General features: G+C 42.0%; 2 protein-coding genes across 10 annotated transcripts in view; both read left to right on the top strand.

Annotated features, from left to right (window-relative positions):
• The window catches only part of SEC63 (SEC63 homolog, protein translocation regulator), an 86,763-nt gene extending 36,316 nt beyond the window's left edge, over window positions 1-50,447 (top strand). Inside the window, exons 4-21 of the mRNA XM_050786712.1 lie at window positions 550-662; window positions 8,248-8,309; window positions 8,902-8,960; window positions 10,250-10,300; window positions 12,812-12,920; window positions 15,052-15,146; window positions 15,251-15,383; window positions 17,100-17,192; window positions 18,535-18,689; window positions 19,997-20,144; window positions 24,159-24,241; window positions 28,354-28,413; window positions 28,598-28,771; window positions 37,996-38,154; window positions 39,866-39,967; window positions 44,891-44,989; window positions 48,336-48,440; window positions 49,393-50,447. Of these exons, the coding sequence (XP_050642669.1) occupies window positions 550-662; window positions 8,248-8,309; window positions 8,902-8,960; window positions 10,250-10,300; window positions 12,812-12,920; window positions 15,052-15,146; window positions 15,251-15,383; window positions 17,100-17,192; window positions 18,535-18,689; window positions 19,997-20,144; window positions 24,159-24,241; window positions 28,354-28,413; window positions 28,598-28,771; window positions 37,996-38,154; window positions 39,866-39,967; window positions 44,891-44,989; window positions 48,336-48,440; window positions 49,393-49,536 (1,944 nt within the window). The 3' untranslated portion in view covers window positions 49,537-50,447. The remainder of the gene's footprint in view (window positions 1-549; window positions 663-8,247; window positions 8,310-8,901; window positions 8,961-10,249; window positions 10,301-12,811; window positions 12,921-15,051; window positions 15,147-15,250; window positions 15,384-17,099; window positions 17,193-18,534; window positions 18,690-19,996; window positions 20,145-24,158; window positions 24,242-28,353; window positions 28,414-28,597; window positions 28,772-37,995; window positions 38,155-39,865; window positions 39,968-44,890; window positions 44,990-48,335; window positions 48,441-49,392) is intronic.
• A 40,643-nt stretch (window positions 50,448-91,090) lies between these two features.
• Window positions 91,091-213,787, top strand: SCML4 (Scm polycomb group protein like 4). Of its 9 annotated transcripts, none has more exons than XM_050786742.1 (9): window positions 91,091-91,251; window positions 143,229-143,443; window positions 165,769-165,898; window positions 168,705-168,905; window positions 170,449-170,643; window positions 192,405-192,695; window positions 204,018-204,163; window positions 206,698-209,293; window positions 209,604-213,787. In XM_050786742.1, the coding sequence occupies exons 2-8, from the start codon at window positions 143,288-143,290 to the stop codon at window positions 206,821-206,823; spliced, it is 1,245 nt and encodes a 414-aa protein (XP_050642699.1). In that variant the 5' UTR covers window positions 91,091-91,251; window positions 143,229-143,287; the 3' UTR covers window positions 206,824-209,293; window positions 209,604-213,787. The 9 variants fall into 9 exon arrangements, with proteins under 9 accessions (XP_050642699.1, XP_050642698.1, XP_050642702.1 ...); XM_050786741.1 differs by having other exon boundaries at window positions 91,091-91,290; XM_050786738.1 differs by lacking the exon at window positions 91,091-91,251 and adding an exon at window positions 132,021-133,353.
• Window positions 213,788-217,156: the final 3,369 nt, after the last annotated feature.

Genomic DNA, 217,156 nt, shown 5'->3' with positions numbered 1-217,156 from the left:
AATGACACCCAAGCTCTATATAAAAAAAAAAAAATTATCTAGGTGTGGTGGCAACACGCCTATAGTCCTAGCTACTTGGGAGGCCACAGTGAGAGGATAGTTTGAGCCAAGAAGGTTGAGATGAGAGCCACACCCAGCTAGAGATGGGGTTTCACCATATGTTGGCCACACTGGTCATGAACTCCTGACCTCAGGTGATCCACCCGCCTCAGCCTCCAAAAGTGCTGGGATTACAGGCTGTGCCCGGCCTATTTTTTGATATTTAAATGTCAGTATTATTTTATGTAAATGTGTCATCTGTTTTCACTTTCAAATGATCACATGGCACATAGGTGCTCAATAAAATACATATATTGGACAATATAAGTGTTTTTATTTAAAAATGTATGGGATGAAATTTATGGGAAAATAATATAGGATGAAAAATGGATTTTGTCTTAAAATACTGAGTAGTTCATATTTTAAGTTCAAAATAGGATTATTTCTTTACAGAATTGTGCTTATTTTTGCTAACAGAAAGCTTTTTTTTTTTTTTTGTTTTTTTTTTAGGGAGCTACAGTGGCAGAAATTAAAAAACAATATCGTTTGCTGTCACTTAAATATCATCCAGATAAAGGAGGTGATGAGGTTATGTTCATGAGGATAGCAAAAGCTTATGCTGCGTAAGTATCAGGATCCATTACAGATTTTTAAGAATGGTACAGATAAACCAGGTGCAGTGGCTCATGCCTGTAATCCCAGTACTTTGGGAGGCTGAGGCAGGAGGATTGCTTGAGCCCAGGAGTTTGAGACCATCCCTGGCAACATACCAAGACCCCATCTCTACAGAAAAAAAAAAAAATAAAATAAAAGAATTAACCCTGTGTGGTGGTGGGTGCCTGTAGTCCTAGCTACTTGGGAGGCTGAAATGGGAGCATTGGTTGAGCCTGGGAGGTCAAGGCTGCAGTGAGCCGTGACCGTGCCACTGCAGCCCAGCTTCAATGACAGAGTAATACCCTATCTCTAAAAAAAAAAAAAAAAAAAAGAGAAAAAAAAAAAAGAAAAAGGATAGTTTTCTGTTTTAATAAAATAGTAAAATAGTTGTCATACACTTTGTCCAAGTGCTTACTTCATGTTGATTCTACCAGGTATTTAGGGGACTACACAGCAGCACTAACGTGGTAATTTAATTTAATTAAACTTTAATTTTTGCCATGTAAACTTGATTAAATTAAATGGTGAATGATAAGTTAATTGAGCTGTTTTATTAGCATCTTGATTAGAGGAGGGTATACTTAGATCTTGTTATCATTTCTATGTTTTTTTTTTTTTTAGGCTTGTTCTGTTTCTCTTGTTTTGACAGTGTATAGCTTATCTCATTTAAACTATTTAAAGACAAGTTTAATTTGGAATTTTAAGTACTTCATTTTTGGTATCTTTTTCTTCTTAGAATTTCTTCACACAAGATTATTCTTAGATAATAACTACTGTACTTGTTGAGATATGGATTTTTAAGGTCTCCTTTTTTACTGCTCAGAAACTTTCTTCACAAATCTTTTTAGAACTTCCAAATAATTTTTCTTGTTGGTCTTACACCTTAGGTAAGGTGCATTGTTATTGTGAGATACATATATTCACATATACATTATATGCACACACACATGTCTGTGTATTTGTAAAGTTTGAGGAACATTTGTGCACACTTTTGGGAAACAGAATGGAGTATGTTAAAATTAGATGCAGTTATCTCTTGGGTATTAATCTTCCAGGAGATGAAACTTAACTAGGTTCTTCAGGACTCTTGATAAGTACATCCCCACACAGCTCTTATATTGAATGAAAGAGTAAAATATGAGATTGTCTGTCTTTTGAGGACTCAGTGATGTATAATTTTGTAAACTCGTTTTAAACATGTAAGTAAATACAAGCATCCTTTGGAGATATTATAGGTTCAGTTCCAGTCTCCTACAATAAAGCAAATATTGCAATAAAGTGAGTCACATAAATTTTTTTGTTTCCTACTGCATATAAGTTGTTTCTACTATACCATAGTCTATTAAGTGTGCAGTAGCCTTATGTCTTAAAAAACAAGGTACATACCTTCATTTAAAAATACCGTATTGCTAAAAAATGCTAGTAATCTGAGCCTTTGACAAATTGCATTCTTTTTGCTGTTGGAGAGTCTTGCCTTGATGTTGATGGCTGTTGACTGATAAGGATAGTGGTTACTGAAGGTTGGGCTGGCTGTGACAGTTTCTTAAAATAAGACAACAGTGAAGTTGACTACATTAGTTAAATTCTTTTCATGAAAGATTTCTCTAGCATGTGATGCTATTTGATAGTATTTTATTCACAGAACTTCTTTCTTTTTTTGTGTAATGGAGTCTTGCTCTGTTGCCCAGGCTTGAGTGCAGTGGCATGATCTTGGCTCACTACAACTTCTACCTCCTGGGTTCACACCATTCTTCTGCCTCAGCCTCCCGAGTAGCTGGGACTACAGGCGCCCGGCACCGTGCCCGGCTAATTTTTTATATTTTTAGTAGAGATGGGGTTTCACTGTATTAGCTGGGATGATCTCAATCTCCTGACCTCGTGATCCACCCACCTCGGCCTCCCAAAGTGCTGGGATTACAGGTGTGTACCACTGCGCCCGGCCAGAACTTCTTTCAAAATTGGAGTCAATCCTCTCACATTCTGCCACTGCTTTATCAACTTAAGTTTATGTAATATTCTAAATCCTTTATTGTCATTTCAACAGTGTTCATAGCATCTTTGTCAGGAATAGATACCATCTTAAGAAGCTACTTTCTTTGCTCAACTATAAGAAGCAACTCATCTGTTCAAGTTTGATTGTGAGATTCCAGCAATTCAGTCACATCTTCAGGCTCCACTTCTTTAGTTCTCCTGCTATTTCTAGCACATATGTAGTGACTTTCTGTACTGAAGTCTTGAACTGTTCCAAGTCATCCATGAAGGTTGAAATCAACTTCTGGCTGGGTGTGGTGGCTCATGCCTGTAATCCCAGCACTTTGGGAGGCTGAGGCAGGTGGATCACCTGAGATCAGGAGTTTGAGACCAGCCTGACCAACATGGAGAAACCCCATCTCTACTAAAAATTCAAAATTAGCCGGGTGTGGTGGCGCATACCTGTAATCCCAGCTACTTGAGGCTAAGGCAGGAGACTCTGCTTGAACCCGGGAGGTGGAGGTTGTGGTGAGCTGAGATTGTGCCATTGCACTCCAGCCTGGGCAACAGAGTGAGACTCCATATCAAAAAAAAAAAAAAAAGAAAAGAAACTTCTACCAAACTCCTCTTGATGCTGACATTTTAAACTCTTCCTGTGAATCACAAATGTCCTTAATGGCATTTAGAATAGTGAATCCTTTCCAGAAGGTTTTCAATTTACTTTACCCAGATCCATCAGAGGTATCACTCTGTTTGTAGCAGCTATAGCTTTACAAAGTGTTTGTGTTTTTTTTGTTGTTGTTGTTTTTTGAGATGGAGTCTCACTCTGTTGCCCAGGCTGGAGTGCATTGGCACAATCTTGACTCACTGCTACTTCTGCCTCCTGGATTCAAGCAATTCTCCTTCCTTAGCCTCCTGAGTAGTAGGGACTACAGGAATGCACCACTGTGCCTGGCAAATTATTGTATTTTTAGTAGAGACAGGGTTTCATGTTGGCCAGGCTGGTCTTGAACTGCTGACCTCAGGCGATCTGCCCACCTCAGCCTCTGAAATTGCTTAGTGCAAGTGTTATTATTTCTTAAATAAGACTTAAAATTCAAAATTACTTTTTGATCTGTGTGCTGCAGAATGAATGTTGTGTTAGCAGGTGTGAAAACAACATTAAAATCCTTGTACAGCTCCATCAGAGTTCTTGAGTGACCAGGTGCATTGTCAATGAGCAGTAATCTTTTGAAAGGAATCGTTTTGTTTTTTTGAGCAGGTCTCAACAGTGGGCTTAAAATATTCAGTAATCCGTGCTGCCAACACATGTACTGTCATCAGGGATTTGTTGTTCTATTTATAGAGCATGGTAGAATAGATATAGCATAGATCTTAAGAGCTCTAGGACTTTTGGAATGGCACATCAGCATTGGCTTCAAGTTAAAGTCACCAGTAGCATTAGCCTCTACCAAGAGAGTCAACCTGTCTTTTGAAGCTTTGAAGTCAGGCATTTATTTCTCTCCAGCTATGAAAGTCCTAAATGGTGTTATTTTTCCAATATAAGGCTATTTTGTCTACATTGAAAATTTGTTGTTTAGCCACCTTCATTGTGATCTTAGCTAGATCTTCTGGATAACTTGCGGCAGCTTCCAAATCAGCACTTGCTACTTCACCTTGCACTTCTGTTGTAGAGATGGTTTCTTTTGGAAAATCTCGTGAACCAACATCTGCTAGCTTCTGCAGCTCCCTCACCTCTCTCAGCCTTCGTTAAGGCCTTGCTTTGGATTAGGCTTTGGCTTAAGGGAATGTTGTGCCTAGTTTAATCTTCTATCCAGACCACTGAAACATTGTTCAAATCAGCAACAAGGCTGTTTCACTTTCCTCTTATTTGTGTGTTCACTTTTAAGTTCCTTTAAGCACTGTTGCTCTGAATTCACAACTTGACTGTTTGGCTCAAGAGGCCTAGCTTTTGGCTTGTTTTGACTTTTAACATGCCTTCCTCACTAAGCTTAGTTATTTCTAGCTTTTGATTCAGAGTGAGAGACATGTGAGTCTTTTTTTCATTTCAACATTTAGAGACCATTTTAGGGTTAGTGATTTGCCCAATTTGAATCTTGTTGTGTCTCAGGGAATAAGGAGGCATGAGGAGAGGGAGAGAGATGGGGGAATGGCCAGTGAGTGGAGCATTCGGAAAACATGTGTATTAAGTTCTTTTTCTTCTGCAGGTGCAGTTTTTGTGCCAGCTCCGCAATGACAATAGAAATGTCAAAGATCACATGTCACTATAACAGATAAAATAATAGTGAAAACATTAGATATATTGTTAGACTTACCAAAATGTGACAGAGGGACATGAAGTGAGCACATGCTGTTGGAAAAATGGCACTGATAGAATTGCTTGATGCAGGGTTGCCACAAATGGCAAAAAAAAACACACGATTATCTGCAAAATGCAATAAGAAGTTTACTTGTAATTGGATACTAAGTTATAATAGCAAATTGTGAAAGTGGCATGTGAATGACAGAAGTTTGGGAGATATCACCTTACTTATTTTTGTACTTAGAGGATATTGACTATGTCCCTTCTCTCCCCTTGTTTTGTGGCTTGCTGTTTATCTGTGTGGATTACTATATGATTCTGTCATAAAGCAGTGCCATTAGGATTTCTGAAGTGTGTATTACATTTTCTGCATAACAGTTGTCCTTGAGATTGCTGTCTTTCAGTTAGTGTCTCCTTCAAGCATTTACTCTCTTTTCACAAGTATTGGTATGCCTTGATTGCTGTCTTCAGGTAATTTAAAAAGACATTTCCAGAGGAAGTCAGATAGCCAAGATTATTTAATTAGTAGCTTTAATTTTAGTGCTTTGGTGAAATTTCCCCACCCTATCCCCCCAGTCTTAAGGTATTTTAACATTTTCAAGTTTATGATTTTGTTCTCAGATTTGTGGAAATCTGTGATGTGTGGTCACTATTCTGAAAAATGCACAAGAATAATATAAGGCCTTTAGTTTTAACTCAGTTTTGTGGTTAAGCTATAGAATATTTTATGTATAAAATATCTTAAAATAGTTGACTTTCTATCAGACCAATGAAAAAGTGAAATGATCATGGGACCTAGAACCTTGAGATTATGTAACTTGCATAAATAGAACTAAATTAGATAAAGGCATATATTTTACTAACTATAAGTTCTAAGTGCTTGAGTTGAAGTTCCTATCTCGTGAATAACTCTAGCAGCCTTGGAATGCAGTTATATAGGCTTTGATGTGCAAAGTTTTTTAGAACTTGCATAGGTTATTTGAGATCATTTCTCTCTCCTTAGTTGCTTATTATAATAAACCAACTGGGTCATTTCATTTTTTTTTTTTTAATCAGATTCTAACTTGAAAGAAAGTCTGGTTATTTTTTAGGAGTTATGCCATTTAATTCTCTGGTTCATTATCTAGATAGAATTGAGATTTTGCTCTCAGATGTAAAACCTGTCTTTAAAGCTATTTTATAGCAAGTGGGCAGCATTGTCACCTTAAAGATATGTTAATTTTTATAAAAGCATATGGTTTTTACAGATGAGCATGTAACTTATAATAACTATGCATAGCCAACTCATGGTCACTTGTTTACAGTTTAGTGAAAGCATTCTCTAGATCAGGATTTGTAATCTGGAGTCCCTGAAATTATATACACAATTTATGTGTCTTTGTAATGTGCATTTTCCCCAGGGCAAAGGGGTCATAGATTTCCTTAGATTCATAAGAGAATCTATAATCATCCTCCCTCTAACCCCAAAAAAGTTAAGGGTTATAATCATGTTTAGGAAACTACACTCATTAAATTTTCAAAAATTCTCTTAGCATCATTAATCTTGTTTAAGCTTGTTAAATGTGAATTATACTAAAATTACACAAGTTTTAAGTATTTTAACTCTTAGAAGTGGTATTATACTGAAATACTCAGTAACAAAAAATCATTTGCTTCTTAAACTGACTTTAAGTTGCTGACTTATTTTATTAGATTGAATGTTCAACGTGGTTCCATCACACAGCAGTTGTAGAAGTCAGTTTAATGAGTGAGTTAATGTAAAGAAGTCAGTTTAATGAGTGAGTTAATGTAATCATAACTCCTATGTCCGTGTAGGTTGCAAAATCAGAATGTCTCTGATATGAGCTGTGCTTTATTTGACAAAATCTGGGAGTATTGTATAGAGGACAGAGCAGTTTGTTTTGCTGCCATAATGACAAAGGCAGAAGAGGACAGAGATGATTATTTTGGGCAGAAGGATCCAATTAGACAATAGTGAAAGAAACAATAGCTAAAACTCTGAGTTGGACGGACAGTTGTACAGGGAATCTAGGACAAATTTTTTTCAGAAACATCCGTCAATTTTGAAAAGAAAATCTTAACACTATTCCTTATTAACTTGCAACCTGTCTAGTAATGCTCTTCATTGGCCCCTGTATTTTTCTGTGGCCTTTAATCAAATAGTGTAAGTGGAGTTACAATTAAATAAGGATTAAAGATATCAAGGCACCTGTTTGCGTACATGACTAAATTGATAAATTTAAAAATATTTTCAAGTCATTGAAAACTGATGAATGTCCTTTTTGCTATTTTATGAAGGTATTTCTGCATCGCCTATCTCAGATTGGAGTTTTGTTAAATAGAAACTACATTGACTCTTAAGTTTTGAGAAGCAGAAGTATGCTTAAAATTAGATTTGACCATATGCAAGATCTTTTACCAATTGGTCTCCAAGAATGCCTTCCTTATTATGTTATTGGTCATTTTTGAGCATGTGTGTTGGGACGGGGAGGGGTTCTGCCTTATATTCCTTAACTACATTGTAAAATTTTCTAAGGAATTGGGAATTTATTTTAATGCCTTTCAACGTCTTCACTGGGAACTGGAATAAAACTACTCTTGACTCAGTACCTTGAGCCATTGTCAAAGTCAGGGGTTAAATTTTAGGTATCTAAAAATTACTCTTTAACTTTCACATTCCCTGGGTTAGGAAGCTGCTGTTTAGGGGAAATTTTCCTAGTTTTTCTGGCAATTGGCTTAGGAGAAAATTATGATGTTAGCACAGTGCAAATTACCTTACCCACAGCAATGGAGTTTTACATGTGGTGGTCATTTGTTTCTTTCGGAATGTGGTGCTGTTGTTTTGTAGGGAAGCTACCATTATGATTTAAATTTATGTTTTAAAAAATATGTATTTATCATTATTAATGTGTAAACATGCTCATTGAAGAAATTTTGGAAAATATGTGAGAGTATAAAGGGGAAAAAATTCCCTACAGTTCTCCCTGCCTTCTTGGAAAATGTGGTGGCCTTGAAAGTTTGGTCTGGTTGAACTGACTAAGCTTGAGAACCATGGGCCAACCAGGAATTAGTATTAAGATGCAGTAGTTAGCATTTTCTGTTAATGCAGCATTTGTTGCTCCTCCCTTTCCCTTTCTCCTGATTTCAGAGAGACTGTTTTTGATTCATGGAATCAGTATCTTCTAAGAAATGAGTTGGTTGGCTAATGGAGTTTGTCTACATGAGTGCTTATTTTTCAGATGTGGCTTTCTAATTTTGCAACTTTGTTCTTTTGATGCTAGTTTAACTGATGAAGAGTCCCGGAAAAATTGGGAAGAATTTGGAAATCCAGATGGGCCTCAAGGTATGGTAAATGATTTTAAAATATTGGCGATATGATATATATTATAAAAATGTAAACCAGATTAAAGGAATAATATTATTTTCTTACTAAACTTATACTCACGTGGAGTTTAACATAGATAAATTGAGCTCTCATTAATTTTTGCTTTATTTTTCTTTCTAAAGACTAGTTTGAACGATATAATTTAAGTTGATCCAGAGAGAAGAGTAATCACTATAATTTCCAATTACTAGTTGATAAAAATTTGGAGGAAAAAATCTATTTTTCTTTACTGACTTCATATTTTCTTATGTGTTCATAGTGTTTATGTAAACTCAGGACATATAAAATAATTTACATTTTCTTGAGAGAAGGAATTTGTACTTACACAGGGTTTTGTCTTCCTTCTTGAAAAATTTGAAGTTTCAGATATAAACTATATCCCTGAACTTTTGTGTAATGGGGACCTACTAATAAGATCGTCTTTCTCAAAGTTTGTTTTTGTGTTGTGGGGGAGAGTTTTGGGATATATTATAGATCCCAAATATATTTAATATATTTATTAAGACTGAAAGTAGAGATTCTTCAGAAACTCGTATTTTTTCTATTTCAGCCACAAGCTTTGGAATTGCCCTGCCAGCTTGGATAGTTGACCAGAAAAATTCAATTCTGGTGAGTGCATTTAAATAAGATACATTATAATGTATTAGACAAAATTTTTGTTGTGTACAATCTGTCTTGGTAATATAAGAAGAACTATTACAGAGAAAATACTGGTGTGCTATTCATTCATTTGAGACAGAGTCTTACTCTGTTGCCCAGGCAGGAGAGCAGTGGTGGGATCTCAGTTCACTGCAACCTCTGCCTCCCGGAGTCCCCTGAGTGGCTGGGATTACAGGTGCCCACCACCATGCCTGGCTAATTTTTGCGTTTTTTGTATAGATGGGGTTTTGCCATGCTGGCCAGGCTGGTCTCAAACTCTTAACTCCTGACCTCAAGTGATTTGCCTGTCTTGGCCTCCCACCGTGTTGGGATTACAAGCGTGAGCACTATGCCTAATTTTAATGTATGATAAATTAAATTGTATATATTCCATATGGTATTTCAGGAGGAGGTAGGATATCAGTCTCAATCAGTGATAGTACTGCAACCCTAAAATGGCAGGAATTATCTTACTCAGGGATACATTCCTACTTCAACTTTCTTGAAAATAATTGTTTAAAGGCTATCTTTGAGGCAATAAAAACAAAATCCACACAGTCTGTAATTTGTTTTGAAAATGACTATTAAGTTATTTTGTGGCAGATTAAAATTGGTTCTTGAGGGGTATATAGTTGCTGCTTAAGCTTGTTTATCATGCTTCTGCTTAGTAGGAATAGTTGAAAAGCAATAAGTTACTACCAGATTTAGGATCAAGTGATAGGAGAAAAATCAGTAGATAAAAATTGCTGGTCAACATTATGAAGTGGCTTCTTGATATTTCGCTAAAGGAACGTTTGGCCAGGGACTTCTTATCTCATTTGTTCCCAGGGCACACTACTGAGAGGTTATGGCTATGTAAGTACCTGCCTGACTGGAAGAGAAATGTAATTTACAAAACTGTTTTACTGGTGTTATCTGTATTGTGTCAGTAAATGACAAATTAAAAGGTAATTTATTATAGTGGATATGAACATAGGCTATAGAGCTGAACTACTTGAGTTCAAATCCTGGCTGTACAATTTACTAACTGTGTCCTAGGACTAGTTTTGTAAATGATGTGTACTGCAGGTTTTCTGCCTACAAAAGGAAGGTTAATAATGGTACCTTACTCTTGGAGTTTGAGAATAAGGATTAAACAAGATAATACATGAGGGATCCTTTTAATAGTGGCTACCCCACTGTAAGCCTCAAAATAAATTCATGGATGTTGTTTTAATTTACCTGATGAAGGCCATAATTCTTTTTGTCTTCAATTCTAGGTTTTACTTGTGTATGGATTGGCATTTATGGTTATCCTTCCAGTTGTGGTGGTAAGTTGTAGCTTTTTAAGTTAACGTTTATTTGGAAAGGAGATTGACGTGTTTTGGAGTCTCCCTATAACATTTTTAATGTATGTTAGAATATTGATCCTTGAATTTAAGAATCTTGCTGGGTGAGACAGCTCACACCTGTAATCCCAACACTGAAGCTGAGGTGGGAGGATCACTTGAGCCTAGGTGTTTGAGGTTGCAGTGAGCCATGACCCCACCACTGTACTCCAGCCTGGGCCACAGAGTGAGACCCCAACTTAAAAAAAAATTATATAACTATACTATTAAAGGTCTTCTAAAGGTGACATTACTCGAGCATGATAATATGTATATCCTCCCAATTCAAAAGTTACCCACAACTGACCAGACATGGTGGCTCACTCCTGTAATCCCAGCGTATTGGGAAGCCAAGGCGAGCAGATCAGTTTAGGGCAGGAGTTTGAGACCAACATGGTGAAATCCTGTCTCTACTAAAAATACAAAATTAATCGGACATGCTGGTTGGAACCCAGGAGGCAGAGGTTGCAGTGAGCGAAGATTGTGCCGCTACACTCCAGCCTGGGTGACAGAGCGAGACTCTGTCTCAAAGAAAAAAACAAAAATCACAAAAGTTACAATTGAGTTAACACAGATACATATATACATACGTATACATATACATATGTGTATATGTATATATGTGTAACATACATATGTGTATCTATGTATATATATTTTAAATACAGGGAAAACTGTCCATTATAATTTTATTTTTGTTACTTATTTATTTATTTTTAAGACAAGGTCTTGCTGTAGTAAGGTGCTGCAAACATGGCTCTCTGCAGCCTGTACCTCCTGGATTCAAGCAAATCCTCCCATCTCAGCCTCCCAAGTAGCTCAGACCACAAGTGTGTACCACCATGCCCCACTAATTTTTTGATTTTTTTTGTAGAGATGGGGTCTTGCCATGTTGTCCAGGCTGGTCTTAAACTCTTGGACTCAAATGATTATCCTGCCTTGGCCTCCCAAAGTACTAGGCTTACAGGTGTGAACCACCATGCCTGGCTGACACAGATATATTTAAAGTTTAAAATGAAAGTCTTCCTGCACTACCACCCTCAACTTCGTTTATTTAGGAATCATTGCCAAGTTTGGTGTTTTCTCTTTGAAATCTTTTTCTATGCATTCATGTACACACATTCATTTAAAAATTAACCTTTAATGAGATTTTACTGTATGTATGCATTATTCTGTTTTTTTTGCTTAATATATTGAGGATGCAACATATAGAACAGCCTCATTTTTCTTTTTTTTTTTTTTTTTTTTTTGAGGCAGAGTCTTCACTCTGTCGCCCAGGCTGGAGTGCAGTGGCACCAGCTCGGCTCACTGCAAGCTCCGCCTCCCGGGTTCGCGCCATTCTCCTGCCTCAGCCTCCCGAGTAGCTGGGACTACAGGTGCCCGCCACCGTGCCCGGCTAATTTTTTGTATTTTAGTAGAGACGGGGTTTCACCGTGTTAGCCAGGATGGTCTCGATCTCCTGACCTCGTGATCCGCCTGCCTCGGCCTCCCAAAGTGCAGGGATTACAGGCGTGAGCCACCGCGCCCGGCCTAACAGCCTCATTTTTTAAAGCAGCTGTATAATACTATAATATGGAGATACCATTTGATTTTTACCATTTATTACTTTTGTTACTTGTCTCCTTTCTGATCCTGGAGTTCCTTTTAGTCACATAGTGAAACTAATAATTAAGTTGTTTGTTTTGCCTTCTTCAAAGGATTGTTGCAAGAATCCAATCATATTGAGTAATATGAATGAAAGTTTCATGTCACTTGTAAAATTACGCCTACATTTGTTTATCGAGTATTTATTGAAGACATGTTTTGTGTCAAGAACCAGCTTGGTGCTTATAGCAGTGGGTAGTTTTATCCCTTTTTGGTCTTTAAGGAATTTCTATCCAAAATGGTAAATGTTTTAATTATATATATGCAGTGACTTAGGTTAGTGTTTAGGCTTCAGACAATATAAATATTTGCTAAATAAATAACTTGAAATAGCAACAAAGAGGTGCTTATTTTAAGACTCAGGTATTTTTGTTGTTTTATGAATGTTTAGAAGATTTGACCATAAACATATTCTGCATCAAACTTAACATTTATCAGGATTTTGTTTTGCCTTTTTTTTTTTTTTTTTTTGAGACAAGAGTCTCCCTCTGTCACCTAGGATGGAGTGCAATAGTGTGATCATGGCTACTGCAGCCCTGACCTACCTGGGCTCTAGCAATCTTCCCACCTCAGGTTCCGGAGCAGCTGGGGCTAGAGGCATGTGCCACCATGCCCAGCTAATGTTTGCATTTTTCTTTTTCTTTCGTAGAGACAGGGTCTCACTATGTTGCCCAGGCTAGTCTCAAATTCCTGGGCTCAAGCAGTCCTCTCACCTCAGCCTCCCAAAGTGCTGGGATTACAGGCATGAGCCACCTCTCCCAGCCTATCATAGTTTTTATACTTTCTTTCTTAATTTTATTTGTGTTTTAGGGCTCTTGGTGGTATCGCTCAATACGCTATAGTGGAGACCAGATTCTAATACGCACAACACAGATTTATACATACTTTGTTTATAAAACCCGAAATATGGATATGAAACGTAAGTAAACTTAAGTAACTTTGCTATTAATCACATTATTTTGTGACTCACTTATGTGGGGTTGACATATATATATTCCTTAACTCTGTACTAGTGAGATTCCATTGCACAGTTTTATAAATAGTTAATTTATATAATTAAAGCTAGAGAAAAATGCCAGCACCCTTTATCACATTTATTAATTTATATTTCCATTGTTCACGTTTACTCATGTATTTCATCAGAAATTTTACCAGAAGCCTTATGCGTGCAAGTTTTGTAATACTAGCTAACATTTATTATTTGTTGTATGCCAGACATTGCTAGTTGCTGTACATGTCTTGACTCATTTAATTTTTGCTGTGCTCCTGTAAGTTAGTTCTGTTTTTAAGTACATCTTATAGATGAGGAAACTGAGGCACAGAAAAGTAACACACTCAGGGATACACAGTAAGTGATATCCAGGATTGAACCCAGGCAGTCTGGTTCTTGAGCCTTAAACCATTATGTCATATTGTATTAATTGTAGTAAAAATAAAAAGTCTTAGGTGTGTGAAAGAAAACTGTTAGAATATTTCATTCCCATTTCTTATTTAAAAATTTAAGAAAAAAATTTTCACTTTCTTTGATTATATAAAGCAAACATTGTAGTTTATCCCTGGGAGATAGAGTGTTGCCTTTCAGAATGATGGCTCTGCAAAAATCATAGATGCTCCTCCATCCCTCCTTAAAAAAAAGTGATAAAAGAATGTAAGTTTCAAATTGTGTTTCTGGGACCAAAATGGACTTTTCTGTATTTTGGATTTGGCAATTTTACTAATTAGTAATGAGAAAGACTTACGATCGTATATGACTGTGTGTGAACAGATTTTACATTTCTGAATGAGTTAATACTACTTTGCCTTACCGAAAATATTACCCTTCCTAAAGCTGGATTGAAATGTTAATACAGAATCTTACTCCCTTATGAAAATGTTTCATGTTTATAATTTTAAGTGTGCTTTTTGCCTCAATCGTTTTGATTTCTGTTTCTTTTCTGAGGATGGTATCCTTACACAGCTTTGTCAGGAAGCATTGTTTAGCTGGTGGATTTCTTTAGACATTCTAGGTTATTTTAGCTGTTTTAGGAACAATTTTTATTAAGTAAACATTTGAGGGTAGTAATAGTAATAGCTCACACAAGTACTGTGCTTGCTGTGTGTCAGGCACATATGAAGAAGCTGAGATACACAGATATGAAGAATATTATCCTAGGTCATTTAGCTAGGAAGTAACAAAATACCAAGGTCTGTGAACTTAACTTCTATACTATCCTGCATTTTGTGAGTACATTACATGAATTTTTTTTTTCTCCGAGACGAAGTTTCTCTCGTCTTCCAGGCTGGAGTACGGTGGCGCAATCTGAGCTCACCACAACATCCGCCTGCTAGGTGCAAGTGATTCTCCTGCCTCAGCCTCCCAAGTAGCTGGGATTACAGGCGTGCACCACTATTGCCTGGCTAAGTTTTGTATTTTTAGTAGAGGTGGGGTTTTACCATGTTGGCCAGCTTGGTCTCGAACTGGCTGGTCTCGAATTCCTGACCTCATGATTCTCCTGCCTCGGCCTCCCAAAGTGCTGGGAGGCGTGTAGGCGTGAGCCACCACTGGCCTGTGGGTTTTAATCATGTGTATTTCCACAAAGTCCTCTCGGGTTCCATAATACAATTTTTTGGAAAATGACAGTGCATGTTAGTTTACACAAGGCCTTGAGAAGTCATGTAGTAAAGAAACCTTTAACTTGTTTACATTATTTTCAGCTTTATTTAACCATAGGGCCCCCTTTTTTCTTGTAAGTTATTAATACCACACAGAATACTAATGTTCTATAGAAAGTTTCTGGGGAACTTTCAGTGATTTTAATGCCTCTGGTTGCTTTGGTGTGCTTTATTTGATCTATACTTCTGTTCACTTGTGGTGGTTGATACTGTGTACATTTTAAAAAGGGAGATGTTACTTTTTTTATGGAAGGAATGAATACTTGTCAGTGGAGTTCAGATAATTTTTAGCATTGTGCATGTTTAGAAAAGTGCTTCACTTTCAAGTGAATTAAGTATCTCAGGGGGGGAATTAATAAATGAGCATATTTATTTGCCTTCATATTTTGTTTTCTTAGGTCTTATCATGGTTTTGGCTGGAGCTTCTGAATTTGATCCTCAGTATAATAAAGATGCCACAAGCAGACCAACGGATAATATTCTGATACCACAGGTTAGGCTAATCTCCCAAATCCCCCGATGAGCAGTTAAATATTAAAGTGAATACTTTAAAAAAAAAAACACTGTGTTTTTGAATAATTATTTTATTTATTCTAGCTAATCAGAGAAATTGGCAGCATTAATTTAAAGAAGAATGAGCCTCCACTTACCTGCCCATATAGCCTGAAGGCCAGAGTTCTTTTACTGTCTCATCTTGCTAGAATGAAAATTCCTGAGACCCTTGAAGAAGGTATTTGTGATTCTGGTATCTACAGTTTTAGTGGGGTGAAAGCAGCAGATTTAATTAGACTTAATGGTGTGTATTAGTTTGTACTCCATTGCTCTAAAGAAATACCTGAGACTGGGTAATATATAAACAAGAGGTTTAATTGACTCATTGTTCTGCAGGCTGTACAGGAAGCGTGGCTGGGGAGGCCTCAGGGAACTTTTATTCATGGCAGAAGGCAAAGCCAGAGCAGGCACAGGCAGAGCAGAGGTCTTCACACGGCCAGAGCAGGAGGAAGAGAGAGTTGGGGGAGGTGGCACACATTTTTAAACAACCAGGTCTTGTGAGAACTGATGTTGAGAGCAGCACCAAAGGGAGAACTCTGCCCCCCAATCCAGTCACCTCCCACCAGGCCCCACCTCCAGCATTGGGGATTACCATTCAACATGAGATTTGGGTGGGGATACAGACCCAAACCATAGCATGGTGGTGCAATGTTTTTTGTTGCTGTTCTTTTTTGGGCAAAAAATTGCTCAAGGACTTTTTAAAAAAGAAGTGTATATGCTACATAATTACTTCACAAATGGTTTGAAGATCTAAGTAAGTCAGATATTTTGGCAGGTGTTAAAATTTAGTGTTTCAAGGTGAGAGAATGCTCTGTATGAGAAATGTTTAGTTAGTTGCAGATGATACAAAAGTTCCTAATGATTTTTTTTTTAAACGACTCTGTAAGTTTTTGGAGGGAGCAAAATGGATTTCACAACAACCAACACGTCTCACCTCAGCATCTGCAAGCTTCCTCCAACAGTGGTTACCAATAATGTCTGTTTTATGGTTATTTAAAGCTTCATAAGTACTTGAAGCCATGTATTTTGCTTAAAAGAAAAGTAGTTGATTGAGGCAACAGTGTTTCCAGGGATGTCATTAATTATCTCTTTTTCACCAACATTATTTGAATTACAGTTTTAAAAGACAGTTATTATCTCTAGGAAATAAATGTTCTTTTTGAATGATATCCTACCATCCCCCACCTCCTTTAAGGCAGTAATGCAATTAAATGCTTCTGAAAACAAGGCCATGGTGATACTTAGTAATTGGTGATAGGACAGGATGCTTATGGTGGAATGAAGGAGCACTATTTAGGCATTATCATTGGAGTTGCTTTGAAATACTGAATTAACTAGTAATTCTGTTGCTAATGTTCTGTAGAGATGCATAAGCATCTCTATTTTTACTTACCTGTAAGAAGCAGGAAACAAATCATTGTTAGGTTGAGTATCAAATCCATAGGTTAATGTGGTCTTAATAGTTAACTGTTATTAAATGCAGTATAAATGAAAGAGTCTCTCTCTTTCTCTAAGTTGCCCTCTTCTTCTCTTCTGTGTCTCTCATCTCTCCCCCTGTATTTAGTTGACATATTTATTTTGACATATTTAGTTGATCCGCCCACCTCGGCCTCCCAAAGTGCTGGGATTATAGGCGTCAGCCACCATGGTTTATTACGCCTAACGTTATGTTATTAAAAATTTGTCTTTGAAATGTCTAATCTGAGCTAGGGTTTTATGGCTGATTTTTGACATAGTGATACTGAGGAGAAACTCTTCCATTCAATCTGCAAAATTCTGAGATCATGTGAAATATTTGTGGCATAACATTAATATTAGTTTTGGGTCACAGTGGTAAAGATGCTTTAACTGTAAAATTAAAATGATCTGTTTCAGGTTTTTTATTCTTTTGCAGATCAGCAATTCATGCTAAAAAAGTGTCCTGCCCTACTTCAAGAAATGGTTAATGTAATCTGCCAACTGATAGTAATGGCCCGGAACCGTGAAGGTGAGGAGGAAATATAGTTAATTATGTTATACTTTTTATTGCAAGCATATGCAGATTATACTTCATATTTTAGGATTTATGGGTACTCAGTATAATTCTGTCTGCCAGTTCAGTGAACTTTTTCAGTTTTACTCATGGCTTTTCATATTTTTTTTCTATATTTTCTGTTATTTAAAGTCTATATCACAGCCCACTGTGGGGTTTTTGTTGTTGTTGTTTGAGATGGAGTCTTGCTTTGTCACCCAGGCTGGAGTGCAGTGACAAAATCTTGGCTCAGTGCAACCTCTGCCTCCTGGTCTCAAGCGATTCTCCTGCTTCAGCTTCCTGAGTAGCTGGGATTATAGGCGCGTGCCACCACGCCTGGCTGATTTTTGTATTTTTAGTAGAGATGGGGTTTCATCATGTTGGTCAGGCTGGTATTGAGCTCCTGACCTTGACCCGCCTCAGCCTCCCAAAGTGCTGGAATTACAGGCATGATAATTTAATTGTTTTATTGTTCAATTGTTTGCAAAGATTTAAAATTTCCTTTTTCTTTGAATAATTTTTGAGTTAAGTCATTTTTTTCTAACAGTGAATTTGAAATAATTATTTAACTGATACAATAGTGATTCATATGTTATGTAATTTTTATTAATTAATTATAGACAGCATCTACCAGGGCTGGAGTCCAGTAGAGTAATCATAGCTCACTGCAGCCTCAAACTCCTGGGCTCAAGCAGTCCTTCTACCTTAGCTATCTGAGTTGCTAGAACTACAGGCGCACACCACAGCACAGAGCTAACTTTACATTTTGTGTAGAGGTGGGATCTCACTTTGTTGCCCAACTGGTCTGGTTTCCAACTCCTGGCGTTAAGCAATCTTCCCACTTCAGCTTCCCAAAGCCCTGGCATTATAGTCATGAGCCACATGCCTACAGGCATCTAGCCATTTTTTTTTTTTTTTTGTATAGAAGGAAAAGAATGAGGAAATTTGTGGTCGGTAATGGAAAGGAATACCCTTAAAAAAGGATAGTGGTATGGTTTGTTGTTACGGGCGATGTTGGTTCTTGTCATGGTGTCATATGTTGGTGATACTGATAATGTCTGATAATTTACTATTATTTGAGGTGAAGCAAATAATTTTTCTTTTAAAAATCAATGGTTGTTGCTGGAAAATGTTCATTTGATCAAGTTTGTGTAATTTTAGCATCTTCTCTGGTAACTTTTAAAGGAAAATCTTCATTATGATCCTCAAATTTGAGATGTTAAGGATTTAGTGTGAATTGTGTTTTTTGTGATGAATTGTATACTCCTGAACATGTAAAAAGTCCAGCCCTGTTTCTTTTTTTCCTATTCTTTCTAAGAAAGGGAGTTTCGTGCTCCAACTTTGGCATCCCTAGAAAACTGCATGAAGCTTTCTCAGATGGCTGTTCAGGGACTTCAGCAATTTAAGTCTCCCCTTCTGCAGCTCCCTCATATTGAAGAGGACAATCTTAGACGGGTTTCTAATCATAAGAAGGTAATTCTTGGCTACTTTAAAGTCAGTTTTGAGCAGTTTGTCCTGTCACTTAAAGGTAACATGAATAAAAGTTTTCTGGAAATAATTACTATGCATTTTTTAGATTTAGAATGTCTTAAATCTTCTAAAACTTTCAGGTGGTTCTGTTAACATTTTCATGACTAGGTAGCTGTTTTATAGTACTTTACTATTGTAAGTGGCTTTACTATTTTGGGGGTTGGTGCATTTAAACAGTCAACAGTTAGGTCCTTATATTATGTTACCAAAAATAAATGTACTGTCTACTTTCCAATCATTTTATTCTTGGCTTAAACGTTGGGCAATTGTTTACTGGTTAAGTATGAACAACAAAAACATTTAATTAAATAAAGACTGTTCTTATTTAGAATGTGTAATCTATAGTACAAACATGATAATGAATCTTAAGGTATAACAAAAATTTGTATAAATGAGGAAATACAAGAAACTGAAGTTCAATTCTAGTAGGAGATTTTAAACATTATTTTGTATATAATAGATAAAACGAGCAGAGAATAGACATTGGATTTGATAGTATATTAATGTAGAATTAATAAATACATGTTGGAAATTTATATCAGAGTTCTCTGTCCTTTCAAGTACTCATGTTCCCCTTATAAATTTGATTATATGCTAAGTAATAATTAAACACTTTAGAATCTAAAAGCAGAGATTTTACATGCCTCATGATCTAATCTGTGTCTTTGAAAGTGAAAAATAACTAGCACCAAAGACCTGGAAAATTAAAGAACATGCTCCTAAGTAACCATTTTGCCAAGATGGGTATTACTACAGTAACAGCTATATTTTAAGAATAACAAAAATGAGAATGTTGTGTAGTAAAACCTTGAAGGTGTGCCTTTATTGAGGTTTATTTTTACTTTTGTTAGGTAAAAGTAAAGGTTTATTAGTACAGGTTTGGTAATAGTAAACCTATTAATTGCAATTAAAGGTTTTTGTTATTAAAATTGAAAATTAACTGAGGACATCAGTTGACAAAGTTTTTGGTTGAGTCAAGATTCTTATTTTTTTCCCCTCCAACTTTATTTTTTCTAATTTTAAAAAATAAGCCTGTATTAACTTTATAATTTAAAAATTTTTAATTCATATTTTCTTGGAGAAGAAGGTCATGAAATGCCATGTGGTTATTTTGTGCTTTGAAATGCACATTAATCAACATTTTTCTAAAAGTTGCTGGATTTTGTTGTAGTTAAGGTGTGAGTAATTTTCTTTTTATGAAAAGCTTTGTGAGTTAGGGAATTATATATTTTCTTTTTTTTTAAATTCAGTATAAAATTAAAACTATCCAGGATTTGGTGAGTTTAAAAGAATCAGATCGTCACACTCTACTGCACTTCCTTGAAGATGAAAAATATGAAGAGGTTATGGCTGTCCTTGGGAGTTTTCCATATGTGACCATGGATATAAAATCACAGGGTAAGTGGGAGGTTTCTCTGTTGAACATTGCTTCCCTTTTGATAGACTGGTTCTCATTTATTTGACTCAGGATTCTCAAAACACTGTACTTAATAAGAGAACTTGTTATTAGACTTTGCAGAACTGTAGTTTACCTGTCAGATTTTGTGTGTTGGAAAATGATTTATACCTAATAGTTTGAGAACACTGATGGAGTCCTACTTTTATTATCCTCATAATGGGATGAAGCCTGAGAACTCTGTTCTGTAGTTCAACTTTTAGCAATTTCTTAACTTTCCAAAGAATGGTGAAGACTTCCAGGCATGATAAAAGAATGAGATATTTGAAATATATTATTAGTATGAAAGAAATAGCTGCTTAGTTGTAAAATTAAATTTTTAAAACCCAACTTGTTTATGTTAATTAAATGTTGAAAATTACTGTGTTTTACGCCACATTTCGTGTGTTTTTCTTACCCTACCTCTATATTTTCTTTGAGGGAAAAAAAATAAAGGTTGTTTTTCTACCTATATAATTGCCCTGTGTTTCTGTTTCAATATCTGAATGGTCTTAGAATACTGAGAGAATTAGAGACTATCTGCTCCATTCTTCCATTGTGGTGGTGGTCTGAGCTTTAACATTCGCTAAGTTACCATTATGAGAACATTCTTTTAGTTACCAAGAATACAGGGATGTATTAATAATGGTTTCTGTCTTTATTTTATTTAGTTATTTATAAATAATTTTTGAGATAGGGTCTCACTCTGTCGTCCAGGCTGGAGTGCAGTGGTGCGATTTTGGCTCACTGCATCCTCTGCCTCCCAGGCTCAAGCAGTCCTCCTACCTCAGCCTCCTGAGTAGCTGGGACTACAGGTGCACACTACCATACCTGGCTAATTTTATTTTTTGTGTTTTTAGTAGAGACAGGGTTTCACCATGTTGCGCAGGCTGGTCTCGAGCTTCTGGGCTCAACTGATCCACCTGCCTTGGCCTCCCACAGTGCTGTGATTATAGGTGGGAGCCACCGTGCCTGGTTTGTGTCTTTAAAGAGAGCTTATTGTCCAGTTGAAGCAATAGGATTAAAAACAAGGGCTGGGCCCAGTGGTGTCATGCCTTTAATCCCAACACTTTGGGAGGCCAAGGCAGGGGGATCACTTGAGCCCAAGAGTTTGAGACATGCCTGGGCAACATAGGGAGACCCTGTTTTTATAAAATTTAAAACACACACACACAAACCAAGATAACATATGCTAAGTGTTAAAATGAATGACACAGACATTGTACCATTTATTTATACAGCAAATACTGAATGCTGTGCATTCTTCTAGGTCCTGGGGAAGCTGTGATAAGACAAAGCCTCTCCTTATTGAGCTTGTATTCTAATAGGAATTGAGGAAAGGTAAATGGCTCCCAAAGATTGGCATGTTTGGTAAAGGAAGGCAGTCAGTGCAGTTTGGTTTCAGTTTGACTGGAGTGTAGCATACGTGTTATGAAAACTTGGTTTGTTGGCTGGGCGCGGTGGCTCAAACCTGTAATCCCAGCACTTTGGGAGGCCGACACTTTGGGCGGATCACGAGGTCAGGAGATCGAGACCATCCTGGCTAACACGGTGAAACCCCGTCTCTACTAAAAAATACAAAAAACCAGCCGGGCGAGCTGGCGGGCGCCTGTAGTCCCAGCTATAGGGAGGCTGAGGCAGGAGAATGGCGCAAACCCAGGAGGCGGAGCTTGCAGTGAGCTGAGATCCGGCCGCTGCACTCCAGCCTGGGCGACAGAGTGAGACTTTGTCTCAAAAAAAAAAAAAAGAAAACTTGGTTTGCTTTGGTGAGGAGTTGGGGTTGCCTTGTGGGGCCATGAGTTTTCAGACTTTAAAAATACTAATGTAAAAGCTGTATTTAGGACTGTGCTGATTTAATGAAACCGTCCAAATAAAAATTTTGGTACTTACAGAGATACTTTTTGATATTAAGAACTGTTAAAATACACCCTTTTCTTTCTTTCTTTCTTTTTTTTTTTTTTTTTTTTTTTTGAGACAGTCTCGCTCTGTTGCCCAGGCCGAAGTGCAGTGGCACTATCTTGGCTTACTGCAACCTCCACCTCTAGGTTCAAGTGATTCTCCTGCCTCAGCCTCCCGAGTAGCTGGGATTACAGGCATGTGCCACCATGCCCAGCTAATTTTTGTATTTTTAGTAGAGATGGAGTTTCACCATGTTGGCCAGGCTGGTCTCGAACTCCCAACCTCAGGTGATTCACCCACCTTAGCCTCCCAGAATGCTGGGATTGTGGGTGTGAGCCACCATGCCTGGCCAAAAGTACATACTTCTTAGAAAAATGAATATTAGAAGAGATTTTCTTATAGGAAGTAGAAATTTAAGAGTGTTTAGCCTCACCGACAAATATTACCATATGTTCCACTCCATAGCATCTTGTATAGACAGTTTATTTATATTTTTACAATGCTGCCTAATTAATAATAGTGCTATAGTTGATGAAGGAGGAGTAGAAGTAGTATAGAAGCAGGAAAGGGGCATCTGCCTGATAGTAATACTGGAGATGGTGGATCTCCTTCCCTACCTTGCAAGAATCTGTAATAGAATCTATTGTTGTCCTTTTCTTCACTTTAAAGCACCAAACAGCAGGTCAGCATTCATGTGGTTATTTCACATGACATGCTTGTGCACATACAACTGTGCAAAATGAAAAATATAGATGAATATGTGGCCCAGATTTGATTTTTGATAATGGAGACTTCCAGGGTGAAGAAGGGATATTATACCCTTTGTTGATACCCAGCTGCTGCACCTTATAGCCAGTAATGGAGATAGCAATTGTAGATTATTGGAGGTCATTCTTTTCAATTGATGGTATGTTAGTAAATGCCAGACCAGTATGAAAAGCAAACGTAACAAACTTAAAATTGTAGGTAAAAATATATAAGAAGAACTATCTTACAGATAAAATCTGTAGAAAAAATAAATTAAGGATCACATTTGAATGGAAGGTATATTTGAGTTATTTTTATTTATTTTGTTTTATTAACTTCATAGTAGAGTTTTTGGGGATATGTGTGGGAAATGTGGTTTTAAAAATTAAATAATTGCAAAAACATGTATTTAGTACCATTTATTGAAAAAATACTTTTTCACAAGTGCTTTTTAGTGTAAAGAGGATATATTTGTTCCTGCCTTTAAAAAAATAAGTCTCTTTTGTGTGGTTAGGAATACTAGTTTTCATTATTTTATTCAGACAGACATTGATCATACAGGTAAAATCTTGTGAATGTAAGGTTTGCACAGTTTAATAGGGTGACAAAAGCCTATTTTTATGTCACTATGAGAGAACTGTGTTATGGTAAGTCTCACATTATACTGTGTTTTCAAAAACCTGGGTTTGAAGCTTAGCGTGCGAATGCAGGTGTTGTGTGGGTTTGGGTTTGGGTATTTTACTTAAATATTTCCGAACCTTGGTTTCTTTTTTTTTTTTTTTTTTTTTTGAGCCGGGGTCTCAGTCTGTTGCTCTGAAGTGCAGTGGCGCTATCTTGGCTCACTGCAACCTCTGCCTCCCAGGCTCAAGCTGTCCTCCACCTCAGCCTCCCGAGTAGCTGAGACTACAGGCTTGCACCATCACGCCTGGCTAACTTTTGTATTTTTTGTAGAGACAGGATTTTGTCATGTTGTCCCACTGATCTCGAATTCCTGAGCCCACGCCATCCGCCTACCTTGGCCTCCCAAAGTGATGGGATTACAGGCATGAGACACCACGCCTAGCTAAACTTTAGTTTCTAAAAGTTTCTAAGTAGTTTCTATACTTTGTAGGGCTATTTTAGAGATGAAATGAATTATTAAAAGCATCTACTGGAGAGCCTTATACAGAGTAGTCAATCAGTTTTTTTTTTTTTTAACAAATTTAAAATACAATATGCTTGAAATACTGAAGTGCCAAACTAATTTAGGTAAGCCAAGTTTTGCTGTTTGCATTGACATAGAACTTGATTTTTATTTTTTGCTGTTTTTTTTTTTTCTTCCATCTTAACAGTGTTAGATGATGAAGATAGCAACAACATCACAGTAGGATCCTTAGTTACAGTATTGGTTAAGTTGACAAGGCAAACAATGGCTGTAAGTAGTCTATCTGTATTTTTATGCTTTAAGAGTTGTGTGTCAAGGCTTTTATATTTATTTCCGTCATTCTCAAAGTCAAAACTGTTGTAATACCAAGATCTAATTTTGCAAATTCTATTAACTCTTTTGAAATTTTCAATTAATTTTCATGAAACAGTTTTCACATACACTAATAAAACCTGGAAAATAGTCCTTTGTGTGATAGTTTAATTCTCTATAAAACAATCATAGCAAAGTAATGTGGATATAGTTCTTAAGCTGTGAAGTGCTATACAGAAGTTGTTACTGATGAGAATTTCATCACATTTCTTTTTAGTGAGTTCTATAGAGAATTGACTCTTTTATTTATTTTTTTGTTTTTTATTTTTTTTTGAGATGGAGTCTCGCTCTGTCGCCCAGGCTGGAGTGCAGTGGCCGGATCTCAGCTCACTGCAAGTTCTGCATCCCGGGTTTATGCCATTCTCCTGCTTCAGCCTCCCCAGTAGCTGGGACTACAGGTGCCCGCCACCTCGCCTGGCTAGTTTTTTTTGTATTTTTTTTTTTTAGTACAGACGGGGTTTCACCGTGTTAGCCATGATGGTCTCCATCTCCTGACCTCGTGATCCGCCCATTTCAGCTTCCCAAAGTGCTGGGATTACAGGCTTGAGCCAACGCGCCCGGCCGACTCTTATTTTTCATTTCAAAATTTAAGAATTACAATAAAAATAACATTTTTTTTTTCCTGATAATGTGAAACATTTATGTTGTCTGGAAAAAATTTAGGCAATGCAGAAAAGTATAGGAAGAAATTAAAATTACCCGAAATCCCACCACTTCGAGATGATTCATTTTGAGGCTTATCACTGTAATGTAGCCTAATGCATGTATACCTGTAGAGCTAAATGATGTTTTTGTCATGGATCTCTTCTCTCTCCCATTTATTTCCTTCCTTCCTTCCTTCCTTCCTTCCTTCCTTCTTTCCGTCCTTCCGTCCTTCCGTCCTTCCGTCCGTCCGTCCGTCCCTCCCTCCCTCCCTCCCTCCCTCCCTCCCTCACCTTTTTTTTTTTTTTTTTTTTTAAATGGAGTTTCATTCTTGTTGCCCAGGCTGGAGTGCAGTGGCATGATCTTGGCTCACTGCAACCTACATCTCTTGAGTTCAAGTGATTCTCCTGCCTCAGCCTCCTGAGTAGCTGGGATTACAGGCACGCACCACCACACCTGGTTAATTTTTGTGTTTTTAGTAGAGATGGGGTTTCACCATGTTGACCAGGCTGGTCTTGAACTCCTGAACTCAGGTGATACACCTGCCTCAGCCCCCCAAAGTTCTGGGATTACAGGAGCTACCGTGCCCAGCCCATCTCTCATTTTCTTTAGGAAAACCCCTTGTCAGCCTCAAGTGACCAGAATGCATAATCTTGTTGTTTTGTATCTTCTCCTATCTTTCTCCATGCTCATATTTACCATCTGGATCTTTATAGTGCATACGTACATATAGGCACTTAAATGTGGATTGATACTTGTCTCATGCTTTTTTGTTAAATCTGGTGCAATCATTTTGCATATATTTCCTTCATCTTCTTTTTTGAGATGGAGTCTAGCTCTCACCCAGGCTGGAATGCAGTGGTGCAATCTCAGCTCATTGCAACCTCTGCCTCCCAGGTTCAAGTGATTCTTCTGCCTCAGCCTCTCCCTAGTAGCTGGAATTACAGGCACATGCCACCACACCTGGCTAATTTTTGTATTTTTAGTAGAGATGGCGTTTCACCATGTTGGTCAGGCTGGTCCTGAAATCCTGACCTCAAGTGATCCACCCACCTTGGCCTCCCAACATGCTGGGGTTGCAGGCGTGAGCAACTGCACCTGGCCTATTTTATTTTTTGTTGAGACACGGTCTCACTGTGTTACCCAGTCTTGAGTGCAGTGGTGCAATCTTGGCTCACTGCAACGTCCGCCTCCTAGGCTCAAATGATTCTCCCACCTCAACCTCCTGAGTAGCTGGGACCACAGGTGTGCACCACCATGCCCAGCTAATTTTTTGTATTTTTAGTAGAAATGGGGTTTCTCCATGTTGCCCAGGCTGGTCTCGAACTCCTGTCCTCAAGTGATATGTTTGCCTCAGCCTCCGAAAGTGCTGGGATTTAGGCATGAGCCACCATGCCTGGCCTAATATATATATGTATTTTCAAATAGAGATGCGGATCTCTGTAGGTTGCCTAGCTGGTCTCAAACTCCTGGGCTCAAAGGATCCTCCTGCCTTGGCCTCCCAACGTGCTGGGATTACAGGCATGAGCCAGCATGCTTGGCTCTCAGTTTCTTTTATTTATATTTTCTCCTGAGTCAACTGGTAGAGACTGAAGTATTTTTACTCAATTTATTCAACTAGTGGTAGATTTTAGCCTTTTGCCCTGAGGTTTTTGAGCATCTGCAAGAAATATATGCCACATTTATATCCCATGCCTAAAATTGCTGGTAGGAAAAACATATATATTTTTTTCTTATAGAGATGGGGGTCTCACTGTGTTGGCCAGGTTGGTCTTGAACTCCTGACCTCAAGTGATCCTACCATTTCAGCCTCCCAAAGTGCTGGGATTACAGGTGTAAGCCACTAAGCCTGGCTTGAAAATCATATTTTGTAGTAGGATATATTGAATCCAAGATGTTGGTTTTATTATAGCAAGTGATAAGGAAGCATTTGTCGTGGACTCTGGGTGAGAGAGGTGCCTCCTGGGAGAAGAGGAACCGAAACCAATGCTAAAATTGGGTTTAGAATCCGAATCTAGACTACCCATATCCTTTGGACTTCCCAGCCTGAAAAATGAGCAAAAATTTGTTCTTGAACTATTAATGTTTCTGGAGTGATTGGTAGAAAAAAGAATGGAACTGCCCTGGAGTAAAGAAAGAATTGTTTTTATCTTCCCATTCTTGTATGAACTGTCCCTTGGAGTAATCAAGTAGCAGAACCCAGCTAATAAGTGAAAGGAGGAAGTTATGATAGAATTAGACTAGGGAGTGGCAACCTTTTTCTTTAAAGGTCCAGATAGTAAGTATCTTAGGTTTTATAAGTGATACAGTGTTTGTAGCAACTACTGAACTTACAAATGGGTGTGGTCATGTTCCAGTAAAGCTTTGTTTTAAAAAGCAGGTGGCAGGGCAGGCACAGTGGCACAGCTACTTGGGAGGCTGAGGTGGGAGGATCCTTTAGCTCAGGAGTTCGAGACCAGCAGCATAACAAGACCGCTGTCTTTTAAAAAAAAAAAAAAGGGCAAGTGGTATGGACTGTTCAGAGTTGACTTCTGAATTAGGCTCTCTTTATTGTATAGAGCCTAACAATTATAACTGCTTTTACTTGTTAGCTTTAATAATTCTAGGGAGTTTATTAAACACAGTCTGTATGTCATCTAGTATAGATGCTTACTGGGATTTAAATCCTAAATTTATCGGTTCTGTACTGATTCTAAATGGATTGTATGGTTGGTGGATATAGCTTTAGGATATGTAGATTTTCTTGGTGATTTTTTAAAATAGATGTGGGGTCTCACTATGTTGCCCATGTTAGTCTCAAACTTCTGGGCTCAAGCAATCCTCTTGCCTCAGCCTCCCAAAGTGCTGAGATTATAGTCATGAGCCACCGTGCCCCACCTGTGATGATTCAGTTCTTAGTCTCAGGTCTCAGGTCCATTAAGTAGTATCACTGACTATAGTGAATAAACTAATACTAGTCTCAAGGGTTTTTTTTTTTGTTGTTGTTGTTGTTGTTATTTTGCACATCACACTGACTTATTGTCAAGGTTTTAATGCAGAAAATAGTATACTCATAACATTAAAATACTCATGTTTGCTTGCTATTAGAATAAAATGAAATTTTAAATATTTTTACTGTATGTATCCTTACTCCATTTGTAAACTTGAGTAGACTGTACTTTCAAAACTTGTTCAAGACAGATGTGCGATACAAGGTATCTACTTGCATATGCACACAGTCATCAGCTAGTAATTGCTAAATGTCTCCTCCTTCTTCCTCAATTGTAGCCAGTTAAAAATACTTTAAAAATACAGTTTGAAAGATTGCTTTGTCTGAAAGATAAATATAGGTTGACAGATTTTGTATTTCTCTTTTTGCTACCCCTTAGGAAGTATTTGAAAAGGAGCAGTCCATCTGTGCTGCAGAGGAACAGCCAGCAGAAGATGGGGTAAAAACTTGGGTTTCCGAACCTATCTTTCCTAGTGAAAGAAATATTTTATTTACTTCTCCAGTTGACTTATATTGCTCTGGGAGAGTAACTCGGTTTAACCATTTCCACCTAAAAATTACTGTAACCTTCAATTGAATATCTATTGCTATAACTTACAAGTATGACATGTTATGATTTACAGCAGGGGGAAACTAACAAGAACAGGACAAAAGGAGGATGGCAACAGAAGAGTAAAGGACCCAAGAAAACTGCTAAATCAAAAAAAAAGAAACCTTTAAAAAAAAAACCTACACCTGTGCTGTTACCACAGTCAAAGCAACAGAAACAAAAGCAGGCAAATGGAGTTGTTGGGAATGTAAGTTTATTGTTATCGTTATTATCATTGAGCTAAAATATACAAACACTAAAATGATCAAATCTATGTGTACAGCTTCAAAAGTTTTACATATTTATGCACCCGTGATACCCTAGAAAGCTCCTTTGTGCCCTTCTCAATGAGCCCTCCACCCATCTCCCCATCCCTCTACCTCCCACTATTCTGTCTGTAATTGCCATAGATTAGTTTTGCCTATTCTTAAAGGTCATATAAGTGTCATATTTTATGTATGACTCCTTTCATTCAGCGTTATGTTCATGATAATCCCTCTGTATTCGTAGCAGTAGTTAATTCTGTGTTTGTGTGTGTGTATATGTGTATAGTATTTCATTGTATGAATATACCACATTTATCTGTTTTGTGGTTGTTGGACATTTGGGTTGTCTGTAGTTCTTAATCTAATATGAATAAAGGGTGCTATGCTTATTCTTATACATGGCATTTTGTGGACAGTCATTTTCCACCTAGCAGTGGAATTGCTGGATTATAAAGTAGGTGCATGCTTAACTCATTAAAAGAGCCTATTTGCCAAAGTTGTACCATTTTATGCTCCTTCCTATAACATTCGTGAGTCTTTTGTTCTACATACTCACCAATACTTGGTTTTACCAGTCTTTTAGCCATTTGGTAGATCTGTAGCGATATCTCTTCATGTGATTTTTGTTTGCATTTACCTGATGGCTAATGATGTTGAACACCTTTTCATGTGCTTGCTGGCCATTTGGATAACTTCTTTTTCTATTAGGTTGTTTGTCTTGTTACTGAATTTGTAGGAATTCTGTATATATTCTGGGTAAGAGTCTTTACATTTTTACTCTCTTATTGGTAGCTTCTAATGGTTCTTATTTTAATGAGGTCAATTTCATTAGTCTCTTTTTTTCATCAATGAGGTCATTTTTCATCAATGGCTAATGCTTCTGTGTCTTAAAAATTAAGACATCCTGACTGCTCCAAAGTCAGGGAGGTATTTTTCTGTTTTCTTCTGGAAACATTACCTTAGTTGATAAAACTATCTTGAATTAACTTTTCTTGAATGGTGCAAGGTAGGGGGTATGAACCACTTACACCATCACCATTCATTGAAAAGGTCATTCTTTCCTCAGTAAATTGTAATGGCACTTCGTTGTAAAACAGATGACACTGAGCCCAACAAGGCTGCTGCGGCCTGTCTCCTCTCTGGGCAGGGCATCTCTGAAAAAAAGGCAGCAACCCCAGTCAGGGAATTATAGATAAAACCCCACCTCCCTGGGACAGAGCACCTCGGGGAAGGGGCAGTTGTGGGTGCAGCTTCAGCAGACTTAAACATCCCTACCTGGCAGCTCTGAAGAGAGCAGCAGATCTACCAGCACAGCATTCAAGCTCTGATAAGGGACAGACTGCCTCCTCAAGTGGGTCCCTGACCCCCATGTACCCTGACTGGGAGACATCTCCTACAACAGACACCTCATACAGGAGAGCTCTGGCTGGCATCTGGCGGGTGCCCCTCTGGGACAAAGCTTCCAGAGGAAGGAAGAGGCAGCAATCTTTGCTGGTCTGCAGCCTCCACTGGTGATATCTAGGCAGACAGGGTCAGGAGCAGACCTCCAGCAAACTCCAGCAGACCTGCAGCAAAGGGGCCTGACTGTTAGAAGGAAAACTAACAAATAGAAAGGAATAGCATCAACATCAACAAAAAGGATGTCTACTCAAGAGACTCCATCCGAAGGTCACTGACTTCAAAGACCAAAGGTAGATAAATCCATGCAGATGGGGAGAAATCAGCCCCAAAAGGCTGAAAATTCCAAAAACCAGAATGCCTCTTCTCTAAAGGATCACAACTCCTTGCCAGCAAGGGAACAGAACTGGATGGAGAATGAGTATGATGAACTGACAGAAGTAGGTTTCAGAAGGTGGGTAATAACAAACTCCTTCTAGCTAAAGGAGCATGTTCTAACCCAATGCAAGGAAGCTAAGAACCTTGACAAAAGGTTAGACAAATTGCTAACTAGAATAACCAGTTTAGAGAAGAACATAAATTACATGATGGAGCTGAAAAACACAGCACGAGAGCTTCGTGAAACATTCACAAGTCCCGGTAGCCAGATTGATCAAGCAGAAGAAAGGATATCAGATTGAAGATCAACTCGATGAAATAAAGCGAGAAAACAAGATTAGAGAAGAAAGAGTGAAACGAACAAAGCCTGCAAGAAGTATGGGACTCTGTGAAAAGACCAAATCTGTGTTTGATTGGTGTACCTGAAAGTGACAGGGAGAATGAAACCAAGTTGGAAGATACTCTTCAGGACATTATCCAGGAGAACTTCCCCAACCTAGCGAGGCAGGCCAACATTCAAATTCAGGAAATACAGAGAACACCACGAAGATACTCCTTGAGAAGAGCAACCCTAAGACACATAATCATCAGATTCACCAAGGTTAAAATGAAGGAAAAAATATTAAGAGGAGCCAGAGAGAAAGATCGAGTTACCCACAAAGGGAAGCCCATTAGACTAACAGCAGATCTCTCGGCAGAAACCCTACAAGCCAGAAGAGAGAGTTGGGCCCGATATTCAACATTCTTAAAGAAAAGAATTTTCAACCCAGAATTTCATATCTAGCCAAACTAAGCTTCATAAGCGACGGAGAAATAAAATCCTTTACAGACAAGGAAATGCGGAGAGATTTTGTCACCACCGGACCTGCCCTACAAGAGCGCCTGAAGGAAGCACTAAACGTGGAAAGTAACTACTGGTACCAGCCACTGCAAAAACATACCAAATTGTAAAGCCCAAATCGACAGAATACACATTCTCCTCAGCACCACATCGCACTTATTCCAAAATTGACTGCATAATCGGAAGTAAAACACTCCTCAGCAAATGCAGAAGAATGGAAATCATGACAGTCTCTTAGACCACAGCGCAATCAAATTAGAACTCAGGATTAAGAAACTCACTCAGAACTGCACAACTACATGGAAACTGAACAACCTGCTCCTGAATGACTACTGGGTAAATAATGAAATGAAGGCAGAAATAAAGATGTTCTTTGAAACCAATGAGAACAAAGACACAACGTATTAGAATCTCTGAGACACATTTGAAGCAGTGTGTAGAGGGAAATTTATAGCACTAAATGCCCACAAGAGAAAGCAGGAAATATCTAAAATTGACACCCTAACATCACAAGAACTAGAGAAGCAAGAGCAAACAAATTCAAAAGCTAGCAGAAGACAAGAAATAACTAAGAGCAGAACTGTAGGAGATAGAAACACAAAAAACTCATCAAAAAAATCAGTGAATCTGGGAGCTAGTTTTTTGAAAAGATCAACAAAATAGATAGACCATTAGCCAGACTAATGAAGAAAAGAGAGAATAATAAAAAAGATGCAATAAAAAAATGATAAAGGGGATATCACCACTGATCCCACAGAAATACAAACTACCATCAGAGAATACTATAAATGCCTCTACACAAATAAACAAGAAAATCTAGAAGAAATGGATAAATTCCTGAACACATACACCCTCCCAAGACTAAACCAGGAGGAAGTCAAATTCCTGACTAGATCAATAATAATCTCTGAAATTGAGGCAGCAATTAATAGCCTACCAACCGAAAAAAGTCCAGGACCAGATAGTTTCACGGCCGAATTCTACCAGAGGTACAAAGAGGAGCTGATACCATTCCTTCTGAAACTATTCCAAACAATAGAAAAAGAGGGAATCCTCCCTAACTCATTTTATGAGGCCAGCATCATCCTGATACCAAAACCTGGCAGAGACACAACAAAAAAAGAAAATTTCAGGCCAATATCCCTGATGAACATTGATGTGAAAATCCTCAATAAAATACTGGCAAACCGAATCCAGCAGCACATCAGAAAGCTTATCCACCACCATCTAGTCGGCTTCATCCCTGGGATGCAAGGCTGGTTCAACATACGCAAATCAATAAATGTAATCCATCAAATAAACAGAACCAATGACAAAAACCACATGATTATCTCAATAGATGCAGAAAAGGTCTTCGACAAAATTCAACAGCCCTTCATGCTAAAAACTCTCAATAAACTAGGCCTTGATGGAACGTATCTCAAAATAAGAGCTATTTGTGACAAACCCACAGCCAGTATCATACTGAATGGGCAAAAACTGGAAGCCTTGTCTTTGAAAACCAGCACAAGACAAGGATGCCTTCTCTCACCACTCCTATTCAACATAGTATTGGAAGTTCTGGCCAGGGCAGTCAGGCAAGAGAAAGAAAGAGTATTCAGTCAGGAAAAGAGGAAGTCAAATGGTCTTAATTTGCAGATGAGATGATTGTATATTTAGAAAACCCCATCGTCTCAGCCCAAAATCTCCTTAAGCTGATAAGCAACTTCAGCTGAGTCTCAGGATACAAAATCAATGTGCAAAAATCACAAGCATTCCTATACACCAATAACATACAAACGGAGAGCCAAGCCATCAGTGAATTCCCATTCACAATTGCCATAAAGAGAATAAAATACCTAGGAATACAACTTACAAGGACCTCTTCAAGGAGAACTACAAACCACTGCTCAAGGAAATAAGAGAGGACACAAACAAATGGAAAACATTCCATGCTCATGGATAGGAAAAATCATGGATAGGAAAAATCAATATTGTCAAAATGGCCACACTCCCCAAAGTAATTTATAGATTCAATGCTATCCTGATCAAGCTACCATTGACTTTCTTCACAGAATTGGAAAAAACTAAATTTCATGTGGAACCAAAGAAGAGCCCGCATAGCCAAGACAATCTTAAGCAAAAAGAACAAAGCTGGAGGCATCACGCTACCTGACTTCAAACTGTACCACAAGGCTACAGTAACCAAAACAGCATGGTACTTATACCAAAACAGATATATAGACTAATAGAACAGAACAGAGGCCTCAGAAATAATGCCACACATCTACAACCATCTGATCTTTGACAAACCTGTTAAAAACAAGCAATGGGGAAAGCATTCCCTATTTAGTAAATGGTATTGGGAAAACTGGCTAGCCATATGCAGAAAGCAGGAACTGGATCGTTCCATACACCTTATACAAAAATTAACTCAACATGGATTAAAGACTTAAGACTTAAAACCATAAAAACCCTAGAAGAAAACCTAGGCAATACCACTCAGGAAATGGGCATGGGCAAAGACTTCTTGACTAAAACACCAAAAGCAATGGCAACAAAAGCCAAAATAGGCAAACGGAATCTGATTGAACTAAAGAGCTTCTGCACAGCAAAAAACAAAAAACAAAAAAACCCAAAAAACAACCTATCATCAGGGTGAACAGGCAACCCACAGAGTGGGAGAAAGTTTTTACAATCTATCCATCTGACACAGGGCCAATAGCCATAATCTACAAAGAACGTAAACAGATTTACAAGAAAAAAACAACTCCATCAGAAAGTGGGCAAAGGATATGAACAGACACTTCTCAAAAGAAGACATTTATGCAGCCAACAAAAATATGAAGAGAAGCTCATCATCACTGGTCATTAGAGAAATGCAAATCGAAACCACAGTGAGATACCATTTCACGCCAGTGAGAATGACAATCAGTAAAAAGGAAACAACAGATGCTGGAGAGGATGTGGAGAAATAGAAACGTTTTTACACTGTTGGTGGAAGTGTAAATTAGTTCAACCATTGTGGAAGACAGTGTGGCGATTCCTCAAGGATCTAGAACTAGCAATATTTACCCAGCAATCCCATTACTGGGTATATACCCAAAGGATTATAAGTCATTCTACTATAAAGACACATACACACGTATGTTTATTGTGGCACTGTTTACAACAGCAAAGACTTGGAACCAACCCAAATGCCTATCAATGATAGACTAGAAAATGTGGCACATATACACCATGGAATAGTATGCAGCCATAAAAAAGGATGAGTTCATGTCCTTTGCAGGGACATGGATGGTGTTGGAAACCATCATTCTCAGCAAACTAACACAAGAACAGAAATCCACACACTGGCATGTTCTCACTCGTAAGTGTGAGTTGAACAATGAGAACACATGGACACGGAGGGGAACATCACACACTGGGGCCTGTCAGGTGGTGGTGGGCTAGGGGAGGGATTGCATTAGTAGAAATACCTAATGTAGATGATAGGTTGATGGGTACAGCAAACCACCATGGCATGTGTGTCCCTATGTAACAAACCTGCACATTCTGCATATGTACCCTGGAACTTTAAGTATAATTAAAAAAAACAACAGGTGATACTGTATATGATGTGTAGGTCTGTTTATGGACTGTCCATTCATTCTATTGATTATTTGACTATTCTTATGCCAGTGCCATACAGTTTTAATTGTTGTAGCTTTATGTTAAGTCTCAAAATATGTAGTGTAAGTGCTCCAACTCTGTTTTACTGATCAAAATTTTCCTGATCAAAATTTTCCTGTTTTAATTCCTTTACATTTCCTGCCAGTTTTTAGAATAAGCTTAACAATTTCCCCCCAAAAAAGCTGCTGAAATTTACATTGATATTGCACTGAATCCATGGTTCAATATGGGGAGAATTGACATGTTAACAATACTGAGTCTTGTTATTCATGATTGTGGTTTATCTTCATTAATTTGGATCTTCCCTAATTTTTCTCAGCAGTGTTTTGTAATTTCCAGTGGCAGAGGTATGGCACATCTTTCGTTAGATTTACCCCTATGTATTTGATCCTTTCTGATATCACCGTAAATGTCATTAAAATTTTTATTTGGTGTTTGTTGCTGGTGTATAGAAATAGTTGCTTCTAAATATTGACCTTGTATCAAAGAGTCTTAATGAATTGGCAATAATTCTAACCATTTGTAGATATTTTAATAAAGATTTTCTACATATACAGTGTTGCCATCTGTGAATAAAGACAGTTTTACTTTTTTCTTTTTAATCTTTATACCCTTTCTTCCTTTCTGTCTCACTGTGCTGACTAGAACTTTCAGTGTAATATTTATTCAGAGTTATGATAGTAGAAACCTTATCTTATTGTTGGTCTTAGGAAGAAAGCAAACATTATTTTACCACTAAATGTGATATTAGGTGTAAGTTTTTTGTAACTATTCTTTGTCAGGTTAAGGAAGTGTTTCCTTTTATTTCCAGTTTGCTGAGAATTTTTATCACTAGCAAATAGTGAATGTTATTAAAGGTTTTTGTTTTTTTTTTTTTTTTTTTTTTTTTTTTTACTTTTTTTCCTTTCTGTTGAATTTGATGGATTTAAAAAGTTTGAAACCATCCCTGCATTCCTGGAACAAATATCATTTGGCCATAACTTAGTATCCTTTTTTATATTTATCTGGATTTGACGGTATTTTCTTTGTATTCTCACATCTAATTTTAAGAGCAAATATTGATTTGTCATTCTCTTTTTTTGTAATATCCTTGTCAGGTTTTGTATCAAATTTATGCTGGCGTTATTAATCAAGCTAGGAAGTATTCCCTTTTTTGCTCAGAAGAGTATGTGTAAGCTTCAATTTGTTTTTTTAGTCTGTGGAAGAATTCTCCAGGGAAAACATCTGGGCCTGGAGTTTTCAAAGGGAGTTTATTTGTGGAGTTTCTTTCTTTAATATATATTCTGCGTTTTTCTTATTGATTTTAGCAAATTGTGTTTTTCAAGGAATTTGTCTATTTCCTCTTATTAAATTTGTTGGCATAACATTATTCATAATTTTCTTTTAATGTCTGTTGGATATAGTTACGCCTCTTTTGTTCATCATATTGGTAATTTTTATTGTTTCTTTTTTTTTTCTTGATCATTCTTGCCTAGGGGTTTAATCAATTTTATTAACCTTTTCAAAGAACCAACTTTTAGTTTTAAGTTTCTTTTTCTATACCTCTCTCTACTTTTTTTTGTTTGTTTGTTTTTTGAGACAGAGTCATACTCTGTTACTCAGGCAGTGGCTCACTGCAACCTCCGCCTACCAAGTTCAAGTGATTCTCCTGCCTCAGCCTCCCAAGTAGCTGAGATTACAGGCATGTGCTACCACGCCCAGCTAGTTTTTTTTTTTTGTTTTTTGTTTGTTTTTTTGTTTGTATTTTTAGTAGAGATGGGGTTTCACCATGTTGGTCAGGCTGGTCTCAAACTCCTGGCCTTAAATTATCCACCTGCCTCAGCCTCCCAAAGTGCTGGGATTACAGGCATGAGCCACCGTGTCCTGCCTATTTCTGCTTTCTTTGCATTTAATTTGCTGTTCTCTTTGATTCTTGAAGTGAGCTAGTATTTTGCTAGAGATACTGCCTTGCCTTACTGCATCATGCCCTGTTAAAGAAAGTGATTCTATACTTCCAAAGAAGCACTTTTCCTTCCTTCCTTCCTTCCTTCCTTCCTTCCTTCCTTCCTTCCTTCCTTCCCCTCCCTCCCTCCCTCCCTCCCTCCCTCCCTCCCTCCCTCCCTTCCTCCCTCCTTCCCTCCCTCCCTCCTTCCCTCCCTCCCTTTCTCCCTCCCTCCTTCCCTCCCTCCCTTTCTCCCTCCCTCCTTCCCTCCCTCCCTTTCTCCCTCCCTTTCTCCCTTTCTCCCTCCCTTCCTTTTTTGAGATAGGGTCTTGCTCTGCCACCCACACTGAAGTGCTGTGGCATGGTCACGGCTTACTGCAGCCTTAAACTCCTGGGCTCAAGTGATTCTCCCACCTCAACCTCCCAACTAGCTGGGACTACAGATGTGTACCATCATGCCTAGTGATATATATATATATATATATATTTTTTAAAAGGGATCAGGTCTTGCTATGTTGCCCAGGCTGGTTTGAACTCCTGGCCTCAAGCCGTCCTCCTGCTTCTGCCTTCCAAAGTGCTAGGATTACATGCATGAGTCACTGTGGCTAGCCCCAACATTATACTTTTCTATAAACTACCTGTTTCCTTAAATAAAATATAATTGATGTTTTTGAAAGCAGAACCATCTTAGCCTTTGTGTTACTGGGCTTTACAAATAGAAATACTTTCATTTGACAAATTATGAAGAATGAATAAAATAACTAACAATAGACAGACTAGCCAGGTACTAAATTCTTCAGTCTGACTCCCACATCTTTATAAGTAGGAATGTTTATAATTTTAAAAAATTATATATGAATAGTGAAATTGTCATCGAGTCAGTTTAGTTATGTTGACAATAAGTTAACTTCAGGGATTCAGATTAATATGTGCTCATTGAGATACGCAAAATCTTTGTGTTTGCTTTTTCCTTTTAGGAAGCTGCAGTAAAGGAAGATGAAGAAGAAGTTTCAGATAAGGGCAGTGATTCTGAAGAAGAAGAAACCAATAGAGATTCCCAAAGTGAAAAAGATGATGGTAGTGACAGAGATTCTGATAGAGAGCAAGATGAAAAACAAAACAAAGATGATGAAGCAGTAAGCCTTATAGGTTTAAATAATTGGAATTATACCTCTGATGATAGCTTTGGGTTTTGTTGTTGTTGTTCATTTGTTTGCTTGCTCGCTTGCTTTAAATATTACCTGTATATTTTATAATTTTATTACTTTGAAAAACGTTTTTAAGGAATGGTAGTCAAGGTTATAAAGAAAAATGATTTCTAACAAGGATTGGAAATCCTCATTTTCTTAAATATTAAATTGTTAGGTGGAGTAGGACCTGGTTTTGAGGTTAGGTCAGTTGATCTCATAAGGGGATTTTCAGTGTTGGGGTTATCTCTGGAAATACGAGTAAGGAAAGGTGTTTGTGAAATGCATAGTGCTTACTTGGAAGGCTGTGTCATGAGCTCCAGGTCATGTTTACTGTAGAGAAACAGTACTGTGGACCCTGATGTCAAGAGGTTGGTTAAGGGAAAAGCTAACTTTTATAGAATACCACCTTGTTTCGTGGGTGTATATAAGATATATTAAGGACAGGGGAAGTCTTTAGAGAATTTATTAATATGGTATGAAAGTACAGAGTATAGAAGAAAAATCTCATGGCATTAAGTTGCACATGATTTATGGGAGAATTATAGAGAAGAATGTGGTCCTTAGAGTCTCACTGCAAATAAACTGGCCATTTCCTTTAGGTTTTGTTAGCGTTGTTCTTTTTGAGTGGCCATTGATCTAAAAGTAACACTGTAGTTTAGGAGATAAAAAGGGATTGCCTGAATAGCCTCAGAGGCAAACGAGAGGCCAAAAAAGGAGGAAGGAGGTAAAGGGCAAAGGATAAAAGTATAAGGGAGTAATAACACACTTGGCCTTGGGAATGGTAGAAAACAAAGGCGACTACTGTTAGCATTTGCAGGGCCTTGGCTTTTTTTGTACTTGGAGAATTAAATTGATTGCCAGGAAACTAAAATCTGTCAAATACCTTATATCCCTGGCCTGACTTTGAGAATTAACATATTCCTCAGTATATTAGGGTTAGTAGCAGTGACTCTTAGGGTGTTGACAGACTGATTTCTTCATATGACCAAAAATACATTCATTAAATCAACAAATCATTATTAATTATCTGTCACATCCCAAGGCTATCTGAGATTAAAGAATTACAAAGCCAAATGTGAAACAGCTGCAGCTCTTGAATGATACGTAGGCTAATGGAGCAGGCAGATTTGTAAATAAATATTATAGTACATACGAAATTATACACATCTTATGCAAGGTACGTAAGGAGGGAGTGATCAGTTCAGTCCTGAGATAGAAGGGAATTTATGGGAGGCTTTACTCAGGAGTTCATACTTTGGGCTTTAGCTGGTCCTAAATAATAATGAGTAGTCAGAGAAAGGGAGAAACCAAAGTCTAAACAGGGTTTAGGAAGAGTAAAATAGTTTGGTAAGTTCAGGGAAGTATAGGTAGTTTGAAATGACTAGAATAAAAAGCACAAGGAGGGAGGCAGTGACAGGAGACCGAAGAGAGGTAGGCTAGGGTCAGATAATTAACGGCTATGTAGTTGGTACTACAGTGGTTAGATTTAATGTATTTAAAAAGGCATTGTAAGGATGAGCAGGGAGATGATCAGATTTGTGGAACTGAACTTGTTCTAATCCTAAGTAGTTAATTAGCATTGTCAGGAATAATACCTGGAAACTTCTCAAAGTGATAAAACACATACTAGATTTTAAATAATTTTTTTGTTTACTAGGAGTGGCAAGAATTACAACAAAGCATACAGCGAAAAGAGAGAGCTCTACTGGAAACCAAATCAAAGATAACACATCCTGTGTATAGCCTTTACTTTCCTGAGGTGAGTTATATACAGGCTAGTGTGTTCCTTATTCCATTCACTTTCTCCTCCTGGATTTGTCAGTTGACTTTTAGCCCTCTGTCGTGTGTATTAGTTCATATGTGCTAAATGTGGTCTGTCCTGAAAGGCCATATTTTTAAAGGGAATATTACAATAGGTATTATACTTAGGGAACGTGTTGCTTAAAAAAGAGATGGTTAGCTTCTTAAGTATTTCTGTGGTTTTCTTTGCTGCTATCTTTTCTGTGCCCTAATTACTGAGTGTTGTGCATAATGGTGATTTCTTATTAGCAGATTAGGCAGTCTTCATCAGAAAAATGCGTACTTTGCCGTTGAATACTTAACTATTGTGAATCTCTCACCTCTGCCAAGTTTTAAATAGGATAAAAAAATACTTAAATTTTCCCTCTGAGAATCCTGCTGGCCACATGGAACCATTAGAATTGCTCTGACCCTGGTTATTGTTGTCCCAGTCCATGGAAATGTGTGAGCCCATGGCTGTGGGACCAACTGTGTTCTTGGCTCTAATAAATAAAGTTCCATAAGAGCTTGATCATGACTGAGCCCCGGGCTCAGGACAGGTCATTACAATGCTATTTGTTGCCTTGTCCTTGTTTACTTTGTAATTGCAGCCTGCTCAACTTTAGATCTCCTTGATAGCCTGTGTTGTTCATCTTTCAAATTACCTTGGGATTCCATTGACATTTTGCATTAGAGTATAATTCTGTCTGGAGCAGAGGTCAAGAACTGGTTCCCCCAGTTCGGGAAACTGTTCCACAGACTACCTCACAGCTTTGCCACAGAACCTTCTGCTCACCACTTGTGTTTGGCAGGTGATTTCATGTATAAATCTACTTTCTGCTTGAGAATGTCAATCTAGAGTTTCTGGGGACTGCTTAAGGCAAATTCCTAAATAATTTGGCTCTCTTAGTAATAAATGAGTGGCTCTGCACAGACTGTTGTTTTGACTTGGAGAGAAGTCTGCCCAGGATTCCATCTTAATGCACACGCTGATCTTCTGGCATGTCCTGAGCTTTAGTCCATCTGTTAGGAGCATTTTGCCCATTGCAGAGGTAGCCTGCCAACACCAGGCATCCTGAAATGAAGCAAGTAAATTCCATTCATTGATTGTTGTAAAAAGTGCCGTGGGGTGCTCAAAGCTGCCTAGTGTGTACCCATATAACAGACAGTTTCATTTTAGACCATGCTTAGTTAATAAGAGAAACATTCATTCACTCCCTCAGAACATTTGTTAGTGGCCAAATGCCACTAATGCACATTAGTGGCTCATGCCTGTGGTCCTAGGCTACTTGGGAAGCTGAGGTTGGAGGATCACTTGAGCCTAGGAGGTTGAGGCTGCAGTGAGCTATGATTGTGCTACTGAATTCCAACTTGGATGACAGAGCGAGACCCTGTCTCAAAAAAAAAATCATTTTTATCAGCAAAATGCCTTTTTCAAATTTAATCTGCATCTGCATGGTAAACATTTAAGATCATTGTTTATCAGATAAAATTTATTTAGGGCCGGGCTCAGTGGCTCACGCCTGTAATCCCAGCACTTTGTGGGGCTGAGGTGGGTGGGTGGATCACCTGAGGCCAGGAGTTTGAGACCAGCCTGGCCAACATGGCAAAACCCCGTCTCTACTAAAAATACAAAATTGGCCGGGCATGGTGGCACATTCCTGTAATCCCACCACTCAGGAGGCTGAGGCAGGAGAACCGCTTGAACCCAGGAGCTGGAGGTTGCGGTGAGCCGAGATGGCACCATTGCACTTCAGCCTGGGCAACAAGAGTGAAACTCTGTCTCAAAAAAACAAAAAATTAGTCGGCTGTGGTGGTGGGTGCCTGTAATCCCAGCTACTTGGGAGGCTGAGGCAGGAGAATTGCTTGAACCTGGGAGGCGGAGGTTGCAGTGAGCCAAGATTGTGCCATTGCATTCCAGCCTTGGTGACAGAGCGAGACTCTGCCTCAAACAAAACAAAACAAATGAACAAACAAAATTTAGGGTCTTCCTAACCTCTTTATGTATCTACATTTCCATGTTTCTTACCTAAGTAACCTAACTACCAAACTACCCACTTAGTAATATTTGACTTACATGTTAGTGAAATTCATCTATTGTATTTAATGTGTTAAGAATGGTTGGGAATCTCACACAAGAAAAATGGTTTTGTCTAAAGTGCAAACTCATAGAACATCTGTTTCACTTTTAACATGTGCATCAGAGTCTAGGCACAAGTATAGTGCCATTAATTGATATTCATTGGCTTTTTAATATTCTTTTTTTTTTTTTTTTTTTTTGAGCCAGTAGCTGGGATTGCAGGCATTTGCCCCCACACCCAGCTGATTTTGTATTTTTGGTAGAGACGGGGTTTCTCTGTGTTGGTCAGGCTGGTCTTGAACTCCTGACCTCAGGTGATCCACCCGCCTTGGCCTCCCAAATTGCTGGGACTACAGGTGTGAGCCACCGTGGCTGGCCCTTAATATTGAGTGCATCTCATTGTAATTAAATAGGCTGAGAGGTTGCAGGGAAAGGCATTCTCTAAGTAGGGAGGTGAAGAAGTGCATAATCTTCAACATAATCCTGTGCTGCTTACATTCCCTACTTGTTGTGGTAATGATGTTTCTGACAAATGTCAAAATGACTTAAGTAAAAGAACTGTTATTGTACCTCATGTCACTAATAATCATAACTGCCATTTATTATACTGCATGTGCTAGGCTTTCTAACATACATTTTTTATTTGTATTTTCTCAGATCATCTTTGCAACATGGCCAGAAGTAGGCACTGATTGTTGAAAAGAAAATGAGATTTTAGGGAGGTGAAATAACCCAGGTTTCTGTGTCTTTAAAACAGATATTTTTAAACTGCAGTCTACAGGCCAGATCTGGCTCCCTTCCTGTTTTTGTCAATGAGGCTTTATTGTAAATAAAGTTTTATTAGAATACAGCCACATTCATTTTTTTTCATGCTGCAAGGGCAGATTTGAGTAGCCGCAACAGAGGTGTTAATATTCCACTTTGAGGCTGTTATGTATTTACACACATAAGTTATATATACAAATATGCCTACGGTAGTAGTCCTAACCCTTGGTTTAAGCAGAATTTAATTTTCTTGTTAGCTGCTGCTCATGTCACCATGTACTTGTCATTTATTTATTAGGCTTATTAATGTTGCAGTGCTTTATCTCCTAAGGTATTTAAACAGAAGAGTCTTTAGTTGTGCTTAGTATAGTAGTGTTTGAAAGATAAACCAAATTTTAATCTATTTTTATAGTTAAAATAGAAAGTGCAGCAATTTTAGTTTAAAAACATAAATATGGGCCAGGTGTGGTGGCTCATGCCTGTAATCCTAGCACTTATGGGAGGCCTAAGTGGGAGGATTGCTTGAGCCCAGGAGTTCAAGACAGCCTGGGCAAAATAAATGAAATCCTGTTTCTACAAAAAATACAAAAATTAGCCAGACGTAGTGGTGCATGCCTGTAGTCTCAGCTACTCGGGAAGCTGAGGTGGGAGGATCACTTGAGCCCCAGAGGCAGAGGTTGCAGTGAGGTGAGCTGAGATGGTGCCACTGCACTCCAGCCTGGGTGACAGAGTGAGACCCTGTCTCAACAAAAAACAAAACAAAAAAACCCCACGTTTTCTCAAAGAAACTGTTTCAGTAAGATGATATTTTAACCCATTTCAGACAATTGAGAATTCAGAATAGTCTAGTACTATTTTGGTTAAGTAAATATTTAGAACATCCTAGAGTTTATTTTAAGCTGTAAAACATTTTTCTTTAAACTGTTTTAGAAAGATACTTCCCTACCCAACTCTTAAACAGGTGTTACTAAGCAGATGACTAAATAGTTAACTGAAGTGTGCTGTAATGGAGCAGTTGTTGCTGAATGCACGGAGGTTTGGTGCTTTTAGACTTGGCTTTCTAAAATACATACATATATATATATTTTTTTTATTTTTTATTTTTTATTTTTTTATTTTTTGAGACAGAGTCTTGCTCTGTGCCCAGGCTGGAGTGCAGTGGCGCGATCTGGGCTCACTGCAAGCTCCGCCTCCCGGGTTCACGCCATTCTCCTGCCTCAGCCTCCCGAGTAGCTGGGACTACAGGCGCCTGCTACCATGCCTGGCTAATTTTTTGTATTTTCAGTAGTGACGGGGTTTTACTGTGTTAGCCAGGATGGTCTCGATCTCCTTACCTCATGATCCATCTGTCTCGGCCTCCCAAAGTGCTGGGATTGCAGGCGTGAGCCATTGCACCCTGCCTAAAATTTATGTATATATTTAATACTTTTCTGTCTCTTGTTCTCTGATTTTTCCCTGCTGTCATTGTGTACATTCTGATATTCTGGTGAATTTTTTTTTTTTTTTTTAAACCCAGCTCTTTTTTCTGTTCCTAATTTTTTTGGAGTTCAGCTAGAAATGCCAAGTTTAGTACAATCATGGGCAGTAGAAAGTATAAATAGACTCTTACAATCTGAAATATCCTCTTAAAAGTGTATAAAGTATTTAATGTATTGATTTTTGATTTGGCTGCCCAAGTTCCTTCCACTCCTACTTTGTGGCTTTTTCTTATTACTAGGTAAGATTACTAAGATTATTTGCTACATGCTGTTGTAATAGTTGTATATATTTAGAATAATGCTTGTTCCTTAAGGTTAGTCATGGGGTTTTTAATATGAAAGCCAATCAATAGGTTTCAAGGAGCTATTGAAATCCCCAAAATTGGATACGGAATGTTTTTAGGCAATGGCTCTACAAATGTTAAGAACAGCTTATTCTTTCAGTAAATATTCATTTGAACACCTATTTTGTACCAAGCACTTTGTCAGTGCAGAGAATCTCTAAGATAAGAGAGGCCAAAATTATGTTCTCTCTAGTTCTTTCTGATTATTTATACTCTTCTTCTTCTTTTCTTTCCAGGAAAAACAAGAATGGTGGTGGCTTTACATTGCAGATAGGAAGGAGCAGACATTAATATCTATGCCATATCATGTGTGTACTCTGAAAGATACAGAGGAGGTAACTATCACACAACATGATTTCAGTATTTAAAAAGGCACAGCTGTCACTATCATGCTGCTTCATATATCTTCATATATCTTTTTTTTAAAAAGCAGTTTATCATATTTAGCATATTGTATTCTGTTCGTTGCCTGCATTTTGTAACTGTTCTCTGATGTTTTGGGGGTGAGCTCGTTGGAAATTTATAAATAATTGTTAAAGGTAGGCAACTTAGTCAATGTTTTAAAAACTTGTTCTTAGCTTGTTTTGGGAGTTTTCACTGTTAGTGTCTAAGAACATATGCCTTTCCTCCTCCTCTCCAGAATTTAGTAATAGGATTTTTTTTTGTTCTTATTGGATTAGTGTTAAGTATTAGATCTTTTGTCTTAAAAAATATAAGAACTGATGATGTGGATTTTTTGAGTGGAATTTTTGATTACGTGATATTGTTCACTGTTAATGACATCAGTGAAGTAACATTGTGATGAACATATTTACCTTTGGGAACTGCATTTTTGTTGTTGTTTTTCTTGATTTTTTTTTTTTTAATAGGAAGAAGGTTCTGTCTGCCTGTACTTGGTGGACAAAAGCTTTTCAAGATAGCCCTGTGATGTTGATTTTTACTACATATTTTTTAACCCTTTGTAATCAAGTGGTAAATGCATGAAATAGGTTAATAATAAATTTATAGAGGTTGAATTGATGGGCCAGAGGCTCTGTATGTTTGTAATTTTGATCTATATTGCTAGATATTTTATTTCTCTATAAAAAGAATGAATGTCTAAATATGCCTAATGCCTCTCAGCATGTCATACATTTTGAATATCATTGCTAGTTGGAAAGGTGAAAAATAGCATCTTAGATCTTTGGGTTTTTTGTTTTTTTTTTTAAATTTTTTCCTCTGATCATTTTTTTGAGACAGGGTCTGGCTATGTCACCTAGGCTGGAGTGCAGTGGCACAGACTTGGCTCACTGCAACCTCCGCCTCCCAGGCTCTCCCACCTCAGCCTCCCAAGTAGCTGGTACTACAGACATGCACCACCATGCCTGGCTAATTTTTGTATTTTTTGTAGAGACGGGGTTTACCCATGTTGCCCAGGCTGGTTTCAAACTCCTGAGCTCAAGAGATCCGCCTGCTTTGGCCTCCCAAAGTGCTGGGATTACAGGCATGAGCCACTGTGCCTGGCCTCTCTGATCTTTTAAGTTTTAAAACCTATTGAAAAGTTACAAGCACAGTATCATGAAACCTCCCTAGATCCCCACCTATCTTCACCAGTTGTTTACATTTAGCTGTTACTTGTTTTATCTTTCTCTCACTGTATGTGTACATACAAAACATGCACATGTGTGTGTGTTTTCCCCTGAACCATTTGAGGTACTTGTAGATACCATGACATGCTACCCCTAACTACTTGACATGTATCCCTTAAGAACCAGGGCCTTGGGCTGGGTGCGGTGGCTCACACCTGTAATTCCAGCACTTTGGGAGGCCAAGGTGGCCAGATCACTTGAGCCCAGGAATTCAGGAGCAGTCTGGGCAACATGGTGAGGCCCTGTCTCTTAAAAAACAAAAACAAAAACCAGGACCTTCTCCATAGGCCCGCTACAATGATTATACTCAGGAAGTTTAACATTGGTATGGCATAATTATCTAATATGCAGTCTGTATTCAAATTTCCTCAACAATTCCACTGATGTCTGTTACAGTTTTTGGTTTTATTTTTAAACTCAGGATCTAATCAAGGATCACACATTGTAGCTGGGTGTGGCGACTTGTGCCTGTAGTCCCAGCCTAACTCAGGAGGCTGAGGCAGGAGAATCACTTGAGCCCATGAGGTTGAAGCTGCAATGGGCCATGATCATGCCACTGTACTTCAGCCTGGGCAACAGAGTGACCTGTCTCGAAAGAAAGAAAAAAAGACCTTTTTACATTGTATTTGGTTGTCATGCCTCTTTAGTGTTGAATGCTTTCTTGTCCTTGTTTTTTTTTAATCTTTGCATGCCGCTGACATTTTTCAAGAATCCAGGCAAAGTGTTTTGTATAATGTCATTTAATATGACTTTGTCTCGTTGGTTACTCTTTATTCATCTTCGTGTTTTTGGCAAGCAAGCTATGTTGGTGATGTACTTCTTACTGCATTATGTTAGAGGTACAGTATATGCCTCTGCCCTATGTTGGTGATATTAATTAAGGTTGCTCATTTAGCTATGGTTTTTCTCTATTGTAAAGGTATTTTTCTCCCCCTCTAATCTGTGGGGTGATATTTGGGCCCTGTGTGAATGTCCTATTCTCCAACATTGTTTTAGCCAGTCATTTTAAGCATATATTGATGATTCTTGTCTGAATCAATTTTTACTCTGCTTATTCTATTCAGTGTAGTTTTTATTTCTCTGAAGAGTGAAACTTAACTTTCAGTATGTTTGAGTCATCTTTTTAATGTGTCTGGCCATTGTTCACTTTTCTTGAGTCTTAAAAAATTGGGATTTTTTTTTTTTAATGTTAAGAAATCAGCCCTTTGTGATATGTGTTACAAATATTTCTCCCCAGTTTGTTTTACTATTCTGGTTGTTTCTACCAGGCAGAAATATAAATACCTATTTGTTTATCCATTTTCTTATTTATTTTTTGTAGTATGATTTTAAGAGTTTTTTTTTTTTTTAATAATTTCTAGGTTTGTGTTATAGTTAGGCCAAACTGAGATTAATTTAAAAAAAAAGATTCCTTCATGATTTTTTCTAGTTTTTTTTTTAAACTGGCATATTTTAATATTTAATCTTGACTATAAAATCTGGATTTTGGAGATTAGAGGCAGATCACCAGAGCTTACAAATGTCATTTTAAAAAAAATTGTTCTTCTTTTGTCCAAGTGGAATAGAAACTTTTTTAAGGTTTGTTATTTGTATTTGAAGTTTATGATTTGATGGTAAGTAAAATACCTTCTTGACCTTTGGTATTGGGCATTTATTCTAGAAATAAGAAAATTTGGCAAGAAGTATCTCCTATCTAGTGAAGTCTGTTGTTTAATTCCAACATTTCATTTGTGCTTTTATACCTACTTAATTTCTTCAAGGTGATAGCATAGAATTTGGTTGCTTTAAGTACTTTTTTCTTAAATTGTGGAGATACAAATTAACCTCATCAGTTCTGCATAATTTGATCTCCTCTTTGTGAGGTATTTATAATATGTAATACATTTCACTTTTCTTTATTATTGTTTATAAGGACTTCAGTAACATTTGTTTGGGCTTTCTGTATCATCTGCAGAAAAAACCTGGCTGTTAAATACTGTGGTCTAGGAATTTTAGGGAGTGAGCTGTTTCCTCCCCATAATACAGATATTTAAGTTCTGATTTTATCTTCTAGGTAGAGCTGAAGTTTCCTGCACCAGGCAAGCCTGGAAATTATCAGTATACTGTGTTTCTGAGATCAGACTCCTATATGGGTTTGGATCAGATTAAACCATTGAAGGTAAGAATAGTGACTCTTCAGTAAATAAGAGTTTTCTGTATACATGTTTAATATACTAGGAAAACAATTCTAGTTTTGAAATGTAGAGTTATGGAAGGAAAAATAAATCATCTCTTGCTTTATATGTGATATACTTGATGGACTAGTCTTTCAATAATAAAGTTTTAGGTTTTAAGGAGTATAACAATTTAGAACATTGAATATAAATTACTTTAGGGATACATTTAATGTGTTGTAACTTTATAAGGCCTCAGCAAATGGGTTCTTTTTTCTTTAGAAAGACACTTTTTTTTTTTTTTTTAACCACAGATTCTATTTGGAGTGTTTATTAATTTCTGAAACTAATTTATTTTTGTCATCTTACAGCATACACTTCTGTAAGTATCATTTGCAGCACACTTTCATCTTTGTTTACCAATTCACTTGAACTTTTTATAAAAGGTGTCCTATTATATTAGAGAGATGGTGCTAAAAGTATTATTGCATTGTAAAGGGTAAAAGTAGCCAATAAAGGCAAACCTTTTTTTCCATGAGGGTTCCATATTTCTTTTATTAACTGTAGAATTTTACGTCACAAGTCTAGCGACTGCAAAATATCTCAGATTTTTCTTCCTTAAAGCAGAAGGCTTCTGTTAAAATATGACTCAGTGTTCTTGCTCAAGAATCACAATTGTTTTATGCCACAGAAATACATTCATAAGTAGTATAACATATAGAATCAAAATATCAAACTGTATTAGAAATTTGACTACATTTACCTATGGTTAGATTTACTTGTTTTATTTCTGGGATGAAGTGTCTATTCTAAATGAATGAGTTGAATTTAGAATTGTATCCATAGAAATCTATTTCTTCATAATTGCTATGGGCAAAGAAAACCTTTTGTTTACCAAAATTTCTTTCATTATTTCTCCCCAAATTTCTGATGTCTACATTTAATTCTTCTTTCTAGTTGGAAGTTCATGAGGCTAAGCCTGTGCCAGAAAATCACCCACAGTGGGATACAGCAATAGAAGGGGATGAAGACCAGGAGGACAGTGAGGGCTTTGAAGATAGCTTTGAGGAAGAAGAGGAGGAAGAGGAAGATGACGACTAAGCAGTACTCTGAACGGACCACAGTGTTTGCACATATTTGCAATTTTTTGCTGTTTTGGAAGTGTATAATAAACCAGAGACAGTACAGAACTGATGTTGAGGGAGGTGTAGTTTTTTTTATTCTAGAAATGGGTGCATAATATAACTAGGCAGTGGTGCCTTGGTACAACCTGAAAAATGTTAAGGCTTATTGAAACCTTTCAAGTATGGGATGGTGCATTTATTTCATCTGCAAATGATAATAAATCCTTTGTTATTATAACTGTCCAGAAGTGTGGGCTATGTATTATCAGTCTATGGTCCCGGTAAAAGTAAAGATGCAGGAAACACAGTCTATAAATGAGCGACTTTTCTTTGTTCAGCTTTAGTTTTAGCAAACACCACAAATATGTTTTAAGTAACATTGCTCAAGTTTATAATCTCTTGATAAGCTCTATTATTGACATTTTGCAGTGATACAAGACTGTAACAGCTCCATTCATAGATTTAAACTTTTATTTTTACTTATCTTGGTCATAAGTCGGCATTCTCTCACATTCCACATGATATAGAGGGCTACATTTTGCAATTTTTCTTAATTGTCCAGTTATCGGACAGATTATAAAAATGGCTTTTAATGGCTTAAAACATTTCTAAACCTGTATCTTAGCAGATCAGTGCAGGATCTAATTCTTTTGATAAGCTGTAGCTCTAAAGTGATAGTGGGACCGTATGTTTTCTGATATTGGTGGCTTATGTTATTAAACCTTTTATTAAAAAGGTTCACTTTAAAAGCTGAACTACATCCTTAGTTTTCAGTCTACCTGACTCTATCAGGAGCTTTTTAAGGAAAGTAAGTATAACATGCAAAGGAAGCTTTTTTTGTATTCATTTTGGACTCCTGTCAATAAAAATAGAAGTTTGTTGACTCGTTTTATGTTTCAATGGTGTGTGTCTTTTTACTGTCAGGGCATAAATAGGGCAATCCACTTCTTTATTTTTCAACTAAAAATTGAATAGTATTGTACATTACTGCTAAAGTGACTGCTATTTCTGTATAGTATAGAAAAACCCAGGAGTAAGAGGGATTTCCCCTTGTAGTACAACTGGAACGATAGTGCTTGTAAAGAGTAGAGATGTATACATGATGAATCACTGAGGGAGGGTGGATATTTTTATTCCTAGATGTGGAGGAAGCATAAGTCTGTAGTATTATAAAACTGATTATAATAATCCTTTCCCATCAAAATTTCCATAGGTCAAAATATTGTTGGAATACTACAATTTGCAACCTTGTTTACTTAAAAGGTTGCCACTTTCAGTGCAGAATTACCACTGCTATCTTATTACTGCAGTAGTTGGAAATAAAAATTGAAAATTACCAAAACCATGAATGGTTTTTTTGGTTCTAAATTTAGGATGTAATATTTTCTATCAAATGGTCAAAGCAGTTTTTTTCACTGTAACCTCAATCACCAGTTTAGTGAGACCCTTTCTTGGCAGGCAGGAGGCAGTGTCACTGAGGATTTTTTTCATTTACTTCATTGAACAAGTAAGAGGGTGAATTTAATTTTCAAATCAGGTTCTGCTGTGAAGCACTAGTGTCTTGAGGCAGCTACTGATTACTTAAGTGTGGTGGCAGGGGGTGAGCCAGCTGGTGTTAAGTGAAAGGAGGGATTAGAGAAAACAGGTGTGGCACAAAGGCAAGGAAAGAGAGCAGACAAGACACAACAATGTGTAGAATGCATATTTCCTAGTTTTCTTGAAAGATTTCAAGAAAAGTATGTTTTTTCTAGTGGCTACTTTGCCTTAAAGAGGCTTTGTAAGTTCATTCACACAGCTGGCTTCTCTCTGGGTTTAAGATTCTGGAGAGGAGGGTAACCTAGTAACTCACCACAGTGCTTAAAAAACCACCATCACCAGAAAATTCCAATAGTTGATTTTCCTTTTCTCTGTGTGTGATGTGTATGTACTTCCCAACTAAGTAAAATAAAATATCCTCTAGTGAGTACTTTAGGTAAACTCTTTCCATATGGCAGTAGTGAAAGAACTGAGCCTTCAGTTGATAGTTCTTATCTGTCCAGCAAGTCGCTGAAATCCACATCCCTTTGTTTTTCCTCTGGAATGAGAATAGCAAACTATGTATCCTAGTTTGCATTTAATCTGATGGAAACTTGAGTGAAGTTTCAGTGTTCTTCCTATAAAAAAACTGACACGTTGTCAACAGTTGATGAGCCTATAGATGATACAGTGTATAGGAAGTGAAATTGAAAGTTACTTAAATTATGTGATATTTTTCTCTAATTGGTAAAGTACCTATTAAAATACAGCTGTTCATGAGGAGACTTATTTACCACAATTAAAAGTGTAGCAGTTGTGATTTTTAGCATTATAATATTTGATTGAGGCCCTGAGGTGTTAATATGTCAATCTCAGAGTTAGATGTTCATGTCCTTTTTGAATTGTTTAAACATTTTTCATGAATTTTTTTTTTTTTTTTTTATGTTAGGGAGCACATTGAGTGAAGTTCTCTGTGTAGAAAATACCTTCTGCTCTGCGTCTCCCAGCTTGCACTGAGGGCTGGAAAAGGACAGGCCTGTCCAGCTGTACTGTCCCACTGTGTGCAGGGAAGCTTAGGCTCTGGTGGAAGCAGGGGGGCGTAGATGTCAAACAACTGATGATGAAACAGGGAGGGAGAGATATAATAAGGCTCTCTAGGCATGTTATTTTTGACCACAAGCTTTGTTCAGTTTGCTTCAGCCAATCCAAACCATATACTAGTGTTCTGTAGTCACAATTCTTATTTCAAATGTAATTCAGCACCTTACATAATGTTTGAGGAGTTGTCATTCATCACATATTTACTGAGTTTCTATGTGCCAGGCTCTGTGATTGGATACTAGAGCTATCAAAAAAAAAAACAAAACAAAACAAAAAAAACTCACTTGCTGGTGTTAGATCAGGTAGATGAGTGGCAATCCATTTAAATCCATTTGCCTTGGCCATTGTTTGGAATGCCTTTTTTTTTTTTTTTTTTTTTTTTTTTTTTTTTGTCTACTGTAGGCAGAAGAATTATTTCTTTAGAGGCTAGCTATTTAATTTGCTGGCCTTTTATTTTCTCTCTCTCTTTTTCTTCTTGAGATGGAGTCTCGCTCTGTCGTCTAGGCTGGAGGAATGCAGTGGTGCAATCTCAGCTCACTGCAACCTCCGCCTCCCAGCTTCAAGCGATTCTTCTGCCTCAGCCTCCTGAGTAGCTGGGACTACAGGTGCATGCCACCACACCAGCTAATTTTATGTTTAGTAGAGACGGGATTTTGCCATGTTGTCCAGGCTGGTCTCGAGCTCCTGGCCTCAAGTGATCAGCCCTCCTCAGCCTCCCAAAGTGCTGGGATTACATGCATGAGCCACTGCGCCCAGCCAGTTGGGTGTTTTTGGAAAAAAAAAAAAAAAAAAACAAATCATGATCCTTTGCTTTAAAATGTTTTTTTAAAACAACTTTCCCACAAATAACCTGATTTAACTCCATGAAATCCCCTATTTAGACTGCCTTAAAGTGAAATAACTATTGGTGAACCGTAACATGACATTTTACCAGCTGTGTAGTGACCAGTCCAAATATGTCTCAAGAAGTTAGCACCAAGCATTCTCATCCATTTAAACTTGATGCTAGGGCTATTTTGCAAAACTTAAAAGATGTGATCTTGTACATATTTCTGTAACCTGAGCTGAAAACCCAAATAACAATCATTGACATACTTTAGGGCTATTGTTTCAGGTGGGGGTGTATACATCCCAGGGGCGTGGAGATGATCAGTCCATTGAGGAAGTATTAAAATGATTATTTGTATTTAATCTCATCCTTTTAAATTTCTATTTTTGTGTGTTTTATAATGTACATAATATATTGTACAATTGTACACTTCTATTATTTATAAATAAATATACATTTATTGGTGCATTACATTGTTTTTTCTGATTTGGGTGCATGATCAAAACATTTGGGCACCACTGCTTTGTGGTATTGATAGGGTGACGTTTGACACCATCTGAGATCACAGAGTGATGTACTCTGGAGTTGGTGGGTTGGCATTCACTGTGTCCAGCCCTACTGTAGCTCCCAAGAGCAGAGTGAGACTTTTCTGAGATAGAGCTGAGTAGGTCTGGAGGTGGGATTGATAGGCAAGGGGAGGATTCTGCACAGCGGTTTTCTGTGGAATGCAGGTGGTGCAGGTGTGGAGCAGCAGTGCTGGGGTCGACTTGCTGGGACTTTGAGCAAATCACAGCCTGTTACTGGTCCTGGCAATCAGTGACGGCTGCAAATGGAAGGTGCGTGTGGGAAGGACTGGCCACTCTTTTCAGCACGAAGTTGTTCAGGTTAACCTATCAGCCTGGGTACACAAAGGGAGCTGTATCCCTCATACCTTACCAGAAACACCTGAGGTTTACACTTTTAACATCTGGATAATAGCAGCAATGGACTTCAGTGTGAACAGATTCCATTAAGAGTTAACTTCAAGCTATTTCTCTGTATTTTCCAGCCTCGTTCCAGTAGAGGGCGATAGGGCTGTAATTTTCTTTAACAAAGAATGGTGTGTTTCGTTTGAGACTAAAAACCACGATTAAAGAAATGCATTGTAATTTATTTCTATCTGCATCTTCTGGGATTACCTCCCTCTCTTGATCTTTTATGTTTCCCCCTAAACTCCGTCTTCCTTACATGTGTCCTTTGTTATTTATTATTTTTTTAGAGACAGAGTCATTCTCTGTCGCTCAGGCTGGAGTACAGTGGTGCAATCATAGCTCACTGCAGCCTCAACTCCTGGAATCAAGTGATTCTCCTACATCATCCTCCTCCGAAGTAGCTAGGACCACAGGCACTAACCTGGCTCATTGTATTTATTTAGAGACGGGGGTCTTGCTATGTTTGCCAGGCTGGCCTTGAGCTAGCCTCAACCCTTGGCCACCCAAAGTACTGGAACTATAGGCATGAGCCACCGCACCTGACTGTGTGTCCTTTAACCCATTAAATTTACTGTCTGGAAACATTAAGTCTCTTTGCAACCAACTCCAAAAGACAATCCATATGTATTCAATGTGCTGGAATTGCAATTTGCATTTGTTTGCTTGAGAGAGGTGGACAAATAGGACATGGAAATTCCTTAACTCTACAAAATCTAATCTGTTTGCTTGATAGGTGTCAGCTATTAAGAGTCCAGAGTTTTTACATGCAAGCTAACAAGTTAACCTGCCAGTGTCATGGATGCTGACAAAACAGAGGACTCCAAAGACAGAGGCACAGTAGGCGGCATGAGCTTCATGTTCCCCATCTGTTCCTGTTGTCCCCCAAATTCCCATGGAGGCGATGCGGAGTGGCCAGGCAGATGCTGTTCATATCACAGCTGAGGAACTCCAAGCTTGGGAGACCTAACCCTGTCAAGGGCCTGCAAGCAACCCTGTCTGATCTTACTATCCCGGACAGCAAACAAACTCGCCCTCTTTCTGGGAGGGAGACACTGCCTTCCAAGGCTGTTTGCTATACAGACACCCTTGAAAAGATAGTCTAGAACAAAAGCTTGTGTGTCTCTGATCACAGGCGTGCAGAAACATGAGAGATCCATGGAAAACTGTCTCTCAACAGTTGGAATTCAATACATGTAGGACCTGTATTTACAAAGAGATATAGAACACTGATTTTTCAAAGGGAATGAGGTCTATTTAGTGAAAACTAGGACCACTGAGGCAGTTTCCTTGAGAATAATGTACATTTAAACCCCTTGGAAATGTTTTATTGTCAAAGATAAACATGTTTATGTTGCAATTGAAGATAATTTACCTGTGCACCAACTAAACAATATCCAGAATTTTTAAAGTTGAATCCAGTCCATTGTGACAATGCAAAACAGGGTGTATAGAAGAAGGAGCACTATACCTCTTCTATGTGGTAACCATAAGAGCTTTTTATTATTGCTTTCTGCACTCCTTCCCCAAACCTTCCACCCCTCCCCGCAAAACATAAAACCCATACCCTTCCTTTCTGGACAAACTGAACATTTGCCTCCAAGGGAGTCTGGTTCCTTGTAGAATAGTTGCCATTCCTTTAGTGTTCTTTTTCCAAATATGCTGCCCAAACTTAGGGAGGCTGCAGACCTTTGGTTGAAATAACTGAGGAATCTTTGAAATACTATTTTGAACAGTCTTCCTGGTACCCAGTCATCCTTTAGGGGGAGATGTGTTTTTGTTTTTAACTACAAAAGTTCATTTAGAAATGATACACAGTAGGAGGGATCAAATGCACTGATGGGTATTTTGATTTAAAAAAAAAGGCATGTGACAAAAATTCAATAAGAGACTTAAAAAATCCTGATCTTCCAATCAGGTTTGACGATTACCAAGGAGACATCATTATTCAGTAGTGTTCGTGGGATCGTGATAGCCTCCCTCATTCATATGCATTAGCCTGCATCTGTATCTTTGTCCGATTAGTCTGTGTGCTTTATAACCACATCCAACGTTTCCGCAGCTTTTTTATTTCCCGATTCTCCGCCACGTTCTTGGGACTCCAGTCATTGGCTAGGCTCTATGTCACTTTCCAAGTTCCTCCCAAAGCTTACTGTTCCTCTTCTTGACCTGACAGCATCTATTAAACAGGGAGAGAGCCAGGAGAGGTGGCTCAAGTTGAAAGATGGCAAGGCACCCCCTTTCAAGTATCTTAGAGTTGCTGCTCTTCCCGCAGCCTAACTCCTGGTTCAGAACTCAGTAGTCACTCTTTTTCCCACGATCCCAAGGAAATCTTGCCCCACCTACCCACCCCTACTCACAAAACACTGATCTGGGTCTATTATCATGGAAATTATAAGGATTAATGTGATTAGCAGCAAAGTGCTTTTGAGAATGGGAGATGAAACTATAGTGTTATGATCCTCAGCATTATTTCTTTATACACTGAAAACCCTCACATCTTTCAAGTCTGCTGACTTAATGACAGGGTATCACACTAAATGTCAGGAGTGACACTTCAGGAACAGCACATTGTAGACGCTGTTTAAGTTTGATAATACTAAAACTGAGTTTTGAGTAGAATTTTGAATGTTTCAGTGTGTTAAAAGGAATTCTTTTTAGAGTGAGAAAAAAATCTTTTAAAAAAACCAAGCCTTTCTCTATGTCACTCAGTATGATTTCTAAAGTTTTCTCTGCATTTGCATCTGATTGAACCAAGTCCCTTCTCCCTAATCCCCTCCACAGCCTAATAGAAGCAGAGCTGGAATGTAGGGATAGAAACAAAACCCCCGACTTTAGTCTTGATTATGTTGCCCATGGAGGTAAACTACATGAGATAGACTGCTGCCTCCATGGGCAGCGTTATCATGGGAAGGGAATAAAAGCATGTGTGTAAGTGCTGCATACTTGTATTTATGGGGCACTCATGCTGCAGCTCTGATTTGGAGCAAACTGCAGTCCCTGTTGTGCCCACAGAGGGTCAGATATTGATATGAAGGGGGGGATAGAGACACAAAGATCCAGAGACGAGGAGTGACTTGGCACCGCGGATGAACTGGAGCTGGGACCCAGGCATCTTCCCCTGCAAGGTGCTGCACCCCGTTCCACAACCCTCATTCTCCATCTTTCCATTATGGAAGGCCAGGAAGGAAACCAGCACACACACACACACACACACACACACACACACACACACACACGCAGCCCTTATTAAAGTGGAAGCTGGCCGGATCAGGTCTAGTGTGACCACCTGCTGTATGTAGCCCACCACAGCTACTAATGTTCTTGGAGAATGGGCGCATGGTTATACTTGAGTCAGATCCTCCCCTCTATCTCAGAGCCCCCATGCTGTGTTGAAATGAGATCCCATTGTGCCAAGATATGTGGGCTTCCAGGTTAGGTGACTTCATGTTAGCCAAAAGGGTGAAGGGGGACCAGGCATGGTGGCATGCACCTATAGTTCCAGCACTTTGGGAGGCTGAGGTGGGAGGATCACTTGAGCCCAGGAGGTCGAGGCTCCCGTGAGCTGTGTTTGCACCCCTGCACTGCAGCCTGGACAGCAGAGCTAGACTGTTTTTAAAAAACACACACACACACACACACACACACACACACACACTCTCACACACACAGGCAAAGGGACCTTTAAGATCCATCGCAATCTAAAGTGTTGCAGCTTATGCTTGCAGAAAAATGATTCCAAGTGTTACAGTTCTAGGTAATTGTCTTGACAGAAGCAATATATTCTTCCTCAGCCTTGAATGTGATTACCTTGAGGTAGAGCAGGGCTTCATCCCCTGGGTGTCCAATCTTTGACCAAGATAGTGTCATAGACTGCCCAGTCTGGTTTCCTTGCATCTATTCACCCTCTTTTTTCTACTGAGTGGGGATTCTAAAGGATCTATTTGAGGTTCTAATTCTAAACCTTAGCAGCCTTCTTACCGGGCCAAATATGTGTTTCTTGGATAATTTCTTTGATTGTATTTAAATATTACTTTTTACATCAGGACTGAGGACGGAAGCTGAGGGAAAATGAAGACACCCGTTCTGTGAAGAATAGAGTTCTAGAAATGACTATTAGGGTTAATTTCGAGCACTCTAATCCTTTCTGCTGCCATCCAGTTACTAAAATGCACCCCAGCAATATAGCAACATAAAATAAGATGAAAACACTTTGGAATTTTCCAGGACACTGCTTACAGTGTCCTGAATTTTTTGCATTTGCTTCTGTTTCCCACCAGTGTGGGAACTCTGAAGGAACTCTGAAGGTTGCTGAAGTCTAACTTGCTGCATGGCACATATTTATTGAATTGAAATTTGAGCAGGTATTCTGAGTTAGCAGAATGAATATTTGAAGGTTAGATTCCTCCTATTGCTGTCAATAAGCCTTTCCCAATTCAGTCTAAATAGTCTACTATTTATTCACATGTGCACCCATGGTGGAAGAGTTGATGGACAAGGACCTCATTACAGTTACTCCTTGGATGTCACCTCTGGAGACAGAAATTTGCTGGGAAGTGCTCTTATCCCAAGAGCAGGCAAAGTTTCTGCTTCAAAGAGCAACTGGATCATTGCCCAGTGTCTGGGGTATAGCCTGTGGCTTTCTGCCTGGGCAAGGCAACCTAGCCTAGTGACCCAGTTGGCATCATGAGAATTTCTCCAGCCTACTGTGTGCAAGTCATCCAACACCTCTGAAGCTGAAATCCCTGACCCCTGGCAGCCAGTGCATCTCTGCTGCTGAGCAATTAAGGAGGATACAGAGCTGGGGCAGGGTAGGGGAGGAGCCTGTGGTACAGGTGAACACTTGTGTTCAAATGAGCATATAAACCACGGCAAAATTCAGGGATGTCAGTGAAAGAACTGATGGTCTCTCTCTGATTTCTCTAAACCTAGAGGACCATTTACAGACAGCGTTTTTGCTGTGAGGCCACAGACCCACTCCAGCATGACTCTAGATTCCTGCTGATTGCAGAAAAATCAACCTGAAGTTAATATTCTTAGGCCTTTTTATTTGGCCCATCTAAGTGGGATTAAAAGAGAATGAGAATTAATAAAACCAATATATAAAAAATACAAGTGAACATAATGGTCAATGGTGAAAGACTGAAAGCTTTTTCTCTAAGGTCAGGAACAAGGCAAGGATGCGCGCTTTCACCATTTCTATTCAACATAGTGCTGGAAATTCTAGCCAGAGCAATTAGGTGAGAAAAAGCAAGACATGGCATCCAAGTTGGAAAGAGAGAAGTAAATTATCTCTGTTCATAGATGTTATATCACCTTATGTGCAGAAAATCCTAATGATTCCACACACAACAAGAAAAAAACTGTTCGACCCAATACACTACTCAGCAAAGTAGCAGGATACAAAGTCAACACACAAAAATTCAGTTGCATTTCTATACATTAACAATGAACAATCTGAAAAGGAAATTACAAAAATTATTGATATGGTTTGGCTGGGTCCCCACCCAAATCTCATCTTGAATTGTAGCTCCCATAATTCCCACATGTTGCAGGAAGGACCCAGTGGAAGATAAGTGAATCATGGGGGCAGTTTCCCCCTTCCTGTTCTTGTGATGGTGAATAACTCTCATGAGATCTGATGGTTTTATAATGGATTTCCTCTTTCTCTTGGCTCTCATTCTCTCTTGCCTGCTGCCATGTAAGATGTGCCTTTCACCTTCCACCATCATTGTGAGGTCTTCTCAGCCACATGGAACTGTGAGTCCATTAAACCTGTTTTTCTTTATAATGAAACCTCTTTTTCTTTATAAATTACCCAGTCTCAGGTATGTATTTACTAGCTGCATGGAAATGGACTAACGATTATATTTACAGTGACATCAAAAAGAATGATGGATGGATCACTTGAGGTCAGGAGCTCGAGACCAGCCTGACCAATATGGTAAACCCCAACTCTTAAAAATACAAAAATTAGCCAAGCGTGGTGGTAGGTGCCTGTAATCCCAGCTACTCGGGAGGCTGAGGCAGGAGAATTGCTTGAACACAGTAGGTGGAGGTTGCAGTGAGCCAAGATTGTGCCACTGCACTCTAGCCTGGGTGATAGAGCAAGACCCTGTCTTAAAAAAATAAAAATAATAATAATAAAAAATACTTAGGAATCAATCAAAGAGATGAAATTCTTATACAATGAAATCTATAAAACATTGCTAAAATATTAAAGAAGATATAAATAAATGGAAACACACCCAACATTCATGGATTGAAAGACAAAATTATTAAGGTGTCAGTCAATACTATCAAAAGTAATCTACATATTCAATGCAATCCCTATCAAAATCTAGTAACTTCCTTGCAGGAGTAGAAAAAAATCATCTTAAAATTCATATGGAATTTCAAGGGACCCTGAATAGCCAAAACAATCTTGAAAATGAAGAACGAAGCTGGGGGATTCACATTCCTATTTCAAAATGAAATACAAAGCTACATAATAAAAACAGTGTGGTACCGGTATACAGACAGACATATAGACTGACGGAATAGAATAGAGCCCAGAAATAAACCTTGCATATATGGTAAAATATTTTTTCACAAGGCTGCCTATATCATTCAATGGATAAATGACAGTCTTTTTAACAAACGGTGCCAGGAAAACTGGATATTCGCATGCAAAAGAATGAAGGTAGACCATTACCTCAGACCACATACAGAAATTAACTCAAAATGTATCAAAGACCTGAATGTAAGACCTAAAACTATAAAACTCTTAGAAGAAAACATAGGGCAAAAGCTTTATGACATTGGATTTGACAATTATTTCTTGGATACGACATAAAAAGCATAAGCAATAAAATAAAAAATAGACTGGACTTCATGAAAATTAAAAAATTTTGTGCATCAAAAGACACTACCAACAGAATAAAAAGGCAACCCATAGAATGGGGGAAAATATTTTTAAATCACTTATCTGATAAAGGATTAATATCCAGAATATTTAGTGAACTCCTAAAACTCAACACAATAATAACAACAACAAACCCACCTGATTAAAAAAATGGGTAAAGGACTGGAATAGAAATTTCTCCAAAGAAGATATACAAATAACCAATAAGCACATGAAAAGATGCTCAACATCACTAATAATTAAAGAAATACAAACCAAAATTACAATAAGATAACATCTCACACCTGATATGATGGCTACTACTACAAAAAAAACAACCACCACCCAGAAAATAACAGGTGTTCATGACAATGGAAAAATTGGAACTTTTGTGAAACATTGGTGGAAATGTAAACTGGTGTGTCTGCTTTAGAAAATAGTACGATGGTTCCTCAAAAAATTAAAATTAGAGGTACTGTATGATATATGATCCAGCAACTCTACTTCTGAGTATATACCTGAAAGAACTAAAAGTAGGGTCTCAAAGAGATATATGCATAGCTATTCACATCAGCATTATTTACAATAGCTAAAATGTGGAGCAACCTAAATGTCCATTGATAGATGAATAAATAAAACAAAATGTGATATAGACATACAATGCAATATTATTCAGCCTTAAAAAGGAAAGAAATTATGATACATGCTAAAACACAGATGACCCTTGAGGACATTATGCTAAACATTATGTTAAGTAAATACACCAGTCACAAAGAGACAAATACTGTATGACCCCACTTACATGAGGTACTTAGAGTAGTCAAATTCATAGAGAGAAAACAGAATGGTGGTTGCTGGGATGGGAGGAGGAATGGGGAGTTAGTGTTTAACTGATGTAGAGTTTCAGTTTCACAAGATGAAAAGAGTTCTGGAATTGGAAGTGGTGATGATTGCACATTATGAATGCATTTAATACCACTGAACTGTACGTATTTATTTATGTATTTATTTATTTTTGAGACAGAGTTTTGCTCTTGTTGCCCAGGCTGGAGTGCAATGGTGCAATCTTGGCTCACTACAACCTCTGCCTTCCAGGTTCAAGTGATTCTCCTGCCTCAGCCTGCCGAGTAGCTGGGATTACAGGCACGCACCACCATACTTGGCTAGTTTTTGTATTTTTAGTGGAGATAGGGTTTCATCATGTTGGCCAAGCTGGTCTCGAACTCCTGACCTCAGGTGATCTGCCCGCCTAGGCCTCCCAAAGTGCTGAGATTACAGGCGTGAGCCACCGTGCCCAGCCTAAACTGTACTCTTAAATATGGTTAAGATGGTGAATTTTATGTTGTGTGTATTTTACCACACTTTTAAAAATTGGGGGAAAAAACCAGTGGGTATTGGACAGTGTGGTATTGGGACAAAAACAGACAGATAGGCCAATGATACAGAATGGAAATCCAGAAACAGACCCACATATGTGGGCAGACTCACACTTGATGTACGGGACAAGTTGGTATTACAGCACTGAGGGGAAAGAAGGCATTTTCAAAATATAGTGCTAGGGCAATAGCATATCCATCTGGGAAAAAAATGTTACACGGTCCCAGCCTCACGCCTTACGAAACGATTAATTCCAGGTAGCATATACATGTAAATCTGAAAGGTGAAACAATACAAGCTTTTTGAATATAATATAGGAGAATACATTCATAACCTTAGGATAGGAAAATATTTCTTTTTTTTTTTTTTTTTTTTGAGACGGAGTCTAGCTCTGTCGCCCAGGCTGGAGTGCAGTGGCCAGATCTCAGCTCACTGCAAGCTCCGCCTCCTGGGTTTACGCCATTCTCCTGGCTCAGCCTCCCGAGTAGCTGGGACTACAGGCGCCTGCCACCTCGCCCGGCTAGTTTTTTGTATTTTTTAGTAGAGACGGGGTTTCACCGTGTTAACCAGGATGGTCTCGATTTGCTGACCTTGTGATCCGCCCGTCTCGGCCTCCCAAAGTGCTGGGATTACAGGCTTGAGCCACCGCGCCCGGCAGGAAAATATTTCTTAGACAGGATACAAAGAACGTATATAGAAAGGAAATAAATTGATAAATTAAATTACATCTAAATGAAGACCTTCTGTTCTTCAAAGACACAATAAAGAAATTAACAAGGCAAGACACAGTGAGAGAAGATATTTGCCACACATGTAATTCACAAAGGACTTGTATCCACACTAAACAAAAAGCAGCAAATTGGTAAGAAAAAACCCAGACAATCCCATAGGAAGATGGGCAATAGGCTTTTTTTCAAAAAGGCACTTCACACCGCAGATGGAGTTCTTCAGAAGCAGACCCTGGAAAGGAGTTTGTGGTGCAAGATGTTTATTAGGAATCAAGATGTTTATTGTGAACCAAGAGGGAAGAAGCAGGATTGGGCAGAGAAAGGAGTTGAACTGCGATGTAGCCTAGCACAGCCTGGGCCAACCTGGTGGGGCTCAGGAGTGGAATTGCTTCTCAATCTGCCCCATTCAGGCTGAACGGCTGTGCTTTGGCCTTCCCTTGCTCAGTCAACACTCAGTCATACTCAGGAAGAGCATGACTTTGGACAAGGTAGTTCTCTGCTGTTCGGGCAGACCCTGAAGGAGCTGGTGACCATCTGCAAACCACACTCCCCACAGCTGAGCTGCAAGTCCTTGCTGGAAGGAAGACTTGAACACCCTAGCTCCATGTCTACTGCGTGTCCCAAGACAGCATATCCTAATGGCCAAGAAATACATGAAAAGCTGTTCAAGCTGTTTATCCATCAGGGACATGCAAATTAAAGCCACGATGAGATATTAATTCAAGCTCACCAGAATGGCTGAAGTTAAAGGGATGGACCATATCAAGTGGAATTGAGAACATGTAATAACTGGAAATCTCATATATTCCTGGAGGGAGCGTACATTTGTGGATCACTTTGTAAAACAGTTTGCCATTAGTTACACTTATAGATATTTACCCGAAAGAAATGCGTGCACGTATGCACCAATAGACATGAACAAGAATGTTCACAGAGGCTCTATCACAATAGCCCTAAACTAGAAACAACCCAAATGTTTACCACTAATAGAATGGATACATTTTTCTATGTTTATCCAAGGGTTGTGGTAGGCAACCTCTCAGATGATTCCTGCCTCCTGGTGCTCACATCTTCGTGTGGTTCCCTCCCTCGTGGGCCAGGGTTCTCCTGTGTGATCAGTGGCTTATGGGCAGCAGTGATGGTGTGTCACGTGACAGGAAACGTGACATTACAGCTTCCATCTTGGGAGCTCTGTCACTCACACTCTGTCTCTTGGCTTATTTGCTCTGGGGAATCTAGGTCACGAGCAGCCCTCTGGAGAGGCCCAAGTAGTGAGGAACCAAAGTCTGTCAACAGCCTTGGGAGTGAGTTTGGAAGTGGCTCCCTCAGCCCCAGTTAAGTCTTCAGCGATGACAACTTCAGGTGGCAGCTTTGCTGCAACTGCATGAGAGGACCGTGGGCCAGAGCACCCAGCGAAGCCACTCTCGAGACTCCTGACTCTTAGAACATGTGTGAAATCATAAACGTTAGTCTTAAGCTGCTACGTTTTGGGGTAATACATTATGCAGCAGTGGATAAATAATGCATTAAGATTCCGTAAAGTAACTAGCTGGGCATGGTGGCTCAGGTCTATAATCCCAGCACTTTGGGAGGCCAAGGCGGGTGGATCACAAGGTCAGGAGTTTGAGACCAGCCTGGCCAACATGGTGAAACCTAGTGTTTACTAAAAATACAAAAATTAACCGGGTGCAGTGGCAGGGGCCTGTAGTCCCAGCTACGCGGGAGGCTGAAGCAGAAGAAATCGCTTGAACCCGGGAGGCCGAGGTTGCAGTGAGCCGAGATCATGCCATTGCACTCCAGCCTGGGTGACAGAGCGAGACGCTGTCTCAAAACAAAACAACAACAACAACAACAAAAAGATTCTACAATTTAGCAAAAACAAATGAAATGTAGTTATACATGTTGACATGGGTAAATTTTACATCTGTAAAATTGTGTTATTTCATTATCTGAAGATCTTGTGTTATTTCATTATCTGAAGATCAAAAAAATGGGTAACAATGAAGTACAGTGTTAGGGGATGCAAGCCTAGATGGCACAAAAAAATAAATTAAGGAACTGATTATCATAAAGGTCAGGATGGTGTTTACCCTTGGGGGCAGATGGGGTGGACACCGGGAGGGGCATGAGGAAGGCTTCTGAACTCTTGCCAGTGTGCTATTTCTTGATCTGGTTGGTGGTTGTAAGGGTTTTGGAGAAATTATCAAGCTGGATGTTTCTGGTTTTGCCCTTTTTCTCTGTGTGTGCTATATTTCACAATAAAATGACAGAGAATTGGAGGAGAGAACTTGGAGAGAGTACAGACTTTTTAGAGGAATTTTGTTGCAAGCAGGACAAAAAACAAAAACAAAAACTAGTAGTAGCTGGAAAAGAAGTGGGATCGAGATTTTCAAGGATGAGAGAAACAACAGTTGCTTTCTGCAGAAGGAAATCACCCACTGGAAAGGGAAGGTGATAAGACGGGAGATGGGGATTGCTAGAGCCATGCTCTGGAGTGGGTGAGGGGAATGGGCCTGGGCTGAGCTGATGCCAAGGCCCTAGGGACCTTCAGTCAGGGCTCTCCAGATAAATTGAACCAACAGGAGATTGACAGATACACACACACACGGAGGCATATATATCTCCTGTTAATAAATCTCCCTTTATTTCTCTAGATAGATAATCTATCCATATAGACATATAGATGTCCCTCTCTCTATAGATAGATAATAGATAGATGGGTAGATCTGTTTTCCTTTCTATCAAAAGAGGCAGAGAAAGACTGATTGATTTGTAAGGCACTGGCTTCTGTGATTGTGGAGGCCAGTGAGTCCAAAATCTCCAGGGTAGATCAGCAAGCTGGAGACCCAGGGAAGAGCTGCTGTTGCAGTCTCAAGACGGAAGGCATCCTGGAGGCGGAATTCCCTCTTCCTCAGCAAGGTCAAGCTTTTTCCTTTTCTTAAAAGGAAAGGACCTTTAACTGATTGGATGAGACCCACCCACATTATGGAGGGTAATTTACTGAATCTACTGGTTTAAATGTCTCTTTCTCTCTTTCTTTGAAGATAGGGTTTCATTCTGTCGCCCAGGCTGGCAGTGGTGTAATCTCAGCTCACTGCAGCCTCAACCTCCCGGGCTCAAGCAGTCAATAGCTGGGACCACAGGTGGAGCCACCATGCCTGGCTAATTTTTAAAAATTTTTGTAGAGATGGTCTCATATGTTGCCCAGTTGGTCTTGAATTCCTGGACTCAAGTAATCCTTCTGTCTCAGCCCCACGTTAAATGTTATTCTTATCTGAAAAACACATTCACAGCAACATCCAGACCAATATTTGACCAAATATCTGGGTACCTTGGTCTGGCCAAATTGACTAATAAAATTAGCCATCTTGAATACAGTGTTGGCTCTAACCACTTTGCTCTTAACTCGCTCTGGGACCGGCGGGGTGGGGGAAGAGCCGCGTGGGTGGTAACGACAACTCTTGCCCTTGATTTTCACTCAGAACACGTGAGTCTGGATTCTTCCCCCTCTTAGAGAACATTCCCACAGCCTTGAGGGAAGGGGAAAGAGGATAAAATCATTGTGTGAATAATGTAAACCAAGTCCTCAGACCTCGATCTTTTCATTTTGGGTTAGCAGCAAGAGCCTGAGGATGTTACTGCTGAGTGAGGAGGATGTACATATGTATTTTTCTTACAGCTTCACCAGTCTTATATTTGAGAAGATAAGATTTCCCTGTCACACAAGGTGGCTAACTGGTGGGGCCAGGAGAGCATTCAGTTCCCCAGTGGCCTAATGCCTGCAGAGGGGAGTCGGCAAAGGTGCTCTCAGGAGCGGCGAGGGATCTCCCTTGGGGACATCGACCAGAGGCTTCGTTCTGCCGCCAGAATTTGGTGAGCAGGTAGATGCTCCGTGGGATTCACAGCTGGGATTGCTTTGCCCGTGAAGACACTGCACGTGGTGTCTTCGGTGGAAACGGCCACTGTCTTCTTCCTGCCCTATGAAGCCTTAGCTCCCTCGAGGACTCTGTCGTGTCCCCTCCCTCCTTCCGGTCCGGGCGCTCAGCCAGATTCCAGCAGCTGCAGGAGAAATGAGCGGGCGGCTTCTCCCTCTGCGGCCACCAGGGGGCGCGAGGTGGCCGACCGGGGCCCGGCCAGGTTGGTCAGGAACTGGGAGATCCGCTGCCTCTTCTTGGAGTCCCGGGCAGGCCAGTGGGGCTGGAGCGAGGCTGCGGTGCCCCCGGCTCTCCCGGACCCCCGCAGTCGCGTCCCGGGCTCCACCACTCTGGAGCTCAGGGTGGCCTCCGGCATTCGTTGAGCCAGACCCAGAGTCCGGACCGTCTCCCCCTAGACCCAGCTGTTTCTCCTTGGACTCAGACGCAAAAAAGGGGTCCCTGTCGCTTCTCTAGTTTCTAGCGCCTTGCCTCCTACGGGGGCTCCCCAAGGCCCGACCCCCCGACCCCCGTCCTCGGGGGGGAACAGCTGCAGTCATTGCCTCAGAGCCTCTCCTAGCCGGGGGACAGATACAACCGGCCCGGGCCGTCAGCCGGACTCTCAGTAGGACGCCCCTCACACAGCCCGTGCGTTCCGGCATAAGATGGTCCCCAGATCCAGCACCCCAAAAAAGATGCCCAGTTAAATTTGCATTTCAGATAAACAACAAATGAATTTTTAGTATAAACATGTCCCATGAAATATTTGAGATGTACTTACACTTCGAAAAAGCTTTCATTGTTTTTCTTGAAATACCAGTTTGACTAGGTGTCCTGTATTTTTTTCTGGCAGCTCTAGCCAGGAACGGATTTAGGTGCAGGGAGGGAGGGGGAAGCTTGAGGAGAAATAAAAGAACGTGGAAACCCTCACTATGCAAAGTACTTATTTCTATTTGGTCTTTTGAAAATCTGTCTATATAATTCCATTTATAAAAACCCAGCTAGCTTTTTAAAAATCCTGCTTCTCTCTGTTTTGTTTCAGGTAAGATCAAGTACAACCTTGTCTGTGACTTTTTTTATTTTTATTTTTTATTTTACACAGGGTCCCACTCTGTCACCCAGGCTGGAGTGCAGTGGCACGAACACAGCTCACTGCAGCCTCTACCTCCCCAGCTTAAGCAATCCTCCCACTTCAGCCTCTGGAGTAGCTGGGACCACTGGTGTGCATTACCATGCTCAGCTAATTTTACATTTTTTTTCTAGAGACAAAGTCTCACTCTGTTGCCCAGGCTGGTCTTGAACTCCTGAGCTCAAGCAATCTTCCTATCAGGGCCTCCCAAAGTGCTGGAACTACAGGCATGAGCCGCCATGCCTGCCCCCCACTCCACAACTTTTTTAAAAAGTCATTAGTTTTCTTAGCAGATTTTTAAAAGAAGTGACGGATCATTTAAGTCATGGCACGTAGCTAAAGCTGCTGCCCTTCATGTCTATAGAACATTTTCTTCAGAGGAGCTGAATATATTTATATTAATTTCTGTTTATGGGCAAATCTATATTTTGCTATTTTTGGCAGGGATTTACTTTTTGATGGGGGTCCACACTGAATAGGAATGATCCTGTGGGGTAGACATAGGGACGAAATGATACAGGTACCACCTGTACACCATCCTGAACAAGACCTTGTTCAAGACAAGACCCTCCTGGGGACCTTAACTCCTGGGTAACTATTTCACACCCACTATCCTATGGGACACACACACATGCACACACACAACAAACATGTAATATGTTTCTATCACATTTAGATTTTGGACCTAGGGTCTCAAAACGTCCTAAGGAACCCAACCACCTATAATATTCCTAATAACACTGCCTGGCCCTGCTTGAGTTCGTTGCCGTCGCTCCAAAGATGGGTGGCTCAGATGCAGATGTGCTCTTCTCCTTGGCCCTGACCTGCCTGGGTCTCAGAGGAGAGGAGGCCAAGGGATTCATCTGCTAGGGCTGATGTAACAAATGCCGTAATTGAGGGCGCTTGGACAACAGAGCTTGATTGTCTCACGGTTCTGGAGGCAGAAGTCCACACTCAAGTTGTCACAGGTTTGGCTCCATCTGAGGCTGATGAGGGAAGGATCTGTTCCAGACTCTTCTTGGCTCCGGGATGGTTCTCATCTCCCTGTGTCTCTGCACTTCCTCTTCCCTCTATGCGTGCCCATCTCTGTGACCAAGTTTGTCCTTTTTATGAGGACACTGATCACATGGGAGCCAACCTAATGACCTCGCTTTAACTTGATTACCTCTGTAAAGGCCCTATTTCCAAATCAGGTCACTGTCTGAAGTACTAGGTGTTAGGATTCCAACATACCTTTTTTGGGGTGAACACTGTTCAACCCATAACACCAAGGAAACCCTGATGAATGGAGGATGAGTTCATTGGTGCTTGACAAAGACCCTTTTCAGGATCCAATCAACTTCTTAGTGGACAGGCTGCCAGGCTAAGGCTTTAGCCAGGAAGGTCCTAGAACTTGGGGACTGCTGGCCTCCTGGGAGAGTGGAGTCTGAGGCCAGCCCCGGACTGCTGGTAGGAGGCTCACTCAGGGAACGTCCTTCTCTCTCCACATCAGAGGCCCACTTGTCTCCTGTCACTGCAGGTAGGGACAGGACCTTCGCTGGAACATTCCCCACAGATTTGCCCAACACATGTGGCACCCAAGTTTAATGGGGAGCCAGGCATTGTTCGAGGAAAGAAAACAAGGGCCCAGCATCTGGAAGATACAAGGTAAAAATATAAATGTAGTAAATGTTCACAGTAATTTGGGTCTCATAAAGTGCTGTGTCTCCACACCGTATCCTCTTGCTCAGATGATAAAACTCTAATGTAACTGTTCTGTCACACACAATTGAAATCTGAGGATCCCAAGGAACACCCTTGTCCACTTCTTTCTAAGGGAGCGTCATCATGAAGAGTTTCAGATTCAGACCTGGGTCACCTTATCCTCTCAAGATTGTAATGTTCTCATTAGTAACAGGAAATCTCTCAAGCAAGTGAGAAAATCCCTTTTCCTCCATTCATTCTTAAAGAAAAAATCATCCAGGCAATCATTCTGTAATTTCTGGAGAACCATCACCTTTCCAGTAGCTGCTAAGGCCAAGGTGAAAACAAGCTAACAGTACATGCCATCTCCTCCCATCGCCAGGCCCCAGAGCGTCTCTAGGCTCCAGCAATGTTAGCTGGTGGTCAGGGCCACTGGGTCCCACTGTATTAGGACAGACTGACCTCTAAGCCTAATTTCAGATGATCCTTTTTGCTGACGTGAAATCCTTTGTGTTACTATGTTGGGGATAAGATTTTTTTTTTTTTTTCCTAGCGCTGTCCCCCTGGCTGGAGTGCAGTGGCACATTCTCAGCTCATTGCAAACTCCACCTTCTGGGTTCAAGCGATTCTCCTGCCTCAGCCTCCCAAATTGCTGGGATTACAGGCATGCACCACATGCCCGGCTAATTTTTTGTACTTTTAGTAGAGATGGGGTTTCACCATGTTGGCCAGGCTGGTCTTGAACTCCTGACCTCAAATGATCTGCCTGCCTCAGCCTCCCAAAATGCTGGGATTACAGGTGTGAGCCACCATGCCTGGCCTTATAATTATACATTTTTGTTGTTGTTGTAGAGTCGAGGTCTTACTATATTGCCTGGGCTGATCTCGAACTCCTGGCCTCAAGCAATCCTCTGAGCTTGGCCTCCCAAAGTGTTGGGATTACAGTTATGAGCCACCACACTCAGCCAGGGATATGATTTCTTAGTCTCCCTAAAATATATATGGAGTGTTAGAGGTACAAAATTTGACATGAGGACAAATGGGGTGGGGAATTGACTGCAGTGAGGGAAAGCTACCTGCCTTCCCCGCTGGGGATATAGGCTCACTGTGATCTCGAACTCTTGGCTTCAAGTGATCCTCCTGCCTTAGCCTCCCAATTAGTGGGACTACAGGCCCGTGCTACCACGTCCAGCAAATTTTTAAAATATTATGCAGAGACAGGCTCTCACTATGTTGCCCAGGCTGATCTCCAACTCCTGGGCTCAAGCGATCCTCCAGCCTTGGCCTTCCAGCGTGTTGGGATCACAGGCATAAGTCTCTGTGCCCAACTGCAGAGCATTTGAATCACTGGCTTCTTGATACATTGTAAACGCATTAGTAATTTTTTCTTAATACATTTAAGGTAAAAAGAGATTGTGATAGAAGACCATTCTATTTCTGTACTTGGGGACCAGCACCCTTTTTTCTGCCTTCCCTCTTTGGCACCCTCCCTCCACAACAAATATCCCATCGAGTTTTCTTGCTGTCAAACTCATCGTCTCCCTTTCTCTTACACAAATTCATGTCTATTTCCCATCATTTAATAGATTTGTTGCATGGTTTACATTTTATTTTTAAATTTTTCTCTGTCTAGCATCTAGCTTTCCTGTAGCAAGTACATACTCATTTTGTTCTGTCTTTTCATACCGTATCCTTGAAGACGTCTCCCACCCAATTTGCCATCATTATTTTTCTCTTTGCCGTTAAACTTTAAAAACATTTCCCCATTGTTTTTGCTTTGTTTTGCTTCTCTCTCTCTCTCTCTCTCTCTTTCTCTCTCTCCCTCCCTCCGTCTCAGTGGTGGAGAAAGCACAGTGCATTTTCCAAAGCTGGCCAACAGTACATTGGCAGCTGCACTGGCCAACCTTCCCATCTCTTTATTAGGGTCTCCCTAATTCTGTGAACACCAGTGTGTGGTAAAGCCCCTACCTACACCCTCTAACTGGTTTCTGAAAGTTTGGGTGGGTTATCCCTGCCTGGAAACATGTTCAATCTCCTTCTCCCCCAAAGTTGAATGTGTCTCTGGGGGCAGTGCTCTTCTGCAGTCCCCACTCCGCAGGGCCTGTGGGCGATACAGCACAGATGTTACCGGCAGGGCCAGTGGGCAGAGGAGGCAGGTTGATGAAGACGTGGGCGGGTGACAGAATTGTACTTGCGTGTGTGGGAGTTGTTTTCCTGGGTGATTTTGAATAAGGCACTTCTCTGTGCTTTGGAATTCCTGGTGGTCAAAGGGTACTTTACTGAAAGTTTTCAGATTGGTGCAAAATAGGTTGCTCTAAGTTTGGTGAAGTTAATTCTAGATTTGTTTTTAAATTTCAGGTTGATGACCTTTAAAGGGGCACTGGAACAATGTTTCTGATCACTCTTTGGGAGTCTCCTGCCTTTCCCCAAAAATATAATATGCCTTTTTTCTCTGGCTATCTTTGGGATTTCCTGTCTTCTACTTTCAGCAGTTTGAAAATGATATACCTAGGTATGACATTTTTGATCAATCGTTTGTTTTTGTGTTTCGCTTGATGTTTCTGAGCTTCTTAGATCTGTGGTTTGGTATCTGTCATGAAATTTGGAAAAAATCTTGGCCATTTGTTCTTCCAATATTTCTTCTCAATCTCTCTTCTCCTTTTGGTGTTTTGATTGCATGCATATTAGGCAATTTTATATTGTCTCACATTAAATATAAAAATACATATTTATTATAAGGAGAAGAACGAAAAATAAACACCATGTAAACATTAACCACAAGAAAGCCAGAACAGCTTATTATATTAATATCTGTAAAGTACACTTCCGAATAAGAAATATTATCAGGAATTGTAACGTTACATAATAAGAAAAGGGTCAACTCTCCAAGAAGACATAACAAGTGTGTACATACCTAACATCGGTGCTTAAAAAAACATGAAGCAAAAACTGCTAGAACAGAAAAGAGAAAGAGACAAATTCACATTTACAGATGGAGATTCCAACATTCCTCTCTCAACGGTTGAAAGAAAGAGTAGACAGAAAATCACAAAAGACCAGGCCGGGTGTGGTGGGTTATGCCTGTAATCCCAGGACTTTGGGAGGCCGACATGGGCAGATCACTTGAGATCAGGAGTTTGAGACCAGCCTAGGCCAACATGGCAAAACCACATCTCAAAATACAAAAATTAGCTGGGCGTGGTGGTACACACCTGTAATCCCAGCTACTTGGGAGGCTGAGGCAGGCGAATTGCTTGAACCTGGGAGGTAGAGGTTGTAGTGAGCCAAGATTGTGCCACTGTACTCTGGATAACATCAACCAACTTGACCTAACTGACATGTATACAATACTCTACTCAGCAACAGAATACATAATTTTTTATCTTCTATGTAGACTTTTCACCAAGGTAGAACATATTTTGAACCATAAAGAAAATCTTAAAACACTTTAAAAACTGGGAATTTCACAAAGTATGTGCCTGGAGCATAATGGAATTAAGCTAGAAATCAGTAAGTAAGATATTTGGAAAATCCCCAAATATTTGGAAATTAAACAACACACTTCCGTATAATCCATGAGCCAAAAGGAAAGCCTCAAGGCAAATGAAAAAAAATACTGTAAACAAAATAAAAACAAATTATATCTAATCTGTGAATTACAACTGAGGCAGTGCTTTAGAGGAAAATTTATGGTATTAAATGCTTATATTAGAAAAGAAGAAATGTCTCCAATCAATAAACTAAGCTCCTACCATAAGAAACTAGAGAAAGAAGAGCAAGTAAACCCAAAGCAAGCAGAAGGAAGGAAATAATAAAAGGCCTCCATCAATAATATTAAAACGAGAAAAACCTTCCCACCTCTTCCCACAAGAGCCCCAAGTCTCTGTGAAAATCAGTGCATGCAAATAGTGGTGTGTAGGGGAGGAGGATTTTATCCAATCACACAGGTCAGACTTGGAGGTATCGGCCCTCTCCTACCCAGGATCTCTGTGAAACTAGATGTAGAATATGGTTTAAAAATACTATATTCTATTTATATCATTTTTAAAGCTGACATTTGTTGAGTGCTTATGATACACCAGGTCCTGTTCTAAGCACTTTGCATGTATTTGTCTATAATAATTCATACAACCAATCTATTTGGATCCCCATTTTACAGATGTGGGAAGGAAAGCATGCAGAGGTTAAGTAATCTGCCACATTACTGCCTGGATTGGAGTCCAGACAGGCCGGCTTCACAGCTCAGCTGTAAAGGAGTGTTTTCACTTCTAGCTGTGGGCAGGTGGTGCGTGACGGAAGCAGCTGTTTCCCCAGTGCTGGCACAGTGTCTGGCATGGGGAACCTCTGGATAAGTGGTACTTGGCTGATGTACAACTTGAAACCACTTTAAAATAAAACGGGGAAGAATGTTAACCTATTAGAAAGGTGATGACTACAACTCCACTGTATTTATTTATTTATTTATTTATTTATTTATTTATGAGGTCTTGCAGTGTTGGCCAGGCTGGTGTTGAACTCCTGGCCTCAAGCCATTCTCCCACCTCAGCCTCCTGAGCAGCTGGAATTACAGGTGCATCCCACCTCTCCCAGTTAACTTTTTTTTTTTTTTTTTTTTTTAGCAGTTTATAAGTTACTGCTGTCGGTCAATACCAATGACCCTTCATTTTATACCGTGTGATGCAATATGATGGTTGAGAGGAGGGAGATGGTGTTTGGGGATTGAGTAGGTAGGTGGGGAGAGATGTTTCTCTGATGAATCACAAAAATCACAGAGGATAGCAAAAAGAATTCAGTCTCTGGAATCTTCATGTACTATTATGTATTCTAGGAGTTAATGTTACTCCCACTCTGAGGGCTCCAGAGAGAGGTTGAGTAGCTTGCTCTGCCATGCACGGTAGATGAGGGGTCACAGAGCAGGTGGATACCACCTCACCCCTTCCCACTCTGCATTGCCTCGGAGCAGCACGGGTTCAGATGGCTCCTCCCTTGCTGCCTTCAGATCTGAATGCACCTTCACCTCCATGGGACTTTGGCGACTAATTTTAATTGCAACCCTTCTCCCCCTCATCACATTTCTGACATTCCCTGTCCCTGTTTGCTACTTAATTTTTCTCTGTAGCAATTATCACTATGTAACATATGCATATTTTACTTATTTGTGCTGTTTATTATCTCTCCCTACAGTAGAAATTAAGCTCTGTGAGGCTAGAGATTTGGGTGTGTTTCGTACACTAAGCCTAGAACAGTGCCTGGCACTCAGAAGGCATTCATTGCATACTTGTTGAATAAGTGAATGAAGATTCCCTGTTTCAGCTATCATAGGTTAGAAGGACACTCTACTCAGGAATCTGTGAGATATAATGTGTTAGGTAGCTCAAAAAGTGTCATATTTATTATGGAATCCCTGTCTGTGGTAGGTGTGTGCCAGGCACCTGGTGGGTCACATCATTTATCCCAGACCAGAACCCAATCATTAATATGGCACGGTCTATGCGTTCAATGAACTTGAGCCCTGAAGGTAGGATATTAGATGCTCACAAGTGTTTAATGAATTAGGATTCCTCATTCACTCGTTTATCATTTCACATACATTTATTGAGTTCCCACCATGTTGCAGCCACTGTTTTAGGCACCGTACTCTTCCTTGGATCTCTGTTTACAATAGAAACACTCCAAGAAAAAAATTATAGTATCCAACTACAGAGCCATGATTAAGGATTTTCATAAAGCATATGTAATAACAAATTTTTATTATGAGTAAAAAGCAGTCAAACTCGGTTTATTTTTAAAATTGTGTTTATAATTTTTATTTTAATTTGGGATTAAATTTTATTATATATTTTAAAAATTACAACTTAGATATTTAAAAAGTCATATTTGGATGGGTGTGATGGCTCACACCTGTAATCCCAACACTTTGGAAGCTGAGGCAGAAGGATTACTTGATCTCAGGAATTTGAGACAAGCCTGGGCAGCATAGGAAGACCCCATCTTTACAAAAAAGAATTTTTTTAAAAGTCATATTTATAGTACTTGTGAGCTCCCTCACTCTCGGGGTAGAGAACCAATGATTTTCTCTTTTTCTGCTTTTTTGTGTCTTCCACATTTTTTAACAAGGATGCTTAAAAATTTTAATTTAATTCTTAAAAATCAGTTGTGTATGAGTCTAGCTTTATCAATAAGGAGATTTAAAAAGCAAATCATTCTATAAGATTTTTATCAGACTTTCTCTGTTCCTCCATCCCTACTTTCTAATGGCAATCATGTTTTTAGTTGGTTCTTCTGATATTTGCCTGTAAATTTCTTTTTTTTCTTTCCTATTCTTTTCTTTTTCTTCCGTCCCTTCCTCCCTCCCTTTTTCTTTCTCTTTCTTTGTCTTTCTTTCTTTCTTTTTTTTTCTTTCTTTCTTTCTTTCTTTCTTTCTTTCTTTCTTTCTTTCTTTCTTTCTTTCTGTCTCTTTCTCTTTCTTCTTTCTTTCCTTCCGTCTTTCTTCTTTTCCTTTCTTCCCTCCCTCCCTTCTTTCTTTTTCTTCTTTCTTTCTTTCTTTCTTTCTTTCTTTCTTTCTTTCTTTCTTTCTTTCTTTCTTTCTTTCTTTCTTTCTTTCTTTCTTTCTTTCTTTCCTTCCTTCCTTCCTTCCTTCTTTCCTTCTTTCCTTCTTTCTTCGTTTTTCTTTCTTCTTCTTCTCTCTATCTCTGTCTTCTTTTCTTTTAACAGGGTCTGTCTTTGTCACCCAGGCTGGAGTGGTATGATCATGGCTCACTGCTGCCTCAACTTTCCAGGGCTGAGGTGATTCGCCTTCTTCAACCTCCCGAATAGCTGAGACTACAGGCATATTTCACCATGCCCGGTTCATTTTTGTATTTTTGTAGAGATAGGGTTTCACCATGTTGCCCAGGCTGGTCTTGAACTGCTGGCCTCGAGCGATCCTCCTTCCTTGGCCTCCGAAAGTGCTGAAATTACAGGCATGAGCCACTGCACCTGGCTTTGCCTCCAAATTTCAATTAACCAGCATATACTGCTATTTCTGGACTATCTTTTGTTGTAGACATAGTTCGTTAACTTTCTACTTTGGAAGATGAGGGCTTAACTCTTGAATGCCTCATTCTACCCTTCTTCCCTTCATCCTCCCAATAAAATTACATAATAATTTTTAGTGAAATCAATCTTTAGTGATTATTTTTCATATGCAATTATTAATATTTGCATGTGTCTCTATTTCTTGTTGTTTGGTTTTCTAAGCGTCTATCACAAACCATCCCCCAGAGATGTAACTCTTGTTACTTTCAAGCATTGCCTTACCTTCTTGTTTGATTTTTCCGTCTGGGGAGATACCTCAAGGATGGGCAACTCTCTAGGTCCATTGCATATCATGGAGTATCAATGTCATTCTGGAATTCCTCTCGCCGTTACTTTAGAATGAATCACTCCTACTGACTGACCTATGAGGGTGATGATTTAGATTTATGTGTCCGTTTCAGACACTCTTGAATCAGGCCTTCGGGGACACTGGGGGAGGCCGGAAGGCTGGCCTGACAGTGCGCCTGTCAATGCGGCTTAAGTTCCTGTGCTTGTGCTTCATGAAAGCCCCATCCAGAGCTCGGCATCTGGTTTCCTTTGCAATCCCTGGTGTTTGCTGCCTGGGGAGAAAGGGAGGGTTAGTTGTTACTCTGGGGCTTTGTTGTTACTAGTTGTTACTTAGAGCCACAGCCCCGACCAGGTGTGGTGAGCCCTGCCCTGTTACCTATGAAGAGAAACTTAAGGAAGCCCCTACTACCCTCTTAATAATGGTAAGGTCAGCCAGGTGCAGTGACTCACACCTGTAAACCCAGTACTTTGGGAGACCAAGGTGGGAGGATCACCTGAGGTCAGGAGTTCACGACCAGCCTGGCCAACATGGTGAAACCCTCTCTCTACTAAAAATACAAAAATTAGCTGGGTGTGGTGGCGTGTGCCTGTAATCCTAAATACTCGGGAGGCTGAGGTAGGAGAATTGCTTCAACCTGGGAGGCAGGGATTGCAGTGAGCTGAGATTGTGCCACTGCACTCCAGCCTGGGCAACAGAGCGAAACTCCATCTCAAAAAAAAAAAAAAAGTAAAGAAAATAGTAGTAATAATGGTGAGGTTACTCTGGGACACACTGGGCTATGATACCAATTGGAATATAATGCAAGCCAAATAGCTTGTCCTGTGTAGAGGGTCAGTTGCAACTGGAGGGGTAATTTAATCAGAACCCAGTAGGCAGGGTTATGGCACTCCTGCGGCAGTCAGGACCACTGACAGTTGGTCTATACTCAACAAATGCTTAGGGAAAATAGCCTTCCACAGAGTCAGAAAAAGACCCCTCACTCCAGAATCCCTGAGGGATGGGCCATCATGGTGTCTGTTGTTAAACCAGGCAAGAGCCACAGGCCACCAGTTAGGCTGTTGAGTGACCTGTCTCCAGTAGTAAACCTCATAAATATCATAAATGAAGAGGAAATGGCAGGAAAGGCACCTACCATTATGGGTGTTGGGGGACAACCAAAACCCTGTACTCGAGGTGAAGGTGAAGTGATTGAAAGTGCATTCGGCTTACTAACTTTCACATATCTGGGGTCAGGGACCATAATGCCTAAAATCTAAGCACTTAAAACTCATGACTGGCTTCCCAATCCCCTAAACACACTAAGACATGCACCCTTGTAAGGCTACTCCCTTGTTCAGGATATACACATTTCATAAGCCCAGGAGGAGGTGGAAGATGTTGTTGGAACACCATGATGGTTCCTAATGGTTCCATACCATTGCCTCTCAATGCAGATCCTACAAGGTAGACTTGGTAATAGGTCAAGAATGGTGGCCTGCTCCGAATTCTACCTACTGGATATATGTGCCATGTATGGATATCTGATGTCTCCCCGAGAGATGGTGGTGGTGTGGAGACCAAGACTGAGAGTCAGGAACTCAGGATAAGCTCTGGAACAGTATGGATATACAATTCCAAATGTATGCAGGGACAAAGGCCACACGAGAGACTGGAAATGGATCATAAGAATGATGGCTTTGAGAAATGTAGTACTCTAAAACTTTGTGGCCTTAGATAATATCCTAGCTGAAAAAGGAGGAGTATGTGACATTGGCTGGGATGACTGTGGCATTTATATCCCAGGCTACTTCCAAGATGTATAGGATTTAACAAGACACGTACACAAGGAAATGGCTAAATGTAGAGAGATTCTAAGTGAGCCCTGGAATATGTGGTCCTGATTTATTTTATTTTATTTTATTTTGTTTTTTTTTTTGAGAAACGGGAGCTTATGTAACACAATATGAATTATGTTTTGTTTTATATGAATTGGTATTCATATAATATTGGTTGTATTCAAATATTAAGAGATGCATTACCTGTTTGAGGTGTCACCACAGTTGCCTGGAAAATAAAAAATTATTAGTGGGAGGGCCACTCTCATCCCTGAACCAGGCGGTGAACAATTCTGTATGCTGTGACCAGGGCGTTGCTTGGGAAGCCCAGAGTCAGTGAGGATGCCCTATGGAGTTGATAAGTTCTGGGTTGAAAAGCCCCCCAGGCCTTGTGGTGAGAGATTTAGTATCTGGACATTGGACTTGAGGTCTGAATGGCATGGCACCTAAGGTTGAGTTTTATTAGCTGAGTTGTGAATTATGTGGCCTCCGGGTGGGAGAGACAGAAAGCTCGACAGTAAAGAGACTTAGTTCCTCTCTGACCCAAGGACTCATCCCTGTGCTGGCTCCTGAGCCCCTCTGTATGTCTTTGGAGTGCTTCCCTTATTCAAGTATTTTCAAATGAGAATGCAATAGAACTCCAATTAACATACTTTTTCAAACCAGCCTGGTTTCTTAACAGGATGTAAATTTGTTTTAAGAAATTTATTCTGTTCTTCTAAAATACATCTTAAAGCATGAGAACATTAACAGTTTTCACAAAAGGAAAAAAAGTCACAGGAACAAAAATTGCTGCCATCAAAATGTACTTTAGATTATTCATGTCAGCAAAATGGCAGAGCAGGATGCTCCAGCCCTGTTCCCTCGAGGAGACATCGAAATACAACCACAAGCTGGCTGAAATAGACTTCTAGGAGGATGAAGTCCAGGCAGGACATAAATCTCACTTCTGTGGACACCTTAGGAGGTCCTGATCTGCCATACATACATCTCCTGTATTGATTCTTGAAGTTTTTCTATTTTCCTTCTTTTAGTTTTTTTCCTTGACACTATCTTCTATTCTTCTATCCTTCTAATAATTTGTTTTATTTCTGCATTTTTTTTTTGAGATGGGCTCTTGCTCTGTTACCCAGGCTGGAGTCCCAGCTCACTACAGCCTCGACTTCCGGGTTCAAGTGATCATCCCATCTCAGTGCATCCCACCTTGCCCACCCCTCTCCGGCAAGTAGCTGAAACTATAGGTGCATGCCACCATGCCCAGATACTTTTTTTGATTTTTAGTAGAGACAAGGTCTCGCTATGTTTCCCAGGCTGGTCTCGAACTCCTGGGCTCAAGTGGTCTTCCTGTTTGGCCTCCCAAAGTTCTGGGATTATAAGCGTGAGTCACCATACGCCAGCTTACTATCGTATTTTTAATTCTAAGGATTCTCTTTTATCTTTTAATGCCCTTTTATTTTTTTCATTTTATTTTTAATTATTTATTTATTTTTGAGACAGGGTCTCACTCTGTCACCACGGCTGGAGTGGGGTGGCACGATCTTGGCTCACTGCAACCTCCACCTCCTGGGTGCAAACAATCCTCCCATCTCAGCCTCCTGAACAGCTGGGACTACAGGCATGTGCCACCACTCCCAGCTAATTTTTGTACTTTAGTAGAGACAGGGTTTCACCATGTTGTCCAAGCTGGTCTTGAACTCTCCTGGACTCAAGTAATCCACCTGCCTTGGCCTCCCAAAGTGCTGGGATTACAGGCCATAAACCACTGAGCTCAGCCTAATGTCCTTTTCCATACAGCAATCTATTCTTATGCTATTGATGCAATATATTATATTTTGTCTTTTAAGATATTAGTCATAATTAAATAAATTTTTTTTTCTCCCTGAAATTTGCCTTTTTCCAAATTCCTTTTTTTTTTTTTTTTTCAGACAGAGTCTCTCTGTCTCCCAGGTTGGAGTGCAGCGGCATGTTCACAGCTCGCTGCAGCCTTGACTTCCTGGCAATCTGCCCACCTCAGCCTCCTAAGTAGCTGGGACTACAGGTGCCTGCCGCCATGTCTGGCTAATTTTTGTATATTTTCTAGAGACAGGTTTCGCCATGTTGCCTAGGCTGGTCTTGAACTCCTGGGCTCAAGAGATCTGCCTGCCTCAGCCTCCCAAAGTGCTGGGATTACAAGTATGATATTACAAGTATTTGGAGCCACTGTGCCTGGCTCCAAATTCTTTTCCTTCCTGTTTGTTGGTTTTGGTCTCTGTCTTTCATACCAGAGGCTCACACTTAGTGAGGACACTAGAATGCATATTGTCACTGGTGGGCTTCACTGGGAGGGGCATCTTGCTGGGCTGCCCCATCTGAACCCCACTTCAGTGTGTATAAGTCTTGTCTTGTGAGCTGGTCAATTTCCCGGAGTTTTCCGAGGTCTCAGCTGGGTGGATTGCCTCCGTGCAACCAGTCTAGCGGTGAGAGAGCCAGGGGATGTGGATCTCTGCTGAGGAGGGGAACTTTCTCTGAATTCTGTTTTCAGTGTCGCACTTCTCCCTTCAGCTGTGCCTATGTCCTTGAGATCAGAGTAAACCTTCATTCTGTCAGGGTTAAGGGGCTGTCACCAGCAGCACAGGGTTGGGAAGAAGGTTCCGTCTTGTTTTCAGTCCTCCCAACTTCTGCTTTTGGGGATTCCTGGGACTTCCAGTTTAAGAGACTCTCTGGGTTCTATGGTGTGAACTGTGTGCTTTTTGAGAATAAAAAGGCCCGGTTTCTTGGGTCTGCCAGGTCAGTTACCTCTTGTTCATCCACTTTGCAGCTTCTACAATTTTGTTGCTTTTATTCCCTTTTCCTTCCATTTGTCATAGTGTATTTATGCCACTTAAATTCCCTTTTCCTTATTATGACCCCTCATATATGTGCCAGGCACTATTCCAACAACTTTACATCATATGCTCATTTAACTTACACACCAGTCTTAGCATCCCTGTTTCAGGCATGAGGAGCTGAAGCATGCTGGGGTTGAGATTCTGGGCTGAGGCCATGGACATGGTCAAGCCAGAATCCCTGCACTGAGCCAGTGAGCTTCCCATCCAACTTGTACATTTCTTGTAAAACATTTTTTTCTAATTTTCAGATTTTGCTATTCACATTCCTTTCAGTATGAATATCATATTAATATAACTCTGAGCTGGACCCTTTCTCACAAAAATTGGGGCAAGCCTGGACTTCCTCTCCGGAGAGTCCTCCAAGCTCTCTGGGTTTCATACTTAGTTCAAAGGAGTCTTTGCTGGTTTTGGTCGCTGGTAGGTCAGTCCAAGGATCCATTCCCAGATGGTGCTGCCACGTCCTGTTACTGCTGGAAGCAAGCAGTCCAGACAGTCCTCAGGTGTCCCCTGAGCTCCTCAGCCTTGCAGAACCCACTCACCAGCTCCTCCAGCTACCCCGTGGCTAGGTCCCCAGTGCTTGCCTGCAGCCTCCACAGGGTTCAAGCGGAGAGAACAGACCCTCCCACCAATTTCCTGATTCAGATAGGGCCCGGCTCTTCACCCCTACCCAACAACACACACAGTGTGGCCTTAGAGCCAGATAAAGCGGTCTGGGTAGTGCACAGCACTTCTCTTAAAGACTAAGTTGTTCAGTCTTAAACAACCCATCTTGAGAATGTCAATATCCAGTCAAGCCTTCCTTTCTAGAAGGTCACTCACCTTGTAAGAAAGGATGGAATTCAGCTAACTATATGCCCAACTTACATGGCTACGGCCCCTTTGTCAGATAGCTGCCTTTCTGCCTCTTATATCCCAATGTCCGCAGCCCAGTTAAGTCCAGAGTCTTCCCGGCATAGTGGCCTCCTTTCCTAGACTCACTTTCATAATCTTTTTGGTCCTGGCCCCTGGCTTCTCATATGCTAATGTGGTTTCACCTACATCAACCCAGGATACAAACCTCAGCCTCTTCACGAGTTTCTGCAAGAACTTCAACCATAGCAAGCATTTCCTCATTTCTGTGGCTCTTCCTACAGATCGGTGTCTGAGAGGGCAGGAGGTCACATGTGCAGTGCACAGCACCCTATCGTCTCCCCTTCCCTGTGGCCTCTCTTCTTCCTGGTCTCCTTGGCCCCACCTTCTACTAGTCAGTTGCTTCTTCTGATTTTGGCCTTTAGCACCAATTTTTCTTCCCTTGTACTGAGTAAGAGCCCTGCAATTGTCATTCAGGTGTCCATTTCTCCCCAGACAGCTCCAGTGCCTGGCGGAAAGCAGAGGGTCCCGCCAGTTTCAAAGGTGAAATTAAGCCAGTCAGCATTTCCGAGTGGCAGTCTTTGGTTCAGGAATGGGATGTGGCCCAGTTCCAGCCAATGAGATGAGAGGGATGTTAACCAGAAGTTCTAGGAAAGAAGCTTCCTTGCTCCTCTGTGGAAGTTACCTGGAGAGGCTCTCCCTTGTGCTAGCTGGGAAAGGGGGAAGCATGTGGCCTGGAAGCAGCTGGCAACAGAACTGTGACCGTAAGGGAAGCCAGGCATAAGATGATTCAGACCAGATCTTTCGTGACCTTATTGACCAACTGTTGGGTCACCCTTGCCTAAGCTCATTGGACTCCCTGCCACTGAATGCTCTTTATTTTTATTTTTATTTTTTGAGACGGGGTCTCTCTCTATAGCCCAGGCAGGAGTGCAGTGGCACAATCTCGGCTCACTGCAACCTCTGCCTCTCATGTTCAAATGATTCTCGTGCCTCAGCCTCCCGAGTAGCTGGGACTACAGGCATGCACCACCACCCTGGGTTAATTTTTCTTTTCTTTTCTTTTCTTTTTTTTTTTGAGACGGAGTCTCCCTCTGTCGCCCAGGCTGGAGTGCAGTGGCGCGACCTTGGCTCACTGCAAGCCCCGCCTCCCAGGTTCACGCCATTCTCCTGCCTGAGCCTCCGAAGTAGCTGAGACTACAGGCGTGTTCCACCATGCCTGGCTAATTGTGTGTGTGTGTGTGTGTGTGTGTGTGTATTTTTTAGTAGAGACAGAGTTTCACCATGTTAGCCAGGATGGTTTCTATCTCCTGACCTCATGATCCTCCCCGCCTCGGCCTCCCAAAGTGCTGGTATTACAGGTGAGAGCCACTGCGCCTGGCCTAATTTTTCTATTTTTAGTAGAGATGGGTTTTGCCACTTTGGCCAGGCTGGTCTTGAACTCCTGACTGCAAGTAATCTGCCCGCTTTGGACTCCCAAAGTGCTGGGACTACAGGCATGAGCCACTGCACCTGGCTGAATGTCCTTCATTTTTAAAAAAGCCAGTTTGAGCTGTTTTTACTATTACTTGCAAACTTACTTCCCTCTTCTTTCCTCTTCTATTCTCCAGTCCCAGCCTCTAGGTTCACTTCTAGTTCATGTGGGCTTATCATAGATATGGTCCACACTGAAGTTGGCTGTCCTTAAGATGAATTGATCAACCAGTTGCTTTTTATTCACCAATGAGTTGTGTTTTTTTTTTTGAGCATGAAAATTTCAGACTGCATCATCTGTATTCAGATTCAAGTTTTGTTCTAAGGACAATGGTTGTATTCTTGCTTTTTTGTTACTAAGAAACCCATCTTGGAGATCTTCCCTCAAATAAAGGGAGATGGAACCTCAGGTGACCAACGTCTTTATTCTAGAAACTGCAGGCAATCCCCCAAAACTATCTTCTACATGAACTTTAAAAAATGTAGAGTCTCTCTTTGATGGGTCTCTCTGTCCACCTCCCCTCATCTCTTGCCTTTCCGCGTTACACCCCTTTGCCATAGAAATTGAGCCCAGAAGCAGTAACTGTTATCAGCTGAAATTGCAGGTACTCATTACTTTATTTGAAGTCTGTCATTCTGGCTCTTTGGAGCACACATAGAGGTTTGACTGAGACTCACATTTGCTAATTCTAGAAGCTTCTCAGTACTCCAGGCAGAGTACTGAGGGCACTCTGGGTTTGTTTCTCCTATCTAACTTTGGGGAAATATCGCAGGTTGGAAAGAGAAACCTAGTGCTTGGAGATCACCCATTTGAATTAAAGCTCATTTGTTACCAAGAAATACAACTCAAAGCAGAAATGATCACAAAGAGATAACGTTTTAATAGAACAAAGGAACAAAGAGTAAAGGGAAGTCTTCCTTTGAATTTTAATGAATGATGTTTTTTTCTGATAACAGACATCTGACATCAATCACTTCTGTGGGAGAAAGGAATCAGTTCTAAAAGCCTGTACTAACATAGATTAAGATGAGATCTCCCACTTTAACTTCTAGTTTCTTTCATTCATTCAGTAATAATTATTTGTTGATTTCCTGCTACGGACTAGGCTCTGCACTACATGCTGGGGTTACAGTGGAGAAGACCTATTCCCTGCCATCTTGAAATTAACATAAACCTAGTGACCAAAGAAAAGTCCCTGATGTTGTCCCTCTCAGTTCTCCCAGCTGTCAGCCACCTGCCCTTACCATCCAACCCCTTACCAGACACAGCCCCTGGGATAAGGGTCTCTGGGCTCTGCTCCCATCAAAACTGCCAGACCTTGAGATAAATGTTTCCACTCAGTCAGTCCTTGAATATTAGCCAGGGTCACAGGCCCAGAGCCACAAAGAGAGGAGGCCCTGTCTGAGAGGAGCCATGTTTTGGGCCCGAGAGAATTTGAGTGAGTCATTCTTTCCTTGGATGAGAGTGTTTTTTACTTGATTCAATCACCAACTTCCTATGTCTTTAGCACATGGCTTGACTAAAAACAAGACAGAGTATTATCAGCTCTGAGAGAACCCTGCTGATGGCAGGGGCCCTTGGGTGGGGAAGGATAGGGAATATGTCCCTAATTTTTGTATTGGCTGCACTAAGCACCCCGCATGGGCTCCAGAAATATTCGTGATAGTGAAGCCCATCATGGAGGATGTGGGAGCAGGTTTCAGACTCGGGGCACTGGCTAACCTACAGCCACTGGGCTGACAAAGCTTTTAGTTTTATTTTAATGATGAAATTTGAGACTTAACATTTATGAGAACCATTATCAAATATGTTTGCCAGTATGACAAGGAAAAATTCTGTTACCAATCAATTAATTCATACCAGTTTTTTAAAAATAGAACTAATATTTATTTATTTATTTATTTTACTTTAAGTTCTGGGATACATGTGCAGAACGTGCAGGTTTGTTACATAGGTATACATGTGCCATGGTGGTTCGCTGCACCCATCAACCTGTCATCTAGGTTTTAAGCCCCACATACATTAGGTATTTGTCCTAATGCTCTCCCCACCCTTGCTCCCCACCCCTCGACAGGCCCTGGTGTGTGATGTTCCCCCTGTGTCTGTGTGTTCTCATTGTTCAACTCCCACTTATAAGAATTCACACCACTTTTGATTATCACAAAAGAAATGGGTGTTCTTGTGCAGAAAATATAAAAGAAAAATATTACAAAGATAAAAATTATATCACCAAGGAATCATTACTATTTTTTCGTTCTTTTCTTTCTTTTTTGTTTTTTTTTTTTAGGCAGGGTCTTGCTCTGTCGCACAACCTGGAGTGCAGTGGCACCATCACAGCTCACTGCAGCTTCGCCCTCCCCACTGCTCAAGCATTCCTCCCACTTCAGCCTACCGAGTAGCTGGGACTACAGGCATGCACCACCATGCCTGGTTAATTTTTTTCTTTCTAACTTTTTGTAGCGACGAGGTCTCCCATGTTGCCCAGGCTGGTTTTGAACTCCTGGACTCAAGCGATTCTCTCAGTGCAGCCTCCCAAAGTGCTGGGAAGAATCATTGCTCATAACATCTCTTATATTTTGCAAATCATTAGTTTTTTCAAAATAAAATTCTATCCCACATATTATTTTGTAAACTGCAGTATTTTAGCAAACATTTATTGAGAACATTTTAAAAGTTTCATTCCATGTTCTTCTATGGCAACCTTTTTGGGGGTGCTTTGTGTATTCTGTGATTTAGGTTGTTTTTTGTTTATCTTCACTACAAAGAACAGTTTTATCTTTAACTTTAAAAGATCCCTGCTTGAGTAGTTGAAGCTAAGATCTGGCCCCATGGAAGGCAGGCCTTTGGGTTGAAGAAGTGATAGACTGGGGAGTCAAGAGATCTCGCACCCACTCTTGTGTAGTCTGACTAATTAGGTTAAACATTTGGTGCAAAATGGTAATCACAAGCCTTATACCTTCCATAGCCCCTAAGGTTCTCAAACTTGTGTTGAATGATGTGGAAGGAAAGCTGTGGGGCCTCTTGAGTGTGGGAGGCTGTTCTCCCTTCCTTACCACAGGAATGGAATCTTAGCTTTTCTTCCTGTTCTCTCTCCATGCTCTCTCCTCCCTACCTTTACTGCAAATTGATGTCCAAAGCTCTAGTTTACTAGGTCTTATCCTAATGAGAGAAAGGGTACTTTTTGCCCCTTTGTAATCATGGCCATATCCATAATCACAGGTAAGCACTCCTCCAACCCAAAGCATTGTACTGTTCCAGCAGACTGTTGCTTTAAGTTAGAGATAAAGCAGTTCTTAGGATTGTGAAATGTCAGAGCCATAAGTGACCACAAAGATGATCTAGTCCCTTGTTTCATTCTCCCGTGTTATAGACAGTCAATGATTTCACCCATGTCATTGGGTTAGTGGTAGGGCTGGAACAAGGGGAAGTGCCAGGAACCATGAGGTGGAATGATGAATTAGAGTGTCTTTGGGCACAGACTGCCTGGGTCAGACCTGTATCTACCCACTTCTAAGCTGTGTGTCCTTGGGCAAGTTATTTAACATCCCTAAGTCTCAGTTTCCTTATCTGTAAGATGGGGATAGCATCATAATACCTACTTCATTGGATTGTTGTAAATGGGATACAAAATAAGAAGGGTTTCACACGTAATTCTTCAGTAAACGTTAGCTATCATTGTTATCACAAAGGTTGTTTTGGCAGTAGCACTGACTGCCAGTCTAAGACAGAGTCCTCTCCATCTGATGCTTGTGTTGGAAAACACAACTCTAGGACAAAAGCCATTTTTAATGTGAAGGATGTCTTTAACAGCAGCTGACAGAAGGATTACTCTTCAAATGGAGGCTACTCTAAGTAGATTTGCATTTGGGAGGCCCCCAAATTAACTTGCTCCCTCTGGTTGCCTCCTGCTAACCACCAGCCCAGTAGCACTTGTGTGGAGAGAGTGGAACATGCTGCTTGTGGCCTGAGACAGAAATGTAACCACAGCGCCAAAGAAAATTAACAGCGTGGCACAACCTAAGCACCCTTTTCATGGGACAGTGATGTACAAGACTTAGAGAGATGCTAGCTGAGAGTGGTCACTTTTCTTCTTAACAGACCCCTCAGCTAATACCAGTCATACCATCAAATTTCTTTTCTCTTACATGTTTAACTTAAATTTTTCTTGGAATTAAAAACATTTAGGATTTTAAAAAATATTGATTTAAGTTATTAAAGGCTATGTTCCTGGTTGTATTAAGAAAGAAATCCCAGTAAGTTTATATATATATATATATATATTTAAATAAATGTGTGTATATATAGATATATTTAAATAAAAATTGTAGATATACATTTAAATAAAAATATAAATACATATTTAAGTAAAAAACATAAATATATATTTAAAGAAAAATGTAAATATATTTTTAAATAAAAATATAAAGATATATTTAAATAAATATATTTACATATAGATTAAATTTATTAAATTACATAATTTAAATGAATAATTTATTAAATTAAATGTCAAATATTTTGAATAATATATTTAAGTAAATAGATGTTATTTACCTAAATGTATATGTAAAATGTATATATACACATATATATTTTTTTGAGATGGAGTATTGCTCTGTCGCCCAGACTGGAGTGCAGTGGCGCAATCTCAGTTCATTGCAAGCTCCGCCTCCCGGGTTCATGCCATTCTCCCGCCTCAGCCTCCAGAGTAGCTGGGACTACAGGCGCCCGCCACCAAGCTCGGCTAATTTTTTATATTTTTAGTAGAGATGGGGTTTCACCGTGTTTGCCAGGATGGTCTCGATCTCCTGACCTCGTGATCTGCCTGCCTCGGCCTCCCAAAGTGCTGGGATTACAGGCGTGAGCCACTGCGCCCAAGCAATCCAGTTTTTGTTGATTTCAGTTGTAGGCTTTATTACCAAGTTGGCCTGTTAGATGACAGTGGCTGCTTCCCCCATGCACCCACCTTGAGGACAAGGACAATGGTAGCCCATCTGGGAGGAGGCAAGGAGGTTGGGCCTGAGGATCAGAGTGAGAAACACTCACAGAGCTGGGGAGGAAAACCAGCAACTCCTTTCTTTTGGGTAGATTCTGCCGACCCTTTTTCTTCTGTTACAGGACTTGGAGAATATTTCTGATTACTTAAGAAAAATTTTTTTTTTTTTATCCTAAGAAACTTTTTAGAGTGAAAACTGGTCTAATATCTCAGCCCATTCCAGGTGCTTCAAGTTCAATGTAGTGTGGCATGTATGAGGCCACGGGCGTGAGTATAATAACCACTGCAGCTGGGACACAGATGCTATCCAAATTTAAATCGTCTATCGTCTTTCTTTTCTTTTCTTTTTTCTTCTTTTGTTTTCCCTTCCTTCCTTCCTTCCTTCCTTCCTTCCTTCCTTCCTTCCTTCCTTCCTTCCTTCCTTCCTTCCTTCCTTCCATTTTTGATGGAGTTTCGCTCTGTCACCCAGGGTGGAGTGCAGTGGCGCGATCTCAGCTCACTGCAACCTCCGCCTCCCAGGTTCAAGTGATTCTCCTGCCTCAGCCTCCCAAGTAGCTGGAATTACAGGCATGCACCACCAAGCTTCCTGGCTAATTTTTGTATTTTTAGTAGAGATAAGGTTTCTCCATGTTGGCCAGGCTGGTCTCAAACTCCTGACCTCAAGTGATCCACCTGCCTCGGCCTCCCAAAGTGCTGGGATTACAGGCATGAGCCACTGCACCTGGTCCATCCATCTTATTTTCTTTTCTTCTCCTCTTCCTCTTTCTTCTTTAGTGAAATCAATTTATACGAAATGAAAAGGCAAACTACCAAACCTGCCTTTTCCCACACAAAACAACAAAATTTGATGAACTAAAGTAGTGAACTACTTCTTGCTCAATTAATTACAAGGCTTTGACTTAAAACAATTTTTTATATTTTCATAATAAATTTCAGAGGAGAGATTTCTTACATACTTCTAATGTGCTCTGCACATATATTCAGAGAAACCTCAAGTTGTTAATTGCAGTGTTTTTCACTCTCAGTAACTGGCCAGGTCGTGGCCTAAACCTTAATTAGCCCTGGTTGATATTTAGTCCCGGCTAAATTTGTTTGCTGCTCATCCCTACGAGTAAGCCGCATGTTCGTAGAATGGATGTTTCATCTTGTAGGAAATACCTGTGAATATGCCAATATCCCAGAGTGGATGAAATGGGCAATGGGGAGCCCTGCTCCACTTTACAAATAGAAAGGAAAAGAAAAGGTCCCTTCGCCAGCATGAATTGATTTCCCACAGAAAATGCACTGGGGCATGAGAATGAGTAGTCACCCTTTCCCTGTTTCTATCCTGTGAAGGTCCCACCACGTCGAGGTGGGTAGAGATGCCTACACACGCACACACAGGTCTGGAGCCAAAGTCAGGGCCAGCTTTAATGAACTGTACACATGTGTTGTGGGCAGCCGCTGAGTTAATGTGTACAAACATGGTGTGTGCACACACCTGGATAGGCACACTGCTCTGGGAGTCACACAGGCTCTCCCGAACAATGATGCTGTTGTAATATTTCTTTTTGTTTTATTTGTTCAAAGTCAAACATTCACTCTCTCAGATCACCAGTGTCTTATAAGCCTGGTGTTGGCCCACACTGCTGCAGGATTGGGACAAAGAGATGATGTTACAGTCTGGTTTCTATGGCAACAGAGGAGGGGTAATGAAAAGTGAAATGTTGGAAACACCCATTCTAACCATTGTGACATAATTCAGGTTATTACAAGGACGTAACTACCAAAGAAGCAGAAGTGTCATTACCTTGCAGCTCATATCGACAAAAAGCTACACTGCACATTTCTCTTAGTTGGGCTGCTAAGAGGAAGGAAACACGACACACACACACACACACACACACACACACACACACACACACACAGGCCTCGTTTTCTGCATGTAAAATGTGTGTGTTCTTTAAAAGCCAGTGGTTGGCTGGTTTTCCGGACATGATGTGGTTGAAGCTGTCATCGTAATGGAAATTCATTGCTGTAGCTATGGTAAATCGAGTTTTCTGCCTGTGCTGAATGCATTAGTCTAATGAGATGTTTGCAGCTGGAGCGCAGGCTGCTGGAGACTAACTGTGAGCTACTAACACGGGTGGAAGATAGCTTTTGCAATACTCGGTTTGCATGTGCTGAAAGTCATCTGTCTTCTGAGTCAACACTCCTGACCTGGTAAACAACCTGCTCAGGGCTCTGGTGAACAAGCTGTAGGTAAGGGAGATGCACAATTGGAGGCGTGCCGTTGACACGGGATCTTTCTCTTGTAACTGTCAGCATGACAGGTTACCTGTTTTAGTTTTTCTGGGTTGCATGCCCACCTCTATGGCAACGCACAGGAGTGTCCTGCACTAAAACCACTGAGTCCAGTAGGTGAACTTTAGTTCCTCATATGCAAAGTACAGCATTTGATTTATTAACCAGATCTCAGAGGGGAAAATGTAACATTGAATTACATAGTTTATAAATTCGGGCTATATACATGTTCATTACTCTTTAACTCTGCATTTAAATACCTAGAAAGTTATTTTTTTCCAAATGTGAACTCAAGTAACTGGTTAGTTATTTTTTTTCCCTTCACGATAATTTTGCTTTGTTTTGCTTTTTAATTTAAAAAAACTATAGTATGTCTTGGGATAAAAATATTTGCCTAAAATTTGGTTATTAAATTGGTATGTTATGAACATGTAAAAGTGGTTTTTTTCAATTTAATTTTATTTCAAATATGCCAGGTAGAATATTTTACATGTCTTTGTGCTGGTATTTCCTAATTTATCAGGCATAAACAAGAATAATATTTATTGCTAGTTTCTGGTTTTAATTCGTTTTTGGGGAAAAAACCTGGTGACTATGGAGTATTAGCAGCAGTTTTCCCAAGCTCAAAATCACCTCCTTCCCAGGTGGAGTGCTGCGTTTTGAACCAGCTTCCATGTGCTCCTCCCAGAGCATGAGGGGTCCTTTCCAGGTTGCTTGCTGGCTGGACAGGAGCAGTGGATGAGGCCAGGGTGCAGGCTGCTGAGCTGTCTTGCTGAGTTGAGGTGCTTGAGTCAAAGTTCTTTCCACTATCTGTGATCATGAACGAGAGGTGTCTCTAGATTCCATGACGGTACTCATGAGGGTTAGACAATCGGTGGCTTTCTGAGAAAGTGGTTTTTTACTGATCTCAGACACTACAGTACTTGAGAAAGTAATCCAGGCACTTGAGAATCAGGGTGTTCTGTTGTATGCTGTTTTTCTTTCTTTTCAACCAGAGGAACCATTTTTGAAGAATGAGGATTATAGCTGTGTTTTTTTCTCCACTTTTTTTTTTTAAAGCAAAATAGAATATCTGGAGTGAAAGCATAAAAATGTAAAAATAACTATAAAGGAATTCTTAATGTGTTAAACTATCCGGGGGTTATAAAATTTCTGTGGAGCATTTTTTATGTTGCTTGGTAGAATGAGTCTGAAAAAATGAGGGGCTATTTGAGCAACAGCAGCTGGGTGAAGATTACCTGGAAAATCGGTACTGTGTGATCGTCTAAACTCAAATAAAAGGTTAACGTAGAATCTTCAGTTTTAGGAAAGTTGGTGGCTGCACAATCTTTAACTTTTAAACAGGCTTTTTGACAGATTTTTAAAAAATATGAATGTGTTTTCTTTAGCTTTTTAAATTGTGTATGCAGATGAGCTCTGAAATATTTTGGTAAATTCATCAGTTTGCTTCATTTGTGGAATTATAACAAAAGTGCAAATCCCACAAAAATCCAGTTCTTTCATGTTTAACGTGTTTACATTTCTTCCCTGTGCCCCCAAAATTACTTTTATCTTGCTGCAAAAAAAAAGAAAAGAGTAAATGAATGGTAATAGAAAGACAAGAAAACAAGAGAAACAAGAGTAAGTTGCTTTTCATCATTTCTTTGCTTTTGATGGTGTGTTTTCGAGGCCAGGGAAACCAGCAGAAGCAGTTTCACTTTCTGGTTCTCGACTCCTGGGGGCGAGGGTGAAAGGCTGTCTCCTCTAGCAAGCGGCAGGTAAGGTAAGCAGCTCAGCCTACAGAAAACAAGCCAGACTTAAATACTGTCACTTGCTGCAAGAACTTTTATAATGAGAGTTCAAAACAATATTGACTTTAAAAAATATTCAGTAACATTTCCTATTAAAAAATTCAAGCACTACCCTAAAGTACAAACACTTTTGTAATTTGTAAAATTTGAAATGATGAGAAAATCATCTCTGCTGTTTATGTATTTTTAATCTCAATTTTGGATCTCAAATACTTCATTTCAATACATTTAAGGAAACTTAACTGAAGTTCCCTGAAATCATAACAAGGAATGCTCGGAGAGGAATAACCTTTCTGGGAATCTGGAGGCTGAAATGTTAGAGTGCTTCATAGGTCTGTTTACAATTTTGTGTGGCCTGAGGACACATCACACACGTGTCCACGCATCCTTTATGACAGGCACCTTAGAGAACTTTTGGTCCAGGCAGAGGTGGTGGCTGGAGCTTGAAAGGCACTTACAGGGCCCTGTTAGGGATCTGCGGGACAATTTTCCTCCCCAAGTCCCTGCCCTTGGAAACCTCAATATCACATGGGTAGATACCAGGGAGCTGGGATGTGCCCATCTCACTCCACAAGTCCCGAAGAGCGTGGGAGGCGATGCTACCCCTCATTGGGCTGGGAGCCTTAGGATAGCAAGCATCTCCAGTGTCATTCTTCCCCTGAGCCCTCAGATTGTATTTGGGGATGGAATGGGAAAGAAGGGAAAGGAGATGAGAAAAGACCCTCTTTTAATCTAATTATCATGGAGCATAAAATCTTGTCTAACATTTTGCGGATGAAGTTTGTGAAAGCAATTGCCTTTGGTGTGATCACACAAGCTTCTCTCTTTTGGTGGGCAAATTCGACATTTCTAAGAAGGAACTTTTAAAACATGCCTCCCTGGACATCTTCTTTCTTCATTCTGCAATCTCTCAAAAGGCTAGTTTTAGATTTACATGTTTTTTAATGTTTTCATTGCCTTCAAAAGCAGACAGGTGAGGCGAGGCGAGGGGGATTAAAAATAGCCCCTGGGAGAGACATTAAACGGCTTGGTACAGATATAATGTAACAAAAGCCACCAGGGTATGTAGTAAATTACTCTAAATTTTAATTAATGAGTCACAAAAGCCACACCACAAGCTTTAAAAATTACCCTTTTATCAATAAGGTGATAATTAACTTTCTCTGGAATTAGCAGTTCTCTCAGCCCCGGGGCAGTATGCAGCCTAGTAAGTTCTCTGGAATGCTGCCAATTTTTAACAATTGGTCTTTTGGCAAACCTACTGGATTTTAATTCAAACATCTATTGTGACATTTTCCAACATGGTCCACAGACCATTAGGATCACCCAAATCATGATAAAATTTCTGAGGTCAAAAGAGTAGCTTGGAATGTTTGAATTGCATTTGAATATGTCACTTTATCTTTCTTCTTTTTTTTCTTTTCTACCTTTCCCCACCCCAAACTTCTGCATTTGCAAGAGCGCAGTACTCCAGTCTGCTGTACATCTCTACTAGAGTCTCTGCTGTACATTGCCGTGGCGAACCCTGCATTTGTTGATATGCCCATACCAAGTCCGAACGCCTTGGCTGCCAGCCAGTGGGTTCTAAGCTTTTTTCGTTGCTGTTGCACTCATCTTGGTTTCAATTCTGGCAAGGGCTCACTCCATGTTTTTGCAAACTCTCACCCGTGGTTTGTCAAATGCTGATCTTTAGATTGAGACTTGAAGAGGCACTTTGGGCAGCAGGGCCATTTTGGACATGCTTACAGAGGCTTGGAATTTAGCTTCTTCTGATCTGCATATATTAATGTCTGAAGAGGCACAGACAGGAGCATTCAGCATTGCAGAGCAGCCTTCCCCACAACAGCCCTTCTGAGACATGCACACGCACACACGCACACACATGCACACACACACACACACACACACACACCCCTCCCAGTGCTGCTGGTCACTGGTGGGTGGCATTCAGGGACAGCCTCAGGAGGGACACTGCTATTTGGGTATAGCATCTGGAAGGCAAGTGGTGATGGATGCAGATCATCCCTTCAAAAGTCAGCCTCCTCTCTTCCCTCTGGATCTTTCAAATGTTAGCATTGCTGGGATCCTGCTTCTCTCAGCCAAGAGACGTGGCCAGGGCTGGATACCGGTGACAAGGCTTCCTGCTGTGTTAAGCAGGCAGTTCTGACACAGACAAGAACATCCCTGCCTTCAGGCAGATGGGGTGGAGACCAGCAGCAAGCTGCAATTGTGCATTCTGGAATAAATCAGCACTTAGCCATCCGGAGAAGCCCTTAGCTACTGCGGAGGAGATAAAACACCTCTTGCTTCTTGGGATGATTATTTCTTGGGCTACTGTTTTAGGACAGAAAGGAATTTACTACCCGGTGGCAGTTCTCACTTTGTATTAAGCTGAAAAGTCATTCCATTGAGTCCATTTGACACTCTGAAGTAATGGGAGCAGATTTTGACAGCCACATTGCATGTTTCCCAGGGATGACTATCACTATACCAGTTTTACTAGTTGTCTTTTAGCCCAGTGATAAGAAACCATATAAACTCCTCTTTACTCTGCCACCAACTCAGACACATGCTGCCTAAATTTTCATTTGTGGGGAGGCAGATGTGATTTTTTTTTTTTTTGGCAGTTGCATTTTTTGATCAGATAAATGCAACCCACCATTGCTGATTTTCAAGAATGATTGAACATTCCTGCAGCCAGACTGTCTTAGTCTTTTGAGAAACTGGCTGGGCTGAGGAGTGGTCTTACTTTTTCCAGAAAACACACAAGACAGAAGCAGAGGAGTGGAGCAGGCTGTTACGATAAAATTAGTATGCCGGGAAAAAATAGTGTCAACACTGTGCTTTGAAAGGTGGTGATGTTGTCTGCTTAGCCCCGCGATGGTGACTCAACTTTGGGGAGCTGAATATTTGGTAAACAAAGCCTTGCCCTTTTCCTCTCCCTGTGCTGATCATTACAGAGAAGACCTCATTGTTTCAAAACAGAAATATATGGCCTGAAAGTAATCCTAAAGAAATGTGCAGCCTCCCATGAAGATGAGTACTCAACTTGGGAACAAGGCAAAGAATTGCCTTGGCTGGGTCTAAATCCAGCCAGGGGAAAGTGGTATGGAGCAAAGAGGCAGTGGGATAAAACAAAGAGAAAGGAGCCTGTTCCTTCTCCCTTCCAACCCAGCACTTGACCTTCACTCTCCCTCTCACACCCCCAGTGCAGTTCAGAAAGGATTCAGTAATAACTATGAGTACCATACAGCTCTCAGCTCATAGACCATAGGGGCCTTTTCTTTTGAATTGAAGAAAAGATTTTCTCTTCTCCTGTCCTCTTTTGTCCACAGGTCATCCTGGGACATCATCGCTCTGATGAGAAAACCAGGGTTGAACACTAAGTTGTATGTTTTTTCCTGGTGTCTAGAGCCAGGGCCTGCCCCTCTCACCAGGCCCATGAAACACTTGGAGCCACCACGTCTAAGGCCCTGCCTTGGATGCAGCTTCAAGTTGGCCTGGGGCTGGCCTCGGGATTTTAATCCTGTTTTGACAAGGAGTCTGCCTTGGTGAATAAGCAAAGGAAGAATCAGAGAGAAAAACACAAGGCGAAAGCCTATTCCAGGGCATTCATGCTTTTGGTTTTGGAGACAGGATTTGGGGGTCAAGTAACTTAATTCCTTTGGGCCTAACCATTTCTGAGTGATTATAGGACTATAAGAATCATTCTCATTCTTTGTGACCTTCCAAAGAAGATGCTGACCTCTTTCCTTCACAGTTCTTTAGGATTTAGTGCCCTCATTATTGGGAAATTTTGGTGATGTCAAGGCTTTATCAAACAATTAGCTATTAAAACATGCTGTTGATTCCAAAAAGAATAACTCACAAATGTTGCACAATGCGTTGGGTTTATTGATCAGTAAAGAATTCCACTGTGGGAATAGATTTCTGTCATTTTTTCAGCCATGAGAAATCTGTGGTCATTTGTTGGATTCAAGCAAGATTTGGTTCATGCTGTTGCCATTGTGGCCTGTGCTGGGGGAGTTTGCCTTGAGACTTAGGAGTCAACAGAGCAGCCATCTGGGCACTGCCCCTTGTATTGGAAATTCTCCCTTTCAGATGCCAAAGGTGCCCAAGCATATTCGACTATATCACTTTTAAGACCTCGTTTGCAAAAAAGCTTCAAGTGGAAAGCTGTAGATAGCGTTAAATTTTGGTATGCAAATTACAAAGCATAGAAACAGTGGGGGAAAAAGCTGGTTCTAATGCTCGAAATCACCACCCACGGTGTGAAAATATAGCTCTTGTTTTCAGTGTCTTAACATAATTAGTACCAGAGACTTAACATAAATAAAGAGGGCAAACGGCATGGTGGGGTTGTGTTGGTGCCTGATGTGGAAATGGTTAATTGGTCCCACAGTGAGAAACTGTACAACCATGTGTTGCTTTAATGTGACCAGGTGAGTATAAACTCTCTCCAGGGATGTGAAGTTAGTACTCGATTTGGGAGGTGATATGTGTGAGAATATGTGGGGACCAATGATATGATGGTATAGAGGATTGGTTCTTTCTTTCTAGGGCCCTCTCTTTTAGTTAGAAGTCATTTGGCATGAACCCAGTAAAGAAGAATAAAGCAACTAAGAGTGATCTGACAGTAGAATAAGAAAAAAGTACATTGAGTGATTTTTTTTTTTTTCCTATTTTTTTTTGAGATGAAGTCTTCCTCTGTCACCCAGGCTGGAGTACAGTGGTGCGATCTCAGCTCATTGCAGCCTCCGCCTCCCAGGTTCAAGAGATTCCTGCCTCAGCCTCCCAAGTAGCTGGGATTACAGGTGCCCACCACCACACCCAGCTAAGTTTTGTATTTTTGGTAGAGACAGGATTTCACCATGTTGGCCAGGCTGGTCTCGAGCTTCTGACGTTAGGTGATCTGCCCACCTTGGCCTCCCAGCATGCTAGGATGAAGGCGTGAGCTATTGCACCTAGCCTACAAAAAGGTACATTCAGAAAGGTTTGTCTAATATGTATTTCCCTGGAAGCAGCCCAAATCTCTGTTCAGGTCAGATGCTGAGAAATTGAGTTCTTATTCATTGGCTTGGCCTCACGGTAGTGTGAGATTAACTGGAAGTGTAATTGTTTAGAAAACATATTTCTGGGCACAGGTTAGGTCATTGTTTTTATGACTATATTTGACATTTTCATGCCTGAAGGAAAAAAAAAATTCCATTGGACCAAAGACCCAGCTGGTCCCTGTAAATTTTTAACAGCAGATAACACAGGTTATGGAACTTTCGGGACAAAGTTAAGCAAACTCAGGCCACGTTTTGGCAGAGATTTCCTGTATTCTGCGTGTGTACTTTGTGAATTGAACATCAGTTTCAGGGGTTTTCTTTCTCATCCCTGAGAGTGCAGATTTAAAACAGAGTAAGGAGACTTTATGCTGGAATCGTGGTGCCACTGAAGTCCCAGACCATGTTCCAGCTAGCTCACTCCTCTGTGGAGAAGTTAAAATGACAACTAAACAATATGTTTGAGGGAAAAGCATCTAACATTCAAGGAAAGAATTAAAAGCAAAAATCTATACTCTGAGAAGTGATCTCAAAGTGAATCCTGGATTCTTAGACTGAATGGGTTTCAAGGCCTCTCTCCCAGGTCAAGGCCCAAACTCCCCGCTAACGTCTCGGAAGGAGGCAGACAGCACAAGACTCTATCCTCCCATTGTTAGGAAGCTCCAGTTGTTAGCAATTTCCTACCTTTCTTCTCCAGTACCTTCTTCCTCCCCTGAGAGCCTACTTGTGTGTTCAGAGCTGCACAGAATCCATGTAAATGGAGCCGCATGTATTCCAATTCAGAAAAGCCAGTTTCATGGCCACCAATGTGACCTAGGGCAAGTATCGTGGCATCCTGAGCCTCCTCTCCTCCCTGGAGATGTTCTTCCTGTCAGTCCCCACTGCTGAATGGTTCAAAGGAAACAGTATGTGGAAAAGGGCTTTGTAAAGCATAAATGCTGTACGGATGATAATACACATTTGCATCAGTAGAGCATGATGTGCTCAGGGATGCGGAGGGAAGCATGAAACATGCTTTGTCTTACTTACCATGTTTGATCCACACAGGAAGTCAATACAGGAGGGGCTGTTTTTACCGCCAACATACAGATGGGGAAACTGAGGCTTATATTACACATAACTAACTTATTGAGGGCCACACGGCCCTAGGAGTCTGTGAGTCTTTCCTCCTCTGGTTTGAGCAGTGGCCAGGGCATCCGTGTCTTTTCACCTGCGAGGGCTGAAGAGAAAGAACTCTTTCATGCTGAGCGCCAGCCTCTCCTGCTTGGCCTGGCAGGGCCACTCCAGGTCCGGCAGGTTCCAGAAAGGAAATGATTCCCTGGTGTTTCCACTTGGAAAGGCATTTTTGATCTATGGAAAATTTCTTTTAAAGCAGTGAGCTCTTAGGCCTATCAGACCCACCCCCCATTTTTATTGCAAATATATTCAAGCACCTGGTTTACAATTCTGAGGTGAAATTCCTGGATAATATAACTCACTCCCACCCATAAGTTTCACAAAAAATTAATATAATGTCATAACCAAAATATAAAGAAGAATGAGGCAAAGTATTTGCTAATTACTTCCAACGCAGGCACCTGCCTCTGGGCAACAGAACGAAGTGATCGGGGGCTGACACCTGCCCCCAGAAGGTCAGGCCGGGCCACCCCTCCAATGCAGTCTAAGTCAGAGGAGTGGGATTGGTGACTCAGATAACATGAGCTGCTGCGGGTAGTGTGATCTTCCAAAATGATACCCAACTATTGGAATTCTGAAGAAAATAAACAGTTTTCCTTTGATTTATGTACCAATGGCATTCCTGGAAAAGAAAGTGTAAAATGTCTATTACAGCTGAGCAGAAATATCTATTGCTTATTTGTAAAATAAGTTAGTCCCAGGTTCAGAAAAGCGGGGTATTTCTATACAGCGAGACAATGCTTTCATTGTGTGGGACTGCTCCATCCATTGAGGGACACCCAGCATCCCTGGTCTCTGCCCTCTAAGTGGCAGGAATGCCCACTCTGCCCCCAGCATTGTATCAGATACAACCGTCACCGACACATTTCCGAAATGCCCCTCTGCCAAAGCTGTTACCATCACTGTTCAGCACCTGTGGATCAGAGCGGCCACTCATTTTACTTTCTCCTGCCTCCCCAAGCACTCTGATTAATTAAGGCTTGAAAAAAGATGGTTCTGTTTTGCCAGTTTCCTGCATGATCACTATGCAGAGCGCTTTCAAAGATCATGGGAGGAACTTTGGGGTGCCCTTAACATTCTAGGAAGATGCTTGCTAGTGAATTTCTTCTGAAAACTATAGTTTCTATCATGTGTCAGTCTCCTTCAGATTATGCATAGGCTTTATCACATGTATGGTGTTTTAGAAAGCACCTTTGTACGGCCTGGCACGGTGGCTCACACTTGTAATCCCAGCACTTTGGGAGGCCGAGGGCGGCGGATCACTGAGGCTGGGAGCTCGAGACCAGCTTGGCCAACGTGGCGAAACCCCGTCTCTACTAAAAATACAAAAATTAGCCAGGTGTGGTGGCACACACCTGCACGCCCAGCTACTCGGGTGACTGAGGCCTGAGAATCGCTTGAACCTGGGAGGTGGAGGTTGCAGTGGGCCAAGATTGTGCCGTTGCACTCCAGCCGGGGTGACAGAGTGAGATCCTGTCTTAAAAACAAACAAACAAACAACAAACAAACACCTTTGTAAAATCCTCACTATTCTGTAGGTTGGCTTAAAATGATTAACACTTCCTGAGGGACTGTGATGGTATTCACACTTACCGAGGGACTGTGATGTTGCAGGCATTGTGGGTATCCACACAACAGCCCAGAAACATATCACCATTCCATGTCACAGACCAAAAGGCAGAGATTCAGTGAGCTTAAACAAATGTACCAAGATCACCTGTTAAATGGTATAACTGGGTCTCAAATTCAGGTGTGTCTGACTTTAAAACTCACACCTTTTTTCCAGTCTGACTTGCCACTTGAATTAAGTGGCTCCACAGTGAACTTTTTTATTCATGCTGTTGAAACCCCATTCTGAGGACTTTCTCCTTATTCAATACATAAGAACGAGGTAAGGGAATAAAGATGGCCACAAATTCTTTGACATTCCTTCCATGGAGATGTGGAGTCTAACTCCCCTCTCCTTGACTGGCATGTGTTGCTTGGCTCTTGGGATTGGTGGAAGTGACCTTCCAGGATGGATACATGGAGCCTTGCAGCTCTACTGGGTCCTTGGACGCTAGCTCTTGGCACTCTCAGTCACCACGGGACTGCCCTGGGCACCACTGCCCGGAGGCTGCCATGCGGTGAGAAGCCAAAGGCACATGGAGAGGCTCTGGAGGAAGAGACACAGAGAGAAAGAGGTGGGAGACATGGAGGGATCAGACACATGGGTGAAGAACCCATCCTGCATGTGTGGACCACCAAGTCCCAGCCACCCCAGCTGCTGTCACACAGACCACAGACGAACTGCCCAGGCAAGCCTCTCTGAATTCCTGACTCACAAAATGGTGAGCTATGAGAAGCTACCAAGTTTGAACTTGTACTTAATGCAGCGACTGGTAACCGCAGCATGTAGTCATGGCATTCTTTCTGTTGTATTGTGCCTTATTTTTGATGCCTAAGAAAGAACCATCTTCCTGCCAAAAAAGTAGGCAAAAATTCACTATAAAATATAGTTGACCTCCATTTGGTAGAGATTGAAACAAGAGAGAGAAGGTTTGTTCCATGACCATTCTGTAAACCATTCCCCACCTCCACCTTCAAAATGTACCCAGTCACACCATCTGAAGTGTGTTTTCAGTGGGCACTGTTATTTTAATGTGTATTTAATTTTACAGTTGGTTTACATATATACATATACATATATATGTAATATTTTTAGAGATGGAGTCTCACTCTGTCACCCAGGCTACAGTGTAGTGGCATGATCTCAGCTCACTGCAGCCTCTGCCTCCCAGGCTCAAGCCATCCTCCCACCTCAGCCTCCTGAGTAACTGGGACTATAGACGCCCACCACCACCCCAAGCTAATTTTTTGTATTTTTGGTAGAGACAGGGTTTCTTCATGTTGCCAGGCTGGTCTCGAACTCCTGAACTCAAGCCATCCTCCTGCCTCCACCTTCCAAAGTGCTGGGATTATAAGCATGAGCTATCTTGCCCAGCCTATATTTATATTTTTAACAATAAACATGTGATTTGAATTTATTAGTGTGACATAAAGTTTCATTAAAATGTATTCATTTAAATAGGCCATTTAAAGATTTAGTAAATATTAGGAATGCAGGAGGTGTAGTAGTTAGGGTTCTCCAGAGAAACGGAACCAATAGGGTGTGTGTGTGCGTGTGTGTGTGTGTCTGTGTGTAAAGAGCTCTACTACTAGGAGTTGGTCAAATGATTATGGAAGTCGAGAAGTCCTGAGATCTGTGATTGGAAGCTGGAGATGCAGGGGAATCTATGGTATAGTTCAGTTCAAAAGCCAGCAGACACGAGACCCAAGAAGAGCTCATGTTTTAGTTTGAGTCTAAAGGCAGAAAAGAAAATGTCCCTGCTGGAAGGCAGTCAGGCAGGGGGAAGTCCCTCTTGCCCCATGGAGGGCCAGCCTTTTTGTTCTCTTCAGGCCTTCAGTGGATTGGGTGAAGTCCCCCAACGCTGTGGGTTGTCATCTGCTTTACTCAGTTCACCAATTCAAACGTTAATCTCTTCCAAAAACCCCCTCACAGAAACACTTGGAATAATGTTTAACCAAATACCAGGGCACCCACGGCCCAATCTAGTTGACACATAAAACTAAACATCAGAGGAGGTATCGGACATGGCAAATATTACAAAGGTTGCACCCCAGGTCTGAAGCTTGGTAAGCACTGCTTTGAGCTCTAGACTGTCCCCGTCTCTGGTATGGAGGGTTTGGAGCTGACACCCTGGTGGGATTGTTCAGTTCATCTACGGGGACTGTGATCCTCTGACTGTTTTCCAGAATGTCTCCTGGGAAGGTTATCTTTCATTTTCAGAGCATCTTTTAGAGACTGTCGTGACTAATTCTGGGGATATTTGAGCCACCCTTCAGAATTCCAGCTGCCCTCCAGGGAGAGGGAGTTTCCCGGCAATCCACCACTGGCCACTGTGTTTATCGTCAGTGCCTCAGCTGCCCATAGATCTGCAGTTAAGGCTCCCTGCTGGCTCCCCCACAGGATCACATGTCACACAAACTTGGTCCTCTAGTGAGAGAACGTCTGCCCTGGAAGTCAAGATTGTTGGAAACCCTGTCTCACTATTTAATGTTAAGTCTGGCTCAGTGATGACACAGATGAAACTGCTCAATTCAGATGTGATGGTTAAAATATGACATCATAGACGCTATGACCGGTCCATGTCTCACAACCATTAAGGAAGCTGGATGTTTTCATGTCCCCCTCTGGGTTCTGCTTGTTTAGATGATGCTGTTTGGCACCATCAGTTTCACTTCCCCACTGCCCACTCTGTGAATTTGTGTCCAGACTGCCCCCGGAAGCAGAAGAAAAAGTCTTTAGGTCAGCAGTTTTACCTCTTTGGCCTCTTTGACTGGAAGTGTCATCGCAGAACAGAAAATCATTGAGGGGACCTTCAGAGGGATTGAAGACACATTTTTTTCCCCTTTAGGCTGATGCCTTTTGATGGGGGCATTTTGGGCAGCCCTCAGCTTACACAAAGTGCTGCAAATCAGTATACCTGTTATTGCTGTCACTCTGTCTTCTGCTGTCTGAGACAGGAATGGAAGCACCCACCACTTAGAAAGACAAGATGTGGTAGGGCTGGAGAGAGGAGTAGGGGTAGGCTGATTCAGAAAGTAATACGAAGAACACCAGGAACCACAAAATGCAATCAAGAAAACAGGCAAGTTCATAAAAACAAGTTGTATTTATTTTGACTATATATTAATAGGATGGAAACAGTGGTGATCTGGCTCCTGTGTTAAAGAAGAAAATGTATTCACAGTGCTGTATCAGTCTTGTAGGGCTGCCATAACAAAATCCTGCAGACGGGGTGGCTTACACAGCAAAAATTCATTTTCTAACAGTTCTGAAAGCTAGAAGTCCAAGATCAAGGTGCCAGTGGCTCTTGTTTCTCTGAGGCCTCTCTCCTTGCCTTGCACGTGGCTGCCTTCTCACTGTCCTCATGCAGCCTTTCCTCGTTATGCTTCCACTCCTGATGTCTCTTCCTTTTCTTATAAAGACACCAGCCCTATTGGATTAGGGCCCCATCCTTATTATAATACCTCATTTAGGCTTAAGTATGTCTTTAAAAGCTCTATCTCCAGGTAGGGAGTGGTGGCTCACATGTGTAATCCCAGCACTCCGGGAGGATGAGGTGGGAGGATTGCTTGAGCCCAGGAGTAGAGCCTGGGAAACATAGTGAGACCCCCATCTCTATAAAAAGAGAAACTAGCTCTATCTCCAATTACATTTCACATTGGGAGTTATGACTTTAATATATGATTTTTGGGGTTGGGGGAACAACTCAGTTTATAATAGTGTTTAAGATTTCATCTGACAGTTTAATCTGTTTCCCTAGAAGCGATCAATGGTAAATGTGTTTCATAATGGCCTATTATTACTTACCAAACACCTGAAATTTCTTTAAATTTTAGGCCACTCACATTCCTGCTGCCCTCATTCCAGATAGCCAAAGGACTTCAGGAAGGTTTCAACTCTACCCCAGGGCAGAGAAGACATCTGTCTCCAGATCCCTCTTAAAGAAGAACTGGAATCTCCACCTGTCTCTTTCTTTCTGGCTCCCACTCAGTGCCCCTCCCTGCCCTCTTCCTGCCCACAGCAGTGCAAGTTCACAAAGTATATCCCAAGCGATGAGAGGAGGAATCAGCAAACAAACCTGCCTAGGATCAGTGATTTTCCTGGGGCTTTGCTGGTGACATTCTCTATCCACATGTCACTTGATGCCCCTTGACTGAAGATTTCCAGGCAATTCTCGGTCCCACCCAGTATGGCAGGCAGTGTGGGGAGGGCCACAGTGAGAAGAGCGAGCCTGGGCACACTTGGAGTTGGGCTTCTTACCTGATAGCCACAGACTCCTCTTCTTCACACCTCTCAAGGTTGTGTGAGCCTCCAGGACAGAGGCTGATGCTCACAGTGGTCAGCACCAGGGCTCTTCTCTATCTGCCCACAAGCAGCCAGCCTCTGTCTGTTTGCTAACTGCCCCCTCCCCCTGACCACGTGAGCACAGTGCCTGGCATAGACACCCACGGGTTTTTCAGAGGGCTCAATGAATGTAGAGAACACCAGGAAACACAAAATGCAATCAGTAAAAACAGGCAATTCTCCCACCTCAGTCTCCCAAAATGCTGGGATTACAGCTGTCAATGGAGAGAGAGAGGACGGTGAATAATTATGTGAGGGGTTAGGCACTCGAGGGCTTCCTCGACTAGCCTACCTGCATTCTGGTTTTGAATTTCAACTGCTTTAATGGACATCTCCACCTACCTGTTCCACAGGCATCCTGAACTCAACGTTTCCAAAACTGGACTCATCATTGCTCCCTTTCGCATATCTTCCCCTTCTCCTTTTTTCTGTCTTCATTAAAGGTATCACTGCTTCCCCAGCTATCCAAGATAACAGTTTTAGAATCCCAAACTCTCCTCACCGCGTGCCTTCCAATTGGGAAATAGGTCCTGATGGATGTTACTTTCAAAAAAGTTTTCTGCATTTTCCCTTTCTCCATCCACCCCTTGGTGGCCCTTCCTCAGGCTCTCATTAGCACCCTTCACAGGGTCCACCACGATGGCTTCCTGCCCTGCTTCTCTGCCTATATTTTCTCCTCCCTTTAACCCACTTCACACATTGCACTAAGATTATCTTTATAAGATGCAGTTCTGATCATCTTAGTCCATTTGTATTGCTATGACAAAATACACTAGACTGGGTAATTTATAAACAGCAGAAATTGATTTCTCAAGGTTCTGAAGGCTGGGAAGTCCAAGACCGAGGTGCCAGCAGGACTGGTGGCTGAAAGGGCTGCTGTCTGCTTACAAGACGGCGCCTTGTTGCTGTATCCTCTAGAGGGGACAAATGCAGTGTCCTCACATGGCAGAAGGGATGGAAGGGCAAGAGAGTGCTCCCTTCAACCTCAATCCCTTTGATAAGGGCACTAAGGGATCTGCTCTCATGACTTAATTATCTCCCAGAAGCCACGCCTCTAAATACTGTTGCATTGTGAGTTAAGTTTCAACATGAATTTTGGAGGGGACACTATCATTCAAACCACAGCGCTGATCTACTCACCCTAGTGCTTAATAATCTCACGTGGATTCCATTGCTTACACTGATGGTTGCCAAATGTTTTGCCTGTGTTCTCCATTAAGTCATCCCAATGCACATATATATTATTTATAATTATTTAATTATTAAAATATTCTTGAGTGCACATCCCCAACATATGTATATTTACGTATATTGAAAGATTACCTACATACTACTATCTTAATGCATTATGCACATTATAAAACATACGCAAAGATAGAAATGAAAAACGCCACATGAGCCTTTTGCCCTTCCCTGAACATTCTCAAAGCCTCTGCGTTTTTTCCATTTTCTCTTCCTGTGTCCTGGAGTTCTCTTTTCTCACTTCTCCATGTGATGAAGTTCTGTATGTCCTTCAAGACAGCACTCTAGGCTGGGCACAGTGGTTCATGCTTGTAATCCCAGCACTTTGGGAGGCTGAGGTGGGAGGATTGCTTGAGGCCAGGAGTTTGAGACCAGCCTGGGCAACATGGTGAGACCCCGTCTCTACAGGGAAAAAACAAAAAACAAACCAGCACTCTTTACTTCACCCCTGGGACCCTGGGTCTCCACACAGACTGCCTTGGTGCCATCTTTATATATAGTGTTTAGAACCTTCACCTTCTCTTGCTGCATGATTTGATAGTATCTTTCCAATGGGCAAGGAGGAAGACAGAAGGTTTTGGGGTGTATGTCATTGTGGTTGCCAAGAACAAGTTGTCATAGTAACATATCTTTCCTTCCTTGTGAAACATTCCAAAGAGGTTTTCTTCCTCTTCGGCTTTCCTCTGACTCTGGGGAAAATACATCGCATCCCCTGCAGAGGAGCTGCAGAAGCAGGCAGTCAGACAGACACAAAGGGTGGGGCGTAATTGAGCGAGATGTGTAAAAGTCAACTCAATTCCGAATATCAAGCAATTAGGCTAATGTAATTTAGAACAACGTGATCAGTGAAGTTTGTGTTTATGCTCCCCTCAGACTGTAATTAATTCATGGAAGTGTTGTAGGTTGTTAAATTTTGTAAACGGATAATAGAACTGTTCTTTGAAATAAAAGCAGTGGCAACAACCTAGTCGTTTTACAGTAGCGTGAATGAAGATAATTACAGTTTGAGAGAATGTAGCCCCCTTTCCATGCAAGAACAGGAATGGATTGTCTCCGGCTGGGAGTTGCTGTAAGCACAAATTGCAAACAAAGTTTATGTGCTCCGCGGGGAAATGGCAGAGCATTTTCCCCATATAGCCGAGGAGAGTGCTTAACTCACTTTTTAGATATTTCTACCAGTGTCCTACAGGGAATTGTGCTAATAAATATGACAATAACTTTGTAATGGGACAAGAAAGGCTGACACAGCGTTTTGTTAATTTGCGTTCAACATTTGCTGGGAGCTTTGTAACCCCTGAGCAATGAAACAGGAGCATATTGGTTGGACTGCAGGCATTTTAATTAGAGGTCCTGGGAATATCTCTGTGCTGTGGCAGCTAGATAAGACCTAGCCCCTCAAAGTTTACCCAAGGCGAACTTCCCTCCTGGCCCTCAGCGGCCATTAAAAGGTCTTGCTAGAGGAAGGGACCTGGGGGAGGGAGTGCAAAATTTCTGAGGGGAGGAGAAAGATGCCTGGTGGGCTGGTGTCCAACAGCAATTAGCTACTCAGCTGTCAGCGCCCAGAGCCCTTGTTTTAACAAAGTGGTGGCAAAGTTTGACAGAAATGGCTTGACACCATGATGGATCCCAAAGCATATTGTAAAAGGGTCTTTTTACTCTTGCTACCTTTTCATCATCTGGCTTAAATACAATGGAACAATAAAGGCATCATAAATCAAAAGCTGTTAGCACACATGGCCCCTGAAATTTATGGGTATTAAGTCAAAAAAAAAAAAAAAACAGGAACATTTCATCAAATTATTTTTCCAGTCTCTTAAGACTCATTTAAATTTCCCTCCTCTCCCTACCCTGGTGCTGCCAGCTATTTCATGCACAGGAGCACCTGAGCCCAGGGTGGAGGGAGCCAACTCTGCCAGCGGGCAGGCGGTTCATTCCCATGAGGTGGGGCCTGAAGCTCTGCCCAGCTGCAGGCACCACATGGGCAAACAGCCAAGAATCTAGAGAAACAGATGGCAGCTGCCTGTGGGTCAGTGATGCAGCTTTGGGAATGACCGTGTCCATCCACACTAAACCTCCATCCTCACCTCTTTCACCATGAGTCCTGGGGCTGGGAGTGGGAGCTCCAGTGGGAGATGGCGAGATTATTTGGAGGTACGGGGCCCAATGCCAGGCTGGGTTGGGGACTAAATAATCAAAGCCAGTCACTTCTGTGATGGGCCAGTGCCAGCTTTGGAGGCCCAATGCTAAGTCCTGGAAAGCCCAGTGCAGAGTAGTGGGCCCACCAGAGGCCAGCATTAAGGAGCAGAATCCCCACTATGCTCTGGGTAGTGGCTGATAGAGCTCACCATGCCAGTGGAGAAGAAGAAACCGGTTGGTGGCGTTACTTATATTTGTTAATTAGTGAGCCTGACACATAAGCATCGATGATAGGCAAGGCACATGGAACAATTCATCCCGATGTGCAGAGACACAAAGTCAGATCAGTGTCCAAAGGGCCAGAAGTGGGCTTCCTGCTCTTCAAGGATCACCTCCTCCAGGAAGCCTGCACAGGTTGCTATGAGGAGCAGATGAGCATGTGCTGAACACTCTGAATATAATATGGATTGTCAGACTGAGCTCTTGCTCATTGTTTATTAGAGGGGGAAATCTCTGTTTTGATTGTCCTTGAGTTGAGAAGGGACTCTTAAGTTGAAAGCTTTCTGGACCTTTGTTGTGTGGCAAAAGTAGCAGGCAGCTGGCACAGGTGCCTCTATGGCATCACCTGGCCCTGTGGTAAATCCTATCTTATTAAATGAGGAAAGAAGAGAAGAGAAGTGGTGTCTCCTTAGCCACTTCTCTGAGCTTGATGGGAATATATGACTCAAGAACTCATAATCATGACCTCCATGACAATCCCTCGGCTCACAGGTTCTGTGACCCCCGATCCATCCTGGCTCTCCTCAGAGGTAATGTCTGTCAAATTTCAATGCCATTGTTCTTATTATAATTAGGGATATTGTATTTCAGAACCAGGCTGCTTTTTCATCAGGCCTCATTGCCAGTATTACAGCTGCTTTGTGCTCTTAGATCTGAGGGCCTATAAAACAGCTCACCACATATGTACAACTTTACGTCACTCTTCACTGAGCTAAGTTGGAAAATTTATAGTTCTAAAAACACAGAATCAAGTTGAAAATGTGGCTTTGGCTGAGTCTGGGCATAATTGGGGTTTTCAAGTATAGTTTGACAGCTTTCATGTAACAGAAACATCAGGACCCACAAAATCAGGCCAGTGTCAGGATTTCAGGTGTATGAAGTATTTCAGCAGTGGCTGCCATTCTTCACTTTCATTTAAATGGGGGTATGAAAATGGAAGGATGTGATATTTTCAAAAGGCCACAATCTCAGTCCTCCTCACAATTCGTGAGAATAAGCATGCTGCTAAAAAAGATGGTATCTGATGTTTTCTCATTTATTCATTTAGACTTTGTTATCCCTGTATTTTAGGCACTGTCTTAGAATAAAAGATAAGTAGGGTGTGAGCCTAGCCTTCATGGAGCTGATGGTGTAGCAGAGGGGTTAGCAAACGTTTTCTATAAAGGGCCAAATAGAGAACATTTCAGATTTGGGGGTCACATGGTTTTGATGGCACCACCCTCGATAATCACCCCATGCCGGCTCCACACCCCTAACTCTCCAGTACTCACTTCCTCCCTCAAGCCTACTGATCCCTCTTTTTGCTTCCTATAGCCATTATTTCCTCACCTGTAAAATAGGTAGGAATGCCTCCAGCACAGGCTTATTGTGAGGATGAGCTGAGTTGACTGACTGTGTAAAGCCCTCATTCGGGCTCTGGCTGCCACTTTGTTTAGTTTCAAGACAGGGTCTCACTCTGTTGCTCAAGCTGGAGTACAGTGGTGCGAACACAGCTCATTGCAGCCTTGAGCTCCGGGCCTCGAGAGATCCTCCTGCCTCAGCCTCCCAAGCAGCTGGGACCACAGGGTCACACCATCATGCCTGGCTAATTTTTTCATTTTCATAGTCTCACTATGTTGCCCAGGCTGGTCTCAAACTCCTAGGCTCAAGCAATCCTTCCGCTTTGGCTTCCCAATGTGCTGGGTTTACAGGTGAGCCCAGCCCTGGCTGCCACACTTTATCCTTTCCAGAGATTTTAAAAAAAGGGACAACTGGATAATATTCTCTGCTAGGAGACGATGTTTGGAGAGCTAAGCCAATTTTAAAAATTAAATAGGGGTGTGTGTGTGTGTGTACATATATACACATAGGTATAAAATACTGTGTTTTGATTCTGAAAATTAGGTATACTTGGAATGCAAATTGTAACATATTGCAATTTGATTCTGGCCCACATTCTCTCCTGGCCCCTCCAGACTCTCCTTTGGGCACCCTGCATCTGAAAGGCTGAAATTAAAATTAAGAAGTGGAACCCTGGATCCCATCTTGCCTTCCCATGGGCACCTGGCCTTGGGGCCTGGCCTCCAGTAACTATGGGCATCCTGCCAGGGCTTATTTTGTAGCAGACCTTTTTCTTGAATTATATTGAGTTACATAAGTTGTGCACACACACACACATGTTCATGTTGAAAATGCAAATTAGTAAATTAGTACAGAATTCACAAAGCTGTGCTCTCCATCTAGCAGCTAGAGCAAGCCTTTTTAAATGAGTCAGATCACATTTCTGCTCAGCTCAGAAATGCCCAGTGACTCCACATCTTGCTCAGAAAAAGAGCCAATGCTCTTAAGTGGCCTGCAAGACACTCTGTGCTCCGCCCCCACTTCTCTCCCACCCCATTTCCTACCCCTCCTTCCCTCTGTCACTCTGCACCCACTACCCTGGCCTCCTGACTGTCTTCGAACTGTCCACTACAGGACTTTTGCACTTGCTGGTTTCTCTGCCTGGAATGTTCTTCACTCCCATATGCCCATAGCTTTAAGTTCCTTGAAAGTCTGTGCTCAAATATACCTTAGCGAGACCGAGACCATCAATGTCAAATAACATGCCCACTGCCATCATGCTCTATCCCCCTTAATCTAATTTATTCTTGTAATATTTATCATCACCTGACTTGCTGTTTATTGTCTGTCTCTCACAAATATGAGTTCCGTGAGAACAGTGACGTTTTGTTGTTGCTCGTACTGCATCCTCAGTGTCCAGAACACTGGCACATAGGAGGCACTTGAGAAATATTTGTTGAGTAAAGAAATGAAAAGGCTGGGCGTGGTGGCTCATGCCTGTAATCCCAGCACTTTGGGAGGTCAAGGTGGGCAGATCATGAGGCTAGGAGATCGAGACCATCCTGGCTAACATGGCGAAACCCCGTCCCTACTAAAAATAAAAAAAAAAAAAAAAAAAAATAGCTGGGTGTGGTGGTGGGTGTCTGTAATCTCAGCTACTCAGGAGGCTGAGGCAGGAGAATCGCTTGAACCCAGGAGGCGGAGGTTGCAGTGAGCCAAGATCCAGCCTGGGCAACAGAGCAACGCTCCGCCTCAGGAAAAAAAAAAAAAAAAAGAAATGAATAACGAAGACTGTAGCCAAAAGTCAGAATTTCTTTCTCCACCCTTCATGTGCTAACCCCCATTCCACATTTCTCAGTCATAAGCCCTGTCAGCAACATATCCTTCCAGGAACTTTCTTTGCATATGCAAGAATATCTAGAAGCTTCTGCTTCCAGTTGGGATGTAGAAGGATGTGAAAGACGTTTGGTCTTGGGAAGCCCCAAGAAAAACCTGGAGAAATTAAAACCATACTTTTCTATGAGACCAGTGAAAAGAAATGGACACAAAAAAATCTCGATGGACTCTATTCTGGAGAGAAATGAGCTCTTCGTAGGATTAGCAGAGTTATAGGTTCCATACCTGGGGCGGGGGGCGGGTAGGCAGGCATAGGTGGATGGAGGACTGGAGTCTCGCCAAGGAGATGCCCTCTGAGCCATCTGGGAGGATGACTTTGTATGTACCTAGCCAGAAAAGGGAGGTGGGAAAGGGATTACGGGAGTCGGGAATTGTGTGTATAAAGATAGTGCTGTCTGGAGAACAGTGAGAGTGTGACCTGGGTCTGCAATGGAAGAGTGGGCTTACCATAGCCAGAGAATTCACAAGGAGAAATCAGTTGGGCTTTACATAACAGCATGTGCTACTAGAAGGGACTGGAATCCGAAGGACCCTCAGATTCAGTCAGAAGACATAAACCACATCGGCAATTGGAATAGGGAAGTTTTAATATAAAAAACTCTAAAAGAGCAGTAACTACTCTGAAAGTTGAAAGAAAAGTAAATGATGAAGGAACTCAGAAACCCAGAAGAGGGGAGCCCCTGCAAGGTTGAGAGTCAGACTTCTGTCCGTGGACAGGGCAAGTTGACTGATACCGGGGAGCACTTGCTGCTAAACCAAGTAACTGCCCTCCTCTGTTTCACACTGCCAGGACCCTTGCTTATTGATCTACTTGCCACCAAGTAGAAAAATAAAACATTGGAAGAAGAAAAAGTCCTTTTTGCCTCTTCCAGACTTGCAATGTGGCTCCAATGCCCTCTATTGACAGGACCTAACATTAAGCCAACTGGCAAAGAAGTAATGTCTGCAGAATTGGGCCCCAGTATCACAGAGAGGGGAAAGAAAGATGGATTTGTTGCTGAAAAGCAATAAATTCTTAAGTGGCACAAAACTCATACACAAAACACACAAATTCATTTTTAAAAGACCCCAGACCTCCCCTTTTCTGAATTTTGCTGAGAAAAGACCAGTGAAGGAGAGGCTAATAGGCAGATAAAAAACACATCCTTTCCTACATTCTTCTGGTTTTTGCATCCTGGGACTCTCGCAGGAGTTGAATTCAAAGGTAAACAAAAAATAGATGAGACTGGTTGGGTATTGGGCAAACGACAGGTAAACTCAACCTAAACAAAGCTGCGCTCAGCACTAGCCTGACTCAATTGTAGGCAAATTTGAATAGCCCCTAGATAGAGAAAAGGGCTTGTGACTCTGGGAAATAAACAAAATCAAGCAAAAAAATTAGTATGTTACATTATCTACTGTTTACAACAATTTTTGGAGTTTAATTTTTGTTTAATTAGACATGTAAAGAAGAGGAAAATGTTACTCACGGTCAAGAAAAATATAGACAACAGGAGCATATCCATGCTGAGGGCAGTGGTGTGTGCCTATAGTCTATTCCAGCTACTCGGGAGGCTGAGGAGGGAGGATGGCTTGAACCCAGGAGTTCAAGACCAGCTTGGGGAACAAATTGAGACCCCCCCCATCTCAAAACAACAAAACAAAACAAAAAACCACATTCCCACTGTGGATTCAATAAGAAAAAAAAAAAAGCAACATATCCACAGTGGACCTAGACATTGCAATGATCAGATAATGGACTTTAAAACAACTATTTTAAATATGTTAAATAATTTAAAGAAAAGGGATGGATATTTTAGAAAAGAAATGGAAACTCTAAAGATTAAAAACAAGTAGAAATTAAAATTCTAGAACTGAAAAATACAATATAAGACATAAAAATCATTGGATGGGCTTAGCGACAGATTAGCCACTGAAGAACAAAGTATAAGTGAACTTGAGCCAAGAAAGAAAGCAATGATGTGTATAGGCAAAAAGCAGAGATGAAAATAAATTATAAAAAATTAATTCAAAAGAAAGCAGGAAAAGAGAAAAAAGGACAAAAGTAAGCAAATAGAAAGATGGTAGACTTAAACTCAAGTCTATCATCTATCGACAATTACATAAAATATAAATGGAGCAAACACTTACATCAAAAGGCAGAGATTATCAGACTGAATAACAAAAACAAAATCCAACTATGTTGGCTACAAGACACAGACTTTTTATACAAAATTGCAGGTAGGTTACAAGTAAGAGATCAATAAAAGATACTGAGCAAACATTCATCATAAGAAAGATGAAGTTGCTATAGCAATATCATACAAAGTAGACTTAAAGACAAGCAGTTTTATCAGAAATAAAGAGGGACACTCAAAATAATAAAAGAGTCCAACCATCAAGAAGACATGAAACTCTTAATGTATTTGTACTATAATAACAGAGCTTCAAAATACATGTAGCAAAAACATACAGAAATAAAGGGACAAATAGGCAATTTCACAATTATGGTTGCAGATTTTAACACCGCACTTTTAGCAACTGATAGAACAACTGAAATATTTACCTGGGTATAGAGGATTTGAAAAACGCTATCGACTAACTTAACTAATAGGTATTTATAGAACACTATACAACTACAGAATACACATTCTTTTCAAATGCACATGGAACATTCACCAACATAGACAATAAGCTGGGCCATAAAACAAGTCTCAATACATTTCAAGGGACTGAGATCATACAGAGTGTTTTAGAAGTCAATAGCAGAAACATCAGGGAAACCCCAAATATGTAGAAATTAAAACATACTACCAAGTAACCCTTGGGTTAAGGAAGAAATCACCAGGAAAATTAGAAAATATTTTGAACTGATAAAAACAGAAAAGAAAGCTCAGCATACTAAAATTTGTTGAATGTGACTAAAGTGGCGAGAAGAGGGGAATTTGTGTTAAAATATTCATATTAGAAAAGGAAAAAGATCTAAAATCAATTATTTAGGCTTCCACCTTAAGAAGCTAGAGAAAGAGGAGTAAATTAAGTCCAAAGTAGAAAAAACGAAGCAATCAAATTGAGGGCAAAAATCAATAGACTAAAACTCAGACAATAGAGAAACATTGGCAAATCAAAAGTTCTTTGAACAGATCAATGAATAAGATTGATAACCCCAAGCGAAATTGATCAAGAAAAAGAAAGAAAAATGCAGATTACCAGGAGAGGAATGAAAGAGGAGGAGGCATATCTACATCACTAAGAATATTAAAATAATAATTAGGAAGTATTATAAACAATTTATGTTAATAAACTCACAAGAAATTGTTTGAAAAATCCAACTGACCAAATCTGACATAAGATGAAATAGAAAACCAGAAAAAACTTCTATATTTAAAAAAATGAATTTGTAATTAAAAACTTTTCCATAAAAAGACTTTTAGACTCAGATGACTTCTGTGTGAATTCTATCAAATACTTGAGGGAGAAACAATAGATGTTATATATGCTCTTTGAGGAAACAGAGACAGACGAAACACTTCTTATTTCTTTGTTGTTGCTTTGAGGCCACCATAATCCTGTCATCAAACTTGACAAGGATACTATAAGAAAAGAAAATTGTAAACCAACATCCTTTATGTACGTAGATACAAAAATCCTTAAGAAATTATTAGCGAATAAAATTCATCAACTCATACAATGGATAGCATGTCATAATCTACTGGAATTTACTTCAGGAATACAAGCCTGTTTAGCATTCTAAATCCATCAGTGTAATTCTCCATGATAACAGAATAAATGATAGAAATTATATGATCATCTCAATAGATGTAGACAATGCATTAGCAAAATTTAATGTCCATTCACGATTAAAAAAAACCTCCTAGGATACTAAGAACAGAGGAAACGTTCTCAATTTGATAAACAGCATCTATGAATACCTAAAGATAGCATCATACTTTAAAGATTTTAAAAATTTAACCTAAAATCAGGAACAAGCATGGATGTCATTTCTCACTACTTATATTCAGCATATCCTGGATTTCCAAGCACTGTAACAAGGCAAGAAAAGAAATTTAAAAAATTAAAAGGCAAAAAGATTGCAAAGAAGTATGATTTATAATTCACAAATGATATGATTGTGTATATAGTAAATCTAAAGGAATGTACAGAAAGCTTTACTATATATGGTCACTTAGAAGTAGTTTACTACTAGGATACAAAGTCATTGTACAAAAATCAATTGTATTTCTGTGTAAAAGCAACAATTAACTGGAAAATGAAGTAAAAGTACTACTCACAATAACATCAAAAACCCAAATAGACCTAGTGATTAATTTAACAAAATGTGCAAGACATCTACACCAAAAACTGCACATGTATTTCTAAGACAAACTCAAGAAGTCTTAAGTAAAAGGAGAGATATACCATTATGTATGGATTGCAAGACCCAATATTGTTAAATTTTCAGTTCTTTCCAAATTGAATTCAATGCATTCCTAATTAAAATGCCAGCAGGTTTTTCGCACTTATATGGAAATTCAAATGTAAATTACAAAATAATCTTGAAAAAGGAAAATAAAGTTGGAGAATTTATACTACATAATTTCAAGACTTACTATAAAGTTATAGTCACCAAGAGAGTTTGGAATTGGCATAAGGATAAACAAAAACATCAATAAAACAGAATCAAGAGTTCAGAAATAGATTAATGCGATTCATCTATCTTGGCAAAGGTGCCAAAGGAATTCAATGAGGAGAGAAACGTGTTTCCAACAAATGATGTTGGGATGACTCTATATCCATATGGGGAAAGAGTGAACCCTCCACCTTGTATGACATCACACACAATAATTAACACGAATCATAGGTTTTATACTGTGATAAGTACAACCATAAAAAATTATAAGAAAACACAAGAGAATATCTTCATGATCTTGGGGTGGGAAACATTTCTTAGAAGGGGCAGAGAAACCACTAATCATAAAACAAAAGGTTGCTGTATTGAACTTCAAACATTTAAAACTTTTGCTTATTAAAAGACAGTATTTAGAAAGTGAATAGATAAGCCACAGACTGGGAGAGAGGTTTGCAGTACTTATATTTGTCATGGGACTTGTCTCTAGAATATATAAAGAACTCCTACAGCTCAATAAAGAGGCAAACAATCCCATAAAATTTGGGCAAAAACTTGAACAGCCATTTCAAATAGAAGATGTGTAAATGGCCAATATACACATAAAAAGGGGCTCAGCATCTCTAATAATTCAGGAATTGCAAATTAAATTCCACCCACTAGAATTGCTAAAATGCAAGACTGACAGCTCCAATTTCGGTCAGGATATGGAGCAACTGGCCCTCTCTTACATTGCTGGGGGTGAAAATGGTATAACGGTTGGAAAATCGGCAGTACTTTGTAAAGTTAAACATAACCTACCCTATGAACCAACAATTCTACTTCCAGGTAATTATCCAGGAAAATGAAAACATATGTCCACAAAAGACTTGTAGAGAAATGTTTCTGGCAGATATTTTTCAAAATAGCTTAAAACCGGAAACAATAGAAAGTCCATCAACAGGTGAATGAATTAACAGATTGTGGCATATTCACATAAAATGGTCTACTATTGAGCAATAGAAAGAAATGAACTGCTGGTATACTTACAAATATAATTATGAGCGAACAAAGCCAGATGCAGAAGTGTATATATTATATGATTCTATTTATATAAAACTTAGGAATGGACAAAACTAATCTGTGGTGATAGAATAGTATCTGTCTTTGGAAGAGTAGGACTGACAGGGAAGAGGCATAAAGAATCTTTCTGGCTGGGCGCGGTGGCTCAAGCCTCTAATTCCAGCACTTTGGGAGGCCAAGGTGGGTGGATCATGAGGTGAGCAGTTTGAGACCAGCATGGCCAACATGGTGAAACACCATCTCTACTAAAGATGCAAAAAATTAGCCGGGCGTGGTGGTGAGCGCCTGTAACTTCAGCTACGCGGGAGGCTGAGGCAGGAGAATCCACTTGAACCCAGGAGGAGGAGGCTGCAGTGAGCCAGGATCACGCCATTGCACTCCAGCCTGGGTGACAGGGCAAGACTCTGTCTCAAAAAAAAAAAAAAAAAAAGAATCTTTCTAAGGTGATGAAGATGTTCTGTATTTTGATTAGGGAATGAGTTACATTGCTGTAACTCATTTGACATTTGTCAAAACTCAAAAGTCAAACTGTACTTTTAAGACCTGTGAAATTGACTGTAGGTAAATTATACTGCAATTAAGAAAAATATTTTAAATTGGAAAAAAATCTAAATTTACAGGGAAAACTTTAGTTGCACAAATTAGCAGGAAGGTAAAAAAAAAAAAAAATGGCAATATTACAAGAAGGGCTATCAGATTTTCTTCATCTTCCCTGAGGATATAGCAAGACAAAGACTTTTAAGTGATAGCAAAAGACTGTTTTAAATGTATGAGTTAATTAGCACAACACTATACCTAATAAGATAAAAGGCAGCATTTTCCCCAATTGAAAGGTTGAAGTATACTATTTACAGTATACATCAATATTCATGTCCATCTAGAACCTCAGAAGGTGAACTTCTTTGGAAATGGAACCTTTGCTGACATAATTGGTTAAGGTAAGATCATAAATTACGGTGGGCTGTAAATCCAATGACTAGTGTCATTATAAGAAGGCCATGTGGCAATACAGAGACACAGAGAGAGGGAATAAGGTCATGAGGCCATGGAGGAAGGGACTAGAGTGATGTAGCTGCTGGCCAAATACCAGAGGCTAGGAAAGGGACAGGAAACAGATTCTCAGATCCTCCCTCAGTGCCCCAAGAAGGAATCAATCCTGCTGGCACCTTGATTTTAGACTTCTGGCCTGTGAGAAAATAAATTTCTGTTGTTCCAAGCCACCAAGTTTGTGGTCATTATGACAGTGTTAGGAAACTAACACATATACTACTCAGCTAGGTTATCGAAGTGAGTATTCAACCATCTGCCTGGCACACTCAGGTGGATTTAAATCAATACACTGAACAAAATGTGCTCTAAAAACTATATACGCAGAGAGACACACACACATATACATACATATACACATAATATGTTGTTTCTTGTATGCAGTTTGGATAACATACAAGTGAAATAACTGCACATACTCATTGGCTACTTCTGACTGGTGTTTTCCACCAGACTAATACATTCTGAAGATGTTTCCTTGTTAGTACATAGAGAAGCCCGAATGTGCCCCTCCAGGCTGCTTTGGGACTAGGGAATGACTGTTTCTAAAGGAGGAAATTATGTTCCAGGATATGAATTTATCATGACTTATTTTGCCAGCCCAGTTCAATTAGATGAAAGTTTATTAAATGCCTCATCCTGAGCATTTCCATTTTAATCTGTTTAATTCAATCCAATCCAGTGCAAACCAATTCAATAAGCATCTATTGAGCACCTTCTTTGTAACCGTCACTCTGCTGTGATCACATCTTTTGGTTTCATCTTAATTGACTACCTCTGCCCCTTGGGTCCAGAGCAAAGATACTTTTTGAAAACTTGTTATGAAATATCACAAGAGGCTGATAAGAGAGATTGATGGTTGGGATGAAGAAGATATTTTTCTTTTTCTATACTGACCTTCTTCTTGTTGTTGTTGTTTGTTTGCTTGTTTTTTTTGTTTTGTTTTGGTTTTGTTTTGTTTTGAGACAGGGTCTCACACTCTGTTGCCCAGGTTGGAGTGCAGTGGTGTGATCTTGGCTCACTGAAACCTCCCAGGCTCAAGCAATCCTCTTACCTCAGCCTCCCGAGTAGCTGGTACCACAGGTGCATGCCACTATGCTTGGCTATTTTGTATTTTGGTAGAGATGGGGTTTCATCATGTTGCCCAGGCTGGTCTTAAATTCCAGGGCTCAAGCGATCCACTCACCTCAGCCTCTCAAAGTGCTGGGATTACAGGTATGGGCCACCACCCCCGGCCGCCTTGTAATCTCAATAGGCTCTACTGTCCTTACCAAATTGGACTTCTTAGAGTTTGGGATCTGCCTCAGGAAGAAAAGAGCAACTCTCACCCTATAAAGGAGTGACAGAAAGAATGAAAGCAGAAAGAACAGGATTCCATTGGGATTCACATGGAGAAATATACACTTCTAGAAGAGTGAGGATGAACCCACATGTCCTGTTCTTCAGGTGTTCAGCCTGTTTTAAGCATTTGTTTGTCTTGTACGCTTCCCAGTTATTGGTTCTGTGTTTCACGTGCATGCAGGGGGTTCCTGTTTGTAGACTAAATACCCACTGGCTGTGATGCCTGGTATCTCATTTAGCTCTTGTTGCTGCTGAGGTAAGAAAGAACATTAATTACTGCTTTCCCGTTTTAAAGTTAGATCGGGTCTTAGACAGCAAGAATTCTGAGTAATCATCCTCTGAATTAATAATTTCATAGTTGGATACTCTCTCCCTTCATACAGGGGGAGAGAGGGCTACACAGGAGATGGGGATCATTGGGGGTCATTTTTGGGGGCTGCTGACCACATTGTGCCTCCACCTTGTGCTGCCACATGGAATCAGCCGTCTCTGTCCAAGCTAACTCCCGTCAGTTATTTACTGTTCCCCAGATGAAAGTTCTATATACGTTTCTCTTTCCTCCTTTTGGATTCAATATTTGTTTTAGTTCTTGCAAGTGGAAAACTTCAGATATCGTAGATAATCGGTTATTGTTTCCCCTGATCTGGATCCTATACAACCTATATTCCCATTAGCTTTTTGATAAAATGACCCACACCAAAATCTGAGTGAGGTTTGTCATTAGCGATATTCCCAAATCTTTTTCACATAGCAAGCCGTTCCTGTCAAGTCTCTTTGGTACATTTGGGGGTGACATTTTATCCTTTTTATCTTTTTTCTCTTTTTTTTGAGACAGAGTGTCGCTCTGTCACCATGCTGGAGTGCAGTGGCGCAATCTCGGCTCACTGCAACCTCTGCCTCCCGGGTTCTAGCGATTCTCCTGCCTCAGCCTCCCGAGTGTAGGCACTGCAGGCGCGCACCACCACACCCAGCTAATTTTTTTGTATTTTTAGTGGAGAGGTGTTTCACCATGTTGGCCAGGTTGGTCTCAAACTGCTGACCTCGTGATCCGCCTGCCTCGGCCTCCTAAAGTGCTGGGATTACAGGCATAAGCCACTGCGCCCGGCCCCTTTTTATCTTTTAAAGTTTTCATCTGATTGATTTGGTCTACCTAACTAAAAATTTTTGAATTGCAATCCTGAAATCTGTAGCATTAGCCATCCCTCTCAAACTTACGTTGTTTGCTTATCTGATGATAAACCTGCCTTCCAAATCTTCATTCATGTTATTGGATAGAATAGAACTACAACTAGAGACCTGTGGCGTGCCACTGGAGATCATCTGCAGATTGGTGCTGTCATCAATCACGCAACCAGGATCCTGGGTGGTGTCTCATTAGTCAAGATATTAAGGATAATAATAGTATTATCCTTCTGCTCACATGTTCCTATCTGATCCATGAAATAATCTCAGGAAATGTTATCAAATACTTTGCAATCAAGATGGCCCATGGTTATAGCAGTCCTCTGATTTCCCACCTATTTGTCCCCCTCCCTTTCCCCCAAAGTAAATCTAGTTAGGTGAAGCCTTAAACTTTATTTGTTTTTGTTTGCTTGTTTTTGAGACGGGGCCTCCCTCTGTCGCCCAGGCTGGAATGCAGTGGTTAGATCAAGGGCTTACTGCATCCTCTACATCCTTGGGCTAAAGAGATCCTCCTGCCTCAGTCTCCCGAGTAGCTGGGACTGGGACTACAGGCACATGCCACCATGCTCAGCTAATTTTTGTACTTTAAGTAGAGATGGGGTTTTGCCATGTTGCCCAGGCTGGTCCCGAACTCCAGGGCTCAAGTGATCTTTCTGCCTTGGCCTCACAAAGTGCTGGGATTACAGGCATGAGCCACTGTGCCCAGCCTGAAGCCTTAAACTTTAAAGTACAGTCGTTTGCTCTTAGGGAGCCAATGTTCCAATATCAGTAATTACCACATTCTTTAATAAGTGTTACTAGCTTGTTTAATAATCAGTTCTCTGATTATTCACATCCCAAATCCAACCTCTTTTGGAAATTGGGATAAAATGTGCCCCTTTCTGCTCTTCCAATACTTCTCTTCTTTCCTGGGTTTCTCGAACATTTTCCAGCGGCCACTCTGAGGCTCCATCTGTAAACTGCTCTACTCGAGGCTGAGCTTTGTCTGCACTGAGAGAGAGTTGGGCTCATTAAAGTGATGAGCTGCAGACCCATTTCTTAGTATGTGTCTGCCACCTCCAGTTTGAGACCCTTCCCCTTTCTGTGCTAAACTGAAACTAAATAGTCCGGAGGCATTTCGGGAGTCTCCTTATCACTTGCTAACTCTCCAGTATACTTTAAGCAGTAGGCTAATTCCATCCCTGTTCCTCTTGCTCTGGAAATTAAGAATTAACCTAATGACACATTCCTGTTGCCTTTGTTTTTAGTAACCCTGGACTTGTTCGGTGCCTTTTTTTTTTTTTTTTAGACGGAGTCTTGCTCTGTTGCCCAGGCTGTAGTGCAGTGGCACAATCTCCATTCGCTGCAACCTCTGCCTCCTGGGTTCAAGTGATTCTCCTGCCTCAGCCTCCCGAGTAGCTGGGACTACAGGCGTGCACCACCATGCCTGGCTAATTTTTGTATTTTTAGTAGAGATGGGGTTTCACCATGTTGGCCAGGCTGGTCTCGAACTCCTGACCTCGGGTTGTCTGCCCGCCTCAGCCTCCCAAAGTGCTGGGATTACAGGCATGAGCCACCATGCCTGGCCTGTTTGGTGCTTTGACCTTTGTGGGACTTTCCTTCTTGGTTCCTGCAGTAAGTGTGGATGGTTGTCCCAGTCTGGCCACTCCTGATGCTGTGTGTGCCTTTCTGTTTGCAAACTTATTTGACATCCCTTTGTATCTTCAGGGCCTGGGACAAATGTCTTGCATTTAGTAAGCGTCCAATAAATATTCACACAGATATGGATTTTCAAAAGGTAAACTGTGAAAGCTAATTAAGAATTGACTTACAGCTGTTGCATGGCCCCAGGAGACCTTTGAGAAGGGGAGAAGACCTAGAAAATAATCCAGTAAGCCCCTGTTTGCTGGCTAACCCCCGAGAGAGAGCAGGACAAAAGTGTTGTTACTTTTCCTTTTCTGACCTTTCTTTTTGCAACTAAGAAGTGGAAGTCCTCAATTGTATCATTGTATTGCTCTCTCTCTCCCTTTCTTTCTGTGAGTCAATCAAACCATATTGGCTGGGGATTCACCATATGCAAAGCCCCAAGAGGTCACATAGATTTTCACCATGCAAGATACCATCTGTGGTAATACTACGGTTGACTTGTCTCAGGGTGATTGCAAGGCTTCCTGACTTTTTGGTCGTAAGAAGTCAGCTGGTAAAATGCAACATCTCCCACCCACCTCCAGCTAGAAACAGAAGCGCTGGGAGATAAAACTTCTTGGATCTTTCAGCAGCTAACCTATCGTTGACCAGATGCCAGGGCTGAGAGACTGGACTAGACTGGACTTGTGTGACTTTTGGCAAGACCTGGAGCCTTTCTGAGTTGTCATCTGTATAGATTTGACAGACTCTTCATCTATACAGTGGGAGTATGTAATAATATTTGCCTTAAAGGCTTGTAGTAAGAATTTAATAAAATAATACATGCACGTATGTACATTTTATTAATTCATTTATTTATTCACCCACTATTTGTTGCTTTGCGGGTCCTGTGAGCTGGGCCCTCTGTGCAGAGGTGTGTGTCAGGATCAGTGCCCACAGCCCAGGGGACATGAGTGTGAGGGGAGAGGCCACCAACGCTGTGGAATCCTCCCTTCCACAGGTGTGGTGCTCTGAGGGAAAGAGGGGTTGTTCAGGGACAACTCAAAGATGAATCTGGTGGTTTTGCTGTGGGCCAGGTCTGGTCTCCAGAGATTCTGCCTTTGTGATTATTGGCCACTGTCCTTGTCTGGACTAAGTGTGTGTGGTGGCTGTTTCTTCCTGCGTGACCTACCCATGTATCGTAGGCTCAGAGCGATTCTGGGAGACTGCAATGGAGAAGCTGTGTGTCAATGACGCAGGACATAGGGAATTCAGCTGTGCACTGTCTGCACACCACAACATGCTAGAGGGACCTGCCTGTAAGGGGACCCGTGTTTATGCGGGGGAGTGGGGAGGCAGGATGGGCTGGGACTCAGAGGAGATGTGATGACCAGAGGTGGTCTGCTTCCCTCCCATCTGCCCACGAACATCCAAGGAAGGGATCGTTCTGGGTTCAACTTCACGTCCCTGTGCTCTGCAATGTCTGACCACTGTAGGTCCCCAGAAAATACTGTCAAATGATTGAAGGGATGATTGAGGAGAGAAAGAGAGTAGTCCGCTTCTGGCCAGTGCTTCCCTTTGAAGGTTAAGAATTTGCTTTTGACCTTGGTCTTGCAGTACTTGTGAAGCCTGTGGAACCAACAGGCTGTGTAAGCGTGGCCACTGGGGGACACAGGCCCAAGAAGTAGTGACCTGCCTACAGTGTCCCTGCTGGAGCAGTGCCGGGACTGTGCCTATCAGGACAGCCGAGAAGCCTTTGTGATCCTTGCTGACCAGAAGCAAATTAGTCTGCATTTTGTCTTCTTTCCTGTAAGTTAGGGAAACACACACTGGGGGAGCTTTCCTATGCTCCTTGCTCCCACCCTTTCACCCATTCTATTCTCAGACCTGGAGACATTTTACATTTCTAGTATTTGAAGTACCTGGGCTTTTTCTTTGTGAAATAAGAGGGGAGAATAAACCAGTGTGTAGTGACTGTACAGACAGACAGTGATGGTGACAGTGTCGGGCACCCAACACCCAAGCTTTCCTCTCTGGCTCACAGCTTTCTGGAGAGCTCTAAAATCCTTCCTAATACCAGGGCGTTGGTAGCAGCTTCACCCCCATGAGGTGGGCATCATCAAGATGGGAGACAGGACTAATGCGATGCTCTGTAGGAAAAGACGAGGAATGTGACATTGTCTGGATGCATTTATTTCTTTTGCTTGGCAAATAAAAAGAAATGATCTGGTTTATGTTGTCTTTAGGGACACTGCAAACAAGATGGTTGGAAAACAGAGTTTCTGTTGGCTGTCTGTTCTCTGCAAAGAGAACAAAAGAAAATAATTAGCCAGGAAGAATAGTAATTTATATCACACAGGGTTTACTGATTATGACGGGATCTCATGGTCATTTTCTCATGAGATCCTTCTGGCAGCCTGGTGACATGGCCCCGGCAAGTACTGAAGTCTCCGTTTGACAGGGCCGGACACTGATACTCAAGAGTCACTCTGCTGTTCTGCTTACTGTCCACTGCAATGCAAAGCCAGCTTTCCTGGTCCTTGTAGAAACATGGCCCTTGTCTATTGGGGAAGTACAGCTTTCAGCTACCGAATGTGGAGAAACAAAATCAATTTCATGATAACTGTGCACTTGCTCTTGCCTTTTACCTCTAGATGCATCTTTCCTTGACCTGCACAAGAGGTGAAGGAATTGGTTCTGGTGTTGTTTTCATGTTTATTTTCTGATGATTGTTACCCTGGGTCCGAGATGGTGTCTTTCTTAGACAGTTCTTGGAGGGCAAACATTGAGTTGCTGTATGTCATTATATAGCAGTAACAAAGTGCTTTGGATACCTCAATGATTTCCAAAGAGTATCATAATGAAGGCATCATAGTTACACATTTCTGTACTTCAGGATGAGCATCTATGTGCCTGAAAATCCGTGTGAAAATGTCTGTGTTGGAATTCCTCGAGGAACTCACAACCCCCCCGCCGCCCCCCGGCCCAGCCTCGGCAAGACTGGTGAATGGATTCCTGCTTGGGGGGTGCTGACTTGGAGAGTTGAGATTTGTGTTATTTGAATCTTGTTGCTTTATTGTTGAAGTTGTAAGAATTTTTATTAGCAAAGTATTTGAAAGGAATCTAGCTATACAGTTGGTTTATATTACAAAAAATCATCTTGAAAGGAGAATTTGCTTTATAGATAAAGATTGAACGAGAAACAACCCAAACACCAAACCACCGGCGCTTTCTCAAAACTAAATGTAAAGTATAAATAGAGAACAAAACAGGAAATAGTGGTTTGCAAAAATACATATATGTGTGTGTGTAGCTGCATTCTAAGGTGCCTTTCCTTACACTGTGGGATGTGAGTGCCGAGGCTGAGTGACAGTCGCAGCTGCTGCCTCCTTAGCGGAGACAAATGTCTCGCAGCAATTGCTGTCTTACTGCTGCCCACAACCACCCTTCAGCAATCTTCCAAAAAAACTTGGATCAGCTCTGTAGGCACTAAATGATTGTGTTGTTCTATTCATCCAATTATTTCATGCCCAGAGACTTGACTGGGTTACTTTATACCATCCAAGCTTTCATATTGTATCAGTCTCATTTCTTTATGTCCTATTGAGACATGGAGAAGTGGCCTGAAGGGTCAGATTTCTCTCCTGTCCCCCAGCCAGCTCTGTTGCCAGCTCTCTGAATTCTGTCCAGGGCTGACACAGGGAGACAGCTGTAGGGAGTTATGCAGAGAGCTCTGGGGTGAAATCTACCCTCTGCCCACTAATGGGTGATCTCATGTAACCTCTCTGGGCCTTAGCTCCTCATCTGGAAATCCAAGGACAGTAATGCTTATCTCAAAACCATTGTGAAAATTAAAAGAGATGAAGTAGGTGAAGACCCATCTTGGCAGCATGGGATGCTCTGCATCTTATTGGAGTGGCCTTATTGTTGGAAAGTGGTTGCTGAGTCCTCTTTAGGTAAATTTCTGAGCCTGGTGGCCACTACTAAATACAAAAGGCAAGTACCCTGGACTGGACTCCGCTGCCTCAGTGCTAAGAAGTAGGAGGAGTCCTGGAAGAGGGCTGGGACACTGATCATCCATTCATCTGTTCACGTATCATTTAGTCAATAAATATTTGTCAATCCTTAAGATGTGCCAGACACTGAACAAGGTGGGGATACATGGAAGAAGATACAGAGCCTTCTCCAAGGAGCTCAAGCGTATTAGGACAGAGAGGCAGGGATGCCAATGAATGGAATAACATGTTGTAGGTGCTGTGATAGAAATGGGTCAATTATAGCCACAAGGAAGGATGTAGAAAAGAAAGATTCTGTCCAGGTAGCAATTTCCAGGCAGGACTGTGGGGGAGGAGCCTCTGGAAAGCCACTTCCTTGAGAAACACACATTTTTGTAGGTGGCTCCTTTTCATCTAGCCAGGGGAAAACGACTCACATTTCAGGCAGAAACTGACACTGGTGGGAGAGAGGATAAGCTCCCTCTTGCTGAGCAAGGAACAAGTGATGCCACTTCTTTGACTCCAGACTTCGACAAAACCATGAGTGGGGGCCCCAAATTAGAAACGTCTGAGACCTGCTGCGATCCAACTCACTTGAGTTCGCACTGTAGCTTTGATTCAGATGAGAAGCAGCTCAGTTTCGTATTCCAGAAGACTTTCCTGGACTTGGAAATAATAATGGAAGCCTTCTGCAATGAGCTAGGAGTAGGGGAAGTGGGACTGCGGGACTGCACACAGGGGAGCCTTTGGCGTAGGTGTCCTAGGGGTCCTCTAGGGTCGGTAGCAAAAGAGGAGCACCCCCAATCCCCCTTGGAGTACCAGACTGCAAGGAGCTAGTGAGGGTGAGGTGCGGAGGAGCTGTCAGGCAGGGTGTGCCCCAGGCTCTGCCTTTCCCTTGGCTGTTTTGTGGCCCCGGAAAACCTCAGCCTCGTAGAACCTCTTTTTTCCTGAGCATCCTGGGCTCTTAAGTCATTATCCATGAGATACCAGTTGCTTCAGAACTGTCCTCCTGCCATATCATGTACAAATGTCTCCTCTCCCTTACTAGCTGTTTAGCTTCTCAAAGTCAGGAGGGGATTGCAGAGGACAGGTTCCACCACAGCACCCCAGTGACCTTGCACATCTCCACATGGGCCATGTAGGCAAGGCTGGAGCACAGCTGATCTCAGTCCTGCAAGAGTGACCTGTGACCCTCTCGGAGCATGAGAATGTGAGAGGCTTGGGAGGTGCTACTACAAGGCCATTGGCCACTCAACTCCCTATCCACCTGGGAGGCTGTCACTAGACGTTTCTCACTGCCTTCTGGGTGTGAGGAGATGTGAGGCTTTCTGCCTCATCCCGTCTAAGGGCACAGCTGCAGGCTACGAAACCGCTTCGCTGCAGCCTGAGATCAGCTCCTCAGCAGTGGGGCGCAACAGCACTCAGATCACAGTCATCTTGTTCCTTTGGGTTTTGTGTTGTCCTCTAGGACAAGGGACACAGGGAGTGGGTCCTCTTCTTGCTTTTGCTGTGAGAAACTGAGCCCTTAGAGGGTTTGTTTAAAGTCCTACTCATAGAAGAAGAATGCACTCCTTGACCCAAATACAACTCTGGACCAGGAAGATACAAAAAAGAAAATTAGAAAATAAAATAAAGAAAATAAATAAATAAAGCGTCTGTTGTAAATAAATAAATAAAGGGTTTTAGAGCTCTCAACTCCCTGTCAAGCAAAGTTGACAGACCAGGCGTGTCTGTCAGCTTTGTTTAACAGGGAGTTGAGAGATCTGAACCTGTACAGTACGGGGCCGAGGCCCAGAATGGTGAAGTGACTTGTCTCTGTCTCAGCTACCTAGGAGTAGAGCCAGCACTAAAGTCTGGCCCCCTAAGTCCAGGGTCATGTCCACTCGTACCTAGTCCTATGCCTCATGTGCCATAAACACCCACTGAAATGGTTGCTGGTCTGCTCAGTCAAACCACTGGGGTGATTAGGATCCCAGTCAGGGTAAATGCATACGCCATGGGCCGTGATGAGTGCAGCCCCGACATGTGGGCTTGTGATTTGGAGCCTTTTCAGGGTCCGGGGTACCTGACTCATTTCACCTCCCATGTACTAGGGCAGCTGGCCCTGGTTGATCAAAAGCTGAGGATATCAGAGCCACTCACTCATTTAGATTGACTTTATTGGATCGTTTTTATTTTTTAAAAATACACAACATTCAAAAGGTAAAAAAGGGTATGCAGAGAAAAAAACCCTTCCTCTCTCTCCAGTTCTTAGGACCCCAGTTCCTCTCCCCATCGCAGCAAGAGACAATTGCTACTGTTGTAAAAATGCTTCTGGTGGTATCTTATGCATCCATAAGCATACATGCATGTATAGATGTGAAATGTTTATGTGCATCTTCTTTACTCAGTGGATGATAACATGCTATACATGCCAGGGTATAAATTTCAACATTTATCTTAAAGGTCATTCTCTCTCATTTCTTTTATCCATGATTCTGCTGACCATATCAATGGCAGAGAACATTGCGTCTTCCCTGTCCTCTGAATCCCTTCTCTTGACTTATGGGTTTTGCCTGCAGGTGTATCTCCAGGTGTGGCCACAGAGAGACAGACCCCACCCTTTAGAATAATAGGAAAGACAGGAAATTCCCTTACTTTTTTTTTTGAGACGGAGTCTCGCTTTGTCGCCCAGGCTGGAGTGCAGTGGCCGGATCTCAGCTCACTGCAAGCTCCGCCTCCTGGGTTTACGCCATTCTCCTGCCTCAGCCTCCCGAGTAGCTGGGACTACAGGTGCCCGACACCTCGCCCGGCTAGTTTTTTGTATTTTTTTTAGTAGAGACGGGGTTTCACCGTGTTAGCTAGGATGGTCTCGATCTCCTGATCTTGTGATCCACCCATCTCGGCCTCCCAAAGTGCTGGGATTACAGGCTTGAGCCACCGCGCCTGGCAGGAAATTCCCTTTCTTACAAGTTTTCCCATTCTGCCCGGTCACAAACTGGCCTGTCTCAAGCGCGGGCAGATGCTGTCCTTTTCACATCTGTCTGTTGGGGTCCAACTAGGAAATCTCTTTAGTAGTTAAGGCATTGAGTATTTAATGCAGGAAACGGTTGCACAGTGATAAGCCAAAACAAGAGACTGGGCACTCAGCCACCATCCCTGAAGCTACAACCACCCCTAAGCTTGAGGGGCAGGGGCAGGAGGTGGCAGGACAGAAACGAGGACCATGTCACCCAGCAGAGCTTGGTATCATCCAGGTCTGTTCAGAGGGAGCTGGAGCCGTAGAGGAGGAGCAGTTTCTAGCAGGGACCTAGCCAAGCAAAGACGGGGATTTCACCAAAGATGGGCTTCACCCATCCCAACTTCTGCCTCCAAACTCAGACCAGCACCTCCCATCAGGCAAACTCAGAACAGCACCTCCCATCAGGCAAACTCAGAACAGCACCTCCCATCAGGCAAACTCAGACCAGCACCTCCCATCAGGCAAACTCAGACCAGCACCTCCCATCAGGCAAACTCAGACCAGCACCTCCCATCAGGCAAACTCAGACCAGCACCTCCCATCAGGCAAACTCAGACCAGCACCTCCCATCAGGCAAACTCAGAACAGCACCTCCCATCAGGCAAACTCAGACCAGCACCTCCCATCAGGCAAACTCAGACCAGCACCTCCCATCAGGCAAACTCAGACCAGCATCTCCCATCAGGCAAACTCAGAACAGCACCTCCCATCAGGCAAACTCAGAACAGCACCTCCCATCAGGCAAACTCAGACCAGTACCTCCCATCAGGCAAACTTATCCAGCAGCTGACAGTCACCAGGAATTAGGGGAACAACACCTGCTTTGGTGCAGAGAAGAGCAGGAGAAGAGTAAGAAATGCAGCTGAGGGAAACAGTCCAGGGCCCCACATGCAATCTCCACAGTGCCGGGTAAGGCCTGTTAATGTGGGACTTGATTTAAAAAGAAGGGATGGACATCTGAAACAGGGAGGGGGCACACTCAGCCCCCTGGGACTGGATCCCTCCCTTCTCATGCTCTCTTGAGGTCACCTTCTCAGGAGCAGCCCCAACAAGCAGGCCTGATGGTAGGACTGGAGTTAGAAGCAGTCTTTCCTCCTCTTCCTGTGCCAACCGAGGAGACTGGTGGGCCCCAGAGAATATGTAGATTTAGGGTACAGCTGAGCCCAACTTTTTCTACCTCTGCGGCATGCCTATTACTCACGCTTTCAAATGTTCTAAAGTGTTTCTGAATCCTGCAGGCTGGAATGGGTGTTTTTCCCACTTCACTGTGCATATTCTCTGTTCTTACTTCATTTATCTTTCCTCCTTGTCCTTAAATATATGAATCTTGGCTTTCTGTCACCCTGGCTGTTGTACCCCTCTTGGGGGCAGGGAAGGTTCTAGCATTTGAGAATGGTGATAGCTTTGACAGGTTTAGCCAAGGGTGGAATGGATTTGACAGGCTTTCAGAGTCTTCTCTCACAGCCAAGGGCCCATTACAAGGACCTGGGGAGCTCCTTGTACCCCATCCAACAACAGAGTTGAGAGTTCTACATCTGGAGAAGGAGGTACATGAGCCTTGGTCTCCTTATACTTACAAGACACATTTAGAAGCTTCATCTACCACAGGCTGAAGAAACAAGTTCGCACATTGCAACTCCCAGAAAGATACTTGGTGGATTTATCACCCTTGAACGTTCTGTTGAACCTCTTTTTTCCTTCCTTTCTTTCTTTCTTTCTTTCTTTCTTTCTTTCTTTCTTTCTTTCTTTCTTTCTTTCTTTCTTTCTTTCTTTCTTTCTTTCTTTCTTTCTTTCTTTCTTTCTTTCCTTCCTTCCTTCCTTCCTTCCTTCCTTCCTTCCTTCCTTCCTTCCTTCCTTCCTTCCTTCCTTCCTTCCTTCCTTCCTTCCTTCTTTCTTTCTTTCTTTCTTTCTTTCTTTCTTTCTTTCTTTCTTTCTTTCTTTCTCTCTCTCTCTCTCTCTCTCTCTCTCTCTTTCTTTCTTTCTTTCTTTCTTTCTTTCTTTCTTTTTTTTTTTGACAGGGTCTTACTCTGTTGCCCAGGCTGGAGTGCAGTGGCACAATAACGGCTTACGGCAGTGGCACAATCACGGCTTATGGCGGCGTCAACTTTCCAGGCTCCAGCAATCCTCCCACTTCAGCCTCCTGAATAGCTGGGAGCGCAGGCACACACCACCATACTGGGCTAATTTTTGTATTTTCGGTAGATGTGGGGTTATGCCCTATTGCTCAGTCTGGTCTTGAACTCCTGAGCTCAAGCAATCCACCCACCTCAGCCTCCCAAAGTGCTGGGATTACAAGCATGAACCACTACGGCCGGCTTGGTGAACCTCTTTTGGCCTGCTTATCAGGTGGGACAACTGAGATTGACTAGCCGGTCTTTTTGTTCCTGGGTCAATTCGTATTTTTTTAGGACAAGCTGGTTGACTTTCAGTTTCTTTGTGTTTAGAAACCGGGTTTGTTTCTAATTTTTGTTGCTAATTTTTGTATTTTTTGTAGAGACAGGGTCTCGCCATGTTGTCCACCTGCCCTCAAACTCTAACTTTCTCTATTTAGACAGGTAAAGACAAGTGCATATCAGTACTCAACAGAACAAGATACCTACACATAAGCTCTCCTATACTTACGAAAATCACCTAAATCACATTTTATTCTATTCACCCTTCTTTTGGGTTAATACAAGTACAACCATAGTCTGGTGCACCTTATCTAAGTCTTTTAAATAAAACAAACAAACAAACCCATTCCCTATCACAAACAATTTATGTCAATTGACTACATTGCTATGGTTATTATTATTGATTCATAAATTGTTACAAGTTGCTTCTTTGTCCTCTTAGCACCAGCCCCTGATATTCTCAAAATTATCTTTGTTCTGGTAATAATAATATGTTACAAGCTAATGCCAACTCTTCTCTATCCCCAAGATATGAAATCAATCATCTCTGAGGGGTCCTGGTTTCATTTTTTTAAGTTTTATTATTACTATTATTACTGGAGGCTGGGCCTCACTCTGTCGCCTAGGCTGGAGTGCAGTGACGAGATCTTGGCTCACAGCAGCCTCAACTTCCTGGGCTCAGGCAGTCCTCCCACCTTAGCCTCCCAACTCTCTGGGACCACAGATGTGTGCCACCACGCTCGGCTAATTTTTGTATTTTTTGTAGAGACAGGATCTCACCATGTTGCCCAGCTGGTCTCAAACTCCTGGGTTCAAGCGATTCGCCTGCTTCGGCCTCCAAAACTGCTGGGAATACAGGCGTGAGTCACCACACTCAGCCTCCTGGATTTATTTATGGTGGAGAATAGTATCCGAGGGAAAAGTTTGATGCTAAGAATGAGTACACGTGAGTCTTGGCTTTAGCTTCTGTTGGTCAAATTTTAGTATCAGAATTGGAGGAAAATGTGTGTAAATGAATTTATTTTTTTCAATTTAACAGATTATATTGGTAGCCCTATTCTTCTTATGGTATGAAGGTTTCGTTCTATCAAAGGCATTCTATTATACTGATGTATTTCTATTCAAAGATTTAAAATACAAAGGCACCTCTGAATCCAGCTGTGGGCCATCAGCCTCAGTGAGATGGCTAGACTGCATGGTGAACAGGTTGCCACAGGTGCCAGGTGTGCTCTGTGGGTGCAATACTGTACCAGGGGCTGTGAGGAGCAGAGTGACATGTGAAACATGGCCCCTGGCCTCCTGGGATGTACAGATATCATTTATGTGTGCAAAACAAAGGGAAAACTGTATAAGCCATCATGTAATCAGTGCTTGATGAAACTGAAAGTGCAGGCAATGGGTGGTAAAGGAGTTGAGAGACCAGTGTGTGGACGAGGAAAGGCCTCCAAAGCAGGAGAGTTTGAGCCATCTTGGAAATGGTGGAATTTTAGACAGATGCCAAAGTGCATTTTGATCCTTGGGAACCACCTTACAGACAGCCCTAAGCAGCCTGCAGACACGAGCATTAGGGTGAAACTGCTGGCAGAAGGATGACACTGGAGACACTGGCTCATGGTGAGGGCAACATGGCGCCCCAGAACAAGAGAAGATAGGGCTGTGTTTTCGAAATGACAGTGAGGAAGAACGTTACCCCAAGGTCAGGAACACACTCTATGCAGTTAATAGAAGGAAACAACTTAGAGTCCAGCAAAGGGTAGGCATCCTTATAGCTACCTCCATTCACTTCTTATAGAAACAACAGAAGCCATTGATCCTGCTTCCAGTTGGGCTGGCTTACCCCTTCTCCATGCACCACCAAACGTCCCTGCATCATCACCAGCCCTGTGCCTTTATCTTACTTTTCTCTGCCAGGGAAAATCCTAGCTCTGATGTCACCTGCTCCTACCCTTCCTAACCTTCCTAAAAGAATTGATCTCCCTCCTCCTTGGTGTTCACACAGCATTTCATACAAAACCTGTTAGATCACCTGTCTTGCATATTATTATGGCCTCTTTGCTTGTTTGCTTCTCTGTAGACAGTGACTGTCTGAGGGGATGTGTCTTATTTACTTACTTATTTATTTATTTATTTATTTATTTTGAGATGGAGTCTTGCTCTGTCGCCCAGGCTGGAGTGCGGTGGCACAATCTGGGCTCACTGCAAGTTCCGCCTCCCGGGTTCCCGTCATTCTCCTGCCTCAGCCTCCCGAATGAGTAGCTGGGACTACAGGCGCCTGCCACCACACCCGGCTAACTTTTTGCATTTTTAGTAGAGATGGTGTCTCACCGTGTTAGCCAGGATGGTCTTGATCTCCTGACCTCGTGATCCACCCACCTTGGCCTCCCAAAGTGCTGGGATTACAGGCGTGAGCCACCGCTCCCAGCTGGGATGTGTCTTATTTTTATTTGGCATCCAAGTACCTAAGCATAGTGTTTGAGCCTCACTGTCTATTCAACAAAAATCTGTTGGACAAATTAGTAATTGAATGAGTAAATACATGAAGACATGCCTCAGACTAACTCTTGGATGACTCAGTGTCTCCATGGGATTGGAGCATGCTTTGGATTTGGTCATTTCTTGATCTTTATCTTGATGAAGCATGATTTGCCAGGACCTTGGTTGATATGTATTAGATTTGCAAAGCTAACATGTAAAATGTCATTCCAAATTAACAGAACAGATCTTAGTTACTCTCGCTTTCCATTGTAGTATTTCTAGCCAAGTCTTGGCTTGATAAGAAGAGGGAGACTTAGGAAGCCAGTGGAAAATCACTTGATTTAATATTCCAGGCCAGGATTTGACAACTGTTTAAAGGTTATAACTTGGAGACTTAGAGACTTGATGACGAGGCTGTTTTAGGGACAGACTCTTTTAATGACTACTAAAGCACTGTGCTTCAAGATGGCTTTCAAATCTGACCTGAACTGAGGTAGTATTCACTGCACTGAAGTCCTCAATTGAAAGCAGAAAAATTCAGAGGTTTCATATATACCTCCAGGATCCTGCATGTTCTCTCTCTCTCTCTATATATATGTGTGTGTGTGTGTTTGTGTGTGTGTGTGTATTTGTTTGTTTGTTTTTTGTTTTGTTTTGTTTTGTTTGAGATGGAGTCTTGCTCACTCTGCTGTCCAGGCTGGAGTGCAGTGGTGTGGTCTCCCGGATTCAAGTGATTCTTGTGCTTCAACGTCCCAAGTAGCTGGGACTACAGGCATATGCTACTATGCCTGGCGAATTTTTGTATTTTTATTAGAGATGGGAGTTTCACCATGTTGGCCAGGCTGGTCTCGAACTCCTGACCTCAAGTGATCCACCTGCCTCAGCCTCCCAAAGTGCTGGGATGACAAGTATGAGCCACTGTACCCGGCCTGATTTATATATTTGGATGTGTTAAATTATGTATCTATGGATAGAATACATTTGGACAGCATTTGAGGTCTTTGAAGGTCTTTGGAGATGGGGAATCTGGGAAAAGGGCAGTGGCCCAGTTGCCACCTGTGGGGAGGTGGTGTCAAGGAGGGGGAAATGGTGTCAAGGAGGGTGACAGTGGCAAGCTGCTTCTTCCCGGGTCCAGCGAAACACCCCTGTCTGTCATCTGTTTATGGATGTGCTTCTTAGCTCTGGAACAACCTTTTCTGATATTTTTGCTGATTGATAAAGACCTTTTTGCCTTTTTGTTACTTTTATTTGCAGCGTTAACATAGTGGCCACTGAAGTTCTGTGGCTCAAGAACAAAAACTGTTAGAAAACAAAAGGCCACTCCACGAAGCAAAAATTTTCCGTAGAAACTTTCAGAAAATAAGAATTATCCATTCATTGCTTATTTGTCTCTTTATCCTATTTTTCTAATTCTGATTATAAAAATTCAGACAAGGTGACTGGGAGTGGCGGTTCACGCCTATAATCCCAGCACTTTGGGAGGCCGAGGCGGGCAGATCACAAGGTCAGGAATTCAAGACCAGTCTGGTAAACATGGTGAAACCCTGTCTCTAGTGAAAATAAAAAAATTAGCCAGGCATGATGACCGGCGCCTGTAATCCTAGCTATTTGGGAGGCTGAGGCGGAGAATTGCTTGAACCCGAGAGGCGGAGGTTGTGGTGAGCCGAGATTGTGCCACTGCACTCAAGCCTGGCAACACAACGAGACTCCATCTCAAAAAAAAAAAGAAAAACATTCTGACAATGCAAAAGGGTACAAACAGGATAGAAAGAGCATCTTCTAGTATTTTCCTGCCCAGACACAATTGTCATTAGCCTTTTGATGATTACTTTACGCAGACCTTTTTATGCTTAAACATGTGCAGATTTATCTTTATCTATATATATAATATATATGTAGAGAATCAAAGTATACATGCTATCTTGCAATCTTCATATATGCATGCATACGCACATATATATACACAAATATTTCATTTTATGAATGTGAAATGATGTGCTAAACCACGGTTGTTTTGAGGGACATTTTGATTGCTCTCAGTATTTCACTATTGTAAAGAATGCTTTAAAGAATATCCTTGGCTATATATCTTTGTGCTCTTCTCAGATTCTTTTTTTAGGATAAATCCTCAGGAGTGATACAGTTGGATTAGGAGGTGTGACTGTGTAAATGTTTACGTGGTTTTCTAATTGTCCTCCAGAAAGGCTAGCCAATTTGTACCCTTGCAAACAATCAATGAGAGTGCCCATTGCATCAGCCCCTCACCAACATAAGTATTGTCAGGGTTTTAAACATTTATCAGTCTGGCAATCGACAAATGATACCTCAACTTACTTTTTGAGAGAGTTGGCAATAAAGTGCAGAATCTTTCCTTGTAAGAATTCACCTCTTTCCTTCCTTCCTTCTTTCCTTCTTGTCTTTTTGTATCCTTTGCCCATTTTTCTGTTGTATGTGTTGAGGGAGTGAGTTTCACGTTTATTGGGTTGGTGCAAAAGTAACTGCAGTTTTTGCCATTAGTTTCAATGGTAAAAACTGCGACTACTTCTGCACCAACCTAGTATTTTTATAATCTGAAGCAGTTCTTTGTATTAATCTTTTGGTGTTCCCATATGTAGCAAATAGTTTCCTTAGCTTTATTTTCAATCTTTTTTATGATTTTACATTTGCTTTATGAAAGTGTTTGAGTTTTACGTGGTCATGTCTATCAGTCTTTCTAGTTCTGCTTCCCAAGTTTTCTAATATCCAGTACTTAGAAAGCTCATCCCCATTTCGAGAACATACAGATGTTGACTTATATTGTCTTTAGTACTTTTTAATGTTTCTTTTTTTTAAGTATATTTAAGTGTTGGAAATTTCTAAAAAGATTTTGTTAAAATATAGGTAAAATTTTATTTGTTTCTAAATGCCAGTTGTCTACAAATCATTTATTGCGCTTTCCTGTCTTGATGTGAAATGTTCCTAAATTTTTTAATGGAAATTTAATATATATTTAATTTCTGGACTAACTTTTCCATTGACCCAATTGCTACTCCTATACCATACTGCTGCCATTGTTGGAGTTTTTTTTTTTTTTTTTTTTTTTTTTTTTTTTTTGGGACAGAGTCTCGTTCTGTCACCCGGACTGGGGTGTAGTGGCCAGATCTCAGCTCACTGCAAGCTCCGCCTCCCAGGTTTACGCCATTCTCCTGCCTCAGCCTCCCGAGTAGCTGGGACTACAGGCGCCTGCCACCTCCCCGGCTAGATTTTTATATTTTTTAGTAGAAACGGGGTTTCACCGTGTTAGCCAGGATGGTCTCGATCTCCTGACCTCGTGATCCGCCCGTCTTGGCCTCCCGAAGTGCTGTGATTACAGGCTTGAGCCACCGCGCCCGGCCCATTGTTGGAGTTTTATACTATATTTTAATAACTAGGAGGGCAAATCTTCCTCACTGGACTTTGTTTTGCCCTTCTTTTTCTAAAGTCAGTTTGGAGTTTTAATGTGATTGCATTTAATTTGTAGAATAGTTTGGGTGAAAATTATATTTTAAAAATACCCATCTGTCCCAAAATAAAATAATCTTATTCATTCAAATCTTATTTAAGGACATTAGCAAAATTTTAAGACATATTATTTCTTTCATTGGAATCTTTCTACTTCTTGTGAAATCTATATGAAGAACTGTGAAGGGTAAGAGATTTTACCCTCTCTGACAGCAAACAAATTAGCCGGCCCTGGTGTCACGGATGATGGCAGAGACAGATAGCTCCTAGGTCAGAGGCACAGCAAGTCACATAAGCTTCATGTTCCCATGGGCTCTCCCTGTCCAAGCTCCCTGGTGGATACTGCACATGCAGTGGGTTTGTGTCTCAGTTGAGGAACTCTAAGCTCAGGAAACCCTAGTGGGGTCAGAGAAAGCTTCCTTGAGTTAACTGAGGAAGGAGAGGCATGGACCGGAGGGGGAAGAAAGAGCATTCCAGGCAAAGGGAACTGCAAATGCAAAGGCCCTGTGGTGGGTGCAAGTGTGTCAACAACTATAAATAACTGGGAAAAAATGCCACCACGATGACTCCATTATCTTCTGGCTGATGGTGCTGAAGTGAACTCGCCTGTTTATTCTTACCACAGTAAATGACCTGTTTATCCTGCCTAAATGCTTATAGATGTTTTCCTGTGAGTGTTGATTTGTTGTTATTCATTTTAAATAAATTTTTGTTCTTCTTTTTCCTTTTCTTTCTTTTTTTGAGATGGAGCCTCACTCTGTCACACCCAGGCTGGAGTGCAGTGGCACGATCTTAGCTCACTGCAACGTGCCTCAGCCTCCCTAGTAGTTGGGATTACAGGCACCTGCCACCGTGCCCAGCTAATTTTTTGTATTTTTGGTAGAGATGGGGTTTCCCCACGTTGGCCAGGCTGGTCTCGAACTCCTGACCTCAGGTGATCCGCCCACCTCGGCCTCCCAAAGTGCTGGGATTACAGGTGTGAGCCACCCCACCCAGACAATTTTTGAAATAAATTTTCTTAAGACTCAGAGGGCCTCTTCATTCTGGAAGACAGTCTATTAATATACCTTTGAGTATTTTTGTTTTGAAATTACTTTTGAGCTTTTCTTTAAACATGATAAATTTTCACTGCTCATCTGCCGCAGCCATGTTCTCCCTTTTAAAAATCTCACTGGTCTTATTTCCATTGCATTCCAAGACTGAGACTCTTCCTTATTTTCAGTATTGAGCTTTGTTATTTTTACTTTTTTTGTTCATGTCTTAGTTTTGGAAAGGGATATTTTGGGGTACCTGCACTTTGGCTATCATCTTTTCCAAAGTGTCTGGGTCTGTTATTGAAAAGCCACTTTAAAAGTGCTTTCCTCTAAACCCCTCAAATTTATATCAAGGAGACATTTAGAGAATCCCCTGTGGTTAAAATGACCTCTTCAATTTTTAATAGTCTTCTCACTTGTTCCTTAAAATTGTACTTACTTGCAACAAGCAGTTAGGGAAGAATATCTTCCTGAATTGAAAAGACTGTGGGAAGACTTCCTAGCTCCAAATATCTCCCCAGTTGCTGTGGTACCTAGCATTCCACCAATCCCGGTTCATTGTTGCTCCATTAGCGTAAAATGTATTTCTGAGATGTAGTTGCCTGGAAAGCTCCTTCATGCTCTCTAGAATGAGTGTGCTGCTGTGGAAGGCAAGAAGTAGAAAGCAACCCAAGTCCTGTTTTTCCCTCACAATAGCGACAGGGAAGCAGAACAATGGAAAACCCAGCTTAAAAGAGGACTTTTTTCCAAAGAAAAAATTGAGTTATTGAGGAATTTTTGTAAAAAGTTTAATTTGAATGATAAAAATCCTTAGGATATTGGGGCTAGTTAATTGGTTACCCCTCTTTTACTCTTCAAACGCTATTTATCAGGAGAGTTTGTGAGGAAGCATCTCAGAGCATTACAACTCACCAGGAAAGAACTGCAGTCAATTTATCTTTCAAGAGGACTACCTTTTCCACAAGAGAGAAAAGAGATGTGATGCCTTCTCTGATTGTGGGTTCTTTCTTTCTTTCTTTCTTTCTTTCTTTCTTTCTTTCTTTCTTTCTTTCTTTCTTTCTTTCTTTCTTTCTTTCTTTCTTTCTTTCTTTCTTTCTTTCTTTCTTTTCTTTCTCTCTCTCTTTCTTTTTTCTTTCCTTTTCTTCTCTTTTCTTCTTCCTTTCTTCCTTTATTTCTTCCTTTCTTGCTTTCTTTTTTTTTTTTGAGATAGGGTCTCACTCTGTCTCCCAGGCCAGAGTGCAGTGGTGTGATCTCGGCTCACTGCTACTTCTGCCTCCCGGGCTCAAGAGGTTCTCGAACATCACCCTCCCGAATAGCTGGCACTACAGGTCCATGCCACTATACCTGGCTTGTTTTTGGATTTTACCAGCCTGTTGGCCAGGCTGGTTTTGAACTCCTGACCTCAGACGATCCGCCCACCTTGGCCTCCCAATGTGCTGGGATTACAGGTGTGAGCCACTGCGCCCAAGCTGATCATGATTTTTCTCTTGTTGACTTCGGATATTGATGTTACTGGATAAGTTGTCTTTACTCCTCAGTAAAGACAAAGTAGTAAAGTAGAGAAGCATGTCCTAAACTAGGAAAATATAATTCCTGAGTTTAAAGTCTATAGAGATAATAAGGAAGACACAGAAACTTGATGAGAATAGTTCAAAATTAGACTCTGATCAACTTTCACATAGCGAAAATCTTATTCAATAAATTTGGTGGTTCTTCAATGTTTTTAGTAGACTCTTTTTGGAAAACAAATATTTTGCATATTTATTGGCACTGTGGAGTATAGGCACTAAGTCTAGAAGTAGGGTGATTTTTTTGTTTACATGTTAATGAGCTTATAGTCCCTCATCCTAACTGATTGACTCTAAGATACCTTTAGTTATATCACCTGTCATTATATTATGTTCTACTAAGATAGAAAAAAAAATGTTCCCTATGGAATTCTGACACACTGTAGGGTGCACCCTGATTTCAGAGATGTTAATGTATGAAAAATATGCTTCTTAGAATCAATGAGATCGAGTATTTTTCTTAAACTCACAAGAACAGAAAAAAAAATTCATATCCAAAACACCTTGTCTATCTGTCTAACAGTGCACTGTTTTCTATTTAACAGTGCATTCAATAAATAAATTTATACTTTAAAATTCTATTTACTACCTATGGTATTTCAAAGAACAATCAAGATTATTGATAGAATACTGTTCATATTCAGAAAATTAACAAAGTGACCTTAAATCTATAAAGGATACCCAATATTTCCCATCATGTTTTTAAGAACTTCCACTATTTTATATTTTCTGTGCTGAGCAGAGCAATCTTGTCCTTGTAGACAAGGCCCAGGCCAGGGTGTAGGGACTGTGCCCATCATCTTCCCCATCTGCTTCTGCAGGCTTTTGGGCAGAAGCCTCTCATTTCCACTGTAAGGTACCACTAATCCTTAAAAATGAATTTTATCATCCCTGAATCAAAGTCTAAAGTTCTGCCTCATTCATCACATTCCTGAACATTCCAGGAAGTCTGATCCCTGAGCTCATGAGACCACTATGTTGTTTGAGTCAAGTTTGATCGACTACCTCTTGCTTCAAGGTTTAGGCAATTAATTCTACCTAAGAAGTTTATTTATTTATTTATTTATTTATTTTTGAGACAACCTTGCTCTGTCACCCAGGCTGGTACGTAGTGGTGCGATCTCAGCTCACTGCAACCTCTGCCTCCCTGGTTTAAGCAATTCTCCTGCCTCAGCCTCCCAAGTAGCTGGGATTACAGGTGTGGGCAACCATGCCCAGCTAATTTTTGTATTCTTAGTAGAGATGGGGTTTCACTATGTTGTCCAGGCTAGTCTCGAACTCCTAGGCTCAAGTGATCTACGAGCCTCAGCTTCCCAAAGTGCTGGGATTACAGGCATGAGCCAGTGTGCTTGGCGTGTCTGGCCTTATTATTTATATTTTTAGTGCCATGCTAAGATTATTGTAGTATGTAGGGTATCTTTACAAAGGATTGTACATGTTGAAAAATTACCCATAGTCTTGCCATCCTTGCCTTGGTGGCATTTTAGCATGTCTCCTTCCACTTTTTTTACCATACACATTTTTTGCATAGTTGAGGTCATTTTAATGTGTGATGCTTTTTTTATTCAACATCACGCTATCCAAAAAGTGCCATTAAAGACTTTTAACTAGTTGATTGTTTTATTCTGCAGATATATTACATATTCTCTTATTGTTTATTATTTGGGTTGCATCCATTTTAATTTTGCAATTCTAAATCATGCTAAAATGAATATATCTGTATGTAAATCTCTGTCCACATTTTGATAGAGGGACATCGTCAACTTTCATACAATTGATTTGATAAATTTAAATTTCTTTTAAATTTCTTTCAAGAGAAAAAGAGGTCATGATAATTTATAACTCAACCAAAGAGATACAAGTGAACATGAGAGAGTGGCTTTGTTTATTTAATATTATTGTTATAATAGTTCAAAGTTGAACTAACTGAGGAAACTGAGATACAAACAAAGTCATTTTGTTGCTGGTGACATTATCAGCTGTGTTTGGAGCTGGGAAACTATTGTTTTCTTTGTCTAGCCAGTATCTTCCTACTTCACTTGCCCCATGGAAATTCAACATCCTTAAAATTACACCAGTTAACTTCCCACAGAGGCCCAACAGCATAGTAAATGCATCTAGTGGTACCTAGCTCCTTCATATTTGGTCTTCCCTTCCAATAAGTGGTAGGTATCGCCAAAATCACCAAATAGAATCATGTTTGCCTTGCAAACCAAACAAACACTTCTGTTTTTGTTTTGCTTTGTGTCTGGACTAATTCTTAGCACCTCTTCTGCCTGTGAGCGATTTGTCACCTCATTCTGTAAGACTGGCACCAGCAGAAATGCAGTCTCAGAGGATCCCGGGGAGAAAGCGAGGCCGACCCTCACTTCACTCCACACCTATGAAGATGGCAGTTCATAACCTTTATTCTGCTTCAGCTGGCTCTTTACCAGCAGTGAAGATCCCAAAGAAAAGAGGGCGGAAACCCGGGTACAAGGTACGGCTCCATCATCTCCTTCTCCAAAGTGGTATTGGGCTGGGGCATGGGTACTTGGTCAGACCTGCACTGCAAAATGTCACTAGAGGTTGGGAGCTTGGTAGAGACAGGATGAGATATAAGCCTCCCTTGGTGAAGCATGTGACGGACGAGGTCTCATTGTTACAACACGGCACATAATGCATGCTGTCGTGTGCATTTTTCCAAGTGGAGAAAGCAAATTACACCAGATGGGGAAAGTTGTGAGCGAGCAGATTTTAGGGTCATCGCTAAACACACATTATTAAACCTTGCATCTAAATTAGTGTTTCAGACACTGAGCTTTTCCCTGACTGTTCCTACTAGGGTAAATCTTGAAGCCACTTTCCAGAACTCATTTGTCATTTATTTTAGCAGGAGCAGATGATGTTCCTGAGACATTTAAATTAATAATGCGAGCAGGCCAGTGTCAAAGGACATGGGAAAGTCTTCCCAAATAGAACCTCAACACAGAGAGTCATAATGAAAATTCAGCGTGTTAATTCCTAGTTTCCCACGCCTAAAAGGTGCTGACATCAAGTTTGGCTACAAGGAGGCATATCAGGCAAAACTATATTCCCGTGACCCTTTTAAGAATTAGCAGTGACTTGGAGAGGCTAGGATGGAGAATAAATCCTCTGATGTAACCACAATCATAAACCAGCTCAAACCCAAGGGAGGGCTGCTTCTCTAAGATGTTTTTGAATAGGCTACTAGAGAGGAAAAAAATGTTACACTTGTTCTTCACAAACCTTTTGGGCATTAGAAAATGAGCTTCAGAAGTTTTCCTTCATCTATTTTTTGTGAAATAAAGGCTTATGTTTCCATCTTGAGATCTGAATACTGAAACCAGAATGCAAATTGGCAATTAACTCCCATATATTTAGGAAAATATATGGAAATTATTTCAGGTCAGTAGAAAGAGCTTCTGGAAGAGTTGGTAATGAATTCAACCTTTATCCCTTTGGTTCTCCATAGTTCTTCCAAATGCTGGAAAATAAAATTCTGGAAATAAAATGCTGGAAAATAAAATCAGTAGGTGGGAGGAAGGCTCCTCCAAGTTAGTTTGGGGTCATTGGTTTTAGTAAAAGAAGCTTTTACTCAGCTATCTCATGAGGTAAAGTTTTCTCTCACTGGTTGTTTTTCTAACAACAAGAATCTCCTTTCTTTCATGTGCATGCCAGCTTTAGAACTGTCTCTGAAACCGGCGTAGCACCAGTCTCACCCCCTCAGCTACCTGTGCAGTTGCTGGCTTCTGGGAATTGCATCTGGAGGGCTGGAGCAGGGCGGCCTTTCTGTTTATAGATCCAGGGAGTAAATCCAGGATCCGAAGAAACATACTGAAGACTTCTCTCTCCTATTTGGCCTTTCTCCCACTCTCCTGGGGCCTGTGACCCAAGAATGAAAATTACCAACAGACTCAGCATTCCGGGGCCAGGAAGGATTAAAAATTCATTCCATGAAATGAACCTGATTTCCCAATTTTTCCTGTCTCCTCAGAAGGGTAGTTTCCAGTGCTGGTGACACTCAGAGACAACTCAGATCAGGAAGAAATCTTTGGGGTTGGTTGGCTGATAATACAGGGCTCTGCCCAAAGCAGGCAGTCTCTTCTCGATTCCTCATAGAATTTCTCTTGTGGGAAGTAGACCACCGCTCTTCCTTGAATCCACTTCCCATATATTTAGGAAAATGTATGGAAATAATTTTAGGCCAACAACTCCCAGACAGCTTCCCAAGATATGGGCTTAATGTTCTAGAATAATAGTTCCAAACCAGGTGGCAGTCTGCGTGAAGTTCCCACCCATCCGTGGTGACATAAGAAAAACAATAGCCATTTGAAAGTCTTCATAAAGTTCCAATGATTCCTCTTAAACGATGACCCTTTATTCTGAAATATCTGCTTCCTATTATCTTGGAGGTAAAATGTTTTATTTTATTAATGTTGTATGTTAATAGTGATTAGTAATTTTAAAAAAATGTTCTTTGTTGGCAAAATAAAATTGGCAACCTGTTAATCTCCCCAGTTTTATTTTGACAATTTCCTAGACCTGGACACCCCATTTTACCATTAATGACAGGACTTTAATTGTGAAGGAGCCACTCAGAAATTGTACAGTTTCACTCCATTTGCCAAATGGCCACTAATTTGACAATTTTAACTATCTGGGACACAGTTGGGGAGACAGAAGTTGTTAAAAAAAATCCTGACCAAGCAAAGTAAGATATTACTTGGTCTAACTTTTAAAGATCTTGTATTTCATTGCTAAGAAAATGCTTCCAGGCCTTCCATCAGAATTTGTTTACATTTTTTGTTAACATGTTTCTTGCAAGCTCAATTACAGCTAGTTAGTAGCCTTAGATTTGAAGGGGAAGGTATTTTGGGGGAGAAGACTCTATACACAGCTGGACACTGGGAGAATAATAATTACTTTTGTAATGAGATGATAATATACTAACAAGAGAGAAATAATACAATAATATCAATCTTATAAAATAAGACATAACATAATTTTATCATATCAATAACATTATTACAATGATATATTGATGTTAATAATAGCATCATAATGAAATAGTATGTTTCTGAGTCTTTGGCAGGCTCTTCTCCAAGAGATTCTGAGGACGCCTCATTGTGTTGACCGTGTAACAAGTCTATACTGGTTGACATTTGTCACTTCTTGCCTGGTGCTGCCCCAGCTGCTCTGTCAATCACCTCTGTGCACATGTGGGAACTCTCTCTTGTCCAAGACCTCCCTTCAAGACCCAAGAACATGTAACACAGGCTGTGACACTTAACTGCTTCCTGAGTCTTGAGGATAACATGAGTGAATTGCAGGCAGATAAGGGAGGGTTACACTGGTGGTCAGGTATCAATGCTCTAGAGTTCATAGTTCAGGCCCCCTCCCAGGGCCCATCTGGCCATCTCCCTCTTGGCCCCAGGCTTGCAGCCACATGGCTGGGGCAGGCTCACAGCTGGAAGAGTATCACATTTTATGGTGCTACTGCCCGCTTCTTGCCCTGGTCAAAGAAAGCAAAACCTCTGAACATCGTATGTTCTATAAAGAGCCATACTCTGACTACCATGAAAATAGCCTTGTTCATTATCAAAGAGAGCATTTACCTCTCCATTTGAAACATCTGCTATTGGTTGAGGTCCTTAGTTCAGAGACTCCCCAAGATCAATAGGTAGATTTTCCTTACATTTCATGACCAAAAAGACCACCAAGGTATTTTTAAAGAAACAGAGAGGGGCTGCACTAAGAACAAATCGTAGTTTCCATTCTGTTGAGGCAGCTGGTTATAATGACTCTAATAGTGGGATTTCAATCTTCTGTGTCTTCCTGGTTGGGATTTTTATTTAAGCAGAAGAAACAAGTGCTGAGTTTTGAAAAATAGCTGTTTGTCCCCAATACAAAGTAATAATAATACTAATAGCAATCATAATCAAACAAAATATTTATTGAATACTTTTACGTTTGAGGTTCCAGGTGGAAGAATTTTATGTGTATTTCTTATTTGATCCTTGATAGTTTGAGAGTGAGAGGAAAGAACTGCAGAAAAACTGCAAGACTTAGGCATAAATGAACCAAGCCCACAGGAGGCAGCAGCCCTCCACTCCTCAGCCATCGCCTTGTATTATTGTTCAGAACAGCAATTAGGCTTCTCAAGTTAAAAAAGAGTAAACAATGTTCTGTCTGCTCTGTTTAATGAGTAAAGAAAGGTGTGGCATGTTCTAGAAAGGATATCATCCTTAAAATGTTAACAACAAAATGACTTAAAATGTGGGTAATTGTGTCATTCGGGATACAAATTCAGCTGCTGTTACAAGGGCCAAATAATAGTGGCTTTAAAGAAAAAAGAAGCTAATTTCTCCCTCATGTTAAAGTGTGGGAAGGCTGGTATGATGGCTCCGTGGGGTGGGGACCCGGGCTTTTCCTGTATTGTTGCTTGTCACCTAGGCTGGAGTGCAGTGGCACTATCACAGCTCACGTAGCCTCGACCTTCCCGGGTCAAGCAACTGAGCTGTGGGGAATACAGATGCACGCCACCATGCCTTACTTTTTTTTTTTTTTTTTTTTTTTGTGCAGAAGAAGTCTCACCGAGTTCCCCAGACTGGTCTTGAATGCCTAGGCTCAAGAGATCCCCTTGCCTCAGCCTCCCAAAGCGCTGAGCTGGTTACAGGTGTGAGCCACCAGGCCCTGCCAGGTCTTCCATTGTTAACACACAGTTTCTACCTCCTGGTCTAATATGGCTGCTCCAGGTCCCACTGTCCCACTGTTTTAGACAACAGAATGGGAACACAGAGCTAGCAGAGGGCACGCCTGTCTCCTTGAAGGGCTCAACTTTCGAAGTCGCACATCTATTACAATTTGCATTCCCCAGGCCAGCAGTTAGTCACTCGGCCACCCATAGCTCCAAGGAAAGCTAGAAAATGCAGTGCTCGTTACCGAGTGATCAGCTAAAATTCAGGAAGTCCATTATTAAAGGAAGAAAGGAGAATGGGTATTTGGGAACAGCTAGCAGCTACTGTTGAGTACCTAAAGGACAGGCTTAGTTAACTGGAAAATTCACTTGATAAAGTAATTTTCTAATTAATATGAGTAAATGCAATGTTTTGTAATCCTCAGTACTTTGGATTGTTTTGTTCTCTCTTCCTTATTTTTTTTTTCCGAAAAAGTAGGGGTTCTTTGCTCTGTGTAACAAGAGAGTCAAGTTCACAAAAATCTCAAGTAAGAGAATATTCAAATTTAAGTAGAAAGGGTTTTTGTTTGTTTGTCTCAACATTTGTTTAAAGCCTCTTTCTAAACATGTTTTCATTAGAACTGTTGAACTAGCATCACTGGTTCTGTGGCAGTCCAGATGTTGTATTGCTTGGAGTTGTATTACGGACATTAAAGACAGCTTAATAGGCCAGGCGTGGTGGCCCATGCCTGTAATCTCAGCACTTTGGGAGGCTGAGGTGGGTGGATCATGAGGTCGGGAGATCGAGACCATCCTGGACAACATGGTGAAACCCTGTCTCTACTAAAAATACAAAAATTAGCTGGGCATGGTGGCGCGTGTCAGTAATTCCAGCTACTCATGTCAGGAGAGGCTGAGGCAGGAGAATCACTTGAACCAGGGAGTCGGAGGTTGCAGTGAGCCAAGATCGCACCACTGCACTCCAGCCTGGTGACAGGGTGAGACTCTGTCTCAAAAAAAGAAAAAAAGATAGCTTAGTGGTACAGATGGGAAGAGTGGCTACCTAATACCATTCCTGTGCCTCTTCCCAGGGCCCCTCTCTTGCTGATGGTAGGTATGGATTGCCGTCTGTGGTCTGTGGGGGAAATTATGACACAGTCACAAGGCGGGGGCCATTTCCTTGGGTTGAACATTGTGCAGCACCTAGGGTAGGGACTGTCTCTCCTGTGTCTTCTGTTGCCTACCCCCCAATGCCCATGCACCCAGGGCTGGAACAGGGGTCAGGGCTGAGGCTCAGTGGTGGATGTGAGGCAGTGGTAGGCTGGTAAATGTTTTACAGCCGGCACTCTGAGCGTAGCTCTGACATGAATGTTAGTTGTTATTTCACTCATGTTAAAAGAGTAAAATGAGCGTAAACAGTGAGGCTGTATGTCAGAGTTTTCCTTGTTAGTCAAGATTGCGAATGACTTCCTGGCTAAATTCGATAATAGTTTTGTTTTTCATTTGGATAGGGTTTAATTATGCTATGTTGCCCAGGCTGGAGTGCAGTGGTTATTCAGGAGCGAGATCATAGCTCACTGCAACGTTGAACTCCTTTTTTTTTCTTTTTTTGGACACGGAGTCTCACACTATCGCACAGGCTGGAGTGCAGTGGCACAATCTTGGCTCACTGCAACCTCCGCCTCCTAGGTTCAAGCAATTCTCCTGCCTCAGCCTCCTGAGTAGCTGGGATTACAGGCGTGCACCACCACACCCGGCTAATTTTTGTATTTTTAGTAGAGACAGGGTTTCACCATGTTGGCCAGGCTGGTCTTGAACTCCTGACCTCAGGTGATCCGCCCACTTGGGCCTCCCAAAGTGCTAGGATTATAGGTGTGAGGACTGTACCCCGCCAACCTTGAACTCTTGGCCTCGAGCAGTCCTTCTGCCTCAGCCTCCCAAGCAACTGGGACTACAGGCATGTGCCACCGTGCCTGGATTGGATAATAGTTTTTGAAGACAAAAAAGAATTTAAGTTTTTTTGTGCTATTCACAGTGTAACAGCTATAGACATGACATGCTTTTAAGTTTAATTGGCATTTTTAGAATTTTCTCCATCACTTTTTAAAGTCTATAAATCAACATAATAATAAGCCCAGCTCTAATTCACAGCATTTTGTAGATTCTAAGGTGTAAATATTCCCTTCATGGCCAATATTGAGCCACCAATGTGATGTCCCTGAATATGGATTTGGGAAAAGATGTACAGCAGCAAACCCTTGGAAATACAGATGCAGTCGTAAAATTAGAAAGTGATGAGTTGTCAGTATTTATTACTTTTGTTTTTAACAAACGTTTTATTTGTTTGTTTGTTTAGTTTCACTAAGTAAAAAAGATTTGTGAATGGGGCAGCCTCCTGAGCCAGAGCAGGTTCAGAGACTCCCTACAAACTTTATTAACTTGTAAGTATATATACTGTAATTTTTATTTTTAAAATCTTTTTTGAGACAGAGTCTCACTCTGTTGCCCAGACTGGAATGCAATGGTGCAATCTCAGCTCGCTGCAAGCTCCGCCTCATAATTTTTAATAAGGGCTGTGTTTAACAATCCACTTGCAATACTCCTGAAGATGTAACAATCCTCTCTCATGGACTAGTACAAGCTGGCTCCAGCCCCTGGCTGATCAGAGTTCTGCTGGGCTCAGGATGCTGGTACCCGGATGGTCCATGTCCCCGCTCTCATCAGCTGGGCTGACGGTTTTGATCCCATCGCCACTGATGCACAGAACTTGACCCCCTCACCAGTTTCTGTAAGAAACCCAGTCACACCAAGCAGTTCTTGAAATGTGTGGTTTCTACTAAAGATTGTTAGGATTGCAGGCCATAGCAGACAGCTTCCGTTAAATGACTCTCATGGATAGGTGTTTTTCTGAATTCTTCTTTATTTAAGGACAGTATATTAGTCTGTTTTCGTGCTGCTGATAAAGAGATATCTGAGACTGGGTAATTTATAAAGAAAAAGAGGTTTAATGGACTCAGAGTTCCATGTGACCAGGGAGGCCTCACAGTCATGGTGGAAGGCGAAAAGTATGTCTTACATGGCGGCAGACAAGAGAGAATGAGAGTCAAGCAAAAGGGGTTTCCCCTTAAAAACCATCGGATCTGGTGAGACTTATTCACTACCATGAGAACAATATGGGAAAAATCAACCCCATGATTCAATTATCTCCCACTGGGTCCCTCCTCAACACGTGGGAATTATAGGAGCTACAATTCAAGATGAGATTTGGATGGGGACACAGTGAAACCATATCAGATAGTACTTTTTTGTTTTTCTTTTTCTTCCTTCTCTCTCCTGGTACCCATGGAATACTAGCTTCACTCTCTCCTCTCTTGGGTTCCTTCGGTGAGGAGGAAATGAAACCATTCCTTCCCACCTCAGGCAGAGCAGGAGCCCTCTCCACCTCCTCACCAGTCTCAGCCCCTCTCTGGATACAGACCAGCATCTGAACCCAACAAAGAGTTGGTGGGAGAAAGCCCCAGCATCCGAATCCTATCCCACCTCTTTTGCGTCTCTGAAAGGCACAAGAAAGGGTGGGCTATTCCACTTCCACCTCCAAGCATCTCCCTCTGCTTTCACTGTGATGAAGGCAATCTATTCTATTTGGGTAATTTTACTTTCCTAAGAAAGTGTTAGTGCAATGATTATTTAATTAGAATCCCAGAATTGATCAAAGCTGACCTCAAGGCCAAACGGTACCAGCCCTTCCATCTCTTGGGTGTTTAATATCTCCCCCAAGTGCAGAAGGAAAAAGGTATGAGTAGACCCAGTTACGGGCTGACTCCTAGGAATGAAATTAGGTCACTGGCCACAAGATTCTTGTTATTGGAACCAATTTGCATTTCCAGCAGGCAAGTTTTTAGACTAAAGTTTGAGGTTAAACATGGTCAGTTATTCAATTTCTTCTAACTTTGCCCCCTGCAGCATCTCCTCAGAACCCCAAGGGAGTTTTGTATGAAGAAAGAATGTGAGTTCCAAGGAGAAATGTGTCCACAAGGAAAGCTATGGGCAGGGACATGGACAAAGTTAGTCTTCCTTAAATAGAGGTGGGGAGTTATCTTAGTCAGCTTGGGCTGCCATACCAAAATACCATAGCCTGGGTGGCTTCAATATAGAAAATAATTTTGTCATCGTTCTGGAGGCTGTAAAGTCCAAGATCAAGGTGCAGCAGGATTCAGTTCTGGTGAGGGCTGTCTTGGCAACGGCTGCCTTTTTACTGTGTCCTCACATGGCAGAGAGAGCAAGTGCTCTGACTTCTCTTCCTCTTCTTTTAAGAACACTAATCCTGGCCAGGAAGTTTCAGTAGAAACTTCCAGAAAATAAGAATCATCCATTCATTGCTTATTTTTCTCTTCATCCTGTTTTTCTAATTCTGATTTTAAAAATTCAGGCAATGCGGCTGGGCGTGGTGGCTCACCTCTGTAGCCCCAGCACTTTGGAAGGCTGAGGCAGGCAGATCACTTGAGGTCAGGAGTTTGAGACTAGCCTAGCCAACACGGTGAAACCCTGTCTCTACTAAAACTACAAAAATTAGCCTAGTATGATGGCAGGTGCCTGTAATCCAAGCTACATGGAAGGCTGAGGCAGAAGAATTGCTTAAACCTGGGAGATGGAGGTTGCAGTGAGCTGGGATGGTGCCACTGCACTCCAGCCTGGGTGACAGAGCGAGACTCTGTCTCAAAAACATACAAAAAAAAGAACATGAATCTCTTCATGGAGCCCACTCTCATGACCCCATCTAAACCTAATTACCTCCCAAAGGCTCCACCTCCAAATACCTTCACACTGGGAGTTAGTACTTCAACATATGAATTTTGGAGGGACACAAACATTCAGTCCATAACAGAAAGGAAGGAAAGGAAGGGGAACATAATCGAAAAAGCAAAAATCTAGGCTGGGCATCATGGCTCATGCTTGTAATTCCAGCACTTTGGGAGGCTAGGCAGCAGGATCACTTGAGCCTAAGAGTTTGAGACAAGCCTGGGCAACATAGCACGACCCTGCCTCTACAAAAAATAAATAAATTAGCCAACTATGATGGTGCACAACTGTAGTCCCAGCTACTTGGGAGACTAAGGTGGAAGGATTGCTTGAGCCCAGAAACTCAAAGCTGAAGTAAGTCATGATCGTGCCAGTGTGCTATATCTTGAGTGACAGAGTGAGACCTTGAAAAAAAAAAATCGAGTGCATTTATTTTCTATGGCTGATGTAACAAAACGCAACAAACTAGGTGACTTAAACAACAGAAATTTATTGTCTCAGAGTTTTGGCAGCTACAAGTTCATGATCAAGGTGTAGGTAGTGTTGGTTCTTTCTGAGTCTGTAAGGAAGAATCTGTTCCATGTCTCTCTCCCAGCTTCTGATAGTGTCAGGCTTTCCTTGGCTTGTAGATAGCTTACTCCCCATGTCTTCCCATCATCTTCCATCTGTGTGTGTCTGCCTCTCCACCCATATTTCCATTTTGTATAAGGATACAAGTCACATTGGATTAAGACTCAGACTTATGACCTCATCTTAAGTCGACCATCTGCAGAGACTGTATTTTCAAATAAGGTCACATTCACAGGTACTGAGGGCTGAGATTTCAATATGTTTTTGAGGGGCACATTTCAACCTATAACATCTAATATGACAATCTTTGTCTTTTAATTAGATGTTTAGTCCATTTATATTTTTAAAAATTACCAATAAATTTGGGCTTAAATCTATACTGATTTTTTTTTTTTTTTTTTTTTTGTATTCTATATATTCCTTTTACCTGGCTTTTCTGCCTTCTTTTGGGTTACTTTTTATTATTTAATTTTTTCTTTCTCATTCATTGGCGGTCAAGCATTCTGTTTTCTGTTGTATTAACGGTTACTCCAAAAATTACAGCATGCTTACTTATTAGAGTTGTCTAAAGTTGACCATACTTTTGCTTCTTCCTAAATACTACAAGGACCGTAGTATACTTTAATTCCATTTATATTCTGCCCCCCCACACTTATATATTATTGTTGCCATACATTTTAATTTTTTCTTTTTTAGCCCATCCAGTCATCATTATTATTGTTCTACATAGTCATTTTCATTTAAATTCACCTAATTATTTACCACTTCTAAAAAAGTCTTTATTTTTGCATATCAGACCTTCCACCTGGATTTCTTTCATTTTGCCTGAAGTAAAATGAAAAGCAGCTCCTCTAATACAGGTCCTCTAATGATAAACTCTCAGTTTTCGTTGTTTGGAAGTATCTTTATTTTACCTTCACTTTTGAAAAAAAAAAAAACTACTTTTTTTTTTCTGGGTGTAGAAGTCTAGATTGTCAGTTATTCCCTTGAAGAACATAGAAGATATTATATTTCGCCAGGTGTGGTGGCTCATGCCTGTAATCCTAGCACTTTGGGAGGCCAACGCGGGCAGAACACTTGAGATTAGGCGTTCAAGACCAGCCTGGCCAACATGATGAATATGTAAATTCGCTTGGCATGGCGCCTGCCTGTAATCCAAGCTACTTGGGAGACTGAGGCAGGAGAAGCACTTGAACCCAGGAAGCGGTAGTTGCAGTAAGCCAAGATTGCACCACTGCACTCCAGCATGGTTGACAGAGCAAGACTCTGTCTAAAAAAAAAAAAAAAAAACCAAAGATATTATATTTATATTCTGGGTTCATTGTTGTAGAGAACTCAACTACTTTTCTAGTTTATTTGGGTGTTTCTTGAAAAGTAATCTGCATTTTTAATCTAATTTTAAGATTTTTCTCTCTGTCTTTGGTGTTTTATAATTTCACTTCATTGTGTTGACATGTGGAATTATATTTTATTCATCGTATTTAGGATTTGCTGAGCTTCCTGAATCTGTGTGTTGAAATCTTTCATCAGTTTTGGAAAATTCTCTGCTATTATCTCTTCAAATATAATCTCCTTTCCATTTTCCAAATTCTTTTCTTCTGAAACTCTAATGCTTCAAACTTCTCATATTCTCCGTGTCTTTTAACCTCTTTTCCATAGTTTTCATCTATTGGTTTCTGTGCTGCTTTCTGGGTAATTTCTTCTGACATATCTTCAAGCTCATTAATTTTCTCTTTTGCTATGTTTACAATGCTGTTAAGTCTATCCATTTACCCCTTAATTTTAGTTACTGTATTTCCCACTTCTAAAAATTCAATTTGCTTCTTTTTCAAATTTACTGTTTTTTAAATCATCTTTTATTCCCCAGATATATTTTCAAACTTGTTCTTTATATCTTTATACATAGTATCATAGTTGTTTTTATAATCTAAGTTCAATAATTGAAATACCTTAATATTTTGGGGGTTTTATTGTTGTGTGTTTTTATTGCTTATTCTTTCTTTAGTCATTTGCTTCCTTGTGTGCTTGGGTATTTTGGACTGTTATTCATCAACCTTGAAAAATTATTTTTGAGACTTCTTTGAAACCTTTCTCCAGAGATGATGTGTTTTCTTTTGCCTTTCCAGTCACCTGAGACACTGTCATATTGGGTAATTTTTTAACTAAATTCATAGCCTGAAGTTTTCTTGATCACCCAAGTTCTGTGAATTTGGGATGCAAATCTGTGTGAGATCTGGCTTCTGGTAATATCTTCTCAGAGATTCTGCAAATCCTCTCCCTCAGTGTCAAGGCAACTTTTCTTGTAGCCAGATAGGGGTAGGAGAAGATGGGACAAGTCTACAGCTGGCGTGCCCTTATCCTGAGGTTGTAGCTCTTAGGGTGAGCCCTGGGCTTCATAGCAATGCCCACGGTCCAGATTACACCTATATGTTGGCCTGGTTATTCTTTATATATGTCAGTTCCTCTACACTTTTAATCATATTTGCATTTATTTTTTATTTGTAGTAGTTTCAATTGATCCTAACAACCAGTTTTCCATCTTATCAGAAACAGGACTTCAAAGAATTTAGAATGCTACATTAACATTCCAAATATGGCACTAACACTGGTTTTGACACAAATTCTTTAATGTTTTCAAAAATAATCTAATGAAAGTTACACACACAACATTATGAGTTGGGAAAAGCTTAGAAACGAACAACTGTAACCCATTTAATGGCTTTGGAAGATGAAGCTTAGAGGAGCTGAGTGAGTTGCTCAGAGTCCCATGTGATTTGGCAGCAGAACCAGGACTAGAATGTCAGTTGTTATCTCTAAGACCTGTATTCTTGCCACTGCTCTGCAGTGCGGTGGCAACATGTAGTTGACTGAAATTATGTCCAGGAATTATGGATTATTTCCTTTTCTTCATGCCTCTCCCAAAGTTCTGCACAGAAATTTTACTGTGCCATTCTGAAGGTTTATTACTTTAGTATTAGAGAAGGAATGTTTTGAAACTTAGAGGCAAAGTCAGTATTATTGCCCAATAATAAGTCTAGTTAGTAAGTTAACCAAATCAGCAATAAGGAAATAAATGCTGATGTTTTATAACATAATAAAAATGTACTATTACAGCAAAGATTTTGTGAATAGATGTAGACATTTTCCTGGATGTTGTGCTTTCTGTCACCTGTCACTTCAGTTCCATCTCAAAGTACACCCTAAATCCAATCAATTCTTTCTACCTCCCTACTTCCACCCTAGTTTAGCCACCAGTGTCTCTCAGCTAGACAATGTGATACCTCCTTAGCAGTGTTCTTTTCTGCACTTTGCCTCCACTTCCCCATCCATTCTGCCTAACAGCAGCCTTATTTATGTATTTATTTATTTTGAGACAGGGTCTGGTTCTGTCTCCCAGGCTGGAGTGCAGTGGTGCAATCTCGGCTCACTGCAACCTCTGCCTCCCAGGCTCAAACCATCTTCCCACCTCCGCCTCCTAAGTAGCTGGGACTAAGGTGCATTCCACCACAGCTGGCCAGTTGTTTTTTTTCTTTCTTTTTTTTTGTATTTTTTGTAGAGACAGGGTTTTGCCATTTTGTCCAGACTGGTCTTGAATTCGTGAACTCAAGTGACCCTCTTGCTTCAGCCTCCTAGGATAACAGCACTCAGAGATTCTGATGTGAGCCACTGGGCCTAGCACCATATTTATTTTCACAAAATGAAAACTAGCTTATGTGTTTCCCTGCTTAAAATCCTGTAATTATTTCCATCACTCATAGAATAAAATCCAAACTTGTTATCCTGACTGTATTTGTTTCCTTAGGGCTGCTGTAACAAAGTACTACCAACTGGGTGGCTTAAAACATCCTTTCTGGAGGCTGGAAGACTGAAATCAGGCTGTCAGTAGGGCCATGCTCTCTCTCTGAAGACTCCAGGGGAGGGTCCTTTCTTGCCTCTTCCTAACTTCTAGTGGTTGCCAACAATCCTGCTGTTTCTTGGCTGTCAACACATTACTCCAATCTCTGCCTCTGTTGTCACATAGCATTCTCTCCAAACAGATGCCTGTATCAAGTTTTTTTCTTCTTATAAGCACACCAGTCATTGGGTTAAGACCAACCCTAATGCAGTATGCACTCATTTTAACTTGATTACGTCTGCAAAGACCCTATGTCTAAATAAAACCAATATTTGTAGGTACAGGGGATTAGAACGTAAACATATGTCTTTTTAGAGAGACACAATTCAATGCATAACACTAACTTAGAAAACTGCCATTATCTCATCCTAACCACCTAGCTTGACCTCACCTTGCACCATTCTGACGCTTGCCCACAGTTCCAACCACTCTGGTTTCTTGAAGAAGCAAAGCTTTAGAATGTTTGCACAAACTGTTCTGTCTGCCTGGAAAGCTTTCTCCAGTCACAACAGGCTAGTTCTAGCCACTCGGATCCTGACTTAAATGTCACCCCTTTATAGGCCTACCCTGGTCACGTAGTTGCTGTCATCGAGAACAAGAAGTTTATCTTCCCCATTCATAGCTGAATCTTCAGCACCTAGAACAGTTCCTGGCACATAGTAGGTGCTCAAGAAGTTTTTGTTGAATACGTGTCTGTCTGATTGAATGAATTATTGTTTTTCCTTTTTAGATTTGGCTTAAATGATGCCACTTGGAAAGGATAGTTATTACATAAGCAACACTTAGGAACCATTTCAAGATGGAAACATGATTTGCAGAGGGGATCATCTGCGAGGTGTGAGGAAAAAGGGTGGTTTTGCAGAGATTTCTGAAGATGTGACCCCAAGAGATAAGCACGGAAAATGGAGATGGGTTCCAGGAAAGATGGGCAGTTTCCTCCTCCTGCCATCACTGCATGAACAAGAAACCTGGGCCTTATTTGCATTTCTGGAATTTCTAAAAGTAACAATAATAATACTAACACCAATCATGACAATTAACATTTATTGAGTTCTCACTTTGCATTATGTAAACTTCTGCATTTAATTCTTACTACATCCCTGTGTGAGGGCTATTATCTTTACAGATGAGGAAAGGCAGGCCCTGAGTGCCTAAGTACTGAGCGTCAGAGTCAGCAAGAGGCCACGCTGGACATTCAATCCAGATGCAAAGCTGGCATCCCTTTGCATGTGCCCTAAACACATTTTAAAATTTTGCTTTGTTGGCTTACCCTCTGCGAATGTGCCAGCAGCCTCTATACATGCTCATCCTTCCTCAGCCACACTCTCCATCCTCAGATTATCCACCTCTTGCTGCCAGTCTGTCAAACAATGTTTAGCTAGCATTTCTGTTACTGCCAAAGCCAGAGGTTTCTAGAAAAATCCTTGAGTTTTACATCAACCGACCCTCTCCCCTTTAGTGTCCTCTTGGCCGCACATCTCAGTTTCCCCCCAAATCCCCTCCCAATTCTTTCCAGTGGTGTTCTAGCAAATGTCTTAGAGAAGGTCCTCCCTTAAATGACAGCTGGAGTCAGAAATTCCCCAGGCCCATATTTTGGTTCTATAAATGGAGAAGAAAGATGAGCTGATTCCAGGTTCCTCAGTCCCTCTGGTGGAGACTCCAGGTGGTAGGGACACTTTGCCCTGTCGCTTTGTCCCAGCAGTATTCTCTAATGAGGCAAAGCACAGACCCTGCCTTGGATGAGGGGTCACCACACCTGCTGGGTTGAGGTTTTGAATCTCACATAAATGTGGCAACTGTACTTGCACTTGGGCAGGGATGTTGGCTTTGAAGGCCCAGGATTAGCTCCTGTATGTCAGAGCATGGCGTTCTGCGCTGTAAGCTCCTTCCAGTTCTTGCTGCCAGGAAGAGGCCTCTCTTCTCTCCTCCTCTCCATTTACCCAGTTTACTCTGCCACATCCTGTTTTTAATATTTTGAAAACAAACACTATTTTAGAATAGTTTTCAGTTTACAGAAGTGTTGCAGAGATAAAACAGAGAATTCTCACGTACCCCGCACCTGGTTTCCCCCCACTGTTAACATCTCATATTACTGTGGTATGTTTGTCACAACTAGTGAACCCGTCATAATACTTCATTATTAAATAAAGTCAATATTTTACTCTGACTTAATTAGCTTTTCCCTATTCTATTCTATTCCAGGATCCCGTCCAATATACTATATAACATTTAGTTGTCATGTTTCCTTAAGGTCCTCTGGGCTGGGAAAGTTGCTCAGAATTTCCTTTTGTGATGACTTTGGCAGTTTTGAGGAGTACTGGTTGGGTATTTTGTAAAACGCTTTGCAATTTCGGTTTGTCTCATGTTTTTCTCATGATTAGACTAGGGTTAGGGGGCTTGGGGAAGAAGATGCCAGAGGTGACGTGGCATTTTCATCATATCGTGAGAGTACATGCTAGTGACATGACTTATCACTGATGATGTTGACCTCAATCATATGGTTGAAGTCTTATTTATCAAGTTTCTCCATTGTAAAGTTACATTCCCCCTCCATTTCCATACTGTACTCTTTGGAAGTACTCACTGTGCACAGCCCATTCGTAAGGAGTAGGGAGTTATGTTTCACCTACTTGAGGGTGGGATGTCTACATAAATTTGAAATTTTTATGCCTGTGAGAGTTGTTTGTTCTTTCTCTTTTATTTACTGAGTCAACCACCTATTTATGTCTGTGTGGATTCATGAATATTTATTTTATACTTTGAGTTATAATCCATTACTGCATTATTTATTTGTTGTTCCTCTTGGTCCGAATTTGGCCATTGGGAGCTCTTTCAGTTGGCACCTGTGTCCCTGTAACCAATCCCCACCATTGTGTGTGTTTTGTTTGCTTAGTATTGTCTTACTTTCCGGCATTACAAGATGATCTAGGCTCCCCTTGCATATTCCCTACCCTAGTCCTAAAATCAGCCATGTCTGCAAGGAGTTTTTGTTCCTTATATTAAAGAATGGTGTTAGAAACCACTGTATCAGCACTCTGTTTTATTTTGTTCATTTAAAAAACAAAATAGACAGCATTTTTTTAGAAACCTAAGGCAACAACAACAAAGACAAATGCCCTGCCAGAGAAGAGGTTGGATAGGTTGCAACAGACAGGGAGCCCCCCATGCCACTGGGGAGAGGTTTGTGCTGATGGACTGGGCCCCTCATCACACCACAGCAATGTTTCTAGCCAGTGGGCTCATATCTGTGCTCTCCTATTTCAGGACTTTTCTAAAATCATGGGTGACTCCCTTTTCTACACTAGGCTACTTTTTATTCTTTATATTAAGCAACGAGATTGAAATTTCTGAATGCTAAGTCAAAAGGGTATTTCTACTAGTGATTTATTATCTAGCAAAGGATATTTTTAAAAATCCATATACTACCCATAGTTGCTTGTGACTTTTTCTTTCATTCAAAAGGTCTAGCAGTTGTTTTACGGATTGGATGAATACAGAAGGTTTCCTTGCAATTAGGCGATTTAATCTAATCCCTGTAATTTCACTTGGGCGGAAATGGACAGAAATAACAGCCAATTATAATTCCATTACTTCATTTGAGGTGGGTTCAATGAACAGATTCCTCTCTAGTAACTTTTGTTTTGTTTTTTTTGAGACAGGGTCTGTCTCTGTTGCCCAGGCTGGAGGGTAGTGGCATGATCATAGATCACTGCAGCCTTGATCTCCTGGGTTCAAGCAATCCTCCTGCCTCAGCCTCCCGAATAGCTGTAACAACAGGCACATGCCACCATGCCTGGCTAATTTTTTTAATTTTTAGTATAAACGAGTTCTCTCTATGTTGCCCAGCCTTTTCTCCAGAGCTCAAGCAATCCTCCCGTCTTGGCCTCCCAAAGTGCTGGGATTGCAGGTGTGAGCCAATACGCCTGGCCTCTGATAAATATTAGAATGGTGAGAAAACATTAGATGTTAAAGTCATTAGGAAGTTTATATGAACAGTAAACAGTGTCTGGATACTTACATTTTAGTCATCATCATCATCATCGTCATTTTTCTAGGGAAGAGTCACAAGTATCTTTGTGTGATTTGCTTAAAGACCATAGAGGAAAAAATAATTTGCCAATTCCATTTTTCCCCAGTGAGCATTATTATCTCTGTGTTGGGAGTTAAGGGCTTTAAGCTTGTGAAGGAGGAGTTAGCCAGGATTATCCCAGAAGTCACTGCCTGAAGTCCTCAGGAACTCTGTCACCACCAGCCTCTCCATCACAAGATATGGAAAGCGGGATATCATTCCTGGAAAAGCAGTCAGGGGACCCTTGGTGCATGGCCTCCATAGATAGGCATGATGGCCACCACCCTCATGACACTTGGCAGATGAGGAAGTCACACCAAAGTCAGAGTCACTGAGTCAAAGCAGGTTTATGATCTCCCATTCCCATGACTGAGGTTTCTTTTAAATTATGTTTATAATATTTAGCAGTGTATTCCTACAGGATATGTCCTTTAATTTTGAAATGTCACACTCAGAATAAGATGAAATCTCTATTGTTAATTATAGTTTCTGATTAATATAGAGGTTCCCTTGAGAGCCTCAAATTCAGCACCCATTTAGCACTGTGCAGCCAATGTGCTTGCTGTTGACTGATCTCATATCACATTCATTTCTGCACATCCCAGTGCCCACTCAATGCTACTCAGCAGCCATGCTCCACTCCCCAGCCCTCCTACTCTCCCAGTTCATGACCACACCCACCTCCTCTGTCCTCCCACTCAGCTTCCATATCTCGGGGAAATTGGAAGCCATGGGAAGAAACCTTCGGCAAGCTCCCACCTCCGCATCCACCCACCCCAGCATTCAAACCTCTATATTCTGTCTTCCTTCTTGTTGCAATAGATGGAAAGTATGTGTTTCTTCTTAGGCCACAACCTCCCTCATGCACTCCTAGCCTCTCACCTACTCAAAGCCCTTTCATGCTAGCAGTTCTCCACACAATCTTCTGTACAATCAACTTTTCTCTCTCTACTGGATTATTTTAATCAGCATTAAAACACTATTTTTTCTCCCATCTCAAAAACAAAAAACAAAGAATCCTTAAAATTAATTTTTAAAATTTTGCTAAAAAATACGTAAAATTTACCATTATTTCTAAAATTTACCATTATTGAGTTTGCCATAAAACTCAATAGTGTTAAGTTTATTCACATTGTTGTGCAATCAATCTCCAGAACATTTTCATCTTGCAAAATTAAAACTACCCACTAAGCAGTAACTCCCCATTCCCACCTTCCCCCAGTTCCTGGCAACTACCATTCTACTTTCTGTCTCTATGCATTTGACTTTTGGCTATTGTAAATACTGTTGCCATGAACGTGGATGTGAAATATCTCTTGGAGACTCTATTTTCAATTTTGGGGGGTATATACTCAGAAATGGAATTGCTGGGTCATATGGTAATTTTATTTCTAATTTTTTGAAAAACTGCCATACTCTTTTCCACAGTGGCAGCACCATTTTACATTTCCACCAGCAGTGCACAAGGATTCCAGTTTCTCCACATCCCTGCCAACATTTACTATTTTCTGGGGGGTTTTCATTTTGTTATTTTTTGTTTTGTATTTTTTTTTTTTTGATAGTAGCTATCTTAATAGCTACCAGCAAGGTGGTATCTCACTGTGGGGCAAAAAAATCTTCTAATCCCACTTTGTTCCTTTGCTATGGCTAGTTCTCTGCTCCCTTTTTTGACAAAACTCTTTGAAAGCGTTGACTTTACTTACTGACCCCAGTGCCTCTCTTTCCGTTTTTCCAATCAGGAGCTACCCTATTTTAAAATGTCAACTCAAAGTATAACTCCTCAATTGCATTTCCCATGCCCTTTGCTTCTTTATTTTCACCATTGCCTCTTATCACCTCCTAACATACTATATTGTATACTTATTTATTCATTTATTGTCTCCCCGCCCTGCCAGCCATTAGAATGTCAGTTCCATGAGGGCAAAGATTTCTTCTTATTCCAGTTCAACCCACTGTGCCACCACCTTTCTTGTTAATAAATTGCTAAATCTAATGGCCACTCCTAGTCTTTCTTGTCTAATCAGAGCATTTAGCGTGGTTAACCACTATCTCCTCCTTGAAAGAACCTCTCCGTTCACTCCCATACTCCCACCCTCTCCCAGTTTTCTTTCTACCCCATTGGGTGCTTTTTCCTGATTTCTTTTGCTTGTTCCTTTCTCATTTCTCCAGGCTCTTTGTGTTGGAATCTTGCAGGGCTCAGTGTTTGGATCCTTCTCTTCTCCATCTACACTCACTTCTCTGATGATCTCTTGCATTATTATGGTCTGACATACCAACTCTATACTGATGATTCCCAAACATACGTCTTCATTTAGGCTTTCCCCCAGAACCCTATACTCTACCAGATGCAACTGTCTAGTAATATCTCCACTTGGACGTCTAGCAAGTATCTTAAACTCGACATGCCCAAAACTCACCCCTGATCTTCTCTAGCCCCCTCCACTCTATGCTCCTTCCCTTCAAAACAAACAACAACAACAAAAAATCTTACTCCACCTAGAGCCCTCCTGGTGTCAATGCTTGAAGTCATCTTTGACTTCCTTCTTTCTCTCATATACCACATTCAATGTGTTGGTAAATTTTGTTGGTTCCACCTTCAAAACATGTCCAGGATCTGTCTACTTCTCATCACCGCCACTGCTATTACCACAATCCAACCCACTGTCATCTCTCAGCTGCTGTAGGTTAGTGGTCCTCCCACTTTTGCTTCTTTCAGTCTTTTCTCAAGACCACACTCAGAAAGACTGTTGGCCGGGGGAGTGGCTCACACCTGTAATCCCAGCATTTTGGGGGGCCAAGGCGGGTGGATCATGAGGTCAGGAGTTCAAGATCAGCCTGGCCAACATGGTGAAAGCCTGTCTCTACTAAAAATACAAAAATTAGCTAGGTGTGGTGGCGGGCACCTGTAATCCCAGCTACTTGGGAGGCTGAGGCAGGAGAATCATTTGAACCTGGGAGGCAGAGGTTGTGGTGAGCTGAGATTGCGCCATTGCACTCCAGCCTGGGCAACAAAAGCGAAACTCCGTCTCAAAAAGGAAAGAAAGAAAGAAAGAAAGAAAGAAAGAAAGAAAGAAAGAAAGAAAGAAAGAAAGAAAGAAAGAAAGAAAGAGAGAAAGAGAGAAAGAGAGAAAGAGAGAAAGAGAGAAAGAGAGAAAGAGAGAAAGAGAGAAAGAGAGAAAGAGAGAAAGCTGCCTCAGAACCTTGGGGCTTGATATTGACATTGCCTGGAATATTCTTTCCCTAGACACTGTATGACTTGCTCCCTCACCTCCTTCAAATCTTGGCTGCAATTTCACCCAAGAAATGCCTCAACCACCTTATTTTAAAATGTCAGCCTAAAGTACAACTCAACTGCACTTCTCATGCCCCTTCTCTCCTTATTTTCATCATCAGCTTTTATTAACATCTAATCTACTATATCATTTACCCATTTATTCTGTTTATTGTCTGTCTCCCCTTTACAGAATATCAGTTCCATGAGGCCAAAGATTTTTGTACGCTTTGCTTCTGCTGTTTCCGTAGCAGCTGTAAGAGTGTTGGGCATGAAACAGGTTCTCAATATATATTTGTTGAATGAATAAATGAGTGAATATAGAATGACTGGGGAAGTAGCAGTTCAAATACTATTTCTCCATGACTATTATTAGTATTCTATCTTAAAAATCCAGGAAGAAAGTGAAGATATAGATGAGGACTGCACACATGTTAACAATAGGACATACAACCTTGCTACTCAAAGTGTGGTCCATGGACCAGCAGCATCAGTGATACCTGGGAGCTCATTAGAAATGCAGAATCTCCTGTCCCAGCCCAGAACTCCTGAATCAGAATCTGCATTTCAACAAGACCCTCTAGAAGGCTGATTGCAAAAATTGAAAAGCTTTGGTGTTGGGCAAGGGTCCCCAAACTTAACTGTGTATTAGAATCTCAACATCTTTAAACACTCCGGATGTGCGTGTCTCACTTCCAGAGACCGACTTAATTGGTCTGGAATGAGGTCTAGATATAGGTCAGAGGTGAAGACAGGGACATGACTGACTTTCTTCATTATTTTTGGGTAGAGAACTAAGATTAAAAGCTTGTCTCTGTACTAGTCTTGATATAAAGAGTAACTTGTTAATATGGATATCAACCAGTCGTCAACTATTCATCTTCCCCTTACTCCGTAAAAGCAAATTTCAACTCCTCCTTTGTGGTTTCAAGTGAAATCATCAAGGTGGCCGCTGCTCATTCTCATGTCCACATCCGGGCTAGTTTTGTCACTATGCTGCAGGAAATAAACACAGCAGTATCTCAGCCTCTTGGAGGAATGGCTCCTGCTCTCTTTTCCAGCAGGATCCAGTGATTTTTGTGAGCAGGGAGCTTGGGAGAGAGTGAAGAGAGCTTCAGGGTTGGTCTCTGGCTGGGTGGATACAGGGAAAGCCCTGTCCACAGGATTCTAGGGAACACAGGGGTGCAGGCTGGAAACTCTCCTATCCTGCATTCGCACTCAAAGAGTTCATGGATGCCAACTCTTTGCACCTCTGTGTGCTCCTGCACTCACTGCCTGACACTGTCATTTCCTGGGTGGCTCCTCTGTAAGGGTGGGATGAGAGGTAATCTCTGAGTGTGACCCCAAATATGAATCCTGAGCATAAACTTGAATCTGCAACTCAGGCCCCGAAGCTGCAGGATGGAAAGACATGAAAGCATAATCGAGCAGCAACGGTTAACTGCCGTCTAGGACAGAATCTGGAAGGTTGTAGAGAATACTGCCAGATTCTCATTGACCAAATGGGCTCTCTCTTCCAGATCAAGTCTCGGGTTCTCATGACTCCCTTAGCCCTCTCACCTCCACGGAGTACCCCAGAGCCTGACCTCAGCTCCATTCCTCAGGACGCAGCCACGGTCCCCAGCTTGGCGGCCCCACAGGCTCTCACAGGTAGGTCAGCAGAATGAACTCCAAGGCTGTGATGGTCTGTAGAGAACAGGGCAGCCACCATCTAATCGTTACTTTGTAGATTAAAGAGTTGTTGCTGAGATGCCTCAAATTAGGGATTTAGTGTGCTAGCCAGGCAGCAGACAGGATGACCAGAGTCCCTGAGAGCACCAGTTTACACATCCCACAGCTTGGATTATTTAAAACTTGGTTTTCAGTGCAGCTTGGGTGTAAGTGGTTGCTTTGGTTGGAGGGAGGTGGATGGCAGGGGGACACAGAGTGGCCAGATGTTTATTTTCAGAGCCAGGTTCCACTGATCCATTGCACTGATCTGAGCCTGCTCACCTTAAACAGGGCTCTGGTCCCTGTGTTTGCTCTTCCAGACTTCCTAAGGATCCCATTCTCCCTTAGTCTGACACACTACCCTCCAACCCAGTCAGGGTAGCAGGTATTCCAATCTCTGTCTCTGGTGGGGCATCCACCAACTGACAGTTTCATCATAATAGTAATGACAATCTGATGGTGTCTCTCTCACACACACACACACACATGCATGCACGCACACACACACGCACGCACACACACACGAAGAGAATTCCCCTATGTCACAACCCCAGCCCCTCTCCCATCCCATTTAAATCCCTTCAGTCGCTCCCGTTGCTTTTAGATGAAGCCCAGACTTGTCAATCTGGCCGACAAGGCCCTACAGGCTCCATCCTGTGGTTCACCCCACTGCTCTTCTCTCAGTCCCCAGGACTGGCCACAGGGTCTTAGCATATTCTCTCCCTCCATCTGGAGTGATCATCCCTTCGGGCCACCCTATTCCTCCCTTATATCTCAGATCAGGCATACTTTGTTCCAGAAAGTCCTCATAACTTTCCTGCCAGGGTCCCCCAGATGGGCTCTCCTAGCCCCTCCCCATGTTTCTCACAGCCACAGTTTCACATGGTCTCACATCAGCTCATGGGATGATCTGAATAGGCCAGCTTCCCCCACCAGGACATATGCTCTGTGAAGGCAAGGACTGCTTCATTTTGTTCAAGCCTTCTTTGTAGGGCGTAGCATAGTGCCTGCATGAAGGTCTTTTATTAGTTAGATTTTTCTTATCACCTGGGATGAGACCTGGACTCTACCAGAGTGTCTTCCAAAAGACCTGATCCAAATTCCTGTTGCATCACTGGCTACAGTGTTTGAGCAGTCATCTAACTTCTTTAAGCCTCAGTTTCTTCATTAGTAAAGCAGTAATAATACCACCCAACCCACATGCTTGTCTTGAGACTATAGTAGGTGCTCAAAAAAAAAAAAAAAAAACTATTTCTCCACCTTTGCTGTTACTACTTAGTCTTTCCAAAATGCCATTGGTCTCCTCTTAAAGTCCCTCTTCAACACTCCTTTGCACCAGTGGCCTCTAAGGTAAGATGCTTATGGGAGGATGATGGGGATTGAGAGGGCAGATACACAAGAGGAGTCATTAATGTATGGAAGACAATGTAACACCTACTATTCCTATTCATCTTATCTCATCCTTTTACAATTTCTATTTCTTGGATACGTTTTACAATGTATACAATGCTTATTAGACAATGCTGTAACATGTCATTGAAAGTGAAGGAAATAACTTTTGGGTCTTATTTCCAAGTTTTGGGTAGTTTTTTCTCAAGAGGTCGGCCAGGGCACCCTTCACCTATTAAGGAGTCTGACCTGATGTCTGGGACAATGAAAAATCTTTAAGCAAACAGTCCAAAGACAGGCTGACCAGTTTGGCAACTGTTACCAAATTACAGGTGGTATAGGTAGTTGGGGGTTGGAATTTATTCATTGTCATAGAATAGAATGAAGTTGAACTTGTATAAACTAGGTCTGAATCCCTCACCCAACAGACCGAGCTAATTTTACTGATGGTAACTAACTCTTTGGGCAATCTTCTCTGTACAAAATCTTTGGGCTAAAAAAGGATTTGTATTTCTTTTTCTCTTTAATTGCAAAATTCATAAAGACTCCACTTCATTTACTGAAGTCTATCATATATGAAAACCAGTTTTGTAGACATTCTAACATTTTTGTGTTTGTATGTAATATTATATAAACAACATTTATATAATATTATATTAAATAAATTAGATACTTTCCTGTAAAAAATTCACACCATACATTAATACAGTTAAGAATGTATATAACCTATAAATAAATAAACATGGTTTGGGACATGTGCCCCCCAATTTTTTATCAGTGGGGTTTATTACCCTAAAAGTGTAGAGACCATTGACTGGGTTCACCTAAATGGGTTGCTGAATGTTTATTTTCTCTGAGATTGTAACTAGCACTGTCTGTAGAGCTTTGTTCAATACATAGTCTCTGGAGTGATCAGTGTCATCTTGATTTTTTGGTTCGTAGACGGTTAACAAAGAAATGGCGAAAACTGTCTATAGCTTGACAGCTCCTTTGGAGGAGGTAGAGGAGGTTTTGTATGTGTACTTTCCCAGCATGGAAATACCTGTATACACACGGTCCGTGTGGGCCACCATAATGGTCTTTAATTCAGATTTCAGTAGATCAGAGTGGACCCACCTATCCAACTGTTTTCAACCAAGAATGTCCCCGAGTTCAGGCCCTACCACTTGGGGTGTCTAACTCTTTTGCCTCTTTTACTTCTTAAGTTGGGAAGAATCCACCCCACTTTTGCCCTTTCCAGCTTTCCCAAGGCCAGGGCCAAAGGGGCATGGCTGAGGCATCCCCCGTGTACACAGAGGCCTCCAGCTGGCCTGATGCGGGCCTGATGCCGAGGGCTTTGTGGCCTCTGTCTCCGCAGTCTGCCTCTACATCAACAAACAGGCCAATGCGGGGCCCTACCTGGAGAGGAGGAAGGTGCAGCAGCTCCCGGAGCATTTCGGGCCTGAGCGGCCATCGGCGGTGCTGCAGCAGGCCGTCCAAGCCTGCATCGACTGCGCCCACCAGCAGAAGTTGGTCTTCTCCCTGGTCAAGCAGGGCTACGGTGGAGAGATGGTGTCAGGTAAGGCCTGGGTTAGGTTGCACGAGGAGGCCATGGATGTCTTTCTGCAGAGGAAGCAGCCATACTCAGGCCTGGGGACAGCGGGTGTGGCCAGGGTCTGTCCTACCTCTGCTGGGCTCCTGGGGCCTTTATGAGCCTGTGAGCTGAAAGCCTCTCTCAGGGCTCAAGGAGAGGATGAGTCCACGCCTGGGTAAGAAGACTGGATTTCTGATCCTCATCTTGGCTCTTCTCCTTCTCCCACTTCCCACTTCCAACCCTTTGTGGGTTTTTTTGTTTGGTTTTGTTTTGTTTTTCTCCACTTCAAAATATTTTTTGCTCCACTTCCAAATATATCCAGAGTCCAACCACCTTTCACCACCCACAGCAAACCTCTCTGGTTCTTTAAAAATCTAAGTCAGATCATGCCCCTCCTCTGCCCTAAAGCCTCCAATGTCTCCCATGTCACTCCAAGTAAAAGCCCAAGTCCTTACAAAATCCCGCAGGGCCTGTGTGACCTGGCCCTGGCTACCTCTTTAATCTCTTGGTTATTTCTCTCTTGTTCCCCATTCTGTTCTGGCCGAGATGACCTCACGGATGTCCTTTAGGTTCTACTCAAATGCCACTGTATCAAAGAATCCTTTTCTGACCCCTTGTCTAATGTATCAGCCCTTGTCACTCTCCGTTTGCTTATTTATTTATTTATTTATTTATTTATTTTGAGACAGGGTCTCACTCTGTCGCCTAGGCTAGAGTGCGGTGGCACTATCACGGCTCACTGCAGCCTCGATCTTCTGAGCTCAAGCAATCTCCTGACCTCAGTCCTGCAAGTGACTGGGACTACAGGAGCATGCCACCAAGTCTGGCTAATTTTTTACAATTTTTTGTAGAGATGAAGGCCTCACTATGTTACCTAGGCTGGTCTTGAACTCCTGAGCTCATGCGATCCACCTGCCTCCCAAATGCTGGCATTACAGGCATGAGACATCACACCTGGCCTCTTTGTACTTCTGTACTCTGCTCCATTCCTTTTTCATAGCACTTACCACCGTGCAGGGCAGTGGGGAAACATCATGGTTTCAACTCCATCTCAGGGCATGTCTTGTTATTCAAGATCCTTCAGAGTCAGAGAAATCCCTTCTTCCATGGTCACAGCCCTCCTCCAGTTTTATCCCCTGATGTGATGTGATAGAAAGGGTACTTCACCTCTGTGGTCCCAAAGAACCCATAACCCTAGTCTAATCATGAGAAAAACAGACAAATCTGAACGGAGGGACATTTTACCCTGAGCAGTACTCTTCAAAGCTGTTAGAGTGATGAAAAACAAGGCAAGACTAAGAAACAGTCAGATCAAGGAGACGAAGAAGACGTGACAACTAAATGCATGTGATCTCCTGGGTGGGATCACGACCAGAAACAGGACATTGTGAACAAACGGGTGAAATCCAAATACAGCCTGCTTAGCAACAAAACAAAACTGAACAAACGAAAAATCCTCACCAGGGCCAATTGACTTGAGGTTTTCTCCAGTGCCCGGCTCTAAGCTGCCTTCTCTCTGATTTTCCAGTCTCAGCTTCCTTTGATGGCAAACAGCACCTGCGGAGCCTGCCTGTGGTGAACAGCGTCGGCTATGTCCTCCGCTTCCTTGCCAAGCTGTGCCGAAGCCTCCTGTGCGACGACCTCTTCAGCCACCAGCCCTTCCCCAGGGGCTGCAGTGCCTCTGAGAAAGTTCAGGAGAAAGAGGAAGGGAGGATGGAATCAGGTAGGCCTCGTCCTGCTTACCCCACCTGCAGGGACACCGCCCTGTCCCAGGTGTCTCTGCTCTTCCACTACGGAGGTAGCCATTGTAGCTCCTGGGAATTCTGCCACTGGAGCCCTATGGGCTGCCTGTCTGGGTGCCTGGGAAGTATTTGAAGCTGGCTGGGACAAAGGGGTGCCTGGACAGTCCCCACCCTAGGCTGCAGAGGGAAGTGGTCCCTCCAGCTATGAAGAGCTGACATTATAACTTTTAGGTCTATGTTATTAGAATTTAGACAATGAGACCACATCACAACATATATAACAAATAAGTTTCTTCACTCTCCTCTAATTGAAACTCTGGGCATTTGTCATTTTTGAGTAGTTGCAGGACTACAAAACTAAGGAACTCATTCCAAAGAAACTAGGGCTGTAGAACTGATGATGTTGGTCCTGCCTGGGAGTCTCAGATGCCTAGCCATATGAATTAAAGGTGCAACAAAGTGTCTATTATTGCAGGGATTTGACTGGGCCATATATTAAATATGTCTTCTGGCAAAGGTTAGTGTTCCTTTCTCATCACAAGATAGAAAGTGGCCTAGGGGTTGAGCACCTGTTTGTACCATTAGCCACAGAGTAGCTCAGGATGGAAAAGTGGCCCTTGGGGAGGGCAGCAAGGCCACATGGGCATACATAATGCAGTGTTGTCTACCCAAGGGGCTAGATACCAATAAGGAGTGCTCCTTCTCCACTGAGCAGTCCTGAGTTATAGGTCTGCAAAGAATCTCAGGGATGGGTAGAAATGTTGCCTTTATTCTTTCTCCGAACACAGAGTTGTTGGTATATGAAAAGCACACAGGCAGTACAACTGGAATCCAGTTATTATGTTAGTCTGTAAACATTTGGTGAACCCTCTTCTGTTCCAAGCACTGTGTGAGACCCTGCCTTGGATGAGTCAAATGCATGAGCTTAGGAAAGTTTTTGAGAAATAGGGTAACTGTTACAAATAATAAAAACCAGATACATCTGCAGGTATGTGCTCACAGACAGGTTTAGCACATTCAACAAAAGGATACTTATCATAAGAGAAGCTATGTCTCCAACTCAAGGGGACAGCAGGGAAGGATAAATTTAGATTCTCAGCATAGCTTTTCTTGGATACTATCAAAATCTTTCCTACAATTTTGCTTTTATCTCTCTGAGTCCTGGGAAACAGGAAGAAATTTGGCCTTTACAAAGGAAGGCACCTAATTAAATATGGTTGGTGTGAGCAGATGCTATTTACTTTTATGTTTTTCTTGATGTCACTATATATGTGAGCTTGGAGAAGTCTCATCTCTCTCTGGGCCTAGGTTTCCTATTGGTAAATGAGAGGTTAGAGTTGCTGATACAGAATGTTCTTCTGGTTCCGACAGTCTATGAATCTGGCCTTGCCTGTAAACCCTAGTTGACTCACAAACATATTCTTAAGCTATTTATCTTCTAGTGAGTGTTGCAATGAGAAAAGCAGAATCGTGTGATTTCACTTCTCAGATGCTTGCCTCATTGTTACATGGAACACACAATGACCTATGGGACATCATCATAAAGCAACATAACCCATGTCTCCCATTGTCCTCTAAGCGTATCCTGTGGGACTCGTTCTTCCCCGACTACGGATGAAATTCAGGACAAATATTGGCTTTTCTGGCTCCTTTCAGGTTACAAAATGTTCTCTAGTCAATAATTGATATGTCCAGGTCAGGGTGATAATTGAACTTTATTCTTAGTGAATCTATTATAGGTTTTTACATGTGGTTGCCATGCAGCTTATAAAAAATACGCTACAGATATAAAAAGTTATTTTAAAGAAATTACAACTTATTTTAGATCACACAGACAAGAATAGAAACGAGGAAGAAATGAAAAAACAATCCTGCCGTTTAACTCCATCCCCCCCTACATTTTGACTTTTAATTGCCTCTATTTATATGTTTTGATATTACCTATCTCCTAAGAGATTGTTCTAGCTATTATCGCTTTTAATAGCTTTGTCTTTTGGGCTTCATACTAGCTTTATAAGTGGATTATACACAGCAATTACAGTATTAGAGTGTTCTGGGTTTGTCCGTGTACATAATGGTACCAACAGGCTTAGTACCTGTAGTGTTTTTTTCTTTCACATTGAAAAACTCCCTTTAGCATTTCTTGTAAGATGCCTATGATGGTGGTGAATTCTCTCTGCTTTTGTTTGTCTGGGAGAAACTTTATTTACCCTTCATATTTGAAGGATAACTGCTTGATACAATACTGTTGGATAACAGTTTTTTTTTCTTTTAGTACATTGAAAACGCTGTTCCGTTCCCTCCTGGCCTATATGGTTTCCATTGAGAAGTCTGTTGCCAGATGAATTGGGGTTCCTTCAAATGTCATTTGCTTCTTTTTTGTTGCTGCTTTTAGGATTCTCTCTTTGTCCTTGGCCTTTGAGAGTTTGATGATTATAATATATGCCTTGGGGTAGTTTTATTTGTTAGAATCTGTTTGGTGTTCTCTGCCCTTCCTATATATGGATAATTTAGATCCTTCTCATGTTTTGGAAAGTTTTCTGTTATTATTTATTTGAGTGAGCTCCCTACCCCTTGTTCTTGCTCGACTCCCTCTTGAACACTAATAATTCTTAGATTTTGTCTTTTGAGGTAATTTTGTGTATCCTGTAAGTGATCTTCATTGATTCTCATCCCTTTTCCTTTTTTCTCTTTTGACCGTATTTCCAAATAATCTATCTTCGAGGTCACTAATTATTTCCTTTGCTTGATCTACTTCACTATTGAGAGTCTCTAATTTAGTTCAGCAAATGTATTTCTTAGTTGGAAGATTTCTGTTTGATTTTTGTAATTATTTCAATCTCTTTGTTAAATTTCTCTGATATATTTCTGAATTGCTTTTCTGTGTTATCTTGGAGATCAGTGAGTTTCCTTAAAACTACTACTTTGAATTCTTGGTCAGAGAGCTCACATATTACCATCTTATTAGGGTCAGTTTCTGGTCCCTTGCCTTGCCCATTTGGGGAGATCATGGTTTCCTGTTGGCCGTTGTTTCTTGTGACCCCATCTCTCGACCTGACACCAGGACCCAATGAAAACTCTTCTCTAGCTGGTCATTTACAATTCTTTCCACAGTCCAAGGCCTCTGGGGGTAAATCTCTAGATTCAGCTGAAGCCCTCTCGCGCCTCCAGACTGTCCTGTGAAAAAGGATATGTCTATGTCTTTGCATAGAAGGAATATTTATTTCAGTCTTCTCTGACTTATTTGGCTTTTATTGGATATATTTGTTTATAGGTTCTTTACTGCTACGTCACTGTCTTTCGTTTTTTGGCTCTACATGGCACCTTAAAAGCATTAGTGAATGATGGAAAATTTCCAGAAGACAGTTAATCAGATGATAACAAGATGCAAAGCCATGACAGCTAAGGAATTATGGAAGGAACTGGGATGTTTTTGGAAGAAAAAAAGAGAAGATTTGGGAAAGATATGATTTTATGTTCCATGTATGACAGCAGGTCAGGTGGCTTTGCTCTCTGTGGTCCTGAAGAACAGAACTGAGACTAAATAAGGTCTTGTCCCTCAAACTCTGGTCAGGGGCATTGCTGTCACCCACCAAAGGCAAAAAACTCAGTGGCCCTCCAAGACTTTCAAACAACAGATCCCCAGGTGTTTTGAAGACACATTAGAGAAGCATAGATTTAAGGAACACTCTCCCAGGTAGAGAACTTGGCAGTTAAATAAGCAGATGGAACTCTCGGAAGATAGTTCCCTCGGGAGTCAGGTGAAGTTGACATTGTAAAGAGATTTGAAATGTCAAAGACACTCAGAACTTGAAGGGGCTGCTTGGGAGGTAGGTGATAATGATCTCCCCATTGTTGGTGACAAATATGTGTGACTTGTTAGGGTCATTAGTGGGAATGTTGGCCACCCAGAGGAGTAGGAGCAAGATGTCCTCCCTGGTCCCTTACAGGCTGACAGTTCCAGGCTGGAGGTGGCAGAGAACAGCCCTGTACAGCAGGAGGGCAGGTTACCCTCAAAGCATTAGCAAGGGCCTCCCAGAGGTGAAGGTATGGACACCAGGACAAAGTGGCTGTATTAGAAGCAAGACCTCTTCCCCTGAAGAAGAGGGAGGGCTTCTTCCACACCTCTTCCTCAGACCTTTGAAATATAAACTCTCACTTCTTTTTTTTTTGGGGGGGGGGGATGGTGTCTGGCTCTGTTGCCCAGGCTGGAGTGCAGTGGTGTGAACTCGGTTCACTGCAATCTCCACTTCCCGGGTTTGAGCAATTCTCCAGCCTCAGCCTCCGAAGTAGCTGGGATTACAGGTGTGCGCCACCACACCTGGCTAATTTTTGTATTTTTAGTAGAGACGGGATTTCAACATGTTGCCCAGGCTGGTCTCGACCTCCTCGGCCTCCCGAAGTTATAAACTCCCTTTTCAAATGATCTTTTTCCTGTGCTTAGGGAAAATCAGCCTTCAGGCTTCCCCGCTGCCTGAATTCAGGCTGGAGGTTAGAGTTCTTGGCTTGAGACCAGGAACTGAGTTATTTCCTTCCAATTCTATTAGCTGACATCTGAATGTGGTTTGTGCTTGAGGAAGTAACACAGCTCCCTGGGCGCTTTAGGAGAATGGAGGCAGAAAGATGGATTTGATAACATTGATCTCTCTGTCAGAAGTCATGAGATGACCATGGGGAAAATGTTATCTTGCCTTTGAGTGTTAAAATTTAAAAAGACCCGAGTATAAATATGCTTTAGCCAGTGCTTCTCAAACTTTAATGTGCAGAGACCACCTGAGCATGTTGCTAAAATTCAGATTTTGATTCAGTAAAGTTGGGGTGGGCCCTGAAAGCCTGCATTTCTTTTTTGAAAAAAAATTAATTAAGCTAAATTCAATTTTGTATTTGTACAAGTTTGTGGGGTACAAATGTAATTTTGTTACATGCATAGATTGCACAGTGCTGAAGGTAGGGCTTTTAGGGCACCCGTCACCCAAATAATGTACATTGTACCCATTACATAACTCTCCTCTTCCCTCCCACCTGCTCACCATTACAAGACTGCATTGTCTATCATTCCACAAGACAGTCTGCCTTTTGACAGGTGCCCAAGTGGTACTGGTGCTGCTGATACTGGTGCAGCTGATAGGGCGGGGACCACACTCAGAGTGATAGAGTGTGGGTGAGCTGGCAGAGCCCTGCTCACACAGAGAAACTTATTCCAAGTTTTCAGTACAGTAAGTCTGTCTGTGCTAAGATGGTTCTTCTCTCCTACAAGTGTTGCCCCTGAAGATGATCCAGTGTCCAGTGGAGGTGTTTCGTGGGCTGGAAAGGAAGAGAAGGGCATGAAGAGCAGAGTGGTTGGATTGAGGTGGCACTTGTATAAATCCAGAGGAGAAAGACAAGGCTTGCATATCTGGGGAAGAGGGTGAAAGATAGGAAAGAATGATGACAAATTAACAAACAAATTTCTCCCCATGGCCAGCAAGCACTGAAGCATGGTCTCTGGTGCCCTTTCAACCTTCCCCAACCCCAAGAAGATGTCCCTCTGTTCTCCCCAGATCCTTATTTCCACGTCCACAATGGCATTTGATTCTGCTTTATATTGCAGGACTCTGCGTCCAGATCTCATTTTCCTGCTAGATAGGCCTGGGGGTCCCCAGCAGAGCCTGAAACACAGCAAATATGCAGTAAATACCTACTGACTTGAATTCTATGCAACACGATAGAACAAATTGTCTGCTTACCAAGAGTAGGAGATCTTTGGAAACCACAAATGTGAGAGTTGAACTCTTCTGCAAGATCTAATTTAGTAGCTGGTTTCCTGCCTTTTGAAGGTTTAGCATAATGGGGACAGATTGTTTACTTTTGTTGAGTAGCTTCTTTCATATACAGATGGCAGGGGGTGGAAGATGAGAACGGACATTTATTCTTGAGGTTTACTGTTTCCTTCCTTGGCTGGTGGTCTTTGAGCAGGCACCAGAACACCCTCCCAGTAATAGTCACTCACAGTGTTCCGTTACGGCTGAACCTATACACTCAGCATTGAGAAATCAAACCTGCTTCCTTGCCCAACCACACATTTATCTAATAGAATAACATTACAGAGAATATAGAGAATGTCTATCTTTATGAAAGATCATTTATTTTTAAAAGGGAACAGGGTTCATCAAGAGGCACGAGTTTCATTACATGGACCCATCCATTTCGTCAGTTGGCAGATAGTACCGAGCTCCCCTGTTTGTAATGCAGTGAGGTACACAGGGCCCAGGTCACTTGTTCAGAGCCACACACACAGCAAGATAGCAGCAGAGAGGAAACTGAGAGCAGGTCTTCTCATCCCCGGCCCTTTGCTTTTCCTCTCCAGTCCTGCTGTCCATAAGACCTGTTATCCAGCACTGGCTGGGTGGGGTGTGCGTCCCTGTTTCTCAGCTCAGAGGGCGGACTGCACACAATAGATGTCCACAAGGGGCTTGTGGTACACCTGTGTTTCTTCTAGCAAAGATGTGAAAGAACAGAACAAACCCCAGCCCTCATTTAGCAAAATCAAGGAGGAAACTACACTCTAGGAAGATCAATTCTCTTCTCCTCCTGGGTTTCCTGCCTTTCCCACTCGGGATGTTTTCCTCATGTCCTTGTGCTCTGGCTACATCGGGGCTGGATGACAACCACGGGGCAGGCAGAGCCCATCATTCCAGCTGCCTGGAGAATTTCCTCAGTTTTACAAAACCCACACGAGTAGCCTACTCCACCAGACAGTGTCGGAGTTTGATCTGTTGTTTGAATTAGTATGTGGAATGATGGTAGAAAAAGAAAAGAAAGGGGGAGTTCTTGATTCGTGGGTAAAGAGTTTCAGTTTTACAAGACGAGTTATGGAGATAGATGCTGGTGATGGTTATGCAACATTTTGAATGTATTTAATATCACTGAGCTATATGCTTAGAAATGGTAAAGATGGTAATTTTCTTTTTTTTTTTTTTTTTTGAGACAAGGTTTCATTCTGTCACCTAGGCTAGTGTACAGTGGCATGATCTCAGCTCACTGCAACCTCCACCTCTAGGGTTCACGTGATTCTCCTGCCTTAGCCTCCCAAGTAGCTGGGATTACAGGTGCCCACCACCACGCCTGGCTAATTTTTGTATTTTTAGTAGAGACGGGGTTTTGCCATGTTGGCCAGGCTGGTCTCGAACTCCTCAGCTCAAGCAATTCACCTGCCTCAGCCTCTCAAAGTGCTGGGATTACAGGAGTGAGCCACTGTGTCCAGCCAAGATTTTATGTGATATGTATTTTACCACAATAAAAAAAATGAAGAAAAAAAAAAAACAGAGCTGGAATCCCCCCTCCCACAAAAACAGAAAGAAAAGAAAGGAATGAAGGGAGGTGAGTTCCTGCAGATGCCTTTGCACCTGCTTGTGTCCCAGTGCAGGCCACATGACTGGAGCATTGTGGAGCTGTGTTTGCTCTGTCACAACCAAGGGCCACATGAACAAATGAGTTCTCTCATTCTCAAGCTGAGCATTAGAAAGGGGGTCATTTGGAAGGAGAATAAACTATTGACAAGCTCTGGTCTTAAGAATACTTGCAGAACGTTTTGATGAAAAGGTTGAAAAAGAGTGTTGAGGCCAAGTGCAGTGGCTCATGCCTGTAATCCCAGCACTTTGGGAGGCCGAGGTGGGCGGATTGCTTGAGGCCAGGAGTTCAAGACCAGCCTGGCCAACATGGTGAAACCCTGTCTCTACTAAAAACACAAAACTTAGCCAGGTGTGGTGGCGGATGCCTGTAATCCCAGCTACTCAGGAGTCTGAGGCAGGAGAACCACTTGAACCCAGGAGGTGGAGGTTGCAGTGAGCCAAGATCGTGCCACTGTACTCTAGCCTAGGTGACAGAGCATGATTCCTTCTCAAAAACAACAACAACAACAAAAAACTAAAAAGCGTCCACAAGTTTTGTAGAAAATACAAAAGCCTTCATATTTTTCCTGACACTTAGGGCCACAGAGGCCAAGCTAGAACCCTAACACCATGGAATAAGGAGTGTTCTCCAGGGCAGGATTCCTCATCCTAATTCTCCCTGTGTGCCTATGTAAGTTCATTTAGGAAAAACTTTATTATATTTTCAGTGATATCTTTCATTAAATTATGATATCTGTACCTATTTTAAAATATTGAACTAAAAGGGAACAATATAATCTCTTTTTTAAAGAAAGGGCCTCCAGAGAAAAGCCTGCATTTCATAGAATTTAAAATGGATTCTCTACTATGTCTAGCAATTGATTGGATCCCTTTGCATTGTAAGGCTCAGGTTCTCTTTCATGTCCTGTAGATACTGAGGAAGTTATTTACGCAATAACTATTAACCAATTAATGAATGTTCCAATTAAGTTGTTTTAATTGCCCAAGTTATCCTCAATATGAACTATTATAATATTGAGTCGTGTTGACCCGTTTGATAACATTTTGGTAGAAAGTAACTGTATTCAAACAAACAAACAAAAAGAAGTGAACACTCTTCTTACGTAAATCACAAATTATTTTGTGGATTAAAGATGCCAGCACCTGAGACTTGAGGAGCAGAATGATGCTGGCAGTAAACCCTTTATAGACTTTCTACTGTTTGGGGGTGTGGAGGAGAAAAAGAGCGTGAAAAAAAGAGGTCAAATGGACTCCTTCTTCCTAGAAGGCTGACCCCAGGAATCCTCTGAAAGACACCTCTACCTCTACCCTATGCCCTCTCTTCAAATGACAAAATCTACTGGAAATCTCCTGTGTTCCAAGAGGTGAACAGTCCTTCATGTGGCACCCCCACTCCTCGATTCTCCGTGAGCCATTACAACTGGCCAGATGGTGGGGGGTCTCCCGGCCTCTCTGTCAAACAGTTGTGTCTGTGTCCACTGCAGAAGACGTTCTGTGTTTCTGGTGAACCTGTCCAAAGAGGCTCCTGCCTCTGACAGAAGAGTAGGTCCGGGGGATGGGCCAGGCATCTAAGTAGATCCAAGGGGTTGGAAACCAAGTTCTCTGATTTACACCTCAGAACAGCGGAAGCACAAGGACTGGTGGAAACAAAGGGACAGGGTATGTGAGATGCAGCCATTCGAGGCCTCCAGGACCTACACTGGTTGTGTTAGAGACCCCTTTTGGTTGTTCCCCTGGACCGCAACCCTGAGCCCCCGTGGCGGACCCTAAGGTACTACTACCTGCAGACTACCCCACCATTATCTGTTGTCCATGCATGAGAACTAGGGTTAGAATGGCAAACCATGCTAAGAGGAGCTGAAGCAGCTTGGGAAACCAGTAGGCTTCTAAGATGAACTTCATGAACTCTCTCCTAATAGTGGGTGCTTTGTGGGTTTCATTCATAAGCAACAAATCCTTTGCTAAAAAAACTGCAACAAACAAACATAAACTCCCTGGTAGAGAAGTGGGCAGATATTCTGTACCAGATACATCCTAGCTACTGCTGAGTTAATAATGACAACTTCCAATCTGGACATGCAGAATCAAGAGGAATGAAATAGCTTCCCTTTTTCTGTCCACATCAGTTATCTTTTGCTGTGTAATAAATTACCCCCAACACTTAGGGGCTTAAAATAACATTTATAGTCTCACAGCTTCTGTGGGTCAGGGCGCCAGGTGCAGCCTGGACCACAGACCCTCTGGTTCTGAATCTCTCACAAGGCTGCATCTCAAACCTCAACTAGGGTAGGATCCACTTTTCCAGCTTTTTCACACGGTTGTCAGCAGGACTCAGTTTCCCTTGAGCTGTTGGTTTGTTGCCAGATGGGTCCCTTTGCAGAGCATCTCACAGCACAGCAACTTGCTCCACTAGAGTGAGCAGTGCTAGGAGTGCTATGAACCTCTCTCAAAGTTGAGCTGTCCATTTAGAAAGGAAACTTACAAGGTGTCCTCTATTCCAGGAACTTCAGCATTTTCCTGATTAAGGACCACTTTTAATTTCCCCAGGGTTCTACAAAAGACCAAAAAAAGTGTGGGGGCTGTGGAGGAAACAGCGTGACCACAGGAAGTCCCACCCACTTCACCTCCCCCAGGTCTCGGGAATTCTCATAAGCTTGGCGTGGAGGTTTGGCGAAGCTGCAAGATCATACGGAGGGTGGTATGGAACCTGCTCTCCTCCTGAGAGCACAGAAAGGGCACTCGTTATCCCAAACAGATGACTTTGGTCAAAAACGCCTTTGGTCAAAATTTCCAAAGGAGGAAATCAGTGCCTAGGCTTAGAACAAAGTCTTAAGCAAACCGGAAACATCTGAGAGGATTAAAGAAGTTCAGGTGTCAGGCATTAAAATTATGGTTGGTTGCTGCGCATCTCATTAGGGGGGAAAAAATAGAAATGTACTTAAATGGACCAGAGGGGAGTCATAAGGTTGATTTTCAGGGCTGAGTGATCTGAACTGCAGAGACAACCTTAGAGAGAAAATCCATACTGGCCAGAGACCAAGTTAATGGAAAATTTAATTGAAGCGAATGAATGCTCAGCCTCATAGGTAGTACGGCCCTGTGCCCTTTGAACCAGAAAGGCTGGGCCAGGAGGCCACAGAGGTCCCTAAGGGAAAACTCCCTTATCTGCAAGAACAAGGGGCGGGACTGAGTTTGAGAAAAGAAAATCTGCAAACCTCCACAGGAGCCTCAGTGAAAGGCTGCACGCAGGGGAGGAAACCTTCGGTTTCGGTCACCAGGAAGTCCCTTAGAGATTCACAGCAGAAGGCCCCTCTGCATCCCACAGCACCAAGCACGTGCTGGAAACCGGGGGTCCCCCAGAGGAGAGCGGGAGAGGCTGCCGGGTGGCGGAGACACAACCACCAAGGTAGGCACGGAAGCACCTGTGTCTGGGCTCTGAGTAAAAGAGGTGCAGCTGGCACAAGCACCTGCTACTGCTTCCTGCGCCTTCTCCCTCCTGCCCCTCTCCTTGCAGGTCTCCTTCTCCTGAACTCTGTAGGTGATGGCATCTGGTTAAGCAAAGAGGGGTAGCTGCTCCACAGCTCTACCAATCTGCCAGCTGCACTCCTGCCTTTTCCGGTCTGGGTTTCAGGGCTAGGGATCTCTGATGCTGCCGTCTCTGTCAGCAAGCCGAGCCAAACCGTTCACACGCGGAGCCCACAGGACACTGACCATAGCCTGGGCAGGGTGTGTGTGGCCGGCGGGGCCGGGCAGACCTGCAAAGGGGTCAGGCGATCGATCCTGAGCAAGGCCAGGGCTCCCAGTCTGGAGGAAGGTGGCCGTGCTGATTGTGGAAAGCACTCACTCTGCAGCTGCTCCCTCAACTGGGAAGACTGATGTGGGAAGTGGGGGGTGAGAGAGAGAGAGAGGGACAGACAGAACTGTTTAGCGATGACAAAGAATAGTGTCTAAGAGCAGATGTTTTGGTTCTTATTGCCTGAACAGGTATTATGTGAGAATAATTTTACATAGTGGAATTGTTGTGTTTCAGGACTTCATTTGGTTAGTGAATCCAAGTGAAATGCCAGTTTAATTTTAAAAAATAAAATCAATAGTCTGAGCCCGCTGGGCTGTAAGTAGTTAGGTCTTATGTCCTAAGTGAGGAGAGAGCTGACGCTTGGTCAGGAGCATCTGTAGTTTTATACACAAGGTCTGTTTCCCCCTCCCTGCCACTCTGCTTTGGGACTTTCTCTTTCTCTCTCTGGCTCATGGCGTTCTCCTGCACCTCTTTCTCTTTCTGCTTCTCTCTTTGGAGGTTCTCTGTATTCCAGGGGCTCACACCTGACCCTCCAGGACTGCAGCAGAATTGGGCTGCACCGGAGTGTCCTGGAAGCCATGAATGCAGGGGCATTCCCCAACCCCATCTCTACCCCAGGCTTCAGCAGTGGGCAGGGAGCCAGGGAGGAATCCACACACCCTGGACTCAGAACCCTGAAGCTTTGTTCCCTAAACCGGAAGGCTTAGGCACAGTTCAGATTCTTATGCAAACAGGTATCCCTTGAGGCTTGACTGGCTTTACACGCCTCTAGAGTGTTCTTTGGCCTCCCTAATAGGCAGGCTTTATGCACAGTGGCTGGAGGGAACCATAGTCCACAAGCAGGTTTAGAGATGGTGAAAAAGGACCATCAGTCTGTCCTGAAAGCTCCCAGGACACTAAACCTTGAAAATGTGGCAGATTTCTTTGATCGGGCCACATGTGCGTTTTCCTTTCTATTTAAGCATGCTCTTGTGACTGTGCAAAAGGCAGATTATTCTTTTTTTCTGGAGGAAAAGATTTAATCATTCATAAATGGCAACATTAGTCTCTTGGCTGGACACAGAGGGTTACAGAAGTGTGTAAAAAGTCACTCATTTACCTTGCTTTGTTTAGCTGGCATTCTCCACTGCAATTAAATGGCCTCACATAGGCTGGGTTGGAGCCTCTTGTTGATGAGTGGTGCCAGGGTGACAAGACAGCTTCTTTCAGGTGGAAAAGGATTTTGTACAGACACAGGAGGAAAAGACCATGAGTGCCTTCACCTGTGACTGCGGTCTGCCAGGAGTCTGTGTGCGGGAGTTAGATCCTCCAACAGGTCGGCTGGCCCCATCTGGTGTTTGCTCACCAGTCAGCCACAAAAGCGCTTGAAAAGTGGGGGTTCCCTCTCCAGGTACAGACTTGGTCCTTTCTTTTTACCAACTTTAAATATTGGATTTAGGTAACAAACATATGTCACAGTTCAGTTGAATTCTTAAGCTCCTAGAAGTTCTGCATACCTAGAATTCATCTGCCTGCATGTTGGATGACCTAACATGTTGGATAGTATAAAGAGTGTATGTCCAGCAGTCATGTGTTTTAACTGAAGCAAGAGGGATTGAGGCTAGATGTAAGGAGGAACTTTTAGGCAACGAGATTCATAGCACAATGGCCTCACTCTGAAAGAGATTGTGAAATCTCTTTGGGGAAGCTTTCAAATAAGAGACTCAGTTATCTACTGTCGTTTCTTTTCTAGACAACACCCTGCCTGAAGAGATAGGTTGGGGCTAGCTCAATGCATTCCAAATATTAATTTACCACCTTCACAATTTCTACTGTGTCTGAGTAACACTTATAGAACTGTCTACTCAAGATATTCCTTTACATTAACTCTTTTAACCTTAGCCATTAGTCAGCTTAAGCAATCATCCTGTGTCAGTGAAATCATTGTTTGATGTGCTAATTGTATGTCGTGGATGTACGCTGAAATACATGACAATAAAAAAACATTTACTGGTTGTTGTAGGCTGAATTGTATATGTTCAAATTCTAGGGTATCTGGAATCTTTTTTGGAAATGGGATCTTATTTGGAAATAGGATCTTTGCAGATGTACTCAAGTTAAAGGGAAGTCATACTGAATTAGGGCTCTAATCCCATGACTGGTGTCTTTAGAAGAAGGAAATCTGGACACAGATTGTGACACACAGGGAGAACACCACAGTGGAGTCTGTGGCCACAGACACAGTGTTCCATCGCAGTGGAGACCGGAGCACTGTGTCTCCAGCCAAGGAACTCCAAAGATTGTTGGCCACCAGCGGAGGCTAGAGAGAGGCCAGGAGGGATTCTCCCCTAGAGTCCTGAGAGGGAGCCGGGTCCTGTGGACACCTTGATTTCAGACTGGTAGACTCCAAAACTATGGCAGAATACATTTCTGTTGTTTTAAACCATCCGGTTTGTTAGTTTCTGCAGTCCTGCGAAGTGAATACATCCATGTGGTTCCCTGTCCCGCCAGTGGGACGCATTTAACATTTAGGGAAATGCTGGGCTGGGTGCTTGTGAACGTCCTTTTCCTTCCTGCCACCGAATGATGAGGGCCATCAATGCATCCATCACTTTTACGCTTAGCCATGATGTGTCAGAAAACCCCTCTATAGAAAAGTGAGGAAAATGCAGTTTCAATCGGGTTTGAACAGATCTATTTAATCAATTCTGGAAGCCACTGCAGTGTGTGCATCTGAACGTGCTGTTCACTCGCAGCCACTTTGCAGAGCCATTTCTGGGGCTTGGTGATTTGTCTTGACAGTTGTCCACCTGGGCAGACTTTGGAACCACCAGCACATCCTTTGCCTGGGTAGAAGGTATTGCTTGATGCCCTCCAAAGCCTGTTTTCCCTTCTGATTAATTCATTTGGATCATAGCCCAGAGGTTAGCTTTTATTACCTTTGGTCTCATCCATGGGCATCAGTAGTTTATTTATTTATTTTTATGTATTTATTTATTTTTGAGATGGAGTTTTGCTCTTGTTGCCCAGGCTGAAGTACAGTGGCACGATCTTGGCTCACTGCAACCTCCATCTCCTGGGTTCAAGGGATTCTCCTGCCTCAGCCTCCCAAGTAGCTGGGATTACAGGTGCCCACCACAACACTCAGCTAATTTTGTATTTTTAGTAGAGATGGTTTTCACCTTGTTGGCCAGGCTGGTCTCGAACTCCCGACCTCCGGTGATCTGCCCACCTTGGCCTCCCAAAGTGCTGGTATTACAGGTGTGAGCCACCGCGCCTGGCCACCATCAGCAGTTTTAAAACCCATTCGGTGCATGTTCCCTTGTTCCCCATTCCCACACTTTGCCAATAAGGGATCTGCCATCTGCATTTGTATTTTCCAACTATAGTGCCAATCAGTGAATTATCTGCATTCCCTACCTTAGACTATCAGAACTATGTAGACATATTTAATTTAGACTTAAAGTGTTTCATAAACAGGATACTGTTTTTGTTAAATCTTTTTTCATTGTTTATCACAAATCTACATAAAGAATTCATATGTAAGCTCTTTATAATACCAATTTTAATGAGTCTTCTGTGTAACGGCAGCCTTACAGCTAACATTGGCTCAAATGTTTACTCAATAAATATTTATCAAGCACTTCCTCTATTCCAGGCATCATGCCAGATACTGCATGTAGCTTCCTCACATATACCAAAGCACCTGACATGTGGGACACAAAAAGGATTGGTATCCCAGACTATGAGAACTTTCCAACGAAAGGAATGTAATGGTGGCCTCACTGCTTACTGGCTTTAGACTGTAGATAGTAGAAAGTCGATGCTCAGAACACGTGAGTTTTCCTTTCCCTCACTCCATTCAGAAAGCAGCCTAGTATATAGCTCCATAGCCAGCTCCTTTTTAGAATCTGCCTTCTGATGGCTTCTGACCCAGAGGGAGGAGATGCAGTGAGGCCATCAAGGCAAAGATGTAGCATTCCAGCATCCTGAAGACATCTCGTAGCACTTCATTAGCGGCACAGCATTCGGCACAGGGCATGCATACCCTTCAGCTGCTTAGGTTATGTGTGTCCTGGTGGCCAATGTGGTGTTTGTTACACCTGACTGCATATCATTCTTGAGAATATGTTCATAGCCTCATCTGAAAAGCACTGAACTTCTGCAAATGTCTTTTTTTAGAAAAATCTTTATTGAGATATAATTCGTATATCATACAATCCACCATTTAAGGTCCCATTTGGTGACTTTTAGTATATAGCTATGTGCAGCTATCAGCACAGTCAATTGTAGAATACTTTTATCACCTCAAAGAAACCTCCCACATACCCTTTAGCTATCACCCACCTCCATACCCCAACCCCAATCCCTAAGCAACCATGAATCTACTTTCTGTCTGTACAGATTTGCCTTTCCTGGACATTTTATATAAACAGAATCATTTGATGTGGTCTTTTGTGGCTGGATTCTTTTACTTCTCATAGTATTTCAAGGACCATTCACACTGTAACAGGTATCAATCAGTACTTCATTCCTTTTCATGCACAAATAATATTTTGTTATATGGATATAACACATTTTAAAAATTCATTCGTTGAAAGCCACTTGAGTTTCTTCCACTTTTTAGCTATTATGAATAGTGCTGCTGTAAACACTCATGTACAGATTTTTATGTAGACATTTGTTTTCATTTCTTTTTAGTACATACCTAGGAGTATAATTGCTGGTTCTTACGATAATTCTACTTTAAGCATTTGAGGAAGTACCAGGCTGTTTCCCAAAGTGGTTGCACCATTTTCTATTCCCACCAGCAGAGTGTGGGGGTTCTAATTTCTCTAGGGTATCACCAACACTTCTTATCTGACTCTTTGATTATCACCTTCCTAGTGGGTGTGAAGTGGTGACTCATTGTGGTTTCGATTTGATTCAACTCATGTGCCTACTGGCCATTTGTATATCTTTTTAAAGAAATGTTTATTCAAGTCCTTCATTTTAAAATCAGGTTGTCTTTTAACTTTTTATTGAACTAGAATAATTCTTCTTTTTTTAATTTTTTTGAGACGAAGTCTTGCTCTGTCGCCCAGGCTGGAGTGCAGTGGCGCCATCTCGGCTCACTGCAAGCTCCGCCTCCCGGGTTCATGCCATTCTCCTGCCTCAGCCTCCTGAGTAGCTGGGACTACAGGTGCCCACCACCACGCCCAGCTAATTTTTTGTATTTTTAGTAGAGACAGGGTTTCACCGTGTTAGCCAGGATGGTCTCGATCTCCTGACCTCATGATCCACCTGCGTCAGCCTCCCAAAGTGCTGGTATTAGAGGCATGAGCCACCGCACCCATCCAAGCTAGAATAATTCTTAATACAGTCTAGTCCCTTATACAGGTTGGTTGTGTAAGTCTAGTCCCTTTTACAAGATATACAAGTCCCTGATCAAGTATATAATTTTCAGGTATTTTCCCCCAATTTGTGAGTTGTCTTTTCACTTTCTTGATGGTGTTTTTGTTTGTTTGTTTGTTTGTTTTGAGACCGGGTCTTGCTCCATTGCCCAGGCTGGAGTGCAGTGGTGTGATCTTGGCTCACTGTAACCTCTGCCCCCCAGGTTCAAGCAATTCTCATGCCTCAGCCTCCCAAGTAGCTGGGATTACAGGCTCGCATCACCACGCCCAGCTAATTTTTGTATTTTTAGTAGAGAGGGGGTTTCACTATGTTGGCCAAGCTGGTGTCGAACTCTTCATGTGATCCACCCACCTCTGCCTCCCAAAGTGCTGGGATTACAGGCATGATCCACTGTGCCCAGTGCAAAAGTGCAAAAGTTTTTAATTTTGATGAAGTCTAATTTATTTTATTTTATTATTTTATTGCTTTTGCTTTTGGTGTCAAATCTAAGAATATTTTGCCAAATCCAAGGTCACAAAGATTTACCTCCTATGTTTCTTTCTAAGAGTTTTATAGTTTTTGCTCTTAAATTTATGTTTTTTATTCATTTTGAGTTAATTTTTATATATGGTGTGAGTAAGGGTTTTGCTTTAGTCTTTTACATGTGGATATCCAGTTGTCCTAGCACCATTTGCTGAAAAGACTTCTTTCTTCCATTGAATGGTCTTGGCACCCTTGTGGAAATCAGCTGAACATATACACATGGATTTGTTTCTGGACTCTGAATTCTATTTCATTCATCTGTATACCTATCCAAATGCCAGAACCACACTGTCTTTTTTCCCTCTCCAATGGCATTGGTTTTATTTTTTAAAAACAATTTTTTAAATCAATGCATAATAGATGTATGTAATTTTAGGGTACATGTGATCATTTGATACATTCATATAATTTGTAAAGATCAAATTAGTGTACTGGGACATCCATCGCCTTAAATATTTGTCTTTATGGTATAACCATTTGAATTATTCTCTTCTAGCTATTTTGAAATGTTTAATAGATTGTTGTAAACTATAGTCATTCAAGTGATTTCTCAAACTCTAGGTCTTATTTCTTCTATAAAACCATATATTTGTACCTTTAATCAACTTCTCTTCATCCCCACTGACCTCTGACCTTCCTGGCCTCTGGTAACCACCAATCTACTCCCTATCTTCATGAGATCCACTTTTTTAGCTCCCACATATCGGTGAGAACATGTGATATTTGTCTTTCTGTGCCTGGCTTATTTCATTTAACATGATGAACTCCCACATTGTCTTGATTATTGTTGCTTTGTACTAAATTTGGAATCAGGAAGTGTGAGCCTTCTACTTTGTTTTTGTTTTTCATGATGGCTTTGGCTATTCTGTGTCCCTTGCAATTCCATATGAGTTCTGGAATTAGCTTGTTATTTTCTACAGAGAAATCAGTGAAGATTCTGACAGGGATTGTGCTGAATCTGTAGATCAATTTGAGGGGAATTGCCACCCTGAAAATAAGCCTTCTGATCTATGAACATGAGATTTTTTTTTTCCATTTAGTTATATCTTCTTTAATTTCTTTCAACAATGTTTTGTAGTTTTCAGAGTTTGTTTGAACTTTTATTAAAGTTATTCCTTAGTATTTTATTTTATTCTTTTTCATACTATTATAAATGGAATTATTCTCAATTTTATTTTCTAATTGTTAATTGCAAATGTGTAGAAATACAATTGATTTTTGCACATTGATCTTGTATCCTTCAACCTTGCTGAACTATTTATTAGTTCCAACAGTGTTTTAAGTGGATTCCTTAAGATTTCATACACATCGGAGATAGTTTTACTTTTTCCTTCCTAATCTAGATGGCTTTTCTTTTCCTTAACCTAACTGCGCTGGCTGTAACCTCTAGTACAATGTTAATAAAAGTAGCTGGAATGGACTGTCTCTTTTTATTCCTGATCTTGGGGGACAGCATCCAGTCTTTGACCATTAGCCACGATGTTACCTATAAGTTTTTTGCAGATACCCTTTGTTGGATTGAGGAAATTCCCTTCTATCCCTAGTTTGTTGAGTGATTTTATCATAAAAGCGTATTGGATTTTGTCAAATGTTTTCTGCATCTGTTAAGATGATTGTGTGATCTCCGTTTTATTATTCTATCCATATGGTGTATTACATTAATTGATTTTTGAATGTTAAATCAGGCTTGCATTCCTGGGATAAATCCTAGTTGGTCATGGTGTATATATCTTTTCATACATTGCCGGGTTCAGTTTTGCCAGTTTTTTGTTGAGGATTTCTGCATTCATATGAATAACAGATATTGGTCTGTAGTTTTCTTATGATGTGTCTGTCTGGTTTTAGTATAAGGGTAATCCTGTCTTCGTAGAAGTATTTGCCATAGAAGTCGTGAAGTATTTCACCCCCTTCTATTTTCTGGAAGAATTTGTAAAGAATTAGTATTATTTTTTCTTTAAATGTTTGGTAGAATTCAACCATGAAGTTATCCAGGCTTGGGCTTTCTTTGTGGGTAGTTTTCTGATTACTAATTCAATCCTTTTACTTCTTACAGGTCTACTCAGATTGTCTTTTTCTTCTTGAGTCAGTTTTAGTGGTTTGTTCATTTTATCTAAGTTATCTAATTTACTGGCATAAAATTGTTTATAGAACAGATGGTTCCCTACTTAAGATGATTTGACTTAATGATTTTTTCACTTTACGATGGTGTGAAAGTGATACACATTCAGTGAAAACCATACTTCAAGTATCTATACAACAATTCTGTTTTTCACTTTCAGTAAGTATTCAGTAAATTACATGAGATATTCAATACTTTATCGTAAAATTGGCTTTGTGTTAGATGATTTTGTCCAACTGTGGGCTAATGTAAGTGTTCTGAGCATGTTTGAGGTCAGCTAGGCTAAGCTATAATGTGTGGTAGATTAGGTATGCTAAATGCATTTTCAACTTATGATATTTTTAACTTATGATAAATTTGTTGGGATATAACCCTATTGTAAGCAAAGAGCATCCATCTGTATTTCTTAATCTTTTTCAATTTCTGTAAGGTTGGTAGTAATTTCAGGTTTTCATTTATGATTCTAGTAATTTGAATCCTCTCTCTTTCCTTCTTTATTTTTTATTTTTATTTTTTGTCAATCTAGCTAAAGGCTTGCAATTTTGTGGATTCTTTTTCCAAAGAACGAGTTTTTGGTTTTATGGATTTCTTCTATTGTTTTTAAAAATTCTCTATTGAATTAATTTTTGCTCAAATCTTTATTTCCTTCTTTGCTTTAAGTTTTTTTTTCCAGTGTCTTATGATAGATTAGGCTATTTATTTGAGATCTTTCTTCCTTTAACAGAAGTATTTACAGCTCTAAATTTACCTCTAACCACTACTTTAGCTGTATCCCATCTGCAAAGACTTTTATTTCCAGTCAAGCTCCACATCCATCCCCAACTAGGAGAAGATCTGCTAGCTCCCCTATAAAATCAAGTCTTAATCTTCAATACCTACATTATGGAAGAATCCATGCATGGAGAAGGCATCTGATCTTGTGGCCTCAAGTTTGTTTTTCATTGCCAATCATGGAGCATCCATTGGTTTTTGTTGCTGTTGTTTTGTTTTGTTTTTTTGCTGATTGCATTTTCTTTGGGCATACCAAGATCTGTTTTGATGGTGTCTAATATACAGATAATTACTGCTGGGGATAGGTAGACATGATCTTGTCTTGGTGGGAGGGACTAGAATAGTTTCCTTCTTTCTATCACCATAATTTCTCTGGACTTCCCCCACCCCCCCAAAAAAAACTCCGTGTAAAAATAATAAAACAAACAAAAAACCCACCATTCGACCACAGGTATAGCTCACAGGGAGTTCAACAGGCTCAGTGATGAGATTTAAAAGTATAGGACTGTAATCCCAGCACTTTGGGAGGCCGAGGCAGATGGATCACTTGAGGTCAGGAGTTTGAGACCAGCCTGGCCAAAATGGTGAAACCCCGTCTCTACTAAAAATATAAAAATTAGCCGGGCATGGTGGTTCCAGCTACTCTTGGGAGTCTGAAGCAGGAAAATCACTTAAACCCGAGAGGTGGTGGTTACAGTGAGCTGAGATCGCACCACTGCACTCCAGCCTGGGTGACAGACTGATTGATTGAAACTCCATCTCAAAAAAAAAAAAAAAAATATGGTAAGTCCTGGTTTACCTAAGAGGCACTGATGATGAGGTTGGCAGACTTTCTAAGTCCTCTCCCCTGCTGCACTCTAGCTTGGCTCTTTAGCACTCCTGTGAAGGGCTTGGGGAGGATTGAGGGGCTGTCCAGATCGACACTTGCGTCGCTGCTTGTTAGCCGTGGAGGAGGACAGCCGCCCTCGTGTATCAGGACTAAAGGTGTGGGGAGAAAGCACCGTGGCACCTGAGCCACCACCCAGGCCACACAGTCATCTCTCCCGACTCTGGAACATTGTGACTCTTGCTTGATCTCTCCCAGGAGTCCTGCGCCAGGTGAGGGGGGCTGTGCTGGTGGGCGAGCAAGAGCAGGGAGTACAGGGAGATTCTGAGAAGCCAGCAGAGACTGTGAGGGCAGAGCCACTGTGGAAGAAGGTCTTTGATCTGGGCTTATTCTTTTCTTTTTTCTTTTCTTGAGGTAGAGTTTTGCTCTGCAAGCTCCGCCTCCCAGGTTCAAGCGATTCTCCTGCCTCAGCCTCCCGAGTAACTGGGATTACAGGTGCCTGCCACCACATCTGGCTAATTTTTTGTATTTTTAATAGAGACAGAGTTTCATCATGTTGGCCAGACTGGTCTTGAACTCCTAACCTCAGGTGATCCACCTGCCTCGGCCTCCCAAAGTTTAGGGATTACAGGTGGGAGCCACCATACCTGGCCCGATTTGGGCTTATTCTTAAGTCATCGATGGCCAAAATATCAATTTTCCTCTAAGCATGGAGGAGCACACCTCCTAATTCCTAATACAATATGCTCCTGTGGGCGAGGCAGCTCTCAGCCTGCTGACAGGTATGCTATTTGGAATTATGTTGTGGGATTAATTTCTCCTCTCTCCATCCTCACACATACTGGGGACTGTGTTGGCAGGGCAGGGTTTGCCAAGACGGATGGTCTGGTAGCTTCCTGAACTGCTCTCTGATATCTGCTTCTCTGTACTGTCTTCTTGCTTAGCCAAGACAGTCACCACTGAAGAGTACCTGGTGAACCCTGTGGGCATGAACCGCTACGGTATGGACCCCTCCGCCTCCACCTTTAACCACAGGGGCTCCTTGCCCCCCTCCTCCTCGCTGTACTGCAAGAGGCAGAACTCTGGAGACAGCCACCTTGGGGGAGGTCCTGCTGCCACAGCTGGTGGTCCCCGCACCAGCCCCATGTCTTCTGGTGGCCCCTCGGCACCTGGGCTGAGGCCCGCAGCCTCCAGTCCCAAGAGAAATGCAACCTCTCTTGAAGGAAACAGATGTGGTAATGTAATGCATGCATCAGATTCCCGCTGACACAACATCCCTTGCCCTCACGCGGGGAGCACAGCACCTGGGGAACGGGGAGTGTGGCTGTTTAAACACAGGACTGCTGGGAGATCAGAAATTTCCACAGGCCCTTTCATGGATTCTTGAGGTTCTCAAAAACAGCCAAACTCAACCTTTGATAAGCAAAGAAAACCATGTATTAGGGTAGGCTAGGCCACAGGATACATAGACTCCAAAATGTACACAGGCTCAAATACCATAGAAATTTTTGTTCAAGAGCCAAAGGCAAATGTTCCTGATTCATGGATGCATCTCAATTTAGGGACACAGGCTCCATCTATTTTGTGGCTCTGCCACCCTCTACAGCCTTCAGGCCCCATGCATTTGGGGACTAGAAAGGGAAAGAAGGGATGGAGAAGGCACAGGCGCTTCTCTGCAGTCTGAGAGTGATGCTCATTACTTCCACTCACATCTCATTGGCAAAAGCTGGTCATTTTGCCACACTTAACTATAAGGGACTCTGAGAGCTGTAGGTTAGCTCTGCCCAGGAAAAAGGGGAACCAGACCTTGGTAAAGAATTGTCTCTTGCATAGCAGGTGTCACTTTCAGGATACAAATATGTGGTTAGAAGCAGAGGTAGGCAGAATTCCCCCAATACTGGTTGTAATGCCACATCTGTCTTGTCCACTAAAGAAAGCTTGTTGGACTGCAATCTACAGAAGCACTATGAGGGATAAAGGATTAAAGTAATAGCTTGAAGGCCCTTCTGATTGATGTTTTAAAAAATAATTTTCAAGCTTCAGTATTTTGATAGTGCATAAAGGCCATAGAGTATAGTAGATAATCACTGGGACTTCAGCCAGACAGCCAGGGCTGAGATGCTGGATCTGCTGCTTCCTGCCTACCTTTTGCAAGTCTTAACTTACCTGTGCTTTGGTTTTCTCACCTATAAAAGTGCAACAATAATAATGGCAGCACCTGCCTCATGGGATTGTTGGGAGGATTAAATGAGTTCATACATGCATTTAGTATGAGGACTAGGTTGTAATAAGAGCTCAATAAATGCTAGTAGTTACAGCATAGATCTTTTTAACACATCCCTTAACAGATCACAGCCCATCAGCTCCACAGCTGAGAACTGCTGAAGAAAGAAGGCCCCAGGCCAAGGAGTCTGGGAGTCTTCATCTTGCCACCCTGTGGGCACCTCAGTGGGCAGGCTCTGTCTTCTGTGGCAAGCCACATTTCTCCCCTGAACCCAGGACCCTTCCACCAGTGACCCCAACAAGCCGCACACATGAGCCATTTTGTATGATTCAAGACCCTCCACACATTCCCTTCTAAGAGCCTCATCCAACCCACATGAGCATGGCCCTGAGCAGCTTCCCCTGGCCAAGGATGGAGAGGTGAGAAGGGGTCCCTTGCTGGAGAGCTGTTGAGGGGTAGAGCACAGATTCTGTGTCCACGGCAGCTCTTGCCAAATGTAGGCTACTTTCCAACACTATCACACAGGACCATAAGCCAGGCAGATTAAGTGAGCAGAGCCCTGGTTTCCAAAGGAGAGCAACATTGTTCCATCTGATTCCTAAGAACAAGAGAAAGGGACATGAACTGGCACAAACCAACACTGTAAAGTAAACCAGGGGCAGCCTTGATTTCATAGGTTTGTCCCCAGTGTTAGCATAATAACTGGCATGTGGTAGGTGTTCAATAAACATGCATCATGTCTGTGCCCTCATGGTGTCCCCTTGTCTTGTCAAAACACTCATCCTTATGTCCCTCTGGCATTTAAATGTCTCTTTCTCTCATCCTCTTCTCCTCAGCCCAATTCCCCTTTTCTCAGGGTGGTGATCACAGGACACCATGCTGATTGAATTGACTCATAATCCCAGAGTGTCCCACTTTTTAAAAAGGAGATATTTACTCTCTCCCATGCACGTTGGTACAATTTCAGTCCTATGTCTTACATGCAGGATTTCCAGCAGTAAGAGGGAGGCATGATGTGGTTGCAGAGAACTTCTATCACTCACTCGACAACAGTCTGCCCTGTTCAGTCCAACTGGTGACCCAGGGCCAGGGAATCCAGGGCTCTTCAGATGGCCTCAGCATAGTTCCCTTCCCCAGCCCCTCATGCCTCCTTCCAGTTGAGCCCTAGGATGTCCTCCTGTCCTTTACTTTCATCCCCATCCCAGCCCTTTGTTCTCCTGTGTATGAGTCTGTTCTCATGCTGCTAATAAAGACATACCTGAGACTGGGTAATTTGTAAAGGAAAGAGGTTTAATGGACTCATAGTTCCACATGGCTGGGGAGGCCTCACAATCATGGCAGAAGGCAAGGAGGAGCAAAGTCAAGTCTTACATGGTGACAGGTAAGAGGGCTTGTGCAGGGGAACTCCCCTTTATAAGACTATCAGATGTCATGAGACTTACTCACTACCACAGGAACAGTATGGGGGAAACCGACACCATGATTCAATTATCTCCACCTGGCTCCATCCTTGACACATGGGGATTATTACAATTCAAGGTGAGATTTGGATGGGGACACAGACCTAACTCATATCATCCTGGAATCAGGCCCTGACAGTCTGAGTAATCTTGCCAGACAACTGGCCGAGGGGCAGCCCAGACCCTTCCTCAGGCTCTAGCTCTGAGAAGGCCCTCTCTGCTGGAGCCTAGTTACACCCCAGGAGAGGCCCCCTAGCTCAGGCCCTTCTGCCTCTCAGGTTCCGGGATGAGATCAGAGAAACAGAGTCCACCAGTGCCTGCTGCCTTTCATCCCAAGAACATCAATAACTGTACCCTGAATACTGGCTGTCTTTTTAATAACTTAGAGGTATTAGAACCAGCCAGGCATGGTGGCTCATGCCTGTAATCCCAACACTTTGGGAGGCCAAGGTGGGCGGATCACTTGAGGTCAGGAGTTCAAGACCAGCCTGACCAACATGGTGAAACCCCGTCTCTACTAAATATACAAAAATGAGCCGGGCGTGGTGGTGCCTGCCTGTAATACCAGCTACTTGGGAGGCTGAGGCAAGAGAATCACTTGAACCTGGGAGGTGGAGGTTGTAGTGAGCAGAGATTGCGCCACTGCACTCTAGCCTGGGTAACAGAGCTAGACTCTGTCTCAAAAAAAAAAAAAAAAAAAAAAAAAGAAATATTAGAGGGAACTTTGCCCAAGACCCTGAAATCCAGTTGTCCATAATCAGCAGGACCCCCACCATGGGACTGTGGGATGTTTAAAATCACAAAGCCACCTAACCTCTTTGGAGAAAACCTGCTACATGATGTATCAGTTAAAGTTCACTGTTGAGGCTTTGTGATACATTGAAGAAAAATGAAATTATTCATCCTTTGTACATCTATTAACACTTTAATTCCCCAAGGATTCCTTTTAACCAGTGCCTTCTTAGGGTGCTAAATACAACTGCAGGTACCAGAAACAGCCAGTCAGACAGGCACATTCTAAGCAGTGAGACAGAGGAAGTGAGTGGGGAGAAGATGGAAGGAAGGATAAGCACCAGTGTCTCTGAAAGAGGTTTCCATTTCTGCTTACATTTCATTGACCAAAATTTAGTCACATGGCCACTTGCTGCAAGGGATGCTGGGAAATGTGGTTTTCATTCCCAGCAACTGTGATTCCAGATGGAAATTAGGGCTGCTATTACAGAGGAAGAAGTGCAAAATAACGCTAAGTAGGCAATGGGAAGTCGGATCAGAAATGCTCACTCCCTCCTTTTCCCTCCCACGGCACTTTGTTTCCTCATCTATAGTTCTTACTCTAACGCGTCCTAGAGAAGGGAACAGACTCTCAGCTTTGTGAAGTCTCTTATTCATATTTGAACCCCCCTACAGCCCCGGCAAAGGGGGCTTGTTTGAGGCCTTATCAAACTGTTATTTATTGAACACCTACACTCAAGGGGGCCAGATACTTTCCACACATTGTTCATGGTTTATTATAAGTTATATGTTTAGGATTTAATATTTATAAAAAGATATTGGTATATTTGATTTAAAGGAAAAGAAAAAGAGGTTCAAGAGAAGGGAAATCAAGTGCTGAGCCAGGATCTGACTTCAATGGTCTCCAAAGCTTGTGTCTTTCAAAACAACCCCAGGGGTTTTCAAATCGTGCCTGATGACTTTCAAGGTTCTAAGAGATGGAGAAGACGGAACAAGAGCAGACAGGACTCCAGGTGCCCTCCCGCTCTTGAAGCAGGGCCTGTTCACATTTGCAGGGTGGGGTTCTATATGTGCTTTGCTTAAACAAAATCTGTACAGCTAAAAATGTTTGGAAATGATGGAGATAAAAACCGTGCTGACTTGAGTGGCAGGATGTTAAAGTGGGAGAGAAACCACCAGCGTCCTCACCCATTTCTCACCTAGCTGTCAGCCTGGTGCCCATTGTGGATCCCCCCCACACCCCACCGTCCCACCCAAATGACTGTTCAATATTGCTCTGAAGTTCCATCCCAAGTAAAAGCAGTTGTCACCAAAAAAACCATACCTCTTTAAGAGAGTTTGCTCCAAGTCATAAACCATGGAAGAGACTTAGAAATGGCCTTTTCCCCGTGGTACTAATCAAAATGGTTTAAAACCACAGAAGCCAGAAAACTGCATGAGGCTGCAGGCAGAAGGGTGGGTACTGATGACATGACAAACTCCTCGGCCTTCTCTCTCTGGCGGTACTTACCTTTAGCTCCCTGCAGTCGTGATCTATCACATCTGTCTCCGCTGCCAGTGGGCTCCGAGGGGATGTGTTCACAGGGCACATTTTCCTGGTGTCTGCTGACGCTCTGGTGAAAGTTTGAGAGCTCTTCCTTGTCTCTCATCCAAGATATAATCACCAAGAGCTATAAAGAGGTTTTGGATAACAAAAGCTTCCTGACTTGGGCATTTAACAAGACACACTGTAGAATTCCCAACCACAACTAGGTCCAAGATTCAGAATCAAGAAATGAAGTCAATCTGATATTGCTATTACAACCCAAATGCTTCCTGTGGTTGGATTTTTATTTGATAGAGCCTGGCATCGGGTGAGGGATGGAGACAATTTAGCTAGAAAAAGAAGAATGAAAACAGCATTCTATGTGAGGAGGTGAAGTGGACAAAAGCATGGCGAGAGCTGATTAATTAAAGAGTTTGTGCAGGGGCTGGGTGCAGTGGCTCACACCTGTAATCCCAGCACTTTGGGAGGCAGAGGTGGGCGGATTGTCTGAGGTCAGGAGTTCAAGACCAACCTGGTCAACATGGTGAAAACTGTCCCGACTGCTACTCGGGAGGCTGAGGCTCGAGAATCACTTGAACCCGGGAGGTGGAGGTTGCAATGAGCCGAGATCACGCCAGTGCACTCCAGCCTGGGTGACAGAGCGAGACTTCATCTTAAAAAAAAAAAAAAAAAAAAAAAAAAAGGGTTTGTGCAGGGACACCAGGGAAACCATGCTGGGAAGTTTGGGATCCATGTCAAGCAGATGGGACTTTGCTCTGCAGTAACTGTAAACCAGGCATTTCTGAACAGAGGAGTGAGCTGGTGGCCCTGGGATTTAGGAAAACAAATCTACTGACCACTTATGGAATGACATCATCATCATAAGAAGAACAGTAACGACCTAATGAGTAATCCTGTTTAATGCTTTACAACATTATGCCATTTAATCCTTGCAACAGCTCAGCAAGGTGTTTTATAGAGGAAGCAACTAAGATTCAGGGTTTGGTTGGTCCCAGCCAGCAGAGACTTCCTGGGCACAGTGTGCCAGGGGCTCTTCTCACATCTGAGGACAGAGCTGTGAATAAGACGGACACCGGCCCTGTTCTCTGAGGGTTTGCAACTCCAGGGAGACAAATGTCAACAAATTAGTACACAAATTTCATTACAGTTGTGATGGTTGCTGTCAGGGAAAAGTGTGGATGCTGTGGGAGAATCAGATGGGGAGGGAGGGGCTGAGCCTACCCTTAGGAGTCAGGAACGGCTTCCCAGAGAAGGGACAGTGGAGCTGGCTGGAATCAGCAGGAGGAAAGACAACCAGGGAGGGTCAGTGGGGAGGAGGGGTAGCTGGAGGCTTCCCAGCAAAGGTCACAGTGCCTGCCAGGAGGTCACAGTGTCTTCTGGTGGCCAAGAAGGAATCTAGCTCAGCTCAGCTTGGCTTCAAGCCCACAGTCTCTCCTTGTTTCTAGAGACATGCTCCCTCCTCACACAGGCAGGCCAGCTGGTCTCAAATCATTAAAAGAAAAATCTGATTAAACTCTAAGGATTGGGTGGGCTCTCTTCCCTCTCATCTCTCTCACCTCATGGCATCTTGAAAACTAGATAGAGTGAGTGGCGCTTGCCTATAATCCCAGCTACTCCGGAGGCTGAGGCAGGAGAATCACTTGGACCTGGGAGGCAGAGGTTGCAGTGAGCCGAGATCACCCTACTACACTCCAGCCTGGGCAACAGATAGAAATAATGAAAAACAGCACTGTTTCAAGCCACATAATTTTGCCATAATTGTGGGCTAGCCTGGGCACCTCACACATTTGATATGGCATTGTATCTAGAAAGGAAGCGTCTAGCGGGAGCAGGTCACTTGGAGATGCTGAGAACAGATCCCCCTCCCCTGCCCCTCACCAACCCCGGCCCTCCCAACCCAGCTGCAGCTGCCAGAAACCAAGAGGGCCTGGGCAGCTCACAGGCAGCCTGAGGACACAGGGGTCCCTGTCGGAGACAATGACCTTCCAGTCTTTGAGATTCTTAAGGTCAGGCTCCAGCCCTGAGCCACATTCTCTTGATTCTTAAAATATTCTTAAGAAGCAAAAAATAATATTCACAACTTATAGATGAAGACAATGAGGTCCGTAGAGAATGATCAGAGCCCGGGAGGGACAGGATGCCTGGCCATGGCTGCACTTGTGTTTTGCATGTGGACACACTCATGCAGCCTTCAGCTGTGGGAGGAGGTGACTCCCTTCGTGTGAACAGCCTGAGGTGGGAGGGGTTACACAGCATCATAAGGGGCTGGCAGGGGCTTAGAGATCAAGCCCTTTTATTTTACAGCAGAGAAGCAGAGGGTTGATCACATGGCTGGTGGGTGGCAGGGGTTTCTGACTCCCAACTCACTGCTCATTCCGCTCCTCCACATGACTCTGTCGTTAGCTAAAGAGTTTCTTCTGAGTTATGAATGAGTGAAAGGAAATTACGTACGTATGGATGTGCTCACGGGCATGTGTAAGGCAGAGGGAGATTCACAGAGAGTATGCAAGTACCTGTGCTGTGAAAATCGGGATTGCTTTGAAACACTGACTCACAGTCATCCTAGCTCTGGTAAAGGTGAGTTCAGCTTTAGAAACAAGCATATTTAATCCATTCATAACTGAGTTTCACTTTTCACATGCCTCTGGCAGGCCCCAGGGAATGACAAGACCAGGCACAATGTCCTCCTGGTTAGAGAACTCTGCCTGCTCACCAAGTTGTCTGGCCAGTACTTCTTGACGTGCTCTGTCTTCTTAGGAGCAAGACTTTTCCACATCCATCATGTCTTACTGTTGACCTATCACATCTGCCTGCCCCAGCTGCAGCAGGCTCCACCCATCTGTCTTCCTGACACCTTCACCACAGCTGGAGAGGGAGTGGCTAGTGTATTTATCATTTTCGTGAGCACAGACCACTGAGAGGCTCTGCAAACCTGCCACTGGAAAGTTCCATTTGTTTTCCTTTCTAAAGCAAATCTATGTGCTTTGGATCAGGAGCAGCTCCCAAGGTGTGACTTAGGCTGCCTGCTGCCCTCTGTCTTGTATGACTAAAAGGTCCCCTAAGAAACACGCCCGAGCCAGGCCCCTGCTGCCTCCGCTCCATCCTGGAAAAGTGAAAAGTGCCCACAGCAAGCACCAGGTACCAGGAACAGAGCCCACTTTGCCATCTCAGTTATCTCTTTCCTTCCACAGCAATTGCCCCGAGAGCCTCTTCCTTAACGACAAACCAGCCACCTGGCTCAGCCCTTCAACACTGTTTTTGGAGGTCCCTGACCTAGCTCAAAGGACTGTAGGTTCCTGTGAATGATCCTGTTAATTGGTCTGGGTTTTCCTCCCCTTCCTGTCAAATGCAGGAAATTAGATTTGACCTCTGCTCTGATCACTCTAAAATTATTCTTGGCACTGAAGACTTCCAGCCTTTGTAATCAGAGCATCTATTATCACCCTGATTAACGCCGATGTTCTGATGGGGCGAGATCCAAAGGCAGTGTGATTTCCGTGATTCCTCGTCCCCATGTTGAGTGCAGATGTCTTTAAATGGAGTGAAATCATCTTTAATAAGCATGGATCAGCATTCAGATGGCTCCAGGGTGCATTAACAGATTCCCAGAAAAATGCCCCGTGCCAAACCACCTTATGGGACCCTTCCAGGTCCCACAAGGAAGAGGCAGGGAAAATCTCAAAGTCAATCCAGTTCTCAGCCAAACCATTACGTGTTTAGGACAGACGCAGAAATGCGATGCTGTGTTTTCCTCAGTGCTAATGGAGCAGCATGCACGTCTCAGGCACATTAAAAAGAGGAAGGAGACAGAGACAGCAGAAAGCCACTGTGCCCTGAGATCTAAAGAAGGGAGATAAAGTGAAGGCTTCTCAACTTCTAACTAGAATTCTGTAGGAAAGCTGCTTCATTGTTCAGAGCCTTGACTTTTTTCCAGCCTTAAAATACAAGTAAAGATTACACACACGGGCTTTTGTATAAGTTACCTAGACTGTGTCTACAGAGTATATTGATTCATCTCACATTTATCAAGCCCATATTTATAAACACAGTCATGCATCACTCAATGGGATACATTCTGGGAAATGCATCCTTAGGTGATTTCGATGTTGTGTGAAAATCATAGGTTGTACTTGCACAAACCTAGATGGTATAGTCTACTATACACCTAGGCAGTGTGGCATAGCCTATTGCTTTTAGGCTACAAACCTGTACAGCATGTTACTGTACTGAATACTGTAGGAAATTGTAGCACAGATCACCAGGCGATAGGAACTAGAATCATTATCATCTTATGGGACCACCGTCCTTAGGCGGTACAGGACTGTATATGTACTCTGAGCCATGGAGGAGTCAATGATTATAACCCCTGTCATGAGAGGATCACATTTGTATTTTTCACCAAACACTTCACCCAGCACGTGGTACAGAGAAGGTGCTCAGTCAATGTTTGTGGAGTGAGTGGGAGGAATCCTTAGGAAATTAAAATCTAACTAGAGGTTATAGAGAAGTTCATAAATAATTGTACTACAAAGCGGAATGTGAAAGCACATTAAGAGATAGATGAACAAATAAAGATGTAGGAATAAAGGGGTAGGAGGCTGGGTGCTGTGGCTCACACCTGTAATCCCAGCACTTTGGGAGGCCAAGATGGGTGGATCACCTGAGGTCAGGAGTTCCCAGCCAGCCTGACCAACACGGTGAAACCCTGTCTCCACTAAAATACAGGAATTAGCTGGGTGTGGTGGTGGGTGCCTCTAATCTCAGCTCCTCGGGAGGCTGAGGCAGAAGAATCGCTTGAATCCGGGAGGTGGAGGTTGTAGTGAGCAGAGATCGCGCCGCTGCACTCCAGCCTGGGCAACAAGAGTGAAACTCTGTCTCAAAAAATAAATAAATAAAATACAATAAAATAAAGGGGTAGGAAGGTGATGTGCAGGCTGCAGGAAGTACAGAACATTTCTGTTCATGAAGGCATCAGGTGGAACATGAGTGGGAAGGAGAGAGGGTAAATGCCTTCTAGGTTGAAGCCAAAGCACCAGCCACAGGCAGAGGAAGGAAGCTGGGGAGACATCCGGTCGGTCACAACAAGTGTACCCAGACAGACAGGCGGTGCACAGGAGATGAGGGCTGTGGGGAAGGGAGGGAGGCTCCTGCCCTTGGTGGAGCACTTGACATAGGTCAGACTCGGGGCAGGGCAGTATCCCATCTCTGTCCTCACACCTGCCCCTCCAGGTAGAAAGCACGGCCATTTCACCCATGAGCTACATCCTGGTCCAATCACCAGCAAGCGGCAACTCCAGGATCTGTCCCTAGGTCTCTCTGGCACCAAAGCTCTTCTCCCCCTCCATTAAGAAAGAAAAATATTATTAAGACCAAGAGAGCCCTTGACCTTGAGGTAGAATGAGGACTCAGTGTGTTGGTAAGGGGGACCCATGGAGAGATGGGTCTTAGGGAGAACATGAGGCAGTGGTAGTTGTAGGCAGTAGGAAGAACAGGGCATGGCCCAAAAATACCTATTAGGAACCCATGGCAGGGGTTTAGGTGGCAGGCTCTGGGACTGGGATAGCAGGGTTGGAAGAGAGGACACCAGCATCAGAGGCATTCTCCCAAGAGCTTCAGAATAATTAAATGTGGGAAGCACAAAAAGGGGAGGAGGAAGAGGTAGGTTCCCCAAATGGGGGAGACAGGAAGAGGAGCTGGCTGTAGGGAAAGAGGATTAATTAGTTCGGGACATACACACACAAAAATCAACCCGTAAGTATTGCCAGCCATTGAATTCATTGCTCTCTTCCTCCTTCACAGCCCTGAGCCTTTTCACCTGCTGCATGGGAAATACCCTATGCAACCATTTCCCAGGGACCAGCTATGGACCAGGCACAGGTTAGGCCCTTTGTGGTCAGGGAGTTCGCAGTGCAGCGGGGGAGACCCAGGCAAATGCTCTGACAGCCCCAGAGGGCCATGCAAGGACTCAGTGTGTACCTGAGGCAGTGAGTGAGGGGACATCCTCTTTCTGCATGTGTGACCAGGGATGGCTCTGAGGATGCTGCCGCAGACTTGCATTCTGCAGAGACCGTAAACGAGAACCAAAAGCTACCTCAATTCTGCCATGCTTCTATCATCTCAGTGTGAAGGCCACGGAGGCAGAAAGGACCCCAAGTCACTGGCCTCACTGATGTGATGAGGCTCATCTGGACACTCATCTTAGCACACTTGCCCTGGTCACCAGGTACCCAGGCTCAGGAGGCCCTGGGCCCGCTGAGAGAGAACTGAGCGGGAGAGTCTTGAAAACTTCAACTCGGGTGGGAATTCCAGCCTATTGAAGGGAATCCACTGTCTCGTGCTTCTTCTCCTGGGAGAGCAGCGAGCTTTGGCATAGATGGGGAGGGTAATGTATCTAGGAGTGGCCTTCCGTGCTCTGGGCTGCTGATAGAGCTGCCACTCACAGTCTTTCCCTGTGACAGGAGGTCACTTGGGTCAGCTCCTTGGACTCATGGGCACTGAGGACCCCCCTTCCAGGCTAGGTGGGGGCAGGCAGCACCAGGTAGGTGCCCGGCCCTGTCCCACTGGCTCACGGTCTCCCTCTCTGTACCTCATCCAGCCTCAAGCCCTTCTCAGGATGCGCAGGATGCCAGGCGGCCACGGAGCAGGAACCCCTCCGCCTGGACTGTGGAGGACGTGGTGTGGTTTGTGAAGGATGCCGACCCGCAGGCTCTGGGGCCTCACGTGGAGCTCTTCAGAAAGCACGTATGCGAGTGGTGGGTTTGACCTTGGGGGGATTGGGGGAGCAGGCATGGAAGGAGAGTGAGGTTCAGGGAGCTGCGGGATGCTGCCAGGGGAGGTGTGGGGGGAGCTCTAAACTAAGGCCTAGGGGCACCCTCAAGGGAGCCAGAGATGAGAGGGACAGGTACAACCACAGGGTCCTCAGAGCAGAACGACCACTTAATTTGTTTTTAAAGGAATATTTGCCCCATCTGTTCTCTCATGTTGGCCTTCATCAGGAGTGCCTGCTTCCTGCCCATCCAGCCGTCTGTGCATACAACAAATATTGACAGCACACCTACGACATACCAGGCAAACCGCAGTAGTGCCTGTTCCTAAACCACTTCAAGGATTAAATAAGAAAATGCACAAAAGGTGTTCGGCACGGTTCCTGGCTCAGACAGCCTTCACTGAGCAGAGAGCATTATGATGATTTTGAGATATGCTAAAATATAGAGAGATGGTAATTTTTTTTTAAAGATAAGAATCAGTAATTTACCTGCTAGGCTTACTATACTCATTTTGTTTTTGTTTGAGACGGAGTCTCACTCTGTCACTCAGGCTGGAATGCAGTGGTGAGATCTCAATCTTGGCTCACTGCAGCCTCTGCCTCCCCAGTTCAAGCAATTCTTGCGCCTCAGCCTCCCAAGTAGCTGGGATTACAGGTGCCCGCCACCATGCCCGGCTAATATTTGTATTTTTAGTCGAGACAGGGTTTCACCATATTGGCCAGGCTGGTCTCATCCCAAAGTGCTGGGATGACAGGCGTGAGCCGCCGCGCCTGGCTCTGTACTCATTTTGTATCGTGCTGTTACAGATTACCACCAGCATAGTGGCCTCACACAATCCACCTTCTCTGTCTAACCACTCTGGGGTTCAGGAGCCTGGCATGGGTCTCACTGGGCTCAGCCAGCAAGGCTGCCTTTCCTTCTGGAGGTTCTAGGAGAATCCGCGTGGTTGTCTTTTCCGGCTTCTAGATCCACCATCAGTCCTTGGCTCCCGTCCCCCTGCCATCATCTTTAAAGCCTGTAACATCAAGCTGAGGCCTGTTTGCTGCTCGGGCTGCCATCCCTGGTTGTCGCTGCTGATGTCCTCTTCCATGTTTAAGGAGTTTTGTGATTACACAGCCGCCCCCTCCCCACCCACCCGGCCCCATAATCCGGGATAATCTCCCTACTTTAAAGTCAGTGGATTAGCAAGCTTAATCCCACCTGCAACCTTAATTCCCCTTTGCTATCTAACTTGACATTCACAGGTTTGGGGACTAGAATCCAGACATTGTGCATGGAGGGGAAGGAGCGTTATTCCGCCTTCCGCCGTGACCATTATTTTTGTTTCCTGATTCTCACTTTATTTGGTGATTCTGTCATAGAAATCATGCTCTCCGATCTGAGGAGGATTCTCATCTAACTCAGCACTTGTCTTTTATTAGGCATATGTTGGCCTCATCTAACAATGGGGCCTTGAGACCAGGAACCACAGAGTGGGTTATGCTCGGACAGATTTGGGCAGGGGGAGTCTGGCTGTCTTCCAGGGTGGGAGGAGACGGTGGGAGTCCAGGAGGTGAGGGAAATAAAAGACAGTAGAAAATGAGGCTCCTGGGAGCGGCCCACAGGTAAGCCTTGCCCACTGCCATGTTGTCAAAGACATGGAGAGTGAGTGACACAGAGTGGGTGCTCCATCAATACTGGTTGGCTGGGCAGATGAATAGAGGGCTGGTGACCCTGACACCGTTACATGAGTCCTGTAACTATGTCTCTTCTCCCCGCCGAGCACCTCAGATTTCTACCCTTTGTCTCCAGTGACCTGAAAATAGCACTAAAGGTGACCATGGAAGCCCAGCCTTGCTAGGTTCATGAACTCAGCATGCATTCTGGAGGGTGACCATTTTCAATGACCAATGGCAGCAGCACCCGGACCAAACCGCAAAGGACTGGCTCATCCCCTTAGTAGTTCTTTGTGCTGAACCCTGAGATGAAGCAGGTGCATTCTTTAGTGTATTCTGTCTAGTGGAACAGACAGGGCTAAACACATCTGAAATCCTCCATTGGGTGGAATGAGTAGTTTTGTCATCAGCTAAAGGTAGGTGGGCCTACCAAGAAAAGAAATGAGAAATTAGGGCAATAGGTGGAGGTTTGGAATAGAAAGACCCTCTAGTTTCAGTGTCTAATGGATGACACTTCTTGCCCCTTTAGCCAAGGTTGGATGAGGAGATAAACTTCCTAAGTGGGATATTGGGAACACACATGGGGTAGTGTTTGATTCCTTCAATGAGGGGAGGGCAGGAATATGAAACATCCCGTGTATCAGACGACTACAGGGAGATGATGGGGAGAGGAGAACACAGTATTTGTTTGCTTTAATATTTTAAAAGATCTTGCCCCAGGACCAAGAGAATATGCTGCCTAAACCAATCCATATGCCCTGAGCACATCCCCTGACCATACCTTAACCTTAGCCACTGTTTGATGACTCTGACCATCTTCTGGGTTTTCTTTCTTCTGATCCTATCCCACCAGGAGATTGATGGCAATGCTCTGCTGTTGCTGAAGAGTGACATGGTCATGAAGTACCTGGGCCTGAAGCTGGGACCCGCACTAAAACTCTGCTACCACATTGACAAACTGAAGCAAGCCAAGTTCTGACTTTTTAAAAAAGACACAAGCGAAACCCAAAACAACAGATCTCAAGATTATCTTCTGCCTTACCAACATCCCACCAATATCACAAAATAGACTCTCCTCTTAAAATTAACAGCCACAAAGACGTGGTCTTTTTATAAAACTTGTGAATCTTTGCCTTTTAAAGAATTTAACGTGGACCTTTTTGAAAGGCTCCTCTGTGTTAATAATTTGCCAAAAAATTACAAAAGCCTCTGATTTTTAACATCCCTATTATGCTGATTTCTCTTAAAGTGGGTCCTATTTGCATAACGAGAGAGTGGGGAACTGAATGCTTATGTCCAAGGAAAGTTCTGGAGGGTTCAAAGGATGAAAGAAGGACCTTTGTCCCTGCAGTCTCTGCAGGGACACCCACCTCAGCACCATCTGCCTCTGACTCTGACCTGGGGACCTATCCATGTGAGCCTTGTTTGCCTCAGCTCTGGAAGCTGACTTCTGAAGATGACTGCCTCACCTTGCACTATCTGGAAAACTTGAATTATTTTGCTCCATGAAAGAAAAGGAAAAAAAAAAATCTTTTCTACTCCTAGAAAATCTGAAGTACTGTGTTGCTCCGCTAGAGGGCAGACTGCTAATGAAATTTCAGGACCCTCACTGACTGCAGTAGCAAGATTATTCAGTACTGAGTGGATGGGTTACGGTGTCTGTGAACAAGATCTAGCCCACACAGAAACAGGGGATTTATTCCACAGTTAGCACCACAGATTGCGACTTGGGAAGAAACCATCAGCTAGAGGGGTCTAGTTCGTATCCAATCATTATTGACTGACTGACTGATACTCAACTAGCAAAGGCAAGAATTTGGAAGCACGCTCTACCCAGATGGGACTTTGGAGTTCCTTCTCTTCCAGAGTCCTCATTGAGGTGTTGAAGTGTTGGCATGCCGAAGAATCTTAGTGACATTTAGCCATGGGTGTTTCTTTAAAAAAGGAAAAGAAAATGTCTCAACGAAGCTTTGAAATGGGAGAGTGTTGATTTCTAGTTACATTGCTGGGTTATGTAGTTGTATCTGTGGCTAATTTTTCTAGTCCTCAACAAATACACAGACATGCTATTATGGGGTTTAATTCAATTTACAGATAGGTTTTCCTTCCTCACCGTGGAGTAATAGAAAAAATTGATTTTCTGCCCCTTTGCAGCTGTGTCCAGAGAAGGACAATGAATCCACAATTTATTAGGCAGAGGGACAACTTCTCCACCGTTCATTTTATCCTTCCCTTTTCTCTGTTTCCCTCCCTGTCTCTTCTTCTTCTTCACACTGAGCAGAAAACATATCTTCAAAATGAATTCACCTTTGCCATGTGCATAATCTCTTCCTTAAGAGGACATCAACAGTGTCGGAGATGAGGAGATGAACATTAGATTTTGGAATTTCTGGGAGGGAGAGGGTTAGGGATGACTCAGGGCCTCCCTTGGCCCAATGGTGAATCAGAAAAGGCACCCCTTTCTCTGGAATACAACCTGAGCAGGGGTCTCAGCTAGCAAGTGGAGCCGGGTGGGAGCTCAACCTCCTCACCCCTTGATCAGCTGCCGTTGTGCAGAACATGAATTGCATAACCTTGAGGGCAGCCCTGGGTAGATCTGCATAGTGACCCTCTATATAGTTAGAATCCAGATGAAGGCCATAAGAAATAGTCCATGTCATGCCGTTAGACCCGCTTTGATGTGCTGTATTTGAGAAAGCACATCGTAGCCTCCTTTTCAGACACACAAATGGTGGCTGGACTGAGAGCATAGCAGAGAAGGGGAGGAGGAGAATGTACTAAACTTGCTCACTGAATTGAGCTAGAGTGTGGAAGAGCTTGATATCTGATGGTTTTGTTACAGGAAGGGGTTCCCGATCCAGACCTCAAGAAAGGGCGCTTGGATCTCATGCAAGAAAGAATTCAGGGCGTGTCCATAGAGTAAAGTGAAAGCAAGTTTATTAAGAAAGTAAAGGAATGAAAGAATGACTACCCCATAGTCAGAGCAGCTCTGAGGGCTGCCAGTTGCCCATTTTTATGATTATTTCTTGATACTATGCTAAACAAGGAGGGATTATTCATGCCTCCTCCTTTTAGATCATATAGGGTAACTTCCTGACATTGCCATGGCATTTGTAAACTGTCACGGCACTGGTGGGAGTATAGCAGTGAGGACAACCAGAGGTCACTCTCGTTGCCATCTTGGTTTTGGTGGGTTTTAGCCAACTTCTTTACTGCAGCCTGTTTTATCAGAAGGTCTTTATGACCTGTGTCTTGTGCTGACCTCCTATCTCATCCTGTGACTCAGAATGCCTTCGCCTCTGGGAATGCAGCCCAGGAGGTCTCAGCCTCAATTTTACCCAGCTCCAATTCAAGATGGAGTTGCTCTGGTTCAAACGCCTCTGACAGGTTCAGCACCTGAGAAAAGTACCTTGAATCAGGCGTTGGGGCAGAGTCTTCAAGATTTTAAGGTTGGCCGGGCGCGGTGGCTCACGCCTGTAATCCCAGCACTTTGGGAGGCCGAGGCGGGCGGATCACAAGGTCAGGAGATCGAGACCACTGGTGAAACCCCGCCTCTACTAAAAATACAAAAAAAATTAGCCGGGCGCGGTTGTGGGCGCCTGTAGTCCCAGCTACTCGGGAGGCTGAGGCAGGAGAATGGCGTGAACCTGGGAGGCGGAGCTTGCAGTGAGCCGAGATCGCGCCACTGCACTCCAGCCTGGGCGACAGAGCAAGACTCCGTCTCAAAAAAAAAAAAAAAAAAAAAAAAAAGATTTTAAGGTGATAGGGCCTGTCTCTCAAGAGTTTATTAAGCTCACTGCTGGTCTAGAGTTAGATACATTTCCCTCAAAACAGCCAGGGACAGGTTATGTATTCAGAACTGCCAGTGCGAAAACAATGAGATCCAGAAAAATCCCACAACAACCCAGGTTTTTCACTCATCTTTTTTTTTCTCAATCTTCCGATACTTGTGGTACCTCTTCCATGAACAGATACCTCATGTAGTGACTTCCAGTATTAAGTTTTCAAAACTTCCTACCCACCCTCGTCAGTGCCTCCCTCACTACAGAGTCACAAACATTGGTGCTCTCAAATAAAAATCAGCCCCAAACAATGTCATAGAGATCCCTCGAGTAGTTTTCAGGGGAGAGATAGGTTCTCATTTGAAGTCTCGGAGAAAACTGGATCCATGTTCACGTGGAACTGCTCTCACGGAGGTGCTATCTCATTTCGCATTAAACTTTAAGCAGGACAGATTGCTGAAGCCATGATATTTGAGGTTTGACTTTTTAAAAATCTCATTACTCTTAAAATAAATGCTGCCACATCAGAGAATAACCTGGGGAGGAAAATCTTCCTTGACTGCTTCTGCACTGAAATGCAATTAGCCAACTAAATTATTGTAGCAATACTGCAATTATAATTAATTTTCACCCCTCTCAAAAATCTTGTCAAACCAGGAGGCTAAATAGCTTCACAAATGTAAAACACACCAGGCCATTTCCTCTAAACAGACCTTAAAGGGTTAGGTCACGTGGGTCACCCTTGTCCAAATGAGAACCGACTTGAGGGCATCCCACTTGTATAGATATGGTACTTGTTATTCCATTGCAGTAGCTTTGCTTCAGGTTGTAGTGAATAATGATATCGTTTTGCATAATTCCAAATTAGAGTGTGTATGTGTGTGTGCCTGTGTTCATGCTCCAAACATTTCCAATTACACTTGTCTGTTAAACACCGAAAAAAAAAAAAATCAAGAGACAATTCTATTGCCTAAGGCCTTTTAAATATTTCATGAATCACATTATTCCCTGTGCGAAGACTTTAGGTGAAAGCCGTGGGTCTTGTCTCTCTCTCTGTGTGTGTGTGTGTGTGTGTGTGTGTGTTTCCTGACACTGTAGTTGGAAGAGCCTTAGGAAGTGAGTGCTTGGGAGTGTACGAGCCATTGCCTTTGCTTGGTTTGCAATACGGAGGCAGAACCCACTGTGGTCTGGTTGCTACTACTAAGTGCCCCCTCTTATTCTACTAGGGTATGCCCTTGAGGAAGCCGGGTGACCAGGGCTGCTCTGGGACTCTGGGCCTGCCCCCTCAGGAGGATGATTGTAAGTGTCAAGCCTGGGCTCCAGGTGACTCTGGGGAAACGCCTTGCTGGGGAGCCCATGGCAGGGAACAATTGTCTTGTGGGCATTTAGCACCTACCAGAGAGTACACGGAGCTCTCACCATTTCCCTGCAGCAGGGCTGCTACCAACTATATTAAATACATTGGGAAGGAATATGGGACTAGGGCTGGTTTACTGGAGAAGGAAACCAGTGACAGAGGGAGGCCTACACCATAAGTTTCTTAGGAAAACAATGAAAGCAGCGATTCTAACAGCCCCAACCCTTCATGCTGCAATAACCTATTTTTGTATCTATGTGCTGTATGGAATAGTTCTTATTTTTTTTATTAAAATTCTTTTAAAATTATTTTTGAGATGGTTTTAGGAGAATGTTGTCAAATCTCTGAAGATAATTGGAGATGTCCATAGGTGACCAGGGACTGAAATTTAGTCATTGTCAGAAGGTCTCGAAAGATGGAAATAGTCTGCTCTTGTTCTAAAGAAACAGCCAGGTTTTCATATGTGTAAGCGGTCAGCAGGCACGGTCTGACCTCTGCTCTGAAGGGGTCACTTCTCAGCTCTTCTCCACTGGGGATAGAGGGGAAGGGGATTGGACTCACTTTTTTTAAAAACCTCAGATAACAAGACATGGAATTGTGAAAGAGTAGGTGATTTTTTTAAAAACCGCAATCTTTTTTTAAGGAGAGGGGTGCAAACCTGTCCATGGGTCTGATTTTTTTTTTTTTTTTTTTTTTTTTTTTTTTTTTTTTTTGGTCACAAACATTCTAAGAACTGAGCACCTGCCGGGCTCTCCTGTTGCCTTGCCATGTGCCCCATCGCTCCCCTGTGGCATGAGAGGGCCACACTGAGAACACTGGGGATGGTCCAGCAGACGGTCAGACATGCAGGGGAACAAACCTTCTTGTTTCCATTCTGTGATGTCAAGCCCAGCAGCATCACCCCCTCCACCTGCAGGCAGCTCCTGTGTGTCCCGCCCTGCTCCTGCATGAAGAGCGCTGGGCACCTCAGCTTCTGGGGTGTTATCCACTCCGACGCTTATCCTAACCCAAGATGATCCCTGCACAGACGATTGGAAGCTGGATCTTTGGAAATCTAGCATTTGCTTGAAAAAGAACCGCTGTTATTTACTGCCGCCAGATAAGGATAATGAAAACAAGTCTGCTAACAATAGACTCGGTGTAATGGTTCTAATGCTAATAAGCAACTGCTGGGACACTTCCCATGGTAAATTCCTTTGTGGTTTCGGTGGTGTTATCACACGTGGGCCTCACCAAGATGCCCGCCTGGAGACAACACTCGCTGTGACTCTCCCAGGCTTCAGGAAATGCCCCCAACTTAGAAGCAGTTCTGGGCAAAAGCACACTTTTAGAGGAGGATTTGCTTTTCTTCACTGTGCTTTCACAAGACAGGCCCCAGATCTGCACTCTTAAAATCCTACATAAGGAGCCCGGAGGTTCTCCCCATGCTTAGCATTGGGCTCGATTTCCTGCAGAGGAAGAGACGGCAGGTAGAGCCACAGGTGATTAAACAGTGATGCCAGACAGTGTGGGGCCAGCAGCATCTTTCCATTTGAAGGGTCTACATATACCACACAGACCACCTATACCTCAGCTGTCTTCCCACCCTACCCTGCTCTGGGGCTTGACCACATCGTCTGAGCCTTAGAGTCAGTTCCATGCACTACGTGCTTGCACAGGCCAACATCAACCTCTTCTGTTGGCTCCAACTTTGGAATACACCCGAAGCCTTGCTTCTCCAAACAGCTCATTACGAAATAATGGCGCCTCACTAGGTGTGGCTTTACAGCAATGATGTACGACCGAAGGCTACCTCTACCATAAATGTAGCATCCTCAACTACATTCTTTTTAAAGTGTTGTTGGAAACCCATCATCATCCCTTGAGGGTGGATTTTTTTTTTCTTTTTGGAGAAAGCCAAAGCCACTGGGCTCATGCCTGGTGCATGACATGGGTAATTAGTTTCAGGTTTCAAATCATGTGTTTTCACACACATTCGTTTGTCTTTTCCTTGTGTGTTTTCTTACTTGGTACAAACAGTTTGAACAATAACAGCCACAATTCACTGGTTAACTTAAATATATTAGGCAGGTGTTAAAATAAGGAGCAGCAATGTATGGACTATTTTGAAGGACTACAGTATTTGGATGTATAACATTCAACATATTCATTTTAAAGTATTGTTACTGCTATATCCTTAGGCATGGTAAGCTGAGGATATTGTGAGTGTTTGCAAACATGCAGAGACCACCTTCACACGTAGAACCCTAGAATCCTACAGTTGGGAAAAAGAGATCTTGGGGGACACCTGGACAGCTCCCCTCCAGGGCAGAACCTTCTGCCCTGTGGGTTCCACATTGCTCTTTGCGGGGCAGAGCATGGTACAGTGTGCAAGAAACAAGCTCTCCAAGTCACCTCCCCCCGTACCTCCATCTCCTCATCTGGAAAAGGAGGGGAGTCATCCAGATGACCTTTAAAAGCATTTCCAGCTCAGTTACTTTGGCCAAGGCCAGTGGGGCTGTGCTGCCATAGTAGTTATAGGCTGTTGACTCCTCTCTCTTCTTTTTCATGTCTGCTGGTTTCTGCCTCTCCTCCTTTGCAACTTTATCTAGATATTATTTGATCCTCTTCTCTCATGGGCCCATAACTTCTCAAGGCCATGTAAGCACCACTTGGCCATTCTTTCCCACTCGTTTTTTTACTTTTCGTTCTATTATTTCTTGCTGCCTCCGTGTTTTTTTGTTGGTTTGTTTTCTTTTTTGTCTTTCTCCATTCCACTAGCTCAAATGCCTTTGGGGATAGAGACGGGGTAGAGAAAGAAATAAGAGTAAGCCAACTCTGTTCTCCCTAGCCCAGTGGTTCTGATCTCTGTCCAGTTGTCACCCACCCACAGTATTTCTTGACTCTGCCCCGCTTCCTGCCCAATCTCCTCTTGTTCTATTTCTCAAGGTCTAACCCTCTCAGCTCAATGCCTGAGGTTGGGAATGAGAGTCTCCACCCTTCTGAATGTTTCATTCTGTGACTCACCCTGATGTCCCACTGAGGTGCCTCTTGAATCTTCATGAAGCACAATGCCCTTCTCACTAGCTGTCCCTCTTCATTCAGCCCTGAAGCTTAAGTGACCTGGTGCCAATTCGATGTACCTCTTGAGAACCACAAGCTGCTTCTCCCGCCATCCTGCAACCTGCACGGAGTCACTCTGACATCCAGCAGCAATTCAGATAATGCCAAAGTTCTTTACAGAACACAGCATTGTCCAGACCCAGTTAGCACTGACTGTACAGCCTCATGACCAAAGCCAGGCCAGAGTCTCATGTGTAAGTGAGGAGGTCCAACCAGCATGAAAAACGAAGGACAGTGACGACATCAGAAGCATTTCTGGGGTGTGGTATTGTTTTTGGACGTTTACAAGACTACTGAGACATATGCAATATTAAGTGGCTTGTGTCTGAGTAGGGAAAGATGATGACATATTTCCCAAAAGAAAACGTGGTTTAGAGGAAGGAGAAAGGCAGCATAGCTCTGGGAAAAAAAAAAGTTTCCATTCCTGGCCTTTCTCCAGCACAATTGCGCACCTCGGGGTCTTTCTAGAAGTCAAACGTGTTTCCTCCTCAGGAACTGAAAGTATTTCTGTCTAAGTGTGAGAAAGTTTGAGGGACTTTGATTTATTTTATTATCCATTGTGTTCTAAGCCATATTATTTAATTTTCTGTCATCTTCTAGCTATATCTTTGATCACTTGGGGATTTAAAAAAAGAGCTCCTCTCATTTTATCCTCAAGAAAATATGAAATATCATTTGCTTTACAGAGAAAATATTTCCATGTTATAGATATCTGTTGATTAGATAATTTCTCTACTGTATATACTTAGAAGTAATTTCATTCACATAAACATTTCATATTTCAAATACATTTGTGGATAAATTTGCTTTTCATTCTATTCACATGCAAGAAAATGAAATAAACTGATTGAATAAAATCATTTTACCATAATTGTCTTGCTGCTATTTTTTTTCACTAACAGTGAAAACTTTTTGTTACTGAAGTATGACTGTAACATCATGAAGCTTCTCCCTTAATGGGGCCAAAAGGTGTGTTTTACTTGCTACACTAGGCTGTCATTATCCAACAAGACTCCCACTAACCAATGAGGGCGCATGAGTTAGTGAAATCCGTGTTCCCAAGCTCGTGAGGTAGAATCATGATGATTGAAATGTTATGTCTTTTGTTTTGTAAGTTGACAGGTTTATTTTCAGAATCTTTCTTTCAACTCAGCCTTAGTTAATCTCATGTTTCCACCTCTTTATGCTACTTCTCTACCCCATATACCCACTTGGGAGACTTCCCGATCTCACCCCATCTGGGAGAGCGGCAGCTGCACGTTTTCCCTGGTAAAACGTCTTACTTTATTTGCACACTATGAAACAACCAGAAACCAACGGTGCAAACAGGTCATCTCCTCATCCCGGTAAGGTAGAAACAGGGTTGACTACCTTCCCTCTTCTCTACCGAGACAGTCTTTCCTCCCTTCTCATTAAGGATTTTCAGAGGGGGTGTGTGCACATGTTCATGTGTGTTTCTATGATTGGGTTTGCAAACTAAAGAGAAAGGTCATCAGTGAAAGTTCGCACGTCATTTGCTTGTGCTGAGGCACATGTGCAAGAAGGACTCGGCGTATGTACTGCAGATATTCTAATTGTATGAAAATTCATTGTGCTTTCATTTCTTATGAACGTAATGGAATCTTGGAACATTAGTTCAACTCCATGTTTTACTTGGAAGTGCTCGGGGAGAGAGAAGCTTTCAGCTTAGGAAATGGTGTCGTTTTAGGTCCTAACTTCTTTAAAAACAAAACAAAACCAGTGGATCTAATTTTGCAGACTAGACATTAGTGAATATAGCTCACTGTAATGGTGAGTGGCGTTTACATTGGAGAGAGACAGCAGTAAACCCTGTTACCTGGGGAAAGGGCCTCTCCTTAATCTTTGCTCTTTGCAAGCATGCTGAAATCAGTGTTTCCTAATTTTGGGACAATCCTCTCACCTCAAAGTGCTCCTATGTAATTGTGTTACATAATGGAAAATTGTAATAGGCAATTTGGTCCTGTAATTCAGTTTGCAAAGCATGCAAACATAAGATAACTAGGTTAAATGCAAATCGGCATTACACTAAGGTACCGAGATAGGGAAAAAAAAAGATGCTGTGTCTATAACTTAAAACAACATGAATTTTATTCCCCATGTGCCTCAAAATGTAGAGTTTATTAAAGTTATTTATCCTGTAGTTTAATTTCATCACATACTGTGCATACATATACATTATCTGAGTATGAACACACATGTATTCTTACTGCATATATTTACGATCTCTCATTTGTCATAAGCAGGCTGTAAGTATAGCGTGTTACTCAGGAGTGAGTTGGATGTACTTATTTTATCATACACAGTGTTTTCATAAATTGGCCATCAAAATGTGCTTTAAATCTTTCAAAGCCTGTTATTGTTTATAACTTTTGCAGGGGGGCAATTAGTTCATTATTTAGAGGTCAATTTTTCTGTTTTTAATGTATTCTCTTAAACAGTGATTGGTATGTACACCACAGTCAGGTATGTACAATTTCATTAAACAACCACTACTGGCCTTAATGATTTTAATAGTTTGGGGTGGTTTTTGTTTGTTTGTTTTCATTTTTGATACAGTATTTTTTTCTAGTACAATGCATCATGGGCCTGGGTATGATTCAGTGAGATTTCTAAATCTTAAGATTTCAACACAATGTAGCACTTTCTGTTCATGCTGTAAAAAGTATTTCTGTATTTTAAATAAAGAATACAATTTATGTGAGCTTGTATATGTTTTATCTGATCAACTTCTCTATGTTGATTACTCTTTCATTAGGACTGGTTCCCATAGGTAGAGAGCAAGGATAAGCTTTTTCAAGGTGGCCCATAGACAACTGAAGCCACACAGGCTGATTCACCGCTGCCTGGAAGGCCCCCGTCACCTGGAGACCTGCTGTACCTCAGGGCAGCCAGCCCAGGCCCCACACTGGTTCAGGAGAGAATTTTTTTTTTTTTTTTTTTTTTGAGACAGGGTCTCACTCTGTCTCCCAGGCTGGAGTGCAGTGGTGCAATCACAGTTCCCTGCAGCTTCAACCTCCTGGGCTCAAGGAATCCTTGTGCCTCAGCCTCCC

This window comes from Macaca thibetana, chromosome 4, assembly GCF_024542745.1.
Source record: "Macaca thibetana thibetana isolate TM-01 chromosome 4, ASM2454274v1, whole genome shotgun sequence".
In the NCBI taxonomy this organism is placed as follows: Eukaryota; Metazoa; Chordata; class Mammalia; order Primates; family Cercopithecidae; genus Macaca; species Macaca thibetana.
This window is presented reverse-complemented; position numbering and strand designations above follow the sequence as displayed.

Excerpts from the sequence above, each read along its gene's own strand:
- SCML4 (XM_050786738.1), top strand. The coding sequence starts at position 133,302 with ATGGTGGAGAATAGTATCCGAGGGAAAAGTTTGATGCTAAGAATGAGT. Across the intron at positions 168,906-170,448 it reads CGGTGGAGAGATGGTGTCAG|TCTCAGCTTCCTTTGATGGC; the intron begins GTAAGGCCTGGG and ends CTGATTTTCCAG. Across the intron at positions 170,644-192,404 it reads GGAAGGGAGGATGGAATCAG|CCAAGACAGTCACCACTGAA; the intron begins GTAGGCCTCGTC and ends CTTCTTGCTTAG.